Source organism: Eleginops maclovinus, chromosome 10 (genome assembly GCF_036324505.1).
Source record: "Eleginops maclovinus isolate JMC-PN-2008 ecotype Puerto Natales chromosome 10, JC_Emac_rtc_rv5, whole genome shotgun sequence".
In the NCBI taxonomy this organism is placed as follows: domain Eukaryota; kingdom Metazoa; phylum Chordata; class Actinopteri; order Perciformes; family Eleginopidae; genus Eleginops; species Eleginops maclovinus.
In genome coordinates this window covers 8,205,564-8,437,068 of record NC_086358.1, presented here as the reverse complement: position 1 = coordinate 8,437,068, position 231,505 = coordinate 8,205,564, and the positions used below count along the sequence as shown (strand labels likewise).

At 39.9% G+C, this 231,505-nt stretch overlaps 10 protein-coding genes and 1 long non-coding RNA gene across 18 annotated transcripts; 6 read left to right on the top strand and 5 right to left on the bottom strand.

The window, feature by feature from the left end:
* Positions 1–438: 438 nt before the first annotated feature.
* On the top strand, positions 439–10,842 carry pde6c (phosphodiesterase 6C, cGMP-specific, cone, alpha prime). The gene is made up of 22 exons (XM_063892480.1): positions 439–1,080; positions 1,615–1,767; positions 2,389–2,478; positions 2,602–2,742; positions 2,842–2,916; positions 3,058–3,122; positions 3,425–3,491; positions 3,918–3,965; positions 4,128–4,277; positions 4,463–4,606; positions 4,937–5,002; positions 5,247–5,402; positions 5,686–5,793; positions 6,215–6,324; positions 6,423–6,510; positions 6,618–6,718; positions 6,925–7,032; positions 7,146–7,209; positions 7,611–7,685; positions 7,784–7,867; positions 8,462–8,615; positions 8,722–10,842. The coding sequence occupies exons 1-22, from the start codon at positions 613–615 to the stop codon at positions 8,760–8,762; spliced, it is 2,556 nt and encodes an 851-aa protein (XP_063748550.1). The 5' UTR covers positions 439–612; the 3' UTR covers positions 8,763–10,842.
* Positions 10,843–12,999: 2,157 nt separating this feature from the next.
* Positions 13,000–26,422, top strand: LOC134871322 (uncharacterized). Of its 2 annotated transcripts, none has more exons than XR_010166670.1 (4): positions 13,000–13,403; positions 15,044–15,113; positions 18,410–18,545; positions 25,088–26,422. It is a non-coding gene; the product is annotated as an uncharacterized LOC134871322 (long non-coding RNA). The 2 variants fall into 2 exon arrangements; XR_010166669.1 differs by having other exon boundaries at positions 22,377–26,422.
* fra10ac1 (FRA10A associated CGG repeat 1) lies at positions 14,212–28,408 on the bottom strand. Its single transcript, XM_063894042.1, has 14 exons — positions 28,308–28,408; positions 27,810–27,889; positions 27,582–27,674; positions 26,485–26,530; positions 26,179–26,255; positions 25,902–25,985; positions 25,710–25,794; positions 24,078–24,123; positions 17,965–18,078; positions 17,049–17,091; positions 16,409–16,542; positions 16,159–16,209; positions 15,022–15,106; positions 14,212–14,416 (listed from the first exon to the last, which is right to left on the bottom strand). Exons 1-14 carry the CDS (start codon positions 28,323–28,325, stop codon positions 14,374–14,376), a joined length of 999 nt encoding a protein of 332 aa, XP_063750112.1. The 5' UTR covers positions 28,326–28,408; the 3' UTR covers positions 14,212–14,373.
* A 1,588-nt stretch (positions 28,409–29,996) lies between these two features.
* On the top strand, positions 29,997–41,953 carry lgi1b (leucine-rich, glioma inactivated 1b). The gene is made up of 10 exons (XM_063892945.1): positions 29,997–30,636; positions 30,795–30,866; positions 32,389–32,460; positions 33,065–33,136; positions 35,373–35,444; positions 36,452–36,621; positions 37,260–37,424; positions 37,941–38,161; positions 38,314–38,560; positions 39,535–41,953. Exons 1-10 carry the CDS (start codon positions 30,443–30,445, stop codon positions 39,882–39,884), a joined length of 1,635 nt encoding a protein of 544 aa, XP_063749015.1. The 5' UTR covers positions 29,997–30,442; the 3' UTR covers positions 39,885–41,953.
* Positions 41,954–42,776: 823 nt separating this feature from the next.
* On the top strand, positions 42,777–51,948 carry slc35g1 (solute carrier family 35 member G1). The gene is made up of 5 exons (XM_063892947.1): positions 42,777–43,272; positions 45,027–45,207; positions 46,380–46,514; positions 46,872–47,068; positions 48,723–51,948. Exons 1-5 carry the CDS (start codon positions 42,972–42,974, stop codon positions 49,133–49,135), a joined length of 1,227 nt encoding a protein of 408 aa, XP_063749017.1. The 5' UTR covers positions 42,777–42,971; the 3' UTR covers positions 49,136–51,948.
* A 2,720-nt stretch (positions 51,949–54,668) lies between these two features.
* Positions 54,669–128,794, top strand: plce1 (phospholipase C, epsilon 1). The gene is given in 48 exon segments (XM_063893116.1): positions 54,669–54,802; positions 64,818–65,181; positions 65,587–66,020; positions 66,022–66,079; positions 66,082–66,239; positions 66,702–67,115; positions 67,242–67,451; positions 88,236–88,387; positions 88,626–88,768; positions 99,853–100,007; positions 100,095–100,262; positions 105,139–105,284; positions 105,410–105,557; positions 105,764–105,874; positions 105,980–106,089; positions 106,242–106,358; positions 108,142–108,270; positions 108,358–108,494; positions 108,802–108,908; positions 109,019–109,143; positions 109,256–109,400; positions 109,521–109,682; positions 109,790–109,904; positions 110,031–110,193; positions 110,301–110,423; positions 111,349–111,485; positions 111,586–111,824; positions 112,076–112,137; positions 112,264–112,429; positions 112,543–112,650; positions 112,955–113,071; positions 113,557–113,715; positions 114,070–114,205; positions 114,462–114,503; positions 117,163–117,281; positions 117,401–117,518; positions 118,943–119,062; positions 119,299–119,592; positions 120,416–120,471; positions 120,473–120,580; positions 121,665–121,926; positions 122,337–122,455; positions 122,591–122,719; positions 122,812–123,009; positions 123,416–123,604; positions 123,716–123,928; positions 124,618–124,818; positions 125,572–128,794. Coding segments are annotated over 45 exon segments (6,942 nt in total). The 5' UTR covers positions 54,669–54,802; positions 64,818–65,181; positions 65,587–65,630; the 3' UTR covers positions 124,783–124,818; positions 125,572–128,794.
* A 19,093-nt stretch (positions 128,795–147,887) lies between these two features.
* LOC134870521 (von Willebrand factor A domain-containing protein 7-like) lies at positions 147,888–154,600 on the bottom strand. 2 transcript variants are annotated; one of them, XM_063892711.1, is made up of 17 exons: positions 154,559–154,600; positions 153,931–154,136; positions 153,430–153,696; positions 153,100–153,193; positions 152,885–153,013; positions 152,610–152,796; positions 152,321–152,496; positions 151,922–152,034; positions 151,706–151,822; positions 151,040–151,261; positions 150,818–150,950; positions 150,448–150,597; positions 150,241–150,333; positions 149,876–150,153; positions 149,489–149,782; positions 148,780–149,188; positions 147,888–148,695 (listed from the first exon to the last, which is right to left on the bottom strand). In XM_063892711.1, the coding sequence occupies exons 2-17, from the start codon at positions 154,123–154,125 to the stop codon at positions 148,577–148,579; spliced, it is 2,976 nt and encodes a 991-aa protein (XP_063748781.1). In that variant the 5' UTR covers positions 154,126–154,136; positions 154,559–154,600; the 3' UTR covers positions 147,888–148,576. The 2 variants fall into 2 exon arrangements, with proteins under 2 accessions (XP_063748781.1, XP_063748780.1); XM_063892710.1 differs by having other exon boundaries at positions 147,888–149,188; positions 154,559–154,599.
* Positions 154,601–156,196: 1,596 nt separating this feature from the next.
* Positions 156,197–159,522, top strand: LOC134870523 (protein ABHD15). Its single transcript, XM_063892717.1, has 3 exons — positions 156,197–157,410; positions 158,118–158,347; positions 158,452–159,522. The coding sequence occupies exons 1-3, from the start codon at positions 156,661–156,663 to the stop codon at positions 159,152–159,154; spliced, it is 1,683 nt and encodes a 560-aa protein (XP_063748787.1). The 5' UTR covers positions 156,197–156,660; the 3' UTR covers positions 159,155–159,522.
* Positions 159,523–159,685: 163 nt separating this feature from the next.
* Positions 159,686–180,305, bottom strand: LOC134870522 (serine/threonine-protein kinase TAO1-like). Of its 5 annotated transcripts, none has more exons than XM_063892715.1 (21): positions 180,222–180,305; positions 172,399–172,657; positions 171,927–171,998; positions 171,337–171,438; positions 170,957–171,002; positions 170,761–170,857; positions 170,559–170,672; positions 170,176–170,267; positions 169,748–169,841; positions 169,330–169,411; positions 168,223–168,390; positions 167,742–167,948; positions 167,098–167,232; positions 166,693–166,929; positions 166,452–166,580; positions 165,992–166,075; positions 165,132–165,251; positions 164,802–165,041; positions 164,448–164,660; positions 163,836–164,018; positions 159,686–163,458 (listed from the first exon to the last, which is right to left on the bottom strand). In XM_063892715.1, exons 2-21 carry the CDS (start codon positions 172,528–172,530, stop codon positions 162,958–162,960), a joined length of 3,048 nt encoding a protein of 1,015 aa, XP_063748785.1. In that variant the 5' UTR covers positions 172,531–172,657; positions 180,222–180,305; the 3' UTR covers positions 159,686–162,957. The 5 variants fall into 5 exon arrangements, with proteins under 5 accessions (XP_063748785.1, XP_063748782.1, XP_063748783.1 ...); XM_063892712.1 differs by lacking the exon at positions 180,222–180,305 and adding an exon at positions 178,839–179,390; XM_063892713.1 differs by lacking the exon at positions 180,222–180,305 and adding an exon at positions 178,282–178,417.
* A 989-nt stretch (positions 180,306–181,294) lies between these two features.
* On the bottom strand, positions 181,295–193,262 carry smg6 (SMG6 nonsense mediated mRNA decay factor). 2 transcript variants are annotated; one of them, XM_063893336.1, is made up of 19 exons: positions 193,166–193,262; positions 189,507–191,898; positions 189,173–189,365; positions 188,800–188,910; positions 188,555–188,661; positions 188,111–188,189; positions 187,784–187,894; positions 187,463–187,678; positions 186,549–186,610; positions 186,287–186,432; positions 185,934–186,047; positions 185,423–185,597; positions 185,042–185,261; positions 184,677–184,856; positions 184,308–184,475; positions 184,004–184,148; positions 183,601–183,863; positions 183,335–183,416; positions 181,295–183,240 (listed from the first exon to the last, which is right to left on the bottom strand). In XM_063893336.1, exons 1-19 carry the CDS (start codon positions 193,254–193,256, stop codon positions 183,092–183,094), a joined length of 5,004 nt encoding a protein of 1,667 aa, XP_063749406.1. In that variant the 5' UTR covers positions 193,257–193,262; the 3' UTR covers positions 181,295–183,091. The 2 variants fall into 2 exon arrangements, with proteins under 2 accessions (XP_063749406.1, XP_063749407.1); XM_063893337.1 differs by having other exon boundaries at positions 181,295–183,222.
* A 15,751-nt stretch (positions 193,263–209,013) lies between these two features.
* On the bottom strand, positions 209,014–210,641 carry ovca2 (OVCA2 serine hydrolase domain containing). The gene is made up of 3 exons (XM_063892665.1): positions 210,578–210,641; positions 210,256–210,440; positions 209,014–209,802 (listed from the first exon to the last, which is right to left on the bottom strand). Exons 2-3 carry the CDS (start codon positions 210,407–210,409, stop codon positions 209,282–209,284), a joined length of 675 nt encoding a protein of 224 aa, XP_063748735.1. The 5' UTR covers positions 210,410–210,440; positions 210,578–210,641; the 3' UTR covers positions 209,014–209,281.
* Positions 210,642–231,505: the final 20,864 nt, after the last annotated feature.

The window sequence follows — 231,505 nt, the reverse complement described above, 5'->3', positions numbered from 1 at the left end:
CTCTATTCAGTGAGGGGTTCTTCAGCAAGGCACAGCTCAGGTTGAGTAATTTGACATTAGGGTTGTTGGACAAAGCATCACTAAGGTGACACTAGTGTTTAGTTCCATATCAGAGGATAAAAAGACTGGTGAAAGTCAAACCAAATGCCTAATGTTGCCACAAGGTTTTCTGGTTTGAGGACCCAAGCCAGCAGTAAGTCCTGGGTCTTTACTTGTCCATCCTCTCACATCCTCTCCTGGTGTAGCCCTGGAATCCAACATGGCATTTGACCTGACAGCAGTCTCACTCTCTCCTGTGTTGCCCGATATAAAATGATCAGCGTTGGGATTTGCGGGTTAAGGACGCTTAGAGCAGGGGTTTTAATCTCATGACGTCACATTCATTAGCGGCCACTTTGATCCTTTCAGCCTCTTAGCCACACTCTGTTCTATTCTGTCTGTCGGTGGACACAGGATGTGTTAGTGACTCCCTCGGGGACCGTGGAGGACAATGCTGCTGATCCACCCAACCCTTTAGGCCACAAAAAAGTTTCCCGTGTCCATTATTCCGTATCCCTGCAAGTGATGCTTTTGTAAAAATAGGACGGGACTACAACACTACTCGAGTTCAAAATGGCAGACAAAGATAGTGTGGAGAAATACCTGGAGAACAACCCACAGTTCGCCAAAGAATACTTTGACAAGAAGATACGCGCTGAAGCTCTGACAGCCGCCTTTTCTGCACCTGTTGATGTCAAAGACACCGCTTCCTTCAAGGATATTAACTCTGTGCAAGAAGCCGCCCTCATCTTTGAACTGGTCCAGCAGATGCAGACCCAGCAGCCCATGGAGCAGTCCATTCACAAAGTGTTACAAAGAATTGCACTGATAATACAGGCCGACAGGATCGGTTTTTACCTTTCCCGGTCGAGAAACGGAATACCCGAGCTAGCCAGTTGCCTCTTTGATGTGACCCCAACCTCTAAATATGAGGCAAACCTGGTCAATCCGCAGGCTGAAATTGTTTTCCCTCTCGATATGGGTATCGTCGGTTTCACTGCAAACAACAAAAAGCCACAAAATGTTCCTGACGTCTCAAAGGTGAGAATTCTTTCATTTGCTATCTTGTGTTAGAAAAATCATGTCAAGGGTGAAAGGTGATGAAGGTACTTACCCGTTCCAGTGCGTGCGCTCTGCAAGAAAAGCATTTGTGTGATTTTTTTATTATTTCTGTGATATTGTTGGCCTTAAAAACAGGTTTTAATTGTATTCCTTATATTGTATTATATTATACACTTATATTATTATTAGTAGTTTGCTAATAATGTGTCGGATTCACAAATCATTCATGTTCTATCACCAATACGCTTGTTTTAAATCTCAGATAAAAGGACACCATTTTTCATTGTGGTCTACCGGTGTTGGTTTAAAGCCTCACGTTTTCTGCTGCCAAGTGTAGCCAAAAATAGAATTTTGATAACTGAATAAATGACAAATTGTAGTTTATGTTTCCATAGTAAGATCAAAGAGCATGGTGGGCTTTATTTTCAAGAAGTCAATGTCAGAAAAATGTAGTCTGAATATTTATATCTGACAGACCGTTAATTAAGTCGGGTTTTTTTTCTCCTCATACAGAATCCCAAATTCTCTGACTTTGTGGACAAACAGACCGGATACAAGACTAAATGCATGCTTACTTTTCCTCTGATGGCTGAGAAAGAGTGCCTTGGAGTTGTCTTGGCACTTAACAAAATAGGAGCGGACTCATTCACTGCAGAGGATGAGAAGGTAAGAATACACACCTAATCATTGTCCATTGGCTCTAATCCTTAATGAGTTACTGAGCGAGGTGAAACGAGGTTGTGTTTTTCAACCTCGAGGATTAATACATTAAATTTGACTATAATATTGGCATTATATCCTACCATCCTATCCATGCATTTCTTGGTATATACTTAAAAGCATATGTATTTAACTGTGAATGTATTATCTCTGTAGTCTTTATCGAAGACCCATCACTACTGTGTCTCATAAACAGAGGCAAAAAACTCAACCATTCCTTAAAGAAGTGAATTTAGTTGACTCTTGAGGCTGTAATGTTGATTTACAGGAACTTAAAAAGGGAATAAGGACATATGTTGGTTCTTGAACTGCTAAGATAGAGTATATTATAATGTCTAAATCCCTATGTTTTGATTCATGATTCTCTTTCTCTAACCCTAAACCTAGCCCGAGCCCTGTGAAAAATAAATCCCTCTGATGATACACTTACTTAACGTGAATAATCGCAACTTTGCTCATGGAAAAGAAGCCAGATGAGACGTTTGAACTTTTAAAGTTCCCATCTGTCATAGTCTCAAAGTCTGCTGTTGTGTATTGATGAAACCTCTAATCTCATTTGGTCCTTAGCTCTTCCACAAGTACATGAACTTTGCCCAAGTCATCTCCCTGCAGCATTATACAAACTACATGTTCAATGTGGAGTCCAGAAGGAGTCAGGTAAACTCAACCACTCCCATCATTAGAAACTGATGAGTACTCTGTTATTCATCTGTATTTATTTATAACAGTGCTCAAACGATATGCCAAAGCTACACAATTATTCACCTGCATCCCTTGTAGGTGCTGCTCTGGTCGGCCAGTAAAGTCTTTGAGGAGTTGACAGACATTGAGAGACAGTTCCACAAAGCGCTCTACACTGTTAGGATCTATCTACAATGCGAAAGATACTCAGTGGGCCTGTTGGACATGACCAAAGAAAAGGTTGGCTTTGCAGATATGTACAATTCTAAGCTTTGAATAGAAACACATTCATTTTTACGGGCATTAATCACTTTTGTTGTCTGTGTTTTTCCCGTGTAGGAATTCTATGATGAATGGCCTGTGAAACTGGGGGATGTGGAACCCTATAAAGGACCAAAAACGCCAGACGGCAGGGTAACGCACTCATTTTGACCTCTTGTTCATTTCCTTTTTAAGACATGACAAATTTTAATTCCTACTTGCTTGAAATGTTCTATTGTCTAACGCAGTTTAGATAAATCAATCATTTCTAACAGGATTCTGATTCTTACACAGGAAATCATTTTTTACAAGATTATTGACTACCTCCTGGAAGGCAAAGAAGAAATCAAAGTCATACCGTAAGCAGCAGAAGCCCTAAGTCCACTCAATCAAACACAATGCAGCATTAAAATAAGAAAATTAAACAGAATTGTCCACATTCTTAAATGTCATCTTTCAGTATAAAAGTCTTCACTCGGTTTTGAGAAAGAGCCTGATCTTAAACTCAAATGTAAAGCATGTGCTAAGAAAGATTGGTCCTCCTACAATTCTGGGGGTTATTTGAGTATGACTTTTAAATAAGGGGGGTCCAAACTGTTTATTTTGTATATCAGATAATAACTTCCTCACTCAACGCTGTGTTTTTACCTCTCTTTTTCAGTGGTCCGCCTGCAGATCACTGGGCTCTAGTTAGCGGCCTGCCAACCTACGTTGCAGAGAATGGCTTTGTAAGTTTCTCACTTGCTGCAGGACAGTTTTGTACGAGGATCACTGGAAGACGAAAGTATACAACTGAAGCGCAGCTGACTTGTAGGATATGCCCGTAGACACATTCACAGCCACACAAACCGAATAATGTGGAGAAATAAAGGGCACAGGAATGCAGTGTGTGTGATATGTCATTGAAAAGACCTGAAGCAGTAGCGATACTCACATAAAGTGACTCGGCAGGATTTGTCTTAGTGTAAACCAATGAATTCACTTTCAATTGTCATTTATTGAATCCAAATTAACAGTTTAGAAATTGATTCTTTTGTAAAAGAAATGACATATTGAAACCAATAATATACCATAAAGTTAAAACAGGTGTATATATGTTTTGAATCATATTTGCAAAGCGCAGATCTGAACGCTTTCAATGTCTCTTGGTGCAGATTTGCAACATGATGAACGTGGCTGCAGATGATTTCTTCACTTTCCAGGTGAGGATCATTTTCCTCTCCATCCAAACGCTATAAAAACACAGCATGTTAAATATTCACTTTTTATGTCATACTGTTTAGAAGCCCCGGTTCAGGAGGAATGGAGACCAGCTTAAATACTGAGGCATGGTTTAAAGATACTTTTCTCTCAATGTATTGCAGAAAGAACCTGTGGATGACACAGGTTTTATCATCAAAAACTGTCTGTCGCTGCCCATTGTCAACAAGAAGGAAGAAATTGTAGGCATCGCCACTTTCTTCAACAGGAAAGACGGCAAGCCATTTGATGAACACGATGAGCAGATCACTGAGGTCAGCCGAACACATTCTCTTTCCCCTTTTTATTTCCTGTCATTTGGGATCTCATGTTGTTGTCTGTCTATGAACAAAATATCCTTAAACTGCAGTCACTTCATAACACTTTGAGATATGTTGGATTGTTCTGTAGTGAAGGAAAGTACAGAAGTGTTTCTTTTTTCTCTCGTTGTTTTTGACAGGCCCTGACTCAGTTCTTGGGTTGGTCAGTGCTGAACTGCGACACCTATGATAGGCTGAACCGTATGGAGTGGAGGAAGGACATCGCCCAGGAGATGCTGTTGTACCAGAGCAGGTGCACCCCAGCTGAGTTGCAGTCCATTCTGGTCAGTATCCACATTTCCTCTCCAGAAACCTAACTTTGAACTCTTAGCATTTGATCAAGAGGCCACTCGAGCAGGGATTAACAGTAGGCAAAGGTTAATGCGCCATGAATAGCTTTTAGTTCAGCAGTCTTCCATTAGGAGCGATTAAAGGGCTAAGAATATGTCTAGCGGAGACGATTGCCCTGTGCACTTGGCGGAAATGTCATGATGTTTTTTGCTTTTTGTTGCATACATCTACAAATCACGCTGTTGATGTCCGTAGGTGATGGCAACACGTACATATGTTCAGTGCAAGCCGTAATAAGGTGCTGTTCTCTCTTTTCTAACCAGAACACCAAAGAGAAGTTTGACTCAGAGCCTGAAGACCTGGACCAGAAAGAAATGTACAAACTGTTGGTATGTGTTACTTAAATCTTCAGGACAAAGACTTCCAATGAGATGTGTCACGAAAGATTCCTCACCTATCAAAGCGCACGTGTATGAATAGGTTTGAAAACGTGTATATTCATAGACTTCATCACATAGGAGCATTTTAATGGGTTTGGAAGTATCCTTTTCAACGTTCTTGAAACAGAAATATGCATGCGAACGTTGAATGATTTACGGATGTAAGTGAATTCTGTTGTTGTTTTTTTTTCAGAGATCAAACTGCCCGCCAGCTGACAATGTCAACGGAGAGAACCTGTACCTGTTCTCCTTCAGCGATTTCCCCGTCTCCGAGGTCGACCTCATCAAAGCCGGCATTCGCATTTTCTTTGAGCTCGGAGTTGTGGAAAAGTTTAAAGTTCCTGCAGAGGTGAGTGCATGAGGTTAGACACCAACTTTGATTTGTTGCTCCTTCTGGCGGTCCCTTAGAATGTGGAGCATATCCCTTTTTTTACTGCTGATGCTGCAATTTCCAGGTATTACCACCAAGGAGGCTAAGATTTCAATGTTATGTATTTTAAACACATATATTACATTACATTAAAGAAAATGTCCGGGCAATGGCTCATTTAAAAACCCTCTAAAATGATCACCTTTTCCATTCTTCTTTTCGCTCTCCTTGTTCTCTGAATCCCACCCACTCTCCATCTCAGACACTGACTAGATGGATGTACACGGTGAGGAAGGGTTACCGTTCCATCACCTACCACAACTGGAGGCACGGCTTCAACGTGGGCCACACCATGTTCTGCCTGCTGCAGGTAATGCCCCATCAACATCTGCTTCATCTGAAGCAAATCCTAACCTCAAAAGTGTTTTGGGTCTAGTATTTCCAAACTTTGACACCACAGATCACTGCAGAATATTGAACATCATACATGCTGTGATAATCACAAAGGCTGCTATGTTTTATGAAAAGGTGTATATAGGCTCATAGTATGTTTTATTCATAATTAAGTTTAGTGAGAAATGCGCCAATACAGGTTTAATGTGTACTAGTCTTTATAGGGTAACGAAATCCTCAAAGAGAATTAGTTTTGATAGGGCCCAATATTTTACTAGATTTGAATGGTCCATTGATTGAGAATCCATCTTGTTCTGGACACATAATCAATTTAATTGGAGGGCACAATCTGTACCATCTGCCCATTATGATTCATGACTTGTCTCCTCTGCCTGCAGACAGGGAAGCTGAGGAAGTACTACTCTGATCTAGATGCCTTCGCCATGGTGGCTGCTGCTTTCTGCCACGATATCGACCACAGAGGGACCAACAACCTCTACCAGACAAAGCAAGTCAAAAAAGTTGTATTTTGTGAGTGAAAAAAGTGTGTGCATGTGTGTGTAACCTGTGTGTTAATATGTTGCCATGTTTTTCTTTCTTCTGCAGGAGTCAAGCTCCTTTGGCTAAACTTCATGGATCCTCCATCATGGAGAGGCACCATTTGGAGTACAGCAAGACGCTCATGGGTGATGAAGTATGACACATTTTTGACAATAAATATCATCAGACTTTAATGCAAGAAGTGGCACACATCACATCACATTTTGGTCACATTTTGACCACTTTTATTTTCTGTTGCAGAGCCTGAACATCTTCTGCAACCTCCAGAAGCGTCAGTTTGAGAACGTGCAGCACTTGTTTGATGTCTGCATCATCGCCACTGATCTGGCCCTTTACTTCAAGTAGGTTCTCTTAAATACTCCCCATGCTAGAGCCGCTGACTGGCCGATTACAGCTGATGTGCTCGGAGTTAAAGCTGACGCAAATCATTGTTTGTGTGTACACCTGTGTTGTTTTCTTTTGACTGACTCAGGTTTTTATCGCAACCAGTTTGTGTATTTATCCAGCTCAGTCGGTCTGACTAACACTTTGCTATCTCGTCACGCAGAAAGAGAACCATGTTCCAAAACATTGTGAATGCCACAGAGCCAATGGCAGAAGAAAAGGAGGCCATTAACTATATTTCCAACAATCCCACCAGGAAGGAAATCATAATGTATGTAAATGATTCCACTGTGTTGGTGAAAAGGTTTCTGAAACGGCTGACCCTTGCATGATCCAGGGGTTCGGGTTGTCCTCCTTGACTGACTCTCTCTCTCTCACCTCTAGGGCCATGATGATGACAGGTTGTGACCTGTCTGCTATCACCAAACCCTGGGAGGTACAGAGCAAGGTGGGTGGCCTTCACATTAGCTGTTAAGAAAGTGTATAGTTTGTTCAGCTTGGACAAACCTATTGAGTTCCACACATCATTAGTTTATTCTTCCACCTGTCCTCAATCAGGTTATTCAGCATAAAGACCTGGTTAGTTCTAGCTCAATCATTTTGGATGCATTTCCTCCCAAAAAGGGTATTTTCTTTTTGAAATAGGAACATTGAAAGCCATGAACCAAACTGAACAGAACCAAACTGGATTTATAGGACACTTATGTGACAGAGTTTGTCTTTACTTTGATATCAAATGTTAAGAGGATTGGAAGTGAAATGTTCTGCTCATTCGCAATTACTTCCTCCCTGAGTTTGTCTTTTCTTCCTCTGTATCATTATTTCTTCCTCTTGTGTGTGTCTGTTCAGGTGGCCCTGATGGTCGCTGCTGAATTCTGGGAACAGGGAGATTTGGAGAGAAGTGTTTTGGACCAACAGCCAATTGTAAGGGTCACATCGCTCTTGTGCTTCCTCTTCCTTTCACATATTTCCTTTTGAAGGGTTATTTGTAAACCTGAAACTCTCCCCTCTGTCTCTCTCAGCCCATGATGGACAGAAACTGTTCGGAACAGCTACCCAAGATGCAGTGCGGTTTCATTGACTTTGTGTGCTCCTTTGTGTACAAGGTAATAAACAGCTTTTGTGGAAACATTAGAGGTATGATTATTATGAACAATGAAGGGGAGGTGATGCTGGATGTCGAAACATGAAAAATGGTAGAAATGGATCTAGCAAAAGTGGGAGTCTGGCCGAACACCTCATGTGAAACTGTTAGAATTTGAACACAGCCACAGTCTTATAACATGTATTTTTAAGCCTACCTCCAACTGTGTGATACGTAATATTGTGTAAAACCTTCTGTGCATCTGTAAATCTTTCATAAGACTGTGCCAGAAAGGTGTAACTCCAAGTCAATAGTGCATTTTGTATTCGGGATCACAAGGCAGCATGTAGTCTTGATCTAAGGGTTGAACAACATGATGTATATCCCAGCTGGCCCCTAGAGGAATGTCTGGTAGCTGTTTTTCAGTTTGTCAGTATGGTATTTGGACAAGAACACACACATCCATAAAAGAAAGTGTCAGTGGATCATGAGGACTCCTGGTTTAAGAGGCATATCATGTATTTGGAACACTTGTGTTTTCCTTCCTGTAAGGTCTCCTGCCTCGGTGCATCCTACGATGTGAATAACAGACATCCTTTTGTCTTTTATTTATCAGGAGTTCTCCAGGTTCCACAAAGAGATCACGCCCATGTTTGATGGTCTGAACAACAACAGGTCAGAATGGAACAAGCAGGCCGAGGTGTACAACGCAAAGATGAAGGCCATCGAGGATCAGAAGAAGAAACTGGAAGATGATGAAGCCAAAAAAGGTATGTAATCTATACTGGTCCCATTGATGGTTTGATAGAGGATCCAAGTCTTCCCAATCATCCTGTATAAACACATCTTTTCTTTTATTTCTGTGTGTTTATCTAGCTGGTGGCGACGCGAAGTCAAAGACCTGCACCATCTGCTAAATTCCTCCGGTGCTTGGATCTGGACTGATGCGATCTGTTTAGAATTAATCTAGGCTACGATAGCCTATTCTGATCCGACAACTAGGGTAGTTGGGGCTTGACTAGACCAGCTTGGTCTGGTCTGATCTACAGCAGTGTAGTTCTCTCAGGTTAGGTGCTCTCCGCTCTGCTGCAAGCCATTTCAGCCCTGTTTGCATCTGCTCTGGTTCAGTCTATTCTGTATTTAGTCTAGTGTATTCAGGTCTGGTCTGTGGTCCACTCCGCAGTCAGCCTAACTATTCTCCGAGGAGCGAAGAGTCAGAAAACAACACCATGAAGTAAAGTTTGGACTCTGACCGCAAGAGAAGCTTGTTTTTACTCGGGAGTTGTGATGCGTTTGAAACTTCCTCCTTCGTCCGCTTCCTCCAACACACAGCCATGAACTTTTGAACATAGATTTCCCTTTAACATAGCAATAATCAAAGCATTTCCGATAATTATGATAGGAAAATCTGGTTTGATAAGCTCAGAAACTCTTCAGTATATTAGCAAAAGCAATAGTATTTACAGTGTTCCTATTAGCGGTCAGTTACCACACAGTATAATAGTACTGTAGGTTGCACACTGCACTTAGCTGCTGTTGTTCTGGCAGCAGCAGGCCATGAGTGTGTGGAGGAATGAGGTTAAAAACCAGTTAGAGTATCCTGAGTCCTGAGTATTGTCGATACAACGAGTGACAACATGCAATCATCAAGGGCTGATGTTCTTTTACCTCAAAAGGCACCGAAGAGTTGTGTGAGGCTACATTTATGTTAATATGCAATCTATATAACTATATATATATTTTTTGGATTCTTTGTCTGACAATTTTGTACTTAAACTGTCTTCACAGAGAGAGGAGTTGAGACAAGCTTTGACAGAGGGCGTTCTGAATCTGTAAACAACTGCACACTGAAATCACATTCGAAAATGTTTTGAATTTGTGCAACTTTATCGTAAACACCGGTAAGCTGTAATGCCCAATGACTCGGTAAAATAAAAAAAAAAGCTAATATGAATAATATTTATACCAGTGTCTAGAACTAAATTACAATTCCGTATCGATTCAAAAACTTCTTTTAAACTTGATTTCACATGTATATAGTTTAGAAATTGTAAAATGTAAATTGTGTAAACTTAAGAATAACTGAAGTGAAAAGCCGATTTGAAAGATGTACAGTGAAGGTGACCTTTTCTTCTTCTTCTAAGGAGGTAATAGTCACAGTCAATAAAACAGGGTAGAGTGGCTCTACCTGTCTTGTAAGAAGATTGGATAGGATTTGATTTGATTGTCGGCCAGCATTTGAGATCCACACAGCTTTAGACTTTAAATACCCTTCTTACACAGGAGGCAAAGCAGGCTACCAAAGCCGTGTATGTATCTGCAGACCACTTGAGTTTAAAACATGACAGATGAAGCTATTGCATCATTGATTATAACGTGGTACAGGCCAAAGTCCTCTGATCATTTCTTCATTGATGCAACAGTGTGAAAAATCACACAATAACCACTAGGTCAGTGTTAATCTACATATACCTGCATTTAAACCTGATCTGGTCAGGAATCTGAGTTGACAGTGCACCTTCTGACACACTTTTAGCAATGGCTAAAGGCAAGCTGTGGCTCTCAACTTCCTGTTACACAATGTCATCTTCTCTAATGAACAGATCATCAATCAAAGGCATTTAATCCTATCAGTATGGCTTTGGGACTGGCTGCAAACTTTTTTTCTGCTGCTTGAGGTAAAGTGAGGAGCTTTCGTGGTCACTGAAGCAAGAACTGTGCAATAGACATTTAAAGAAAGTGATAAGTTAAAACATTTTAACCATTATTTTACCTCATTGTTCCTCCTGCACACATTTTTTACCAATGGTTACACCATGGGTTCTGTCTCCAGTGAGAAAAAAGGATCTTCAAGGATCCTCTGTGAGATATCACGCGGTATACTTATCCCATCAACTGTCTTTCAGACCTTAGAAATCTATGATTTGACATATGAGTTGCCTCTACAGTATGTATGTGTCAAGAGATGTAATATGTGTAAGCAAATAAAGGAATTTATGGAAGCTTAACAGAGAAAATCACTTATTGTCAATGTGAGAATCTCCTATTCACACTCAAAGTGTGTTAGATTGGAGAATGAACTTGAGAAACTGTGAGCTTAGCTCCTACAGTGCTGGTTCTTAGTAATATATCGTGCAGGGATCTTAGAGGCTCCAAAGCTGGATGAGCCTCTGAGGAAAGAGGATCAGTGGATTGGTTCTGATCCCTGCTCGATACAGTGTTGTCTGACTGTGTTCAACATCCTGGGTCCTGCCTGGTGCACATTTTGCATGCAAACAACTGGACAATGCATGGTGTTAATGTCATGATGTTGCAAGTATACTTGTGATAAGAAGATAACTCCACTCTATGGAGGATAGGATGAAGAACACCAATGCTGCAGTAATGCACTCCAGTTTGAGGGTAGTTTGAGTGCAGGATGCTGCTGAGGCGTCTGCTGACTAGATGGAACATTTGACACAGGAACACAGTACAAACCCTGTGATTTATCATCACGTAGAGCAGTTCAGCTTGTCAACCCTCTGCACCAGCAGGACCTTTGATTCCCCTGACAATTTACAGGTCAGAGGGTGCAGAGCTGTCCCCATCTGTAATTTGTTCTCCTCTTCAGAAGGACATCCTCAATACTTTAAAGTTACATTTAGAGCATATTCCTCCAATTCTGGATTTTCTTTATTTCACATTTATTTCCACCATATAAAAGACATTTTTTCACGGTAGTATTTTTATATGTTTTAAAACGTGGCATGAAGGGGGGAGCTTGACATTTTTTAAGGTTATTTAAAATTCCTCTTAGGACATAAAGGCCGTAAATGTGTCTTTAACCAAGAAGAACAGAATGTTGACAACTCAATTGATCAACTGTAAATGCATCCAGGTGCACAAGTATAGCCAGGGGCCAAATTATATCCCACAGCCACTCAAACACAACAGGCTGTTATTACTCAATGTACCATTTACTATACTTAACCATCTGTTGCCTGAACACTGCCAGGAATCACAGAGTGAATGGCTTCTCCTGAGAAAGCAGAGAAATTTAAACGAGGCAGACAGAGCAGTAAGAGGTAACTTAATTGTCTTTATTTAAGCCAAGCTCTATAATCTCTCGGCAACCTCACGCAGTTTCCTTTTCTGATAGTTGAGGTCGTGGCAGCACTTAAATCTGCCCTTGGACAGAGGGACGTCTTTAGCTAATCCATCAGAGAGCTTGACCATTTTGTCTTACGATTTCATGAATTTTAACTAGTAAAGACAAGAGCACAACTCTGCAGAAAGTACCAAACCTAAAGTGCAGATTTAATTCATACAAGATAACCAGGTTTAGTTATTTTGATCATGTTTAACAAGTCTAGAGCCATTTGTAACACCTTCTTTCATGGAGGCGGACCTGGACAACCTCAGCAGCCAATCAGCAGACATGGTCATGTTAACAGCTGATTGAAATCACATAGGCTCTAAGCCTATAAAAGATGGCCTATTTGTGCAATCTGTTTCTTCCTCCCTACATCTTACATGCACCCTGCATTATGTTTTTTTGGTTTATGCCTCAAAGCTCTGCTTAAATGGCTGACCTTCACACTCCATTGGTGAGTGGTGTTAATAAACCTGTTTAGAGTATAGTCCCGCATGGTTGTCCTTGTTGTCATGTTCTCAGAGCCGTGTTGGGACAAATGGTTCTGTGAGGCTGTACTTAGGCTGTACCCGTTTAGCTTTGAGCTAAATGCTAACCTCTGCATGCTCATGTGCTCACAATGACAATGCTAACATGCTCATGTTAAACTGATAGGTTTGCAATGTTCCCATCAGCATGCCACTTAGGAGCCCATTATTAGCTAAGTAGTTTCAAGGCAACATCCCAGGTTCGCCCTTGAGATCTTTGTTACACATCACTGCTCCCTCTCTCTGTTCCCATCATTTCAAACCCATTCTGTCAACTTACAAATAAAGGTGAAAAATGGCATGGCTTAAAAAAAAATCTATAAAAGAAATTGCCAATTATTGTAACAGTGTTCCCATAAGAATGTCAAAGGCCTTTTTCAAAGAGGCCATTTTGACATTCACAACAGGAAAAGCACAGGTGTAAATAATTCAAACTAATGAGGGCTGATTTTAATTAAGCTGCATTGGTTTCAGGTGCTGTGCGCCTTGGCTCAATGTCACAGCTGACTGGGGCATCATTAATGCTTTGGGAAACACCTGCCTCATCTCTGTGCTTTTCCTACAATGACAAGACAAAATGTCTGCTGTGTAAGGCCTGATATTATTGCAAATATGAGTCGATAACACAAGTTTTGGACAAATTGAACATTTTGAGTCAGGTATCTCTCCCTCTTTCCTTGAAAACAAAGAAGAGTTGATTCTCGATCAATTTTCCTTCCTTACAATCTAGATGGCAGCTAAGATAACAAACTGAAGTTTATTTATCTTGTGTCTAACAAGAGCCCAACCTGTGTCAGACTTTTCTGGAGATGCTTCAAGTCAAAATGGGACCAAACTTTTTTATGGATGTCAGTTTTGGAGCCAACACAAAGTCTAAAATGAAGGCTGCAGCCGACAAGGTAAGACTTATTAAACTAGGTGATAACCAGAAATGCCTTTTGCTACAGAAACAGCTGTTTATCTACAATAGCCACCAATTTAGGGAAATAGGAGTTAGATGTTAATGATGTTCAAAGTCCTCATCACCCACAAAGCCCTCAACAACCAGGCCCCCTCCTACATCACAGACCTGCTGCACCACCACACCCCTTCCCGCTGCCTCCGCTCATCAGAAGCCAACCTCCTATCCATCCCCACCTGCGCCAAGCACCGAACCTGGAGGGACAGAGCCTTCTCCGTCGCTGCCCCCTCCCTCTGGAACTCACTCCCACAACCCATCTGCAATGACCTCACCACCTTCAAGAAACTCACCTCTTCAAACTGGCTTTTAATGTGTAATTTCTGTTACATTGCTCGATTTCTAATGTGACTTTTACTTTATTTATTGTTGTCTTTCTTTTTATGTACCTCTGTAAAGTGACTTTGGGCACCTGTAAAAGTGCTTATAATATAAATGTATTATTATTATGTTCACAATTGTCAATTTATATAGTTTTTTAAATAATTGTCAAACATCAAAACCAGGAAATTCACCATGCACACAAACAAACTCATTTCTCCCCACTGGCTTATGCCCAGCAGATATTATGTCTTAAATTAAAATTCCCCCAAAAGGAGCACACATATTTTTCTAATGTTCATGTCAATCCAGCCAAAGATACTGAGAGCCCTGCTACTAAAACTATTTTTTATATTTTTGTTCTGCTTCGATAATAGTAGTTTTAAACCCGATAAATGACAGACATGGGGTGAAAAAAAGACTCCGACTTGTTGAGGGTAAACATCATGTTTATTGCTGCAACGGTACTGAAACATATAATCAAATAAATCTACTCATGTACACAAGGCTCCAAACAGAACATGCTTAATAACAGTGGCGCACTGAAGGACGTGTAGTCACGGCAGGGTCCCCCGCTGCATCCAGAAGAGTCAAAGGAACATGTCTTCAAAGTACTCATCAAATTCCTCCTCCCTAGAAAGATTAAACAAATGAAATCAGAGAAGTGTTGGTGCCTTTCATGTACGATGCTGACACAGATTGTCAAATGTGTTTGTATGAAGGGGTTCCTGAATAACTGAGATGTTAGCAATTCATTCACATTTTCATCAAGCTCTAGACAGTAAAATCTTATAAATAAAACGTCAACTACCATTGGTACAGAATCACAACAAATACAAATAGTGGTTAACGGCAGTGTCAACATAACATACCTCAAAAAAGGCACCTAATTTACAAAGTGCAGTTGATGGAACAAAGAAGTATCCATGAATGTGATACTTGTGTTATACATCCCTGCCTTATGTCCTCCATGATGGTGTTGTTTCTATGAGTTTTATTCCTATGCTTGAATAAACCTTTTCTGACAGCATTGCCAATGTTGGGAGCGGTGTACTGGGTACTAGTAAAAGGTTTAGCGACTTTCACACAGTTGGGAACAGCTTTATGTGAGGTATCTAAGTGGTATACATACTGTGCTATATAGGGATCAGTAACGCATGTAGGCTAAGTGGTAAAGACTGTCTGTGATGGTTTTACTGCAGCTTACTGGTTGAGACTTAATATCTGTTTAACCTCACCTTGACTTTTCCTCCACCGCAGGAGCGGGTCCTCTCCAGTGGTCGGCTTCGGATTGGCCCTCTGGCACATCCCCCGCTTCAGAGTCTGGAAGGTGAGATTCAGAGAGCCGTCAGTCAGAAATAAGGTCGAGCAATAACCCCTTGTTCATCAGTTTCAATGTCAGGATCTCCACTGTTAGCCTCACACAACAGGAATCCATCTGATTGGCTCAGTTCAAAATGAAGTCACTGATAATGACACTTCATTGTTTAATTGAATAAAATTATTAGCATATGAATTAATAATCAATAACTTTTTCCCTGATGTCAGACCCCCTAAATCTAACCAGTTCGTCCGTAAAACAAGTGGACGTTAGCGCCAAATGTGAAAAAAAATCCATCAATGGCTTTATCACATGTACTCAAATTTGATTTGAGTTTCTCGAACTAGGCTTTGATTGATTTATCAAAGAAAAACATCTCCAGCAGTGATTGATCCAATTAATCACTATATTCAAATCTTTCTTTAACAAGTACTGTATATCTCATCAGTGCATGCCTCCTTTTGTGTGTGGCGAAAAAGCAGGAGATTAAACCGGTTTTGGACTTTATTCAGATTTTGATTTAGAATGGCTGGACTTTTAGAAATAGTATAAAACTGTGCAGAAACGGCTGGATAAAATAAAAAACGCACGCATGTTGTAACATCATATCAGGTTCAAACTTCATCATCTGTTTAAAATATGTACACTACACCTACAACAGAAAGAAACAAATAGAAGGTGTGTTTGTTTATGGATTTCAAAGTATCTTGTACGCGATGTTCTAACCCTGGCCAGAGAACATTTGCTTTTTTTTACACCACTGCCCACCCATCCATCCTTCCAGATTCTGGAATAAACAGAACAGGGACACGGGGGCAAAGACATACTTCATTTCCCGTTGCTCACAGTGAAGGGCAAAATGACAAGAAAAAAGTTAAGAGGAATGGGGAGACAGACAGTTGAGGAATAGCATACCTCCCTCGACCTAGATACCTGGGGGAGTATATCAGAAACTGTCCAATGTGTGGTTTTTTTTTTTTAAAGGAAAAAATGGGGGGGGGAGTGTAGTGTAGTGTTGGTGTGTGTGTGCGCGCGTAGGAGTTATGAAGGCTACCTTTGTCCGAGTACTGCGTCTCCTCTGAGCTGCTGGAGGAAGCTGAACAGTCTGTAGAAACAGAGTTATATAATAAGATAGGTTGGACTCAAAAGGGAGTCGATACAAAGTAATGTCAAGCACTAGAGAAAAATGATATCATTTCTGGGAAAAAACATAAACAGGGCTGCTCCCACAGGCTGTTCACATCCGATGAGATTACTGCCTTTTTAATGGGATCGTTTATCTGGCTCAAAAAGAGGAGTCTTACCTCTGTGTCTCTTGTGTTTCTGCTTCTTGGAGTGTGAAGACGATCTCCTTTTCTTCTTCTTCTGCTTCTTTTTCTGTGGTTGCTCCGTGTTTTCCTCCAATACCCTTTTGGGCTTCGCTTTCACCTCTTTCCTTCTACAGAGTTACAAAACAAACTCTCATTCCCGATATAAAGCAGCCAATTATCACAGCTTTTGTAAAACGCTTGAATGAACCTTCTCTAGAGCTTCATCAGATGAAGGGTTTTTATGTATTTTGTTAGGAAGTCTGCTGGAACACTCAGAGCTACTTTGAAAAATCCTAACTTAATGTAAAAAGCTTTGACATGACATAATTAATGACAGACTTTCCCAGATCACGGTCATCTTTGTTTCGGATCTCCATCCAACCTCAAAGCTACATATATATAAAAGATGTGATGTATAATCATTTCACTCTGGCTCGTAAGGTCATATAACAGACATAAATCATAGTTTTAATCCAAAACCACGGCATGCTTTAAAATCATGTGCTGACTGTCCTTGGTGACCTGCCCTACTTCTATCAGACAAGGGCACACAATTCCACAATCTCTAAAATCACTCATCGCGAACAAAAACATCTACATTTTTTTAATGTAAAAATGTCCCGAAGGTACTCACTTGTGGTGGTAGTTGAGTTTGAAAGAGCATTCAGGACATAGCCCTGAAATAGAAAAGACATGGCATTATAATGTCTGGGGAAAGGTTTTCATTGCATTTACTGTCATTTCATTATTATAACAGCAATTTTAAAACGTGCTGTGAGTTTAAGTATTGCATTTCTTACTAGTAATCCTCTAATATAAGGTCACATACTGTATGTGTATTAGACAGAAGTTATACTTTCAATTCATGTTGACCCCACATCAATAAGTATGTGTTAAATGGTTCTACAAAATATATTATGACAGTATTGTCTGCATACAGGTGGAAGCTTCTTCAATTATGTAAATCTGGTCAATTATTTATAACTAAACTTAAGAGGACCAAGTACAGAACCCTGTTGAACTCCTGTTTTACTTTTGCTTTTTATTTTGTGTTGTTTCAGCATCACAATCCTAGGTGTTTTGAGAGATGTATTCATGTTTTAGTATTCATTAATCCAGTGCACTATAATCCCTTTTTTATACAATTTCTCCAATGTGCCTTAGTGGGTTCCCAAGATTATGTTTCATCCCTCTCACAACAATTGGGACTGTCAAAACATTTGAATTATAACTAACTGTAAAACATTTTTACTTCATGACAAAAATGTCTGGATTTGACCTGTTGCACTAGCTTGTTAAAAGAGCCTGTCATTTTCTGGCTTGACTGAGTTCACAAGGTCTTCCAATTACGGTAATTATTCTAACAGGATTTTCTGCAGTATGATACCTGAAGGAGGATTATTATGAGCCGGGTCTTAGGATGGAAACCCATACCAGACAGCCTTACACATATGCACAGAAGCAGACACACACACACACAAATCTGCACGCACACTCCTTAAGAAAGCATGAAGAGGGTAAATGAATTCATTGTGTATGTTTAAGCTTACTCAGTTTGACCAACGCATTTTTCTTCTCGCCGTGTTCCACATAGGCAAAATTCACCTCCCAGCTTTTAAGGCCTTCCTCTTTCTCACAGCGTTTGTTCCCACACTGGAACTGACCTGGAAGACAAGAGAGCATATGATCTATATAAATACATACAAGTAATCCAATTCAAATGACATTCATGTGCTATGTTGGCCTTCTATCTCTTTGAGAGTGAGCGAGTGAAAATTATGCAAGTAAAACAGAATGGTATAGCAAAAAAGGCAAATGTTTTATTTTAGGATAGAAAAATGCAGACTATAAATCTCCAAAGGCTTAACATTCTGTCAGGCAACCTCCAAACCCTGCTGCTCTCCTTCACCCCACTCTGTCTATCTTTATACCCCTTCCTTCTTATCCCACTGCTCTCTCTCATCTCCATTTCTCTGCCTCACCTTATCCCCTCAGGCCTCCCTCCAGCCTCTGCACAGCCTGCCTATTATCCCTGGAGGAGCCTAAGGTGGCATTGATCTGGTCTCTGGGGTTCCCTGACATTGTAACAGAGGGAGCGAGTGCGTCAGAGCAGTCCATTCTTGGCACAGACGTAAGACATGCTCCCTACTCTGAGGTAAAATGACGCCTTAACTCACCTGTCTAAGCTCGACACACTAACACCCAGGTGAAGTGAGGCATGCTGCATTAGATTAGGGCCCTATGACGTCAGAAAAAAGAAGACACTCCTGGCTCTAGTCCTGGGTAGTGACGAAGTTGACTTTGTTTATTTGGGATGCCCTAACATTGTATTTTCGTACTAAATAAACTATAGTGAGATTATAGTTAAGTAGGAATATTTAGCTGTATTGGTATTTATTTCTCTGGACCTAATGACACAACATGGTTATCGTTGCAAGCAATAAACATTAAATAGTATTACTTTGACACCCCATGGTCCCTAAACTTTGAAACTCTGTGGATTATTATCCAAATGATTTTACAGTAAACGGCATAAACCCCAAAACTGAAAGTCTTTTTTTCTAGGTTTCACAGTTGTTAATGCTCAAGCTATAGTGAGACAAACTGCATTAAACAATTGACACTTTTGGATGCTATGCAGAAGGCTATACAATACGTAGAGACCATTAATCTCAACAACACCTCATTCGTAGGAAGCAGCAACATGTACGTATTTAAGCTATTTTTTAAATAACTCAAAACGTCATAAGTTCTAAGTGAATAGAAACTGCAAATGCCGGGGAAATCCCTTCTAAATCCTAGGTGTTTAGTGGGTGTGACTTGGGACAACGCCATTTTCTACTCTGGGCCAGTGTGACGCCATAAGCAGTTACTCACCATCATCATTGACGTAAATCACAAGGGCATGACAGCCTAGTCTCTCCGTAAGCAGCTGAATCCCCTAGCTGCTGCATAGATGCAGCTCAATGTCGAATATAAAAGAATGTGATAAATTCGAAGGTGAAGAGTGTGAATGTGGACCCTCAAGCTACTAAAACCCTGACAGAGTGGACTCAATAGAAATGTGTTTCTAAGCAGCGTCTTTGTTAAAAACTGAATATAATCAAGGTCAGGAAACTAATCTACACTTTTTTCTGATAGTTTTCACCCCCTTGGCCCCACTTTTCCCACATGAAGGCAAATGACTCCACTTTTACTGGTGCTGTTCTCTCTTCAAGTAGCGCCACACAGAGCGTCACTGCACTACATGATAGGCATTAACCTGTTAGATGCCTTTTTATTTTGGGGTATGGGAATCCTCACACTTCAGGTGATACTCACGTGCTGAATGAAAAGAGCTGGCCACAAACTGGCTGAGTAAACTCATTAAGAAAGGAAACTACCATCCTCCTACGTCAATGCTCGCTAATACCCCCAGATGGCTGCGTGATTAACATTTACTGAAGTCAAAGGGGAGGTGACCTAAGCTAGTACTACCCCTCACTCTGTATTCACTGTTGAGTAACTGTTAAAAGATCAATGTTATGAAAAGAAAATGTGTTTATTAAGTTTTAATTTAATGGGATATTATGACAAAATATGCTAAACAGATTGCAGACACTTGAGCCGGTGCATACACTTATCTATCTTTATACAAATTAAATATTTTTAAAAGGACTGCTTGACATTCACGACGCTTTTTGCATTGCTGCCGTGCCTTTAGATAAGAAGAAAAAACACCACTTTCAGGTCAGTGCATTAAGATTCAAGCTACCTCCGGGTATTTGGTTAGCTTAGCTTAGCATAAAGACTGGAGCTTGGGGAAACCACAGCTCTTCTCTTTTAAAAGTAATATCTGGTTACAAGCTTTTGTGCAAGACATTCAATACAGTCTTTCATCACCATGTGTTAGCCATGCAAGCACAAAAGTAAATTCCTTTAAAGGTTAAGAACTTAAATACAGTATTAAAACTAATTGTAATTTCCTTTTCTTTTCTTTTTTTACACTGTTTATTAAAAAGGTGACCTATAATGTGTTTAAGTACGGTGCTGTTAGGTGGATTTTGTTATCTTCAGACAGGGCCAGTCAAGCGGTTTCCCCAAATGTCCAGTTTTTAGGCTAGGCTAAGCTAACCAGCTGCTAGTTGTACCTTCATACAAAGCCTACAGACTGAAGTATATTTATAGTATAAGTATATTTTCTCATTCAAATCTCAGCAAGAATCAAAGTAGGCGTACTTCCCAATAGTCAAACTAAAGCTATGCTAAAAAGGTACAGATACAGTAGTTCATGTTAGGAATTATCCGTGCTAAACTATACTTAATTTGGATGGCCCAAACACATCGCATTGCCCACACCAAAAATGATTTTTGGGTGTTCTTCAAGCACAGAATGGTTAAAATGACTGTCAGAATGCTGCATTCATGTGCAATAGTTATTAAGCTTGTGATGGCAGTACGGTTATCGCAGTCAACTCTGCTCACCACCCCCCACAAGGAAGAAAACCTTCAATAAATTCTCAGCCTTTAGAAAACAACTGAACAATCTACACTGACTGACCACAGATAGGCATATCTTCAAATATGGGGAAAGCAACTGGCGTCCAAAATATTTATTTTTCAAACAACACCATCCTAACTCTGACTCTGAAGCATATCTAGCTTTTTTATGTCTGTTTTTTCCGTTTAAAAAGCACTGCAGACTACTGACCTGAAGCTCAACACCCTATTTTGCAATTTCCACAGAATCCTGTTAACTAAGCAGACCGAGAGCATGACATACTGCTCAGATTAAGTTTCATAGTGAATGTGTGCAAAGACCTGCAACACACCCGTCTCCCTCTGTCGTACATTAATACTCATATTTTGTACTGTATACCAGCACACAGATGCACACTATAAAACAATAAAAACCGAGGCGCTGGCAGTCTCTATTGTTAGTTTGGGCAAATGTGAGAGCTTTGTGGGCTGAGGGGTAATTAGCCATCACTTCTAACATAGTTACTTTTCCAAGGCTGATTTATTTAGTCTGGCCCAACAGAACCTCCTCCTTTTTAATAGAAATCCTGACTATATTGAAACCCAGGCCATGCTAACTCTAACTTTTTTTTAAGCATCCTGGAGTATCTCACTTCAAATTAGGCCATTTTTTTAACAGGATATAGGGGTAAACTGATGACAATATGCAAAGGCAACCATTTGTTAGCTGATTCAAATCAACTTGATTTTGTAAGGATGGAGCAGAGAGAAAAAGAAACAAACAGATAATGGAATTGCATTTATCTGCAGGCCATTAACTTGTAATGTCACAGTGTTGGCTGTGGGTTGACTCACAAAGGTAAATGTGACACAGATGAGTCAAACCTGATTTCTGCTGTGAGTGAGCGTGTGGTGGCACGCATGTTAAAAAAATGTTTAAAGACACGAAACTTCCATAAGCCAAGAACATAGTCAATTTACTTTGACAGGAGGCCCACCAAAAATAAGCATAGCCTCTATTACCTTTGGCCCTTGACCCCTGACCCCCTGACTACTGCTCAGAAGGGACACCCAAGTCTGCATGCCTTCCACCCAACATGTCTGCCTGCTCCAGAAAATTCATCTCATTATAATTTTGCTAATACAAAATAATATACCTTACCGATGGACATTTTACTGGAAGATGATAACCTTGTGTTCTTGTTTTTCAATGCATGACAAAGAAGTAGCAAGGACTTTGGTAATCAGACTTGAAGTAGTTTTAAAAGGAGGTTAGTTGTTGATGAGAAGTTGATTTACATTATTAAAAAAAAAGCTTTTTTAAATGTGTTATGCGGCAGAAAACGCATTTAGCATGTTGCTAGACCTCAAGAAAACAGCTATAACTTTTGTTAACAAAAAAGCTCCACAGGGCTTCTTCGAGACTGGTTTATAGGTGGTCTTTATCGCTTGAAGACTTAATACTCTTACCCTTATACACAACTATTCATCATACGTTTTTCAGGGGCATAAATGTTCCTGGACCAGACACAGAGAGGGGGAGGATGAGCATGAAGCAAAAGTAAATCTCATTCTTCAAGATGTCGGGACACTTTAGGCCTCCTGGGGGAGGATGACATTTGATCCTGCTCTCATGAACTTGATTCAAGGACATACTCTTTCCCTTCTTTTTCTCCTTCATTGTTTTGAAGAAAAACATAACTTAAACCTCTAAAAACTGCAACTTCCTTCAGCCCATATTACACTGTGGTTATAAAAAGGAAGGTCAGCCCTCTTCCTAGTCGACAGCGTTACCTAATACCAACATGACCCAAAGTGCACAGAGGACAGGATATGATAAGTGGATGATTTCCAAAAAGCTCTCCAGTGTTAGAACGGAAGTGCATTGCCCATTTAGAAAGGAAATTAGTGTTTAATTTATCTGCAAGCAAAGGTGGGGTCTGCTCATTTGACACTTGAGCCTGGACTAGAAACATTAAATCCATGTGAATTCAATTGAACAATAATGCTTTATTGGTGATGAGTAATGCATTGTAAGCACCTGTGTATGAATTAGGCCCTTTATCCGCCCCAATCAAACATGAATCATATCGAGTCCACGTTTAACACTTCTTCCACCTTAAACTTGCAATATTAAAACTTGTAACTTTCAATTTGCACAAGCCCTTTCTCCACGACTGAACGAGGACGTGGGGTCCACTTTACAGGATTAGATTGGTATTGATTTCACAGGAGAGTTTAGTGTCCCGTGCTCTTAATAGTGCTCAAGAAGTATTTCTGTGGGAATCATTAATGTAAACAAATCACAGACGTGACAGTTAAAGTGAATCGCCTCTGACCTGATCTAATCCCGCTTCCTGTGTAGAGTATTGCTACAGGGTGTGAACTGTCAAGAGACCAGGATTACACCGTCTTAATCTGGAACAATATATTGGCTTAGTCAGCTTTCTCAGACATACTGTGTATGTTTGCGAGGCTGCATTGATGAATATACACAGGCAAATTGTTCAAACGTAAAACGTGCTTGCGCCTCAAAGCATATCAATGAGTTGCCGAGACAGGTTTACCCTCAGAGAGTCGCTGATATTGTCCCTGTAGATAAACCTATAAATATCTGTCACTGTCACACCGAGGAGCAGGAGACAGAGAAGTGTGTACTAATCCTCCACAAGTAATCATCAAAGGGCTGCCAAGCTGTCAAAGTAGGCTTCCTCTGAAGTGCAGAGGTAAAATAAGGTTTCTCTTTGGGGGTGAGACATAAACAGCAAACTCAAATAAAAGTGTAAGGGACCATTCATGTGAATTAAGACATCAATCAATACAGAATAGTGCCACAAAGAAAACTCAAGGGGTAAAATCTAATTATTTTCAGGACATTAGGACAATCGATAAAGTAAATCCACCATACTCGTATATTCGTACATGTGGGTGAAGTTGTGTTAGGACGTTTCCACTGTGTGTTTAAGCACTGCTATGTATATGGCTCTGTAAATCTCTGTCGCCATCTAATGGAGAGGGTCAGGAAGTGTTGTGTGGGCATGTTTGTAGGAGAAACATTAGATGTGCCCCAAACCCATACTAAATACTAATGCCATACAGAATGTACTACAAACTCAGTGTCATAGTATACAGTTTAAGGAGTAAGAAAACCAAACAACGTGCAGAAGTACATCAGTTTGATATTCAGATCATGTTTATGCCATACCATTGCCGGAAACTACTTCATTCTCAGTCCGCCAACGAAATCCAAACTATAAAAAAAGAAAAACACACAGCATAAATTAAAGTTGCCCCCTTAAATTAATATTTTTAGTCCTAAATCTGATTGAAAAAGGTTTATTTCAGGAAACCTATCATAACTCAGTGTTTGTCCGGTATTTGAATAGTCTTTAGCATGCGATAGCGTTTGTTTTGATGACCTTTCATGCTCTGAAAGGATTAAATCAAAATGAATCTACATTGGCTCAAAGTAAACCTTTTTTTTGAAAGAAATTCAACTGATTCAACACATATCTTTATGTAAATACCGTTGAATATCATCTTTATGTATTCTAGGTTTAGTCATAAGAATGAATTTACATAGATCTCATCGCACATTCTGTGATTCATCTGCATGCTGTCCCACTGAATTTACGAACTTATCAACAATTCCCTAAACGTGTGAAAATGATGCACTTCTCTCTGCATATGCGATCATCATACAAATATGATTAATGATAATTTTATAGCACGTTTTTAGTGAACCGATGGTGTGACTGTTGATTATAGTGAACTTGATGATATTCAGAGTTTGTCTACCTCAACACTTTCACACTGGAAAGATATTTGAGCACAGGGTCGGTTTGCAGTTATAAAGCCATAAGCACACTGGCCCTGAGTTTAACATATTGTCCGTTTAAAAGCCTGGCCTCAAACCAGAATGGCCCAGTGGACACAAGAGACAGAGCTCGCTGCCAAAACACATCATACCCCTAACATTCATCTTAAAATGGTTCAGTAGTGGTGGACATTAGTGTTTGAGTTATACTGATTCAACCTTTGTTCAGGACACCACCACTGGGACAATTACTCTGATTTTGGAGCACAACCCAAATTTGGTCTTGCCAAGTCCTGGCGGCAGTGTCTGGGATTGCTGAGGTGTCTGAATGTATTGTATTATTTGTCTTTATTCTGAGGGTGGGTAAGCTACTTTTTAACTTCAATCCTTTTTCTCAGCTGCCGCCACAACCACGCCTTACCTGGGAGATTAAAACCTGAATTGAGTTTTCTAAAACAGGTGCCACAGCAAGATTTCTTTTTTAAATGTTAGTAAAAAGAGGTGTTTTACTAACAGCAGCTCAAGGTTTTAACGGCCTGTATGAAAGTCTGTTTTATGGCCTGTATATTGCTACTATAAATGTAAATGAATTAAACAGAATTACTCTACTTCAAAAGAAATCGTTGTTTTGATTTTAGGTTTATATTTGTGATTGTGTAAATAAAATCGCGGAATATGCTGAAAATTAGATTTCATGCATATTCCTAACCTTAACCACTGACATACAGCTTTTTAAAACTTGAAGAAATCTACAAACCCTTAATGAAGCACATAACGTGTTAATATGGATTATGTCTACATCACAACATAGCTGACATACACAAAACACTACAATACCCCTTGACCGATTTTACTGATGCAACACCAAAATGTTGAGCTGCCCTATTCTTAATGGTCACTTGTCGTTAGTACTGCATGTGCTGTCACATTGTTTGAGATAAACTAAACGCTCACTGCGGCTGTATTTCTGCTCACACTGGGTGATAAGTCAATCAATAAATCATTGTCCATTCTTCCCACCTTGTTTTCCTTGTATCTGCTTAGGTCAGCTATGCAGTATTCTTTAAACAGCTTGTCGTAATACTTCTTGGCAAGTTCTTTTTCCCTGGAAGAGAAGAAGATGAGAAGAAATGTAGAAGAAAAACTCTATATCTAAAAGCATATTGAATATTAAAACTTGTTTTTATAAGTAGTTTTTTAATGAATGATCACCATGTCATGTCTTCCTCGTCCTCATCCTTCCAGAGGAAACGATGATTCTCCCGCAGGACATCGTAATCTGTTTTGTCTTTAGCTCTGAGAGGGAAAGAAAAGATTCAAAGAGAAGGCAGTTAAAGGAGAAACTTGCAACTTGTATAATTTGTATTTAACACTGCTGTTGGATGAAAACAATGCAAAACCAAAGGTCTGTTACTGTTCACATATTCCTATCCTAGAGTGACAGCTGGATGACTGATAGCCAAGCATGACTGTGAGACACATTACTTACGCTGTGCGATGGAAGTCGGCCATCTGTCCTCCATAATAAAGTATGTAGTCACCAACAAACTTCTTATGCCGCTCAAACTGGAGACATCTGCTTAAGGTCATTCTCTCTTTGAATGCTAACATTTTTATACAATGTGAAGTGCAAAAATGTTAGATGTCTCACATTGCTTGAAAATGTGAGACATCTAATCAGTTGCTTTTGATATAAAGGAATTCATTTTAAATAAAGGAAATTATGTACGTAACACATTTGATCTGTGTTATCATTTCACACAAAGAAATGATAAATTATACACTTAAAGGATACAGCATTCAATGATATCAGGTGGGCTCTTCTGTTTCTGGCTTCCTCTCTGAAAGAATGAAAATAATGATAAACAAAGATTATATAATGTAGACGGCATATTTTGTTAACGTGACCAAAGAGCGGACTATAACTTGTAAATATAACTGTATTATGAAGCTGGCAGAGAAAAAGCAGAGCTGTTTTCTGGGATGACCATGTATAAAAATGCCTTTGAGGAGCCTAAAGTCCCTGTCATTTTTTGAAACACAGATCAAAGAGAGAACAATCACTAGGAAACTATTATAACAATAGTGAATTCAGATACTTTCAGTTTTTCTACATTTTGTAATGTTGCAGAATTTACGTAAATCGTTTCCCTTTAAGGATTTAAGATTATTTTTGGGCAAAGTTACTCAAAATAAGGAAATGACTATGACAGATGCTATTACATTTGAAATATAGTTCAGGTGCGTGACATTTCTCTTCATAATCTGTAAGATGTTTCTACACCTTGATGTGTATATATGTTTTCACAGCTAACCATGCACATCAGAGCAAAATGTCATTACATAGAAGGAACTGTCCTGCAGAGCTCAGAGAAGAAAGGATTGTGTTTAGGCAAAGATCTGGGGAAAGCTGTGAAAAGATTTCTGCTGCTCAAGAAACACTGCAACACTCCACCGATCTGGGCTTCATGGCAGAGTGGACCGACGGAAGCCTCCCTTCAGAGAAAACCTGAGACCGTGAGAAACAAGATTCTCTGGTTTGATGAAACCGAGATTGAACTGCTTAGCCTCAATTCTAAGCGTCATGCCTGGAAGAAACCTGGCACCATTTCTAACCTGAGCAATGCCATCGGAACAGTGAAGCGTGGCGGTGGCAGCATTGGGCTTTAGGGGTGTTTTTCAGCAGTGTGGACCGGGAGGAAAAACTGAGCTGGACAAACTAGTGTGTCACACTTAATGTACAGAATGCAAATATGCTTTTTTGACTTCTCATTGCAGGGTTTAGATGGAGGTAAAAGAGTGAGGGAAAATGTGATTTTTAGCATAAGGCTGCAACTTTGAGTAAAGTAAAGGGGTCTAAATGCTTTTTATTTCCATGTAATTGCACAGTACCTGTCCACTTCATTCGAGTGTAAACTCCGGTGAGCCTTCTGGGAGTGCCGCCCTTTCTGGAATGGCTTCTGTAAGATTTCATCCTCTCGTTTCCTGAAAAGCAACAAAAAAGGCAAAATGTAAGCTAGAAGTAGTAAAATAAACACATTATATTAGTCTAAGATTGACTAATATTTTCCAGTGAAACACACTGGATATTCCTGACCCTATATAAGTACTTCATCTGACCTTTTAATGCCTCTTTCCGAGGACTCCCCCTGCCCATCATCATCACTGAAGTCGGAGTCATAGCCGCCCCCTCCATGCACCTGAGGAAACACGGGAACTCATGTATCCGCTTTAAAATGCCACAAAGAAGATCCGTAACGTGCCATATGTTGTTTAGTCCTTGATGCTTTAGGGTCCTGCTGCCTCTGTAGTTCACACAGGAACCATCATGATAGGTAAAGTAAGCGAGGTTTGGCACTAGTCATTGCATTGAATTTGCAGCTAGTGAAGTGAATTACACTGTTGCTATATGCTTAGAGCTTTGACGAACAAGTACTTCAAATGTAACGATTGTAAATGCAGGGAACATTGATAGAGGAAACCCTGTGTGCAACTGGCTTACTTATCTGTAGGCTAATGTAGCATGCTAACTGGCTAACAACAAACACGAACCGCGTTAAATTCTCCCAAACTTGTTGGTGTAAAAATACGGATGTTCAGCTTTGTAACATAAATTACCCTCACAAGACTTTCCATGGGTTTCCTTACTTCAGTCTACACGAATCGTTTGCTAATGTTTACAAAAAAAACGTTTGTCGCTATATGATGACGTAGAACAGTGACTCGCAGTGTGATGACGTCAGGCGTAACTTCATAAATTATTCTGAAACGAGATTAAAATAAGTATCCGCTTGTCTCCGTATCGTTTTCAATAAATATTAATGCAGGAGTCATTGGGGACACTTGGTGATTTCAGAATGAGATGCTTAAAACGGAATCCTTTAAATCTCTGGGTGAAAATAAATATGATCTAGGCTATTGAATCGTATGGTGTCGTTTTTTAATTTTTATTTACCTAACTGGGATTATTTCACAGTTTTATTTCATGGTTTAGGATAAATATGCATTGTTATTTTAACCAGGTAAAGGGCTCATTGAGATTTCATTTATTTTCCAAGGGTAACCAAGAGGGCATCATAACACTGTAAGAACAATAGGCTGCACAGAGAGGCTTAACAGTATAAAACACTAAAACACATGGCCCCAGTCTAGTTTACAAAAATACATATATAGGTACAATTCAGAGCAATTCAGTGAGTATTTTAGGTGCAATCACATTGAACAAGGAGGCTATTTTTTTTATAGATCCCTTGAATCCAACTTAAATTCCCCCATAGTAATCACCTCCGAAAATGTCAGGTCCTACTCTATACTCAATATACTCTATATTATTATTATTATTATCCAGCAAGAAAAGGCATCATATCCCTCCTATATTGATTTCTTTCATCTCGCTTATATTATTGACATCCTATAATTCATCCATCCGCCCCTTTTTTTTCTGTATTAACTGGAGTGCAAGCCATCATCACATAACATGGGTCAATGAATAACCAAGGCCATATTGGGAGCAAAAAAACAAACAAACAAGACGAATAGGCTACAACGCCTGATATTGACTTTCGTTTTGGAACAAAGGCATCTCGGTGGTTTGTTCATTTCCGCCGAGGGACAAGAAAGGATACATTGTGGGCGTTTGAATTGTAGATGGAAAATAAAGAGGGTATTATATTATGCTATTAGAATGTTTCTGTGGGCTATAATTGAGTCTTTGGGTTATTACGGGTGACAGGGGTGAAAGTTCACCCCGGTCTGGGAATAGAAGTCCAGTGTTACATGACTTCTCCAGAACCCTATGAAAGCAACAAAGGACTCAATATGGGTTTGAAGAAAAAGCGATTATAGAAAACAAATGCCATAATGAATATGAATGACTCTCAACGCTGTTTTTTTAAGTAAAAATATTTATCAACTTCAGTGCTGTGGTTTGGATCATGTGTGTTTCCATTAAATACAGCATTATAATAATGTCCTTATGTGCATTGTCATACTTCACCAACCATTTACTTTGCCGGCATCACCCAATTAGCCAAATATTCTAGCTTTAAATTCAAGCATACGGTAGAAACTCATCATCTTTTCACAGCTCATATCATTATCATGCCAAAGAGAGAAGAAAAGAGGCAGCGTGTGAATGGGTGAGGCAGGTGCATTTGCACAGAGCCTCATGAATAGCCGCTTCCCATTAAACATGCACGGCTCCGAGGCGCGCATAAATAATAGCTGGCACTGCTGATAAAAAAAGCGCACCTTGCCACCCACCCCCCCCCCCCCCCCTTTCTGTCTCCCAGCCTCTTCCATCTCTCCCTTTCTTCATTTCTCTTTCTCTCTCACGGGAATTTAAGCTTTTATTTGTTTTTCATTTCATGGCTGCATCGTTCAGACAACTTATTTGTAAGCAGCAGAATGAATAAGAAGTACATCCTTTAGCAGCGTGTTTTTAGATGATTTGAGATCATTATCTTTCATGACAAACAAATCTGAGACTGTTCTCATGTCCCGTCTGTCCTGCATTGGTAATCCTGCGCCTTGCAGAACGAATCGACTGGACTGGTGCCTTCCTATTGAGACGCAAGAAGCATAGACACAAGCCTGCATCTGAGCGCAACCACACCACCTTTTATAATTTAAACCAACACAGAAACATACTTTTTTTAAACGTATAAAAACACTTTTAAATCCGGGCGTGACGGATTTTTTTCTCCGAGAAGTTGCATGAGCAGGAGTGACATTACTCGACCGGGACAGCAGGAATGGGATTCCCGGGCAGAGCAGAGAGAGGATGGATGCTCCTGGTTTGGGTCGCCGCCGTCAGCCTTCTCTTTGCAGAAGGACGGAGAGTGAGGCAGCCCAGATGCCCCGTTGGATGTACCTGCACGAAAGACAATGCCCTGTGTGAGAACGTCCGATCGGTGCCTCACACTTTCCCATCCGACGTGGTTTCACTGTAAGTGGCCCTGCACTTTAATACTCTCTTTATTGTATTGTTCTTGTGTTGAATTGCCAGGAAATAATCTGTTTTGGCCCTTCAGTGGAGGCTACACAAGTCTCATCATTATTATATTTTTGGATAAATCTACTTTTTTATCTTTTCCATTCATTTAGATCCTTTGTCAAGTCTGGATTTAATGAAATCGTTGGAGCAAGCTTTGTTCACACTCCTGCTCTGCAACTACTGTGAGTATCCTTCCCTCTATTTATTTGTCTGTCTGTCCGTCTGTCTGTCTGTTAATCCTTTTCAGTTTTTTTACTGAATCAAACAATAGGAGGACTTGCCTAAAGGCTGATAAGCAGATTTAAAGGGGAATTCTCTGTAATGGTGTCAGGATTATGCAATAGACCACATGGCTACAGCCAGTAACAGCAGGGGCTGGGAAGAGAGGAGCAATGTGTGTGTTTAAATAATGAACATCATTTTTTCCCCCTCCCAAAATAGCACTTAAAAAAGGAAAGAGAGTAAAATCATAACAGCACTCATAATTATGGAGTTCATCTCGCAATTTCTGTGACAAATGACATCAATTATTATAGATATTCAGAGTCTACTGGGTCATTTGTTGTTCCAAATCCAAAAATCAACAGCAAAGTCAGGTTTAACTGTGCTCTGTAATCACACTGGTTTCAGTTTATTGCACATAACAGCGCACTGTGCATCACTTTTACTCGGTAAAATATTTTTCTTGGCACCAGTTCCTCCATATGCTCAGATGACATCTAATCAGTCTGGGTATGCACGGAGGCCTGTGAACAGAAGGAGGGTAAATTGAACTAGGCGGCAGTTAAAGTGGCGTTGTCCCCTCTGTCATTATTTACTGTCAAGGTGACCTGGAGCATCTTAACCTCCATTACTGAACTAAATCAATCACTGGTTTGCTGAGCGAGCAGTAACAAATAAACATGAAGAGTCCATCTATCCAGCACTGGACTTAAAGTGCTTCAGATTATCATAAAGAGATTTAAGGAGAAGATGCAGTGGGGTGAACAATATATTCTTGTTGGACGCTTTTCCCACATAACTGGTTCAAAGGGTGACTCAGAATCATGTGGGAAGAGACATCCATGCCACTCTTTCATTAATTCCATGAAACACACGAAGGAGCCATTTCTCTTTTATTGCCTTCATTGGATCTTTAACTGCATACTGTGGGCATAACGACTGAAAGACTATGTTGTCTGTTACAGTTACTCTGACCTTCCCTCTGTTTTGAACTTTGAGTTACTGATTTTGGTAGTAACAAATCACAGCTTTTATCCTAACAGATGAGGTACATTGTTTTGTTTTTTATGTGCACAGTCAAAGGGAACATTTTACATTTTCTTTGGGAATGTAATAAGATGTGGAAGACGTTCAACTGTGGAGCTCAGACTTTTCCCATTAAATCAAAATAACCTAACATAAACATGAACGTCGTTCGTTCGTTAGGGCCAAAATGGATAATAGCATAGAAACATTTTAAAGGGTAAATTGCTAAAAGATCTGCCTCTCGATATAGTTAAATGTCCTAAAGTTTGCTGAATGCTAACAAGTAACTCTGTAACAAACTGAAAACCCAAATCTTAACATTTATTCCCAGCTGATTGATGATATATTAAACCTAATCCAACTTCGATTTCTGAATAAAAAATGTAGGGATTAAGGTTGAAATGTGGAAACTATAATGATACTTAGGATTGTATTCTAACTTCATTTTTTTCTTAGTTTGTTCACAGCAAATACACTCGATATTATTGATGAGGATGCCTTCCAGGGTTTACCACATCTTGAATATCTGTAAGTATTTATCTATGATTTATAAGGTTGACATTCATATGTGTGGTGAAGGATTGTAAAATACACAAGCTGTTCTTGCATACTTTATGTGTTGTGCTAATAAAAACTGACTGGAATACATAAATAAAAATCAATCACACTTTGAAATGATCCCTATAATAACCAGTAAAAATGTTTTCATACATATATTATTTTGGCGGCATGCCGTCATTTTAAAGCCCCAGTTGCTTATGTTGCCTGATTGGAGGAGGTTCATTTCCATCGTTATGATCCCTATTATTACCTAAAGTTTGCTTATCTTATGTAAAGCCCAGCCTAATTGGAAACACATGTTTAGTTGTACATTGCATTTCACAAATATAATTCATTCTGACATTTTCCCAGTATGACTCTGTATTATTGGTTTGTGCTATGTGTAATGTATAGTTATAACAGGGCTCAGGTTTACACAACCATTCAGTAACTGCTGTGCTCACAATTGCAAAGACATATGATCTGCGTTACGTTAAAAGGATTTCATTTTTAATCACAAAATACTTTTTATATTTGTATGGGGTAATTACATAGTGTAAATCCTAATCTGTCACATACTTCTCATTCACAGATTTATTGAAAATAACAGAATTGCATCTATATCCCCATATGCTTTCCGGGGTCTGAAATCGTTGATTCATCTGTAAGTATTTAGCTTCTATGTTGTCCATGTTGGAAATCAGGAAAATATCTCCCCCCTTTGTTCTATACTTCATTCAACCTTTGGGAACTTTCCTTGTTTTATTGGTGCCTTCGCTTTTTCTTCTGTCTCCATTTTTCATATTCTCTGTTTAAGTATTTTCTAAGGTAAGGGGATATGAGTATTCATGGTATTCTTACATAAACTGTGCATCAATTTCCTCTTCCTGTTTGTGTATCACTTTGTCACTGTCTGAAATGCAGAGGTAGGCAGAAGTGCTGCCAGTGGTGATGTCCAAGGTTAGTGGATGAATGTGGAAACTGGATCAGGTTACTGAAGGGCAGATCTGGGTGACAAATCCTTAGACAATGGTGAAGGAAGAATTTAACTAAAAACTAAACTAGACCATGGCTTAAACTAAAGTCAAAATAGTAATAATACAGTATAAAATGTATCTGTTACAAGTAAAAGGTTATCAACATCATATGACAAGAATGACAACCAAACTAAAAGTACAGAATATAGCTAAGCTAATGTTCAGAGTCACTTATATTTTGTAGAATTCTGAGGCGTCTATTGTGAGTGTCATATGATATGCATGGCTTGTACTGTACACCTTGCACAAGCACACCTTGTTAACTAAAATAATGTAAACAAATCTCAGCACAGGAATGACAAAACAGCAGTTTATAACAGAGTTATTCAAACACTAATCTATATTCCTGAACTGCAAAGCTTGCCAAAACTAAAGATAGTGGAGAAAGAGAGTGACCTCTAGGTCAACACTAAATATAACTGTAGTGTTACCTGACACCAAGTGACCTATAATATGTCCCTAACCAGACAGTTCGTTCCTAACATATTTTGAGCTCATGCAGTGCAATGCAGCAAATGGAATAACAGTTTATCAGCGTTTATTCATGCATGCTTTAGGTGAATGAGGTGCACCTTTAAAACTGCGGATATGAGCAATTGTTGCAACATTAGTGGGTATGTCAAAGGACAAAAAGAAAAGCAACAGAAGTAAACTGGGATGCATTTTGCAGGCATTTAGCTGTGACTCCAGGAAGGCACTGCTCCTGACCAAAAAGTAGCCCACCATATAACCCTTTAAGGAACCAAACCAGCTTTTCATTTTTACACTTCTGTTTTGAGGGACTTTAAACTAAAGAGTTTGTCACCTGATATTAAAGTTATCAGCCCATTCAATGGCAGCCATTCAAAGCTCGTGTTTATTTGACATATTCATCCACCTAACACCCCTTTAAATACATACTATACATAACCTGACATCCTCCTCTTCCCGGCATGATTTCAATTGTGACTAGGTTGCCGTCGTCTTGTGTTTTTGTCAACCTTTTGAAGAGATGATGACAGGCTTTGAACCTACCAGTAGGTGTAACATGCCTCTTCTAACCTACAGTATATCTGTATGAGACAGGGAAAATGCCCATTTAATTGGCTGATGACATTTGCATGAATGTGTTAACTATAAAGTTGGTGGTTTTATCTACAAATGACAACTAAGATTTAGTATTGAGATCTGTCCCTACACAACTCAAAAAAGTGATATGTAACCACACATGAAGTGTTCTTTTTCCTGTCTCATGCATACATTCCCTCGTTTAAGAGGAAAGTCAACAAACATTTATATATAAATTGATGAATAAATACATTTTGAGAGGTCATTTTAAATGCATCGCATACCGTTAATACATTATTAAATAGTACAGGCTAGAATCTTGTCCACTTTGCTCCATCCCCATCTGTTTGAAGAGTGCATTTTTGCACTTTTTCAAAGCAAAATGGGTTCTCCCTCTGGTAAACTGACTCTCAGATAAATAATGCAATGTTGAATCACGCTGACATTTCATCTCTTTCTAGTTTAGAGTTCAGTTTTTCACTTACAAATTAAATGTCTTTATCAGGTCAGGTGGTAGGTTTCTAACGGACTGGATATCATACTCTTGACAGCGATAGATATTTACCTCCATTTCACTAGCTAACCTTTTTGACAGCTGTTACATTATGGTACTATGTCCTTAAATATTGTCAGGGCAAAGTGACTCTGACTTCTCTTACATTTGGATGCTTCTTACAGTATTTAGTTTGATTAGTTTAGCCTTCTCCTGCTAAAGGCAATCCAGCTAACAGAAGGAATACAACTCCTATGAGATTCAGAGACAGTCTACCCCTAACTCAATCACTGTGTCCATTATTTTTCCTTTTTGTTGATTAGGAGTCTGGCTTACAACAACCTTGAGACGCTGCCCAAAGATGTCTTCAAGGGCATGGACGCTTTGACCAAAGTGTGAGTTCAGTCTGTCTTTCCCTAAGGATGCTAAGCTCAAACACAATTAAATAATTCATTTTTATATGTATTAACATCTCTTATAACAGACATTTTTGAAAATGGGTAAAAGGTAAAAGTCAATATATGAAGTAACAATTTGCTAACTCATCATAGCTAATATATTTTGCTAATTTTTCTGAAATAGTCAAGTAGGATAGTGGAGGGATACAACGCCAATGTCATATTTTTGTTAGGGTCAGGATATATTTTAAACAAATCATGAGCAAATTCTTATTTCTTGTCTCGTTTCTTAAACTTTTCTAAAAAAGAAAATAGAGGATTCCTGAATCTAAATGTAGGAGGATGTAAAAGGAGGAAGCTGGGGTAAAAAAAGGGCACAGTGAGGTCGAAGAGAAGGAAACAAGTAAGGAGAGATTGTAGAGGAAGCTTTTGCCTGCTGTAATGGAAAGCATAATGAAGGAGAGACGAAGAAAGCTTGGGGTATGTAGGCAGAATTTCAAAGTAAAAGAAAATAATTACATCCCTGCTTTTGGTCACGATCAGCTTGAATAATGCCGGCTACCGGGTGGGTGTGTGTGTGTGTGTGTGTGTGTGTGTGTGTGTGTGTGTGTGTGTGTGTGTGTGTGTGTGTGTGTGTGTGTGTGTGTGTGTGTGTGTGTGTGTGTGTGTGTGTGTGTGTGTGTGTGTGTGTGTGTCTCTGCGTGCGTGCGTGTGCGTGCGTGTGTGTATTCAATGCACACATCCAAGGTCAACAGCAATTCAGACTGAGAGTGGTTGACGAACAGAGACTACTCAGGAGATAGGACACTTGTTGTTATGGTTTTCTGGCTTGAAGCCAAAGTGCTGCTGAGAAAGGGAGAGACAGAACAGAGAAGAGTATCCAGGACAGGGACAGGGATAGAAAATAAATGCTTGAAATACATGCTTCACAGTAAATATTAATGAGGTTATATCTTAACAAATCTGTTAACTGATGTCTTAATGCAATCTGTCCATTTGCGTAGGGATCTACGTGGCAATAACCTCATATGCGACTGCAAGCTTAAGTGGTTGGTGGAGTGGATTCACCAGACTAATGCCACCCTGGACCAGATCTACTGCAGCGGCCCACCCATTTACCAGGGGAAGAAGATCAATGACCTGCTGCCACACTCTTTTGACTGCATCACAGCAGGTATCATGATCCTGCATCTGTCTTAGAAGCACTAAATGGACATGAGCTGTCTGTCACCAGTCAATGGAATATCTTTTTTTTTAAACAGAACTTTGTCTAAACATCAATTTTCTGAAGTCTAACACAAACCTGCGTGTGGTAAAATACAAGTCTCACTAATCCAGTCATATGTTCACTACTTTCCAAACACATGTATTTTCCTCTAAAACCTAGCTATTTAAATCACTTAGCTATAAATAAACAGTCTCGCTTGTCAGTTTGAGTTCTGTTTATGTGCAAGTCTTAAGGTTTGGAAGAGGTTTGTTCAGATAGAAGTAGTGAGCATACAGTACAATTGGATATTTGATACTTGGATTTAACTGCACAAATTGTGTTAAAGCTTGTAAATGTTTTTATTCTATTATAGACCCTATTTACTTCTATTCATGAATAGCCTTCTCTGTTTCTAGATGTCTTTGTTCACCATAGATGTATGATGGGTACATCACAAACCAATAATATATATATTTTTTGTGTTGAAGTATTTATTTAACAACCTTTTCCCAATTGTTTCCTTCATTTTTGTATCAACATGCAAATGCTGAGTGAATTATTTAAAGAAAAAGGACATAATTCATTGTCATGGTTTCATTTTTCAGAGTTTGCCTCCTATCAATCCCTGAAGTTTGAGTCCATTTCGGTGGGGGCATTCACCTTTGGTGACGATCAGTATGTGGTTTTTGCCCAACCGTTTGCTGGGACATGCAGCTTCCTGGAATGGGATCACGTTGAGATGACCTTCAGGACTTACGACACCATCGAAAGTGAGTCCATAAACAAGCAAAGAGCAGCTGTAGATGTTATGGGGTAGTCCTGTGTAATATTCTGGTTTTTCATGGCAAAGAGTTATTTACGGAGGCCCTGAGAGGGAAGAAAAAAAGAAAATGTTGGCAATAGATTTTCAAAGCCTGATCCAAACTGCTTTTATCTCCTGTGTTTATAGCTGAAGAACAGCTTCAACAAAAGGTTTTGCCAAGACAATCTTTTTCAAAGTTTGCAAAATGTTTTTTGGCAAGGATTAAAAAAAACATTATTCTCTCACCTAAACTTCAGTGAGTTTTGCATGGGCAGAACACAGGAATTATTCTGGCCATTGAATGGGCTGATAACATGCATTTGGATTATTTGGATCAGACATTGAAAATGGATCCCTAGAAATGGTTTATTATCTGGCCTCTCAAGGCTTCTGTAGTTTTTGTTAATGGGGACATACTTATCGAGAGTATTTTATTAGCCTTCCTGTTTCCAATGTTTAATGTATCGTTTTATATCTTGTTCAGGCACGTCCACTGTGGTCTGCAAGCCCATGGTGATTGATGATCACCTCTTTGTCATCGTGGCCCAGCTGTTCGGGGGCTCGCACATTTACAAACGGGACCCATCTGCCAACAAGTTCATTAAGATCCAGGACATTGACATCCTGAAGATTCGCAAACCTAACGACATCGAGACGTTCATGATCGACAGAGAGTCTTTCTTTGTTATAGCGGACAGTTCTAAGGTTAGCTCCTTTTCAATTGTCCAATTTTTTTAATTACTTGATGTAATGCATTACATTATATGGTACAAACACTGATCTTGGCCACATACTCATACTTGACCCTAATCTATTTTTTACAATGACTTCCTCTCATATTTTTTTTCCCCTTACAGGCTGGCTCCACAACAGTGTACAAATGGAACGGCAATGGCTTCTACTCCCATCAGTCGCTCCACCCGTGGTTCCGGGACACGGATGTAGAACATTTGGAGATCTCCAACAAACCCCACTTGATCTTGTCAAGCAGCTCCCAGAGGCCCGTCGTCTATCAGTGGAACAGGAGTCAAAAACTGTTTGAACGCAGGACCGACATACCGGATATGGAGGACGTTTTCTCTGTCAAACACTTCAGGGTCAAAGGTGAGATGTGCAGGTTGAGCTGCAGTGCATCTACATACACAGGCTAATTAGAAGTGCTCACAGCAAGCAATTTTAAACCATAAGGTATCACAGTATTAGCTTAGACCAGCGGTTCCCAAACTTTTTTTGCGGCGCACCCCCTTCTACGTCCCAACCGGGTTGACGCATCCCCCCAAAAAACGCAAAAAACCCCAAAAATGCAACAAAGCTTTGTTTTATCGCCATATAAATAACTTTGTCATGAGACGCTCCACTTGACAGTTTCCCTGATTTCAGCCAGTTAATCATATTTGAAAGAATGAATAAAACGAGTTGGCGCGCATATATCCTAGCCTACAGTGAAACGTAGAGCTGTCTTCTTCTACGTTTCTATCAAAAACTAATAAATTATAGCTTTTTGATTTAACTTAAAAGGGATTACAAAGGAAATGTTTATTGTTCCTGTTTTTTATTGTAGCCTATGGAAAAATCCCACTTAAAAAACAACACTGTAATATTTTTACACCAGACCACCATTACATGTTTCATCTCGCGCACCCCCACACTTTGGGAATCCCTGGTTTAGACAGTAGTAAAAGTTTTTTAATAATAGAGTCTGGGTAGTGTCAAATGATTAACAGCTCTTTTAAAGAAAGGTCAACATTTTCTTTAATGTGGTTAATTCAATAAAACATGAATGTCTCAAACCATTAGACGTTATTTATTGCACTTTTGTTCCTCATTGCTAATAGGCATTCATTAGGAAAGTACTAAGAGTCAATGTCCCTTTCGACTGCCATACAAGTTGCCCATAAATCATAACTGTAATATTCCCTGTCTAGGGTCAGCTTTGTCTATAAGTGACTCTTTGCAAAGTAGCTGTTTCTAAGAAGCTATGATTTTTTTGTAGTGACATTCACTGTTATTTGAAGTTTTTTATTTTAGATCCTGAAATTGTAGCTGGATACTAAACAGGCCCTTGAATCTTTTCAAAGGTGAGCTGTTTATATGCTTGACAAGATTCATCGGGGACTCCAAGGTGATGCGCTGGGACGGTGCCATGTTCAAGGAGGTCCAGACATTTCCTTCCCGCGGCTCCATGGTGTTCCAGCCTGTCTCCATCGGCAACTGGCAGTATGCCATCTTGGGAAGCGATTATTCACTGACGCAGGTCTACCAATGGGACAGCGAGAGTGGCCAGTTTGTCCCATCCCAGGAGCTCAATATCCAGGCGCCTCGAGCATTCTCTCTGGTTTCCATTGACAGCCGGGTGTTCCTGCTCGCATCAAGCTTCAAGGGAAAAACTCAGATCTACGAGCACCTCATGATCGATTTGAGTAATTAAACATAAAAGGTTTCATTTGGGACGAGTTATGTTACACTACAATTTAAATGATTTTCTTCCGCGATTCGTTTTTTTAGTCTCATTAAAATCCACCAGCAATGCCCACCAAAGTTTAAACACTACAACGTTTTAAGCAAAAGCTTACTGAGTACCACTATCTCAAGAGGTTTGTTAAAAAAACTGTTAAGGACCCCTAGGACGAGATGAGTTGGTCGGAATTCTTAATTTTGTGTCTAATCATTGAGTTTCTTTTAATAAGTCTGACCCCATTTCCATTAGATTGAAAATATATTTTACTATGTCCCTGATGTTTTTGTAAACTGCTGGTTCTGCGTCGTTTTGATAATATTTTCATCTTGATTTATCACTATTTGGAAAATTGCCTTATTATCCATTTGAAAAACTAAATTCCACTCAAAGTGCAAAGTGACTAGTATCTTTCAGGAAACACAAGCTATCAAATTATCACTTTTGTCTTTTATTCAACACTGCAGATGTAATTTTTTGTACAGTTTTTTTAACACACAGTATACACTTTTCTCAGTTTTGCTAGTGATAGGAAAGATGTAGGAGTTTTGTAGTGCTAAAGACTGAATAATAGGCAGTAGGGGAGTCATTTTGAGGGAGAGGGAGTCAGATTGAAGTGTACAGTTTTGCGTAGAAACTTAATACAAAATAGAGATTTTTTTCTTAATTCAAGTCTTCTTTAATTTAACAAAGCATTTCAGGAAAATTGACTTCAAAGTTAAATGTCATTACATAAGATTATTCACAATGGAATGTAAGCTTCTGAAATATGTGGACAAAGTATGATAGCAATGGGTAATTTGAAGCAAACATGGCAAAGTCTGGGTTGCTATATACCTTTTACCGGACAATATCACAAATATAAAAGAATCAAATAGGACTTATATCCCAAGTTTTATGATAACGTTTCAGCATCAACTGTAGTTACCAATATCAGGGGCAGTTTGTCACTGTAAGACCTGAGAATACTACAAGCTTACAACCAAACAAGGGTCAAATGTGGACTAATTGCTGGGGATTATATACATTCTTCAAGCGAAATTTAGCAGCTAGTCAACTTATACTTCATCAGTCTTTTTTAATCACAAGGGATGGACAAAGTGCTTGTACGTTGGTCAAAATACAAAAGTAATTCAATAGAAATGTACTTAATTTACAAAAAGTAAAATTACTCATTATAAAGATCCATTTCAGACTAATATTTGAATCACTTTCAAATATGCAGATTGTAAAGGAGGAGCTGATTTTATTTTTGTACTATATACTGCTGGATGGCTTGTGAATTCAACCGGGTTCAATATACTTTTATCTTTATTTGTAATAACACTTGATAAAATATTTGTTGATAGCACTTTGTCATATTCAACTAAATCTTCGAAGTAACTACAGTTATCAAATAGTGACTGTCCACGACTGGTTATAACCTACAACTTAGAGTAGTGACCCTAATATATGAAATGAACAATCCACTAAACACTGTGAGAAAAACACCTTCTCTATCCTGTCTAGTGTATGACCATCATTAAGCAAGACTGCATGCATGACACCGACACTCATAGTGTTTATTCCTGATGAATAACTTGCTAGAAGCGTCCCACTGTGTCACATATACCCCACTCTTTCACTGCACTCTTGCCTCTTTTCTCCCTCATTGACAAAATCCATTGTTGTCTTTACTCCCCAACTAAAAAGCCAACCACTGTGCAGCACCTGGTACCTGTGCTTTTACACTGTCTTCTTATTCTGACACAAAGGAAAAAGATAACAACTAACAAGGTCACTGATTTGCCAAATATAATGTTTACGTTTTTACAGTACTGTGTAAAGTAATTTATATGATATAGCTTTTTTGTATGTAGGGACCACACTTAATCTTTTATTTTTCTTAGATATAGAACATAATGTAGACGAGGATCACCTCCTTCCTGCAAAACTGTGTAGTCTAATCTAGTTAGGTAAGGATGGAGGATGTTACTCTTTCGTCATCTTGCTCATTGTATTTTATGTACCGTGGTAATAAAATACTAAAATGTGGAATCAGAGATGCAGTTTTATTTATCATTTTTTAGAAAATTCAGCAAGGGAGTTTTTTATTTCTCACAGTAGATTTGGATTTGATTCAGTTTAAACTCATATCAGATATCCCGCTGTGGTAGAAAATAAAAAGGATGTCATTTTGAAACAAAAAATATTTAAATTGTCGGTTCAAAAAGTAGGACTATTACTTTCAGCAGAATTACATTTACTTAAGGATTGTTGCTAAATTCAAATTTGAGATAAATGTACTTGTTTTGGGATTTTATCTTACTTAATTCTTCTAACCCTTTTTACTCCAATACACTGATATGATTGTATCATATGATAGCACTGTACTGCAGCATTTTTAAATGATGTCTTTTACTCAAGTAACATTTCTGACGAGGAAAATTAATCGTGTAACAACCCAGACATCTTTAATACTTCTTGTATTAATTAAAGGTGAGAAAGGTTCTTATCTTAAGTAAAAATACTATGTTCTTAAAATACTACCTTACAAGTAAGAGTCCTGTTTTGTTACTATAAGTTTTAAAATAAATGTGGTGTAACAAGTAAAACATTAAGCCTCAAAAATGTTGTGGAGTAGAAGTATTTGTAAGACATAGGCTACGATGAAAATACCAGTATTTCAAAATAAAACTTAAGTGCAAAGTATGAGTTAGTGGAATGTGTACATTTACAACACTGGTATAAATGTAGCCTGATATTTTTGTTTTTCATAAAGATTTTCTGTCAGCTTAAACGTGTGTACTGTAGGCATGAGTTTTGGTTGGTTCAAATCCCCACTGCCTCCCTCTGCTATGGGCGTAAACGTTGGGCAATGTTTTAGTTGTCCAGCAGCAGAGTTGTTCTGGGATCAGTTCTTCTGCCCCCCTGTGGGTAAAGTAACCACCGCATGGGAGTGAGTACCCTGCCACCAAGGTTAGTCATTAACCTTGTCTTCTCAGTCATTCAGGGCACCAAAGAAAGCGGACAGCAGCAATCTGTCCGAGGCATGCTGCCACTCTGCCGCCACATCTCACCATGGGCGATTGGAACCACTGTGAACGCGAGCGGGCTTTGTCCATAGAGGACGGCGTTACTGTGGTGTTTCACAAAGTTGACAGCCATGGCACAAACAACAGCGGCAACGGCGACGACAGTGGCGACGATGAGCGGACAACAGCCACGATCCACTTGCAAAATAACTGCCATGTGTCGTGTGATTACGAGGATGGTGATGCTGAGGAAGCAAAGGGAAGGGGAAATTCACCGGAAGGCAGCGCGAGGAAATCATTGTGTCCGACGGCGTTTTGCGTCAGAGACAAGCTCGCACCCCGAGAAGGTAGAGGAGCGTCCGCACTGTTAGCTAGTTAGATACCGGCTTCTGAGCTGAGGTGATTCGTGTGTCCAGACCATGCAGGAACACAGTGATAAGCAGCCACAGGACCAATGGCGTCCTGCTGCGTAGCCTCACGTTACACAACCGTGTAACGTCATGTATCAGTAATATAGAGCTGACATCCCGTCGAGACTATTAACAGCATAGTTAAAGAAAAGCACCGATAAAGTCAATTTACACATTTGGATACATATTTTCTAAAGGGCTTGTACATTTTCACAATGCTTTACTTCACAGTTAAAGTGAGCCATGTAAAATATATATATTTTTGTTATTGTAAATATGTATGTTCGTTTATTATTTCAAAAATAAAACGGGAATGTTTCATCGTGTTCCACATGCCTTATCATAGGTATTATAAACATAGAGATTAACTGCCAGCTTTAGTTTTGCATCATCTTCCTCTAAAGGGAAGGATGACTGTGCACTTTTATACTACCAGAACAAGGCCCCTTTGTAGGCTTTGAGTTCATCAAACTTTGAAATAAGGCCTTGTCTTAAGTTTAATCAAAACATTTCCATCCACATTGCTAAAATGGTCTGATTATATTATTTTTACCCCTCTTTTTATTTAGATAATTATATGAACACATCATATATTATCATTATATAGTGTTCACACAAGGGGTACACGTAAAAATAATAGCAAATAGAATAAAAACGAACAATTACGTCAAACAGAAACCAAAACGTTTTCATTGACTTCTGATTAACATTGTTTTTATTGTGGTACCATAAGCTGTAGATCTTGGGATAAGTGTCTGAAACTTTGTATGGAGTCAGTCCAACTTTCCCCTAAATAGCATTAACTGTGCAACAATACCTGAATATCTTCTAGCACTTAGTCTAGTTAATAAGTAAGTGCCCTTCAACGAAAGAGGTGTGAGAGTATTAAACGGATGTTTTCCCATCTGTGTAAGTCTGTATAAGGAAAAGAGGCCATTTGGCTTTAGTTTGGGAAATAACAAGGAAATGAGAGATGTACTTTATTCCCCAGGACATCAGTTTCCCTTTGTGTACCTTGACCTGATGAACAATGACACATGCATGACACAGCGTAAAAAGGAAAGGTTGACACTAGAAAATAAATCAGTATTGACACGTCTTATCTTGACTGCTGAAACATGTTCTCACACCCACGTTAGTTATTATTTAAGACAGCATTTATGTTCAACATTAATTCATTATCACTTGCAAACTAATAACTGTATGACATGATCATATAAAGTACTACAAATGTGTTAACTTCAAAGATAATTGTTTAAAAAACGAGTGTAATACTAATCTCGTTATGTGACACTGTAATACTATTGTTCTTCATCTCTAGCTCAGTGCAAGGTAATGAAAACAAGTACTCTGATAGGATGAATGAAATGCCAAGTAAACCGCACATTGTGGGAAAGTACAAACGAAGGATGTCTGTGTGACCTCGGGTTTGAATTTAATCTCTGCAAGCATATCATCTTATTTTTCTACAGGTAGGGTTTGCAAACAATACACTGCTTTCTTGTGCACAGCTTTTCTTTCTGTTTTTTCAACTGAATTCTATACCCAGGCCACATGAAGTTCAACAACATTCTTTAAACTTACAGTAATCCTGCCTTAGTGTATCAACATAAGAAAAATAAAACAAGTATTCATTTATTGCAAGCCTCTTCTCTCCCATGTAACCATACCCGAACTCTCCTCTTTTCCAGACTCAGAGAAACCAAAGAGATGTCCAGGTCTGGGTTTGTTCTATGCTTTCCTGGCCACAGTTTTCTTCTCCATCATTGCACTCTTGGTGAAAACCATCGAGGGAATCCACGCCATAGAGATCAGCGCCATACGCTGCTTCTTCCAGATGCTCTTTATTATGCCGTTACTCATCTACCACAAGTAAGCATTATGGAAAATCTCAAACATTGACACTTTTGATCTCAGGTTTTGGTATTTATATGTATTTTCTCTGAAACAGTCTTTAATTAAAACCAGCAATTAATATGTTGGGACAACATTGAGTGCATAAGCTCAGCAGTGAGTTAGTGCATTCCCCGCCCAGTTTTTATCTTGGTGCTTTCTCACGTTTGTTTTCACTCATGCAGCCCCCCTCATAGGTAAATATCCTGGCTCAACATATAATCCCTGCTCAAACAAGTTTGAGTTGTCAACATTCTGTGAGACACATGTATTATAATTATTACATTACTCCATATAGATCCATTTTAGGGAATTTTTCAATAATGCTTTCCCACAGAAAGCTAATTACCAACAAATGTTTCTTATAAATTATAAAAACGTTCGGTTCGTCAGTCTGCTGATCAATTATAGCACATTTTACCATGTTGACCTAATGTTAAATTATACAATGAACTTTACATAAAAACTCAATGGAATACAAACATTTTTCCTGGTGATATTAATATATTCCAGGTACCATATTAGAAGTGAAATAATTATTTCAACTTCAGGTTGAAATTGATCACATGGCTGTATTTCCTAAGGTTTCTTTGCAATAGAGGCAGAACTTTTGTAGAGTTAAAATGTTTTGTTTATAAAATAATATATGCAATAAGGTGCACTAAAAAAAAAACAAGCACTGAACTAGTAAGAAAAATGATATGGAGGGTAAGGCAATATATCTTCAAACATTCATTATACTTTTAATCCAGTTATTTCACCAGCTCGTAGTGAGTCACTTTTTTCTTTGCATGGATGGATAGAAAACCACCAGTACTTCTTTCTATTCATTCATTTACCTATTCGTCCAACCATCCATCTGTATGTCCTCTACATTCTTCTTTATTTTACATTCATTCGTAATCAATGCTCATTCTCTCCTTTCAGCCCAATGCGTTCATTTGTCCATCCATCACTGTCATCTCCACATTACTCACCCATCCGTCTATCCAGCCGTCCCTTCATTTATCTCTCCGCTCACTTTGCTGCTCAATTTCTCTCCATCAATCCCTGTCTAAAATCCTGTTTATTACTTCCTCTGTCAGTCAGTCCAATCACCCATGCGTCCGGTCATTCATTCATCCATCATCCTCATATCTCTGCTCCTCCAGGACAGGTTTTCTTGGTCCCAGAGACCAACGGATATATCTGGTGCTTCGAGGCTTCATTGGTTCCAATGCCATGATCCTGCTCTTCTATGCTGTTCAGCAGATGCCGCTAGCGGACGCCACCGTCATCATGTTCAGGTAGGAAGTTAATTGATTGTGGATTAGTGGAGATTATACCTCTGCTTCAAATAGATTCTGTCCTCCCTGAATTGTACGCCTGTCACCTTTTTCGTTTTAATCTCCCTTTGTTCTTATGATCTCATTTTCCAACATGTGGCTTATGGCACTTAATTATCCCTCTGTCCTTTTATCTGTCAGTAATTCAATAAAGACTGGGAAAGGGGAGTTTTATCAGGCTGGATTTTCTAATATAAAACAAATCGGTTGAGACAATAATCCTCACTTGTCTGATTTATTTAATTAGCCTTACATTTATCCTCACATTTCCTCACCTCTCTCACACTATGTATTATAATTTTCAATCCTTTCCTTCAGTAATCCAGTCTTTACCTCCATCCTGGCCTGGATCTTCCTGAAGGAGAGATGCACAATCTGGGATTGTGTCTTCACTGTTTTCACTATCACTGGAGTCCTCCTCATCGCAAGACCGCCATTCCTATTTGGTGATCATCGACGTAGCATTGAGGGCAACTACAACAGCCACATCAAGGGAACTATTGCTGCATTTGCAGGTAACACAGTTAATAAACACACAAAACGTATAAACAGTTTGTTTAAGTAGGTAAAATCATTCAGGACAATTAGGATGTTGAGATTGTTGTTGGTAATTATAGTCATTCCAGTGAGTTGTGGTTATACTCTAAGAAGGTCATGTTCCAGTCCAAGTCAAAGTCAGCTTTATTGTCAATCAGCAATATGTACAGGACATAAAGAGGATCGAAATTACATTACCTTCAATCCCAAATGGTGCAGACAATAAAAACAAATAAATATATTTAAAAATATCTGAGAATATATAAACAGTACATGTATTAAAAAAAGGGACAGACAGATGAGACTGGTAGCAGTGGAAAGTGCATAGTGCAAAAAAAAGGTCCTGCGACAGGCAGAGTTCAGTGTTGATGGGGGGGAATGGGGGAGTCCAGGGCTTTAGTGGGCAGGAGGCGGAAGGGGAAAGGGGGGCAGATTGGGGAGGGAGTTGAGCATCCTGACAGCCTGGTGGATTAAGCTGTCTCTCAGTCTGCTGGTCCTGGCCCGGAGACTCCGCAGTCTCCTCCCTGAGGGCGGCTGGTTGAAGTGACAGTGTGACGGGTGAGAGGGATCACCTGCAATGCAGAGGGCTTTGCGGGTGAGGCAGGTGCTGTATATGTCCTGGAGGGAGGGGAGAGTCGCACCAATGATCTTTTCTGCCGCTCTCACGATGCGCTGGAGGGACTTACAGCAGGACGAGGTGCAGGCGCCGTACGTCGAAGTGGAATTCTCCAACTGGCCAGGATCGTTACTTTAGTGATTATTAATGATCCCTCACTGGCTAACCTCTTCTAAATACAAAGTTCTTTTCCCAAGTGTGTCACAAATTAAGTGAAATCAATGAAATAGGAGCTTCACTTTGTGGCCATATGTCAGTTCTGCAGAACAACGTTGAGCTGCACAAGTAATTTCAAATGATATGAAAAAAACACAATATTGTGTAATGCAATTTCCAGATTGCAGGAGGAACAAATTATTAGGAATTAATTATTGTGGTAGAATAAAATCTAAAAACCTAAACACGTTTTTATTGACTTACAAAGAAAGCTTTGTCTGTCAGTTTCTCTTGAATAAATCCCACTTGATTATTTTGTTATACTATATCTTTCAATAACATTGAGAGTAATGATGCAGAGTGATCGTTCCATCCAATATCCTCATTTGTGATCCCAAAAGTGCAACATTGCACAGAGAAAGGCTGCTGTTATATTTTCTATGAAGAGCAAACTTGTCCACCAGCTATGCAAGCGATTAGGGTGATGTGCAAGTAAATTGGACTTTGGCCCACAAATAGACTTCCAAATAATTTGACCTCCACAGTGTCCACATTTCCAATGGCATTCTGGCACTGAGGGGAGGTGGAAGTTTGTGCCAAGAGTTGAATAATTTATGATTCACAGATTTCCCAGAGATTATTGGATGCCACGAGGGAAACTCCAATGAACAACTTTATTAACTTAAATAACTGAATTAACTCAAAATATTTCCACAAAGGTATTCAATGATAGATACACAGCCTATAGCAGTACTTTCTAACATATATTGTATTTGTCTTATTTTTCTTTGTGGGTGTTTTATTAGTTTATTACTTGTGATAGTAGTATTCATTCACTCTCTGTTTGTATTGAATTACAGCTGCTATTGGGGCTGCTTGTACATTCGTTATCCTTCGAAAGATGGGGAAGAGCGTCCATTACTACCTCTCCGTCTGGTACTACGCTGTCATCGGGTTCATCGAGTGCCTCATCGCCATATCCGTCCTCGGAGAGTGGAAAATCCCGAATTGCGGCCGCGAGCGCTGGCTGCTGATGCTGATAGCTGTCCTGGGTATTGCCGGACAGACCTTCCTCACAAAGGCCCTGCAGATCGAGAAGGCTGGACCTGTGGCCCTGATGAGGACTATCGATGTGGTGCTAGCATTCATCTTCCAATTTATTTTCCTCAATCGGGCACCAACCTTATGGAGCCTGGGAGGGGCGCTGTGCGTGGTGGCGAGCACGAGTGGAGTAGCTTTTCGGAAGTTGTACGTCAGCTCACGCAAAAGCTGAGAAGGAGGAGCATGATAGAGTACTTTGGTATTACTATTTATTCTTTTTTCACCATCATATGTTCTTAATTAATTCTGTATTTTACTTGTTACTTAGATGCAAACCTGTGAGAGAGTTTAAGCTCTTTGGAAATCAAGTAGAGGTCAGTTTTGAGTTTATGATTAAATTCAAAACTGAATTGTGTACATCTATACATGTTGACTCCTGAGAGTCAACTTGTGTAACTTAGGTTATGCATTTATTTTTGTGAACACATCTCTGAAAGAATTAGGAGGAAGGAAAAACTGTCCAGTTCCCTGCTTACTATCCGCATACTCAAGACAGTTTTCCTATTTCCTCCTTAATAAAATATGTACAATTTAAATGGGACTGAAAGTTCACTTTTACCAGAAGCGAGTGGTTAAATGTAGGATTTTCTCAGTCTCATTTTCTATTTCTTCTACCTGACTGACATAGCAAAAGAGAACACATTTATTGGGACCAGCCACACTGTGTTACATAACTTTGCAATACTAGTATACTGAAAAAAGACTACTATATAATTCATGCTGTGGTAGTTGAAGACACCATGGAATGAATATCTGCAAAAAGTACTTGTAGGATCAATCTCTCAATAAGGAGAGGAAGTGCAAACCAAAAATGGAGCATCTAAATAAGCAAACAAATCAAGTTAATAGAAAGATATTGCAGATATTTGAGTCCACAAGAAATACAAACATTAGAGTAAAACCCAAATGAAGGTTAGAATGTTTTAAAGAATTGTACTATTTACTCAGGGATTTCTTGTCTTATGTGATTATAATGCCCCTAATATGAATGACACCTGAATCCAACCCAATGCAATTCATGAAGAAATCATTTCTTTCTTTCTCCTGTCTCCTCTAACGTACTACATGATAATAAGCTGATATCAACTGTTATACAATCCAAAGTTGATCATTTCTTAACGATATCTTTGAAGTGCCTTGAGTAGGGAACTTTAACCTCAAGCTTCCCTTAGTGGAGCTCCCCAGTAACCAGCAGCTTGTACTGGGCAGCTATCAGGTGGGAATGTTAATATGAACAGAGGTTCTTGCATAAAAAAAGAAGATCCATCCCAATAACTACTGTTCTTATTTTTTAAAGATTTTAGACAGCATTTTAACGAGTCACCTACATTCATTGCTGTTATCCTCACTCTGATGTCTTCATTATCTCATGTCAACTCTATAGCACTTAATGTCAGCGTGACCGATCTAATTAGTGTTCTCAAGGGTCTAAAAATATATTTTCCATGCTACGTATAGAGGGGTGTTGTTTGCACTTTGCTACAGGGTAGAAAAAGTGTCAGAAACCTGCCACTATAACTCAACAAATGAAGCAAGCATCCAAGCGGCTGTATGCGAGGATTGCTGAATAATAACGTCCTTTTATGTGAGAGTTGAATAACTGAAAAAACCCTGCAGCCAAAAAGCCGATGTTGAGGTTTTACATCTGAGGTAACTTGTTTTTGTAAATTCAAAATGGCAATCTGTTATTTTTGTACCAGGCAGAGGATGTATGTAGATGCATGGGTTATTTGAAGAAACAAGGAGCTAGACTCAAAATTAGACAAAAAAATAAATGTAACGGAAACATTCAAAGCAAAAATGTATTGGATGTTATGCTTAAAGCATGTTGTGTTTATCTTTTGGCACTAAAAGGTCGCCGTGCTGTCCTCCACTGCTTGTGTTATTGTTCGTAATAAACTCATGAAAAACCTATATTTTAAGTTAGATGGGTCTCTAGCACAGCAGTGTTTGTTTAAATATGCTGTATTTTTACACTTCACCAGGGGCATAACAGATGAAGTCCCTGTACAACTACACTTCTCTTGCTGGAAGGTTTAATTGGGTGAAATATAGCTGGGAAAAGGAAGGAAATAATTGCTGCTAGACTGCTGGTTAGTATCCTGCAGTTTCTTCCTTGCTGCTTTCTTACAAACTGCTGTTTCTGCTCTCGTGGTTTAAAAACGATGTCAGCACTCAATTATAGTTCTTCCTTTTTATGTAGAACTAATAAACTGAACTCAGTTTTAAACAAGTCAAACACGTATTCCAATAGGAATATTTAGATTTAAAATGGATAACAGTATGATATCTGAAATCCGAAACAAAGCAATGCACTCGATACCATGCTGGAGAAAGAGCTCTTCTATGAGAGCTAATTTGATTTTAATTTACATGTAATTTGCTGTGGTTATTATAAAAAGGACAGATATTATATTTTATTATCAAAACCGACAAAAATACATTATTTTTAAAGGGTAGAACATAGTCAACTGATTATTATATCTTCACTATTCAACAACCCCTGGGATATAATTAATCGTTCAAGGGTTGAATAGTAACATCATTCAAAGGTGTGAAAACTAATTAAATCAGACACATGTGATCCCAGCCTCATACTTTAGTGTGAATGGATATATTTAATCATTGTTGGCACATCAAGCTGTTACTCCAGATGTTCAGAGGCTAATTTTATGTTATTCTTGTTTGATTTTCTCTTTACCTCCTAGAACAGTTTAGTTGACTTGAATGCTGGTAGCACATTGTGTTGTATTTTTATCAAATGGTAAGGTAAACTTTTGTTAGGTAAACTAGTTTCAGAAACCTGTAAGCCTTACAAAACAAGCTGTTTTAAAGGGTTTTAAACTATGCTTTAATAGTATTTATTTGACTATTTCTGTACTGTAGTTCATCCACATATTGAATACGATGTTTGTATTTCTTCATAGTGATAGAATATATTTAGTAAACTCTGATTTCATAATAAATTCTTTATGGATTTTCTTACTTTTGTTGTCTGTGGCCTTGTCTTTACTGTTTGGGTTTCTTTTTCATTTATCACTTGAGAAAAGGCATCCCTCATTTTATCTTTCTGACATGACTGAAACTTGTGGAACAGACCCAAACTGTTTTGTTGTATTGTCTGTACTTCAGTCATTGTACCAAAGCCCATAGTGTTGCCATAGATGACAATGATGCAAACCACTGAGTCAGGTGCTCAGAATAGTACCTGGATGAGTGGTTTGTATGCATCATTGTGTGTACACATGCATGCAGGTTATGTTTCTCTTTAAGCATTATGCCTTTGTTTATTTTGGCATTATTTGTACACAGTTGTGAGGCTTTGAGCAGTCATGCAGAAAGGCTGCGTTTCATTGTGTCACAGGATAAACTATAAATTCCCAAACAAATACGTGTACCTTCCATAGAGGGTTAACTCCATGCAGATGGTGTAATAAACCTAACTCGAGATCTAGGCACGGCTGCATCATAAATCTTCAACTGGGGGCTGAGCAAAGTGTGAAGAGGCTGAACTACAACAGAGAAGCTGTTTGTTAAAGGGGATAATTACCTTGATGCTATATATATATATATTATTTTTTTCCCCCTACACCTTCAGCCTTAGAACTACTGTTTCCTTTCATCCCCATCAATTTCTAAAAAGTCATCTCTACGATATACCCCTATTCACTAAATAAATTATTCCGCGGATTTATTTGTGTTGTTTTCTGTTTTACAGGTAGTAACAGTAGTCATGGTGCATCTGCTATGATCAATATTGATATTACCAGTGTTACTATAGCTATTGCATCCGGTGTTACTAGGATAATGGTATGTTCCTAAACATGTAATGATCTTTTACTGACAGCAGAGGGCAGGATCCACAACACAAGGATTTACTTTCGAATGCAACTTCACCTCCTTTAGGTCAAAGGTGTGTGTATAAGAGTTTGTGTAGTTATATCTACAGTACCTTACATTTTAGGATACATTAGTTATCAAAACTAACACATACATGGAATTTGTGCTTTTCGGATTGGTTTATAGATGTGTTGTTTGATCTCCCATTATTTGCGGACAGCGTACAGTACCAATTCTAAGATGTACACAAGTGTTAATTCTCAAGTCACTCCAGTCCTTATCTACTTTCCGTATTACTTCAATGTAGGAATCACATCACATTTCAAAATATCAGTGATCTGGGGATTCCCAAACGTTTGCACACTCCTGGGTGGGGGAGAGGTGGAGGAATGAAAGGGTTGCACATTCCTGACAGATGGCATAAGATTTCCCATCAGAGGAGCGGGGAGGGATTTGGAAAATAATCCCCCATTTTCCAAATTGAAATGTATGCAATTTAGGCTGTGAAGTGGAAAAGGGAACCTCTCTAGCACGTGCTTTCGCTTTTACGTGGGCGTGGCAACGGTAAATAAAGGAGTGGATTTACGAGAATTCACTTTCCATAACAATAAAAAAACAAACTAGTAATAAAGATAAATCATTTAACCGGGAAATGCATTCATTGGATTTGCTGCGTCCAAGACCTTTATCAACCAAAAAAACAGGCTATTATTTATTCCAAATATCATTCATCTGCCGATTGCACCTGCTTGTCCCACATATCTGGCCGATTTAGGCTGAGGTGTGGCACATCTTGTTTTGGATTGGCAGATTATTTGCCTGGCCCACTCATCAAAGCAAGTGTTTGAAGTTGACACGATGTGGGGGAAACCTCCACTGGAAGCAGTTATTTTGCAACCACTCAATGAATGGCGCATGAGTTCCATCAGTCTTTTCAGATTTAACTGCTGTAAAATCATTTTTGGTGGACTATAGAAATCGATGTATAGGACACGGTGCATGTGCATACAGTGGATGACTGGCTGTATGGTGCGAAATTGTTGCCAGACATTCCAATGTGATGACACACACACACACACACACACACACACACACACACACACACACACACACACACACACACACACACACACACACACACACACACACACACACACACACACACACACACACACACGCAGGACCACAATCTAACCCATAGCCGCAGTTATTGTCCTCCTGTCCAAAACTCATGGCTACTGGGAGAGAATAAGAGGGCGCATTCGCGTGCTGTTGGATATTTAGCTACTAAGAGCTTTATTACAAATCTAACGTAGGCTATTGGTTCCAAATTCCAATTCAAACACACGCACGAGTTAAACAATGTTGAACCCCCCCAGTAACTACTGTAATTCAATGATGCAAATTGCTGAACATATTTGCACATTTTATCCCATTATTTAAATTAAATTGTCTAGTAAGCCTAGCTATATGGCTGTAGGGGTACCAACATTATATGTTGCCTTTCCTCTGACTAACTCATGGTCAGTCATTCTGATAAATGATAAATATCCGTGGCATTCATTATTTTTCACTGTTTAAAATCACAAAAAATACTTGTCTATTTATAAACTATAAGGTATTTAGTCAAACAGGTGACTACTTGATCTGTCAACTAGCCTATGTATATGTGGAACCTATAATTTATCCAAAAACAATTGTGAACACATTGAGTTTGACCATTGAGACTAGAGTTGGTAAACCAGTAGCCTACTTGGATCTATTTGACAAACAAATATAACTAAAAAGAGTATCCATTAACCTACCCCTTGAACACAGTTTTCCGAGGAGCACCTGAAGGCATCAGAGAAGGGAAAGCGGTTTCCCACCACAGCACCAGCGGCTGCATCAACCGACAGAGTGAAGCAAACCAGTGCACGAAAAGTTAGCAGAACATGTGTTGAACTACTCAGTTTGCGGAGTTTACCTGGATGCTCACTGGATTTGACAACATTGCTCGGTAAGTTTGTGCAAACAATTACTCAAACTGTCACGCTTATCCACGTAAACACCTTTCAGGGGTTGCGTTGGTCGCGAGTGTGGTTTGTTTGTAAAGTTGCTCACAGTGTCAGCGTTTTCCTAACTTGTGTCAAGTAACCCCGCAGTAACCCAAACACACATTTAAAGTGTTTTTCTTGCATTTAATTGTGTTTGTCCGGTAGGCCTTTTCAAAAACTGGATGTGAAGTGTTGTTGAAAATGACCAGAAACATAATCTTACCAAACGGGGTTCAAGGCTGTTTGTTATACGTTTTTTTGGGGGGGTCTATTTGTGTTAAATAGCTTTAAAACTACTATCTTACATTATTTCTCAGTGCTTGCTACGAAGTGCATTAAACTATAAGAATGCTACACCACTGACAGTTTGTTTGTGTCTGTTTTATTGGCTAATAGCATCCATTAAGTTAATTGGGATTTTAATTTTTGCCTAAGAAGCTCCTTCATTGTAACGTTTGTATCTTTTACGGCTGTGTGTCCATTGGTGCATGTTATTTTGCATTTAGTTTGACAGGTCAGGTTATTGTTTACTTAGACAGGAGTCCCCTAGGCTAGACATCCCTTTGGCACTGTGACCTTTCACCCTTATGTGCGTGTGACGTTGCAGTGAAGGTTGCTTTAGATTAAAGGGATCCACATGGAAATGAAATAGAGATATGGCTCAGATGAGTCAGATCCAGACCAGAAAAACAGTAGGGAATCTAGCCTCAGGTCTGACACATGGGCAACTCATGAAAAAAACACCCGTCCATAAGACAGTCTGACACACAATACTCATACAACAATACCATATTTACAGTGCCAAGTGTGAGGCCACAAAGATAAAAGACCACCATGATAAACACACATGATAATATTATTTTAATACTTAAAATATAGACTGGAATAGACTAGGTCAGTTTTACTTTTATCGGAATTGATAGTACTTGCATTTCCCATATTTGCTTAGCTCCCTGTCATTATTTGTACTTTAAAAAGGCATAACCAGCCGTTGGTGAAGAGGTGTGATGATGTTTTGATATACATCTGTAGCAGATGGGGATGGGAGACAGGTTGTACTTGTTCATCCTCCCTTCCAGGAGCCTCAATAGGTGATTTCCATTTGTTCAGACTCCAGACTTTGTCTTGATGACATCACTGTCTTTCAAGTGTATGATAGAGCAGTGTTAATTGTGGCCTTAATTGACCTTTGAGCTTTTAAACATTTAGCAATTGTGACATAGACTAGGCCTACATGTTTCTCTAGTACATGCTGCACTTTGATTGTATTTACCTTGGCATAGTTGAATAAGGAGAATTTGGTACATTGAACTGACATACCGTGAACCTCAAACACCATGTTTCCTCCTTCACGTGCAAATCGTGAATATGCACATCACAGCGGTAAAACGGGCAAATTACAACAATCCCTCTGAGTTCGTCACACACGGTATTCCAGCCCCAACATTTGCATACACCAGCTCCTGGAACCACTAACGCTAGTTTACCACTCCGTAACGTTGCTCTCCAATCTCCGACCAACTTGCTGTTCTTCAAATTCATCGGTTTCCTCCTCTGATAAAGGCTCAAACATGTAAGGTTGGGTGCCAATAGCCTCCATGGTTCATCTCTCACAGTTTCGAGAACTTCACTTACTTCTGTGGGCTCTGAGGCAGCCATGGATTGCTCCTTGTAAACCAGTCAATCAGAGCAGAGCTCATCATAATTATTTAAATGAGCGCCCAAATGGGCCTGTAAAACCGCATCTGGACATTTTTTGGATCAACCACAGTTATATACCTTCTTCAGAGAACAATTTAAATTACCAGATAGATGCTTTCTATGGCACCTTTAAAAACATTCTCCAAATAACTACTGCTGGTCAACACTATAGGCTTTCTGGGAATTAACAAACTAAGTGGCTAATGGGAATGAATACTTATTAAAAGTCTTAATTGTGTTTAGGCTAAGGCGGCAAATGTTCAGTAATTGCCAAATGATTACATAAGTCTATTTGATTTTAACAGAACAGCAACAACTATGTTGCATATCAAAACATTTTTAACTGATGGTCAAGGTTCACAATGAAAGTTTGCACCAGCTTCATTTACACAAGGCCCGACATTAGTCCTACTGTCATGGTTCACTTTTGTTATGCCTTAACACTCTTTATGTTGTTATAGACTCACCTTCACAAACCCTGGCAATAATTCACACAGCTCAGAATTCTTTCGGGCCACCTTTCAAGTGCAAATTACACACCTTTCAACGTCCAGCGTGGGGATACAGTCACCCCCTTTTTTGAGTCAGCCCTCTCACTCTGTTGTTACGCTGAAGTCAGACACACAGATACACACTCACAGCCCCTCTCTCTCTGCACTTTCCATTGGCGTAGCACTCTGCCCTGCCCTCTAATCAAAGCCATATGTTCTCCAGGTTCCTCGCATGAAAAGCCTGTTCTGTTAGCAGCGCAGCCAGGCTTGTTTCTGTCAGGCAGAATGTGTTGAAAAGGAATAAAACCTGCGGATTGCATGCTGATCTTGCATCACTTAAACTGTCTCTTTTGTCTCAAGAGCGATTGATCTTGGAATGGGAAGGATGGTAGTTTTATCTCGCTTAAAACCCTGTGTGTTGTTGTTTCATTATTTATGAGCTCTCCCAGTGGCTGGTTTGATAATCGTGAATAGCATTGATCTGACACATGTAGGTTCATATCGCCTCTTCAGATCATTCTGTATTATTGAAAAAACAATACGCTGCAAAGGAGGTCTAAATGGGGATGCTATGTGACCAATACTACATAACCAGCTTTTTTTTTTTATAGAGGGACCCTCCACAAATTGTAATTTGACTGATGTTGGGTCATTTGGGCCCCTATAATGTTAATAAATCAATCTTCAAACTCTTTGAATTTTATTGGCCAGCAGATGGAAAGCTGTTTTTCCCTTGGTTCGGTTAATCTGGCTTGGTTGTACACTGGGTTTGGATCATTTTGAGCTCTTTGAATAGAGATGCACATGACTTTTTACGAGTAGTTTTCCCCTTTATGTTCCATAAGCACATGAAGGTTTTCCTAACTCCCAAGCTGCACTGATCTCTCCTTTTATCTGGGTCTTTGCACTGCATTCTAACATTTGTCAGTTTCTTTTAAACTGCGACCGGTAAAAGGAATGTGATTCTATTGTAGTCATATGATGCGTCTTTTCTTCTCCGACCCCCTGTGTTAAAGAGAGGGGGGGGTCCTTTGCATACAAGGAATTTTAGGTATACTGAAGATTTATTGTGAACTGTGCAGGATGTTCTTTTACTGGATTGTGGAGATGAGTAGGCCATGTTTTGTAGCTAAAACAGCAGAATTATACAGCCTAATTCACATTCTTCTACAAAGCTCTAAATAATCCATTCTTGTGTACTTGGATAACTAACAAAGAGCAGGTTGCTTAATTATAAAACAAAATCATCTGAACTCGATACCATTGTCTTTATACATTCTCTGTATTCCAGCTATATTCAATATTTTGTACAGCAATTTGTTTTTGTTCCAGGGAATATTTTGTCAATAGTTCAATATTTAGTTAATTTATATAAAGTATATTTTTATATATTTGTGTATTATATTTTTAAATGTTCACTCTGAGCTTGTCTGCTTAAAGGCTTTCTTGCAATCATCAATACAAAAATGGATAAAGTGATAATAAGAATTGGTACAGCGCCAGAAAACATAACGTTTTGATTTATTTCTCACAGCCTTACAATCTAATAGTTTTGACAAAGTTAAGACGGATGGTTAAACCATTAAGGTACATCCGTAGTTGGGTTACGTTCTCTAACATTTGTAATAATCAGATTTTTATCCCATTATCTTTCATTTTTTGTGAATCTTGTAGCTTGTGTCACTTCCTTGAGTTTCTCCCATTTCAACAGGATAATAATTAATTGTTTTTGGCACTATCTTTACTGTTTTTACTCTTTACTCATCACCAAAGCGTTTTCGGCTGAAAAGAGAATCTAATTGAAATCTGTGTATTCTCTGCAGCTGGAGCGTCACTCTTTTGTCCTCGCGTGGCATGCTTTTTGTGCCCTCAACAACAGAAAAGGGGTTTCCTTCTCTCCCTGACCTGCTTATTATGCTGCTGGAATGCTGCAGATCTAATGCTGAATCTGAGTGCAAAGTATTTAGTGGAGGTTTTTTTGGAGGCTCGGGAGATTAAGTGGCATTTCAGCTCAGTTTGAATCCAGCTCTTATTTTTCCCTTTTACAGTTTCCATGCCATTTACTCGCTCTTATATTCTATATCCAGTGACTCAGCTTAAAAAGTGATAAAGCATGAAGGTGGTTACCAGTAATTCACGGTGCTGCTTTCCCCCTCACTGATTGAGCTTTACTTCCTGCAATCCATCTGAAATTGGACATAATCACAGACCAGGCTGTGAGTCATTGTTTGGATGAGTTGTGAAATAATCCCTCATGAATGAACATTGGATAAAAAGGCTTTTATGTGAGCATGAGGACCTCCTGTTGAGGGGACACAAACAATCATTCAGGACGGGGTTCAAAAACAGTTCCGCTTCAAAGACAAACTCATTAAAACAAATTGTCACTTATTTTTAATTGACTCGACAGAAGGTGGTGACATAATGGACAATTGGTTGTTTGGTTCACTGTAGCCTGCTTTAAGTCTATTTTTCTACATTGAAATTCATAGATCTGTAAAGAAACATGCCTGTCGCTAATGTATTGAATGTATGAGACAACATAGATAGGTTTACCAGCTATTGTTGTCCGAGTATCGTCCAAAAGAACTAAAAGAACTGCTGCCACAAACTTGATGTGACCCAACCAATAAATATGGTCCGTTGGCAATTAACAAGGCAAGCATTGTCCGGTGTAGCGACTGTTAGGACTTTACAACCATTACACCATTTTGCCACCTGTCTTATCTTAATTCACTGTTAGTTTATGTAAATCCCTTCTTTTAAAGTTAGGAATGGATTGTCATTTTATCACTGTGCAAAGGCCATACAGTAAAACACAGTAGTTTTATTCTGTATAATCAATAACCTCACTATAGGGATGTGATAAAATGTATTTCCCAACTGAACAGCATCGAACTAAAGCCCTGTTTGTGAAATCAAAATGACATGGTGTGAGCCCCCATGCAATTATTCTGTAAATTATATTCTAACTGATGTAGGGCAGTTGGGAAATACCCCGTTTGAGATAAATGAGGCAACAACTGAAACACACCCTCAAAGACAAAGAAATGCAGTTTGTTGCTAACCATCTGATCCTGATTATGTTTCTTCAGCGCTGTCAGAGGTGCTGAGGTCATCCCATCTTGCTTTGATAAACATGCGCTACACTTTATTGCTGCATGGAATCTGTTGGTAGTACCCAAGAGTTTTAATTTAAAGCAAGATGAGCAGACCGTACTTCTTTTATGTGGGTTTTTCCAGAGATGCAGCTGACTTCACAGTTTTCCTCGACTGTTCTACTGATGTTTACACGTTTTAAAGAAGTATACAAGCCCATGTTTTCAGGGGCTGTAGTTTTGATATTTCCAAGATTCAGACCATCCATTATGGCAATCTAGATTATAACGAAGAGCCTTGGACGCCTAGCGACCTGACTGGCACATCAGGATTGAACATACTCCCAGGGTTTTGTCTAAAGCGGGTAATGGGTGCTAAGCCCTCTCACTTTCGGCGTGTGCCTTCATACCAAAATGCAGATTTACCCCGTAAAATGTAGAAGTGATGCCAGAAAACAATATTTCTGATGGTCTTTGTTTTTAAGGAGCTCCGACGTTGTGTTGTTGTTGTTGTTTACGTCCACGGGGCCATCTTGTATACGGGCGTCATGCTCTCGTGAGAACTTAGATCTCTTATGTACAAGATCAGCGCCACGGTATTGCCCTAAAACTATATTTTTCTAGAAAAAACCCTGTACGCCGCATCTCAAATGTTCCCCTTCCAATTACTTGTTTGTTTGTTTGTTTTTACAGATAAAATCCTAGAGATTTAACTTGTAAATAGTGATTTTTCAAGGTACTGGTAGGGAGATTTGGTTAGCTCTGGACTGATGCAGGTAAGCTTTGTTTCAAGTCTTTATGCTAAGCTAACTTCCCGCTTTATTTTCCCTTACAGAAATAAGAGTTGTACATCTCTTCCCATCTTACTCTTTCAGGAACCTAAGTGTATCTTTTACAATGTTAAACCAAATCTGTCTTATTTGGAACTCTCTTTTATTTATTCCATCATATCCTTTATGACAGAAACTCCTCACAAATACTTCATGAAATGAAATAGTTATACGTGTGTCATTGCAATCCTTGGTCATGTGCTGTAGCAGTCAGTCAGATGACTGTAAGATTTATCTCGACAAACTAGAAAAACACATTCTGATAGCTGAACTTGTGCTGGAGTGTGCAGAGCCGATCCCTCATGTCTCTCTATCCCTCTCTTTCATTTGTCATCAAAACAAGGGTGTGAAACCTGATTACCCTGGACAACCTGGAGCATTAGATGAAGGCTTACTGGTTACATTAATGTGAGTATTTCATCATCTGATTATATTTATATTCCTCAGTATGGTGCTTGTCTCAATAAAGAAGTCTGATGTGATGTGCTATACAATATATAATACAGGTAGTGAAGTAGAAGTGATAGAGGGCTTTCTTGGTCAGTGCACTTGTCACTCTGTGTGACCTCGTTCCTGTGTGTGTGTGTGTTTGTCTGTCTGTGTTTTTAGCCTAAGGCTGAGATTTAGCCTGAGAGAGCCCTTTGCTTTCCCGGCCGGGGTCGCAGTTCAGCCGATAACAAGGGGATACTTTGAAGTCCATTCCGTGGGTGTGCTTGGTTGTTTTGAGGCTTTACCAAGTGAGATTTGATAAATATTTGTGATTATTAGCAGTCATTATGTGTAAATAAACATCATCTTTTTGGATGATCACACAGCAGATCTGTTACGGTTGAGGATAACAACTTCGCAAATGGCTGTTGAACATCCATAGCAAAGCTTCAAGTCCTCTAGCTTCCACTTGAAGTACCTAGAATGTGGAAACGCTATCCTGTTTCTAATTTCAGAGTGATTTCAATTTAGCTGGATGGCAAACACAGCTGCTGATCATGCCCCTGGGCACATGGCTTCAGGATTTAAAGCTACAGTACGCTCCTCTGGAGTCAACAAACGGTTAGTAGTCCAGCCCTCCTGACCCATAATTGGACAGGATCGTGCCCTAACATGTCGTGTGTCAGATTGTGTCCTCAGCTGACATGACAGCCCACACCTGTCCAGCTGCATTACATCAGCTGAAGCAGCAGATGGTTTCACAGATGGCTCCTAAATAAAAACATCCATGTTTTTAATGATGTCTTGTCAGCATATTTTGTTGTACTTTCATTTCTCTTTGCTCCTCCCAAATGTAGTAGTTGTTGTTACCTGCCTGAGCCATACTTGCTAATCCCTCTTGCCAACCTTGGATATATCTGGTTTGACCTGTTAGTGACACATCAGCTGAGAGTCTTTCCGCTATGGATCGATGTTGGCTCACCTTAAGAAAGAACAGAGTACTCAAAAAGTGTAATACACAGCAATAATGTAAAGAGAAGTTAATCTGAATGATTGTTGATAACTAGCTGATGAAACGATGGCCTTCTGATAAGCAGCTTGAGCTTGATTCGCTGCAGTGCAGATTATTTCCTCAAAAATGCACAAGTTTGAGATAATAATTGTCCTATTTTATCTGAGGTGCGAGAACACGTATTGGTGGGTCAAATTCTTCAGGTATCTCCTTTTAAATCTGCAGTATGTGGCGTCAGACAAGCTAGTTTAAGTTTCAGTAAGAGTTGCGCAACTATTGCCCCGTGAAATGTTTTATTGTTCACGTACGGCAGGTCATTGGGTTGACATGCAGATAGTATTTGCATCCAATGATCACCAAACCAGCTTAATTTTGCAGAGCTGATAGTGATGTGAAATAATAACTCTGATTATTACATTTTAATTGGTATGGATGAGTTTGAATACAAAAGTTTTTTCAGTCGAGTAGTTTTTTTGTTATGTAAAATAAGTTTTATTTTCAGCTCCATAAAATGTATTAATAAAGCCCACTTTCTGTAAAAAATACACAAAGTAACCACCTTCTCTTGCCTACTCCAAAATATAATTTTTACTAGACGTTTATTAGCTTCTGGGAAGTTCTGATTCTGGGCTCTTCTGTTATTACTGTCTGAGTGGCCCTTAGGCAGTAATAAATACCTACCTAGTGATCAATGTAGGTCTGCTTCGATTGTAAAACCTGCCTGGAGTGTAGCGCTTGATTCAGTCGTGGAAAAAGAGCAAAACTCAAACGGTGGCATCTCCAAATCTTGACAGTTTTTCAGCTATAAAATCAGTGCCTCTCTCTCAGGCTGCTGCGTAGTTTCAGAGGAAGTGTGTTGTAATGTGACTGTGAGCTCATGAATGGAGCATTTGTCTGTTTCATCCCGTTGGGTGAGATTCTGTCTGTGTGAATGTAGCACTGAACCTTGAAGAGAGGCTGCAGACATTCAACACAGTACCTTGACTGCATGATTTACCAGGGATCAATGAGTTTTTATTTGTCTTCTTCTCCCTCGCATAATTGCAGAGCCCTTCCTCTCTGGTTCGGCCCTGCATTCCTACTGTGGCATTTTGGCGGAGTGGGCTGTGGTCGTTTAACGATGAGGTTTCAGGGACTCGTTTTTTAGGATTTATACATCCCTGGCCACGGTTGATACACCAAAACCACACAATTAGTATGCATGCATGTTGTGGGTGGTTTTGTGAGTGTGTCTATTATGGATGTATTTCATGCCTCAGAACAATTAATCCCTAGCCAGTTCTGATAGTCACCTATAAATGTACTGAATAGATTTGTTTCACTCATATTGAATCAAATACACAGTTTAATATATAGCTGTGTGGGAGGAAAAGCAGCTACTACAAATGGGCTGTTTGTTCCTTTTTCTCTTTTCCAAAAGTCTTTTATTTCCAATACTGCTGGACAATATCAAAAGTAAAAAATCAGTTTATGATAATTGCAGTCAAAGAGCCTGACGACAAATGTTGATTTTGGAGGAGGAGGGACGTTATAAGTTGTTGATTGTATAAAGTTTGCTAGCATTGGAATCTCAAAACATTGTTGTATACCACGAATAACATTTTATGCAGCTATTGACAGTAGATGGTAGAGAGATAACAGGAAGAAATGGGAGAGAGGGAGGATGGGGATCAAATATGAGTCTATAATAAAGGTTCAATCGTCTTAATTATTATGTCAGCCACTAGGGTCCACCTGTTTTGAAGTTATTTCTTTTTGATAATCACAGCATCTATCACATCATGGAGAGCTGTCATTCTGATATATCTGATGGATTGCATCAATCAAATAAAAGTTCTTCTTATTATCCATAAAATGTAATTCTGTGACTCATTATAGAAATACATAGCCGTCTGTTAATTACTGATTCTTTGGTAGTGTGGCGATGTGGCGATTTCTCCAAAACAAGACATTACTTAATAATGTAATTCAACCTCTGAAAGGTCATAGTCCAGACAAACTCAAATCTACCAAGTACCAAGCACATAACACCTCCTATAAACCATATTTCATCTCAGGAAATGGGGCTGAATGTAGTGTTTATAGTGTTGTTGTTATTGCCCCATATAGTTGGTCGTTTTTGTTATTTCAGTTGTTGCCGTCACAATGGCCCACACTCTGTGCGGGGATTCTGTTGAATAGTTATAGATAAGAATGCTGATGTGATGAAAGAACATACATGAGGGAAAAAAAGTGATCCTCTTAAAGTGGTCAAAGGAAATAGTTTCTTCTGTGTGTTTTTATTTTTTCTTGTTTCCTCTTTGTACTTGAACCTTTTCTCTCTTAAAAGAAAGTTTCATTTATTGTGAATTTATCATACAATGGAAATTATTTGTGAATATTGATTTACCTGTTACCTCTGTCTTTTTTTCTCTCAGGGTCTGCAAGTGGATAGCTATGCCAGAGATACAGAACCAATCAGGGCTAATGCACAAAGGAACACACATGGCCTCTTGAGCTGCGACCGTGAACCGTGCTATCAAGGAAATTCCTCGGTCCTCCAGTGTAACCTCCGTGGGTGCTCTATCTGCCGGTTTGTACAGCTGCCCAAGCTTCTGTTTCTACAGAAAACAAAGCACACACAAAGCCAACTCTGTACGGACGGGGTCTCTCAGGAGGTCGCTGCGAGCTGAAGCCATCACGCCCCAACCAGCAGGCCTTTGACCATGATAACACTGAGACCGGAAAAGAACAGCAGCTTGTTGAGTAGCATGACCTGAAGTGGATATCTGTATCTCTATAGTAAGTACTTTAAACAGAAGTAAGGTTTAATACAGATCATGGTCATATCTAATCATTTTGTGACGCTGCAGCAGAGAAATGTGCTTTAATGCCCCCGAGATGAAACACTTTGGACATTTTTGAAATAGTGAGCCAACTGTCCATTCAGGGAAAATTCCATTCCCTCTCATGTAGACCCTATGAGTTATACATGTGCCATCTTTCACATTATATGGGTTTTGAAATCTGCAAATGTAATTTCCTCCTTTCCTCTGGCTGCTGTAGGGAGCCCCTAATTGAGATGTAAGACGTTGCTTCTTAAATGTTTCAATTAAGAGAGTCTGTGAGAGATGTATTGTTCATGCTATGAGGTCAGATTCCTCATGTTCGACTGCAATTTAACAGCAAAGTGTTACTTATTTCCAGAGCTGCAGCAAAACACAGAAACAAGGACTCTGCAGGGAGACACAATGTCTACTGAAGAAAATCAAACCCAGGTTGGGTCTGTCGTCCTGGCTCAGCGTGCTTCACCTCCATGCTCTGGCAGCAGACCGAACAGAGAAACCAGACATGACAGCCAGGAAGTGTGGCGATACTCCGACCAATTATGGAACTCAAAACAGAGGAGCAGCCCTTCCCTCATCTTTTATCGGAAGTTGTCGTGTGACAGTGGGAAAGACACAATTCTGGATGAGGAATACGATTGTCTGGATCACGGCTCCAAACTCCCGGGCGCCGAAGAGAAACTTCATCCAGAGCCTTCAGCTGGCAGGAGAATTGTTGGAATAACTCCGATACCTGGGAAAAGTTCAGAAGGCTCTCCCTGCCAGCTGGACACCTCTGGACAGGGTGTGGATGCAGGCAGGAACAGAACTGGCAGAACCCTCTGCTCCTGCACCCGGTCTAGCCTTCACACAAGTCCAAACATCTATTGTTGCCACAGCTACAGATCCAGTCCGAGCCACAGCTCCAGCTCCAGCCCTGTTCAGAGCCCCCGCCGCTGCCACAGCCCCGCTCAGCACCACCGGAGACACGTCCGCCGCAGCAGCCTGCCGGTGTCTATGCTGGCGTTAAACAAGGTAATAAAGAAGGAAGCTGCTAGTCCTGGTAATCTGAACATTGTGTACATTTACTGCAATAAGACTGTTATGTGTCTTATTTGGGCTCTACAATGCTGTAAGTTTGACCTTGCCCTACTTTTTTTGCAATACAGTTTATTGCAATAATTCTGAAAACAGGAATACTAACCTACATTTTGAAGGATGCACTTTTTTAGTTTTAAACACAGAAATCTGGTGCACTTTGAAACCTGTGCTGGTTTTGCTTGTTCAAGCATCAAAAAGGCTTTATCATTTTGCATTATATCACATTTCCTGCTTTGTGACTGCTATGTTTTGCTGAAATTATACATACTTTTTTTCCTAATCACAATGTAAATGTGTTAATTTAATTATTAACTTCATTAGATAGTCCTAAACCTAATGCTAATTTAGCTTAACTAAAAAAGCAATCAATTCATCTGCCATGTTTTCTGCTTCCAGATGTCACCCTACCTCTCAACCCGGTGCGGTCCCTCCAGCGAACCGAGCTCTTTAGTGTCGTCCCCTTGTAATTCCCCCCTCCCCAAGCACCGGCAGCATCCCCAGAACGGACACATCCACCAGCACCGTCTCAACGATGGCTACTCCAGTTTAGAGAGGCTCAACAGGAAGCCCAGGGTGGACAAAAACTCCCTGGAGAAGGTGTTTCTAAGACGAGCATCTCTAGAAACCATGAAGACGACCTTGAGGAACGACGAGAGGTCATCCTCGGGAGTGACCAGAGACTACAGCAGGGGCAGCAGCAGCAGTGAGGAGGAGGAGGAGGAGGATGAAGAGGATAACTCCGAGTTTATTAGGAACCGTAAAGAGCGTTCCACTGTCCTAGTCAGGCGCTTCTTCAAGAATAATAAAAAGGTATTTACACAACATTCTATTTCTATTGGCTTTGAGACTAATCAGTTGATTTGATACCTTTTCTCACCCTTGACAATCTAAAACACATTTGTGAGGCATTTTTAAATACTTTTTTCTTTCCATAAGGTGACCAAGTCAGTGTGTACTGGAACCAGAGCCATCGTCAGGACGCTGCCATCAGGACGCATCTCAGAGGAGGTCTGGGACGTGGTGGTGAATCACTGGATATGGAAACCCAGCAAGAAGGATTTGTGGCCAATCGTAACGCGTGGGATGGGGGAAGAATCAAAAGTCTGCAGGGAGATACTGCGTTTGGTTGGAGTTGAGCTACAACAGGTAAGAGAATGACAGACTCATACGATTTAGTTAGCGTTGTAGCACCGCAAGGGTTCCCTCTTCTCAAAGTCAGTGTTTTTTTTAATGAGTTTTTGGTTAGAGGCCTGAAAAAAACTCTGTGATGAAGTACACAAGATTGTCACATTTTGTGCTACAACATAAAATATGTTAGTAAATAACGCACTGGTGAATATCATTTACATGTCTCAAGAAAGGGGGTTGCTAATAATCGACTAAATAATATTACTAAATGTTATCACGCCTTGAATTCATGCGACTGGTATGTGTTTTCTTTAAAGCATTATGTTATTTACTTTATTTCGGTGATTGCTTTTACCCTTTAATTATTATAAAAACGGTTTTGATGTGTAGAAATGACCCTGCTAAGCAAAAAGTGTAAGGAACAAAGACTTTGAGAGTTGCAGTATTCCAAAATGCAATGGAAAAATCCCATTACGTCACTACTGCACCAATTTATAGAAGCGTTCCATATTTCAAGGAGTCAAACATGCGGTAAAAGCTGTCACAAAGGAAGAATGAGGACAGCGATGCAATAAAGTTCAGGCACTGGGTAGTTTGTATTTCACATCCAGGCTACTGTAAACTCACTCCAGTAAGAAAGAGGAACGATACCAGTGCAAAACAATATTAAGAAAGTGTTTATCAGCACAATTAAACATGTTATTTCTACACTCATCCTAATCTAAGGGTTATTAAGGTTGCCTTTTTAGGAGTTTAGGAAATGTGTTGGAGTGGGAGGTATTCAATCATGACTGTTCTCCTCCAGCTGTAATGTGCTTTGTCTTCAAGTGCTTTAAATGATGTGGATTTTCCACTGATGATAAGGCTTTGGGTTTTAATATGTGGTTTGCTGTTCAAGCTCTCTTATTCTCTGCCACGAGAAAAAGTGCAATACTTCTCTGTAGTGGCACAGAGTATTTATGACATGATTGATTCCTTCTCCAATGAAAGATGATTGTTCTTGGCTTTTGCTTTTCACTCTTTGGGTTGAAACGTTATGCCTGTTATGCATGAGGGATGAATAATTTGTTCAAGGGATATGTTAATACACCAACACACACACCCTCAAAAAAACGCATACACACAGGCTCTTTGTTCGGAGTAGGCCCCTGCTGCGGAAAAATGATTTATTCTCTGTTGGTTCTGCTCCCTATATTACTGACAGACTGAATGACTGAGCCTTGTGCGTGTGTGTATGTGTGTGTGTGTGTGTGTGTTTAAATGGACTGAGCAGAGTTGGCATCTGCATTAAAGTTATGGCCATGGAAATTGGAGAGAAGGTAAATGAGCAAGACAGAGTGAGGGAGGAAAGAGACAGAGTGAGACAGAGAGGAGACCCAGGTCATTGCTCTATTATTGTTGTTACAAACATGAGAACCTCTCACAGGAGCGGTTCAGCTTCAGCCACCTCCGCAACCACACTTCAAAGAAAACACAGCTAGTACTGCTCTTAAATAAGAGGCAGTTTTATTTGTTTGAGTCATGCTTTTCAGTCTGAGAGGTGCAGCATCATGATATTCTCAAGACTTGGAATCAGCAGCATCACACAGGAAACTCTCCTGTTGTTTTTTGGTTATCTTCTCCCTCCTCTTCCTGTAAGCACTCAAAAAACAGGGGGACTGAACCCACTGCCTTGATGCATTTCAAAACAGAATCACAAGCGCAAATGTATTAAATTGTTATGCCAAGTAGCATATTTCATTTATTGTTGATGTTTTGTGTAACTGTTGCTGTGTGGCGGTACTTTAAATTCCATTACAATATATAATGTATAGCAGAAAAATAGCAGAAAAAATGCATGGACATGTAATTGTGTTTTTTATGGGTTCATGCTTTCAACAGAGCCGAGCATTGTCTCCAAGTTTCTCATGAGCAAACGGGGGCTTGTACACTTATGCCATACACACACACACATACACACACACACACACACACACACACACACACACACACACACACACACACACACACACACACACACACACGCTCATGCTTGCAGTGTAATTTCTGACTTTGCCAGAAGTGTTTTTATGACCCCTTTGTGGTCGTAGAAATACGGGCCAAGTTAAGTCCAGGCAGAGCTGCTTTAATAATGAGCCTATTGAAAATTGGGGGGGAGTTGCCAGCACTTCCCTTGTCAAAACACCATCGGAGCTACTCCTGTTAGGGGTCACCAGAGGAACTCAGAGAACACTGAGGGCAGTGAATAAGGAGGGTTTTAGCCGAGCTGTCGTCAGGATCGTAAAAATGTATGATAAAGTAGGAATGCCTGCAATAAACAAATGAGTATCGTGCAGGCATCAAGAAACCTTCCAGTTTCTGTAAATTGTATTAGATGGCATGCAGCAGATGGAGGTAAAGTGGAAGATGAAAGTACAGTATGCCACAATTGAGTTAACTTCCTTTAACATAGTGCAGGGTTGTCCAAACTATGCATTTTGAATCGGCCCTCAGCAAAATCAAAAAAGTATAATGGAATATGGCCCACAGCTTCAACTTGTGCTCGTCTTATATTGTACTTCTTAAAAATATGTTACACAGTTGTATTCATTTGTTCATAAGCCCAATTTCCATTAAATTCAGTCAAATAAAGTTGAACAAATGTTCTAACAAATCTAAGTGGATAAGAAAAAACCCAAATATCGTATTTGCATAACAAGCTTGAAATATGCCCTTGATATTTCCCCTTATTTTAAGCAATCTGAAGCTCCTGTTTTAATGAATGAACTAAAACCAAAATAAAATAAACCCTATGAAGAGCTGAGATGTAGGATTTTGCTAATTCATACTTAACTTACGAGGCAATATACCTCACCTCTAGTGAGTGGCTCATCCCTTTGTAGATTTTTCTGTATGTGGCTTTCGGCTAAAAAAGTCTGGACGCCCCTGATGTAGTGTGATCCTTTTCGTCCAAAACCACATGTGATAATATGTATGCAGTATTCAACATAAACACATTGAAATGGGGTAGGGTAATTGAAGAAAACAAACCCCTGTGTCTTTTCTTTCTCTGCTCCCGTCTTCCTTTCACACACAACCAACCTTATGCTACACAGTCTTCTCCCCCCCCCCCCCTATATGCCGTGGCATGTATGCCTGACTCTGCAATAATCAGGTTGAGGAGTTTTCTGGAGGTATCCTGTTGCCCTGTGTGTTTATTGCTACAACTAATGAAGCGAGCCAAGGAACACAGGACTATATGAAGGAGGGATTGGAGCAGGGAGGCAGCAAGAGGAGAGGGAGAGGGAAGGGGTAACACACTTGGAGAGAAAATGAGATTTTAACAGTGGAAAAAGAAGAAATGAAGGGGGAATCAGGCGTGGACGATTTTAAAAGAAAATAGGAAGAGTGAGAGAATGGAAACAAAAAGGAGGTTTAGATTAAGACAGGCCTGAACGTATAGGTTCTTTTCACTGCATACGTTCATGATGGAAAATGAACGTGATGGTAAATGATATAAACAAACCCTTTGCATTCTTTCACAACGAGTCAAAAGGCAAAACAAATAGTGAGTTCTTAATTAAGTCTGTTTATTCCCTCTGTTCACTTTTTTTAACTGATGTAACACTAAGTGACAGGGAAGTTAGACACAAAACAGGGAAGTGTACGATGACTTTGTACAGGTTTGATCCTCCCACAAACACGCACACACACACACACACACACACACACACACACACACACACACACACACACACACACCCACACACGCACACACCTTGTGCTGTGATCAAACAGTCTGTGAAGCCAGAAGCATTTTATTGTATGCCTTCTGTGGAGCGTAGCAATTAAAGCCCTGCTGTGTCCTTTCATTTCACTCAAAGTGGTGTCAAGTTAAGTGGTAAGTGACCATGCACACACACACACAGCAGTTTGTGCTGGGATGCTCTTCAATATATCGTTTACTCATTGTCCAGGATGCAAGTGGTCTTTGGGGACGGGAACACATTCTTCCTTCTTGGGTCACTCTGTGCTTTCCTGTTTCTCTCACGGTGTCTTGTCTTGTTAGGACATAAAGTCAGAATGTTTGCAGTTAAAATCCAGGAATATTTATGATGGGAAGTGAATAAAAATATCTGAAATGCTCCTTGGGGGTTGTATTTGACTTGTCTCATGAGATTTTGATATACACAGGCTGTGTCTTGGGGATATTGTTTAAAGCAGTTGTTGATTTTGTGCATTGTTGATTCTACTAGGAGAGTTTTGTAGCTATTAGTCCTGTGGAGGTGTTCCACATTGTTGATGGCATGGGAGGTCATCTATACTCTATATATGCTGTTTACTCTTTATTCCGGTGACTTCTATGTTTTTTTGCCAGTTTTTTTGCATTAGGTAGGGCTCCATTTAAAAGAACAGGTTGCCAAAAATAATGTCTGTTAGGTTTGATTCACAAAAACAACAATCCTGACTTTATATGTAATTTCCTGTCTGGGTGAATTGATAAAGGAATAGAGAGGACACACACACACACACACAGTCAGCTCTTGCTATTGGTGATATAAACACATGGAATATGTCTATTTATATTTGTTTTGAATAGCAGGAATAGTTTTTTGGAGTCTTTCTATAAAAACATGTTGTGTGTTTATGCTATTATATCTCAGAATGCCTCTTCTATCAGTCGCTTCAGTTGATTCATTTGGGAATACTGAATATTAATGAACTGACTGAGACCTTAAAAACTTAGATTTGATCATAATGGTTGCAGCTTAACCCTGTAGGACATGTACAGCAGGGCTCATCGATGGTGTCTGGTTTTGGGGTTAGGTTATTTCTGTTCAGCCAATATTAACTTGGCCTTCCCAAACAATTAGATGCAGCCTGTGACAAATGCAAATAGTTGTTAAACCATTTCTTGTTTGCAGTCCTAAATGCTATTTTCCCTCCAGTCCTACGCTGGTTAAATATCCAGGCCTGTAAAATGGGCCAGTATGGTTTAAGACTGGTGGTTTATGAGCTCAGGTAATAACTCTTGCAAACACATTCGCATCTAGGTTACCAATTACTGGTCGTTTCAAATGTAGCGTTTTCAGATAAAATGTCCGGCAAATATCCGGTTTTAAGGCGTTCATTCTCTCTATGTTATCATGAGATGCCGTTTTATTGATTGGCTTTCCAGTTTATTGCTTCAGTAAATATAGTGGGTCATTTCTTCGACGTCAGCAGTTTCATTGCGTGTATACTGCACATAATAAAAACATATACTGCATGCCACAAACAAATGTTGCTTTTGTTCCATCTCTTTTCAAAAGGATCTGAGCGGCATTGGCCCACAATGTGAGACACACACCGTGTTGAACCATGCTCCACTGATTAAGTTAGGGCCACTTGAAGGGTTGAAGTGAATGAAATTGCATTCACAATCACAGAGTTATTGGAAATCAACAAATGGCTTTAATCAGCTGGAGGTCGCTGTAAGCCTGGGAACACAGCTCCCTTTGAATTATGGGATTATACGAGACCCCACACACACTGTAATGAGTGTTTTCACACCACTCTCATTTAGGAGGCTTTTAACCAGCTGTGTGTACACTGTAGTGCACTCAGTTTGGGATTCAAAAGATACAATAAAAATCATCTGGATGTAGCTGGGCCGTGAAAATTGGCTGAGTATGGCTTGTACATTTTCGCAAGGTGAATTGGAGTTGAGCAACAATGAAGCTTGCCAGGGTAGTTCAGGACGCCCGCAATCGCTTTGTGTTCATGTAATCAGCTAGGCATGTTTCAGTGTTTATAGTACTGCCACACTGTAAATCAAATTGCAACGTTTAATTGTTGTACTACAACAAAATGCCAGGTAAAATTACATTTATTCTAAAATGATGTCCTCCCTGGTGCAGAAGGGGGATGAAGAACCACAACAGAAACCTTTAAGCGTGGCTGAATTTATGTTTTTATATCAGTATTGACCCAGAATTTGACCACCATTGCATATAGCTTTTATGTTAGTTTTTTTGTATTATCGAAGAGCCTTTCAGAAGTCCTTCAGCTAGACATCCTGCTAAAAACCAAATATGATATCTAACTCGTTCAATCATTTGGTTTTAAAGAAATCATTAACTAATCAAAAAGATTCAAAAAGGGGAATTAAAGCATAAAGATGTGCAGTTGAAGTTCTGATCTATAATCATATACACACACACACACACACACACACACACACACACACACACACATGCACACACACACACACACACACACACACACACACACACACACACACACACACACACACACACACACACACACACACACACACACATGCTTCCCCTCCATATGTCACACTCATTTAACCTCGTCCGTCACTCTAATGTTCCCTCTCTGTGTGTTGTGCCACTACAAAGGAATTTGCCGAGCATGCCACTTTCTCACTCAGCTGGGTGTTGCGGCTTAGCCTGCCTGAGATTAGCGTGTGTGTATGTGTATGTTGTAACACGCTGTTTCGTCAGATGTGTGCCTAAACAGAAAATGGGTAGGACAGTAAATATCTAGCATGCCTTTTCAATGAGTACTTGTTTTTCCCGGTGACAATAAAGTGTCCTCTCTGCTCTCTAAACACGGTGTTTATTTCCCAGCTCCCTCGCTGTTTATTTGTTTTCTTCAGTCCGCTGCACAGGAGCTTACGTGGCTGCAGCTTTTCTTGTTCCTATTGAAACACATTCCATCCGTCTGTTTTTGTGGGGTGACAAAAGGGTGTCAAAACTGCAAGTGGGTGTTTCTGCTCCATTGTGTGTGTGTGTGTGTGTGTGTGTGTCTGTGTGTGTGTGTGTGTGTGTGTGTGTGTGTGTGTGTGTGTGTGTGTGTGTGAGAACTCGGGCCTCTTGCATCTGATATTGTGGGGAAAATTGCGCAGTTCCACAAACTGGGAACTTTTCCCTACAGAGATCCAGAGGCGAGGTTATTAAACTTTGGGTCAGGACGCGCAAAACACAAACAGTGGAGAATTCTGACCCTTTGAGGTCAATGCACTTTGCACACGCACATTTAAGTATTTCTTTGTTTTTTCCACACATGACAGTTATTTTAAAAAACATGTACACTTTACAAAACGAAACATGTACACTTGGTGGAAAGGAGCAGGGAGAAGAACATCTTATTGTTCTGCCCCTTCCTAAGATATGATAAATGTAAACAAGCACACGTATCTGAACTACCTGTCATGTTGACTAACTTTTTTTTTTTTTACCTCTCCCAGTTTCATCACCCTCATGTGACAGAGCATATCGGCTCACAGCACCCTGACTACATAGATGCTACATGTGTCAGACGGTGTGTGCACTCCTCCAGTGATGAAATCACATTTTAGTTTGATAGATAACACAGATAAACGCTGTTGGTGCGACTGAGAAAAAGGACATTTGGATGGAGATGGACCAAAAATGCACTCAAATAATAACTTAATTGAGTTAAAAATAGTCACCTCCCTTCCCTTATGTTTTGAGTTGAGTGATCAGAATTAAATACTTAACCTTACAGGATACAAATAATAAGTCAATTCAAATATCCTGTTTTTGTGGAGCAGCATTTCTATTTTGAGTAGTTTAGAATAAACGGTTTCAAGTCTTTCTCTCAACATCCATGACCTGAATGTGGTCTTTGAAAATCACCCAAACAACATGTTCTCCTGTAGAGCTCATTTAAATAGGTAGGCAGTGGCATACGTGATCATGTGCTGCCATCTAGTGGAGAACAGAATATTTCAGGCTGCAGATGAACTTCGATTGCTAAATATTGTTGGTATGTGAATACCGGACTGCTGAGAAATCACTAATGCTTGGCAAACACATTGTACTTACATAAGGGGTGTGTGTGTGTGTGTGTGTGTGTGTGTGTGTGTGTGTGTGTGTGTGTGTGTGTGTGTGTGTGTGTGTGTGTGTGTGTGTGTGTGTGTGTGTGTGTGTGTGTGTGTGTGTGTGTGTGTGTGTGTGTGTGTGTGTGATAACTTTCATGAATGACTACAGTCCTATTACACTGTATGTCTGACCAGTCATCATTCTGATTCTTTAGCTTTCTCAGCAACTTATTTTAACAAGTGGTTCAGTTGTGGAAAAAAAAGGTTAGCATTTCCACACTTTATTTTGTTATGAATTAAACATATTTTGGATAGTGTCGATCAAAACCAGCTAACTTAAGCTGTCAAGTGTGAAAAACTTCATTTACGCTGAAGATAACATCTTAAAAGTGGCTTGTTTTGACTGACTTACATTTTAAATCTCAAATAAAATCCATTCATCAGCAGATGAGACAAAGAAAACCTCACGTTTGGCACTTTTGATACAAAACGTATTGTCAATATCAAAATAATACGTTTTATTTATTTAGCGCTATTCTCTGACTCAAAGTCGCTTGATAGTTTCTATAAATAGCTTTTTTTGATGAAAAAATAACTAAGTGGATTTATCATTCCAGCTCTATGAATGAGGATTCAAATAATCATTACCTGAGGCTCTAGCTATTATCATAGCCTTTTTCCGCTCTTGTTTTGGAAGTGAACATATATGTTCTTTTGGGGATAAAATGCTGTGATCTACATTATATCATCAAAGATAAATAATATAGGTGATAACTTAATTTGCCTTTATTTTACTTGGCATATTCAGTGTCTCCACTACTACTTTTGACCATTAGTGCTTATATGCCTGTCCACTAGAGGGCAGCACACTTGGATATAAACGGACTGTTTTCATGATCCTTGCAAATATTGAGTTGAAGCTCTGCTGTGAAACATCTCCAATGTGTCCATATTCAGCAGCTCAACATGTCTACAATGACACAACAAAGCAAATCGTTCTGCATCTTTGTCTTAATTCAAATTGATGGAGGGGTTGTGTTCATTCTGAAGGCAATTGATGTAATAAGTGTAGTATAATACATGAATCTGACCTCTCATTACCGGCGCGGGGGGCCAGTCTCATTAGCCGAGTATTGATCAAAGAAATGCAAAGCAATGACTGAGGGCCGGCCAGCTGGGGGCTTTGTTCTGAACAACACTTTGATGTCAACTGGGCATGAAACAGATTAATTTTTCCTCTTGATTAGGCGGAATCAAAAGACTGTATTCATTTAGACCTCTGACTGCGGTGATTATATGTGTGTCTTTATGTGTTAGGTATGACCACTATTACAGATTACAGAACTACTTAGGCCTTTGATTTCAACAAAAACAAGTGTCCGGTGAAAATGTCTTCTTGATAACTACTGGATGGTGAATACTTCTAAATAGTTTGAATAGAGACTTGTGTCCCATATCTCAACAAACAGTGTGTTGACTTACAAACAGATAGCATTGAGTTTGCTGCGATTAAGTGCTTGAGGTATCTTTTAGTGATCTAGCTTAAACAGAAAGAAGCTGCAACACTGCTCTTTAATTGGACGTTGGCATGGAAACTCTCACCAGAGCAAAGCTAGTAACAAGGATCAAGTGGCTGCACCTCGGTCTATATTGGTTTAACAGCCCCCAGCGTCACCTGTCCCTATGAAAAGCCAAACTGGAACGTGGCTAGTTTTACCCGTTATTACGGATAACAAAATAATGGACAACAATCACAGTTACTCAACAATTGTTTAGTTTTTTTTACACTGCAATTAACTTACAAGGAAGCATTGCAGCTATATAGTAATATCAGATATACAAAGAAGGAATACATACACATGGTTTTCAATGCAATAAATGTCATATGATAGTGTTAAGTTGTGACAAAGTTTAGACGAAAACCACCCAAGGTCCACTTTGTCTGTAGCTTCCAGCCATAGGATGTTTTTCCTCTCTCGGTTGTCACAGTAATGGATATGTTGATATAGGTTCCTGTTGTGATCTAATCCAGAGCAATTTGAGCACATCTCATCCACAGTTGAGCATGAAACTTTACATTTTATATTTTATCTTGTTTTTTTTCCTGAGCTTTCAACCAAATCCAACAGAGTGAGTCAGTTGTGTTTCGTCTTCACTAATGTGCAACTGGGAAAAATTAAGCAATACGAAGGGTGTTTTCACAGTCATCCTTTTTAAATGAACCAAACCCAGTCACTAAAAAGTTGGATTTACTGGAAATAGCTTCAGTTATTTTGCATTTAAATGTTACATATACACGTAGGAGATGATACTTTAATTAGTGATTGCTTTTTCTCTACAGTACATTGTTCAGATTGTCTTGACATTTATATTAATATTTCCTCGTCAAAATACTTTCTAGAAGGCTTTCGAAAAGTTTAATAAGGTCACTGGGTGCTCCATATCCTCAATTAATCCAGAAACCACATTTTGTCTCACTGTGTTTGAATAATATCTATTTATAAGCAAAATGACCTCTTAATTACTTTGACCTGATTTTAAAAAAGAGGCTTCAAGTGTTTGTCTTCCAGGGTCTGCAATAGCTTCTCATCAAAACACAGAGGCCTCCTCCTCTCAGACGATGTTTACGAGTTAGCCATGCCAAGCAGGATCGATTGAGATCTTGAGGCTCCTCCATCTCTGAGTGTGCTCACTGATTAAAATCTCCCATGTTCCTGCTGGGATGTACCGGGCCAGTTCCCTCATAACCTAATATGGGGGTACCCTCTGCGTTAGGCATCGCTGAGGCTTTGAGTTCTTTACCTTAGCTGTAGCTATCTTCATTCTCTTTCCTTTTCCCCCCTGTGTCCCGCGGATCTTTAAAGGCGTTGGATTTATCTTAAATGAGGGCCTGAATTTGCTTGAAAATGGTTATAAACAATATTTTTAAAGCTCTGAAAAAAAGTTAAAACATCAGAAGAAGAATTTTATGAATTGTTTGATGTTATCTGGTGACATCAAATGACGTCATTCAGACCTGGATAGAGAACAAATTACGCCTTAAATTGGGTTTAATGACAAATTGGCAATGAAAAAGTCTGAAAAATCTACTTTGCCTCAAGCTTTAGTAACCCTGTTCCTCTATCTCTCCTCTTTGGCTTCCTCTACTGATGTAGAGATCTCTCTCTCTCTCTCTCTTTCTCTCTCTCTCTCTCTCCCCCTCTTCCTCCCTCTCTTACTCTCTTTTGCTCAAGCCTGCTTTCTCACTTTTATAAGTGTACACTGACTAAGAGGGATTGGAGCTTGGTGTTTCTCTTCCTTTCTCTTCAAAATATCCGCCTGTTTCAGTGCTAAAGTAAGTAATCTGTTTACTACGACTTCTTGCTGAGCTTTGTCTGAGAAAAATCTTTTCACTCGTAATGTTTTGTGGCTGAAGGGAAATACATGTTTCGTCTGATCAGAGTTACGGAAACAGGATTTAAGTTCATTAAGCAGAATGTGTGACAAAGTCAGCTCGAAAAACGGCTTTTAAACGTATCTGCGATGTAAGAACATGAGAAAATGTGTATGAAAGAAAAAAAACAGTTCAAGTTTGCAGAAAGGCCTTTTACCCCCTGAACCGGGGTCTTGTTTTAACACAGCAGTCATTTAAGCAATTGTGTGTGGTAAACTTTAAGACTAGTAGTATTTACATACCATAATTGAGGCAAAGTAGTACAGAAGCAGCATGAGGTGTCATGTGTTGCATTGTAGAATAAGGGAAAAGCATTCATTCACCAGCTACCTTCAAATCTTTATTCTAAAAGATTTAAAAGTGTTTGTCTGCATAGCCAGGTTTGCTTTTTAGGACCTGAAAAATCATCCGTCATGCTTATCTCCGGCAGTCTGATCACGACTGTATGCCGTTATGTAGGAGAGAGTGCAGTGTGACATCATGAGAACTGTGAGTGGGGGAGTGGCGGTGCGAGGGGTCCCACTGGGCGCTCTGGGTAATGGGTTCCAGGTTGTTTTGGCCCTCAAGATGACCCTCATTTTTTTTCCCTCTCTCCCAGACTCTCTCCTTCACTCCTCTTGTCATATTTCTACTCCCTGGCTTTTCCATTCAGTTCCTTCGCTCCTTGGAACTCACCTTTCCTTCTTAGAGCTAAAATCATGTGTGATACATCGCTGAGATTTCCAAGACAAGTTGCCTACATTACGTCATGTATGTTTTCTCCATTGTGTTTTTCGGGCTGCTTTTATATGCAATAGCTGCAAAAACGCGAGACTCTATACATTGATGTACGTTACCCTTTATTCTACAGTCCTAATTATTTGGTTATTATGGTTAGACATTATTACTAAAGGTGTGAATCAATGGCCTTACAATCGGATAACGGTTCACTTATTATAATTCATTAACTCAATGTGTTGCATTCTCTTCTTTTTATGACTGCACATTTCTCTTATGGTGCAAAAACATGGATATCAGGCAACCAGTCATGCCAACATTAATTACACTCTAATGAGTTTTTCAATTATAACTCTATTGTAATATTATATTTTAACTGTACTTTTTTATTGACTTGTACTTAAATCTTGTTAGTAATTGGGTACCACTTTACAATAAGACTAAAGGGTTTAAAGGGAACAGTTTATAATTAATGTATTAATTAGGTTGTGAACACTTTATAAATTATTAATAAGCTTTTATAAGACAAGAGATAAACAGGGCAACGGAGAAATGCCAAGAAACGTCAAGATGGACGGGGGGGGGGGGGGGGGAGAGAATCAACTCAGTGAACAACAGATACCGAGGATGCTGGCTGATGAAGAAGACGAAGAAAACTAGGTAGCCAACATAAGGCTTCGTCTTCTTGCCAAATAGTGAGCCTGTGTTGATGTATGAAAACTAAGTTAGAACTGGTTTATAAATGGTTCTTAGTGACTATATGAATCCTTTATAAGGGTGGTCTTATTGTAAAGTGGTACCAATAAATGTTTGTGTGATAGAGATTATGACAGTGTGTGTTGTCCAGCAGTGGCTCAGTCAGTAGGGGCTTGGACTGGGAATTGTAGGGTCGCCGGTTCAAGTCCTCAAACAGACTTGAAATATGGAAAGTGGATTGCTACTTGGAGAGGTCCCAGTTCATCTCCTAGGCCCTGCTGTGGTGCCCTTGAGCAAGGCACCGGACACCTCCAATCCCCCCTCCCCATTGCTCCCCGGGTGCGCATGCACAATAGCTGCCCACTGCTCCTAGTACTAGGGTGGGTTAAATGCAGAGGACCAATTTCACTGTGTGTGCTCTGCTGTGTGCATATGTATGTGACTAATAAAGAGGGTTTCATCCTCCGATTTTAAGGACTGCAAATGGAAATGAGCTATTAGCTAACATCTGGCATGAATCATTTCTTCTCTTTTCTGAGATGAATGTAATGTATGCATGGTCATTGTTCCAATAAATACATAAATATAAAAAATACACGGCTAGTTTTTCATCAACCAATAATGAAGTTGATGATTGTAATGGTAGGTTTTGTGTGTGTCACCTTAAGTTTGACTTCAATTAAAGCTTCAAAAAACAAACCAAATGGGATTTATATTGTCAGACAGTAAAACCACAAACTAAGATTAGAGATAAATAAAGACAGATACTGTGATACTTTCTGGGGGACATACCAGTACTAAATAACCTCAGTGATACCTAACATCCTAATTTAATCTCCTCTAACGTGTCCCGCAGAGTACACAGTAACATTATCTGCTGAAATGGTGTGTGACTAAGCACAAATTGTCATTCCAGTTCTCCTCTGTAGTCGCTCTGTGCAAATCAGATTAGTGAGTCCTTTCCTGTAAATGTGACTGTTTTTCAGTGTTTCCTCGCTCTCTGCTGAGGTTCCTCTGTTGGCTCTAAAGAGCTCAATGAGCAACTCATGCATCCACCGGCTGTGGATCTATACATTTGATTCACCTCCATGCTGCTGATGCTGCATTATGTTGTAAATATGCAGCTGATGAATGACATCCTGTTTTTCTTCCCATCCCCTGTTGTCCTCTGCTCTCCATTTGTGACACTCACAAATGAGGTACACACCATCATGCCCTGGGCTTGTTAAAGGTGTGAAGCAGTCCTCAGGAGGAGGCCCGGCTCTTGGATCTTTTTCGAAACGGCTCCTCGGGAAATTCAACAGGGGATTATGATTCCAGTCACCCCTGGCCTCCCTCTCTATTTCCTCTGCTGAGCTCCCCTGTGTTTTTCTGTTTTCACCTTCTTTGTCTTCGTCCTCTTTCATATCCTCAGCCCTAATCATTTCATTTTCACCTTTTTCCCTCCATCTCCTTTTGCCTTATTCTTTATTATTTTCCAGCTCTGTGTCTTCCTATTTTTTACAAAACCTTCCTCAAACCTTCTCTTGCCTTCCTCCTCCAGCTTCATCTTCCTATCCATCTCTACCAGTCATAGTTTTTGAGGTCAATTTTTAAGGTATTGTTTTTGTCCTCCAAGTTACTGATAAAACGGTTAATGTATTCCTTTTTGAATCATTTTAATTTAGTGAGCTTGAACCATATCTTCTTATATCTTAAATTATTATTTATTTGAAGTGCTTTATCATATTTGTTTGAATCTAGCCATTTTTGTTCACGTCACGGCAAAACCTGAAGTGTAAAATTCAATCTTTCAGTTATTAGGAATCCCTTGGAAACGCCTTTCTTTAAAATTTGAGGGGGTTCCCAACTCCCACACGCTTACTGTACATCATGTAGCCTATATTATATTTACAGTGTCGTATTGCATGATTTTAACCCGTAGACATGTCTTAAGACTTAATTGTTGGAGTGAAAGCAATTGCATCTGCTTGATTTAGATTTTTTTATTCAAAAACCTTTTACCATTTTAACCTTCTTACTATATTTTCTTTCAGGATTTCCAGTGTGTCTGTTAGTATTTGATCACATAGTATGCTTGCTTCTGTCTCATTCAAAGCAGATCCTCAGACATTAGGCTCCGCTGATGTAAACACTGACTTCATGGACCACCTACACACACATTGAAAGGAACTTCATATGTTCCAAACCACATAAATATGTAGCACACAGTAAATACATATAGTCAATGTATACACAGCAAAAAAAAGTGTACATTTAGAGTCTGTATCTATGAAACTACAGACTTTTTTTCTGAGCTCGTACACACAAATGAGCACTCGGTCATCCGTGAGATAGTCCAGGCTCAGTCTGCGGGAAAGCAAACATTACCTTGTGGAGACAGAAACTGCAGAAAAGGTCAGAGAAGAACAGGAGGGAGCGGAGAGGTTGTCTATTTCTCCATTATGCAAACCAGGATAAGGAGTCTCCAGGATAAAGAGTGTGGTGTGTACAACAAAAACACACACTTATCACACAGAACTTTCCCATATTCAACCTGAGATGTGGGGATGTCTGCTTGGCATGTTTTGGGTGCGCTTGTTTTATGGCTTTATGGCTGTGCTCTGTCCAGGTTGGGCGGGATGCCAGAGTTCCTGAACATACCTGGCTGCTCGCTGAGTTTCAAGGTGCATTTGATTGATACACTCTTGCTGCGTCGGGTGGGCAGGGCGCACATTTTGTTCAGTTCCATCAGAAGGGCTCGATTTTCACTGCTTTAAAGCCAACACAGTCCAAATGTTGTAAAATATTTAAGGACTATGTGGCTCTCAGATCTTAATCTTCATGTGATTTACGGTACTGCCAGAATGAAGCTGTGGAGAGACTGCAGATTTTATATTAGTAATATTGCCATCTATTCTCCCACATTTTGTGTGTTTCTCATCTATTTCTATTTCAGTAAAACAGGAAGTAAATGGCAGCCTAGTATTGGTGATTTTGATTGGTTATTTTAAAAGGAATTTGTGATATTGCTTTAACTTTGATAGAAGATACCTTAACTCCAAGTAGCCATACTTTAAAAAATACAACCTGACATCTTTTACTGCTAATCTTAGAACGTGGAAGTGGAAAATACATTTTATGGTATGAGAAAATGAAGAAATGATGATTTTTACCTATTTTATGGTGATTTAAGCTCCTTGGGTCCTAAAATAAGGTACATTTGTACCACACATTTAGGTTTTAAGACACAACACATGATTCATGTCCCTTCTTGCATAATAACAATAATCCCCAACGTGTTATAAATACACCTTTTAATACTTATATAACCAAAATACACTGTCAATGGGCTGCTAGCTCAGTAAAATAAGGGTTAAGGCTGACGTCTCTTCCTGTGACCTGAGCTCTGAGTCCACCGACCAGAATAACAGAGTTCTTCTAACACTGACCCCCAGCCGACCTCAGCTGACCCCGAGCCCCAATGCTTCTAAAAGTAGAATTCAGTCCAAAGGAAGTCTTTCTATTCCTTGTATGTTGGCTTCGTGGGAGAGTGTGTGTGGGGGGTAGAAGGCTACTAAAGCTGTGAATTTTTAATCCCATGCAAGTCTTTTTAAGTGTTTAATTTCATGATATCATACCCGGATTAAGGTTTGTCTCCTTGTGTGCTTGTCAGAGGGAAGATAAACTGCACACACACGCACACGCAATACTGAGGCATTTTACAGACAGCTGGGCTACATTGCATCGGGGGATCTCTGCCTCAGAGTGCTGGACAATATTAGAGTAATTGAGGAGGAGTGTGTATGTGACGGAGAGATGGTGTCAGTGAGGGAGTATGTTAGTGTGTGTGGTGGGCCGGAGACATCAAAGCTGAGAGGTTAGAGGTTTTCGGGGTGGGGGGGGTTGGATTTCAGGGAGGCAGCTTCGGCCTCTCCAGTGTCCTGCATGCTCATACTCTTATGTGTCTGGTATGATATACATAACGGCACGGGCATGAGTCAGAGTGTGTTTGTATGTCTGGATTTTAGCATGTGTACGTATGTGTGTGCATTCCTGCTCAAGGTCCAGTAGATCTGCGCGTTGCCCCTCAGCAAAAACATGCTAATCCTTTTCCCAGAATGACTGTTGCCAGGCAGAGACATTACCCAGCGGGGGCAAACTCAGTGATAACTGTAGGTTACATGGACGGATTTCCAGAAATATGAAAGTCATAGTTTGTAAGTATGTCAGTGTTGCGCTTCTTTGTCATGGTTTTATTTGCGTTTAATATATGTACTGTATGTACTCACGTGTTTCATCACTATCCTTGAGAAGGACAAACTCTCTGGACACTTCAGGTGGCAACAAGCCTCAAAATAGGACACATCCTCTGCCCACTATGGATCAGATCGTTGAGGCCAATGTCTTGCTATACAGCAGTATGTTAAATATAAAGGTAGAAATTAAAAAATGTTCTTCTTTCCAACCATTACTTTTTTACTATTTGTATTAAACATTTTTCAACATTATCTCGTAGTAGGTATGGGGCCAAACTCCTCACCCTTGGCAGAGTTGTTTAATATTTGATTGTAGCTTCTGTAATAAGAAAAAAGATAACTAGTGTCACACAAAATAAATGAAATTGCAAACCTCAAAACTTTTCCACAGCATCGGAGACATTATAGCAGTGTGTGTCATAACTGAAGTTTAAGCATCTCTTGGAACAAAAAGTCTGTCTACAACATACAAAGCTCATGGGTATTTTTTTTATACATTTCAAACTGCAATAACAGATTTGTTTTGGCCGCCTGGAAAATAGTTTTTTTTTTAGAAATACTTAGACATTTTTCATCCTGCTTTTAATCTCCTCCTGACGAAAATATCAGGCTGCAAATTGTTCCACTATGACCCAAAAAAAACTGATCAAATAGTTTGGATTAAATTCTGACTGACGGAAAAAAATAAAGGACTTTTTCATTGACCTTATACTGTATTTGCAATATGGACAACAAATTTGCCCGTCATTACATATTCAATTTCTATGCAGCAACGTAAGACAATTATTATAGTAATTATACTAATTGACCTTTGACTGTAAATTAGAGAATTTTGACAGAGGATAAATCATTTTGGAAGTTACTGTAACTTTTAGTAAGGGGATCTCCATCAGTGCAGCTGCCTCTAGCATGTATAAGTTACCTCATAGCTTAAGCCATTAGCATTTCCTGTACACACACCGTGTAACATGATATAAAAAGCTTTACTAATAGTTCTCTCATATAGCTTTAGGTTTGCCTACTTGCTAAATTGCAAGATCAGTAATACCGTAAGTTACCAGGAAGGAGAACACAATGTATGTATTGGTATTAGATTACCTTGACTTATAGCTGAAATGCAATTATTGCCTCAATGCCCGAGCTATTAATGCCCTTCTGTCTCTCTGCCTACAACGATTTCTTTAACTACTAAGATTTAAATAAAAACAATGTAAAAAAATCTACCATTCTGTTAAATGATTACATAATTTCTCTTTTAATGTATGCTATAACCAGTTAATAACGTAGTTACTATATCACAACTTAACCTTCCTTTTCACTTAGGCCTTTAATTTTGATGACAAGGGTACATTTTTTCATCACATCGGTGTAATTTTTTCTGTGAAACCTGAGAGTCAGAACTTAGTAGACACATTTCTCCTTCTGAAACATCTCCACACAAGAAATACACTTTTGATTATTATGTTAATGTGTGCGTACAGTATGTATGCTACGAAACATTCGACTGATATCGTCCTCTCTGTATGTCCATGTGTTTGCGTAGGGTCTGAAGATGAGTTTGTTTGTTTGTGTGTGTCTGTGAAGAAGACAGCTGCTTTGTGTCCATCAGAAGCAGCAGCACGTTCCCTGCAGGCTCCTTTGAAGTCAGGCTATATCAAGTATTTGCTTCATTAGTCAACTCATATACAGTAGCCCCTCGATCTGTGTGTTGAAGTAGAACTTGAAATTACAGTCAGAGAGTATATCCTTTCATGTTTTCATGTTAGTAAAGAGCAGAACCTGACCTAAACTGGGTATACAAAGTGACTGAATAAACATAAACATGGTGATTCCTTTGTTTGAAAGAGTTTCTGAGTGTAGGATTCATTTTTCTTTAATTTCTTTAAGGCTTTCATGCTGTTGTTGACAACATTTATACAAGTCCAAGGGGGTAACATTCAGTTACTCGTATTAATCGTCACAATAAATCATTCACAAATTGTGAATAAAGGCCACAAAAGTCAATTGAAGTGTGTGTGTGTGTGTGTGTGTGTGTGTGTGTGTGTGTGTGTGTGTGTGTGTGTGTGTGTGTGTGTGTGTGTGTGTGTGTGTGTGTGTGTGTGTGTGTGTGTGTGTGTGTGTGTGTGTGTGTGTGTGTGTGTGTGTGTGTGTGTGTGTGTGTGTGTGTGTGTGTGTGTGTGTGTGTGTGTGTGTGTGTGTGTGTGTGTGTGTGTGTGTCTTAAAAAATGTATGTGTTGGCTCAATTGACCCTGAAATCAGACACCAGCCATTCATTTTTTCCTGGATAAAATGTTTTCATGCCATAACTTGTTGGAAGAGACACTGGTAAAAATATACTTGTATACTTACTTGTTGCTGAAATATTCAAGCAATATAAAATAGCGTAGAACTTTCTTTTCCCGTAAATCCTTTGGGAAAGTCTTGTTTTTATTAGTAACGTGAAGAAAAACAGGCCCAATTAACTGATAACCAGCCCATCTAAATAAAGTAAATAACAGAGGCATGAAAGCAATCCTCGTCCCCGGCCGAGTCGGCGTCTTTACTTTGTACTAAATGCGGATAAATACTCTGTCGATGCGGTAGACTTTCTGTCTGTTCAGTGAACACGCACAGTCTCTCGATGCTGATAGAAAAAAAAATGAGGTCTTTTACCAGAAGTGTGAGTCAGAGAATGTTCTGGATAAGGGAAATAATGAAAGGCGCTTTTTGTGTTAAATCACAGTTTCTTTTATTTCATAACGTTGTAAAAAGTTTGGCCTTTTTTAGTAATAAGCTTGTTGCTGGAATGCAGGTCAATACAGTATGTCTCGCGTAATTGCCTTGTTGCTGAGGGTGACTGAGGAGTGAGTGTGTGTGTGTGTGTGTGTGTGTGTGTGTGTGTGTGTGTGTGTGTGTGTGTGTGTGTTAGTGTCTCACCCTTTCTCTCCCTTACACGGCTCCCTCACTCTCTAAACGTGCTGGCTGGTATGTTTCCTTTCCCCTCGGGATGGCCCAGATCTGACAACATCTAGGTCTACACCCCATGCAGGAAACCCATCCCACTGAGGTGTGTGTGTGTGTGTGTGCGTGTGACACGCTGCTGCCAGCACTTAATACAAACAGGACATATTTTAAGGAGTGAACAGATCCACATGTACTTCGTTCTGAGTATTTACATCATAATCCCAGGGGGGTGACAGCCTAAATATATTTCCTTCCTGGCAATATTATGAAGCTTGTTGGACTCGAGCCGTATTCTCTCTTTAACCTTGTAATGCCCCCCCACTCTCTCTGCTTTGTCACCGGAATCAATTTTGTCCAATTCTGCAATATCCAGAGACATTAGCGGGCCACTTAACATCACCACAAAACGTTGTCGTAATGGCTTTTCTCCGAAGGTCAGGTTAAGGACAAATCATCTTCGATAAGTGTTTTTATTTTGTTTTCCGAGAAGAGTGTGAACTGGAGAAAGAAGAGGCTTTCTAAGGTCAAAATGTTAAAACTCCTCCTTGATGTCTCTTCTTTTCTCTCTTGCCTCCCACCTTCCTTTTTTCTCCATCTCCCCATTATTCTGCTTCTCTTTACACCTACACTTTGTCTCCAGATCCCTTGCCCAACATTCTTCCTATCGTTAAGTATCTCAGTGGTATTTCTATCTATTCATTTTCCCTTTTCACGCTTTGAGAGAACATTGCTTCCGATAATGAGCACAGCAGAGGAGCTGATGAGAATGAACTCTGATTCAAATGTTGTATAACAGTGAGGTGATTTTTACCCAATCCCTCTTTCGTCTCAGTTGTTTTGCGTACTTTAAGCCTGGTAAAGCAGGATTGGCTTTAACACTTTATCCTGTTATAATTTGATTTAAAGTAGGTAAATGACCTATTTCTCAATGACTTTCTCAACAGGTTAGCAACTATGTGCAGGACAGAGAGGAGCTCAACCTGATTCATCCCGCCAAAAAGCTCCTGCTGTCTCGCCCTGGATGTGTGTGTCTCAGGGAGTCTCGCTGGCCATCCTGCCTCGATCCCTGCTACTGTCATCCTTTTTTTCCACCTAGGTTTGTAGCCATTTTTTCGTCTAATATAGTTTTGCTCAATTTAACACACATACACAGGTATTGAAAGTTAAACATTTGGACATGTAATACAAGTTAAAAGCGACATTAAAGCAACAGAAAGCCGGTGAAGATTACACAGGAGATGTAAGACCATTAGAAGGCTCTCTTGCCCTAATTGTAAGAATCACAGACAAAATAAAAAAACTCTTCCTTGTTTCCACTTCTTATTTGCTTCTAGGTTTTACCGGGCTTGTGTGCAGAGGACGTCCGCGTGTTCCCTGCTGTCCGGAGCCCTGCTGGAGGCCACAGCATCTCTCGGGAACCGTTCCGCTCTGCCCTGCCCTTTACCCCAGATCCCCAACAGCCACGCCGTGCTGAAAGGTGGGTGTCAGACATCAGTGGGAGATTTCTTGCATGTAAAACAGTTTTACATCGACAATGTGTGTTCCAATAGTAGTGTTTTGCCCAAGCAGGGACATCTTTGTGTCTGTTTGACTAGAGAAGATTCTCACTGTTTCCCTGTGGTCCACGGCTCGCCTCTACTCTCTTCCTCTCCGGTGTTTTCCCTCACGTCTCTTTACCCACTGCGGGTCCTGGGTCGGTACAATCACCTCTGTAGTTGATCCCAGTGGTTGCCCTTTCTTTCTAGCTTTTCTCTTTATTTCCTTTGCTGTCCTTTCTCACTTTCTCCTTTTCTCTCTCCCTCTCTGTCCCTCTCCAATTTATTCTCCGGTTCAGACACACATGCACACACAGCGGTGTAAGACGCCCAGGAGGAAGAGAAAGCCTCCTGACATCACAGCATCCACTTAACACTGATGCACACACCAGGCTATGTCTTAACATCTGAAGAGGTGATATGCACTTCAAACGTTCTCCTCTGTAAAGCTCAGGAGGGATTTTTAAAACGTCTTTAATTGTTTTTGTTATGTCACAAGCACACGCACATACGGCTTGTACTCAAACCACATGGCAGCAGCTCAATGCTTTGCGAAAGACATTAAAAGTAAATTATGAAAATGTAATGAGACAATCTAAATAGACACATCCGCATCATGTAAATAGTATCTCACCCTTTCTCTCTCTCCCTCTCTGACTCTCCACATGACTTCATTTTCCAGCCAGTGAGGTTGTGGCTCTGTTGCTCAGCTGGTAACTCTCCGTCCACCTTCTCTACAATCATGTTACGTATGACATAAATGTAAGCCGATCCTGACATTAACTACAACTGGCTTTGATCCAGGGGACAGGCTGTCTCTGGCGAGATCAAGGAGACGCACGCATACACAAACGCACAACTGCACGCACACACACGCACGCACACACACACACACACACACACACATGTGTTTCTCTGTGCTTTATTATTATCAATCATGTTGAGAAAAAAACGTAATGATTTATCAGACAAGGTAATGGAGTAAAAAAAAAATCTTGGACAGACAGACACACACACACACACACACACACACACACACACACACACACACACACACACACACACACACAAACTCTCATACAGCACACATATCTTTACCATGACATCGTGTTCTGTTCTAATAGGTGTTGCAGGAAACAGAATAGAGGCAGACACGCACACACATAGCAGCTTAGAAGTCTTGGCAGGGCTACAGGACACACACTGCGCATGAGCATTAGCTAAGACGAGTGTGGCGAAGCCATTTGAATGATTTTACATTTAGTTCACCAGACAGCTCTTCCTGAATCCATACATGAAGATGTTCCTGTAGCAAAGATTTGGATTTTGCTTGCTCAGTGCAGTCCTGAAATCTTAAGGCATATTTTAGTTTAAGACATTGTTTGTAAAGTGAAAATAATTATCAGATTTTATCAAAGACTTTTGATTATCCTGACGTTTTCGGAAGTTCTGACGTTTGAGTGAGATCGTGGTTGTTACATTCACCGTGTAATTCCTCTATTTAGTCTTCTGACATCATAACCTGCTATTATTCTTTAATGTGTTATTGATAAAGGTCTTTTCTCATTCTAACTTGTGTTGTTGAGTTTAAAATGAATATGTTTCGAAATGAATGAGAACATAAAATCCATTCAAACTTGCCAGCAGAAATATGTGAATAGACTAAGATTATGTAACGCCTGTTGAAGAGTAAGAGACACAGAGCCTGCGTCTGTTCATCGATCGCACAGCCTTGAAACCAAGGTGTTCAATGTGCCCGTTAAATAACGGATGCACTTTCTTTTCTTTTTAGTTCTTTCCGGTGTTTGCTAGCCTTTCAGACAGAATCTAAGGTCGAGGATGTGTCGTATAAAACTGACTTGGTTGAAATAAACAGTGGTAGAAAAGGAAATGAAAAATGTTTTTCATCACCTCTGGTTAAGGTCTATACATCACCTCTATAGAAAGCTTTTGTCGTACCTCTCTTTACATTCCCTCCCCTTTTTTATTTTTCTCGCCTTCGAAAAAAGGATGTATTAAACCTATTTATGGTGGAGCTAATTGCTTATCAAAGGGAAACGTTCTGACACATTTTCATGTTATCGACTTAGTGTTGATTAAAAAATGCTTGTGCCACCAGTCGTTTAAAATACAGGATATCCATTACTCAATTAGAAACGCAAACAGTTTGAAATGGTTTTATTTGTCATTTTCAGTGTTTGTGCACTCCATATTTACAATGGAGTAGCTCAAATAATTGCACGTAAAGTATGAATCTCATTGTGAGAAGTTTGTTTTCTAATCATTATGACCCATTAAGTGAAACTATATTATATGGAGGGTTTTTTTTTTGTGCCTGTTTTCATTGCTATCCCACCCTGTCTTAACAAGGTGTTTCAGATTCAGTGCAGTGGTAGCAACACTTGGACTCGAAGTCAAATGTAACAAACTTATCAAACTCTTACATAGATACCAGGGTTACCAGGAGAACGTGCTTGCCCCCCTTGGTGTATTCTTAGAGTTTAATTTGAGTGAGAGGTGAGTGGGTAGCATAGCAGTCATTAGGTTTAAGTAGCAGGTCAGGAGACATGTTCTTGAGATAAATGATGCTTAACAGGTTGAGTTGACACATGACACATGTCTGGGTCATTACCACAGGTTTTTGTTGCGAGGGTAAACTACCAACACCTATAAAGACACATCGTGATTATTAATGGGGCGAGACAAGGGTAAAGCCAAGGTGGTTTGTGTGTGTTAAATATGATTAAGCTTCGAGACTTTGACTGGAATAGTTTTAATTAGAGCATGTTTGAAATGCATGTCCTTTTAATGTAAGCATACCCGTGATTTGTTTGATCACACATGCATTGATTGAATCATTAACCTTACTACTGTGATTTGCAGCCATTTGAAGACACCACCTTAGCATCTGCATTGCTTCGATGGCCATTTTCTTCCATTTAATTGGCCAAAAGATGAATCAAGAACCAGGCCGATTAATCACTATTGAAAATAATTGATAGTTGCAGACCTGGAAGGGACAATTCCACATTCAGGAAATGTTTTCTTTAGGGTTATTTATCATTTTCTTACTAGCAGCATTTATATGAGAAACAGGAAAGGGGTAAAAATGAGAGATGCAAGACAACACAAATCTAAATTAGAAGACACTGCTCATAAAAATGTATTGGTTTAAGCAAGAAATAAAAAGAAGAACATAAATCCACTGAAAAACACCAAACCAAAGAAATACATCATGGTCAAATAAATCAGGTTTGGAGAGCTTCTTACTGTAAAATAATGCCTTCTTGTTATTTTTCATATGGTGGATGTCTCATTTTGGGATTAAATGACAACAGGTGCCTTCATCTCCTGTTGACCCCTATACTCTCGAGTTTACCCAGTTGTAATTATTTAACTATGAAGAAACTCTACCGAGGACCACTGGGATTTAGCCATTTTTATGTGAACTGTAAATGGGAGTGGTTAAAGTGCTTCCTTTGTAGCACAATTTAGTGTACTGCTAAAGGAAGTAGCAAGCTCAGCAATAGACTGAAGTCGTTCTTTTTTCCTCCTTCTTTCTTTCTCTCTCTTCCTCCCGGTCCACATTGTACATTGTGTTGCCTGCTAGCACTGACAGCAGATGTGGTGGGGAATCAAACTGAAGGGAAGTCTCAAGGATTTCAAGAGCACATATTGTTTACATGGCCATAACTGCTAAAAATACTTATCTGAACGCAGACACTGTGAACACTTAGATAATAATGACCAAGATTACAGTTGAACAACCCTGATAGCTCTTGTTTTGTTTGTGTTTTATTGTAAAATGCTCTTTTATAGTAGCAGACTGGTTTTCTGGACACCTTTTCGAAAGAAAATCATACACATTCAGTGAATCTTTCTTAGGTAATGTGCCTTATCCGATGTGATATACAGTCTAGTAAAGGGCTGCTATTACCAAGTATAAATTAGTATTGTTAAGTGCCATCCTTAAGTTGATTTATTGGTTGGTTTTAAACCCAAGCACATTCAATTTAGCATAATATAAATCATAAAATGCAAAAGATCTTCAGGTTCGAAAAAACTGAGACAAAGAATACGTGTCGTTTTTGCTCACTCAATGGATTAAAGTATAATATAGTTGGGTGATTCATTAGTGTTTCTATATTTCTGTCAAAATATAAGCAACTAATCGTTTCAGTACAAAAAGGCATTAAATACTCCTTTAAAAGTATCATATAAACACTTCAGTTATCAGCACCTTAATATGACTTATCTTCCATGATAATCCCTTCCAAATACACAGAATTAAAAACACATTTTATTCAGCGATTCTGTGTATAACAGGATAAGATGAGAGGAACAGATGAAAAAGGAGGAAAACGTATATTTTTCATCTATTGTTATTGCCTATGTATTCTGTAGTCTGTCCATTCGAGTGTGTGTGTTATCCCTGTGTGTGTACATGAAGCTGGATGGTCTGTCTGGTCTAACTGTAGCACATGGCTGCGAACTATGTATGGTGTCAGTGAAGAGTGGGCGGGAGAAAAGGGGGGGGGGGGGATAGTGAAGCAGTTGAGAGAGAGAGCAAGGACTGTCTGCTGATAAGGAAAAGGGAAAGAAGCCAGGTGAACCAAGATACAGGGAGGGAGGGAGAGAGAGAGAAAGAGTTAGACATGGAGTGAGGGAGAGAGGGAGAGCAGAGAGAGAGCAGCTGCAGGGGAGACGGCACTGAGGGTGCGAATGTGGACAAGTGTACTCTGGTGGCTCCGGCTCTGTCAGAGTGGACGCAGAGCGGCCAGCTGTATCTAGCAGCCATGAAGCACTCTCACAGAGCGGACTACAAGCTGATCAGTGAGTACAGGAAATGTGAGTTACTGTATGGCTGCCTGTGTCCTCCCAAAACCTGTAAGAAATTATAACATTTACTGACTACATGTGTCTGTATCTGTTTTTAAAATGTAGTGTTTTTAGGTTTACTTAATTGGAACTACTGTTTGTTTTGTAGTGTGCAGAGCATTTATGTAATGCATATGAGAAATCAAAGGGGAATTTGTTTACATGATAATCATGGGCTCTGATTATGAAAGTGAGTAATTTGCTGTGCTGGGTGTTAAAGACATATGACACATTTAATGGGATTCAAATTAGTGTTCTTCTGGTTTGATCTTGATCGTTAATGTAAAGCGTCAAATTATTTCAAGGCTATCGGTTTTGATATTTTGTCATTTACTCATAAAAGACCGCTGTTAAAATACTGCTCTGTGGAGTATGTAGTCCATGTTAACTTTATTTTTGTTTTCCAATTTATGTCAAATGCAGGCTCACGCAGATTGTGTGTCTTAACTAATTTCTACCTTAAGTGCCTTTTTATATTCTCCTTAAATTCATTCTTTCATGTCGGTATTAATATATATGTCCCTGGACCTGATTGATTGTGTTATCATGTTTTGTTTCTTTTACATTTTTTGCATTATTACAATATTGTATGTTCTTCTACATTTAAAAAAACCTATCATACCAACGGCCTGTGATCTCCTGTATTCAGTCTAAACTCACAGGGACAGTAACAGTGTGATCCTATTTAAAACTTTGATGATTTGCTAGTTTTTGCAAGGAATTTCTGTTGTCGTTTCGGTTTGTCTGCAACATTACGGAAAACCACCACCCTGATTTTCATGAAATTGCAAGGGTGTAAAATGGGCCAAGGCAGAACCTATTATACGTTGGAATGGATCCATAACACAGGGCCGAGACACATTTTATTTATGACTATAGGACATTTGGCTCTGGCAGAGGTGTGCGCTCTCTGAGTGCCCTTCTACTTTCATGATGTGATGGATGATGCAGCAGTTTGGAAAACTGTGTGTGAGGTTGTTCAACGTGCCCCTTTCATACCAGAACCCGGCAGAGTGACAGTCAAGAATGTCAGGATCTCTGGGCAACTTCGCACTGAGTTGACCCCAAGAACTTTTGTCACACGTGATTGTGGATACGTTCTGTCTGTGGGGATACAGTACACCTTACAGTTAGAAACCAAGCCACCACAGCGACCTGTGTTACATCTGATTTGTGTCAAGTCGCTGTGAAGTCACACAGTAGCAGCTAATTTATATTTGAGATGTTTATATTTTAGAATTGTTTATTTCTACTTTTTTCATTTCTAATTTTGTGCAATGCCCGGTTTTTTTTTCCCAGTTTAGGATTAATAAAGTACTTCTGATGTTCTTATCTTCCAAATACTACCTATGCAAAAATACAGTTTAGTTCGACCTGATACCGTTTGCATGAAGACAATAAAAAGTAAAAAGAAAACAACGTGCTTTTAAAAATAATTCTACATCATCAAATTTACTTTCACTTGACTCCATTATGTGACTTACTCATTGTTCTAATTTGACATTTGGATTCATAACAAAGAGGCTTTTGTTTATTCACTGCAAGCTTCTTATCTACATCATGTTTTTTGTCTTAGTCCTCCCCACTAAGAAAGGGAGAGAAACCTAAATGTTGTATTTATGTCGGCACGCGGTTCTATATCTGATCCCAGAGGGAGACTGATAGCTGTGTTGCCATCAGTCAGACGGATCAATGTTTATAGCTGTGTGTGTGTGGATGTGTGTGTGTGTGTGTGTGTGTGTGTGTGTGCGGCTGCATGTGTGAGTCTTTGGTTGTTATGTTTATGTGTGCTGCTGTGCATGTGTTAGTTTGTTTTGCCACTACTTGTTGATTTTGACATGTGTGTGCTACCATGAATGGACGCTGTCTGATGCTACAGTGTGGCCGGAGGTTTTTTATTATATATGAATCTTCTAAAGAGATTTTCATTTTTGTGTTTGTTTTTCTTTGAAAGTCTTTGGATAAATCAGATTAAACTGTGTTCCAGATTTACATTTGTGGTGACGCAACCTTACAGTAGCTCAGATATCGAGAGAATAATCCCCTCGCACAAAACCGGAAAACAAAATAAGATTGTTGATATTTTCAAGAGGGAATAATAGTGCATGTATTTTGATATTTATAGGTTCAGAGGGCTAATCTAACTGTCCTTTGACTCAGGCTGTTTGTGCTGCACCTGTTGGAGTGCCCTAAATACTCCAGCGCAGGAGTTGTCATCAGCTCTAAACGTGGTTTGGAGAACAGTGTGTGTGTGTGTGTGTGTGTGTGTGTGTGTGTGTGTGTGTGTGTGTGTGTGTGAACTTGGCCCACAAAGAAAGACGGCAGGGTCTATGTAGAAGGTTCCTTTCCTCTGGTTGGTAAACATACCTCAGTGATTAACTCAATGAACAAATCAAACCTCAAAGCAGTGTTGAAAGATGTCACCTGTATCCTTTCAGATTGAGTTTCATGTCTTACAGTGTCGGCCATGAGTCAGTTATCGGTCACTCAAAACGTTCACTGGGCGAGACTGTGATTTAGTATTTGGTTATCCATATGTAACGATGGTTTGGTGGTGGTGATGGTGAAAGTGAATTTGCCGTTGGGGTACCGCTCCTGCTTCAATTCTGATATAATGCACATATTTTATCATAAGAGTAAACTGTCATATTAGAAATAGTTGTACATTAGCTCCTTTTTATAACTTCATTCCTCTTTATATGTTTTTATATGCAGTCTTATTTACCAAAGCGCATTCTCTGTAATGTGAAACTTACCTGGGACTAAACCTGATTCTGATAATGACAGGAGTGCCTTTTACTTTTTGACAAAGATTTCATATGTTTAAACATCACTTCTAGTTGCTTAATTAAGATTTTATGAGCACTACTGATGCACATATCAACAAAGTTCAAGTTGTTACTCATCCATTGTTTAAATATGTACAGAGCTAGACACGTGCAGCACTATTCTAACCATCTGAAAATCAGACATCCACCATGAAATACTAAAATGCAGTTTTTTTATATACGCACCACATGCTCTGTTAACGGCATGCTATCTGCTAAATCAGAAATGTCATGAAAAAAAGAAGTATAAAAATCACTGCCACAACCACATATATTAAAGGATCCATTACACACACATGTAAGCACACCGGATGGGTATTTGTATTCAGCATGCATAACACATGAGAACCCATGCATAAAAATGAGAGGGAGAGATCATGGTCAATTAGTCCAGGTTCATGTTCCCTCAGCAGGAGTGCTGCGTGCTCGGTATTACTCATCAGTGTTCCTTTATGATCTTTACAGAGTCAGGGGATTTTGTTTTCTCAGGAATCGACCGCAGATTATAATAGATACACTTATCACCATCACTGGAATCCACAGTCCCATTCCCTCCAGTCGTAAATGTTTATTTATCTCCTGTCAGTTCTGATATTGCACAGTTCATTTGAAGCTATGCAGGAGCACATAGATAAAGCACATTTCTTGTATACGTTATATAATATATTTTTGTAATCATTGATGCTATTTTGGGAGCCTTGGTTTTGACACGAAACAGTGTCTGTGGCATTTTGTCAGGAATAAACATTTAGAAAACTATATATAAACCCCAGTTGTATTCTTAACTGTCAACATGTTGTGGTTGGGGTTTTTCTTTTTACTGCATCGATGCACATTTGCTTTTAATCAATTCTTCAGACCTTTTTTCTTGTTTGAAAGCTTTATCTGCCAGTGTGCTCCCCAGCTTAAAGGAGGAATAAATGAATTACTAAATCCTCAACAGGTTCATTAAATTCACATCACTTAATTCTTGGTGTCTCCATTTCCACTTCAAAAGGTTAGCATGTGAAAACAGCTCCAGGCCACAAATGAGCAGATATTGCTCCTGTCCTTGAGAGATGGAAGATTTGATAGTTTTAAACTGTTCAGAAATCTTCATGACATGTTTTCTAATGAGATAATAAAACATGGTTAATGTTTTTCAAAGTAATAATTTAACACAAGTCAGTAGCACTACAGTAGTAGCAGAAACCATTTCCAACGGATGAGAGTTCCAATCTGAACTATGTGGTTTTATTGAACAATATCCCTTTGATTTTTTTATACGTTTCAGTTGTATCTTTTAGTAAAACATACCTTTTCACCAGTTTGCAACTTTATTTATTATTAATTATTAATAATAAATGTATTATTATTATTATTTTTATAGATTATTTATCTTCATAGTCAACTGTATATCTTTGTTTTCTCTAATGCCAGTTTATTTTTATTTGTATTTCTTCTTTAGCGTTGTTTATTTCTTCCTTTTATTTCTAATTATTTTCTATGCCTTGTATTGTATTATGCTGCTGCAACACAACAATTTCCCAGTTTAAGATTAATAAAGTAATTCTTATCTTCCTTACAGTCCATATATTTAATTTGATATCCGAATATCAGGCTCGCTCGCTCTCTCTCTCTCTCTCTCTCGCTCTCTCTCTTTTTTTTTTTTTTTTTCAGTAGTTACATTTAGTTTGATCTCTGTGAAATTTGATGCAAAAATGACAAGGAAAGATGTTTTCCTGGCCTGGACTTTATAGAAGAACCATCTTTCAAAACCTGTAGTCTGTCTCTGTGTAACATTTAAAGGATTCAGTGGATTACGCTGTCTCTGTAACTGTGATAGATGACTCACACCTTCAGCACCGTGTAAACTACAGCATTTCCACTTAATCTACTTATCCCTTCCTTCCTCTCTGTCTCATCTCTTTCCTTCCATCTCTCTTTCGCTGTTACTCTCTATGTTTTCTCGCCTTATCAAATCATTTTTCTTTTCTTTACTTCATCCTTTTCTTGATCTGTCCTTGACTGCAGTATCCAAGTTCAAGTTTCTCTTATTCTTTCTCCCTTCCTTTGTCTCTGAAGTGTATCCTGTGCACAGTGGGTCTGTGTTCTCGGTTCGTTACAGAAGCTGCAGGCCGGATCCACAAATCAAACTGTGTAAATAAGCAAAATTTACCCCCGCAGAGCAGTCACTGCCGTTGCCATGGCTACCTGTTGCACATCTCAAGAGTTACCAAGGACAACCTATAAGTGTGTGTTCGTATACGTCCATGCAGACACTGTTTTTTATGTGTGTGGCTACGAGAGGGGGACCAGGTGTGTGTGGCAGAATGACCAAACAGAATCTATCTAATTCCTGGAGGTCAATCTTTTTGATGAACTATTCCTTTCATTCATGATGTAATACTCTACAAGCTGTATAACTCACTTCTCTGCTGAACAGATTTTTGTAGCATATAGTGCTAATAATATGCTAAATGCAACAGCCACTTTATTAACAGGCATATCACTTCATAGCACAACCAAAGAATAACACTTCCTTTTTTGTAGTTGCTCTTTATTAGGCACAAATTCCATTTAAATTAAAGCTGTACGGTGTCGGGCTGTTTTGTAATGGCTTGTATTTGAGGATTGCAGCAACATTTATCTGTTTTTGTGGTAGAATAATTCCCCTCTGAATAGAATATGCCTTCAGAATGCAGTCCCTAAAACTTTCTGGAAAAGCTCCTGCGCTGGAAAATCCTGTTAGTTTATGTGGCATTCATCCCGACAATGTACAGTATGTCTACCTGGCAGCACCATTGTAGAAAGTGTCCATTAGTCCTTTGGTAGCAGAGATGAGGACAGGTTTGTGTGTAAACAGACAGACTAATGGAGCTCACTGAAATCCAAACACAGGAACTGGCAGGTGATCAATGCTGTTTACTTCTGGAGGGTGAAGTGTGCTGGCCTCTCTTGGCTGGTCCGAGGGGTAGAGAGTATGTGGTATGCAGGGATTGATGGATCAGAAGACTCGAGGCATTTGGGTTAATCCTGAAAAAGAGATGCGCATTTCATGAGGTTTAAAACTTTTATGGTGAGAGGGAAACATCAGAGTGGATAATGTCTCCCTTTCGCTCCCTTCCCAGAAACAGCAGTCTCTTCTTCCCTTGTGTTCTCACTACCAGCGTAGGCAACCCATCCACCCTCTTTGCGTCCATTAACCCTTATCTCTCACTCTTTTTATTGACTTCAACAGCTTTTTCTCTCACCATAGAATACAAGCTCAATGGTTGTGTAAAAGTAAGACCAAGAATGTTTCTCACGTCTTTCTTGCTTGTCTTTATCCGCCCGTGCAGAGCGTCAGCTGGCCAACAGCATGAACAGCAGCGGCTCTCTGCCTCCCAGTGTCAGTGGGATCAGTAAGGATCTGGCAGACTTGTGTCACCTTGTTCAGTTCCCCGAGGAGATTGCCTGCATCCTCACCGAGCAAGAGCAGCAGCTTTACCAACGGGTGAGAGGACACGCACATGTCTGGGGAAAAAATGTGAGTTTGTAAAGTTGGCAGAAATAATAATAAATGTTCTGTTTCTTTCTGCAGGTCTTTCCTTTGGACTACCTCTGTTTCCTCACTCGAGATTTTGGCAGTCCCGAGTGTCAAAACAAGCGCCACCCTAACCTCAAGGCCTCGCTGTCTGTGACCGCCATGCCTACCCAGAGTGCTCAGCGAAGCAACGCTGTGGAGGACCTGGTGGCACGATTCAATGAGGTGAGGAGTCCAGTTATATAAAACGCCTGTGTTCTTAGAGTTAATATGATTTTTATAAAAAGAGTCTTCCTAATCATCCATTTACTGTATGATTTCTTTATTTTTCTCACACAAATCCAACTAATCATCTCAATAGTTACACTTTCATTAACAGACAATTGTCTACTTGTTTCAGCTCTACTTCAAACCGAGCATTTTCCCTTTCTTTGTGGGACCTTTAAGGGTTTTATAGGCTGTAATTCATCATACTAACCTTGCAAATCACCCTGTATCTCACAAGCTCAGTGTTTACTCGGATTTGAGTGGGATGAGCTCACTTTAGAAACTGTGATACCAACTGAAACTGTGGAGTGACTCCTGAATGGCTTGCATAACTTTTTTGAAACAAGACCTCATGCAGATGTTATTCATGTGGATGAAAGCATTTTGTAACTATTGGGAAAATATTGATAGTGCCCGAGTGCCCTTTAGGGACCTCATCTTAATGACATCATCGGAGATATTATGTATTACTATTTGACATAAATATAAAAGCATAGCAGAGCAGTAATTGTGTTTTCCTTAAGCTGGATTTGCGTTGTGGTATTTGCAGTGCCAGTCATACCAATTTATCAGCTCATGACTGATGCACACACACACACACTCATAGGGGTGTGCTGTAAGTTGGCTTGAGGTGACTCTCTGGGGCATTGTGTCTTTTATGGTGAGTGACTTTGAGAATAAACAACCACAACAGTGCACTGCTGAGAAAGAGAAAGCGAGACAGGGCGAGATTGATCGGTAATTATGATGTCATCTTTAAGTTGCATGCCTCTCACATCAGCTGGTTTTCATTTAAGTCAGCGAGAGGAGAGACAAAAAAAAAAAATCAAACGCACATTGTAGCCATATATGGGCGCAATGGAACAAGAGTGAAATGACAACAGAGTTTCTCCCTGTGGAGACACCGATGGAGCTGGCTGTTAATTGGGAATCCCTCCAAAGAAGATGAGATAGTGTTGAGTCGTCTGTGTTGTACCATTACTCAATGTGGTCAGTGTTGGGTCAAATATTTACAAAGAAAATGTAAGACTCTTGCAACTTTTTGAATTCACTTTTATTTCTTCACCCGATCTTCCTGCTTTTGTTCTAACTTCAACAATCTACAATTGGCTGCGTTAGCAGCAATTAAAAAAGCACCAAAATAGCAAAACATTTGATAATTTTAGCCTTGAATGTTGTAGTGTTTTACCTTTTTATTAAGCAAAACAAGACATTCAGGATGTCACCATCGACTCTTGAACTTATGAAAATAGTTTAGTTCTTTATCTTTAATATTTTTTAATGCATGCCTCTTTGGAAATATTAAGCTGTCTTGGGCTCTTTTCTTGCTGTAACAAATGCACATGTCCCCCTCTCTGGGACAAATAAAGGTATTCTGATTTTGATAGTAGTGGTTACTGATTCTTAGGTTTTGCTCTCAAAATAACAGTTTCAATGTATTTACAGAAAACATTTTTGTGATTTGCCCTGTCGCAACAAGAGATATTGCCTACAGTATAGATGACTATACTAAATCCACAGTAGATCTTTTACAATTTTTACTTTTGGAATTTGAAAAACAGCATTTGTATGTATAGATAGGTGGGAGAAGTACTCAGATCTTTTACGTAGAAGTAGAAGTACCAGAGTGTAGGAATACTCTGTTCTGCTATACAAATGTTACTCAAGTAAAAGTACAAAAGTATGAGCATCAACATATACTTAAAATACCAAAAGTAACAATACTCAATGTGCAGATTGGTCCATTTCAGAATAATATTTATTGTATGTTTTGATTTTCATTATTTATGCATTAAAGTGTTAAAAATGAAGCTATTAATGACCTTGTATACTGCAGGGTAGCTTGTGGATTTACTCCAGGTGTAACTAAAGTCTGATTAAAACTGATATTTCACATCATTAATCCAAATCTGTAAAGTAAATCAAGGTATTAAATAAATGAGTAAAAGTACATGATTATCCTCTGAATTGTAGTGGAGTAAAAGTACAAATTAGCATAACATGGAAATACTCAAGAAAGTACAAGTATCTCAAAATTGTACTTAAGTTCAGTACTTGAGTAAATGTAAATTTGATCCTGTTAATTTTTAGGCTGTGCATGGGAGGGAGTGATTCTAGACACACACACACACACACACACACACACACATGGAGACAGCCAGACAGACAAATATATGGACAGACATCAAAGGGGGGATCAGTTTGTACCTCGCTCCGGTTCTGTGTGTGTGTGTGTGTGTGTGTGTGTGTGTGTGTAAATGTTGTCAAGTTGCTTTTGATAACATACTGTATGAAGGGGAGGAAACATTTTGCCCAGCTTGAGTCAGTTTTACTGTACTCCCGTGTCTGTTCTTATCTCTTGCTCTGTTCTGCTCTTCAGTGCCATTACACGCTCTCTCTCCCTATATCTCTTCATATCCTGTCTTATATCTCTCGCACACAACACCGAGCACACACTTCTGCTATCTGGAATATCAGAAGAGATGCCAACTCTGTAAAATGCCTTGATCCGTGGCGCTTCAAAAAGCCACTTTGTAGACGGTCAGAGTGGTTCAGATGGTGACTGTAATTCTACCCGGACGTTGACAAGGCTGCGCTTCATGTCATAATGCCAGATGTAGCTGATAGCACATTTTCACGCAGGGCGCGCACATCCTGGCATGCACGGAGCAGGAGTGCAACAGATACAGTCAGATAGTGGAGGGCGGCAGGGTTGTTTGTCAGTAAGTAAGACTCTAAATCCTACAGTACAGCTCACACTCAAACATCTACAATCCATGCAATAAAAACAATGTGATAAAATAGGAAGCTCCAGCCAAACAGTCCGTGGTTTTCTTATCGATAACATTTTAAACTCATTTCATTTTTACTGAACTACCTGATCATATTCATGTTCTCTATTTGCGTAAATGAAAACATTATATTAGCGAGTTCTCTCTTTGAGAAGGATTACACTTTCACAGTCACCCTCAGCCTTACTCATGCTTCAACAAGGCGTTCATCTTTGGAATAACTGCGATGATGAGCTGAAATACTGTGCAACTCTATTTAAACAAAAGAAAACGATTCAGCTAGCAAATTCTAAGAAGGACCGAAGATTTCTGGATTATTCTGGTCTTTGACGATTTTGATCACCTGTAAAGATCATTTGATTATTTTTTAGATTTGTACAAAGAGATGATTTTTATTTATTTTATTAAACGACTCAAATGCCACGACCGCTGACGACTGTGAACTGAACTTTTATTTCGATGAGCAATGTTTGCAAGAGGGGCTAGGACGTTTTATGTTTCTTCGTGCCCCTTTTGAACATGAAGGAAAATAATTAGATTATTTATTGTTATACCTTGTAAAAAAGTCTTTGTTAACATATTAAATACATTGACTGATAAAAAGAATCATGCAGGATTACATACACTGGTGTGCTTTTGCTCATATTGGATAAAGGTGAAAAAAAGCAAGACCTAACAAACCATAACACCATTTAGATAAGAGTATAGCATTTCATCAAAAGTGTAGATTATACACTTATGAAGTAACTGTATGTAGAAGCTCTTATCTCGGATGTCTGAGGTTATGTGAATACATAGTACGTACTTGATGTGTGTTAATGGGTCAATGTTGTGTTCAGGGGCAGGGGGTTTGCTTGCATTATGTATGATTTCTGTGCTTGCTTGTGAATTAATAGACGTGGAGGCCAGAGGTGACACAGGGCCAAAAAATATACATTTTTACTAGCTTTTCATCAAGCTCAGACAAAAACTGTACGTGTGAAACTTTGTTACATGTTTGTGTGGCTTTATTTAGTCCCTGTGCAGCTGGGCTTTACAGACCCTTACATAACGCAGTAATAGATCTATGGGCCAGGGGGATGTTTTTTACCGGCTGCAAGGCAAGAGGGTTAAGTGTGTGTGTGTGTGTGTGTGTGTGTGTGTGTGTGTGTGTGTGTGTGTGTGTGTGTGTGTGTGTGTGTGTGTGTGTGTGTGTGTGTGTGTGTGTGTGTGTGTGTGTGTGTGTGTGTGTGTGTGTGTGTGTGTGTGTGTGTGTGTGTGTGTGTGTGTGTGTGTGTGTGTGTGTGTGTGTGTGTGTGTGTGTGTGTGTGTGTGTGTGTGTGTGTGTGTGTGTGTGTGTGTGTGTGTTCATGAGTCTAAAACACATTGAGACACCGACACTAGAGAGCAGGAGGCAGCGGAACTGAAATCGGAGCTTTTCCTGTGTTGTGTGTGCCTGCGCGTCAGTTGCAGAGAATGTTAAAGGAAGCTGACCTGATACATATCTGGCTCTTCCATCATAGTTTTTGCGGTGCTAGAGAACAGACGGCATGTACAGCTGACACGTATCTGATTGTGTGTGTGTGTGTGTCATGCATCTTTAGATACAGGTTGCCATACAAGGTATTAAAAGAGAGCAAAAAATGAGACCACACACATTAACGAGTTTCTCTAAGCGTCCACTATTAATTCATTATGCTTGAATATATACACTTATTTTCATGTAGCTTGCAGAAATTGTATCATGAGAGAGGGCAAAGAACAAACACAAAATATATTAATATTTAACAATTTGTTGCAAATTAGCCACATTTTTATCATTTTACCAAGTCATTTTTCATGCAAAAATGGCAGAAGATGCTGTTTTCAGATTCTCAAATATAGTTATTTCCTGCTTTTCCTTGTTTTATATCATATTGAACTCAATATTATAACACATTTAAGAATTATTTCGAGAACAACGGCTTAATCAAGAAAGAAATCGGCAGCTTTTTTGTTAATGAAAGTGTTAGAGGGCTGTTAGTTGCATCTCTGAAAATGTATGTTTCATTCTTCCTCACCAGGTGAGTTCATGGGTGACGTGGCTGATCCTGACTGCTGGGTCCATGGAGGAGAAGAGAGAAGTGTTTTCCTACCTGGTCCATGTCGCTAAATGCTGCTGGAACATGGGAAACTACAACGGAGTCATGGAGTTTCTGGCTGGACTCAGGTGCAAAAGCACACACATAATCACTCAATCAATGTTCTCTGTTCTCTTAATGATGTTTTGTTTTTAAAACTTGCTCACACAAGAAATATCACATTTGACCAACAGAGATGTTCTTAATCCTACAGGTCCCGCAAGGTGCTGAAGATGTGGCAGTTTATGGACCAGTCGGACATCGAGACCATGAGGAGCCTGAAGGACGCCATGGCTCAGCACGAGTCTTCTGCTGAGTACAAGAAGGTTGTGACCAGAGCCCTCAATATCCCAGGATGCAAGGTGGGTTGTTGATTATTCAGGTTCTATTTTAAGCAATAAGATCAATAAAAAAAAATGCTGAAAGTTTTATTACAATAGAAAAAGAAAGCATTGTAATCAAAAAAGGAGGTGTATCACACTCGTCCCCAACCTGGGAATCTAGTGCTGTCATTTTTCAGTTCACAATATTTCTTGCTTGTGTGGACGCGTTTCTTCCCTGACCATAGGTGGTGCCCTTCTGTGGGGTTTTTCTGAAGGAGCTGAGTGACGCGTTGGATGGGACAGCAAGCATCATCAGCCTCAAACCACCTGTGGATAATACAGAGGACTCAATCGAGGTACACTCACAAACACGTTCAAGCATCCCATATTCCTGACCTATGCACTAGGAATCAAACATCATATTTAAACTCCATGTGCTTTCATTTGTCTTCTCTCTTCAGTTTGTGTCCGACTACAGTGGCCAGCACAACTTCATGTCGCGCTCGGGTCCTGATGGACTACACATCCCAGAGAAAGAAGCCACTGTCAGCAACATCCTCCAGATCATCAGGTAAAAATGCTTACTTCAAATAGTAAACTTCCAAGTGACACCAAACAACTGTTCCCACTGTTTGTTCCACGTTAACCTACTCACACTTTTGCTTTGATCTCAAATTGTTCTTCACTTTGTTCTCCTTTGTCTCTCCTCTTTCTTTACCCCAGATCCTGTAATCGTAGTTTGGAGGCAGAAGATCCTGATGATGCTTCCACCAGTCCCTCGTCTATTGGCCAATCTCCTGCGTCCAGAAACAACTCCTTCAGGGACCGTTGCCGCAATCAGTCAGTACTTTCATTTCCACACAGTATTTTCTAGAATTTGTTTACCAAAAAGATCGATTTTCTTCAGGGAGCAGCATCGGGTTCTGCACAACAACTCTCAAAAGAGTCCTGCTTAACCACCGTAGAAAGGAGAGGTTATAAATAAGCTCATGAGACATGCAGTAGAGTATCAAATGGCACGTAGCTTTTGATTTAATCCATCAAGACACCGTGCATTGTCTATCTTTGATTGCTTCCTAGCTTTCACTTTTTGTTTACTGGTGTTTTTCTTTCTTTACTTTTCTGGCCTCTTGTTATTATGTTAAACAGGTGGTGTGTAGAGCATCTACTATATGTAATCACTTATTGGTCTTAAAGAACATTAAACCCCACATTTTAAATACTTATATATTACTTTATTTGCCCATTTAAAAAAAAGTCAAACCTCTCCTTTAAGGCAGAGTGGAGAGACGGTTGCTCTCTGAGGGTCAGAGTCCTGCCAAAGGTTCAATCTCAAAATTGAGTTTGTTTTATTTTTCTGTTCTTTCACAGACAAGAATTCAAAGAAAAGTAAAATAAAATGATCTGTCAAATATAGATTTAAATCAGAACTGTAAATACTGCTGAGCTGTGTCACTTTTCAGATGTGAGAAGTTTCCGACTCAAAACCGAGTCCCTTTCAGAATAAATAAGGCAGCTGCTGCATAATGATAATCATAAGACTAAGAGTTACATGTTTTAGTAGTTAACATATACAAATATTTGATTAGCTAAACAACTTAGAAACATGTGCAGGGGCATATTGTTTTTTTCAAGATTATGAGTTTGTGAAAAGCACTTGCACTCGCAGACTGTTATTGAGATGAGGAGATGTTCACATAAACTCTTGTGTCACAGACATAAAAGATAACAGGTTAGCATCCTGTCAGAGCAGGAAGGAACTGAGCTCTGGTACTTTTCAGCACACTGGTGGCAGGTAGCTAATGACACAAGCTGGAATTTGGACACTAATTTACAATGTTGTTAAACACTCATTACATTTTAAGCTTGGCCTGCACTGTTTGTGTTATGGGAACCTGGGTTATCTTCTCTGTGTTTCTGGACAGTTTGCTCTGACTCTGAGTTATTAGTTCACAGTAGAGCACAGGATAACAACTCTTATTTCTTGTTGGCTTGGTGTATTGAGCTCATTTGTCTTTACTTGGAAACAGATAAATATGATCTTTCTTACTCAGAGATGTTTAGGAATTATTTCCATGTGTTTCTGATCTTTCCCACTCTCACTCTTTTTGCTATTTTTCTTTTCACTTCTGTGGAGAAACTTTTGGTTGGTCTCACTTTTCCACTCTTGCTTCTTTGTCCCCTTTTCCTATTCTAGTTCCCATTCTTTTAGGACACCATCAGAATCAAACCATGTCTTGTAAGTGGTTATAAAAGAGTCAGGATTTTCATTACGCTGCCTAACATTAACATGGTTTGACTGGAAACTTGTTAATTAAAAAAGGAATGTGACAAACGCATGATGCATGACGCTCAAATGATGCACTCCAGTATAGGATAAATGTGTGTGTCTTTCTGTAAAAGCAGATCATTTCTTGCTTTTGACTAGTCACTCATTTAAAAAAACCATCTCACCCAGCAACAGTAGTTGACATTAAAACAAAATCTTATTTACAGATTTCTGTGAAATAAGTAAACTAAAACTTTAAAACATTTTTATTCTTTCAATTTTTATTTTTAAATGTAGTTTCCTTATCCAAAACTGCCTCTCTGCTCTTGTAACCCAACTTCCGATCATCTCCAGATTCATGGTGGGGGATTTGTCCGATTCAGAGGGGGACCTGTCGTCTGAGCCGGGGGTGAAGGAGGTGGAGTTTCAGGGGACTGAGGAGACGCACAGAGCCTTCAGCCATGGCACTGAGCTCATTCCCTGGTACGAAACACACACTTACACCCCAACACACACACACATATAAAGCTAAAAAGAAACTCCATGCTTATCGACATTTCCTTTCTCCAGGTACGTGCTGTCGCTGCAGCCGGACGTTCACCAGTTTCTGCTGCAGGGGGCCACGGTCATCCACTACGACCAGGAGAGCCACCTAACAGCTCGCTGTCTGCTGCGGCTACAGCCCGACAACACAACACTCACCTGGGGTACATATGACAGAATGTCGTATATAATAATCAGTATAATTCAAAAGACACAGGTTTCCCCTCAGAATGTGAGCCATATTTCACATTATTGCTCTTTAAACACATGGAAAGAAGGCATCTATGTTATAAAAAACACATTTCCTGTGTCATTATTATATCTCAAACATCTTTTATATGTGTTTATTCTTTTTAATTAAGCACCATGTCTTTTGTAACATTTGCAATTCAAACAGGTTGTAAATATTGCTCCATTTCCTATGGCTTTACTGCATTTCAAACATATCGTAAATGTGTTGATTTATGGCAGGTAATCCTCAGAGTGGAGGGGCTTCCCCTGCAGAGCAGCCACTGGGATTAGGACAGTCTGTAGTGGCAGGACTAGCAGAGGGCCTCTTGGATCTGGCAGTAGTGAAGGTTTGTTGAGAAAAAGTAATGTAATGTAATGTATCTGGTATTTACGCTGAAAGTCTTAACCTTTAGTTATTTTGTAAAAGCTAAACATTATGTCATATTTAAACATACAGGCAGTGTTCATGGGTCATCAGGCAGTGGACGTCCATGCTGTGTGTTTGCAAAACAAGCTGAGCCAGATGACGGTCGAGGAGAATGGTCTCAGCCTCCTTTACGGTCTCAGTACCACCGACAACAGGTCAGTGCCTTGATACCTCTTTCTGAAAGCTTGTGCATTGCTACACTGGTACTTAAAAAACACCTTGCTGCTTACTAAATATTTCATGTTGTCTCCTATCCATTGCCACCAGGCTCCTGCACTTTGTGGCCCCCAACCACACTGCAAGGATGCTCCATAAGGGCCTGTCGGAGTTGGTGAATGCAACCAGAAGATTGAAGAAGTTTCCTGACCAGAGGCTGCAGTGGCTGAGGAAGCAGTATGTCAGCATGTATCAGGTACACTTTACAATACTTTTCTTGTACACATGCTTTTATTTTCCACATCAATGTTTGAATTAAAAGCATGGAGTAAAATTCTCCCTTCCATGTAACCCTCTGTGTGTCCGGTTCTGTTAGGAGGAAGGCAAGTACGAAGGCCCTACACTGGCTCATGCGATAGAGCTGTTTGGTGGGCGGAGGTGGAACATGGGTACAGGCGGAGTGGAGAAATCTAATGCCCAGAAAAACAACCCTCTGGGTAATGATAAGGCCAAGAAGAAGAAGAAGGTCCTTGTCAGGGTCAGTACATGAACAAGTTAAAGTGAACTTGAGCTACAATTTATTCCTCCTTTATTCCTGAAATAGTTCCCTGTTTTCAACATAAAATGTGTTTACACCCCCGACAGGGAGACAGTGGGGACGCCACGGATGATGAAATGGTTTCCAGGAAAACACGGAGCTGTAAGGAGGGACTGTATCGGAACGGGCTGGAGTCTGACAGCATCGACCACGAAGATCCAGGTGACACTTTCCACATTTATTAGAATTAAAACAAAGAATCAAACATGTATGCCAAGCAAAGGCATTACATCTTAAGAAGACTACACACTGATTTTTATTTACCCTATGTCTCCTTTGCCTCTGTAGAGGACAGCTTCCCTGGTCCATTCTCCCTCTCGTCCAGTAAAAGCCCTGGATTCCTGGGCTCTTCTTCTTCCTCTTCTTCCTCTTCCTCCAGTATGGCGGGGTCCAACCATTCCCGCCCACAATCCTCTCCTGTCCTCTCTGGAACTGTCAAGCAACAGCCAGGGTACGTACCGTATTGCATATGAAGACTGGAGTTGAAAGTGGAAGACTTGAAGGTCTCATCCCTTTGTGTTTCCCTTGGGATTTTTTCCTTTTCTCTTTGGGTGGTAGGGCGTGGAGCAGCAGGTCATGGCACGGCCGTGGTAAAGGCTGTTTCAAAGGCTTCCAGAATCTCATGATTTCGGACAGCACCATGAGCTTCATCGAGTTTGTGGAGCTCTTCAAGTCTTTCAGGTATTGACCACATATCATCCTCCTACATACTGTTTAATTAGTTTTGTTACATTGTTGTTGCAATGTATCAGCTGTGGAGTCGGTCCCTAAAACACATTTTCCTGGTTATATGTAATATCCTGACATTCAGTAAGGCCTGTAGCATACAGTAGATGTATGTATATTGTACATGTTCTGTTCTCTGCTGCTATCTTTCTCCCTCTTGTTGTATAACTGCAGTGTTTTGATCAAAAGCAGACTTAAGATAGCATTCAACAAATGCATTTCAGGGTTATCAGGCCTAGGACATTCTTCTGTATAAAATATTTAGCTTCTATAACTTTTTTCCCTTTCAAGTGAAAGGAAACAATGTTTTCTTTGATAAGCAAGGGATTATTCACATACCAGTCCTCCTACATTTTTTAAATTGTCATGAACACTCTCATCTGCTGCCCAGCAGTTTCCGTTTGAATTCCTCACTTGCTCAGCTAAAGCCACGCAGAGAAAATGAGAGTACAATACTTCAGCAGAGGAGCTTCTTAAAAATCCTGCTTACTTTCCCAAGATGTTACCTGAGATGTTATATTTTTTGGCCATCTTAAATCTATGTATCAATAGCAAGGAGTCACACAAGGTACAGCAAAACATAAAAAGCATATTTGTTGTTCAAAAGTTCCTTAATGTGACTTTTTATTGGCCTGGAAAAATATATAAAGATCAAACTGAATGCTTAAGGGTAAATTGATCCATAGTGTGTGTGGTCTGTGGAAAATAAATAAGGACACCTTTACTTAGTCTCCAACCAGGCTTTAGGAAAATGATTTTGTCGGATAATCTTACACAAATCTCTCTCTGTTGTAGGAAATTGGAAATAAAAACCCTGAAATATACTGCTTGTGAGTTTTAGGTAGATAAATGAGACTTTAATCTGCTGTTTCCTCCTCAGTATCCGAAGCAGGAAGGACCTGAAGGAGCTGTTTGACACCTTCGCTGTCCCCTGCAGTCGATCATCTCCAGAGTCTGCGCCTCTCTACACCAACCTCAGCATCGATGATAAAGACACGGGGCTGCAGCCAGACCTCGGTAAAAGCACTTCATTTATATAGTCGAGTCAGTCAACAACGTCTGCACAAACACTATTTTTTTCAACTTATTTGTCCTCCAAATTCTTCGTCTTTTCCAGACTTATTAACCCGCAATGGTTCTGACCTTGGCCTGTTTATCCGGACGAGGCAGCAGATGTCTGACAACCAGAGGCAGATCTCGGACGCCATCGCAGCCGCCAGCATCGTGACCAACGGGACGGGAGTGGAAAATGCTTCGCTAGGCGTCTTGGGATTGACCATCCCTCAGCTCAACGCCTTCCTAGTGAACTGTCAGAGGGAGCACTTGAGCTACGATGAGATTCTCAGCATTATACAGGTAGAGCCGGGAAGAAAGGGTTGAGCAAGTGCAAGGAGAGCACTTAGAAATATGTATTTACCTAAACATGAGGGCGAGATGTGGAGATGAAAGCATTATACTGTACTTAGGGACTGAGAGAACATTTCTGATGTAGATGTGTGATGTTTACAAGATGGATAAATGGAATAAGGATGAATGAAACCTCAGACAAAAGGAAAGAGAGGGTGATCAATAATGGTAATTAATGATGTTATGTTTTTCTTTTGCAGAGATTTGAGCCTTCATCAAGCATGAGACAGATGGGTTGGATGTCGTTTGAAGGCTTTGCAAGGTTTGGAAAGAAATGCATCGCATTTTCATGACAGAACCCATATAAAATTAAAAAATGACATAACATATGGGGAGTTTATAGTAGCATTATGTTTCTTTTATCAAACAATCCCATCCTCCATACCAGATTCCTGATGGATAAGGAGAACTTTGCTTCTCGTAATGAGGAATCCCAGGTGAACCCAGAGGAGCTGCAGTACCCTCTGTCCTACTACTACATCGAGTCTTCTCACAACACCTATCTGACTGGACACCAGCTCAAAGGAGAGTCCTCTGTTGAGCTTTACAGTCAGGTGAGTTCGCCTTTCACATATTAAAGCTATATCTTAAAATTGTATTCTTAAATTTGGACCCATTACTCTCGTTTTCATACGGTTTCTGATCATTAAATCCAATCTTTCTCCAGGTGCTTCTGCAAGGCTGTAGGAGCGTGGAGTTGGACTGCTGGGATGGAGATGATGGCATGCCAGTTATTTACCATGGACACACGCTCACCACTAAAATACCCTTCAAGGTTAGAAATGCATTTTGATAATTAAACAGAGAAAAGAGGTTTGGAAAAAAAGAACAATCAATCACTGGCTCTTTTGGCTTTCCGATACTTGGCAAAATGTATCACAACGGAGCCGTTTCGTCAAACACAACTGTAATGCTGTCTGACGCATTTATACGTGAACAATAAGACAAATCTACTGACCTCAGTTCATCAGCTGCTTGCTGTTGAGGAAAATGTCAGTTTTTCTCCACACAGCTTCATTGTCTTATAGTTGTTTTTGATTGCTGTTTCTGAGAATACCATTTCTTATATGATATTACAGGATGTGGTGGAAGCCGTAAACCGGTCAGCATTTGTCAATACGGACATGCCCGTCATCCTGTCCATAGAGAACCACTGCTCCCTTCCACAGCAGCGCAAGATGGCTGAAATCTTCAAGGTATGAACATGACCATGCTTTATATACAGGGAATTTCATACTCCTACCAGTTTGTGGCCCAACCACACTTGAGTAACGGTCGAAAGCTAATGATTTTAGGTTTCCGAACCCATATTTTCTCTAGCCAGAGGCTCGCTTTGATAGAATTCAGGCTGAAAACGGTGCCTTTCTTTGTTGTTTACTCAACCACACAAATCTGGGCATGACAGAGATATCATGGAACATTGTCGTGCTTTCATCTAACAAAACTTCCCAGCCTCCTTTCCTCCCTGGAGACGGACTTCTGAGTGGCTTGATAAAAAAAAGAGTCTTTCATGATGAGACAACTGTTTGCCACTGGCCAACTTACATCCACTTGAACTTGTTTATTTGGAATCCTATTTATGTTGATAAAATCCCTTCTATCACTTAGCATTATATTCTGGTCTGTCCCACATATCATTTATTAACTGTGTGTCTCTCACGTTTTGAATATGTACCTTTAGACGGTGATTGGGGAACGCCTTGTGACGCGCTTCCTCTTTGAAAGTGACTTCAGCGATGACCCTCACCTGCCGTCTCCGCTGCAGCTGCGGGGGAGAATACTCCTCAAGAACAAGAAGCTCAAAGCACACCAGGCGCCGGTGGACATACTCAAACAGAAGGTCAAGAAGGATGAGGGTTTCCTGTGCACACATTCATAAACATGTACATTATTTATAGTTAGCAGGTAGCGTTAGTACATTCAATATTTAGCGGAGTGCTGTCACGTAAATAATAGATGCTAATGGGCTCAAATGCACACCTCCTGTACACCATTTTCACTCAGTTTTCCTAAGATAATGTTCTTTCGTATATATGCGCTAAAGATTCTCTGCAGATAGTTTAAAATTCACATGCAATAGGTAGATGTAGATCAAAAGTGAGACCGGTATACCGTATCATCGTAAATATGACTTATGTACTCTCACTTTGCAGCACTTTCTGTTTTCTAAAACAACATGTGAACCCGTCTACAGGCTCACCAGCTGGCCCACATGCAGGCTCAGGCTAGCAACGGGTCACCAGCGGCTACTTCACCTAACAACCACACCAATGAGGATGAGGAAGAGGAAGAAGACGAGTACGACTACGACTATGAGTCTCTATCAGATGGTAAGGAGAACTGGGATGGGGTGTGTGATCCCTGGAGACGAAACTTCAGAAGCTAAACACAAAAACTTCACTGATCTTAGATTTCAATGGATTCTCCGGCTAAAATGATTCTTAATTAAATGTAGATTGATGTGATGTAACCTTTGAATCAGTTTCTGTTCACACTTTTATTCTGTCTCTTTTTCTAACACTTTCTTTATGTTGATCATTCTCACTCCCTTTCTTTCATAATTGATCTTGCCTGTTTTCCACTTAGCTGATGTCCTCACAGCCTCTACTGCCTCGTATAGTCTGGAAGGTAAATGCACGGCTATGATGCGCCTCTCTACGTACCAGTGTTTCCATCAAATGTTGTTTTGTGCTGGTAGTTGCTGTTCTTTCGTTTATGTATTTCGTTCTGTAAGAAATGTGCAATAATATATAAATGGTTACATTTGCATTAGTACTTATTGAAATGCCACATTTAGATTTCGACTTTTCAATAATAGTCGATTGTTCGAAATGTATTTCTACCACCTGCAGAACAACAACAGAGGAAACACTGGTATGTTGATCCTCGTGATCTGCATCATTGCTTTACACTGACTCCTGTTTGTGCCTTCATACTGTAACAGCTGCTAGCTTTCTGCTTGTTGTTAAGTTATGTTTTGCTGAACCGCAGCCTTCAATTGTGCATGTTAAACAGCAATCAAAACAACATAGTGGATTGTATCTGAAACCCAGTAAAACCTTTAATTCCATTCCATTTTTTTATTGGTTAAAAAGAGTTTGTTTTTTACCTTTTTGTTATTATTCATATTTTTATTTTTAATACAAAAAATACAGAAGTGTAATAGAAGTGGGACAAAGATGGAGAAGATTTTGGAAGTCGTTTGGTTTGATAGTTTATTATTTAATTAGTGTGAGCTTCAACTTCTGACCTCTGTTACAAAACATCCTCCCTCATTCTCCAATGTAGCTAACAAGATAAAGACAACCATGTTTTGTACTGAGACCACTTCTACTAATCGCTTGTATTCATAATGATATAATATTCACAACACACGGCTGTCAAAGAACATTTATTAATGCTAAAGTGCTAACAGTGGATGTTTCACGACATTAGGTATGCTTCATATGTGTTATTATGATAATACAACAAGCACCCTGAACTCCCAGCCTGCTTCTTTTGACTGTGTATGCCAGCTGTGTGTATTCATCATCTGATGGATATTATTTAAAAAACAAAAGAAATGTGCTTTTGTTTGTGTGTGTCTTTGAGAGCAGGTTTGACACTCTGCTTTAACAGCAGGTTCACAAGTATATCAGCTATAACCTCTAGGAATTATTCACAAAACCTCTGATTTAGTGCAGTAAGGGTAAGGCTAGGACCTCACAGTCTACTCCTAAATTGACTGAAAAATATGTCATTATGAATGAAACAAAATCATAGCCGTGTGTAGAACGAATGTTTATTTATTTCAGGCAGTGTCAGTTAGATTCCTCTTCTTTCCCTCCATACTATATTTTGTCAGTGACCTCGCTAGAAGCTGGGCAGACTCATCAGGAAAACAAAACAAAGCCATCTGGTTTCTCAGGCCCTACGCTGCCCCCGCACTAAACAACAGACCAGGGGAAACTACCCTATCCTGGTCGCAGTCCCACCATGGCTCCCTCCTATCCCTGCCCTCTGCTTGTCCCTGTTGGAAGAATTGAATGGCCAAAGACCTCAGAGTGACTAGATTTCGATACTTCCATTTTTTGTCAGTGACATATTAACCATGATTGATTCCCTCCACCATCAACATTCTCCATTTGACCCGACATGCTTCTACTTAACTTCAGCTGGCCCTGTACACACAAATATTTGAGCTTTAAACTGCCAAGTCGCCACCGTCAATTGTTTAACGGTAACTCCCTCCAGGCACAGTCTGGCCTGACTCACTTCTCTGGCTTCTGTCTTCAGGGTGACATCCAGGGTCAGCTCTAGATTCCAAACGTCAGGAATTAAACAAGTTTTCTGTGATAAAAAGCTTCTGTCGTTTTCAAGCTGATATGTTTCTCGCTGTGTTTTTGGCTGTGATAAATGTGTAGGAGGAAATGGGAGAAAAAGGGAAGAACTCCCTCCTGTTGCTCCTGTTTACAGTCGATGGACTTTGCTTTGAATATCAACGAGGAGGAACCTTCCTGGGCTTACGCCTGGGATCCTGCTCATGTGCTCTGACAGTGCTTTAGTCATTATAATTATTCTGTAATCATCCCCTTTTGCAGTCATCTAAAAGGCATAGCTAATAGGTGAATTAAACGCAGAACCATTATCTTGATTCACATACCCAAAACATGCTTGTGATTTCATTTTAAACTGTAGTTAACTGTAGTGGCCTATAAAAGCTCTGACTGTATTTACACAACCCTATTCCTAATTAAAAACAAAGGAACATTCCTGCAGATTAATTTACATCTTCTGACATGCCTTACTGGTGATTCAGTATATATATATAGGAAATTACATTTTAAATCAGGCTTTTATCCTTTTTAGTCCATTTTTTAGCTCCAGGCTAGTTCTTTTTCCACTATCCTAGATCAAATCTTGTCTGCTGATGCACTTTGGGCTATAGAAAATCTGATTGGAGAGGTGTGCAGGAATAAGAAAGATGTGCGATCTTAAAGAGAGGTGTATTTCGGGGGAAGGTTGCTTGATTTGCAATAACCTCTTCTTCTCCCTGTTTATGAGCAGTCGGTTGCACCCATGTCTTTTCAGCACTATGAGCGTACTACAGCATTAATGTTCTGCAGTTTGTGCATTGATCAAACTCATGCCAATGCTAACTCGCGCTGCACATAAATCTGTTTGTTTATGACATCTGCTTTACTCCTCAAACGTTCCCTGAGGATGTGTGCTCTGCTAGATCCATTCTGCTGCACTCACATTTATTAACACCTGAGAGCTTCTATAATTCATTGTGTTTTCTCAACAGATAACATCCTGGATGACAAACCAGAGGGGAAAAGCCCAGCGGACAAAGAGGAGCCACCTGTTGATGAAATACCTAAGAGGATGAAGAAGTCTGACAGCACCACGCCGAGCAAAGGAAAGGTGAGAAGCCCGTTTCATTGCTAGTAGTTCTATAAGCTCGGCATTTGCTCCTGTAATACATCACCGCCTCCTCAGGTTCAGTGTTAACTGTCCATGTCATGTGTCTCCTGCACCTGTAGGTGTTTGACATGGAGCTTGGCGAGGAGTTTTACCTTCCTCAGAACAAAAAGGAGAGTCGACAGATTGCCCAGGAGCTGTCCGACCTCATCATCTACTGCCAGGCTGTGAAATTCCCTGGTACAGAACATTTCCTCGTACAGTCACTGCTCTTTTCTTTCTCTACTTTTTATCATGCACATTGGGAGTGTTACTGTCTTCCTTCCCTTTTTTCTTCTCTCCTGTTATCATGTTTAATACAACTTTTTTTGTCTCGTCCCAGTCCAATCCATTCCCATGTTATATATAAGAGGTCAAACCTTTCCACGTGTTTTTAGATTTTTTCATTGGAAGACATTTAATATCCCAGTGTTACACTCCAGTCCTCTCCCACACTGGACACACACAGAGATGACGAACCCCTTCTTTCCCCGGGGGAAAGATACGGTTACTTCACTGGTCTGTCAGTCCCAGAGCGGCACACAAACAGCACAGTTGTTGTCTATTAAGGAAATGTTTTTGGGATTGCCTCCCAGGTTTACATTAGACTAAGAGTCTCTCTTACTTCCCACTCCCTTCAGCTTAAACTGATTAAAATGACAATACAGGTTTTTATTTTAGATCATTTAAAAATGCTTTCTGATCTGATTCACGATGTTTGACTCTGGGTTCTTCAACCTCATAAAACGTCTCCTTTTTCCTCTTTTTTGGGGATCTTTTTTTGTTCCATGACACCATTATCTCAAGCTAAATATCAACCTCTTATCTCGTTCCTCCCTCAAGTATCTTCTCTTCTCTGCTTGTCTCTTCTTTACTTTACATGACATTTGCCCTTATAAACGTGGCTGTGTTTCCACTGGTATTTTATTTGTTTACTGTTTCCAGGGACCTGAGATCTGAGAAAGAGGAGACGGGGCAAGCAGCCCAATTCTTACAGGCAGCCGATTTGTTGTCGCTTTCCGCGGTCTGAACTTGCGGCAGACAGACATTTTACTTCTAAAAAAATTGTTTACAAATGTTTATACAGCCCTAAAATGTACTTAAAATAAAGAAAATGCATGACACATTTCTTACCTCGGATATTAAGTTGAAAAGAAGACAAAAGATCAGGCACGAATAATAAAAAGTTCATGATTCACAGTTTTTAAATGTATTACACGCCATTAATATTCATCAATTGAGCGACATGAATGTTATTACCATAACAAACAAGACATTAGCGAAGAAGATTTGAAGCATCTTTCTGCTCGTGCTGCATTCTTTAAGTCATCCCACAGAGTTTAGGCAATATTTTACAGAACAAAAACAAGCTACATAAATTAAAATCAGTGCTATCTGCTCTAATCGTCCATCCTCATTAAAACAAATGCACTTGGAGTGACGCCTGAGTGGGAGAAAAAACCATCTCCGTATGACAGAAAGTGACGACGTTTAGAGAAAATGATTCCTGGATGTTTGAGAAACAAATTATGAGATACTGATGTCATGAGCCGGGTGTCTCCAGTCTGTCTGTGTTGCATTATTGACCACTTTCCTCCGTCTGCTTCTTGTGTGTGGGAACACAGGCCTGTCCACGCTGTCTCCTGCCGGCTCTGGCAGAGGGAAGGACCGGGGAAAGAGCATGAAGTCCATATTTGGTACAGCTCCTGCTCCCGCGCTGACTCAGAGCCGCACCCCTGGTAAAGGTGAGCAGGGCATCAGATTCTTGAAAATTGAAAATATATTGTATTTATTTGTTCCTTGTATCGGTTTATGGGTGCAACTAAACAAGTATTTTAATTGGGCCAGAAAAACTGTCATCAGATTTTGATTAAACCTTTGCTGAATCCTGATTGGTTCTTATAGCTGCTCTAACTCTTCATGGACAATCATATCCCTAAATGCAGCATGGCCTTTAAATGTCTCCCTCTCCTCCCTCTAGGTGGCAGCGAGCGACTGAGCTGGGAGGAGCAGCAGCAGACATCTCCCATCCTGAACCCCCCCACCTCACTCAGCGCCATCATCCGCACGCCCAAGTGCTATCACATCTCCTCCGTCAACGAGAACGCCGCCAAGCGCCTGTGTCGCCGCTACTCTCAGAAGCTGATCCAGCACACGGGCTGCCAGCTGCTCAGAACTTACCCAGCAGCCACTAGGATCGACTCGACAAACCCCAACCCTCTGCTCTTCTGGCTGCACGGCATCCAGCTGGTGGCCCTCAACTATCAGACTGATGGTGAGGGGAGACGCTGAAACTCTATGTGTGCAAATTACTTAAACAGTACTCTCTGTTAATGTATGACTCACTCACCATCAAACATTACTCATTAAGTCCCTTTTTTATGTATATCATATCACTTAATCCCAAGTAGGAACATAAAGGAAAGTATATTCTGTCATCTTCCTCCTTTGTAATGTGATACAGAGCAAAGTCAAGGACTCGTTTAAATGATAATGCAAGCTTTTTACAATTTGAAAGAAAATATCTAAAAGACTTATTGATCCCAACGTTCCCATTTTCTCTCATTTTCTTATTTTGTCTATGTTTTCTGTTGCTCTCTTTTTCCTCTTTCTTTCTTTTACTAGTTCTTTCTAACTTACTCTGTCCTTTATCAAGTCTTTTTCTCATTCCGCAAATGATCTTCTGTCTGTGTTCGCTGTCTGACCTCAGATGAAGTTGCTTTCTCTAAAAGGCATATAACATTTAGAATAACCTCTCATCCTCCTCTTTCTTATTCTCGTTAGATTTTTGTCCCACTCCCTTCCTTTTTACTTCTTTCACTTTAGTTCAACCCTCATGTTTCCTCTGTCTCTGTATTTCAAATCATTCTCCCAATCATTTAGAAATACATTTTACTCAACACAATCATCCAGCTGTGTGTAAGAAGACAATTACCTGCACTCTTATAAAGCAAACACCAACAAAAAAATCCAACCTAGTAAAACAACTACCGCATCAAATTTAAAATGTTTGTCGGTGTTATTCAACTTTTTGACATCCTCAGGTTAATTAAGAACTGTCATTTGTTTATATCATTACCTGATTTCTTTCCCCTCAGACTTGCCCATGCAGTTGAACACAGCTCTGTTCGAGGCCAACGGCGGCTGTGGCTACTGTCCTGAAGCCGGCGGTGCTGTGGGACCGTAGCTGTCCACTCTATCAGCAGTTCTGTCCGATGGAGAGGGATGTGGAGAAGATGAGCCCCGCCGTCTACTCTCTCACTGTGAGTTAATGTGACATTTGGAGCAGAGTGGAAAATCAATCAGGAGGACGACTTTGTCCCGGATAGGTCGTGCTCTGCACTCTCATCCTCACTCCTTCCTATATTACTTATTACTAACCTCTTTCATACTGTCGGTTTATATTCAGGAGTACTGTGCAATCCATTTCCTAAGTAAAGAGTCTCGGATCCTATCATAGCTGCAAATATAAAATGTTTCATGGTACAGTTTTAAAAGTCTCAAATCTTTCTTTAGCTTGTTTTCCCTTCATAACCTTGCCTGCAATTTATGCACAGGCGTTTTAACTGGTCCCTCCTACAGTTGTTACTAATATTAGGGTCATTAAGGTGTGTTTGGACAGTTTTATTGTGAAGAGGTCTCTACGTGCTTATATGTGACAATCATGAGGGCCACCCAGTAAGCTCCATATACCAGTGATTGAGAACAGGACCTCATAAAAGCTGTGCATTGCAATATGTCAACTCTGTCTCACAACCCCCCTCCGTCTGTCTGCACTTTTGAATATTGTTTGTGGAACTGAACAATGAAATCCCTAACGTTATTGCATCATCACAAAACGTAAGTTCAAGTTACAGACTTTAACTGTATTGGTCAAAATAAAACTGGGAAAAATATTTCAGACTAGGGTTAATTTCTTGGCAAAGTAGGAGTGTAGGATTTGTTGACAGGAAGACTGTAAGTAAAAGCTTGACTTAATGTTGGAATTACACAACAAAATCATGTTATAATTAGGAACTTTTGATAATATATCTGCTTTTATTTACATCTTTACTATTGACTCTGAGAGGTTCAGGTTATCTGCTAACATACTCTCATCATGAACACTGATCTGGAGTATTAACACAAGGGATTCGTATTACCTGTGTGTGTGAGTGTGTGTGTGAACGTAACGTAAAGTCTGTGTTTGCGGGTCAAAGTGACCTCACTGATTTTGTTGGCTTCTGCGGCCTGCTCGAGTGTCCATCCAATAAGCAAAAAAATAACATTGATTTTAGTGCTGTTAACACAGTGTGTATATTGTTGTTCTCTAATCCTCACTCCCCGTCTCTCTGTTTTCCTTCTCAGATTGTCTCTGGTCAGAACGTGTGTCCCGTGAATAACGCTGGCAGCCCCTGCATTGAGGTGGATGTTCTGGGCATGTCCATCGACAGCTGCCACTTCCGCACCAAGCCCATCCACCGCAACACCCTGAACCCCATGTGGAGCGAGCACTTCCAGTTCACCGTGCACTTCGAAGAGATGTGCTTCCTGCGCTTTGCCGTGGTGGAGAACAACAGCTCCCAGACCACTGCTCAGAGGACGCTGCCTCTGAAGGCCCTCAAGCCAGGTAGGAGTCTAAGAAGATAAGATTCTGCAGATACAACCATGAGAAAGCATGGAACTTAATGACTGCAAATATTTAAGTATTTATAAATCAATAACAATTTCTGCAGGTATTGTTTTTCTGAAATACGCTATTGGAAAAACATTGAAAAAATAGTTTAAAAACAATCCTGATTAGCAACGTTTAAGGAAGTATGTGCAGTTAATTCAAATGACAGACACTGCAGAAAATATTTACAATATATATAATTTATTTTATAAAGGGCTTTGAAATGAACTATAATTGAGGCATGATTTTTTTGTTTTGTTCCTGACTAATACAAATCAATTCAACCTATTGCAAGATTCTCCAAAACAATGTTATTGTTGGTTTTATTGGACTACATGTAATAAAAATGTATGTTCTTGTTTCAGGTTACAGACATGTCCAGCTGAGGACGCAGCATAATGAACCCCTGGAAGTGTCGAGCTTGTTTATCTACAGCCGCAGAATAGAGGAAGGTCCCACAGGGGGCGCTACTCCCTCATCACTGGTAAGACTTGGCAGCTTTTCAAGTTCTGAAATAGCAGGGGTTGTGGGTGCTGTACCTCCAATTGTGCTTCAAAGACTGTCGGCTGAAGCAGTAATAGGACAGTGTGTTTGTCATAACCTGCTGCTCTCCTCACAGCTGTTCAGTTCAGAGGAGAAACACGCGTCGCAGCAGCACAAGGTGACGGTGTACGCAGCTCCTGGCCCTGAACTCTTCACCGTGTTCTCTGTGACAGAGCAGACCACCGCCAAGCAGCTGCTGGACACGGTTAGTACAAAAGTAAAGTGGTGATTTGAGTTTTTTGTCTCTCTTTTGGGGCATTTTTCATTAGTCGTGTTATGTCATACCTCCTTACGCAGGTCGTAGCATCTTCGGGAAACCCATCAGAGTACTTCCTGTGTGAGGAGAAGGTTCCTCTGTTGAAGGAGCGCAGCGAGGTGAAGCGTTGTGCTCAGCACCGTCCTCTGGCACCGGAGGAGGAAGTGGTCAGACTGGTTTCCAGCTGGAACTCAGAGGAGGGATACGTGGGGAGGATCTGCCTCAAAACAAGAGAGGAGGTACACACAGACACACACTCTCTATAAAACTGATCTCAGTGGATATTATCTGCAATAAACCTATTTATTACTTGAGTTTTATGGTATTCAATTACTTCAATTTTTTAAATTGTATCTGTTGAATAATACAAAACACTTTAATCTGTGTTTATGTTATTGATCACCCAGTGACTCTGGTTACATTTATTACATAACTACCATAAAAAGCAGCCAATACACACCTTTTTAGTGCTCCATCATGTAGACTATGGCTCCCTCTTGTGGTTGTCTTATACAAGTTATAATGCATTGAAATAAACACTTAAAGGGACAGGGGGGTTCATTTGAGGTAGCTACATTAAGTACATTTGCATATGACTCAATTTAAATCTGGATTTATGTTGCTGTGCATTTTTTTTTCTTGCAGAACTTGAATGACAAGAACTCGGTGCTGGACGGAGAGGACGAGGTGACAGTAGGAGGTAGAGAAGGAGTAGGAGGAGGAGCATCAGAGGACGATATGTTCTTCGTCCAGGTCCATGAAGTTTCCCCAGAGCAGCCGCACACTGTGATCAAGGCCCCGCGCTACAGCACGGCTCAGGACATCATACAGCAGGTGCGGAGGGTCAAGATGCACCTGATGACATCATTACAACTTATAAAAGATGTGTACACCAACCCTAAAGTGTCTTAACTTATTTCCCCTCCCATCTATCTATCTGTCTAGACTCTGTCAAAGGCCAAGTATTCCTACAGCATCCTAGCCAATCCCAACCCATGTGACTACCTCCTGATGGAGGAAGTGACGAAGGACGCCGGCTCGAAGAAGTCCTCCACCTCCAAGCCCCTGCAGCGGGTGCTGCTCGATCACGAGTGTGTCTACCAAGCTCAGAGCCGCTGGAGGGGCGCGGGAAAGTTCATTCTTAAATTCAAAGAGCAGGTAGCTCTAAACATGCTGACCTATTCCCTGTGCTAGAGACCTTTTAGTGCTTATTTTCCATGTTTTTGTGAATGGCGTCTCTCCCATATGCATGTTTTCTGCTCTAAGGAACTTTGACTGTTACACTAACATGCTGTTCATTCACATCTCGTTCCCGCCATGTTGTAATGTGCTTGCCTTTGTGTTTCCACACCTGCATGATGGCTTGTATGTGCTTTAACCTGATGCTGCTCCGCTTATTTGAACTGCTTTTCTGTGCTTTGTTGTTGTTTTTATAATTTGCTGTAAAGTTTTATCTGTTAATATTGTTTAATGTAACACCTATCATATTTATGATTTTTTTAATATGTTGACTTTCAGTATTTATTTCATTTATTTATCGTTGTTTTATACTTGAGGCATTTTGTGCTGACATGTTTGTAAGTAATAATGTTCATATGAGCTGCCTGATTAAATCAAAGTTTAATATTTTAAGCATGTTAATTCATTTGTTTTAAATAATTACCGCACAAAGAATGATTGATAGGATACGACACAAGGAGTTACTAATAAATAAATAAAAGTTACTACAGTTCTTGAGTATAAAACACAATGGAACAGGAAGAAAAAGTATTAAATGTATAGAAGTAAAATCACATTCCTCTACATTCTGTCTATCTGCAGTATCATTGATCCTTTTTTGTTCCCAGGTGGTGCGGGAAGACAAAAAGAAAGTCATTTCCTTCGCCAGCGAGCTGAAGAAGCTGACCAGTCGCAGCCGCAGCATGACGACAGGTGGGGGGGTGGACAGTCCGGCGCAGAGTAAGGATGATAGAGCGGCATGCTGTGTGGCTCTGACCGAGCTGCAGGAGTGAGGCTCACTGCTGTCTGTGCATGGGAAGACAACAGAGGTACCGTATGTTGTCTCTAACATCTAACATCACTAAAGGGGCATTTGCATTCCTCGATACAGATCGGGGAACAGGATTAGGGTCACATTTGGTGTTGGTAACGCATGTAAACTCACTTTCCTTCTCACAAAAAAAAAATGATAGTCAAGATTTCATTTTTTTCTTTTAAGGGATTTGAGTTAAGTTTGTGCAAAGTTGGTCAAATCTGAACCTCATAAACTTAATTCAGAATCCTATTGAATCCATTTATTCATATATTGAGTTTGTTCTTTTATTATTTGAAACTCTTCTCAGACTCAAAGACTTTTATAGTTTTGACCCTAAAACTCTGATAAGTTGAACAGAAAACCAATTTATGTAGAAAAGATGTAGCTGGATGTAGGATTGATTTATGAACTGTATCTGGACAAAAAATGCTAAATAAAGAACGACTTCAAAGAAATACATTTTTACATAAGGGTCCCCGTTATGTAAAAATGATCTTTTCGATAAGGGTCCCCTTATATAGAAAATATTCTTTTGATAATGTAAAAAGGGGGGACCCTGCACTTCCATTTTGTGCAGGGAGATAAACGTGCTATTCTTTTAGCTTCCAGTAGAACTTCTTTGTTGCTATATTAGCGATTTATTTCTGTTATCATGTACGACATTTCATTTCCAGTAAATGCCACCTGTTGTTTTTACCAGAGGTCTTATCTCTGAAGTGTGGAATTATTCGTTATGTTACTGAGTGTTGTTTTTTTTAATCTGCAGGGTATCTGTCTGCAGCTGCAGGGCTGAAGGCGTGGGTGTCAGAGGGCAGGGTGGGGGCAGGGAGGTTCCTACAGACCTCTTCCTCCTCATCATCCTCCTTAAAGGAGCAGCTCCACCTGCCCACCTCCTCTCTGACCCCCTCCACCTGGAAGCTCCACCTGCTCAGGAACTGGAAGATCCACAAATGAAGAGAGACACTAAGGTTGGCCACTTCTAAATTTGGAGGGTTCTCCTTTCAAAAAAAGACGTCCGACACATTGTGGGATTCTGGGATACGCTCCTCTCAAAGGAGTCAAATGCTCCTCTTGTTGGTTGAGCAAGTTGAGGATGTGATTCAGCCCTCTTTGCGTGGTCACATGATGGGCAGGGGTTTAACTCAGCATCACTTTAAAATGGTGACGATCATGTGGGGGGGGGCGGCAGGAAGCTCTTCTTGGTTTATTGGTTGTAGAGCAGCTCCACAGAGAGGCGGAGAACCAGAGGCAGCTGCTCTTATTGAAGTCGTATGTGATCAGGGTCTCAAAGTATTCCTTTTCCTGACGATAAAAGGAGCATTTCCCTGAAGCACATTTGAAGGAGAAGCAGGAATGGGGGCCAGTTTTTATCTCCCCAAAAATGACACCATGAGAGATGAAGGAGGGCTGCAAATGTCCTCTGGGTTGAATGAGAACCAGATGTAATCCAAGAGATAGAGTCCTAGCACAGGATGACTTTATTATGTATTCGGTTCCAAGAAGGTTTGTTATTGGTTCCCCCTTTGCTTGTATCGCACAAATGAAGCACAGAGCAGACAGAGGGAGGTCTGCATGTCCGAGAGGAAAGGGAGATGTGAGCGGAAGAGGTTAAAAAGTATTCTTCTCTCTTTCTCAGGTATGAGCTCTTTCTTTCTAAGGCATTGTGAAGGAGGCTGACAAGCTGGCTTGTTTGGTTATTTCTTCCTGTTCCAGTTTCACAGTACTGTAAGGGCTCATGTTGGGCAGCGCTCCCAGGATGAAGCAGTGTTCAGATATTCTGTAAAGGAGCGGCAGTGCTTCAGGGGGTTTCTTGGACACTGCTGTCGCTGCCCTGAAGGTGACGATACGTGCCGAGCATTTCAAGGCAGTCTGCAACATTAACTAGTGCAGGGGCAGATGTGAAACCATCCCATATCACTTTGTTTGTGATAGAGTTGCCTTTAACTGATGCCATACTGCCCTGCAGTTAATGAAGTCATGGTGTAGTTGTATATCAGGCTGGTTTCACAAAGCATTTTATTTCGGGACAAAAGTCCTGAAAGAAGTTATGTTTATAAATGTAAACATCTCTGAAACACTTATGATGGCTTAAGAAATGAAGTGAAAGTGAAATATTGTCTTGTGGCCGTACAATACTTTAACCAAAATAAAATGTTTCTATAATTGGCCAAAATATCAGATTATCTTTCCTAATGAGGATTACAATGTGACCAGATATTAGTTCCCAGTTTGTGTCTTTGCTAACACTGTTCACAGGCCTAAAACAAATAAATATTTCCTCCTTTGTTTGTAGGGAATAATGATTATAGTTTTAAGATCCTTTGGAGAAACACAGCCAGGTCTTCTTAAAACAATATTTTGCACATTTTTCCTTTTGCTGTCATTTCCGTGTGTTTCTTTAACTGTCTGAAAAGAGAGACTCGATTGTTGTGAGGTCGTCAAAAACATGTTAGTTTTTTTGTGCTAACCGTATGTTTTACTGTCATTTCCAGTTGCGAATTTAGATTTGAGGAGAGCGTGAGATTTTTGTTCTTAAACCTTTTGTGGAACTCAAATGTAACACATATCTTCCTTAAGAATAGATGAAATTGTATTTAGATTTGCGCCTCTTGATTTTAAATGCAGGATCTTTCTAGATGAGTAGTTTTGATAGCTTGTCAATAATGACTTTAGACGTTTCTTTATTTCTCTATTTCTACTGCTCATTTGCATTTTCTTTCCTGAACATTTACTTAAATGTGATTGACTAGGGGCCACTATTCCCCTTTCTTATGTTTTGATGTGTAACATTTCCATATTTGTAGGTGTAGATGACCTTTTATCTTTATAAAAAAGTATTATTTGGCACTTCAGTTATTAATACATAGTGTTTCCTTGCCACTAGCCTAAACATGTATTGACACTACACCAATTTGTTTGGCGAAAATAAGAAAACAGACCCTAAAACCATAATCTAACCATCGTGTGACATATTTCCTTCATTACATCTGAAGAAAATCAGTTTTGTGAGTTGTAAACCTTAAAACAATTTGGGATTCAGATGAATTGTACTGTTTTTCAACACAATCCAACATAACACATGACAGACACCAAATTCTATTATAATGTTTCCCTTTTTCTTTTATCGTCCATGCTCCACAAAAGTAAATATTGTCTCCTTTGATTTTCATCTGTCCGTAAAAAAAGACTTTACTGAGTGCCAAGTAATGATGTTTGAATTTGAGTGCAATACTCCTGGTTAGTAAGTCCTTACCTTGATTTGTTTAAATGTCATTCTCACACACAGCTTATCTGTTATCACTGATCTAAATCTAGATTGAAATTAAAACCACAACTCTAAACCTGTGATAAAAGCAACTGCTTGTGTAACTATGTGTAACTAACAGAACATGTCCCTTTCCGTTACATTTAGAATCAGTGAAGCAGATTTTCTCCCTTCTTTCGAACACGTAGACCTCATTTCTGAATGTACCATTTCTTAATGCGTTGAACCCGATGTTATTTATTTTAATGTGAAGCCCTGGTTGGCATTTCTCTGTTTGTGTATTTCCTGTAAGTAGTTTTTTTTATTTATTTGAATATGTGAGAGGATTAACTCTCCACTGCCCTGACTTTACTCAAACTTATTTAGAGACTAGAAAAGTATTTTACTTTATGTGTAAAATATTCAGCAGTATCCATTGGCCTGGCATGTTATTCTGCAGCACACAGCAGCGTCTTTGAATGCCTTTTTATTGTGTGACCTTTCAGAAATGTGGATAAAAGCTGACAAATACCCATCTTGCTGTATTCATTATATCGTGATTATGACATGTGTGTTTCATTATTAGCACTCTGTTGTTTCCAGAAGATGTGCAGTATACCCTTTAACATTCACTATTCATGTTATCATGTGAACATTTGTCTATTTACTTGAATTTTTAAATGTAAGAGAAATGGTGGAATTGTCATTTAGCAGGATCACAATAAAAATATAACTACAAATCTTACTGCTGCAGTGTGAGCTGAGTGGCAACAACCTAACAAACGATACAGTTGTGATCAATGCCTAGCTTACAATGTTGGAGGTAAGCATCAAGACAGGAAGGAGGAAATTTAATACACCGTGTTTTCTTTAGCGAAAAATACATATTTAGAGCCTGACATCATGTTTGTTGCTAGAAGTCCTAAAGCTTGACCTTTTTATATATAGTCTACCTACCATGATGATATTTTCGACAAACTATATTATGTATCTTTTATAGTTTTTTTCAACACAATATAATATAATGTCATTTTTCTCATCATTTTGGCAAACTCTACTGTGCCTTTTTATTCAACATACTGTCGACCATTTTTTTGACTTCTATACTTTGAAGTGTTTTTTGTTTTTTCTCCACATACCATAATGTGACCTTTTTTGTATTTAAATACAAATGTTTCTGATAATCTGGAAATACTATACCTCTGATATGTTCGACATGCTGTATAATGACTTTTTTTGGGTAAACTTAAACCTCAGTTGGATTTGTTACACATCGTAAGACACAGTCTATACTTATAGACCTTACTATGACTCGTTTATGTCACGCATACACATCTTTCTTTAATGACATTATGCTATTACATTTTAATCAAATACTTTACTATGATTTTGTTATGGTATAATTAACGATGACATTTTTAAGAAACAGTGTCTTACCTTCATGCTTACTGTCATGTTCCAGCTTTAAGTCCACAGCAGAAAAGGAAGTCATTTTTCTAGCTGTCCAAATTGGGGCTTATTTTTAGCAGTTAATAGTGCTTGTGAATTCCACCAAGGAACCACGGAGGTTTTCATTCTCAAACAATATACATTGAAATTTATTTGTCGAGTATATTTTGTGTTATTTATATGAACCTCTGATGCAAAATACAAAGGTATCACATCAACCTAGTGGGGTAAAAACAACACTATTTTATCTTGCTTTTTAGGGTCTTTTTGATAGGGCCTCATCAAAACAAATATTTTCAACATAACATGTTCTTCATAAGGGGGGACCCTTACCAAAATAGCTAATTTTTACATAAGGGGGGACCCTTATCAAAGTAGCTAATTTTTACATAAGGGGGGACCCTTATCAAAGTAGCTAATTTATTCATAAGGGGGACCCTTACCTAATTAATATTATTTTTACATAAGGGGGGACCCTTACCTAATAAATATTATTTTTACATAAGGGGGGACCCTTATCAAAATAACTAATTTTTACATAAGGGGGGACCCTTATCAAAAAAGCAAATTTTTACATAAGGGGGGACCCTTATCAAAATAACTAATTTTTACATAAGGGGGGACCCTTATCAAAAAAAAACATTTTTACATAAGGGGGGACCCTTATCAAAATAGCAAATTTTTACATAAGGGGGGACCCTTATCAAAATAGCAAATTTTTACATAAGGGGGGACCCTTATCAAAATAGATAATTTTTACATAAGGGGGGACCCTTATCAAAATAGCAAATTTTTACATAAGGGGGGACCCTTATCAAAACAGCTAATTTTTACACAAGGGGGGACCCTTATCAAAATAACTAATTTTTACATAAGGGGGGACCCTTATCAAAATAACTAATTTTTACATAAGGGGGGACCCTTACCTAATAAATATTATTTTTACATAAGGGGGGACCCTTATCAAAATAACTAATTTTTACATAAGGGGGGACCCTTATCAAAATAACTAATTTTTACATAAGGGGGGAACCTTATCAAAATATATAATTTTTACATAAGGGGGGACCCTTATCAAAATAGCAAATTTTTACATAAGGGGGGACCCTTATCAAAATAGATAATTTTTACATAAGGGGGGACCCTTATCAAAATAGCAAATTTTTACATAAGGGGGGACCCTTATCAAAATAGATAATTTTTACATAAGGGGGGACCCTTATCAAAATAGATAATTTTTACATAAGGGGGGACCCTTATCAAAACAGCTAATTTTTACATAAGGGGGGACCCTTATCAAAATAGATAATTTTTACATAAGGGGGGACCCTTATCAAAATAACTAATTTTTACATAAGGGGGGACCCTTATCAAGAAATCTAATTTTTACATAAGGGGGGACCCTTATCAAAAATATTATTTTTACATAAGGGGGGACCCTTATCAAAATAGCTAATTTTTACATAAGGGGGGACCCTTACCTAATAAATATAATTTTTACATAAGGGGGGACCCTTATCAAAATAACTAATTTTTACATAAGGGGGGGACCCTTATCAAAATAGATAATTTTTACATAAGGGGGGACCCTTATCAAAATAGATAATTTTTACATAAGGGGGGACCCTTATCAAAATAATAATTTTTACATAAGGGGGGACCCTTATCAAAATAGCAAATTTTTACATAAGGGGGGACCCTTATCAAAATAGATAATTTTTACATAAGGGGGGACCCTTATCAAAATAGCTAATTTTTACATAAGGGGGGACCCTTATCAAAATAGATAATTTTTACATAAGGGGGGACCCTTATCAAAATAGATAATTTTTACATAAGGGGGGACCCTTATCAAAACAGCTAATTTTTACATAAGGGGGGACCCTTATCAAAATAGATAATTTTTACATAAGGGGGGACCCTTATCAAAATAACTAATTTTTACATAAGGGGGGACCCTTATCAAGAAATCTAATTTTTACATAAGGGGGGACCCTTATCAAAAAATATTATTTTTACATAAGGGGGGACCCTTATCAAAATAGCTAAGTTTTACATAAGGGGGGACCCTTATCAAAATAGCTAATTTTTACATAAGGGGGGACCCTTATCAAAATAGCTAATTTTTACATAAGGGGGGACCCTTATCAAAATAGCTAATTTTTACATAAGGGGGGACCCTTATCAAAATAGATAATTTTTACATAAGGGGGGACCCTTATCAAAATAACTAATTTTTACATAAGGGGGGACCCTTATCCAGAAAGATAATTTTTACATAAGGGGGGACCCTTATCAAAAATATAATTTTTACATAAGGGGGGACCCTTATCAAAATAACACATTTTTTACATAAGGGGGGACCCTTATCAAGAAATGTAATTTTTACATAAGGGGGGACCCTTATCAAAATAACTAATTTTTACATAAGGGGGGACCCGTTAATGGACAAAAAAAAACGGTAAGTTGTTTACATAAGGGGGAGGACCCTTAACAGAAATAATTGCCATATTTAGGCAAAGCTTTTACAGTGAGAGGGGCTCCCCCCTTGGAATCGCAAAGAACTAATTATTATTTGGAGGGAGTCCTAAGGGTTGGGGTCACCCTTACATCGCAAAGAACCGATACTAAGAGATTACCCACGTTGTAAGTGGTACGTGCCAACTTCAAACGCCACACACATAATTAAGACCCACCGTTTGCGCCGCAAATGCTCACACGCCACTCAACAGAAAACCCACCTGGTGGTTGAGCCCCTGACTCAACAACAACCATCCCAAAAACCCACCGTTGGTCCCATAAACCCAACCCACAACCAAAAACCCTACCTGTTGTGTTCCCCCAATCACCACCACCCGGACGAAAAAAAAAACCCGACCTTATGGCCCCAACCCACAGCCTCCACCGCACTGCAGAAAACCCACTTGTTTCTGGGCCCCTTCACACCCCAATCCGCCTGAAAACCCCTCCTTTGTGGTCCCCTTCACGCCCCCAAAACTATAATCCCCCAACTGATGTTGACGCCAATCTACCCCATCTAGACACCAAATTAAGCCATCTATGTGTTCCCCTATCTCCACCAAAAGCTTCCAAAAAGCCCGTGAGCACATCTATTGGGTGAGTTGGGCCCCTTCACCCGCCACCGCTCCAAAGAAACCCACCGTTTTTTGGGTTTCGCCCGAACAAACCCCTCACCCGGACCGAGAAGAGACGTTCCGGACCTGGTTGGTGTTCCCCCAACTAGGTGCGGCCCCACTCACCAAAACCGCACCATTTTGTTCGCCCCATCCACGGCCCGCACTGGGCACCAAAAAGCCAACTCGGTGGTGGGCCCCATCAACGCCGACCACAGCAATTCTCAAAAAGCCCACACATTTGGTTTCCCCTACACCCCTCAACCACTAAAAAAAACCACAGCGTTGTGTCCCGCATAGCCACTAACCCCCACCCGTCCAAAAGAACCCACCTGTTTGTGGTTTGTGCCCCTAGCTCCCCCACCCAGGCCAAAAACCAACCCTTTTGTTCCCCTACACCCCCACTCACAAAAAAACCCACCTGCTGGTGTGTTCCCCAACTACCGCCCCAGCCCTCAAAAACCCGCACCTGTTTACCCAAAACCCCACAACATAATTTTTTAAACATCAGCGTGGTTAACCCTGTCTCCAAATCACCAACGAATTTAAAAAAGTGGGGACCCCTCTCCCAAAAATCAACATTTATACCCAAATTGTGGCCCCTTATCAAAATAACTACTTTTTACATAATAGTGGGACCCCATATCCAATTAACTACATTTTACGATAAGGGGGTACCCTTAACAACATAACTAATTTACATAAGGGGGGGCCCTAACTTGCAAAATAACTCAAAACTAATATTTATCAAATACGGTGGTTACCCTTATCAAAAAATATTATTTTTACATAAGGGGGGACCCTTATCAAAATAACTAATTTTTACATAAGGGGGGACCCTTATCAAAATAACTAATTTTTACATAAGGGGGGACCCTTATCAAAATAGCTAATTTTTACATAAGGGGGGACCCTTATCAAAATAATAATTTTTACATAAGGGGGGACCCTTATCAAAATAACTAATTTTTACATAAGGGGGGACCCTTATCAAGAATATCTAATTTTTACATAAGGGGGGACCCTTATCAAAATAACTAATTTTTACATAAGGGGGGACCCTTATCAAAAATATTATTTTTACATAAGGGGGGACCCTTATCAAAATACTAATTTTTACATAAGGGGGGACCCTTATCAAAATAGCTAATTTTTACATAAGGGGGGACCCTTATCAAAATAGCTAATTTTTACATAAGGGGGGACCCTTATCAAAATAACTAATTTTTACATAAGGGGGGACCCTTATCAAAATACTAATTTTTACATAAGGGGGGACCCTTATCAAAATAACTAATTTTTACATAAGGGGGGACCCTTATCAAAATAACTAATTTTTACATAAGGGGGGACCCTTATCAAAATAGCTAATTTTTACATAAGGGGGGACCCTTATCAAAATAGCTAATTTTTACATAAGGGGGGACCCTTATCAAAATAACTAATTTTTACATAAGGGGGGACCCTTATCAAAATAGCTAATTTTTACATAAGGGGGGACCCTTATCAAAATAGCTAATTTTTACATAAGGGGGGACCCTTATCAAAATAGCTAATTTTTACATAAGGGGGGACCCTTATCAAAATAACTAATTTTTACATAAGGGGGGACCCTTATCAAAAATATAATTTTTACATAAGGGGGGACCCTTATCAAAATAGCTAATTTTTACATAAGGGGGGACCCTTATCAAAATAACTAATTTTTACATAAGGGGGGACCCTTATCAAAATATCTAATTTTTACATAAGGGGGGACCCTTATCAAAAATATAATTTTTACATAAGGGGGGACCCTTATCAAAATAACTAATTTTTACATAAGGGGGGACCCTTATCAAAATAACTAATTTTTACATAAGGGGGGACCCTTATCAAAATAGCTAATTTTTACATAAGGGGGGACCCTTATCAAAATACTAATTTTTACATAAGGGGGGACCCTTATCAAAATAGCTAATTTTTACATAAGGGGGGACCCTTATCAAAATACTAATTTTTACATAAGGGGGGACCCTTATCAAAATAGCTAATTTTTACATAAGGGGGGACCCTTATCAAAAATATTATTTTTACATAAGGGGGGACCCTTATCAAAATAACTAATTTTTACATAAGGGGGGACCCTTATCAAAATAGCTAATTTTTACATAAGGGGGGACCCTTATCAAAATAGCTAATTTTTACATAAGGGGGGACCCTTATCAAAATAGCTAATTTTTACATAAGGGGGGACCCTTATCAAAATAGCTAATTTTTACATAAGGGGGGACCCTTATCAAAAATACTAATTTTTACATAAGGGGGGACCCTTATCAAAATAACTAATTTTTACATAAGGGGGGACCCTTATCAAAAATATAATTTTTACATAAGGGGGGACCCTTATCAAAATAACTAATTTTTACATAAGGGGGGACCCTTATCAAAATAACTAATTTTTACATAAGGGGGGACCCTTATCAAAATAGCTAATTTTTACATAAGGGGGGACCCTTATCAAAATAGCTAATTTTTACATAAGGGGGGACCCTTATCAAAATAGCTAATTTTTACATAAGGGGGGACCCTTATCAAAATAACTAATTTTTACATAAGGGGGGACCCTTATCAAAATAGCTAATTTTTACATAAGGGGGGACCCTTATCAAAATAGCTAATTTTTACATAAGGGGGGACCCTTATCAAAATATTAATTTTTACATAAGGGGGGACCCTTATCAAAATAACTAATTTTTACATAAGGGGGGACCCTTATCAAAATAACTAATTTTTACATAAGGGGGGACCCTTATCAAAATAACTAATTTTTACATAAGGGGGGACCCTTATCAAAATACTAATTTTTACATAAGGGGGGACCCTTATCAAAATATCTATTTTTACATAAGGGGGGACCCTTATCAAAATATCTAATTTTTACATAAGGGGGGACCCTTATCAAAATAACTAATTTTTACATAAGGGGGGACCCTTATCAAAATATTAATTTTTACATAAGGGGGGACCCTTATCAAAATAACTAATTTTTACATAAGGGGGGACCCTTATCAAAATAGCTAATTTTTACATAAGGGGGGACCCTTATCAAAATAGCTAATTTTTACATAAGGGGGGACCCTTATCAAAATAACTAATTTTTACATAAGGGGGGACCCTTATCAAAATACTAATTTTTACATAAGGGGGGACCCTTATCAAAATAGCTAATTTTTACATAAGGGGGGACCCTTATCAAATAACTAATTTTTACATAAGGGGGGACCCTTATCAAAATAGCTAATTTTTACATAAGGGGGGACCCTTATCAAAATACTAATTTTTACATAAGGGGGGACCCTTATCAAAATAACTAATTTTTACATAAGGGGGGACCCTTATCAAAATACTAATTTTTACATAAGGGGGGACCCTTATCAAAATACTAATTTTTACATAAGGGGGGACCCTTATCAAAAATATAATTTTTACATAAGGGGGGACCCTTATCAAAATACTAATTTTTACATAAGGGGGGACCCTTATCAAAATAACTAATTTTTACATAAGGGGGGACCCTTATCAAAATAACTAATTTTTACATAAGGGGGGACCCTTATCAAAATAACTAATTTTTACATAAGGGGGGACCCTTATCAAAATAGCTAATTTTTACATAAGGGGGGACCCTTATCAAAATAGCTAATTTTTACATAAGGGGGGACCCTTATCAAAATAACTAATTTTTACATAAGGGGGGACCCTTATCAAAATAACTAATTTTTACATAAGGGGGGACCCTTATCAAAATAGCTAATTTTTACATAAGGGGGGACCCTTATCAAAATAGCTAATTTTTACATAAGGGGGGACCCTTATCAAAATAACTAATTTTTACATAAGGGGGGACCCTTATCAAAAATATAATTTTTACATAAGGGGGGACCCTTATCAAAATAATAATTTTTACATAAGGGGGGACCCTTATCAAAAATCTAATTTTTACATAAGGGGGGACCCTTATCAAAATAGCTAATTTTTACATAAGGGGGGACCCTTATCAAAATAACTAATTTTTACATAAGGGGGGACCCTTATCAAAAATATAATTTTTACATAAGGGGGGACCCTTATCAAAATAGCTAATTTTTACATAAGGGGGGACCCTTATCAAAATAACTAATTTTTACATAAGGGGGGACCCTTATCAAAATAGATAATTTTTACATAAGGGGGGACCCTTATCAAAAATATTATTTTTACATAAGGGGGGACCCTTATCAAAATAGCTAATTTTTACATAAGGGGGGACCCTTATCAAAATAGATAATTTTTACATAAGGGGGGACCCTTATCAAAATAACTAATTTTTACATAAGGGGGGACCCTTATCAAAATAGCTAATTTTTACATAAGGGGGGACCCTTATCAAAATACTAATTTTTACATAAGGGGGGACCCTTATCAAAATAGCTAATTTTTACATAAGGGGGGACCCTTATCAAAATAACTAATTTTTACATAAGGGGGGACCCTTATCAAAATAGCTAATTTTTACATAAGGGGGGACCCTTATCAAAAATATAATTTTTACATAAGGGGGGACCCTTATCAAAATAGCTAATTTTTACATAAGGGGGGACCCTTATCAAAAATATAATTTTTACATAAGGGGGGACCCTTATCAAAATAGCTAATTTTTACATAAGGGGGGACCCTTATCAAAATAGCTAATTTTTACATAAGGGGGGACCCTTATCAAAATAGATAATTTTTACATAAGGGGGGACCCTTATCAAAATAGCTAATTTTTACATAAGGGGGGACCCTTATCAAAATAGCTAATTTTTACATAAGGGGGGACCCTTATCAAAATAACTAATTTTTACATAAGGGGGGACCCTTATCAAAAATATAATTTTTACATAAGGGGGGACCCTTATCAAAATAACTAATTTTTACATAAGGGGGGACCCTTATCAAAAATATAATTTTTACATAAGGGGGGACCCTTATCAAAATAACTAATTTTTACATAAGGGGGGACCCTTATCAAAATATAATTTTTACATAAGGGGGGACCCTTATCAAAATAGCTAATTTTTACATAAGGGGGGACCCTTATCAAAAATATAATTTTTACATAAGGGGGGACCCTTATCAAAATAACTAATTTTTACATAAGGGGGGACCCTTATCAAAATAGCTAATTTTTACATAAGGGGGGACCCTTATCAAAAATATAATTTTTACATAAGGGGGGACCCTTATCAAAATAGCTAATTTTTACATAAGGGGGGACCCTTATCAAAATACTAATTTTTACATAAGGGGGGACCCTTATCAAAATAGCTAATTTTTACATAAGGGGGGACCCTTATCAAAATAGCTAATTTTTACATAAGGGGGGACCCTTATCAAAATAGATAATTTTTACATAAGGGGGGACCCTTATCAAAATAGCTAATTTTTACATAAGGGGGGACCCTTATCAAAATAGCTAATTTTTACATAAGGGGGGACCCTTATCAAAAATATAATTTTTACATAAGGGGGGACCCTTATCAAAATAGCTAATTTTTACATAAGGGGGGACCCTTATCAAAATAGCTAATTTTTACATAAGGGGGGACCCTTATCAAAATAGCTAATTTTTACATAAGGGGGGACCCTTATCAAAATAGCTAATTTTTACATAAGGGGGGACCCTTATCAAAATAGCTAATTTTTACATAAGGGGGGACCCTTATCAAAATAGCTAATTTTTACATAAGGGGGGACCCTTATCAAAATAACTAATTTTTACATAAGGGGGGACCCTTATCAAAATAGCTAATTTTTACATAAGGGGGGACCCTTATCAAAATAGCTAATTTTTACATAAGGGGGGACCCTTATCAAAATAACTAATTTTTACATAAGGGGGGACCCTTATCAAAAATATTATTTTTACATAAGGGGGGACCCTTATCAAAATAACTAATTTTTACATAAGGGGGGACCCTTATCAAAATAACTAATTTTTACATAAGGGGGGACCCTTATCAAAAATATAATTTTTACATAAGGGGGGACCCTTATCAAAATACTAATTTTTACATAAGGGGGGACCCTTATCAAAATAACTAATTTTTACATAAGGGGGGACCCTTATCAAAATATTATTTTTACATAAGGGGGGACCCTTATCAAAATAGCTAATTTTTACATAAGGGGGGACCCTTATCAAAATAGCTAATTTTTACATAAGGGGGGACCCTTATCAAAATAACTAATTTTTACATAAGGGGGGACCCTTATCAAAATAGCTAATTTTTACATAAGGGGGGACCCTTATCAAAATAATAATTTTTACATAAGGGGGGACCCTTATCAAAATAGCTAATTTTTACATAAGGGGGGACCCTTATCAAAATAGCTAATTTTTACATAAGGGGGGACCCTTATCAAAATAGCTAATTTTTACATAAGGGGGGACCCTTATCAAAAATATAATTTTTACATAAGGGGGGACCCTTATCAAAATAACTAATTTTTACATAAGGGGGGACCCTTATCAAAATAGATAATTTTTACATAAGGGGGGACCCTTATCAAAATAGATAATTTTTACATAAGGGGGGACCCTTATCAAAATAGCTAATTTTTACATAAGGGGGGACCCTTATCAAAATAGCTAATTTTTACATAAGGGGGGACCCTTATCAAAATAACTAATTTTTACATAAGGGGGGACCCTTATCAAAATAACTAATTTTTACATAAGGGGGGACCCTTATCAAAAATATAATTTTTACATAAGGGGGGACCCTTATCAAAATAGATAATTTTTACATAAGGGGGGACCCTTATCAAAATAACTAATTTTTACATAAGGGGGGACCCTTATCAAAATAGATAATTTTTACATAAGGGGGGACCCTTATCAAAATAGCTAATTTTTACATAAGGGGGGACCCTTATCAAAATACTAATTTTTACATAAGGGGGGACCCTTATCAAAATAGATAATTTTTACATAAGGGGGGACCCTTATCAAAAATATAATTTTTACATAAGGGGGGACCTTTATCAAAAAGGGTAATTTTTAAATAAGGGGGGACCCTTATCAATAACTATAATTTTTACATAAGGGGGGACCCTTATCAAATAAGATATTTTTACATAAGGGGGGACCCTTATCAAAAGGGATCATTTTTACATAAGGGGGGACCCTTATCAAATAAGATATTTTTTACATAAGGGGGGACCCTTATCAAAAAGATAATTTTTACATAAGGGGGGACCCTTATCAAATAAGATATTTTTTACATAAGGGGGGACCCTTATCAATAAATATATTTTTTACATAAGGGGGGACCCTTATCAATAACTATAATTTTTACATAAGGGGAGACCCTTATCAAATAAGATATTTTTTACATAAGGGGGGACCCTTATCAAAAAGGATAATTTTTACATAAGGGGGGACCCTTATCAATAAATATATTTTTTACATACGGGGGGACCCTTATCAAAACGAGTATTTTTTAAATAAGGGGGGACCCTTATCAAAAAGGATAATTTTTATGTAAATAAATTTCCCTCATCTAAAATTCTGAAGGTTCCAAATGAACACTCACTGAAGGGCAATAACACATTTTAGTGTTAAAGATGGTTTATAAACAATACTGTCAGTATTCTGCTATAGCTGGGCAGACAGATAACAGGTTCACAAGAAAAACTCTGCTTCAGGACTTCCGTTCAAAGTTGTAATCAGAAAACACTGTAAAACTGTAAAACACACAAGAAAAGGTACATTAGTTTCCTGCATGGAAATAATCCAACATATTTTAAGACTTTTCACGTGTGCTAACAACTACATAATAAACTCTGCGTTAGCTTAATGCTAACCACTATGAGAAATTACATCGATACGCTAGCCGTTAGCATACATCGATGTAACTATGAATTTACAGCAGTATTTTCATTACTTATAAATTTACACAAATTGTTTCTGAATAATTCTGAAGTAAGACAGCATGTAAATACTTACCGGCATATGTTTTCTTGTACAGCAACGACGAGTAGACACCAAGACAGTGTTAATTTAACTCTATAAGACTTAAATTAACACTTACGATTTTGCTGTGTGCGTGCGTGCGTGCGTGCGTGCGTGTAACCAATAAAGAGGGTTTCATCCTCCGATTATATCTTCTCAGTGCATGGATCCTAATTACATCAGCCCAGTTTTGTACATCCTGACAAAATGAAACATATTCCCTTTAAATTAAATTCAAAATGAGATGAGAATGCAATGGTAACTCCAACACCTCTCTATAGAGAAAGGGATAGATCAAAACAATCTAAAGATATAATTACAAGCACTGTTGTATCAACAATCCAAAACACAATCACAGGTGATCTGGGTAATGATGCCAAAGAATTCAAACATAGCAAGGTCAAATAAATCCTGTTAGCATTAATGGAACAGATTTATATGGAGTGTGTTTGCTCAGTGTCTATCTGAACTTCTGCTTTCAGTAAATGATTTATGGAGGGAGGTGGAACAGAAGCAGGATTTGAGAGGCAACGTTTTACATGACCCTCTCTGTTCCCAGTTCTCTTTTTTGTGTTTGCCAAAACTGGAGGAAGAAAACAACCTTTCTGAACTTCAGCCAACCTACAGGGCAAGAAGTTTCCACTCATATGTGCCGCAACAAGGCAGGATTGTAAATATGGGGTTCAGATGCTACTGAGGAATCACGGTAACACTCGATGGACAACACTGGATTTTATGTAAAACTGCAATCTGTCTATTTACCAATGGCATCATTAGTATGGGATTATGTGCAGTACCGGTTCACCAAATACGCACACTACGCATGTTGCGTAGGGCCCCGCAAACTCATAGAGACCCCGTGGGAAAAAGAAAAAAAAAACGTGACAACGTGACCGTCCGTCGCGCTGCTCGCGCACGTCAGATTGCCAGTGATGCATGTGCACCAACGGCATCAGCAAGATGAAGCGGAGTTATCCCTCGGAGAGTGAAAAGAGAAAAAAGAAAGTGCATGGAAATGAACAGCAGCAACAGCAGTAAGGTAACTCTCCTCTCCGGGTGGGAGAGTGGGAGGGACGGGGCTAGTCCGTGTTTGACCTACATAACAGGGCGGTGAGCCCTGGGTGAACCCCGGACCGTCTCCGTGTGCGTCTTGCTAGCTTCTGTAATTTAAGTGTTATATCAATCGCTCTGAGTGTAGTGTAAGAAATGTTCGTTTATTTGAAGCCCAGGAGTCGGTTTAAAAGAAAGAAAGCAAACCTCCCTTAAAAGTTATAAAATGAGTGTTTAATAATGGATGCAGTAGTAGGTTTTACAAAAGTTTCACAGCTGTGGCTCAATAGCCCGGGACACGCGTCCACAGGCCACTGACTGAGTGGAGCTCATCAGTAGTTAGTGTCTGGCGGTCCGGAACAAAAGAGAACTCGGTTCTACAATACAAACATGTTTTATAGAACCACCCCTTTCCGGACATACAATAAACAACTTCAAAATAAGACGCGCTCCACTCTCGTGCTCTCATTGGTTGATAGCGGGGGGCTGGATCCTGTTGGCCGCTTGTCATATGGGGTTCTCCGGACTCTTCTATAGGCTGACGTCGTCGGGGGCGGGTCCTCATATGACGTCACCGGCGCCATCTTGTTAGCGAAGTCCTGGAGCTCTCAACTACAATATTCTATTATGCAATCCTTCTGAGGTTTATCAGTTATTAAACACGCAACTGTATCATTGCAGCATCAATGAGTGAGAGGTAGAGGCAGTGTGTTTAGTATGTAACTCCACTGGTCCTTCTCCCTCTACTCATATATACAATACAATATTAGCTTTATGCTATCTGAGGCTAAAAACAACATCCGGTAATACTACCGGAAGTGGACAAATATAATCCGTCCAGAAACAGTGAATTATCTTTTAAAGTTCCGCTCCAATGTATTGATTATTTCTAACAGTAGTTACAACTGCACTTATACAACATGGAAAGTAATGGATAAATATTTACTAAGATTGAATTTTGTTTGCTTGGATAGCCCACAGGCAAATATAGATGCAGATATATTAGTGAATAAATAAAACTCGTGAAATAGTATGACAATGGTTCTAAATAGGCAAAATAATAATCTAATTCACCTACATTTTAAGTATATGAAGGTAAAACAAGTGCAGTCAATTTGATGGAGCTGAATTAATGGTAGCCTGATCTTTATTTTACAGGTGCTATGCTTAAGTTCCTAACAAGCAGCACAGAGGCCAGTCAGTCAGCCAGTGGAGGGACAGACCCAGATAAGACAGGCACAGATGAGCCACCTTCAACCAGCAGCAGCACAGGTCCAGTCCAGCCACCGTTAAGTGCGTGTGTACAGCAAGCATCAGAAGCTAGCTCAGACCCTAAAGCAACAGTCTCTGCTCCACCAAATGGTCCAGCACACTGGCCCCCAGTCTTAACAGACTGTATGTGGACTGAGTTAGTGCGCAGAGGTCCATTCAAGCCAGGAGTGGATTTTTCTTACCCCAAAGACAAGTCCAGAAGAGGGTTCCATCCAGGATTAATACAGAGACGGTTGTCAAATGGTGAAAAGATTACCAGGAGCTGGCTTTATACTCAGTGAAAAACAATGCTGTGTATTGTTTTTGCTGTAAACTCTTTTCCACAAAAAAACACAAAATAATAGGAGAAGGTGTTAATGACTGGTCAAATATCAACGCCATTCTCAAGCAGCATGAGGGTAGTCCTGAACACACAAGCAATATGATTAAGTGGAGAGAACTTGATCTGTGCTTAAGTCGTGGAAAAACACTTGACCACATAGAAATGACAGCTTTGGAGGCTGAAAGAAAGAGATGGCGAGATGTCCTTACACGCCTCATAAGTATCACACAGTCTCTAGCTGAAAGAAACCTAGCATTCAGAGGTTCATCAGATAAGCTCTTTCAACCAGATAATGGAAACTTTCTAAAAGAGCTTGAATTATTAGCTAAATTTGACCCTGTTTTGGAAAATCATGTCTCAGAATTAAAGACGGAGAGACACATGCTCATGACCTTAGTAAGGACATACAGAATGAGCTGATACAGCTTGTGAGTGACAGGATTCTCACAACTATTGTGACTCAAGTGAGAGACTCAAAATACTTCTCCATTATCTTAGACTGTACACCTGACATTAGTCACCAGGAGCAGATGTCCATTATCCTCAGAAGTGTGGCTTTAAAGGGACAGCCAGAGATAAAGGAGCACTTCCTCGGCTTTGTGAATGTTGAGGCTACAACTGGCTTAAGTCTGTCTACAGTCATCTTGGACAAGCTGACTGATCTGAAAATTCCATTTGACAATTGCAGAGGGCAAGCATATGACAGTGGGGCCAATATGAAAGGTAAACACCAAGGAGTACAAGCCAGACTGTTGAGAATGAATCACAGAGCTGTGTTTGTTCCATGTGGTGCACACACATTAAACCTTGTCATTGCAGATGCTGCCAAATCCTCCAAAGATGCTGTTGTTTTTACAAAAGCTGTTCACCTTTTTTTCTGCTGGCACATAAAGGTGGAATATCTTGAAACAAAATGTGAACATAACAGTGAAGTCATGGACTGACACAAGATGGGAGAGCAGGCTTCAAAGTGTCCATGCAGTCAGGTATCAGGCCTCTGAGATTCGAGAAGCCTCACTGGAAGCCAGACAGAAGATTAATGATCCTGTGGCGAAAGTGGAGGCACAGTCACTTGCAGAGGAAGTTGGTTCTTACCGCTTCTTGATTTGCTGTGTAGTGTGGTGTGAGATACTGTCAAGAACAAATACAGTGAACAAGCTCCTCCAATCTGCTTCAATGCAGCTTGACGTAGCTGTGCAGTTAATCTCAAATGCAAAAACCTCTCTCGCTCAATACCGGGCCACTGGATTCTCAGATGCCCAGACAACAGCCAGAAGCATTTGTGAGGAAATTAATGTAGAAGCTGTTTTGAAGGACAAGAGGCTGAGAACCAGCAAAAAGCATTTTAGCTACGAAGCACCTGATGAGCCAGTGGCTGATGCACTGCGGAATCTTGAGGTCAACTTCTTCAACATTGTGGTTGACTCCACAATAGGATCCATTGATGAACAATTTGAAACTCTGAACCAGGTGAAGACTAAATATGGAATAGTGCTGAACTTCAGCGCTGCCTGTCAGATGTCCAGTGACTCCTTAAAGGCTCAGTGTATGGAACTTGAGAAAACTCTGACCTTCAACCAAGACTGTGACATCAGTGGAGTTGATCTGGCAAACGAAATCAAAAATGTACCTGACCTACCGTCAGCTAATATGACTTTGAGCTGCTTTCTTTCCTTTGTGAGAAAAATCTGGAGGAACTCTATCCTAACCTTTGGATAGCCCTGAGAATTGCTGTCACTCTGCCTGTGACAGTTGCCTCAGCTGAAAGGAGCTTCAGCAAGTTAAAAATGATCAAAAACTATCTGAGATCTTCCATATCCCAGGAATGTCTGAGTGGTTTGGCCATCACGAGCATCAACCATGATGTGGGGAAGCAAATATCATATGATGACATTATTGATGATTTTGCATCCAGAAAGTGCAGAAAGGGACACTTTTAATGGTGAGGAATTTGTTACACATTTAGTTCGAGTTGATTTGATCTGATTTGGTCTGTATTTATTTTGAGTTAGACTAACAGGTGGCGACACTAGTGCAATATGTTTAAAGGGGGGATGAGTGGAAGCACTGGGTGTAGGTGCGACTGTTTAGTTAAGAGGGCCCCTTTTTTTGCCTAGAGCCCCATGGAGGTCTGAACCGGCTCTGATTATGTGTTCTGTTTGCTTCCTTCTGTGCTGCTTCTGCTGCTGTCTCTGGGTCTCCGCTGGCCCCTACTTTGCTGGACGAGGCGGGCTGTCTCTGCTACAGGGTGGAGACTCTGGGTCCTTATTTGCCTGATCCTGGAGCTGCCACTAGACAAGAATATAAGACCATGGAATGAGGAGGCTGGATCACCAGGGGAATATATTCTGTCAGGCTCTGTTCAGGCGTCAGGCGGTCCCCGGCTCATCTGGAAACCCACTGTGCTCGCCAAATATCTGCTGCGACACTGTGGCTCTCTGGCCTGACCCAGACTAGCCTCCTGGCCCAGGGGAGACCCCCACCTGCAGACTCTGTCCAGCCTGCTGTGGGGACAACATGGAGACACATTACAGTTCACTAGGGAAAATCTGTTACTGAGGGAAGGGGGTATTGTTGCTCTGGACTGGGCTGTTGGAACAAGACTGGGTGAGTTTGGAGGGAGGAAGAGCTGGGAGGGGAGGAAGGAGCACTCGTCCAGGGGGAATGCACTAGGCTGCTTCACCACAACACCTCCTGTCCTCCTCCTCATCCCTGAGTCCTGGGGAGGGATGACTCCCCACCTTAAGGTGCTGTGCCACCAGGCCGTGCGTCAGGGCTTTAACGTGGTGGTGTTTCACACTCGAGGCACAGCGGGCTGTCCGCTGACCACGGTGCGGCTCACTGAGTTTGGAGACCCAGCTGATCTCGAGCAGGTACAGAAAGTAGAACAGGTGTTTTTTCCTTGTTTGGGTTCTTTTTTTGTCATAATGAATCTACATCCCTGGAAAAAATTAAGAGACTGCTCCACATTTTTCTTATATCTTTATCGCCATTCCAGCGTCTGTTGAATTCCAACACAGAGAAAAATTGTCAGTAGTTTATAGAATACAATAAAAAATTAATAATAATAATTTAACTCAAACACTTGTCTATAAATAATAAAACAAGATAAAAAGATCATGCTGAATGGTATCTTCATTTTTTCCGCAGCTGTATAAGACGAGATAAAATGATTGTTGATTAATTGCTGGACAGAAAAAGATTAGGCAACCATTTTGTTAAATCCTCAGTCCTTTATCAAGTAAAATGTCCAATATTAAATGGTCCAATGTGCGCCTTTTACCGTTCTATCTCATTGTAAATTGGGTTGTGATATTGGACTGGACTGGCGTATTTTAAATTCAATTGACAATGAAGACAAAACAGCCTATAAAAATAATTTTGTACAGCTTTGCTTTAAACCTTTTAATCCAATGCTAGCATACTTCTCTCTGCTAATTACCAGTCTACATAAATAGTATAGCTGGGGCAGTAGTTTTGTGATTTGATCATAAACCTGTCATGATCCTTGTTTTGTTAATGTTTCCTGTTTTATTTTGAAATGTTTTCCCCTCTTGTGTCATGTTTAGTTTCACTTCCTGTCTGCGTTTCCATCCTGTGCCTGATTGTGTCATTGTTTACACCTGTTGCTCCTGTGTTTCTCTTCCCCTCTACACACTTGATATTGGTAGCTTAATCTTTATTAGTATCAGAGGTGTATAGTAACTATTTAGATTTACCCAAGTACTTAAGTTAAATTTTGAGATACTTGTACTTTACTTGAGTATTTCTATTTTTTGCTACGTTGTACTTCCTCTCCACATCACTTTAGAGTTAAAAGTGAACATTTAATCCATTACATTTATTTAATATCTTTAGTTACTTTGCAGATTTGGATTAATAATGTGAAAAATAAACAAAACTTAAATAAATAATGCACATCAATGCATCAAAGATTATAATCAGATATAATATATATTCAGAATTGGGCCAATCTGCACAATGAGTACTTTTACTGTAACACATTAAGTATAGTTTGATGCCAATACTTTTTACTTTTACTTGAGTAACATTTTGATTGCAGGACCAGAGTATTCCTACAATCTATATTTAAATGTTTTAATTATGAGTTTAAAGAATACCCACCTGGTCTTGATTGTGTCCTGTAAACTTGCAGATGTTATAATGTCAGTACCCCAGTGCTGCTTTGCGAAGGTGGAGTCATGCAGAACTTCTTGTTAGTGTGCATACGTGTGGTTTGGTATGAACGGCACTATCAAAGTGATATATTATTATATATTATTCGGAATTGGACCAATGTGCCAATGAGTACTTTTACTTTCGGTATTTTAAGTACATTTTGATGCTTTTGTGCTTTTACTTGAATATTGTTATTTGTACCAGAGTATTCCTGCACTCTGGTACTTCTACTTTTTACTAAAGTACAAGATCAAAGTACTTCTACCACTTGCTTTTTATTATAAAGAACATAGTTTACTGTTATGCATTGTATCCTTTCCCATTTTTGACATGACACTACCAGATCAAATTTGTTTCCTCTAACTTCTACTCCACTTATCCATTTATCCCAAAATTACCACAGTGGTCAACATCACTTTTTTTGCTTTAATGTTTCATCTTGATATTTTTTAATCAGCTGTGTGAAGCAGCAACAATTTACTTATTAATATATATGTTAATAATCAAATAAAAGTAATAATTAAATCAACAACACCATGTAAAGTCTAAATATCCTCGATTTAGGTCAAATAATCAAACTGATATATTCATATGGCTGAATCATTCACAACCCCATTAAGCTTTTAAAGAGGACACCTATAATACATACAGCACATGCCTTATATAGCTTGCATAAAGATTAGTTTTACAGCAAATCACCCATTGGAGACACGACTTCAACCTCCAAAATGATTATGAAGTTGAACTATACCTCTGTTAAATGGTAGCAATGATTAAAAACTGATAACATGTAAAAAACCAATGTAGTATAATAATGGTGATTAAGGGTATTTTTGTTTCCCCATAGTACTGTGGCACGGTCCATTGCTTTACCACAAACATTTTATATAACCCCTTCCAGCTTCTTGGTTGCATATCTCAAGGTTTTTGAGTTTTGCTCGTACAAAGCGAGCACATTGTTGTATTTGATTGCACTCGATTAGCTTCATAATGCAATTGAGACTGAGTTTATAAAGTAAATAGTTGATTTGAAAAATAAACTATATCTAGATATAAGAACATTTTAAAAGTAAGAACTTGGCAACTCTAACATGTTAATGATCAGTTGATCCCCATTTCAAACATTACATTGAGCCCTATGATTGTGATGCAAAAGCAAAGCAGGAAAGACGGCACAGCTGTGGTGGACAAAGACACAACAGGGGCTGCTGATGGAAGCTCTGGGCTTTGGGTGGTTGTACTGACGATCACGGTGGGGGAACTTGGGCTTTGGGTGGTTGTACTGACGATCACGGTGGGGGAACTTGGGCTTTGGGTGGTTGTACTGACGATCACGGTGGGGGAACTTGGGCTTTGGGTGGTTGTACTGACGATCACGGTGGGGGAACTTGGGCTTTGGGTGGTTGCACTGATGATTCTTCGGATGCTGTAGAAACAGGTGGCTACATTACCCACTTCATCCACAACCAACAGCTCCACATCAGGCGAACAACAAGAAGAATTGTAGGAAACCAGCGTGATGGTGTCGTTTCCAGCGGCCAGGCTGGTGTTCAAAGTCCCGTTGCCCTGTCTGAAACTGACACGGTCGACACCCGAACCTCCATCCCCATCAGTCACCTGAACGGAGAGCTCCCACATTGATGAGCTGCAGAAATCAGAGCAGTTGGACTGCAGGCTGACATTCTGACACACCGGTGGAGTGAAATCAGTCACCTATGAGGGGAAAAAGTGGATAAAGACAGATGGTTTGACATTTACAACAAATAAACCCAATATTCAAATTATTTAAGCTACCGTGTTGTTAAAGGTTAGCTTTTCATGCGTTTTGTTAAATTATGAAGCAGGTGTAGGTTTCTTTATGGGTAGAAAATATTGCTGCTGTGTCACAATCAGTCCTCCGCTGCAATGGTTCAAGGTTCAAGGGGTTTTATTGTCATATGCACGGTAGCTACAGTGTAGTTATGGCCATTAAAATCTTAGGTCCTGAGCTCCTCTAACAAAATGACATATTACCGGTTTTAGGACGGTGAAACGCAACACAACATAATTGGTGTCTGCGCCTCCTGGAGCCTCGGCCTCAATGGTCAGAGTGACTTCAGTACCAGACGGGGTGTTTGAAGGGGCTGTGATGTTTACTGTCTCGTTAGCACTGCTTCCAGTTACCAGGATTAAACTGGACGGGAAAGATGAATCAAAATTTTGGTCATTCGTAGCTCGGATGCTGAAAGTTCCTCCAGCACCGCTTGTCGTCACAAAGAAGGAAACAGAAAGCGGTGTTCCTGGTTCCAAGACACCAGTTGTAGCAGGCTAAAATCAGAAGCAAAACAGTCAGTAGCAGTCGTAAAAACGGGGGCAATGAAAGGCATATCATAGGTTTTTGGTTAGATGCACTCAACTTACAGAACTAACGGTCACAGTAGATGCTCTGATGCTGGTGGTGGACTGCCTCTGGTAGCTCACTGCGCTCACTCTTTGGGAACCATTGTTGTTCTGCCCCTTCACGAGCACCACAAACTCCTCTGCCGGTATCCTGTCAAACTGAGCTAAGAAGTTTCCTCCACCCTGAGCCTCCACACTGCCATTAACCTGCCTTAACCCGGACGATTCAACCAAAAAGACTTCAGTCACTGTGGCAGTTTCGCTCCCTGTTACTGTCACAAGGAGGCTACCATTGACACCTTCAAAACAAGAGGAAAATCCACTGATACATATAGCGTTAGGGGAAGGAATTACTTTGGCATATCATAAAACTGTGTTTCCTTTACCAGCTCTTGGACGATTGTCTATAACATCAAGACCTCCAAGCGGACCCTGTGATACCTCCAAAAAGTCAAACAGGAAGTCAATAGCACTCACACCTGCAAATAAATTTTAAAAAAATGAAAGAGAATCAACCAAAGATGCCACAAGGATAGTTATATCTAGAACGTTGAGTATTATTTGCAATTCAACCACAGTGACAAAGTTCTCACCTACAACCTTCAGAATGTATGGATTTGTTGTCACAAATTTGATTTCCCAAAGTCCAGTTTGAGTTTTTAGCTGAAGAGTCTTGAAGTTTCCCACTGACTGGGATGCAGTGATCAACGGTCCTGTGGTGCTTGTGCTTTCCTGAGACACACCTAAAGGCAAAATCCATTATGAGAAATGAAGCACATGGGTTAAAAAGGTTAAAAAGAGTGAACCAAACATTTGCATTTTTCAAAAGTAGTATTGTGCATCATTGTCTACTGCAGTTTCACAATTATTAATACATTCCAGATTGTAAGGTTACAGATTCTGCCTAACACTATGTTTTGTGCGACTTTAAAATAATTAGCTAATGATCTGTTAAAGTATCACCTGAGGGATTTGTGAGAGTAAAGGTGGTGGAGGTCCCGGTGATGTAAACTGTGACGTCTCTTACTGACTCATCAACTGAGAAAGTTAAATTTTCTGCCTTCCCTGGATTTCTGGTTGCTTGTAGAAGAGTCACCTAGGAAGTGAAATTAAACTGATGACACAACTGAATCTTTACAGTCTAGAAAACAGTCTTTGTTATGGTGAGAGAGAGAGTGTTGATACCAGAGAGGAGGTGGAGGACTCTGTGATGATGCTTGTGGCCACAGGGAGCTCACTCTTGGTCACTTCTATAGCCAGACCTCCTGACACCTGAGCCAGGTCTCTGTACAGCGTGGCGTCTGATACCACCATCCGACTCTGTTGTTGTTGTTGTTGTTGTTGTTCACTGTCACTGACCTGTCTTCGCCGACGAAATCCCAGTATGCCAGTTATCATGAAGTTAACCTAAACAGAAACAGAAATGTCAAGGACAGTTGGAGGTGTAAAGTCAACTTGAAGGAGCTTAGAGTTCAAGAAAAACTGAATCCAAAAAACCCTATAGGTTTATTATGCCTGCATAGTATAGCTGGCATAAAATGCATTAATATCATTATTTATGAAAAGTTATTTATGTTTGATGCTAATTAGCAAATTTGACTTTACTAAACTACAATGATGAGCATTACCTACGGCTAATCCTGTTACCATGCTGACTTTAGAATTTAACCTAATGCACTGTTGTGCCTAAGAACGACCTTACTTAAAGTGTATAGTGTATATAAATGTATAAGCGCTGGATTGTTCCTTTTCTCTACCAAAATATTTTGGGTTGGTGTGGGGTGACATTAAAGAAAAGTTTGAAAACCACAGTTCTTGAGCATTTGTTTGCCCACAATAGTAGCTACTTACCACAGACTTAGTGCGCTCTATGAGTGCGATCACTGTGCTTCTCAGGTATGTGTCTTTAGCAGGTGCATCCGTGAAGAGGAAGATCTCAGATTCAGGAGGAGCACCAGTTAAAGCCAGCTGTAGGAGCATAAGAGGATACAACAGTTGTACTTTTACTTTTACAAATGTTATCACAATTTGACCATATTTGAAGTAGTCTCAAAAACATCACGGCACCCGAAGCCCTGAAAGACTCATTTCTGGAAAATCTCCTCCACCGGTTGCTGATAGGGAATTAATCGCATTCTTGAAGACATTTGGGTCTGTAGTCTTCACCAGTGGCCCAAAATCTGGGGTTCAGTTGAAGAAAGGATTAATGAATCATTTTAATATTCCTCTTCTGCTTTTGTTTGTTGGATACTTTCTGGTTTACAGATAAATGTTCTTTATTTATTATTGAGATATTAGTTGAACAATACTTCAAAATAAAAACATGTCCAGTACATGAGCCACCCGCTCAACCAGGTGAGCTATGTGGCAGTCCCACATTAAATAGTGCAGATATCCCTTTTCTCCATTTCAGAGGAAAAAAACAAGATATTAGACAAGATTGAAAAGTCTGGGGCAGTACAATACCTGGATCGTTAAAGGGGACAAGAATGTAGAGTGAGGGCTCATCCTCTGTTCCCACTTTGTTGTTGATTATAGAGGAAGTGACTTTCCGCACTGCATCAATGTCATCGCTCATGCTTCCTGTTGTGTCGATCACAAAGCAAAGAGCTTTACTGGATCCTTTGGAGATTCCCATCAACCTGAGGGAAGAAGGAAGGAAGAAACAGAAGAACAGAAGAGAGATGAGAGAAGATTCCCTTTGCAGTTCATCTTTTAAACCACATAACTGCAACATGCAGAATGGGTTTCTTACTGGAGGAATGCTTTGTCACCAGCAGCGCCTCGAATATCCTCCAGTAGCTGACTGCTGGCAGCTACAGCCATATTTGCTGCTGTCATGTGGAGGTGTCCATGGTTGGAGTCAATTGTGTCTTTGTTAATCCCACCTTTAGGTTCAGTCCACCTTGTTCTATCCCATTTACCTCCATGGCTGCATTTTCCTGTTCATTCATAGAAACCGATAAGAAAACACATATTCTATGTTCTTTGGAAAAGAAACTGGATAAAGGCAGGTTCTACATCCTTTACCTTCTGGTTTGGAAGAACTAAATAAAGCAAAATATCCTGAAATAAGTATCTTTTCCTGTAGGATATCCTCCAAAATGTTGTTCCTGCAGTCATCGCCGTCACAGTTGCGACAGGTTGCTCTGCTTTCAGCTTTGGAGAAGAATAATTTGTCAGTGATCTTTTATCCTATCTGTTTCTTTTTTTGTGGTGACACACGCTGACGTGATCTTTTTTACCTGCTATGTTTCCAATCCTTGTTCCTTCCCTTAACAGGTTGGAGTTGGGGAGTTGGTTTTCCATTTCCACCCAGTTACTATGACTGTAGAAATCCTATTATTTCAAAAGGAAAAAAAGTCAAATATTGCATCTATTATCTAAAGTCTATATCTTAAAATACTAAGACAATGTTTTTCAGGAGTCTTCATTTATGCATTTTATAAGATGTCCCCTATAATAGGCTGTTGTAGTTTTAAATAGCCGTAGGATAGGATTTAAAAAGCAAATTTGCCTAAGGAAATTGATTGAAAATGTGTTTAAAGACCTGGAATGGAAACAAAATAAATGACCTGTAAAGTGTGTAAGATTCTCCCCAGTTTCTCTCTTGCTGTCACAAAGTTTTCACGCTTGATGCTGGCCTTCACAGCAGACAATCCTTCTGTGATGAGTTTCCTCCCCTCCAAGAACCGTTCATCGTCAAAGTGATGACGTGCTGATAATAAATACCAATAATCTGTGCGTCGATTCTTTTTTTGGATAAATTGGATAACTTTGCGGAAGCTCTTGGATGATTTTGACGCTTCGCAAGCAGCAACAACAGAATCAGCAGTTAAAGGCTGTTGACGCACACACACACGCACGCACACACACACACACGCACATGCACACACACACACACACACACACACACACACACACACACACACACACACACACACACACACACACACACACACACACACACACACACACACACACACACACACACAATAATGGATAATACTAATTAACAAAACAGGTACTGGTCATCATTCAAATAAAAATGTATTTAGGTTGAATTTATTACTTACAGGAAAAGTGAAGTCTTTGCCCTCGGCCAGGGCCAGAGTGCGACACGCCTGTACGGTGGCATTTAGGATGGCTATTTGAGTGATATCCTCGTGAGTGAATGAAGAGCTGGGTAGGCCTACACCGGCAAAGTATACTTCAAACCCGAAAGCTCCAGTCTGCAGAAGCAGGAAACACAAAGCTGCCAAACCAGACATCACTACACAACCTGTCGGAGGAAATCACATAGAAAAAAACAAGTTTAAATCAGTTATACATTTTTGTTCTTGAGTTGAAAACGATTTGCTCAAAAACGTGCAGCTCATGTAGTGCAAAAAAAACCAAAAACAATGAAACAGGAATTCCCTGCATCAAATCATACACATCGTTATTTCACATCCAGACAAAATGTACATCAAATTAATTCCATTTTTGGTTTTCTGGTCAATTGACATTGAATTGAAAGTTGTAGGACTAAAAAAGTGTGGTTCCTTAATTAATCAAACATTATGAAAAACATTCTTAAATCTTCAAAATACAAGACTTAATAAAATAGTGACTCATTGTTTTTGGTACCAAATACTAACTAATAGTAGTCTAAATGAGTTAGGCTCATGTAATATGCACATCAGAAATGTGAAATGTATTTACCCCCATTAATTATTAGATGTGATGTTACTGTACCTGAGGTCCTCTGGTAAACTAACACTTGTGAAACTAAATTTATAATGGCTGTCATTCGGGGAGGAGTCCATCACTCAGCTTGACTGGTCTGAACAGTTGTTTTGCCAAGATAACATAACTTTTTTTGTTATGGCAAGTAACAGTGTCTCTGATGATAACAATGATTAAAAGGTTGCTCAGGTTTCTGGAACCTGACCAAACAAACGGAGGGACTTGTTCTCCGCGCGGCGGCTCCTGGGCTCGTGTTTCATCTTAAAACGATGACAAAATTAACCGACGGTGAGCTGAAGCCTGATTGGCTGTTCCCCCTCAGTGATCACACAGAAACAAAGAAATGTCAAGGATAAGAAATGTCTTAGAGTTCAAGAAAACCGAATCAGAAAAACCCTATAGGTTTATTATGCCTGCATAGTATAGCCGGCATAAAATGCATTAATATCATTATTTATGAAAAAGTTATTCATGTTTAATGCTAATTAGCAAATGTTACTTTGCTAATCTACAATGGTGAGCATTACCTACGGCTAATCCTGTTACCATGCTGACTTTAGCATTTAACCTATTGCCCTGTTGTGCCTAAGTACGACCTTACTTAAATTGTACAGTGTTAGGGGATGTTTGGCTTAGGTAGTTAAACTTTGAGACAGCTCATCATTTTCGCCTTCCTCTATCTGGGTTCCCAAGGCATAGGTCTTTCAGCCTTGGGGTGCTGTAATCTCCCTTAAGGAGGGGCAGCTTGGGCACATTGTTGATAACTGTCTATGAACGAGCACAAGCTACCATGAGATAGCTATTGTTCACGGACTGAGGAAGCCCTTCTTATCTGGAACAGGTTCCCTGGCACACATTATTTTCCATGGACGACAGCTCTAGTTAGAGTCAGGGTCCATGTTTGTCTAGTCTTGCTGATGAGGATTGTTGATTATACACTCTGAACTGGTTAAAACCTCGTATTGTCTTGTGATTACCCTTGTGTGTTTAGTCTCTGTTGTCCTTTTGTCTCTTGTTCAGTTGTTTTCGTTTCCAATCTGGTCATGTCCATGTTCGGTGCCTTTTTGCCGTCTATGTTACCTTCCTGTTCCTGGTGTCACTGTATTTCCTGGTTAGTGTTGGTTACATTTTTCTTTGCCAGAAACTACAGCTTTAATTGGAATAAAGCTCGCCTTTTGTTTGGACCCATACCTGCCTCCCTTTGTTTTACTGCACCTGGGCCCTATTTCCCCCATCCCTGACTGTATCTTAGGTCCTGAGGTCCTAATGTTAACTAGCAATTATCAAACAAAATGTGTAATGGCTGTCATTCGGGAAGGAGTCCATCACTCTGCTTGACTGGTCTGACAAGTTGTTTGAAACCTGAGCAATGTCTCTGTACAGCGTGGCGTCTGATACCACCATCCGACTCTGTTGTTGTTGTTCACTGTCACTGACCTGACCTTTTCAGTTTCAGTATAAATCTCATAAAATCTGTTTCTCTTTCTTCCACTTTCAGAGAAATGTGTTTTGTCACTGGGTGAATCCGGCAGCAGGTAATGATGTGTGCTACAATGCAACGACTGATAGATGATTAAAATGCCATTCCTCTGAACTCATTACTTGACAGTTGAAAATACTTTAAATCATTTTCTGTTGTTGTATCAACAATCCAAAACACAATCACAGGTGATTTGGGGTAATGATGCCAAAGAATTCAAACATGGCAAGGTCAAATAAATCCTGTTAGCATTAATGGAACAGATTTATATGGAGTGTGTTTGCTCAGTGTCTATCTGAACTTGTGCTTTCAGTAAATGATTTATGGAGGGAGGTGAAGCAGAAGCAGGATTTGAGAGGCAACGTTTTACATGACCCTCTCTGTTCCCAGTTCTCTTTTTTGTGTTTGCCAAAACTGGAGGAAGAAAACAACCTTTCTGAACTTCAGCCAACCTACAGGGCAAGAAGTTTCCACTCATATGTGCCGCAACAAGGCAGGATTGTAAATATGGGGTTCAGATGCTACTGAGGAAATCACAGTAACACTCCGTGAAGACAACACTGGATTTTATGTAAAACTGCAATCTGTCTATTTACCAATGGCATCATTAGTATGGGATTATGTGTTCTGTTTGCTTCCTTCTGTGCTGCTTCTGCTGGTGTCTCTGGGTCTCCGCTGGCCCAGGGTACGTTGTTGGACGAGGCTGGCTGTCTCTGCTGCAGGGTGGAGACTCTGGGTCCTTATTTGCCTGATCCTGGAGCTGCCACTAGACAAGAATATAAGACCATGGAATGAGGAGGCTGGATCACCAGGGGAATATATTCTGCCAGGCTCTGGTCAGGCATCAGGCGGTCCCCGGCTCATCTGCAAACCCACTGCGCTGGCCAAATATCTGCTGCGACACTGTGGCTCTCTGGCCTGGCCCAGACTAGCCTCCTGGCCCAGGGGAGACCCCCACCTGCAGACTCTGTCCAGCCTGCTGTGGGGACAACATGGAGACACATTACAGTTCACTAGGGAAAATCTGTTACTGAGGGACGGGGGTATTGTTGCTCTGGACTGGGCTATGGGAACAAGACTGGGTGAGTTTGGAGGGAGGAAGAGGTGGGAGGGGAGGAAGGAGCACTCGTCCGGGGGGAATGCACTAGGCTGCTTCACCACAACACCTCCTGTCCTCCTCCTCATCCCTGAGTCCTGGGGGGGGATGACTCCCCACCTTAAGGTGCTGTGCCACCAGGCCGTGCGTCAGGGCTTTAACGTGGTGGTGTTTCACACTCGAGGCACAGCGGGCTGTCCGCTGACCACGGTGCGGCTCACTGAGTTTGGAGACCCAGCTGATCTCGAGCAGGTACAGAAAGTAGAACAGGTGTTTTTTCCATGTTTGGGTTCTTTTTGGTAATAATGAATCTATAAGACTTGAGATAAAATGATGGTTGATAAATTGCTGGACAGAAAAAGATTAGCCAGCAATTTTGGTAAATCCTCCTCAGTCATTTATCCAGTAAAATGTCCAATATTCAATGCGATTTGCACTGTTGGTTGGACAAATAAGATCCCCCCTTTCTCCCCTGAGGTTTTCTCACAGCTCTTAGCAGATTGAGCAGAAATATAAATTAATCAATGGAATATTATTTTAGTTGCAGGCGTATTTTAAATTCAATTGATAACAAAGACAAAACAGCCTATAAAAATCATCTTGTACAGCTTTGCTTTAAACCTTTAAACCCAATTCTAAGACGCTTCTCTCTGCTAATTATCAGTCTACATAAATATTACAGCTGGGGCAGTAGTTTGTTATTTGATCATAAACCAGTGTTTGAACTGAAATGCGGTTGTGAGATGAAAGTTTAAAACGTTACGAAAATATGTTTTAGTATTTATCTTCCAGGGATCAGAAATGTCAATACATTTTTTAATTGCAATCCATCCAAAAATTGTTGAGATTTTTCATTTGGGACCAAAAAGATTGACACAGACACAAACTTGACATTGTCTTCATTCAATTACTTTATTTAAGATGACAGTAACAACTTCTTGGATGTCTTCTGTTCTCAGGTGGTGGCTTATGTCCACAGCCGCCACCCTTCCTCTGTGATGGTTGCTGCGAGTGAGGGATCAGGCTCGGGGACTCTTCTCTCCTACTTGGGGGAGAGTGGATCAAGTTCATGTCTGAAGGCGGCTGCAGCCATCTCACCTGTACTCCAGGGACAGCTGTGGTTTGAAACAGCCATGCCTCCTGTGTACCGCTGGAGGGCGTTGATTCACCGGAAACTGCAGCTCAGTAGGTGAGAGAACAAATAAATATGTAAAATGTGTTAATAGCAGTTTGAACATAAATGTAATATGGACACGATCATTTGTTTCCTCTACATGGCATCGTGGTCTTAAGATATGAGAGTTCCTTAAGAGGAGTCCTGGATGTGGATCGGGCCCTCAGCTGCTCCTCCCTCCGAGACTTTGAGGAAACTCTATCCTGCTCTTCAGCTCCTAGACCTCCAAAAACCTCTCTGAATTCTGGTCCGAGCTCGGGATCTGATTCCCCGAGGGGCTTGGCACCCTCAGTGGTCTGGGCCCTGGGCGAGAGGGCCTACCCAGCCAAGGACTGGGATAACTACTGGGAGAGAAACGAACCTCTGAGAGATGCAGATGAAGTGGCTGTCCCTGTGCTCTGTATCCGCAGCAGGGACGATCCTCTCCTCCCACCTGCAACCACTTTGCCCCTTCCCCTTTTCCAGAGCAATCCATACTTCCTTTTAGTGCTGACAGATAGAGGCGGACACTGTGGGTTCACTCTGGAGGGCCCAAAAGAGACAGAGGAGGGGAGGACTGGAAATGAGTCAGAGGAGGAGGGATGTAACTGGAGTCATATTGCAGTTCTGGAGTACTTCAGAGTAGTCGCCGATTTCCTGAAAGGGGAAGAGAAGGATGGGGAATATATTCAGGCAGGGCAGAGAAGCAGGACCAGCAACATGGCCCCCTCTCGCAGGAGGAGAGCCAACATGATGAGGAGACAGAGACTGCAGCCGACTGAAGAGAGGAGTGGGGATGAAGAGGATGGAAACTTCACCTGGAAGAGGTCTTACACCCGCTGAGGGGGAAGAGAAGGTGAAGGGGGAAATCTGCAGAGAGAGACAGTTTGGAGAGTTTTGGGGTTTGATCCTCGTCGTTCTCAAGTTATTTTTGAAGCTGCAGTTTTATGATGATACAAGGGCAGTTTACAAACAAATGAAAAGGTAAATCATCAAAACTATGATGTGGACAGCCGAGTACACTGAGTCAATTGAGTAACATTGGTTAAGAGGACATATTATCTTTGGTGAAGAAATAAATACAGCATTAAGAACAAGTCTTGGTTTGTTTGAAATTCAAGAAAAAAAAAAGATGTGGACGTATAACGTTCTAAAACAGCGATTTACCTCCTACAAAAGAAAGATAATGCATATTAAACAAGAAGAAGAAATACACATCTTTTATCATTGTATTCAATTTAAACTGTATTGTAATACCACATTTATTAATGACTGAATGTAAAACATAATTCAATATATTGAGGTTAAGTTTTCCCAAAGCTTTATATAACGTCGCTCATCTTCCTCACACACAAAACCACCAACGGGACAAAGAAATATTAAAATTACTTTATTACAGATGATTCTTTATCCAGTAGCCCTCTTCAAACAAAGAGTAATTACAAACAAAATATTACATTTATCCCCTAAACTTTGTTTCTCAATGTCTTTTATACATTTTAAATCACTTTGTCATCTGTAAGGAATAGCTCTTCACTTCTGCTATGCGACATTCAGCTTTTTGCACAATCTATACAATTTAATACAGTTTAATACAGGTCTCTGGACTACGGAGAATAAAACAGCAAGATCCACCAAGTGACATAAAGGGAATACTGATACAGACTGTACAGAGACGATACCCCGCCTCCCGCCTACTTTCAGCCAATGGCAGCCGTCCCTCTGCGACACTGAGGGGATCACAGTACACACTTTAATCTGGACAATCACTTGTGCAATCAGTGCAACTGATCCAGTTCAGAGCGACCGAGGTCTAAAACTAGACTTTGCCCCGGCTGCCTCGCAAAACACCTGGGAGCTCTCGTAAACATGAGAGATTTTAAATTCTGCAACGCGTTTGTCCCTCTGCCGAAATCACCTCAAACATAACATGACCTTTTCTGGCATAAAAGGAAATACAACACTTCAGAACTGTTGATAAAAGGTGTTTGGTGTAATCGCGTATTTGTTGACGGGGAAACTGGGACAACCACAATCTGTTTTCAAGTGTCTATTAATTCTGAGTGCTGGAAGGTACAATTTGATGAAAATAATAATAATAATGCTTTTTTTATAACAACCTAAGGGGGCACATGTTGCAGAAATCCAGTCCAAATGATTATCACTTTAGAGTGACCCTTTGTAGATATCCAAAAACAGATATATTTACCATCTTCACCAACAGTGTGGGGTGTGGAGCACATACACATGTTTTTTATGCGACCAATGTTGTAGAATTCAGCAGCTTTCCAGGTTTAGAGATTTCTTTAAAAGACAGTTCTTTCTTTTTTTCTATGTCACTATAACCTTGACTTTCAGCCAGTCTTCAAAAAATGGAAAAAGGAAAACCTAAGTATACAGGGTGAGTCTTCTATCATGGGTCAGTAAAATAAAGTAAAATCATCCTCATTCAGCATTAAACTAAATGTTACCATTTAGTTAAGGCAATCCGACCGAGAGTTGTGTTGTTATTATTCACAACAGAATATCTGGAACAGGTTTGAGAACTCGCAGCTACGAGTAAGACAGTGAGTGCTTATCTGAACACCGCTGGTCTAAAACCACATCACTGTGTCTGCATCACAACTAGTTAATTTTATCTTTGATTTGTCCGTTAGATTTCCATATTTTCAAGTTCAAAATATACACTATTAACAGGTTTCCTGTACATTCCACCTCTGAAAATCAATACAATGCATAATCTCTGCATTTCACAATAAGACTTCCACATCTTTATTTCTCTATAATCCTTTTTTATAGATTTTTATAATAAAACATATACGTTCGTCTTTTTTTTCTTCACTTAAAGCGCTCTTTCCAAATAGATCAGGGAAGGGGTGAAGCCCACACCAGGCACTGGGGAGGGAGGGAACGATGGAGGAGGAGGGAATTGGGAGGTGGAAAGGTCAGAATATAACGTCGGGAGTCTCAGGGGAGTGAGACAGAGCGGGACGTCAGACCAGGGAGAGGAGCAGGGGCACAGCAGCGGAGATCACAGCATCACCGCTAAACCTCCAACGACATTCAGCACCGACCAGCTCTCTGTAACTCTAGCCCCTTAAATGTCCTTTTTTTTATTTTCTAAAAAACCCTTAAGACATTTTCAAGGCAACTGATATGGATATTGTTGCTCATTTACAGCCATTTAAGTGCCTTGAAGATTTTGTCCTTTTTAAACTCTTTTATGTCCCATCGCATTTTCACAAATGTTACCCCGTACATGCATTTAACAACCAGGTGTGCAAAGGGAAATACCGTTTGACTTGGGAATAAAAAAGACTATTGTATGTATGCATGTGTGTGTAAATCTGATTATCAAGTGTGGGGAAAGGCCTGCGAAGTCCTTTTTAAAGTCACGGCCCCCTGTGGTTAAGCCCTGCTCGAGTGTTCTTGAGGTAGACCAACAGGCGTGGTTCAGTTTGTTGGAGAAAGATTTGTTTTTTTTTCCTGCATAGGGCATCGCTTTTAATCACCCACACAGTGCCCAGTGTTTGGAACCAGAAAATGAACTGCACAAAAGTGAGGATTAATCACTAGTATTAATTATTTTACAATAGAGGTTAGGCGCTGCTGAAAACCCATCCCCGTCATGAGTGTCCCTCAGACTGGCCGTCCACTAGGCGGGCGTGAGTGATGAGTGGGCAGAGGACTGTGGAAACCCAGGAGCCGAGACAAAGAGGCCGAGCATGCACAAGAAATGGCTCCCTTCTCTCCTCTAAGCCAGCAACGCATGCATCTAACTTGGCCTAATATAAGCATAGCAATACGGAACTTCCAAAAACATCTCTGGCACAATATCATTAAAGACATAACAGTATGATGGCATGACACATCTGAACACCATTGGCTTCTACACAGTAACTCCTAAATACTCATTCCACTAAAACACTGCACATGGTGATTCCCCTGGTTAGATTGCTCTCTATTTGAGGATAAGCTTATCAGTTCAGTCACTCAGGCTGGAATTAAATATTGCATACTTTTAGCTTTTCATGACACCTTGGACGTCCCTGTGCTACTACTATAAAGTCAGATTTACCCACGGGTACTCACTTTCAACAACCTTCGCTTCCTTTGCATATTCCTCCCAGAGCTGTCCAACGTCAGTCCCTACATTGCCACCTGCCTTCTCATTGGTCCGTAACTGCACCTAAACAATAATCTCAGTAAACTTTATCAGAACGATGCTATGAAATCTCCAGCTGTGAGTGAATAAAGGGAACATGTTTTTAAACTGAGTGCAGCAAAACATCAGACTTCCAAACAAAATCCTGAATTTAAAAACTCCATGGCAGATAATAGGAAAATACTACTTTGGGTCTATGGCAACAGAGACTAACATGGCAACACATAAAACTCCCTGCAGGCTAGAGAGAAAGTGACACTGTACTGGACGTGGCCGTCAGCCATCTTGGATTGTTCTCAAGACTTTTGGGCTTCCACAGACTGCTGCTAGCTGATGTTAGACAGCAGGAGTGATGGGAGAGGAACTGCAAGTGTATATGAAGCATGTGTGGTGCATGCATGTCTGTGTGTGAGTGTGAGTGTGAGTGTGAGTGTGAGTGTGAGTGTGAGTGTGAGTGTGTGTGTGTGTGTGTGTGTGTGTTCTAGGTGTACGACAGGTGGGATCCGTTTGAAATCTGAGAGGTGATGCTGGCGCTCCTGCTCATGCCCTGTTCATTTCTCCCCCCTGATGACGTCCTTCTCATAGCCTGTGGGCTGTTCCTCACCCCTCCTGCACCCCCCGAGCTTCCCCTCTGATTCCCTCCTCCAGGGTGGTGAAGGCTCCAGGGTGGCGGGCCCCCGGCCAGCATGGGGTGACCCCAGGGCTGCTGCGAGCTGGAGCCCCCCTGGTGGTGATGACTATGATGACCTCCTGCTCCACCTCCGCCTGGCCAGTGGCCTCCCCCCTGAGCTCCCTGGCCAGCTCCGCTTCCTCCCCCCCAGCCTCCCGGGCAATCAGGACCAAGGTTAGTGAGCACCATGTTGCTGAAGCCCAGCCGCATGGACTCTGAGTCAAAAGCCTCGATCTCTCGGGCCTGGCGCTCCAGCAGTGAGCGGATTCGCTCCAGACGCTCGTTCTGCAACGAAAGCATTTCCTCCTCAATCTGTAGAGACAAGCACAGGGAACAAATGATTCAAATAAATGCAAAGTAAGAGAGCAGAAAGAAAAGTATGTCTGCCTGCTTCGAAAGGACAGCCAACTCTAGAGTGACGACTGCTCAATTTTTGTTTTGAACGAACCAAAATACCAACCACAATAAGGAAGACCAGAACAAAAACAAAAACACATACAGCTTAGACAATGAAATAATATGTGCAACCCTCTTAAAATGAACACAAATATTAACCTCAATTAAATACAGACAGTTCATGAGACACAGAATGTCAACAAAAGGTTTATCTAATAACTAACGTTCGAATCACAGCTTCTGGGTCTACTGTCACTCCTAAATGAATCGACACACTCAAAGTCCTTTCTTACTTTCTGCTCCAGCAGAGCCCTCCGCAGAGAGACCCTCTGCTCCAGCTCCCTCCTCTCTTTGTCGTGCTGCGCGTCTGTTTGCATCTTTATCTTACTCTGGTACGCGTTGAGCAGCTCCAGCTCCTGCTGCAGCTGCATCCTCAGAACCTGACACTCCCCCTCTTGAGCCTCGTCTAACCGCAGCTGAGGGCAGGCAAAGGAAAGGGTAAGAAAGACGAGAAGAGAGAAATATAAGTCATGTTTCTGTGTCAATGTCAGGGACATATGGTATATTTTAGATCCTAAGAGATCTTTCAGGAAGCCATACAAACTGAATTATCATCACAGGTTCTGTTGGATCCTTTGGATGATCTCAAATTAGATATTTTTCAGACTTATTATTAGAATTACGCTCATTTCAATATCATATTGTTTTCTTGTGCCACTGCTTTAGACAAAATTAAACATTCAGGATTGAGAAGTTTAGCATCCGTTGTTTAAAGGGGTCACCTAGGAATGCAGGAAAGGTGAGGTATTGACAATGTATGATGTCAATCAACCGAGTTAAAACTAAATGAATAAATAAGGGGCGATAATAGTCTTATTCTTTAGGCCTTCTCTTCGTGTACTCACAGCCTGCGTAGAGAGCATTTCGTTGATGGAGTGGTCGTATTGCTCGGCCAGGATGGCCAGCTTCCTGGTCTGCTCCTCCTTCAGCCTCTTGAGCACCGCCTTGTGATCAGACTTGGGCGTGGTCTCCAGCAGATGGTTCCTAAGGGCCTTGTACTGCCTGGTCTGGGTTTTACAAGTCTCCTGGAACTGCTTCTTAATCTGAAGCTCCTTAGACTGCAGAAAACAGGAAGAAAAAAGATAAGATGTGGAGTAAGGGAGCTAAAGGTGTTTTGTGACTGAGATTGTGTAGTAGGGTCAGAAAAGGGGACTGCATCCAAGGAAAAAACTAAAATCATCTTCCATGAGTCGACAAACCTTGAGGCTCTTGGGCTGCTGCCGGACCTCCATGACATGCTTGCGCCTCAGCTCCCTCTCCCTCCTCTTGTTGTATTCCAGCTGGTTGGTGAGCTCCGTCTGGTGCTGGGTCCGGATCAGATCCGCCCTGGCCCTCTGGATGGTCCCCAGGTGCCTGAACTCCAGCTCCTGCATCGACTCGTGGTGTCTGAGCAGCATGGCGTGCTCCAGGTCCTTCTGTGTCTGCCGTTTGTTCAGCTCCTGGACCAGAGGAGATAATGCTGAGTGACAGCAGTCGAATTAATAAAATCGATGAAGAAGAAATAGTGTCCTTTCTGTGTGACTGCGTACCTCTCGGGCCAGATCCTGCTCCACATTGTGTCTGGCGATGAGGATCCTGCGTTTAAACCGCCGACACTCCAGCTCCAGGTATTGCCTCTGTCTCCTCAGCAGGTTGGCCTCCTCCTCCGCCTGGAAACAAAGTTGTGTTTATATTGTATTTTCAGTGGGTTTTCCATCTTATGCAATACAATCTATATATTCTCATTTCATTAATATTTATATGTGATTTTATTTATTCTATGTGGTCTCGAGAGTTTAAAAGGGATTATATACTATAACAATAAGTGCTGGCAACAAAGATAAGGTACACCCTCGTAAGGTGTCCTGTGATAGCTAATATACAGTAAGCATGTTTCATTGTCTGTCAGGAAAAGTAGGTTCTAAGGTGTTTATATGTAGTCTAATGGACTTAGGCAGTGATTGGTGCAGACTGTGCTCGGGGTTAAACACTCTTGAGTTTTCATCATAAAAGACTCTCCATTACTGATGAGGAAAAGAAAAAGGAGAATGGATACCTTTTGATGCCACTGTAGCGTTTGTATGATTTAAATATGTACGTTATTATTATTATTATTATTATTATTATTATTATTATTATTATTATTATTATTATTATTATTATTATTATTATTATTATCTAATTATCATTTTTATCTTATTTTCTTAAGTTATGTCTGTCCCTGTTTTATGTTGATTCTGTGTGTTTGTTCCATTTGTGTAAATCACTTAGTTTGGCATTTACTGAATGAATGTGCTATACACGTACAGTTTATTACCATATATTATTATTATTATTATTATTATTAGGCAAAGATTCTATAGAATTGCAAAGATTCTATAGATGTTCATATTGTCTGAGAGATCCTGACCTGGAAGTGTTGGATGTTTTCCTTCTGCTTCGACAGCCACTCCTGCTTCTCTTTCTTGGGAGTCGACTGGTTCTCGCTCAGTTCCTGCCACAAAGGAGTAAAACAGGTGTTATCTCAGGGCATTGGCATTACTGGTGTTTATGGACATTATATTTTGTAAGCAGTGGGTGAAACACACATTATTTTTCATGCATTTTTCTCCTATTAAATGATTAGCAACAGTTCAATAAAAACACGTTCAATTCAGCATCATTTACATTAACTAGAGCTGAAACTATTCATCAATTCATAGATAAGTCAATCAAAATAAAATGATCAGTGTTTTAATCATTTTTTAAGAAATAAATATCTTGTTACAGGTTTTTATTTCCCAAAATATATTAAATTACATAATTGTAGTTGTTTTGGAAAAATAATTGATGGTTGTGGTGGAGTTGTGTGTTTCGGGAGTGTGTGTTACCTCTTTGAGCTGCTCCTTGCGTAGTTTATACTCTCGCTTCTGTGACTCCAGGAAGCTGCTGAGCTCTTTCTTCTGCTGAACCTGGATGTGCTGCTGGAACTTCTTCTCATCGTTGGTAAACGTCTTCAGCTAAACCAAACGTTAAGAAGGGCAAGCGTTGGCTTCAGTTGTACGAACACGCTTTGAAAACAGTTAAATATCAGTGTCAGTATGCCACTGTATGTTTAATTTGTCTACATACGTCTTTGTCCAGAGCAGCCTGGTGTTTTTTGAGCAGCTTCTCCATCTCCTGGGTGAAGTTGTTCCTCTGACTCTCCAGCTCTTTGTCCAGCCTCAGCCTGTGCTCATCCATCTCCCCTTTCAGTTTGTTCTCCAGACCCATCAGGTGCTTCTGATGCTGCCGTCTCATGCGTTTGTATCCTGACATCTGCTCCCGCAGCTCCGAGTCCTGCTCGTGTTCCTGCATCTCACGGGTCACCTGTGAGATGTTGACGGCAGAGAATCAGCACAGACCATCTACATTCAGAGTATGTGAAAACATTATTTATCTCACAGCCTTTTGTCCAATATATCTTGTTGTCTCTGTTACGCTGCCACAGTTAAAGGAAAAAGTTATACAAATAAATGCATGGAAGATTGTTCTTACAAGTGATGCTGTGCGTATGGTGGCAAAGTGCTCTCTATTGCGATAGTGCTTCCTCGGGGCCGGAGCTGCTGCTGGCTGGGGCTCATCGGGTGGACTGGTGGCTGCCTGATCCACAGACAAACTCTCCTCTTCTTCCTGGAGACATAAAATAAAAACATAAACCAAAATATCGCACATTATCTTGATAAAGTAGTTAAAAAACAAAAATAAATCATTGGGGGCAAGGGAGGTTTGGGATAAATGGAGAACGAGAAGACAGAACACAATCAGAAATAATTTTACAGCAACAGTCTGGTCTAACTTTAAGTTGGTGTCTCGGACTGCTGAAAAGAAGCTCTTTAACTTTACACCCTACCCTAAGGTCTCACCAAAACGCAGCTTGAGAAATCATGAAACCTCATTGTTTATAAAGGAATATGTCATTTGTGTTTGAAGACTTACACAAAACTAATTGCTTGTCAGAATTAAATTAAGTCCATAGTATAGGTCAAACTCAAAAACACTGGACCCTATATTTCATTACACCTTCTCTGAATGGTGTCAGTCCATGTCTTTCAAACCTGAAGTCCCAGCTGTGTTATTCATATGTTATGTATAACACAGATTTCTTAAAAACGTGTGTGTGTCGGTGTCCCTCAACCCACCGGTTTAAGGTGTATGACGGAGCTGTTGGACATGACGGTGTGGTCTCCCTCCATCAGGTCCAGCTCGCTGCGGCTGTCCTGCGCCGCCTCGTTCAGACTGTTGACGGAGCTGCTCTGAGAGCTGGCGCTGATGGACATGCTGGGTATGGACTGATTGCTGCCGACACTGTTCACTGTTCCCGTCCGACCTCCGCCCGGCTCCAGCTCCTGGAGAAAGAGTGGAGGAAGCCCAGAGAGGGAAAGCAAGAAGAGGGGGAGAGAGAGACAGAGAGAGAGAGAGAGAGAGAGAAAGCCAGAGAGGGAACACGAGGAGGACCAAGAGACACAGACAGACATGCATACAGACCAATGCATGCTTGGTTATCTTGTCAACACAGTCATCACAGGGGCCATATATACTGTATTTCTGAACTTTAAAAAACGAAATCTTATTCTAGCACTGTTGCTTTGGCTCGATTTCAATATGCAAACATCCACACACCTCATCTCCCTCCTGGACTTCTGCTGCGGGTCCGTTGTGGGCCTCCTGAAGGAGGATCTTCTTCATCTTGCGATACTGCAGGTTGTCCAGCTCTCGCACTGCATCCTTGGTCCTCTGGATAAGATCCATCAGCACCGAGTCCGGACGCTCACGCTGCAGAAATGCATGCTGTTGAGGTAGGGGAAGAAAAACCAAAAGGAATGACTGAGAGCTGAGGAGGAGATCATGGTGTATTAAATTACTCAAATGTCGGGTAGAAACTGTTTAAAATCTCCATAAGGAGTGCTCATGTTTAGCAAACAGTGCTGAATTAGCTATTAGCAATCTGTTCAGAGACCTGGATTAAATGAGCCATCAATTGTTTTGCAGGGAAGCTAAAGAAAGGAAAGGCCTGTACCAGGGGAAGACAGCTCACAGTGTTAAATTGTGGCTGTTTATTCAACAGTCCGAACATAAGTCATGCTGTAGGATCATTGCTAACTGTCCAATACAGCAGATCACGCAGAAGATGGCACTTTTTTTTATTGACAATTAAATGACACAAATATGATATCAAAATACAGGAATTTCTTATTAAGATTAGCCTCATTCTCCAGGTACGCTGCTAGGAGGTAAAGTTGGGATAGAAGTCCAAAGCAATGAAGCAGCAAAATTGTTGCATAGTTATTTAGTTTAGAAACGAGAACTGTTTTGGAACTTAATATTGAAGAAAACAGTGAGCAAGCTTTCTGTACACAAAAGACAAATTCCATTAAAAATAGTGAGTCCATTAGTGGGCTAAGTGACAGCTGCCCAGTTACTTAACCGAGGACGTAAAAGCCGCATCTCTTCAGTAATTACATCTGTGCTTTTTCTACCAAATCGAGCTCGCTGTGTGCTTGTGCGTGTTGTGCGTGTATATGTCCGGAAGAAGAGGATTAGTGAATTAAAATAGAAGCTTATGTGGACCAGAACAGAGCGCAAACATCAGAGAGAGATTTATCACCAGGGGGCTTGGTCAATCTCCCATCTTAACACACTGACCCTGCTCTCTGTTTGTGTGCGGTGTACAGTGTGTGCGTGTCTGTGCGTGTGTGTGCGTGTGTGTGTGTGTGTTTGTGCACTTACACCAAGCATGTCGTCAGAGTGTGGTCTGTCCTGGGGGATTTTCTGAAGGCAAGAATCGATAAAATTTCTAAAGTAATCCGTCCTGGAAGAAAGGTCACGAGAGAGAGAGAGAAAGAGAGAGAGAGAAACCAAAAGTCATTTTGTAAAATTAGATTCTTCATTTGCTTCACGTGTTGACATTAAAACTGACCTCTCAGTTATCTTTGACATGCGTAATCTATAAGATTGTTGTGTATGTTATATAATAATGATTCTGTAACATTTGTGTTACTGACATGGAGAAATGTTTGCGAAAGATCATTTAATGACCCTGTCAATGAAACACTTTTACAAAAGGAAACACCCTGTTATGGGCAAACAATATACACAAAAACATATATATACCTTGTGTGTATGCAGTGTGTTTGCAGCATCTTACCATTCACTGGATTGCAGTGTGGGGCTCTCATTCTGCGCTATGTGGTATAAGGCACTCATTGCATTCATGTTGAACAAGGGAGGCTTCCTCTCCGCTGAAAAGGAAACGATAACAATCAGTATGTATTCTTACAATTAAATTACAGGTCCATCTACTAACTAAATGTTTCAGATATATGTTTTGCCTTTTTCTACTGATAACATTTCTATATATATATATATATATATATATAAAAGTAATTCTGCTGAGTACATCAACAGTACTGATTTTACCAACATTTAAATCAAACAAATATGACTTTATTTTATGTAGTTTATGAAGAGAAAATAAAGAGAGAATCCAAGCAAAGGGATAATATCGACGGTAGGCCATGATATGGAATTATCAGTATAATTGTATTACATTTTTAAAGATAAACTGCCACATACCTAATTCTATACAGGTGATCCCTAAGGACCAGATATCCACCTTCCCATCATACTGGCCCTCATCCATCGCTAGAATCACCTCCGGGGCCATCCTGCAGCATAAACAAAAACAAAAAACCTTTTCTGTAAATAACGTTTATAATACTGAGCAAACATTGTCTCAAAATCAAAGGAGCAGAGCTTTTGAATTCCTCAGCAGGACAGTTTATATTTGTGTACAGGGATATGCAAATAAACATAGGTTTTCTTTACAGACAAATCCATATCCAGAATCAGTTCTCCTTTGAGCAGAAACATAAAGCAGACTTTGATTTAGCAAGTACATATTTTGGTCAGCCTAACATTTAAAACATACACATAAAAAACCTTCAGTGTTCTCTTACCAATATGGCGTTCCCACAAAGGAGTTTGCAGGTGAGGCGATGGAGGCAGAGCCAAAGTCAGCCAGTTTGACCAGCCCAGGCTCCGTCAGCAGAATGTTACCTGCCTTCACATCCCTACGAGAGAAGAACATAAACATGTGTGAGAGCGGGGGATTTAGTGTTATATGTTTCTTAAAAACAATAAAGGGTCAAAACCATTCACCTGTGGATCATGTTGTGGGAATGAAGGTAGGCCAGCCCCTGCAGAGCACCGTGGGTAATGGCAGCAATCTCTACTTCTTGAAGAGGTTTTTTATGAACTGAAGGAGGAACAGTTTGAGCGGGAATCAACACCAGCTGAAGAAGACACATCAATTCCCAGGTTTCTTTTCTGTGAGCGGCGCGCAACAGCTACTTACCCTCTAGCAGATCGGAGGCTGAGCCCAGACAGTACTCCATCACCAGCTAGAAAGAAGAGGCAAAGTCAACAATAGCCATTTTCTGACGCATTGCACACTGAATGTGTCCAGAAAAGTGCACTTAGTAGAGGACACGTGTCCCCTTCCCCACCAAACAAAGAAGAGTTGAATCTCACTTAATTGTCCCTCCCAAGAGTCAAGACTGTGGCAAACACAACAAAAACGAGGATTTATTTAATCTGTATGTTGCCTTACTTTAGTTTATCATATATCGGGTTTTGAATTGATATGGAGAAGTTCTGGTACAAAGGTATGCCAAAAATACACCTGGCAGAGTCAATAATTAGTCAGTAGTAAATAATGATAAACCGATTACTTACCCATGCCGTGTGCTCTCGGAGGTAACAACCTTTGTATTCTATACTGTTAGGGTGCCGGATCCTCTGGAGGAACTTCACTTCCTTTATAATGTCCTGCCATTTCTGTTGAAAGAAAGAAGGGGCTCAAAATTAAAACAAGCAATGCATAGCTCGGCTTTATGCTGTAATGGTGCTTGCATGCGTCCTTGTAGGAGATTGACTTTCAGTAGAAATAGGTGTAAGGTGGTTCTCTTCACAGATTATGTGTAATCTGATTACAGCTAATCTGAAATCATGAGCAGGGGGAACTGTGTCTGGGACGACAACAGTGAAAGTGAGCACACAAGGGTGACCTTTCCCCATCTGACATGAATATTCATGGATGATATCAGCACTTCTGTTTGTTGTAAACACTCATCATGGGGATATATATACAGATCGTGTACTGTTGGAATGTAGCACAGAGAGCAGCCATATTGTATAACGATTCATTTAATGAAGGCTTTTATTAGAGAACAAATAAGTAAATAATAACAACTTCATGGTGATTGATTCCCTTACTGTTTGAAACCGTAGAGAATAATATATAAATATAATCAATCTCGTCTCACCTCATTAGACTGTTTGCCATTGTAGGACATCTTTTTAATTGCCACCACCTCGTTTGTGCGAATGTCCCGTGCCTAGGAATCACAAAGAACTTTGTCAGTAGATATTTCAACTGTAACATAATACACATTTAGTCTGTTTAAATGTTCTTCTCATCAAGGATGTGGTTTTTCAAAACCGCTTGTACTTTTTTTGTGGGCAGTGTTTAAGAAAAAAAGTGAGAAAAGAAAGCGGTGAGTAAAAGTACACTGCTTTACACTCTGCTATGATATTTTACTCAGGCAGGTAAAAATAACAGTTCAAATTCAGTTCTTCATTGAGAATCAAAAGCTTCATGTTTTATAATTGTGAAAAATCTCGTGTAGAATCTGTGTGTACTGCAATTTACCCATTTATATCCCTGATTAGCATCTATAATCTGTAATAACCCTATAAAGTCTATTTCTCTGTCAGTGTAAAGATGTAGTTCCGTACAAAGTAGACAGCGCCAAAGCTGCCATGGCCAATCTCTCGGAGGTCAGAGAAAAGCTTCTCTGGATCTTCTTTGAAGAAAAGCTCAGCCACATCTGGGTCCTTCAGGCTCCCTGCCCTTACAGAGGCAGGCATCCTGTTTAATGTAGTCCCTTCTGACCCACGCAGAGGGGATGGGACTATCTGGGTGCTGAGCTACGCCAAAGCAGCTGAGGATTCATCTGCCGTAATGGATGGGCCTGAGGAACCAGCACATTGGCACCTACATAGACAGAAGGGGTGTGGGAAAGCAGAGACAAAGAGAGAAGGAAGAGTTAAAGAGATAAAATAGCCTGATCCAGCACAGCATGACTGATATGCAACACAAATCCAAATCTAAAGCAGAATAGACTCTAGGTGAGATTTGTATCAGAGTCGGTGTTGATCCATTGGACCACATCACAGAACAAATATACTCTACAAAAAGAAACAAAAACAAAAAAGGTTGTGATACTGGAAATAGGCCGTTGATGCAGCAGAGCTCCAGAGTGAAGCCAGTCACATTTTTACTTCAGTGATTTCATATGTTCATGCACAGAATTACGCAACAAACATTGATAAAGGAGGGATTTTTGCCTACATAATGTTCCCCATTTTCAGTGAACCCCTGGTTTGTATTGTGCTTGTGAAGATTTCTGTTTTGGAATTAGGAAAATATGTATTAAACTTAAGGGTGAACCCAGTCCTGTAAGTAACGACTTGGTGGAATCACACCGGCTAAAGAAGACATTTAAAGGTTTTCTTTCAGAGTCACAACTTCAAGTGCTGACCCTAATATAATCACCTCATTGCAGAGTCATCACAAGTGCATCGGTTCAGAGTGCTTCAGCAATTATTGCAGGACTTTAAGGAACTGGAATGACTGGGCAATGCAAATATTCCAGCTCAAGGATCGATTTCATGTCCGCTGCAATGAGGTGGCCTACAGTAATCAGGTTTGAGCTGCATCAGATGATCAATTAGGGGACCTGGGGTCAAATCTTACTGCGTACACTAAAGTGGTTGCATCAACTTTTTTCCAGTTAATTCACAGAACATAATTCAAGCAAGGTTATTATTGTGTATGTGCGCACATGCAACTATTTGTACAACACGCTCATAATGCTGTGTATGTTTTTTCCACATTGTAACTTTGTACCTTATAACTTCCCAAAAAATGCCTGATATATTGGAAAAGTGACAGCAAGGATATGCATGTGCTCTTTTCAAATGATACATTCTGGTTGTACTTGTTTGATTGCATTACCTTTTTCTTCTTTATCTTCTTTAAATGATTGACAGTTATTTAACCAACCAAAAACACCAATATGCAGCCTTAGACAATTATTCCACCTCTTTTAACCGAACCACTATCTTGTCTTCAGTTCAGGCAACAACCGCCTCCACACCAATGCCATTACAGAAACACTCCGTCGGAAAACTGATATGATGTGGAGGGTCACTTAATGCAAGCACCGTCTTATTGTTTAGAAGAAGAAGAATATAGCCTTAATCGTCCCAAAGAGGGGACATTTACATAACACCCATCATAGTGTTAGGAGCAGTGGGCTGGCATGTGTTAGGCGGGCAGGCTTGCATAGCTTTCCATTTGTATTTACTAGGCTACAAAAACAGTCAACAACAAAAAAAAGTGAAATGAGTTAAATACTGTTTTAAAAGTCTAAAGTCAAGAAGAGAAAATATAAGAAAGACATTTAATTGCATTTCGGGTTCAAGCTATAATGAAAACATTGGGACATTTCACTTGAGTATATGAACAGACAGAAATCAGCCTCATACGGACAAAGCAGCACAACAACATTATCTGTGTATATTCTATCAAATGTTCTGTACTCAGTTTAAGACTTTTTTTCCACCTACCATGTGATTGTACTTCCTCGTGAATATTTTGCCTGACTCAGCACACACTCACTTATGGCTACAATGCGCGGCCATGAAATCACAAATCCTTTTGTTGTCCTTGTATAGGGGCTTCAAAGATCCCGCCAGCCAGCTACATCTTGTTTAAAATCGTGAGAGATTTGTGACAATAATCAAGCATAGATGTTACATTTCAGCAGCAGTTACCAAACTTTACACACTCCCAGATATGTGGATTCATTAACTTCTATTACTAACATAGAGGCAAATAGAATTTCATGGGGGTTGCATATTGTCTGAAATAAGCAACATTTTTATTTATTTGTCAAGCCTTCTATATGGTAACGTTTTCAAATCTCAAATAAATGTATATCGTCAGCATTAAAGCACCGGTTTCTTTGTTGTTCTCAAGTTAATTACACTATCTCTAGACCTTTTTTCTTATACAAAGAGTCCACTGTGGCTCAGTGAACTGAAGTGCATGCAGCACTTTTGTAGCATCATGGTCAAACCTGTTCTAAGAGACGGAGGGCTTACTTATTGACAAGAGACTGTATTTAAGAGCATCTTCCATCTTGGTTTCTTAATTTGATTTCCTAGTGAAACTGGATAATTGAATTGGAAAAACAAGGGGAGGGAGAGATAACTCAAAAGCAAAACCAAATAACCAGGATTATTTAAGGAAAGAACGGCCGTTTTTCTTGACAATAAAACAGAAACTGATGAGTTTGTCAAAAACTCAGATGGTTTTATTGTTTGTTAATAAAGAGACAATAGTGCAACTGCTTTATGAGGCACACACAGAAAAGTGTGTTCTAAAAATGCAATGAAAGTTGTATTGCTTTACTGCGCCAGAAAATGGATCCCCTCTTTGTGTATTATGTGAATTGATTTTCTCTGCACTGTAAAATCACCAAGAGGCCTAATGAAGAGGCAGCCACTACACCAAGCTGAGTAGCAAAGGGTGATACAGGCAGGAAGAGAGAGAGAGAGAAATGGAGAGGGATGATAAATAATCAAATACTTTATTGATCCCTTTTGTGAAATTCTCCTAGCTCCACTGGGTCAGCTACAGAGGAGCAGCATACAAAGGAAAAGCTTGTTAGCCATGCATCCACGTTCCTTTACGTTTTTGCTGTTTCAACCAGTTGCATTTAGGAATCAATTTCTGTGGTCATCCATAATCAGAATCAGATGGAAAACCTCCTTTTTTTATTGCCCAATTCACCCAGGTGACTGTAATAGAAGTAGTTGTTTGTACTTATTTTAGCTGATTATGCCTACTCTTTCCATACTGTACCTTACTATGTCCATCCTGACTCTCCTGGTTGTACTGCACCTGATAAGGAAGGACAACTTTCCACGTTAAGATTATTTTAGGCACATGGAGTTGACCTCAGCAAAGCTTCAGCCTTAAATGTGAACTCGAGAAGAAATCTCATCAACCAGAATCATCGGTATCACCTGTGTGGGAGTTTGCAGCGCCTTTAAATAAATAGTTTTTACAGAACTGTAGAAACTCTATTAGTAGCCATTTTGATTTGCTTCATCTCACACACAAATATCCATCAACAGAAAATATATGCTATACTTTTCATACTTTCAAAATGTACATCAGCAACATGGTAAACTGCTGTATCGCTAAATAATTCAAAGTATGAATGCAGTGAGCGAATACATCTTATTAAATGACCGTGCATCCGCCATATGTTACTGATCCTCATGAAATACTTTAAATTTGAAATGTTCACAAGCATCAGAATCAGCTATTATACAGAGTTTGGGCATTTAATTACCATATCAGAAAATAAATTATGGGTTGGGAGCATTCCTACTTTAAAGATCCTTTTTCAAATGTCCACGAAAAAAACAAACACTGCGCCATCCCAGCTGTTTGTTCAGTGACAATGTTAATTTCATGACCTAAATGTGCACTGTTGCTCTACTGGCTAACACACTGCATGTGTATCCCCAAAGATGGAGGGTGGGGTGTCCTGCTCCTGTTCCCCAGCTGATTACAGACTGTGGCTTTTGCTGAGTGGAGGAAGTGAAAGCTCTGTAGTTACCCAATGTCAACAACAACACATCCCGATAGCGGAACTTTAAAGATGATGGTGACAGGGAAGAGGAATGGCGTGAACAAACACTAAAAGGATTTGACCCGTCCCATTTCACTCACACAGCTCCATTTACACTCTTCCTGTTCAGATACATGTCCTGAACATACTCTGAACAACACACACTTGAGCAAAAAAAAAGACACTCGCTGTGGCACCTCAAAACAACAAAACATACAGAACAGACATCCAAACATACAAATTTACAAAGTCGTCTCATTGGATGACATAGCTTGTCTAATAGAATTACTCCTGGAGTAACTTGACACAGAATAATTTAGAAATGTTGCATCTTAAATTAATCTAAAACAATGTGAAACAAATTGGGGAGCTGAACGTGATGAAGATAACTTATATTTGCATCCTTAAATGACAGAAAACAGCAGAACCTCAATATTGTGGAGTTTTGTTATTGTTTGTTTGTGACAATAAGTCTTTATCACCTGAAAGATATTGTTGATTACGCCGACCCTCCTCATTGTTGTTATTGCTCTAAGTCTGACTCATCAATAATATGACTGGATTCAAACTGTTCAGCAGTAAGCATTTGAAGATGATTTAAAAAATATACTTTCAGCAAAAACTTTATAAACTCAATAGTTGCAATTGCCAAGTCACTGAATTGTCACTGTCAGCTGGGTCTAAAAAAACACAGCTAAATGCTGAGGATCACTATCATTTGCTTAGCCATTAGTTTTGATGGCTCAAAATGTGCTTAAATACAATTATGTCACTGTTGTATTTTAAATCAGTAAGCCAAATAAGATTCATTCTTTATCACTCACAGCTACATTACATATATCAAATAACTAACAAACAAGGTTATGGTAGCATTACTGCATTGGATCATATTATGGAAAAACACCTCTTCTGCAGAGTGTCTGTCACTGGCTTGGATCTGGATTCAAACAACCAGGGCAGGCTTTGCTTCAGTGTCTAATCCATTGTTCTTGAGAGACACTTCAATCCATTATGCAGTGTTCCCTTATTCAGCACCCCCTGGTATAATAGTGACACACAAGTAAACACAACTTTGCATAGGCTTCTTGTGCGTTGAGATCTTCACAGTCACTAACAGCTGCATGCCTCTTATCATTAGCTAACATTAAGTCCTTGAAAGTGAAAAGGGGGGAGCTGCTCATGCATGCAAGTGCACCGTTGTTTTGACAAGACTGCAGAGGCATACATGAACAATTGAGAGGTGTACAGATCAGGCACAGGTTGCAGAGAAAATAGGACATCAAGGACAAGCAGCCTTGCAAAGATATGTGATAACAGGGCAAGAGGACAAGTCGTACCTGCCATAGGCAGTATTCATCAAATGGACAATCTGTTCATCGCGGTCTAAAGACAACAACAATGATTGGTGGACTGTTCACACTGCGGTGATTATTTAACAAACAAACCCCGCATATGGCATAACAACAATAGGCCATGTGTAGGTGTCAACCATCGAACATTAGACATCACATTTGACAGACCACTCCAACAGAGCGCAACGTGTCTTGTTATGTGAATGGTTACTTGGTGTAAAAACCCTGACGTGATTTTAACCTTGTTTAAAGTGTTATGGTGTAGCTGATACACTGTGTCATGCATACGTTAAGCAGCAAAGTCACAGATAAGCCAAGCAGAAGAGTAGCCTGCCGAGCGTTAGCTGGTGTTACGCAATATCAACACAGAAAACTGAGGAATGCGACTCACGTCAATGCACAAAAACAGCTATCAGCGGCAGATGGATGCGAGCACTCCTTGTCGCTTACACAAAGACAACCACAATGAGTGGTCCGACTCTCCTCAGCTTGTAAACACAATGCCAAGAGGTGTACGTGCAACATACATAGTAAGAGTATTGACCAATGTCACCTACCGTCACAGAGCTAGCTATTCAGACAGTATGTGAGGCTCATGGTGTCCCTTACAGATAAGCAAACTTCCAAAACAGACACCTCGAAAGCAGAGTTTCACTTCACAACGATCAGCCACTGGACAACAACAAAAACGAGGGAGTGGCACTGCTTGCAACGATAGTTGCATAAAGCGGATTAGCAAGCTAACATGGGTAGCTAACGCTTCTTAGGCAAAGAAATCCGTTACCATTAATAACAACAAACCACTCTCAATTTAGCTCGATAGTCCTGCTCTCTGAGCGAGGATATCATTTGCTTATGTGTTACACTGGCATTCAAAACAAACACCTTTATGTTATCATAGGATCTCTGATGTATCCAGTAAGGCAAACTAAGAGCTGTCAATGCTGCAGACAATACAAGTTGTGACAGCAACTTTTGGTTAGCTGAGGAGCAACAAATACAGTTAGCTGGCTAGCTCATGAGCTAACCCATGTTAAAATCCACTGCAGCATGTTAAAGAACCAAATCTACCCATCGTACGTTAGCAGGAAGCTTTAGTTAACGACCAACTCACCTCGTTAAAATGAATCCATACAGGTTGACATGTGGGGTTTGAATGGCTGATTAACACGGCTCCGAGTGAGAAGAGGAAATCACAGACGAGGCAATGCAGTCCAGAGAAATCAAAGTGTGAACTCGTTAGCTGATAATTTAGCAATGCTAACCTAACCACAAGAGTGCCCTGCCCAATTTAGACGTTAACGCTGACTTCGAGTGTAGCTTTCTTGTTTTAGCAATAACCGTTATCTTTTGCATTTATACTGGCCGGCCACAGGATAAATCTACGTGAAGCAGCCTGCCCTGGCTAACGACTGTCAAACGTTAACTGTCACAACGAGCTGGTAGGCAGGCAAGCTACTGACCAGCTAGCTAGCTGCTAACGTCAGGCAGCAGCTAGTAGCTGGCAAAGTTTCTCTCTTCAATAGGCAGTTCCACTAAAAATGGCGGCGAAGAGATTCACCTCCCTTCTATCGTGAAGGAGTCAAGGAGCAAATTAATCGAAAAATGAACAGCGTCGGAGATGTACAGTCAGCTTAATGTGAGGAGAAAGTACACGTGTGACAGTTTTCTGACTCTTGTTGATGCTGCCCAGCTGTACCCTTCAGGGTAAATGTTGCCCCCTCCCCAATCTCAGTGTGCTACTGCTGTGCCACAACTGCAAGCATAAGTGTGTGGATGGAGAGAGCATAATGGACTCTAGAGCAGGGATAACCAAGTATTGGATATTACTCTCGCTCATGTTTGTTTTTGCACTTTCAGTCACTGAGCTCTTAACGTGATTAACAGTTTCAGTGTTAATCGGTGTCTACTATAAATAGCTTTCGTTTACCATCAACCGATGGTTAAAACTGCTCAGATGTGTCCTTGTACAATAACAGATGTATGAATGGCTGTTCAGGGACCACACTGCATTTCATCAGTCCTTGACCCTAGTGTGAGAGAAGAGTTGGTCTGCAGAAGAACACCATCATGTATTATAGTAAACAGTAATAGCGTGGAGCATGTGCATATCATTTCAATTCTATATGACAATTCCTCTAATGTTGCATTCTTTGAACCCTATGAAAGCAATATATGTGTAGGACACTTTAATAAACCATGACCTGGCATGACTTACATGGTTACATAATTTTATAATATAAAGTATGATTTAACAGTGGACTTGCACCAGATGATGCCATACATAATTTTAGGGGGACTCAACCCCCGAGTCTCCAACTGACATGAGTCAATTGATTCACTACAAATGTTATCAATTATGAGACTGTCAGTTTCCTACCATTACGTGTTAACATCAGGGAAGCATAGATTTGCGTAGCTGAAGCCTATTGTTCATTCTGTACTCACAGGGATATATTTCATATTAGTTTCTAGTTCTAGAATAAAAAAAACCAACCTTTTACGTCAGTATAGATGTGAAACCACATCCCAGAGGATTACGCATGTAGCTGTAATCTGCATCCAGAAAATATAGGATATATGCAATGTGCATGGCAGCAGAGAGGTTGAAGATGGGCATTCCACAACAGGCTGCAGGCTGAGAAACCAATCAGCTCGCAGAACAGTGCTCAGTGGGATTTGATTGGTTGCTTGGTAGCCCTGTTGTCATGATGATGGGAATCGGGTCCTGCCTGTGTGGTCTGTATCCAGGCACAGAAGTACGCTGAAGCAAATGATATGGATGGATAGGCTGCAGAACTTCCTGTGCCTGGCGCGCGCACGCACACGCACACGCACACACACACACACACACACACACACACACACACACACACACACTTTCATAATTGTTCATTCAAACTACAACTGAACATTTGCGAGATGACTTCACTTGTCAACTTCATGTTACATGCCAAAGAATCATCTGTCCCACTTATGCTCTCCAAGGATGTAGTCAGAAATAGTTACATGTTATTAAAAAAAATGGTTATAACATGTATCAGTAAATAGTTGGAATCCCCTAAGCACTTGTCTTGTGCAGTTGCTACACTTTTCTTTTTAAATTAGAAAATGTACAATTTTATTATATGAGGACTGAACGAGAGCAGTTCAGTTGTCTTATTTACACAATTCCTATAACCCTTACATTACCTCATGTTTGTCTGTTTTATTAACACATTCTCCACTGATTTTTTTAATTAAAAACCTTTTACTTGCTTTTTATTTCCATCACCACCTGGGTCACCCTCCAGTACCACATGAGGGCACTCATGTAAAGGCTTTGGTTTGTTAGTCATTTAAATTCAACTTTTCATTTTGTAGTGTTTAGTATGCATTTTCTCTTTTGTTTATTTTAATACATTTTAATATTATGAGATCTATCTATATGAACAAAATATGTGAAATTGAAAGATATCATTTTGTATGCAACACTACTATAAGCCTTCTTCACAGCTGACACTTTGACATGTCACAGAAGGAAAGCTGATGATACATTATTTCATGCACATCAATAAGAATATGACAACATGCCATCAAAAGATTTTTAATAACGATAGATGAAAATAAGATTTGTTGAATTGACCATGTATTTTTCTACATTTGTTCCTACACTACAAACTGCAGCTGGGTCACTTAACATAGTAGATTGAACATAATGTAACAACAGAAGAAAAAGGCCTGAAAAAGCTAATAAACCTCTCTAGAGATTCTCACAAATACTGAAACATTAAGTGTTGATGGAAATTGTACAAGCCAAGCTGAAAAAATACAAGGTGCAAAGCAGAGTAGACAGCTGTGAATACAATATTATTTTTAAATTAATATTATGAAACTTTGACAACTGAATGTATTGCGTATGATGAAACATAACAAGATAACAAAGGTGTATAACTACTCCAGACACCTTCTCAAATGCAGACAGAAACATAGACCATAACTCAGTATCTCCTCAAACTGTCCCAACACAAATAGTTCCTGTGTGTTGAATGTTTTAGACAATTTATCAGCAATGCGTTGCTCTAAGTTGAAGTAGAAGTGAAGTGAAGGCTGTAATTTGTGGCCGAATTCCTGATGTATACTAAAGAGAAAAAGATATAGATAGGACCTTAAAAAAGAAAGGAAAAGCAGAATGGAGAGGAAAACTGCAACTGGTGATCAATCACATTTTTAAGACTGGAGAAAAAGATGAAATAGAAGAAACAGCTAATTCACCAATGGCACTCGATAAGAGACATCAGCAAGTCAATGTATAGGAACTAACCTTCTCCTCACATTGCGGCTCTCTAAAGCAGACCTGGGTCCAACAGTATTTGCAAATTAGGGGGTTGGATAATAAGCCAACTGAGTAGTCATCACATATCTGTGATTTTGTAAGCTGATCAAAAACAGAAACAAATTATTTCACCAATATGTAAAACAAAAAACAAACCAGGAAAGATTCACATATGCTTTTTATCAAATGTTCAAAGTGGAGAAAATGTATCTAAGCAGGAAACAAAAGCTGCAAAACAAAATCAATAAATAACCAATGTGTTTTGTTGTTGTTTGTGTTTTAAATCGTTTTCTTACATCAGCCAAGCACACTATTAGTATGCAGCTGGAGGGAAAACTAAAGTTACCTGTCATGCACCAAGAACTTCCTGTTTTAGCAGGAAATGCCACACCTGCATGAAATTCCTTGGATGTGCCGAGGTTGCTTTTGGGCCAAATTACGCTCACTACAATCAGCCACTTTAACAGCACTGAAAAAGACCCTCCAGCTGTGCCTACCTCTCTCGGCTCTGCTATAGGCAACACAGCAGTCTGTGACTTGGCCCTAAGAGAGTGTGGAAGTGCCAGTTTTGGCCTTCAGTACAGCTGTCTTTAATCAATTGAATGACCATAAACACTCTCTTTCTCACTGCCTCATTTTATCATCAGCCTCAAATATCATACCGCTTGCAGAGCACACACTCGCCAACTAGGCGCAGAGACTCAAGGCCGGACCAGACAACTCACAAACCCAATCACTCAATGTTTACCCTTCCTGCCTTCCAGTCCAGCAATTCTGAGACTTGTCAAGTCTCCCTGTCTCTTTCCAGGGGAAGCTCACTGATCTTAACACATACATACACACACACCTCAACACAAGGGGGAAAAAGCTCATTTAACCCACCCTGCTCTCACTACATTTGCTTGAATTTCATAAGAAGTGGTTCTACTCTTTCTTATTTATTTCCTCTTCCCTGCCATCTCCTCCTCCTCTGCTTAAGTGTGTCTTCTCTCGTGGCTGGGTGGCAAGCAGGCTTCCACAGTTGGGTTCCTTTGATTCCAGCTTAGCCTGGTTCAGCCCACTTTGGCCCAGCTGAGGAAAGCCGGGATGTCTCGGACTGGGACGTTGCGGGTCAGAGCTTTGACGCGCAGGTTACGGTCATCTGTAAGGAGCACCACCTCCCTTTGAAGCCTCACTGTCCCGTCTAGGTGTGGGGGACAACCTAAAGATTAGTATCAAATACAACTAGATGGCTTCATTCAAATCAAATGACATGTTTCCTTATGTGAGGACAAATTACAGTCAATGTTACATACTTCTCTGATCAGGCATGAAATCTTTCGCCTTGTCTTTGCAGTAGTTGAGGCAGCAGGACAGAATCACATCATCATTGGTACCCTGAGGAAAAATAAAAAACAATGTCACCAAAAAGATACAAATGTTTGACTTGAGTAGTAATGTACAGCAGTCTGCTTCCCAGCAAAAAACACAGCCGTATTTAATGGCACAATCTAAAACTCAATTATCAAAAACAAAATACAATGGTACAAATATTTTCAGCTGCATTTATGTGGGCTCTCACCTGCTGTCCAGAGGTGTCTTCACTGCGGAAGGCGATAGACTCAAGCTGGTTTCCCCTGCTTGTCAGAGCTCTGAGACACGGTTCCCTGGCTTCGAAACCTTTCTCTAGGAAAACCACTGCCTGCCGGGCCTTCTCCTGCACGGCTCGCACATGGGTCGCACTAACATTGTAGTTACCACGACCACCAGTGCTGCGCCCTCCCGGTCCCATTCCTCCAGCAAAGTTGTCCTGGCCCTTAGCTAAGCCATCTAATTCTGTAATCACTGACAGAAAAACACATCACACCATGAGTATACATGTTTGCTGTTTCTACACTAGACACATGGTGCATTATTATCATCTCCATTAAATCATCCCTAACCCTAGAGAGAATTGTTATCCATTAATTTCCTTTCTGTCTTACCGATGAGTGGCACAACTATTATGTATGTTCCACACTGAAGGAGTTTCTTCAAGCCTTCCAAGTGATCAATGAATCCGTTGGTATCTGGAACCAAAAACAGAGGCCTCACTTCCAGCTCCAGCTGCCCACCCGTCTGCAGCACCGCCTGGAACACACATAAGTTACATTATACAACATTCAACACTGCCAGGTCTCACTGTTTCTCATACATTCACTGAGCCAAGAATAGAAATGGAGATAATTATCCATCACAATCCACTTGGTAATCTGGATCTGCTGTTATGAACGGTTAATTCAGGTCTACCTGTATTTGATCCCTGCGCTTCTGTTGCTGTGCCAGTTTGTTGGTGAGAACATGGCGTCGCGCCTTCAGTTGTCTGATGTCATTCTCACTGTCTCCCACATCTTCGGCATCCTCCTCTCCCTCTGATGCGGAGAGAGACGACTCTCCCTCAACTATGACATCATCAGCCTGCCAAACAGCCACAGTTAAGACACATTATCGGCAAGTTGCCTTTTACTACTTACAACAGCCGCTGCTGACCTGAAATCAAGCTTTTATTTACACCATTTTCTGTAGTGTCAAATTTTGGAAGGTGAGAGAAAGCAAAAAATAAAGGGAGCTACTGAAGAAGATATGTTATTAGAGGGTTAGCAGGGTAAAGACAGTCACCTCTTTCTCTGTTAGAGAGTCCTGCTGGCTCTTTGTATTCTTGGAGTGGTTAGGTGGAGGAGAAGTTGCCACAGAGATGTATTTCCCTCCCTTGAAGGCCAACAGAGGCTCTTCCTGTCCACACAAAGCCTCCAGAAAGTACTTCAGCACCGTCACTCTCTTACAATCTGCTGCTATTGCCTGAGGAAGGAGGAGGCGGGATTATGTGCATGACAACAGGAAGTAGACAATTAGGAATAGTTGTTCAATCTAGACGGTGAAAGAATTACACTCAGTAAAATATTCCCCGAGGTCACGTAAGTATGACAATGTGCAAGGGTTGCTGTGTTTCAACATAATGAAATACAACTTTACTCTCCACTTACCACGTCAGTGTGTCTGTCTGTGTAACAAGGCTCCTGCGGTGCAGCAAGCAGTGGTACAAAGCCAGCAAGCAGCCGGTCCTCCTTCAGCTGCAGCACAGTCAGCTCCTCATCTCCCTCAACTTCTTCAGTGTCAGCTTTGTACAGCGGCACTTCCTCATGGTCCACACGTGCCAGCATGTTGCAAAGGTCAGCCAGGCACTGCCACACATCAGGGCTGCCACTTGATAGGAAGGGAAAGCATTTAGTATTTTAACAACCCTCTGTGTGAAGAGACTAATTATTATGGTTTATGTCCCAGTAGAGGCCACGATCAGACACAAACATAAAGGGGCCAAATAGAAAAAGCAACTGAAGGGATAAGGGTTCCTCGGAAGTACTCACTCTATGCTGCACGGTGGTGGGTTCCACTGGTCTGGTTGTCCCAACATCCAGTCAGACCACACCTTGATACTTGGCAGCAGCTCTCTAAGATCCAATGAGAAGGCAGAGACCCTCACCATACCCTCAAGCTCCTCCCCTTTACCCCCTTCCTCTCCATCTGCCATGGGGACTGGTTCTAAAAGAGAGAAAATAAATTTTAAAATACAACCCTTGAAATAATATTTTGATCTCCTCCACAGGCTGAAGACCAGTGCTGTTCATAAAGACGCTACAGCAGTCACTTGTGCTGATGGTGGAAGACACCATGACAAGATCATAAGTTACCTTTTTGGTAATATTGGGTCATGGTTTTTGGGGTTTATGTCTTTGACTGGGAAATTGCAGTTCCTATAAGACGTGAGTTTGTTTAATGTAAGATGTAGCAGTACAATTGCAGATTTGCTTTATAAATGAGAGTTGAGCCAAAAATCAGTATATCATTATACAGTTGTTTGGCTTACTGTGTGCGTACCTGTAGGAGTTTCCCTGAGCAGCTCTGTGCAGCGCTGCACCAGCAGTGCAAACATCCCCAGACCCAGGGCGGTGCTCTGCTCTTGTAAAACAGACCGCACCTCCTTGTCTTCAGCTGAAAAACAAGTATCAGAAACTTGAAAAATAGGAAAAAAGACACATTTCACAACAAAAGAAATCCTTGTTAATCAATAAATAAATAAAATAAATGAAGCAATACGTCGTTTTTATGGTGTGTGTAAGTGTGTGTGTGTGTGTGTGTGTGTGTGTGTGTGTGTGTGTGTGTGTGTGTGTGTGTGTGTGTGTAAGTGTGTGTGTGTGTGTGTGTGTGTGTGTGTGTGTGTAAAGCATCACCTCTGCTGTGGGCATTGTGTATTGTGAACATGTTGATGGTGATGATCTGCAGCATGTGCGTGCTGCCCAGTAGGGAAGGGCCATGCTGGAGCAGCGTCTTAAACTCCAGCAGAACACGGGTGGCCACCCCGGGGAAGGACTCCATTCTGTGTAGACACACACATTCATAACAAATACAGAAAGAACAGACAGATGCACACAAGCACCTTCAAGCTCATTCAGCCCGTGAATTTAAGAGCTGAATACATGAGACGTCACTCACCCCACTTTAGTGAAGAGCTTTCCATGTGCATGCAGGAAGCTCAGAATGACTCTCTTATTTAGCTGGAGGAAAAAAAAGAGAAGGCCGGAAGGGAAAGAAAGAAAAAGGATTAATAATCTTTTGGCAACAGTTATATTTAGCTACAACCCTTATAGCACATGATACATAAAAACACATGTCTTCATCCAGTGCATCCGAGAATTAGAACAATAGGGATAGGAGGAAATAGACGGAAAGGCTACTGAGGCTGCCAAGGCTCTTCTGTTCACTGACAAATAGTGAACAGAAGCACAAACAATAAATTAAAATAGTTAAAATGTAAATATTATAGATTGGAAGAGGCACACAGGAATCTTTTTTGTAAAATCACTATCTGTGTTATACAGCATGGAGGTCAAATGACTTGAAAATAAATAAAAACATACCAAAACACGGGTGGAATAACCAAGGGGAATGATGAGGTTAAGAGAGAGTTTAAAATATATTTGAACAAAGGAGCAGCAATGAACACTAAAGAGAGCCGCAGGACACATTGAAAGAAACAAATAACAAAAGCAGAAAAAACAGCCTCAAAGAAACATAGACGACATACTGAATGAGAGGAAGGAATAACAGCAGTGAAATAATACACTGATTTACGCAGAAGAGATTCAATTATCTAGGAAACATTGGAGACGTTTGCAGGCTCTTGTGACTCCAAGTCTTTTGAAAAAAACAAAACCCGTCAAAAATATGCTCAAAGAGACCAGTGTCTTTAAGTGCAGACATGAAGAGGCACATGAGACTGTGTGTGTGTGTGTGTGTGTGTGTGTGTGTGTGTGTGTGTGTGTGTGTGTGTGTGTGTGTGTGTGTGTGTGTGTGTGTGTGTGTGTGTGTGTGTGTGTGTGTGAGAGTTTGAGAGAGAGGGATCTTACATCACTAGCGCTGAGACTGCCCAGTTCTCCGTCCTGTTCCGAGTCTCTGCTGGATTCACTGCCGCCTCTCTGAGAGGACGGGGTCGCCGCTTGTCCGCTCGGGCGAATCCAAATCTCCACACGTGCGCCATCCTCCCCTCGCCCTCTTCCTTTGACTGCTGGGCCCCTGGAGCCTCCTTGGTGCTCCTGTCTCCTCCTTCGCTCAAGCTGCTCTATCTGCAGAAACACAATCTGTACATAAGAAGCACTTGCGCTGCCTGACGTTTTTGGGCCAAAAGATATACCATAAGGAACAGTTAATGACTTCATTTTGAGTCTTACCTTACGCTTAGCTTCTTCAAACAGACTCATCAGGCTTTCCTTAGCAGTCAGGATGGGGTTGGAAGCTGCCAAGCTTCGCATGTAATAATACACAGCATCCAACTTCCTATTCTGTACGAGAGAGAGATGGAACGAGAGTAAGAGGAAAGTATCCTTCAGATAGGACGCACAGTTGGAGGGTGCGAGAGGATTGTCACATCATAAGTGTATTTTTTCAATTATGCTTCAAGAAAGACACACACAACCTGATGTATTTGTTTATGCCAGCAATATAGTGTTTCCTCAAATATTCAACACTTTCAATCCTTCTTAAACTACATCACTTACTGTATAGACTGCCAGAAGGGCCAGCTGGTTATATGGTCGTCCATTTTTGGGGGCGATCTGCTGGGCTTTCAGGTACCAGCTATGCACAAAATAGAAAGTGAGAGTCATGAGATACCATCAAAGAAACTTTGTGGAAAATAGGCTTCCACTTGAAATTCTAAGGTTCTTATCTAAATTGCTTTTATACAATTAGGAAGGAAGGTTCTCTTATGCTACAAAGTCTCTTTAAAATGTAGCAAGTGGAAGACTCTGGAAGCTTACGAGCTCTCAGAGATAGAGATTTGTACAACGACTGGCAAAAATAATCAGGACTTTACAAAAATGGAATAATTCCATTGGTGTAAAGATTGCCCAACAGTAAAAAAAAAAATATCCTAACCAACCAATACACTCAGGCTCGGACTCCTAACTCAGTCAGTATCAAACGTTAGAAATCGAGCTTACCTGCGAGCCTTGCCGTAGTTGGCTGAATCACTGGCTTGTTCCCGGTAGCGCGCTATATCTCCCTGACAAATCATGCAGCGCTGAGCACTGATAAGTGCATACTTCACCTGACAAAGACAGAAACAGAATCGTTTCACAATTCACAAGAAACAATCTGCAGTTAGGGCATCATTGTAGACACAATTCCCAACTAGCAAGCAGCTTATTGAGCAATCACATGATGAGTTAATGGAGTTGCGCTGTACCGTTTTACGTAACGGCCGAGCCCTGATAGCTATGCCATCCATGTAGTCCTGTAGCTTAAACTGGTACACTGTCTGCAGCTTCTGTAGCAGCGCATCAAAGAAAAGGGCCCCCTGTAAAACACACAGTGATCACAAGGATGTAAAAACCGATTTGGATACAAATGCACTGTGTATATTTCATCTTATAAATAATAGTTGTAATAGTTCTGGGTTTACTGATCTAGTTTTGACCAATCAATACCCAATAAAGTGCCCAAAGAAACTATTAGCATTTGTATTGACTTTTGCTCAAGCAGGGTAATGAATCCTGCAAACAGATGTTCAATGCAATAACATCTTTTCCCCCTGATTGATTTCCCCACATAATTCTCACCTCATCAAGCAGCGTGAGCAGCATGTTCTTGACATGAGGTGTGTTTTCATAGGTGGGGTCTTTGAGTAGCTGCCGGAAGCGCTCTATGACCTGGTAAAAGACATTCTTCCACAAAGCCTGATCCACGTTCTGCGAGTCAGAGTAGTCGATGTCCGTCAGGATGACCTGCTCGTAGAGCCCCAAAATGTCAGCTCTAGAAAAAGAGGAGGGAATATCAGGAGAGTGCTCTTTCAATAAGTGTATTACTAGTTATTCCAAAGGGACGAATTGAAAGCCTGAGAAGAAGTGTGAGAGAGAACTAAACTAACACACATCTGTTACTGTGAATCCTCACCTGAGCTGGGCCATGCGTTCCAGTCCATCCGCACTCACTCTGTCCCTGGACAGCAGGTTACTGAGCTGAAGCTCCTGCGCGTCCGCAGCCCTCAGCATCCTCCCCAGCTCCCCTCTAGCTTGTTGCTCCACCTCTTCCAATGTCAAACTACCTCCTGCTCCAGGCTGGGAGTAACCTGCTCCCCTGTAACTCCCACAGAACTGACCCACGCCGAGGCCAGGGTACATGCCATTAGGGGGAGCCATTTGGTAGGGACCCATATGATAAGGATATGAATAGCGCGGGCCGGTGGTGCTGCTGGGACTATGTGGGTTGCTGGCCGGCACGGGGTGGCCGTAGGGGTTGTCAGAGTTTTGGAATTTGTAATAGGCCATGGCAGCGACCTGCTGGGCTCGAAAGTGATCACCCTGCGCGACTGGAGGACTGCCTGCTGCCTCATCGTCTGTGTCCAGGAAGTGAAGTTGACCAATCCCAGCCCCTGTCTGAAGATATACAGGCTGCTGGCGAGATGAATTCTGAGAGGATTGGGTGCTGGTAAGAGCAGGCTTCTGGTCGGGGTTGTTCGGATCCCACAGTCGCCTCACTCCTCCCCCTCGGCCTCCTCTACTTCTGGCGGCTCCCCCTCCGCGGATTCCACCAAAAAGAAGCCTCTGCCCGACCTCAGGAGAATGAGAGATGTCTGTGCGAGCAGGAAGCACCAGGATACCCCCACCTCTGCCCCGAGGAACCAAGCCTGGCGTGCGATGTTGTGATATGGCACCGCGTGATGGGGTACCTGGCAGTTTTTCTAGAGAGACCCTTAGGATTCCCCTATCTCCCCCTCTGGTTCCATTTGGTCTGTTCCTTTCTACCCGCCGCCTCTCTGCACTTGGTTCTTCCCTTCCACCTGTTCTTTTCCTGTCTTCTGCTTTGTCACTCATCTCACTCCCTTCCATTGATTCTGTAGAGGATTCCTCGTTGGTTGTCCAGCTTTTCAAATGACTTCTCCGTCCTGCTCCACTTGTAGTAACCCCCTCTTTTTGCTTGGGCTCTGGCCACTTGGTACGCTCCACATCCATCCTTACTCGAGGGCCATCCAGGCTGGTCACGCTGCTGGCTGAGCTACTGCTGTAAGTTCGATTCCGCGAGCGGCGGATATCTGATTTGGAGTAGCGTTTTGAGGTTGGCGTTGTGGATTTGTTAGTATTGGATTTGTTTCTATCGCCTCCTTCTACTGGCCTTACTGCGTTTCTTTCTTTTTTAGAATCTTTTTCAGCATCTCTCGACCGGTTGTTGTTGTTGTTGTCTCCTCTTTTGCTGTCTCTGCGATTCTCTCTTCCTTTGCTTTGGTCTGACTCTCCTTGGTTACCTGGTTTATTATCCCTATCTGCATCTGCTGCTCTCTTGCCTCTTTCCTTCTCAGCGTTCCCCCGTTCACCCTTACCTCCACCACCTGCTTCCTCTTTCCCTCGTCTGGAATCTGGATTATTCTCCCTTTCCTTATCGTCTCCCCTTCTGTTGCGGTTTCCTTTTTCCCGTTTCTTTTCTACCTTTTCCTCCTCCTCTTTTGTTCCTCTACCTTGGCCTCTCTTTTCCTTGGAAGATGTTTCCCCTCGCTCGCAACTTAACCCATCAATGACTTGGCTGTCACATCCCACCTTTTCTTTCATGCTAAGTTTATCTATTTTGCTAGTCATTTTGTCCAACATAGCATCAGCGGGAAAGGCTTTTTTTGCAATATCTCGGCCTCCTTGCTTTTGGTTTGCCTCATTGGAATTAGGCAATTTTATGTTGTCCTGTTTAACCTTTATTTCTATATCCTTCCCTCCCTTCTCTTGTATACACATTTGTCGGTCCCCCTCTCTTTCCCCTGTACTTATCTGGGACTCAGTTTTTTGCCTGTTCTTGCTAGGGGGAGGCGTATCCTGCTCTTTTCCAACTCCACACTCTTTTCCCTGGATGCTTCGTCGGCTCCCAGGTTGATACAACTCTCGGTCTGGTTTTCGAGCTTTTCGTGCTGCCCTAGAAGCTCCAATGGGTTCCTGGTGTTCTTTGTCATCTTCAACACAGCCTTTCTCTTGATTTGCTTCAGATTTAGACTGGGAGCTGTTGCCCTTTCTACAGTTCGGAGTGTTATTACCATCACCTCTCATCCTGTCTTCTTCCCTTTTGTTGGTGACAGCCCCACTGTCTGTGCACCCATGTCTCTCTAAAGCTTTTTCCACCTTTTCCTCACTCTGTGGTGGTTCATCCTTGGAATTAGCGGACAGGGGGCCACACATTTCTCCCTCCTCATTGTCACGGTGACACCTTCCATTTCCAGCTACTGGCTGGTAGCGCTGCAGTTCAGGGCGTGGGTGCTTTCCTTCTCGCTTCCTTTGCTGCTTGTGTATGTGATACTCTTGTGTCTCCTCTACACAATAAAAAACACAAAGAAAGTAGCTTGAGTATGGGTATTAAAAAAAACTATTTTGACATGTGTTTTGGTTTTTTTATCAACAAATCCTGTGGGGGAAATACAAAGTCAACACTTTCAGTTTAGTTAAAAAAAAAAACAAATGATTTTTTGAGAGACTGGTAATCAGCTTTCCTAGTTTTAGTAAGTATTGATGACAGCGGAACAATGCACGTTGAATAAAATTAAAATAAATCGTATTGAATGGGTTCAATCGGGTAGTGTTTCTGTAAAACAATGGTAGACATTAACATTCACCCCTGTTTTGGACAGAATAATTCCTGATGTCTGTATTTAAAGATTCAGAGCCTAGGAGGGACACAGATGTGCGCATATTCAGACACATAAAAGTGTAACGTTTTAAAACAAGGACCCATAGACCGTCACAACGTTTCAATGCAGCTTTGCACACCTGCTCTTATATATATATTGAACTTTTTGTTTGTATAATAACATCATTGTGTCTTTTAAAGGTGATCTTGTATTCTGTCGTTTGTCAGCATCTAACCTAAGACACAATTCTATCATGACGTGATGAAAACAAAGATGTTTTTTAACATTACATCTTGTATTAACACAATATCATCGCATCAATACAACAACTTTTCCTATCACAGCGTTTTACAAACAAAAAATACAATACAATAAATGTCGGAAAGCATTCCCTGAGTGGATTAGGGAAAAAGGAGACATGGGTAGTAATGCATAGTAAAAAATAAACTTAAGAAAGACATATCGCTGTTTTGACTACTATTTGTGTTAATATGAGGTTTATAAATACAAGTTTTGTTCTCTTTTGCGAAAAACTAAACAGTAATGATTGGATGACGTCAACTAATTCCCTAACGTTAAACAAACAGCATAGTTTGGCTTATTTGTCGTAGCAAAATGTTATGTTTATGTTTCATCCAAATATTACAGTAACATTCATTCGACTAATGTTCTCAAAGTATTAACGATTTAATATAACAAACAGAACGAATAACAAAAGAAACGTGGTAAATCGTGACAACTGTCGCACATAAATTATCCGCTGTTGGAGGGGGCGTTTAAAACGGACCATAGAATGGAGAGGCATACGGCTAGCTAGCTAACAACATTAGCTTGTAACAAACTTAGCAACTCCATAGGCTACTTCCAGCTAACTCGGGATACTTTTTCGTTTAAATCTATCGACTTTTTCAGGAGTGTGTTCCTTCAAAGTACCAAGTTCACTTCCTCTCACCTTCCTGAGAGTCAGCAATATTGATTGAATTCGACGCTTCAGCTCGGAGTTCCGCAGCTGAGATTCGCACTCTGTCCAGTTCGTTCGCCATCTTTGATTTCACTGAAACAAAAACACAACAACTACGGTGGCGTTGCTAGACCAAAATGATCCACCAGGTGACGATGCAGCCTAGGGCAGTTGGGTAATGTAGTACTTTTTGGATCGCACGTACTGTATATTAATCATTTTTCTTTAATATGTATAGGTAAAAGTCATGGATTTAAGTGTTTACCATCACTACTAATATAATTCAATTTTATGTTATCTTTTTTCTAAAAAAAAAATACATTTGCTTATTGCTGATTTGTATACCTGATTATTTTGCCCCCACCAAATCTCTGAATGCAGACATAGATAAATTATTTGAAAAGTGTTTGTGAAAAGTGTTTCAATCTAGCACCAGACTTAATTGGTTGAATTATAACAGTGCTTATTGCCTGTCCTGAGAGCATCATATTTAAGTATAACTTGAACTCTAGAAATTGTGTTGCTTCCTGTTGATTTTTTCAAATTTGAGTAAATGTGCATGAGTTATGTAATTGTTACGTAGGCCTTGACCTACATGAGGACTGGGGGAAGGGTGGTTAAATATCTTATATAAAGAAACAGACAGACAGATATCCTACATACTACATACACACCCTCAATTTCACACATAGCCACTAGATGTCAGAATTGATCGCTAATCTGACTTTTAGGTAAACTATAACTCTCCGGATTGGCCCAGCAACAAACTTTCCCCCATCTCTTTTTGTTTTAAATCAATGTTATGTATATCACTTAAGTGCAACATGTCCACTTTAACACATCTCTTCTCATGTCTTCTTCACATTACTTTGATGTCGACGGACACATTTCATGACAGAGGGAATTGTGGGGGACAGCAAAAAAAATGAGAGAAGCATACAGAAAGACTCAGTAGTGAATGTGTGTGCGTATATGAGGGGGCGTCGTGGAGAGTTCAGGCAGACATCATCGGTGTGGCTGATGCTAGAGTAAACACCTTCATTTCCCTAGCAACACAAAATTAAAGGGGCAGAGTATTGTGTCCTTCGTATAAATCTCCAACAAATGGTTCTTCATCTAGAGCCAAACCTCCTCTTTTTTCCTTACACATCCGTTCATCATGTCACTGAATTATTTATCCAAGGTGCTGGGTGCCTCACTCCTTTGGCATAATCAGATATGTCTTCACACACATGTGTGTGTGTGGATTACTTCTTACAGTAATATAAGTTACTTTAGTTTAACTTTCCTAACACAGTATACACACAAATCACAAAGCAGGCAGGCAACTGAGAAAATAAAATGTGGCCATTCAAAATATTTTATCGAAAACCTTTAAATACATGTTTTGTTTTGATTTAACTTTGAAGGTATTGTCTCATTTAATTACTGTTGTCTAACTGTTTTTTATTAATTAATTTCCTATTTGATGTAAAGTACTTGCAATACAAACTTCTACTCAGATGACATTTTGTTCATGCTTATCACCAATATTTTAATTATTATCATTATGTGCACTTATTCCATTCATGAACTGTTCCTCTGCCTTTCTGTGTTTGTTATTCGATTTGTATTAGGATAAGCCACATTGTGTGTTATTCAGAGTACTGTTTTGATGAAGTGCCAGCAGTGTCTCTTGATGAAGCACTGGCACACCAGGGGTTGTAGAATATTTCGTGTCTGCAGTGGAGAGGTGTGAGAGAGAGAGAGAGAGAAAGAGGGAGGGGGGGGGCTGCCGGAAGTGGTGGGTGTGTGTCTCCCTGTGTGTGCGCAAGTCTGAAAGTGTGTGAGTGTGTGGTGTGTATGTATGCCTCCGTGTGTGTGTGTAGAGTTCTGATTGTCAGTGCTGCACCACAGTGCAGGTGGAGCAATGCAGGATGATAAGAGACACAGAAGGACAGAGAGGGGGAGGCAGGGAGGTGGTTAGGAAGGGAGACAGAGAAAAAGAGGAACTGAGGGAGAGAGGTGAGGAAGCATGATGCAGGGGGAGAGAATAGGAGGAGGAGAGACTGTGAATACAGATGAGGAAAGCGGGGGAAGCAGGGAGTTTGTTCAGGTGAATTTCTGACATCAGGGGGTTTCTCCAGCCCAATCATATCTCGAATTCTCCTGCCCCCATCTCATCTCCTCTTGTTCCCTCTCCGTCTCTCCCTGGCTCCCCCCACTGGGACACTGGGAGGTGGGAGGAGATGACTTTTAGAGATGACTGGAGTGGAGGAGGAAGAGGACTGATGGGGGAATACAGTCAGCAGAGATAGGTGGGACATTGTGGATGAGGATGGAGCAGGGGTTGAAAAATGGGTAACAAAAAACAAGACAATGAAAATGGTAGGGAGATAAAAATGAGATGACTGTAATGGGATCGACATAACAAGTGGTGAGACAGACAGAGAAGAAAGGAGGCGTGAGTGTAGGAGAGACAGACATAAAGACAGAGAAAGACAGACTGAGGCCAGAGGCTTGCATGACGCATAATTTCTGGCACTAGATGTTTGGAGTATATCCATTTCAAATTGTTTTTGATGTATTATTCATAAAAACAGAAGGGGGAGTGACAGGGGAGCATTGAACAAAAAGACAATGTGAGTATGTGGAGAGATGTGTCAGTGAAGAAGAGCCAAAGATAAAACAGAGGAAGAAGGTACAATGTAACATATTGCAGCAGTGAAGAAAAAGATATTCATTCAATAAAAGTTGTATTAAAGATATTATTTAAAAACAAAAACTATATGACATTACTCCCACTCATTACTGATTATATTGTTCACTAACATCATGACTTAATAGCTTTATATGTAAGAAGCTTCAGGTTGTTTAAACCATCTGTTTTACTCCATCTGACACTATCTTGATCAGTTCATTGTTTGGATGAACTTGTTCCAAATGTAAATTGATATTTAATAAAGTGTTCAAACTCTGAATATTTTAAAGACTGCTCTTTCTCATCAAATAGAAATATACTTTATTTATTGTGCCACAAATTCAGCCAGTAACGTTTGGATTCACCCTATAAAGTACTGAGCATCTGAACAAACTTTACTCCAAGAATGCTGCATTCAAACGTAGTCTCCACTGATATGGGGCCACATTCTAAAACCATTAGACATGCCTTTGTGAGAGGGGCTACAGGTTCCTACAGGTTATGTTTTAACTGAGTGTTTCTAATATAAGCAACCAGGCTAGGAACACAGTGAATTGAAAGTGATTGCACAGCATAAGTCTGTAATGACTGGCCCACAGTGAGCAGTAGTGAGCTGTATTTTTGAAGCAGGGATCACACATGGAGATCCCTGCTTCATTTCAACTGGGGTATGTATGTGGAGTTAACACAATAGTATGACATGGTGGGGACGTTGACACATAAATATAGAGACATATGCTACTGAAAATATTCCTGGTGATGTGCAATGAGGAATCTAACGGTCCTCATGCTGAACTTAAAAAGAGGAACACTCTAACACTGACATCCCCCAGCAACACACACACAGCTGGCATTGCCCGCTAATTACATTCACCATATGACTTTGGCATAATGTTGTGAAGTTTTGAGTGAGTCACTGTTAGAGTTGCAGCCGATTAGACGAGACGACATGACTTTGCAAAATGACAGCCTGTGTAGGCATCTTTCCTTTGCCACAAATGCTCCGTTAATGTAATCACAGGAATAATTTTTTTCATGTGCATCTCAGGTATAAGTCAATTCATCTGGAGCTATTTAATTGGCTCCAGAGGCAGAGGAACTGTCACTGCGGGAGTAAAAGCACCATTACACACATATTCAAAGTTTCTGAGTAGATATGAGTTCACAATGTCTGTCTCTGCTTAGGCGTGTGTGTGTGGGTGGATGTGGAGTTGCTGCTGTTTGTGAGTGTGGGTTTGGTATATCGCATATCTTGCAGGCAAGAAGAGCATGGAGACGTAACGACGCGGGGGCGAGAGGGGTTTCACTAATAACCACCGACTCCTTCCAAACATCCATCTAACTCCGACACACACCCCCACCACCACACACTCACGCTCTCCTTTGACAGAATCCTCATTATTGACACGTTTTTTCCTCCTCCTCCTCCTCCTCCTGGTCCACCTCCTCCTCCTCCTCTTCCTCCGTTACTCTCTCCCTCACTATCTTTTTCATTTGCTCATTCTCTCTTGCCTTGTTCATTGCATTCGTGCCAGCCTGGCAATCAAAGGGAGAGAAAACACAAATGAGAGTGGAGGGATGGGGTGGAGGGGGGAGAAAGAGGAGGCTCACTGAGATTTCAGTATGAGTCAGAATGGGAGAAAGGGAGGTGGGAAGGCGAGGTAGGCGGTTGTGAGGAGAGAGGAGAGTGTATGGGAGGGATGAATTTGTGTTTCTTACTCTCTCATCTGACTGCAATCTCTGTTTGGAATACAGATGAGGAGATACAGAGCGAGCCAACAACTGGTCATGACAGACAGATAAAAGATTTGAACAGGAAATAATCTGCATCCTAATGTGCTGTTGAAGGCGGGTTTCCTGAGGGCTGAACACTCGGTGTCAAAACAAGTCGCATACAGAGTTACGTTAACAAATGATTACATTTAACCCTAGAAAAGATAAAGTAAAATTATGTGATCTGGTTGCAGTGTGTGTGAATCTGTGTTCTTAGGGCAATATGAGGCCAGTAATGAGAGGGACTGTAAGACTAGCCAGGGAGTAAGTGAGCAACTTCTTCATTCACACATTTTAGGTCATTCATCCCTCCTGCTTGCATATTCATGTGGGGTGTAGTGTGAGGGAATTGGATTGTGTATGCTTGTGTACACACACTTGCACACTGCTTACCCTCCACCACACGTCAGCACATTTATGTCGCTGTTTGGAAGCAGTCAGTGAGAATTCTACAGTTCTGAGACCCAGGGCTGAGAGATTCACACTCCTCCACTTTTTGCAAGTATTTCTGAGGCAAGTTCACTCTGAAAAAGAAGAAGAAAAGTAGAACACAAGTCACTGACAAAAATGTAACAGTGAAAAAAAAAATCCAAGTTGCACTTGTGGGTGTTTTGTTGATTTCTTATCCTGCTACAAGGATTTTTTTCTTCTGATGAGTGTAAAAACATACCCCAGAGGGTTGTCTCTAGCATGGATATGAATGTAGATTTTAAAGTCATAAGTGGAGTGAGCAACAGTCAATACATCATTTTGCGTCATCTTTCTGACATCAATACAAGCAAATATATATATGTAATCCCTTGGGAAAAAAACGCTTCATATTTAGGGTTATGAATATATGATTATTCTACTAATCAACCAATGCTCTCAAAAAAGTTGAGCATATTCAAACAAACATCTGTATTATTAAACCTTTGATCATAATTATTGTAAAAATGTTTTAGTTTTGTGACAAAATAACTCATTCTCTAGTGTTGAAGTATCTAAACTGCTCATGATCTATATATCAAATACAATGATGGTCTGTCTGCCATGTGTTTCTTTATCTTACAGAAAGGGAAGAATAAACCAACCAGGCCTGGTCATAAGTAAACAGGGGTGTTTGGGGATGCACAGAGTACAGAACTTATGCTACTTAATGAAAGAGATTTTAGCCCCTGTGCCGCACAAATAACCCTCAAAGTTCAAGCAAAATCAAGCTCAGGAAATTCTGTTATCTTTGTTTCTGGAGTCCTGGCAGCCTCTCCACAGGTGACGTTAAGACTCAGTGGGAATTACCTTAATAACCTTGAAAAACAGAAAGGGGGAGGAAGTAGTAGTGGTGATGAACAAAGAGGATCTCAAGCAGCGCATCATCACTAAAGTGTTCCCTGCTGTTTATTTTTAATTAGGTGTTCATTCATTCACAAACCTATGTGAATTTATGGTGAATATAGCCTTTAAAGTTCTGCAATGCAATCAGTTTGATTTTGTTGTATCAAAAACAAATATACAACTGAAAAATGTTTACAACTTAATCAATGACATTATAATTGTATACATCATTAATCATAACATGTTTACATCCCACCTTAGATATTGAACATGCTCTTGATAAAGTTTAAGTTATGTTTGATTCTGCATTCTGTGACACATTCAAATCATGAAGCCTCAAGAAATTTTGGAAATGCTTAGTTGAGCTTTACTGAAAATAGTGATTCAAATTACAACTTGTGTGTTTGCGTGTGTGTGTGTGTGTGTGTGTGTGTGTGTGTGTGTGTGTGTGTGTGTGTGTGTGACTTTGCAAAGAACACCATTGTCCGGTATTGGAGACACAGGCCTTTGATGTACTGCATGTACAACACACACACACACACACACACACACACACACACACACACACACACACACACACACACACACACACACACACACACACACACACACACACACACACACACACACACACACACACACACACAAGCTTTACTGAAAATAGTGATTCGAATTACAACACTGTGTGTGTGTGTGTGTGTGTGTGTGTGTGTGTGTGTGTGTGTGTGTGTGTGTGTGTGTGTGTGTGTGTGTGTGTTGCAGTAAGAGCCGCCGGATCATAATCCTCACCTGGCGAGAGTTAGGAGGAACGCAGGGCCATAAAGGGGTTCTTTCCTCTTACACTCTAGCGTGGCGTGACTCTGGGGTTGTTCAACTCAGAAGGACATTAAGAAAAATAAATACTTTAAGTCCTGCGTCCAAAGTGCGTCTAAATTACAGGAGACTCTCGGTGGTCACGCCTACGTCCGTCTGACACACAATTCTTTACGCACAAGTGTCTCCCCAAATGTTTTTCCTGAATGTTTTGTGAGCTCAACAGGATCGGGGTGGATTTACGCACGACTCCTGTCACGTCTCTCCCGAAGTTTCTACAGCTTATTTAAAATCTGGGTGGGCTGTTTGGACCACATTTTATTTCTGAAATGATACAAAAACAGTGCACTGCACCAAATATTTTCAATCACTCTGAGCAGGCAGCTGCTGTGAATCACCACTAAGTCTAAACATCACGATGCACTCATCACTATCATTACTTGGTTAACACATTTGAACATACTCGACCGTGTCAGCTTTAGGAACCAATTCTCTTTTTAAAATATATATTCTCCAATACATAGACATCGAGACAGAATTGAGTCAAGATGACTTATTCTTCTTGACTGATTTTCATAAACAGAATAATTTTGACAAATGATCAACTTGAACTGACAATGATATCATCGCCAAATCAATACCTAAATCCTCTGAGAGAAGCAATTAGGCTACGGCATGTTTTCTTGGCAGAAGAGCAGAGACTTCTTCATCATCTTCACAAACATCGCTACAAGATATACCACACATCCTTTACGAATTTTACTGGATATGTGATAAATATGCTGTTATAAGGAGCTGGAAATACGATTCAAGTCCCTAACGAGTACCTCAGAGACTCCAACTGTCTTTATTTCAGAGCAAGAGCTTTTAATATTTGACACCTCATCTTAAATAGCAATAAACACAACACAGTATTTTCATCATCCTTTTTAAAGACCTGCACTGTGATTCAGGATATACTTTTTCCTCCCCCTTATAAATAGCTGCACTCTGCTGAATGACGTGGGATACGCGCGTACATGTGTAGGTGAATCTTTGAATGAGCTCTCCCTCTCTCCCTCCCACCCCCGTTCCCTCTACTAGTTACTACGGGATCTCTATAAAAAGCCTAGGGTTGATGGGAGAGCCCGGTCTGTATGGGAAGCGACTTTGGAGAAGAGGGACGACAGCATCAGTGCAAAGACAACGTGGCACAGATTCACGTGGATGAAGACAGCGAGTTAAGAGAGGCAAACATATTTCTCCAGCAAGTACCCGCAGCCACAGAGGGAACTTAGTCTGAGGTAAGTTATTTATTTGACTACAGACCAGATTTTGTTCCATCCCAATCCTTTGAGGGGAGATAGATAAATTCATAAATTAAGTGCAAAGGGGGTGTTTTGGAAATCTCTTTAAGAAACCCCATAGTCTGCTTTGACTGACACTATCCCCATCTTTCCTTTCCGGTTAGAAGTTGCTGCAGTGTGACTCATTTTCTCTCCCATGTGGGCAGCATTGAGCCTGCAACCTGAGGAAAGAAAATCTCATTAAAGGAACATTGAGGACAAAAATCGCATTTAAAATGTAATCTTTTTTTAAATGTAGGATTAAAAACTTCATATTTATACATCTATACATCATCCCATATGTATGTTCACCCGTCAAACAGGTTGCATCCGGTTGACAGTTGAAAATGTAGACGCTGTTTTGGTTGTCACTAGGCAGCACTGGACCCTCTGTAGTCTGTTCGCTTTTAAGTTGTGCAAATGCCACTGTGCAATGTACACGGACATGTGCACAGGCAGACACGTCTTTTGAGCTCCAATGGTGTGTGTGTGTGTGTTTGTGTGTGTGTGTGTGTGTTTGCACGTTTCTGTATGAGCAGTTTGGGGGGGGGGGGGTCAGGGGATTGTGGGGGTGGGGGTGTTCCTCAACAACCCCTTTAAATCCTCGGGAGCGCGTGGCACCGGGAGGTTTCCGGTGATAGTGATGACATTATAGCCATCTCTTTCTTCCGGTGGCGGTACATCCCTCGCCTCACCCCCCCCCCCTTCACTCGCTTCCGGTCGGCGTTTCCTTTAACTTTTTTCAGTCTCAGCTCTGTGACGTCGTCAGGCAGTGAAGTCAGCCCTGCGTCATTCTTGCGCACTTTGCAGATGATACGCAGTCACCTACTATAACCCATTTAAAGTCATAGCACGCACGCACGCGCACACTGCAGTGTGATCCTCCGGCGTGCGTGGGTGTGAATGCGCAATGTGAGAGGCTCGTGCGCGGACAACATGAGGGAGGAGTGGGCGGAGCGAGTCAATGAAAGCCCTTGTTCATTCACAACTCGTTGTTGTTGCTACTGTTGCACTGACTTTGATCAGGCAATGTTAATCATGAAAAGAGACGTAAGATAGTGTAGTAGGGCAATACATTATCCAGAGATTAGATTGTTAAACACCTGGTATGATACATAGTGTGTATTAATCTAAGTAGCCTTTTTATAAACATTGGTTATCATTTTAACTGACTGCTTAATATGATTCAACAGCCTAATGCTGGGTCCTTAAATAATAGTTTTTTTCCTTATTTTTATGAGCCTTTTTTATTAATAAAATACAAAGGAAAGAGTAGAAACCCACCAGGGTCTAGGCACAAGTTCACGGCTCACTTTTTCTGATTACTTGCTTATTTCACTGGACGCTTGTCAAGTCGAGCAGTTTCTCCCCGGTGCCATAGAAACCGAGCCAGACCAAGCCACTGCCCACGCGCTCTGATAAGCCAGGCGGCAGAATGGGACGAGCGCCGATTGGATGGCTCTGATGTGACGTCATATATCCGTGCCCCTCTTGCAGAGCAGCGATAGTGTGACGGTGCTCGTCACCTGACCAACATCTATTCTATAATGAGAGACGGCAGAGCCTGTTCCACTTAAGAAACTACACTTTTTTACAGAGAGAACAACTTTTAGAGTTGCATTACATAGATATAATATGAAGTAATGACTACTAGAATTTCAAATGGCTTTCGGATCGCTTAAATGTAAATATTTCTCCACTTCAGCACCGCGGACAGCGCCGACCCACAGAGCCGCTGTCCCAGTACCGTGGTGCTGAAACACAGATGACAGGAAACATGTTACTGAAACACCCGTATTAGACATCGTGTTTATTCAAGCTGATAACACTGTTTTAACAATATATGTGCTTGTCGAGATGACATTGAGCTTTGTTCTGAACTATACATTCAAAAGTGAAAGCTTTCTCTTGTTAGACAGACGTGATTCACTGTTGTAAATTCATTTTCTAGTTCTTACTGTTAGACTGTTTGAAAAGTCCCCTGTACCTGACCAGGGAGTAGAGATGAGTCTAATTAGCAAATATGATGCGCTATTTTCAGGTTAAAAGGGCCCAAAAAGTGTTGCATAACTCAAAGTTAGTTCTCTCTATCCTTCTCCCTTTTTGCCCCATCGACACACACTTGTATGCCTAACACTGAATAGGTCAGGACAGACGGGAAAACTGTGGGTGGATGATGCCTAATGCAACAGCTTTTTAAAATGCATGCATATTAAATCATGAGCACAATGAGTGAGACATTTGAGAGAAAAAAAATGTATTCGTCAGATGGCCTACTCAGTTCTTAAAACATACAGTAAGTAAAAAGGATTGAGACTTTGCATTACTAGAGATATTGGGTATACGTATATATAAAAAACACAATACTTATTTTACATTATACCCCGATTTAGAGCATAGTAGTTAAAGCCAATTATGGATCGTTTTCACCTCATGTTTGGGGAAGCAACAGGTTTTGTCGTAAAGTTTGTTGTAACTGCACATGGATGCGGAAATGGACCGAGAACAAATACATGTTATTAAAGAAAACAATAACATGTTTCATCATCTTACTCAGTGTAGTCTGCCTGTGATTACTATGTAGGTCATTGGGATACCCCTGGCCACTGAGGGTGGTATTGATCAGCTTTCACCTCTTGGGAATTGTGCAAGGTGTTATTCCAGGAATGTTTTACCTATATCCTCTCCTGTTTTTACTGATGCAGGTTTCCACATGGGAAGGGTTTGTTCTTCTTGCCATGTTGTCCCGTCCTACTTACTTGGCCAGAGCATCAGCACCTTGGCTTTAGACTGCTTACTGCTTATACAGCGTCACAGTACAGTAACAGTCTACAGTCATGGCTACTGAAGCCTGGCAATGAATGCACCAACCACCAAGCTCAAGACAACATGGACATGCAGAAGCCATGCCCTAGTGATGTCAACCTAAAGGGAAAGAAATCACCATGGAAAAGCTGTTCAGTACACTTTGTATGTGAGAGATGTTTCTCCCTCTTTCTCCCTGCTGAGGAAGGAAAGCTGTGTGAGCTTGCATTGGGGGAGTCCTACAACCATGTAAGTGCGTAATGTTCACACTCAAACCAATGAGACCTTGCAGTTTCCAGTTACCATGCCAACACCAGCTCCTCCTCCACCCTGCTGTCTCCATGGCGACCGTGGCTTTAGATTGTTACTTTAGCAACAGCACCATGGTAACAGTCTACAGCCATGGTCGTTAGGGGCAGGTGACACCAGGAAGGAAAAACGAAAAAAAAGCAAGGGATGTTACAGCTCAAAATAATGTTTGCATTTTGTTTTAATGTTGAACTTCACTTCTCATTTAGAAAGGTCAGAGATCACTCGCCCATTCATGCACATTTCTCAGACTGACTTTTCTGCACAATTCCCATGATGGAAAAAAAAAACAAATGTTGTATTTCTATGTAAAATCAAAATGATAAACATGATGGATGCACTCTGATACACATTAGTAAGTTTACCAAATAAGCAGGCAATGACACATGTGCTTTTCATTCTTACTTTATTAAGTATAAATGTGTTTTGTGTATGTGTTTCTTTCTGGATTAACCGTTGAGAAAAGTAATTACTGCAAAGAGCAATCACTGAAACCTCCAAACTAACCTGCATGCAGAGATAAAACACACATTAGGCATCAATCAGACACACACACACACACACACACACACACACACACACACACACACACACACACACACACACACACACACACACACACACACACACACACACACACACACACACACACACACACACACACACACACACACACACACACACACACACACACACACACACACACACACACCTTTCCATGATATCCAGAGTTATTCTGCCCTCTGCAGGTCAAAATGTGGCTGTGCCAACTGCTCACAGAAAAGAGCTACTCAACTTTATGCAAGCTGCAACATTTTGAGAACAAAATCTGTGTCTGGTTAAATATAATAAGATCAAATAAAAAATGAACATTGTCAGTGTTTTGTGAATTCTTGCTGCCTTTCAATAATCAATTGCAATGGTGTTCAGTCATTCATGCAACAGATAGGGGTGCTATTTAAGGTCCCAGGAGAACAAAACATTTACATTTGAGATGTCTAAACTGTCAGATATCCTAAACAGTTGGAGTTTAAGTAAAACTAAAGTTTAAAATGAAAGTAAAAAATACTGAGCAATTCAGGGTTCATGTTGTGAGCTTTCGTATGTGACGCAGGAAAGAAGGTAACACATACAGAATGGCTGCAAAAAAGAGGTTCATTCCTGACTAAATAATATGCGGCACCTTTTAGAGTGACATTCAAATGAGGCATATAAAGTTGACAATACAGATAAAAGAGCATATATTATAGCAGATATTGCTGTGTGCTGAGGTAATAAGACACACAAAATAAAAGATGTTTATCCTCTGCTCCCTGCACCGTAAAAGCTCATGTGCTGACAGATTAACAACAGCACATAAACTCTTACTGTTCAGGGCTGAGAAGTAAAATGATCTCTCTCTCTCTCACACACAAACACACACACACATCGTTTAGTCCACACTTCACGAGATCCCTCATTAGTTCTCAGTGCAAGGTTTAGAAAGTTGTGTATAACTGAAAAACCATTAAGGTGTTCAGAATTTGACGGTCATCACAAGTAGCTCTTTGATGGTATTGTTTGTTTAGGGTTTTAGGTCTGCACAGTGATCCTCTGGTAATATTGTGCTATACAAACAGAGCAAACACTCTTGATAGCAATTTATAACATCCCTTTTCCTCCTCCAAACTTCTTGATCGTTTTCTGAAACCAAACAAGATTGTGCAACAGCATTCACATAGTTTGGGGGATATGAGAGCCAAGACAAGCCTCTTTCTCTCTCTCCCTCTAATCCAGACTCTGCCACAGTCCTCCTCCATGGTCACAGTGACTAATATTTACCCCAGTAGTGTCCGTAAGGCAACTTTAAGTACAGCCAAACCACAGCTGTCCTCGCCAGGGCCCAGCCACGGACTCTAAAAAAGTCCTAAAAGCACACAAGCAGAAAAACGACTACAGATGACATCATATATCAAACGGTCACTGCCTTAACTTCAGACAGCCTGAGCTGTGTCCTCAGTTCACCTCTTCAGGCAGCCTGGACACCACTCCTGAGCATAGTTTTATATTGTATAAAAAGTTTGACCGGACACACCCACAATGAACTGGGTCAGACGTAAATCGCCTGCAGGATGTTGCACGATAGCAAATCGCTGTTAACAGGACGTTTCTCCGTGTGGCAGGAACCTTCCAATAAATTGTCTGTCTGAAATCAGTAGAAGGGACAGATAAAGTCAAATTTACATTTGAGGACTGGACGGAGACAGAACCAGAGAAGTTTAGGCCCAAACTAAAGTACTTTTTGACCACACAAACACAGAAAACCACAAAGCAGAGGAAAACAAAAAAGTGTGTCAGTATACAAGTATGTAATAACAAATGACCAAATCACACCCATATGGAGATACACACCCACACCCCCCTCTACCCACTGTCTGGGCAAAGATATCCCATTAAAAAGTGCAGCACAGACTTCTTCACTGTGTCATTAGCTGCCATCAGCTGACTTTCATGCCTTTGTGCGTTCTTTAAATAGCGATTAGACTGACAACGCTAAATATAGTCCTGTTATTCCCTTTTTAATATGACAACGCACTTCAAACACGCTGCATACCTTACCAGTTTTAAGCATTTCTTTTTCTATGCACACTATGCAGGAGCCCATGCATTCCTAGTTGCAGACAAACACAGGAAAAAAGAGAGGCATGCCTTAACCCATGTGATACTGGACACAGGCCATACCTCTGGAAAACCTCCAACATGATGTTACATCACATCCATCTGCAACAGCATACCAACTTAACTCCGCAAGGACACACACGCAGACAAGCGTTGATTCAATTTGTACAGGTGTGAAATAGTGGGTTAAAACTCCAAATCACACGACAGTCCCTCTATCTCCATCGTGTCCATGGTATCAGATGATTGTAGATTATCGGATGAAAACAACAACAAAAAGGTAGGACTGCAGGTAAATCCCCAAATTGTAGGCCAGGTGATACAATCTCAAGTCCACTGATGGAAGTCAGAGATTATTCCAGTGGGAGCTGTCTGTGGTGGAAGCGACGATAGTAAAAAAAAATCGGTCAACTTTGCCAGTGTCTGGACAAGTCTGGGCCGTGGGATGACCAGGCTCTTTGGAGTTTGAGTGCAAGTCTTATATAGACACACTCAACTCGTGGCCCCTCCCCTCCTTCCGTCTCCCATAACAACAAATGCTCCATAATCAAAATAAAGTCCATCTGTGCTCTGACACACCCCCTCTGCCCCCTGCTCCATCCCCCCTAGTCCAGCGGGGGAAGAGGGGAAAAAAGTGATCCTTCAATTGCAGGCGAAAACTTTAATGTGCCCTTACTCTCACTTTTTAACCACAACAGCCAGAGGAGGAGAGGGGGAGGCAGAGAGGATAACTCCACCCTCATCTGTCTCTGTCTCTCATTCCATTATTTCCCGGTTGTTGTGCAACAGGGGGAATAGATTCCTGAGAAGGGAGTCACAGCTCTGTTGTAAAACTTACTGGCAAGAGTGACCCTCTGTGTTTTTCTTTCACTGTTTCCCTCGTTCGCTCACTCTCTCCATTCGTCTCTACTTGTTATCAAAACCATGTGTTTGAGTGTGTCTGCTGTGAGGTCTTGGAGGGACACAAGGGCCACAGGGGAGCGCAGGAGACAATAAATGAGGGCTGTGGAGGTGAAACGAGACCAGATAGACATGATGTAAGTATGTGTGAGTGTAAGCGAGGCGTTTAAACAGGTACCATTTAACATATTAAGACAGACAGTAAGAAGCTGATCCTAACAACAAGTTTTAGAGTGGAACATTATCTCAGCAAGGCAAATAACCCACAGATTTGTCATTTTTTGGATCATTTTGAGATGTCTAGACAACTATTTTTGTCCATATCATAATAGCAGATATGTATGAAGGTATTTTGCACCCAGAGCTGATGACATACAGGATGTGGAAAGCAGGCGGATGTTGAGGAGAGTTCAAATTGAGGTATGCCAATGGGAGATGAAAGTGAGAAAGGGAAGGAGGGATCGAAAGAGGTAGGAAGGAGAGAGCACACATCTGGAAACAATCGGATGAGTGCAGTCTGACGTGCACATGCTTCAGCTATAAAAGAACAGCATGTCCCTGAACCCTGTGCATTTGAGTGAGTGTATAAACCTGTCCATATAACTCCCAGATGAGGACACACCTTCATGCATCCCTATAAGCAACACAGCTAAACCAATCATTGAGATGCTTCGCCACAGCTGATATTTCATGCTTATATGTAACTTCAACATGGGCGGAGAGTGACTCAGCAACCAAATGGTAATGTTTAAGAATCACTCCAAAATGTTCAATTAGGAAAATTGTCCAAGGAATGTTACAGTACTACACAAGTAAAGCAGCTTGCGTGATCTGTTACGCAACTTGATTCAAGGTTTCCACTGTGGCTCTGATATCAAATTCTTGTAATAACTTTTCTCAATCACGATGTTCCGAGAACATAAATCGTTCAGTGTGGTGTGGTGTTTTTCTAAAAAAGGGAAGAATGTGGAAAATACATTTACGTGTATTGCTGTAAAATCAGTCATGTCACGAATATACTGATATTAATCGAGTTTCCAGAATAAATGGCTAAACTTACATGATTGGTCCCATATGCCACTTCACTGGAACACAATCCTTAAGAATGTTCTTAGTTACACTTGTGTTTTCTGCAATCAAAATTGAAATGTATAAAGTACAAAGAAAGATTCATGCATTGGTAACAACTCAAGCAATAAGTCTCAATAAATGTGTCTTAAAAAACATAAATGACACCACCCACAAAGAAGACAGAGACCAGATTACAATAAATAAACAATAGTCATTTAATTTATTTGTCTTTTACCGGAGAAAGACAGCAGTCATTGTTCTGTTTTGGATGGAATAGATCACAAAAAAGTACTTCCAGAGAACCATGAGTTTGAACTTGGCATTTATACCCAGCGCGCATCTGGTATCAATTATGGTATCACAAGACTTTTCTGAGCATTAAACAATCAACATTCTTTGAATTGAGTCTAATTCACAGCCATTCATTATTCAGCACCTGGGTTTCTGTGACGTCGATGCTCACTGGAACCCCTTGAGAAAGTCCTGGTAGGCTTGTCTGTGGGCAGATGCAGCAGGAACAAAATGACCACCAGGATGCGCCAAGACCTGAGGGTCTCGGAAGGAAGGAAGGAGCTCCCTGCTCATGTTGTCAGGGATGACTCTGTCTTCCAGTCCAAACACATGCAGGGAGGGGATCTGGAGGGGAGGGTTGTAGAATTTTTGGTGTTCCTTACATGCACTTGGGAAACCAGCGACAAGGATGGCAAAGTTAAAGCTGAAAACTGGCTCAAGTTTTTGCTCCTGAAGAGAGCACAACATGGCCACAAATGCTGCTCCCTGACTGAAGCCCAGGATGCCGTGAAATGGACCTTGGATTTTAACAGCTTCTCTCACAGCCGCCACGCTCTCATCGAGCCCAAGGCTTTCCTCACACTGCTGCTGAGCGCTGAAACTCCGAGCCTGGCCGTCAGAAAACCACCAACCCCTGGGGTCCTCGTCACCTCCAGGTCCAGGACCTGAACCACTCTCCTTCCCTTGAGCTTTTGATAGTAGATAAGAAGAAAGTGGTCATTCTGCTGTGGTTAATTATTATAACAAGAAACAAAACAAAAAAACTGGACAAAGTGTGGCCAAAACATATGTAATTTATTTGCTGTAAATGAGAACACTGGAACTTAAATTCAAACATGTATTGTAACATATGTTATTAGTTGTGTAAATAATGCATCAACATAGGCAAACGTGTTAATATACGGTATTATTAATGCTTTGTTTAGAAACTTAAATATGCATATTCCAAATGCAGTTAAAATGTGCAAAAACGTACAATGGTTTACATAACATTATTATTATTTAAGTCAAGGTGGAAATCAAATCACCATTTATTTGTAATATATAGTCTGTGGTTGAATCTCATTTTCTATTTGTTGAAGTTTGAACTAACTAACACGTACTGTACAGGTTGTTTTGGTTGGAGGCTGTTGATGGCTCACCTTCACTGCTGGCTTGCTGCACACTGTGTGGTGCACTCAGGTATACGAGCTCCACTTGTTTCTTCAGCAGCTTCCGCAGAGCTCCCGTCTTTTCCCGAAACGAGCTGCCGTTCTGCCGGTAACCGTGAATACACAGGACCCGGAGAGGTGCCATGGAGAGGTCAGCTAACTTAGCTAACGCTAGCCTAGAAGTTAGTTTGAATCAAGGAAGTAGAATTTAACGTTAATATATAAGATTAACACGTTGTTGTCGAACAGCCCACCACTTTAATTGATCAGATACAAAACACAGCGTAATATGTTTACCACAAAAAATAGTTACTTTTACTATTTATAGGGAGAAAGTTCAGCGACAATTTGGGAGCTGGCAGAATGTCGGAAGAAGCTAAATGTACTTCCGGTTCTGTTTTTCAAAATAAAACTCATTTTTAAAAACATCATTACTAATGTCAAAAAATCAATAATCGATATTTTAAAGGATATTATAAAAAACAATGACAAACAAACTTGAATAGAAAAACGTTTATGAAATGGTACATAGTACACGTGATTCGTTTGACCAAAACAAATAATTCTGCTAACTTCAGTATAGGAAAAAAAGTTTAAAACGATTGAATGTCACAGTCAGTTTTTTTCAGTTATTTATGTTAATTTGTAAACATAGGGCTGTTCTAAAAGTGCCACATTTATAATAGCCTACATTATAATAAGGGTAGAATAAGGGTTTAAAAAGCAAATAATAATAATAAAGTATACACATTCAGTTTAAGTTCAAGGCTAAAAGCATTGAAATGTCTTTTAGTATATCTATAGGCTTTTTCAGTATATACAAATTTACATATGTCACAATTGTAAGACAATGACATTTTGTTCACATGAGTGCAAATATGCATAGAAATAAGTAGAGTACACTGAGGATTTTTTCATAGTTCCTCTATGTTGCATTACATAGGTGTTTTCCAGATAATTGGGTTGTTTGTCGTTTAGTTTATCTCATGATGATGATAATAAATATGCCCTAGCACATCTAACATCTAGTTATAAAAAAGTATTACAGATATTTAATCCGAGTACATCATTAGTGTAAGAATTTTTGACAGCCTTTTAACATCAAACGTTTTATTTGTAAATTACTGCTTGGCTGCTTTTCTTCGGCGACAGCTCTGATTAACAGCCTGCTAAACATATGGCTCATACTGATTATGTTGTGATGTATGTTCTCACAGGAAAACAACTATAATAGTGAGTGTCTCATTAAAACAAATATTGTCAAGTTATGTTGCAGACTTTAAGTTCTGAGGGTTGAAAGTAAAATCAATAAGAGAAAAAAGTGTGTTTTCTTTGGGCATTTCTGTTTACTGGTGAGATTTCTTCTGCATATTCTTCTTTGTTTACTTCTCAAATCATTGATTTACGAAAAGATGAATGAAAGAAGTTAATAATAAATAAACAAAATGGTAGAGCTTAGCACATTTCTGTAGAGAAATGCACATTTGTGGATTAGTTGAAGACATTGTATGGCTTTTTGAACATCCCTTTCGTGGCCTTGAGCTACTTTCAGCCTAAATACAGGTGAAACACGTTGGAATATAACCAAGGACTTATAATAAGACCAAGGATCCACAGTATAAATAAACCTTATATCGGATATATTAAAATAAATAAATATGCAAAACGTCCATCCACCTCCTCATATCAATAGCAGATGCATTTTACTGTGCAAGTAATCTACTTATTGAAACAGCGTGCACTCTCATTTCTTGTGTAGCAGAATAAAGTCAAATATTGGGAGGCTGGCCCTAATGAGAAAGATGAGATTGCATTTGATACGAATTCTCAGACGAGCCAGGTATTACAATCGGCTATTAAAAGAAGTCATGACATTTTACACAGCTTAAATCTTTCATCCCTCTGCACAACACAAAAAAAGCAGACAAGGAACTTTATTTTCAACACAGTGAAATGCTAATTCTAGGCTCAGTTATCAGACTCTCTTTCAACCCTAGTGGCAGCGCAGTTGTCCCAAAGGACTCAGTCGAAAATACAGACATTATCTTTGATTCAGATTCCCTTTTGACATGCGTATAAAAGTCAATATTCCAAACACCGTATTCTCACTTCAGAGTTGGCATTTAGCTATAGACCTCCTAAGGGTTTGAGGATGGCCCAAATCAGTGAAAGCCATAAAAGAAAAATAAAGGATGGGGAGAAAAGGTTTCCCTTATGGATGCATCATACTGTGGCCAACCTTTTCCTAAAATCCCTTTGCATCCAAAATATAAACAATGTTTGTTTGGATGTGGTATAGGCGTGTCATTTCTTTCGACTCATATTTATCCTATTCTGCTTTTCACTGACGAAACTTAAAATAATAGTTGCTGTGACTCCGGGGCACACCTACACAGATGTTTACTGAGATATTTTGTGAGTATTTGTGTGTCATGAGAGAGCTCAGTCTCAGGGTTTCCCTAACTTGGACATGATGATAGAGCAGGGAGGATGCTGTTTTGTGGTTAAAGCATCAAAGCATTACATTTTTCTAATTCAGGGCGACTGAGATGGCCTACATGCAATTGTTTTCTTTGAAGAGATCTCACATGCAGGCTGTCAATTAGGCTAGTCATGGTCTTTAGTTGCTGTGAGAGCAAATGTGTTGCCTTGCCATGACGCACATGTTAATTAGGGAAAGCGAAAGGAAAACAAATACCCAAGGGACAAAACTGTTGATGTTCTCCTACACTGGTGAGGAGGCAGAAAGAGAGGGACAGAGAGACTTTTGCTGGTGAAGACAAACTGAGCCCCTGTTTCATTTTTCTCTTTAATTCCTTCCAGAGTCTGTTGCTGCTACATATTACTCCCTGGCTGTCCCAGCTCCACACAAATACATTTCCTGTTATTCAAAACTCAGCATCCTGGGCATTCATCTCAAATCATAACAATGTTATTACTTCCAGCATCACATCCTAATATATAACAAGTAATTGACCAAAACTAAAACTAAAAAGTTAATCACAATCATAGTGTTAATTAATTGAATTGCAGCATAATATATATATATATATATATATATACTATCCTTATTTATAATGTTAATGACACCATTTCATCTGCATAATTAGTCTATTAATGAAACCATAATGAGTATCAAGATTCACATAACTTTAACTTTGACTACTGGAAAAACAAGTCAACTTATGACATGAATGGAGTGTAAAATATAGTTTATTGTATTTTATCGCCACATTTAAATGAATATATTTTAATACGTTTAGATTTCTGTCATATTTTGTATTCATTGTCAAATTGTGTTAACAGCAATTAAATACATGTGTTGTACCTGTGTAAAGTCGTATCCATGATTTATATATTTGCAATTCAAACAATTGTGTTCATTGAATGGATGAAAAACACAGGACACTTAAGGAAAATGCATAATAGCATATATATATATATATATATATATATTATCTCATTAAATATGAACATAATCATTATTTTAGTTTTAGAATTAAATAACCAAATGTCAAAAATAACTTCCTATTAAAACAAATCCATACAGGTGGCATCATGTGAAATATTGAGATGAGTGTCACGTCTTTGTGATTTGCGTCTTTGTAATCTGCATATTTTTAGAATGACTATGGGCAAAGGTAGACAGAGTGACAAATCTGTCTCGAAAAGAGACTTAGAAAACTTACCATTTATGGCTCTAGGGTGATATGAGGTCTCTCTTCATGTCTCACTGAAGACCAGAAGGGGGCAGTGGTGCTCTGTAAGACCTGGTTGTTCCTTTGTCCCAGAACTTTCCCCTCCCTGAGTTCAAACACCACCAGCAGGCTGAAGCTACCTGTGTGTGTGTGTGTGTGTGTGTGTGTGTGTGTGTGTGTTGAACACAAGAAAACAGATCCACTGAAAGTAATTGCACAGAATACTGATCAAGAGTGGAGTCATGCATACGAATGTAATTAGGAAATTCAGAAAACACTCAAAGTGAAACCATTCAAATTAAAAGTACAGCTGGAGAATTACCGTGTCTGTTACAAGATAATCCCATATTTACTCTCACTGTAAAGACAGCTGCTGGGGAACAGCACTACAGATGATCATGGAGGACACACAGGTTAAGCTTCACAGCCAGAGCCAAGAACCAAAATAGTGGGGGGGGGGGGAAGAGGTCAGGACAGCCTGCAGGTTGTGTCCTCCAGTGGCAGATCTGTGCTGCTGTCCTCTGCAGCAGCGTTATTATATACCTTGTCATTCTGCCATGAGATCTGTGAAGTCTGTGTGCACATAAAGGAGGACAGAGAAGAGCATGACGAATGTGCTGTCTGCTCAGGATCCTCACCGGGGCAGACATGTAGGCCATACACAGTGTGAATGCCCTAGAATAAAAGCAAATACATGGAGGAAAAAGAGCGTCTTTATGCGTGTTTGAAGTGTTTATCTACAAGTGTTGCGTTGTATTCCGGGAGACACTGATTCTTATCAAGGAAAGCGTACTGCAAAGACAACGTGACAAAAGGCTGTTGTCGACCGAAGTTATTTGCTTGGACAAAAGGTGACAAGTGAGGAGGCGGAAGTTTGAGACATATCTGCAGACTGTTAACATTATTTAGTTGTACTTTTCCATCAGGATTATCAGTGCAACGTTTTTGATATGGCACAATGCAAGTAAATACTAATTCTAAGTACCCCGATTATTCAATGCAATTTTATAAATCTAAACATGAAGCAGAGGTGGGTGATACTAGGGCTACACAATGTGAAGCAAATAAAATGTTCTAATATGTTCTTTAACAAATACCTTGATATGATTTTTTTTTTACAAAATTGTTGATTTTACCTTTGATAAACTAATTATCAGTTATTTTATTTGAATGACTAGGAACTTTCATCACTTTACAATAATGCAGCCTTTGAAACCAGGACAGAAAAGAATGTAATATTATATCCAAAAGGTAAGCCCCTCTCATATCACAGTATTTATATACAATTCATATATTAAATCAGCCTTGGTGAAACATAATTATTAATACTTAGATCACTGAGATACTTTATGTGATGGATACATACACAACAGCTGATCTATACATAGTCTGTTCTTATGAAATCTCTCACATATTTATTTCCCATGTGATAAAGCTTCTCCTTCATCTGATGCTTTCAATGCCCGCCGGTCCAGCAGGCTCACACCTTGCTGATAGAAGCTGATGCATGAGTTTAGGCTAGCCCACTTCATTGACTCACTTCCTAGCAGCCTTGAAATATAACAGGACTTATTTTTAAGCAGTCAGTATGATTCTGATTGACTCATCTAGGAGGGATTCTCCATGAACTCAGCGGTTAAAGACTGGGAACAAACTGCACTATATGACTCAACTCGTAAGACTAAGGCATACATTATACTTTACTCAGTCAAATACAAGTAACAAGGGAAGCTGGTGGAATAAAAAGATATATACAGATGTGTGATCCACTGTAATTAGCCCAATTAGAATACAATTTAATAGATGAATGAATGCATAGTTAAATCTTAAGCTTACAAACAGTAAATAAAACAACTAGATCTATCTTGAAAATAATGCACCAGTATTAAAAATCCAATCATGTCAAATATAAAAATACATTATACTCCCAGGAGTAATTTGTCTGCCTTTAACAGATAATATTGATGTACTTCTGGGTTTACTGAATATTTGGAAAGTTTGTATGTTTACACTATTGTATTGATATACGTCAGTAAATTATCTACATACTTCTACCGCCATTACCCAAACTTAAGAATACTTTTTATAACATGACCACTCTTGATCACCACAGGAGCAATTTGAGGTGAAGTGTCTTGCCCAAGGACACAACGACATCCTGAATGCAGTGGGGATGGAAACAGTGGTCTCCTGATCCGAAGATCAGCACACTACCCCGCTGAGCCACAGCCGCACTATGAGATAATTGAGTTTATGGTCTGAATATAAACATGGGCAAGTTACTGTTTCATTACAACAGTCACAACAAACACATGTGAAAGTATCCTTTAAGAGATTTGGAGAAGGAATACAATAAAAAAAAGCAACAAGCTCTCATCTCAAATAATTATTTTTTACAAGTGGGAAAGCAAGAATCGGCAGTGAAGATTTTTTAATTGTAGAAAGCTGGCCAGCATTATTCTCTGGTGCGTGATCCTAAATTATGCACTGATGCATCTGTGTTCAAATTCACACTGCATGGCCTGCTGCAGAGCTAGCAGAACTTCAGTGGGTTACAAATGCTTTTGGCTACAGGCTTCAATCGAAATAAAAAAGATCAGAGAGATAAAATTGATAAAAGTCTAGACTTGGGGATAAACTGCGTCGTTACTAGAAATTAAAATGTATGATCCGACGCATGGGAATCAAGTACTGAACATGGGAAATCCCACTCTTTATCCTCACACCATCAGCCGCTTCACATGCTGCGTAATTATTCTATTTTATGTTATTTTAAAATCAAGTAACCACTGCATTCATTATCAAACATTAAACCAGTCGATCGAAGTCAGCATAAAGCAAGGACTCAAGTGATGCTAATGCAGCGGATCTTCTACTGTCTTTGGAAAAAGGCCAAACATCCAGAGAGACAGATAACCCTGAACTTTAGCAGAATGGTGTATTAGGGACCTTGGGTTATATAGAGAATTGTCAGCAGCCTGAAAAGAGGAAGCTGCCGCAGGATAAGTGTCCGGAGGGAGGACAGGGTGGGCACTGAAGATGAAGATTGAAGAGATGAAAAGAGGGGAAGTGTATCCGTGCTCCCACAGAGACAATGGAGAAAGGCAACCCTGTGTAACTTTTACTGAAAGGTCTTTTGGTATTTCAATTGCCTTCAGCAAATGAAAACTTAATGGAGGCAGAGAAAAAGTTACACAATATACTCTCTCATTTCATTGGAGCGTTTTCAGAGCTATTTTACAACCCAGTTTGATTTTAACTGCTCAGAGAGATTCTCAGAAAGACGCTTGATTTTACACGTTATACTTCATTCACTACAAACCACATACATATATTACATGACTGTGGTCCATTTTCCAAAGCATACTAGAATATTGGTCGCATATTCTCATAGAAAAAGTTGATCACAGCTGTATAATTTAAGTTAACATCCGATATTTACTGAGTTAGGACTAGTCACAGTATTTATTTTCATAAATGCAGCGTGTGTATAGAGATAGTGATTTAGACTTTTTTTTCGTATTGATCAAATTATCTTTTAATGTTGTGTTCATTACATATAATGTCTCTGTATTCTTTTTATTTATTATTAAACTACATAACTTTTTAAATACCTTGAATAAATACAGGGTCGTTTATCAATTTATTTCACCTATCGATTGTCCTCTATGAATTGGCTTTATGAGACATTTTGGAGGCACACTCCAAAAGCCATAGTCTCTATGTTGTTTTAATAAATGGTTTGGTTGGTTTACAAAATAAACAGTGAACCTTAATGAGAAGCTGATTTTCTCCTCAATATATCATGGTCATCATCAGCACCTTTTTTTGGTCTGCAATCCCCAGAAAACTCCTGCTTATTCCACCCTCTGGACAGCCATTGAAATCAATCTGCTTCTATATGCTGCTAATAAACCTCTAGATATTTGGATCACGCATGAGATATAGATCACCCATCATCATAGTGACTATTTTGTCAACATAGTCAAAGGCATCATCACACGTCCATGCAGCTGTATTGAATTGCATTCTTAAGCTACATGTTTTCAGAAAATCAAAGAATACAAACACATACCGCAGCATTTTCAGTTTCTCCGATTTTACTATTTACACATGTCCCTGCGTTATATATTGTATTCTATAACTACTGACAACATTTCTCTGTGTTGGAATTCAACAGACACTGGAATGGCTGCCATACATGTCTTGACTGAGATTTAAGAAACATTTGGAGTGGTCTCTTAATTTTTTAGCTGTAGATGTGAAGAAAAGTGTACCTGGTTGAAAAATGTCTTGTCCATAAAAAGTTATTTTTGGCAACTACGAATTATGGATGTTTGAGACATTTTGAAAGCATAATCATAGGTTGCTTGTAATTGTAATTGCATAGCATGTCATGGGAACAAAACACAAATATTGACTTGTGCTGATCAATATTTTTCTATTAATATTGAAGGGAATGAGGCGGCAGCATCAGAATGTGGAGCAAAGGCCGTAAAACAATATTTGTGCCAATGTAGTAATTATGACTTCTATCTATTGGATCAAAGTTGGCTTATATTCTTGTAGAGACGTAGAGAGTTAGAGGAGGTTGAGGTTGATAAACACATAAACAAACATTATACTCCGTGGTGGGAGACACAGGTTTGTTTCAGTGCTGTTGTTCACACCATAATGACAACAGTTTCGTCACTCACACAAAGATTGTTTTTCTTTTCTAAATGTGCCTAAATATTTATTCATAAAAAAAGAAACTCTGCCTATTCCTAACCAAACAAGTTTGAATTTGTGGCTAAACTTAACCACAGCTGAACCATGGCGTTGATAGATCTTTAATGAAACTTTCTTTACAGGAGTGATCTGTAAATTATGCCATCCTGCATATTTCACGAATCATGGCCTTTTGTTGTTTAATTTTAAGGATCCGTTGAAACATTAATAACGTCCATGGTGGGTTTTTTTAGCAGATTGTTTGGGTCAGACAGAAAAAGTTAGCTACTAGCTGAGAAGGAAAGTCAATGGATCATTTACAAAACTGAATGGTTGAAGCCGCACTGGAGCTAAAAGAAGAGTGTCACTTAGCTAGATACAAAAATGGATGACAGGATAATGAATGGGATGATAATGTTGCTTAATGTCTGCTGAATGGAAAATGATTTGCCAACAAGTCAGTCAGCCATAAGCTTCAAGAGTATTTCTGCCCCCTAGTAACGACAAAAATAGTCTTCAACCGAGCTTTGACTTTGCCAGAAACAGAGAGAACACCTGGCACAACAAGCACGTTTGAAGTATTTTCAATCTAATATTTTCGCTGTTGTGAAATGCATGGAAACCAATGGCTAATGTAATAGCAGCTGGTGCGATTTGGAAGTCATTCTGGGTGAGAAATAGAGAAACACAGTCATGGTGGTTGTTAAGGCGCTGTAGAAAATCATCTAAGTGCCATATCCATTCCACCCATTTCATGTTCCCCTCGTCAAAAGCCTTCAAATGCTCATAATAAATAGGCAGACATTACTAACAGCTGTATCCTGTAGGTAACCAGAGTCCTGTGAGCTTTTTCATGTTACCATAGAGCCCAGCTGGGACGTGGTAGCTAGGCAGAATTGACACCAACTGTTTAACAGGTGTGGTGTCGAGACCTGCTCAAAGCTAGGCAGCTCCCTGAAGTGTTTCCTCTCTGTGATTGTTTTTCCTTTTCAATTTCTTATCCTTAAAGATGTGATGCTGGTTTCAGAGAGGTGTCTCATATTGGCCGTGCTAGTTGAGTTTATTAAAGGTCTTCTGTTGCTTTCAAAGCACACACAGGCCTACTGTTGTGTCGTGGTGCACATGCCAATTAGGGAGAGTTAAAAAACACACCCAGGGGACAAAGCTGCTGTTGATGTTCTCCCGCGCTGATGAGGAGCCATGTGTCGATCCCGGAGGGAGGCAGAGAGGGAGAGACTGCTAATAGGAGGCGGTGTCATAAAAAGACTGGGGGTAGAAGTGGGGAGTTCCTATACTCAGGTGTAATGTGGCCCTCTCCTGTCACTGTGATTTATGAGGAACATAGATATTATAATAATACTGCTGTAAATCAGAGGAATGGGAGAAAGAGGGAAGTACGGAGGCTCAAAATGTGTAGTGTTTAAGTCAACAGAGACAATATCCTATCAGCTTTAACCAGGAACTATATGAACACAATAAGTAAAAACTCATGTTGATCTGGATATATAACCTGCATCTACACACTTCTATAGGGAGAATATATACTGTATGTACAAACACTCCATGAAGTAAGTACCAAGATTTTTAGTTGCAATGTTTTGTCTTTGCTCTGCTCCTTTACTGTAGAGGTGGGCGTCTTGCTAATGGATTTTTACAGCTATGACTCAACTTGGTGTCCTTTGGCATTTGAGCACCATTCACTTCATAGGTCAGACATCACGTCGAGTAAAAACGAAAAAGTGTATTTGGGGTTTCTCCGTTTGAGACTTTTTTTTCGCTTTTGAGTGATAAACCTTCTCTGTGGAATTTTCCTGTTTTAGTGAGTTTATGCTTTCCATGCATTGATACAGTCATGTGTAAACGTATATTTTGTTCATTAGGTGGCTTTAATTTACCTTATCACTGCAGCACATGCACAGAGAGAAAGGGAGGACAGCATGAAAAGACTGATAACCTTGAGAGAAGGTTTCTCGATGTGACTCTCCACGCTTTTCCACTTTGAAGTATTGCTGTGTATCCCGTCTCTCACACTCTTATCACATTCATTCATGCACCAGCACGTCTCACATAACAACCCCACACATACACTCCAATGTGATTATGTACTGCATACCCGCTGGTTTGCTTTAAACATTAGTGTCATGAACATTAGTTATGAGCTTTCCACACAGGAGCTTGAGGCATTTTTTTCAATTTTAATTAACACAAAATAATAATAAGAATCAAAAAAAATAGTGATATTGCTTTACACAGATGGGACTCTACTACTGACCTCAAGTAATGAGAATACCAAGAACCGTGAGATCCATCAATCTCTCACTTTGGCAGAACATTTACATTTTTAGCTTACATAACTTCATACCATTTCTATTACACTGGCAGCTCTGGGGAACTCCAGTCAGCACCACCTTCATTTTGAAAACCTCATCAAAATGTTGTGCCAAGAAACGTTTGTCATGTCATTTCTAATGTGAACTGTCCTAAAGACATGGCTCGCTTGTTTCCAGTTTGGTCAGAACAGAAGAATACTGACCATGAACAGAAACACAAACTCCTCTTCAGGTTTGATGTAATGTGAACATTTTTTAACAAAGTGAAAACTATGATGCCGTGTCGGTGGGACAACATGTCATCAACAGGTCAGCCAGAACGACTCCCACTTAAGTTTGGTTCATGGGCAGCACTCCCATTAAGACAAAAGCAGACCATTATCACACTTCCTGATACAACACGCCAACTAATTCCACTTCAAGTAGAACATTTACAACATCGCCTCCTGTCATTAGTGATGGATAATAGGTGATGAGGACAGGGGAAAATCAGAGGCCAATCATCTAATCATAATGGCATGCAAAGTCAGAAAGCTGAGAGATTTGTGGAGTGATGCAGGAGGAGCGGGTGAGATGAAATGAAAGGGGGCAGAGGGGGGATTAGCCTCAGCTAATAGCAGCTTCTAAAGTAATCACACTCATTAGTTGCTATCAGATTGGGTTAGATGGTTATAAAACAAAAGAGAGAGAGCGAGAGACGCGTAGAGCAAATTCCTACTCACTTTTTCTTTCACAGACAGAGGACAAAACAACAAGTTGGCCTGTTAAAACCAAGCATTGGAAGTGGTATTCAGATGAAGTAAAAGTAGACGGTGGACTCTCAGATCTCTGCTATATGATTGATAAGACCTATGTTGATCAAGCAGGAAGATCCAAGTAATAGCACATACTTAAAAATAGAATGTGCTTGGTTAAATTAATCAACATTTTACCAGTTACTAGATCCCAAACCAGAGCTGCACCGTGTCATTTCTGAAAAACTCCTACTGTTACTGAGTCTGTTCTTAAGTTATCCATTCATCCATCTTCCGTCTCCCATATTTTAAAACATAAATCATGTAGCGTCCATCCTGTTGAGCTTTATTCCCTTTGAAAATGTGTAGGAAGCTGTTATAAATTGTATTCTTTTGAGGATGTTAATTTTTTAAGTCACAGTTCACAGTGTCGTTCACTAGTACTTTCTATTCTGGCTCTGCTGTTGCAGGACTGATAGGAGGGGTCATGCAGTTTATGACTGCATACAATAGAGATGCTGCATGGTTCTCATGAATAATTTTCACTTCATCCAACAGTGCAGAAAACATATTGAGACAGGGTGAGACAAGCAGAGAGTAAGTAAAGAAAGAAGGGAGTAAATTAGAGCTACAGAGGACATAATGAGCTTTAAGCTACGAAAAACTAGGCTTCTCTCGTATTCGGTGGCAGGCTACACATTTATTTTCCCACATAACTCACCTGACTTGGCTTCCAGTCACATTGGCTGACCTAGCTGTTTTTATTTTGGCTGCAGCGTAGGTGTTTGTATCGATGAGCTGCCTGACTTCATGAAAGATGTTGGAGCTGGCCAATGTTGTCAATGATTATCATTAATTAGTACATTACCAATGTAGCAGGAGAGGCGGCGGCAGCAGTCAGAAGTGATAAGTGTGTTTCCAAGTAGAATTTCATATGGCAGGAATTATAAAGCATCTAGGACCTGCTTTGTGTGAATATCATTATTGAATAAGGTGCGTTGAGCTCAAAGTACCACTTTGAGGCACATTTAATGGCTTTTAATATATCCACTCCAATAAATGTATTTGACAGATTGAGTGACTGGCTACAAACAAATAAGATTATCAAGAAATAAAATGTGTTGTACTTTAATGCATGTATAAGTGTTAACCCAACAGCATCATTAAAATGACACTTGCACATTAACAATACATACAAAAACAGTAATACAGTAATATTCTGCATTCTTGTTCAACTTTTTTATGATCATTCTTTACTTGGCTTACATTTTCAGTGTACAAACGTTAGTATGGATGCACTGTTCAATTGCAACTCTGCTGTAGTACATAAGAACAGTACACATTGGATATTCTTTCTTTCTCCTCCTTTTCTTACAATGACTTATTACTGGATTTGACTGGAAATGAACTGGCCTCAAGTTCTTCCAACCAGCTCAGTTTCAAGAATGCTCTTTTTTTTTTGTAGAAGCAATGAATCAAAAGTTTGTATCTGCAACAAACAACGCTCCCCACAGGCAGAGTGAACTGCAATTGCCTGATCGTATACTTTCACGAGAGACAATGCAGTTCACTAAAAGATGGTAATAACAAAAGGTATGAGATGACAACACGGAGAGGGAACAGTAAGGAATGCTCCTTGGTCAGGAGGGACTATAACTGCACAGCTACAGGTTGAAAACACGACTTGACACCTTCTCTGTTCTCCACTAGGAGCAATGTTGGCATCTTTCTATACTCACAGTGCACTCTGGACAGAACCCAGCGTTGATTACATTAAATGTGATATGGATCTAAAACCGGTGCCACTGGGTCAATACAAATGACAAAAGAGTATGCTAAAGACAGTGTATTTTTAGGTTACTCAGCACTCCTCCCACTTCCTCAGTCTCTACACCTGTCTGATATAGCCGCCACACTTCCTTTATCCTCACTGCCCCTCTCTCTAATTTAATCCTCATTTTAGCCTCTCACTATTGATTCATTATCAAAAGTGTCCCTACAGCTCTACCACAAATTGCTATTTGTTTTTCTCCTGTTTACAGGCTCAACTTGTGCCCAGCAGTGTCTCAAATACACATACAGTATGTTGAAATTGATTGATGGTCCTTATACAGAAAAGGATCAGAGTACGAAGATGAGAAAGTCTTCAAATAAGCGAGTAATATTCCAGTCTTCCCACGCTAAGGTAATCGACTCATGGCTGAATCTTTATATCCAATACAGACATGAGAGTGATATTAATCCTCTTATCTACCTACCTGTAACAAAGCAAATGCTTGTGTTTGTGTATCACTATCCTATCAAAAGCGTAACCCCTTAAACAAAGAGCAGGGAATAAATGTACCAAAGCACTGCTTATATCACTAAAAAGAACAGTGAATATTTGAACAGCTTATGGTTAATTTAAATCCACAAGGTGATATGCAAATGTGATGTGCTAGTTCTTGTACTAAACATGTTTCGTGCACAACCAAAACATTGTCATTTTGGGAATACATTTTCGATATAATATTCTCTATAAAAAACAGCCATTACTGTGTATCAGAGTTTATCAATTAATCAAGCAGTGTTCGGTTCTTCAGCTAAAACCTACGTTCTCCAAATTCCCAATATAAAAAGAGAATAAAAACACGGGCAGGTGATCAGGTATGTGTTGTTTGTGGAAATGGTTGGCTTGGACTGTCCCTAGTATTTAAGTAAACAATATTTAGAAACATATTTCCTTTTGCATTATTCATGAAGGCTATTATTCGAGTAATAGGAAGTTTCACATTTGAATACTCTAAATGGAATGGATGAGTTTCACTATTTAAAAAGAATTGTGAAACAGCACTGCATTCAGGAAATGTAATGTACTTGCAGAGGAGAAAATGGTGAGTGAGGATAATTACTGGAGGGAGATGGGAGTAATGTGAATTATAGATGTTTGCTCTGGTCTGTGATATTTTTATGCTTATGAGTAGAATAAATGTGTTGAGCAGTCAGGGGCCGAGCGGTCGCTTGGCAGAGAAAGCACTGCGCTCTGAGGTGGATGGTGTTCTCAGCTCGCAAATGTGTCCTCTCAGTTTTCATACCAGTTAGATAATAGCGTCATCCGGCATTTCCCCCCCCCCCCCCGCTTTGTCTCTAATATTGACACTGTTGGAAGCAGTGTTATCAAGTGCTATAGAAGTCCTAAAAACTAAAGTGGGGCTATTATAAAATACTTAAAATACTCTTTGGATACTACACTTGTTGTTCTTATTGTTACAAACCCCCAAAAAGGCACTGCAGCCAAATCCTAAGAGAGCTTATTCCTCTGTGCCATCGAAATAAGGATTAGAAACACATTAACCGTCGTGAATCATGTCGCTACAATAAACATTGGAACTGTAGTTTATTTTTGTGTCAATCCTACACATTGTTCTGCTGCTGGAAATGCTCTTGAGTGCAATCAACATGCATACATTCACAGCTGAAAATAATCCCTTCAAAATGTTTCATTGACATTTGCAAAAGACGAAGGATGAAATTAAATAATTGTTATACTTTTTGAATGACTAACATTTTCCTTAGCAACTGCCAAAGAAATGATTCAATCAGTGAGAATGAACGTGACAAAGTTGTTTCTGCACACCAAACAATGACCTGAAACTTGCTATATAAATCCATGAAGCTATAGTGGAGCAGTTCATTAAGGTTATATTCGTTCAAGGTTCATCAACTACCCCTTTCACGCTTTAAAACTATGTCAATAAAAAATAAACCGTTTTTGAACCTTTTAGATTTAGGTGCACAATGCTAATGTCTGTTTTAGACTGAACCATTTAAATCATTGGTTCATGTTTCGGTGTGTGTCAGTGTTTGAGTAGCAGCATGTTTGTCTGCATGCACACCTCAAGGTGAAAGCCAACAGGCTTACCCGCAGGGACGGACAGACTCCACAGTAAACACATCACTTCTTCTCTCGCTCTCTCTCTCCCTGTATCTCATTACCCCAAACCCTGTAAAACAAGATGGACAGCGATAAAATACAACAGGGAGAGAAAGATAAACGATAGCACAAGTGAAAGATATGGATTGGAGAGATAAAATAACTCCTTCATTTGGGGTGAGTCTCAGAGGAATAAATGCAGTGTGTGGGCAGGCAATGCTGGGGGTTTACAATGCAGCCTATATAACTGCTTTATAAAATCTATGGTACATTTCCTTTGCAGCTTTGCCATTGTTCCCGCTGAAATTAAGTCCAATTGAGCTGTCGATTGAGGAGGAAGTTGCATTGTGAGCTCTGTGGGTGGGTCTTGTAATATTGTCTGACCAACCTTTCTTTGCATCTGCTTGATACAAATGCTGTTACCGCTTCCCTCTGGTTGCCCTCCGAAGAGACTCACTGTCTCTTTGTTTTTTGTGCAAATACAAGATTTATACTGAAACTGGAATAGTGATTATCACAGTTTAGTAATGTAAAAGAAGCAAGCAAAGACGTACTGTAAAAAAAAACGTGTCGGTATGAAGTGAGAGCATTGACAGGAACTGAAGAGTAATTGAAGAACTTACTCAGGCTGGAGTCCTCGGTGAGGACACTGTGAAATGTAGGAGAATGAAACTACAAATTTGCTGTGGTTAACAACACGGTGCGGTCGATAAGCATCATCGTGTTACCCTTCAGAAGCAAAAAGATGAGATAGGAGATGGGCTGCTTGAGGTGGAATGTTGGACTGTGTGTGTATGTGTGTGTGTGTGTGTGTGTGTGTGTGTGTGTGTGTGTGTGTGTGTGTGTGTGTGTGTGTGTGTGTGTGTGTGTGTGTGTGTGTGTGTGTGTGTGTGTGTGTGTGTGTTTGAGCATTGCTGCAAACTAAGGTGGTGAAAAATAAGTCTCAGTAGGAAGAGAGAAAGCGGAGTTGCGAGTGGACCTTTCCGCTGAAAAGGTCGTCCAAATAAGTCCAATTTTCAGGCTAATCAGAGAGGGATTGGCAGGACACTAATCGGCTGGTCAGAAGGTCGTGAAAGGTCACTAAAAGGTTATAGAGGTCACAGCAGCCCAGCACAGATCACCTGTCCATCATCTCTGCGAATGACCTATTCTTGCAAGGTGAGCAAGAGAACTACACGGAGAGGAGTCATTAAAGTCCCTGTGTTGCGTTCGTTTTGCCTAGGTGAGACCAACAGAACATTTACTGAGAACAGAAACAGTCCATCTGTAAGGAAAGAAATTAGCCTCAGAAGAGCAGATAACAAGAAGGGAACCAAGTCATTTAGAGCAGCGATGAGGATCAGACAAAGAGAGGGGCAAAATGGAGCAGAAAACTAACAATGTATTGTGTATATAGTACATATCAACTCTGTAAACACTTTGGGCTGCATCTTGCATGAAAGGAGCTACATAAAGCTCTGGAAAAAACTAAGAGACCACTCCAAATTGTTCTTAAATCTTTATCTCTACGTGTAAGGCAGCCATTACAGTGCTTGTTGAAACACAGAGAAAAAACTGTCAGCAGTTTATAGAATATATATAAAATAAAATAAAAATTTATGTAACGCAAAGACATACCTATAAATAATAAAACATAGAACATTATAATGCTGACGTGGGGTCTTCATTTTTTCCGCGGCTAAAGTTTTATTATTATTATATTTCTGTTTGCGGTTAAATGGAAGGAGTCTAATGGGAGACTGGACTATTTCAGACGATCAATTTAAATCTAAAACCAAGATCCCTGGTGCCCCCTTTGACCTCTATAATACAGTACTGTATTGATAATGGCTACAGTACATGGGGAGAAAAGACACATGGAAGATAAAACAAGCCTTGTATAATCAGGACATGTGACAGAATCTGATATTTCCGGGTGTTGACTAAACATTTAGACTGTTTACCAACCAACCAGCTTTAATCATGGAGTACAATCCCCAGACAATGGCTGGTTACCTGCCAGAGCTACCGGTAAGTAGATAATACTAAACCACATTTGGCCGACGACAGGCAGCATGGACAGATGGTTGCTGACCGGTGTTGACATCAAAACTAGGAAGGAGACCATATTTGGGGGAAATATTTCACATGGAGAACAAACTTAGTTATACAATATAATGTATTCACTTTATAATGTTGCATAACTGCAGATCCTATTTTGATTGAAAGTAGCAGTGGACAGGAGGTGTGGATGTTATGAATAAATGGATGAGATGATCTGTTAGTTTTCATACGAGAAGCACTTTTTTTGAGTTACTGATGCTCCTCTGTCAGATACTCGAAAAATCCCCTCCAGGTATGTTTTTTAGGACATTTAAATGCATTGAATGCTTTGAATAACAATTAGTGTCTGATGTTCTTAAATGCACATCTACTCCCTTTCCAATATTGAAAAATACACAACTTTGTGAGAATGCAAATATTGTTTTACCAATGCACTTGAGATGTCTCCTACTTCACTGAAAAGTCTGTTGAAATGTAAGTGAACTGGAAGTTTCAACATCACACTTAAAACGACTAATTATGTTACGCTATTATACTTTTATGTGAAGCTCGAACACACAAGTGAATATGTGGAGGCTTCAGGGGTCTGGTAAACTCACTTCCATCTACACACCTCCAGATTTCTTTCCTTTTCTAACATCTAGAGACACAACTCATACTGTTTCATGCCACAAGTTTTCCAGAGAGTGTTTTCACTTCCCCAAGATCAGAATCTCCCAACACTATCCATATTCAATATTAGATTTAATCATTATAAATATATTATATGACTCATGCACTAAACTACATTTATGATACTCCAAATCCTCAGATGTATTCTAACCCCAATCAAGAACATCAAAATGATATAACTCATTGATTTGAACATAAAGAAAACTAATGAAAATATCATTGATTAAAGAATAAAGAACCTGTTCACTATTATTGTTAGCAAACTGACCTTCAATGCTAATATCAATGCTAGACTTTCAAATACTCAACAACGTCTCTTTTTAGGAAACGTAGGTTTAATGCAGTTTAATGCAGTGAGTTTTATACTAACATTTTTTACCTGAATTCAGAGTGTTGACCTTTTGGCTTGACTGGATTGTCAAAACTGGGTGGCAAAATAACTGGGGGACCAGTGGCAGTATAAGCAACATTACACACTAGTAAGAAATGTATGTAAATATGCTGTTTATGTTATAAAGTATGCCCAGGATGCATCATATCCTTTACAGCTGCTTTATGTATTATATTATGTGCTGTCGTGTGGCTGTTAATGTTTAGACATTTTTAAATGCTATTTGTGCAAAGCAAATTCCCCTTGAGGCCATTAAGGTTTCATTCATTCAATTCAACCAGATTTTTAGATGTAAGATGGTGTAAGTCAGGGGTGTCCAATCTTTTTTCACTGAGGGCCACATACAGAAAAACATACGAAGGGCTGGGTCTCTCACTAGAGGTGAGGTATATTGCCTCATAAGTTAGGTTATAAGTAATCAAAATCAATCAGTTGTAGGTAAATTATGCTAAATAATTGAATATCCTTTAGGAAAAAAACGCAGCCTACATCCCAGCTCTCTATTGGGTTTCATTCCTTAAAACACAATATGTAAATAATTTTTGGGGCTTTTATTATCAACTAAGATTTATAAAAACTACGCTTATTCCCACATGAATACTGTGTAATATGTGTTAACATTTATATTTAAGAACTACAATATAAGACATCACAAGTTTCATGTGCAGGCCTTATTCCATTATACTGTTAAAATTTGCTCAGGGCCATTTCAAAATGGACAATGGGTCGAAGTTGGCCCCCGGGCCGTAGTTTGGACACCCCTGGTGTAAGTAAATCTTCAAATCCATTATCTTCATAATTTCATGAAAATATGCACACTTAGTCTAATAGGGCCCAAAAGCACATTACTTTCAAGTTTAAAATTGATGTATTAAACCAAGTATCCTGTACCCATACACATTCATGCTCTCTTCCCCATTTGCCGTGATGAGCTGCTGAACTTGTATAACATTACAACCTGGACCAAGGAGTAATGGATTTTCCTTTTTTTATGTCTCCTTAATGTTTTGAATTACTCCAGGGAGGAAATATAATCATGGAAGAACACAGAACATAATTCATTAAGCCACTCATGCCATTGCTTCACATATTTATCTCACTGTAGCATATAATGCAAAGTGTGATTTATGCTTTATGGAGAGGCCATGCTTTACTTTAAAACTGTTTTAAATTAATTATTAAATCAGATGTTTTGACCTGCTGTTTGAAATTTAAAATAATCAAAGAAACAACAAATAATGGGAGCTTTTAAATAAACAGGGCCTTAGGCTTAATGAGGTTAGAGAATTGACTGGAACACATGAGAATTCCCTGCAACGCTAGACACAACGTATATAAATTCCTCCTCTTGCACACTAATAGATGCTTGCTTGTGTGATAATACAACTAAAAACAAGAAAAGCTGACGGTCTCTATAACCTGGACTACACATTCGTTTCACCCCATTTTTTTATGCTTGTTTAATTAAATGCAATCAATTCATGCTGCAGCCAGCTCCAATAAGTACAGAACAAAAGTGCTTCAAAACAGCAAATTCGCTAGTGTTGTTTGTTTTCTGTAACGATAATTTGATGTAGATTTGAGAGCTGTCTGTCCATTAAAGATGATTTGCTTCTAGGGCCGCTATTCGTGAACTATTTACAAGTTAAACTAACTGTGATGCCGTGGCCTGATATAACCACTGCTGACATTTTCATTTTTATATCATTTGCATTTAGGGGCAGATAATGCTCCTCTTTCCAGTTCCTACTGAGTTGAACATGGATTTCTAAGATCTGCAAGGTCTCACTGCTCTATCATAAATGGTACAAACAGTACGTTCCTATATTGTAGTAAAGGGAAACTTAATCAGCTCAATATGTTCTCTTCTGAAAACTCACTTTTATTTGTATGGCTTTTTCTTAAATAATGGTATTAGTTTCGTACACTCGAAAAATGGTATCTTGTTTATTTATTCTGGATCTTTATACTTGTAATATGTTTAATAGTAAACACTTTTTAACCGTGTTTTACAACTTCCATCAGTAGGAAAGTTATTTCCAATTGAATCTAAGGTCTGGAACGGAAAGATAATATACAGATAAAGGATGATAAAAATCAAGAAAGTCAGGGAGGGGAAGAAAGGGCCCTTCAGAGAGCAACATGTTGTGAACTTCATGTCCTTCATTATCGTCATTATCCTCCCCACACAACGACAGTCAACCTTCACAGATCTTTATGCCGCCTGACTCTTGTAGAGACTGCGTGGGATTGACATCCTGCTTGTTGCACCTGCTTGAGTGGGAAACCTCACAGCTCTTATTCGTCCCTTGAAGCAAAATCGTGATTTCTGATATTGAACTATATAGATAAACATTGGCTTTAGTTGAGTTTTAGTACACAGAGTCAAGATAAATCTAAATTACTAGCTGAGCTTTAATCCTTATTGAGGATTGAAGGGTGTCTTATCAGACAGGGTAATTGCAAACACCCGAAAACAGGGTGCAATAGATTCCAAGAAAGTGTGTGCAAAGTCGATATGAATGGGGGGAGGAAATCACTTTGAACAAATATATTCTGACCAACTACTACTGTATTAGCTACAGCCGGCATTAAATTCAACAGGTTTCCCCGTATAAAAGGACTGCATTAAAGTTGGCATTGGTGAGCTGATGCTTTGTCCATGATGTTTTGGTACAGTGCTGCCAGGGTAGTCTGTCTAATGAGGATATCTGTGCATAGGGAATTTGATACAAACTTGTATTATTATT

Coding starts and splice junctions, on each gene's coding strand:
- LOC134870521 (XM_063892710.1), bottom strand. CDS start 154,125: ATGTCTGGTTTGGCAGCTTTGTGTTTCCTGCTTCTGCAGACTGGAGCT. Junction 153,697..153,930: donor GCAAAGACTTCACTTTTCCT/GTAAGTAATAAA, acceptor GTGCGTCAACAG/CCTTTAACTGCTGATTCTGT. Junction 152,497..152,609: donor GGTGACAAAGCATTCCTCCA/GTAAGAAACCCA, acceptor TTCTTCCCTCAG/GTTGATGGGAATCTCCAAAG.
- LOC134870522 (XM_063892715.1), bottom strand. CDS start 172,530: ATGCCTGCCTCTGTAAGGGCAGGGAGCCTGAAGGACCCAGATGTGGCT. Junction 168,391..169,329: donor ACTCTGACGACATGCTTGGT/GTAAGTGCACAA, acceptor CTACCTCAACAG/CATGCATTTCTGCAGCGTGA. Junction 164,661..164,801: donor AGCAGCCCAAGAGCCTCAAG/GTTTGTCGACTC, acceptor TGTTTTCTGCAG/TCTAAGGAGCTTCAGATTAA.
- pde6c (XM_063892480.1), top strand. CDS start 613: ATGGCAGACAAAGATAGTGTGGAGAAATACCTGGAGAACAACCCACAG. Junction 2,917..3,057: donor CAAAAACGCCAGACGGCAGG/GTAACGCACTCA, acceptor ATTCTTACACAG/GAAATCATTTTTTACAAGAT. Junction 3,123..3,424: donor GAAGAAATCAAAGTCATACC/GTAAGCAGCAGA, acceptor TCTCTTTTTCAG/TGGTCCGCCTGCAGATCACT.
- smg6 (XM_063893336.1), bottom strand. CDS start 193,256: ATGGCGAACGAACTGGACAGAGTGCGAATCTCAGCTGCGGAACTCCGA. Junction 187,895..188,110: donor CCCTTCTGGCAGTCTATACA/GTAAGTGATGTA, acceptor TCTCTCGTACAG/AATAGGAAGTTGGATGCTGT. Junction 184,857..185,041: donor CAGACAGACACACTGACGTG/GTAAGTGGAGAG, acceptor CTCCTTCCTCAG/GCAATAGCAGCAGATTGTAA.
- slc35g1 (XM_063892947.1), top strand. CDS start 42,972: ATGGGCGATTGGAACCACTGTGAACGCGAGCGGGCTTTGTCCATAGAG. Junction 43,273..45,026: donor CAAGCTCGCACCCCGAGAAG/GTAGAGGAGCGT, acceptor CCTCTTTTCCAG/ACTCAGAGAAACCAAAGAGA. Junction 46,515..46,871: donor GCCACCGTCATCATGTTCAG/GTAGGAAGTTAA, acceptor CCTTTCCTTCAG/TAATCCAGTCTTTACCTCCA.
- LOC134870523 (XM_063892717.1), top strand. CDS start 156,661: ATGGCATCATTAGTATGGGATTATGTGTTCTGTTTGCTTCCTTCTGTG. Junction 157,411..158,117: donor ACCCAGCTGATCTCGAGCAG/GTACAGAAAGTA, acceptor TTCTGTTCTCAG/GTGGTGGCTTATGTCCACAG. Junction 158,348..158,451: donor CGGAAACTGCAGCTCAGTAG/GTGAGAGAACAA, acceptor CGTGGTCTTAAG/ATATGAGAGTTCCTTAAGAG.
- ovca2 (XM_063892665.1), bottom strand. CDS start 210,409: ATGGCACCTCTCCGGGTCCTGTGTATTCACGGTTACCGGCAGAACGGC. Junction 209,803..210,255: donor GCAGCAAGCCAGCAGTGAAG/GTGAGCCATCAA, acceptor TACTATCAAAAG/CTCAAGGGAAGGAGAGTGGT.
- fra10ac1 (XM_063894042.1), bottom strand. Junction 27,675..27,809: donor TCGGAAAGAGGCATTAAAAG/GTCAGATGAAGT, acceptor GTTGCTTTTCAG/GAAACGAGAGGATGAAATCT. Junction 16,210..16,408: donor GAAACACAAGAGACACAGAG/GTAAGACTCCTC, acceptor CTGTTTCTACAG/ACTGTTCAGCTTCCTCCAGC.
- lgi1b (XM_063892945.1), top strand. CDS start 30,443: ATGGGATTCCCGGGCAGAGCAGAGAGAGGATGGATGCTCCTGGTTTGG. Junction 30,637..30,794: donor CCATCCGACGTGGTTTCACT/GTAAGTGGCCCT, acceptor CCATTCATTTAG/ATCCTTTGTCAAGTCTGGAT. Junction 37,425..37,940: donor GACTTACGACACCATCGAAA/GTGAGTCCATAA, acceptor TATCTTGTTCAG/GCACGTCCACTGTGGTCTGC.